The sequence below is a fragment of the Psittacula echo genome (genome assembly GCF_963264785.1).
Source record: "Psittacula echo genome assembly, chromosome: 3".
NCBI lineage: Eukaryota > Metazoa > Chordata > Aves > Psittaciformes > Psittacidae > Psittacula > Psittacula echo.
Genome location: NC_137736.1, coordinates 125488848 through 125776081, shown reverse-complemented (window position 1 = coordinate 125776081; position 287234 = coordinate 125488848). Strand labels below are relative to the sequence as shown.

The 287234-nt window shown below is 47.9% G+C and overlaps 4 protein-coding genes across 7 annotated transcripts; 3 read left to right on the top strand and 1 right to left on the bottom strand.

Annotated features, from left to right (window-relative positions):
• Nucleotides 1-30494: 30494 nt before the first annotated feature.
• Nucleotides 30495-59404, bottom strand: MAP6 (microtubule associated protein 6; the record flags this gene model as incomplete). Its single annotated transcript, XM_080613928.1, has 3 exons — nucleotides 30495-30695; nucleotides 32813-33026; nucleotides 58689-59404. 3 exons carry the CDS (start codon nucleotides 59402-59404, stop codon nucleotides 30495-30497), a joined length of 1131 nt encoding a protein of 376 aa, XP_080470054.1.
• An 8477-nt stretch (nucleotides 59405-67881) lies between these two features.
• MOGAT2 (monoacylglycerol O-acyltransferase 2) lies at nucleotides 67882-89524 on the top strand (the record flags this gene model as incomplete). The annotated part of the gene is made up of 6 exons (XM_080612658.1): nucleotides 67882-67975; nucleotides 76386-76564; nucleotides 84011-84215; nucleotides 87191-87365; nucleotides 87672-87871; nucleotides 89370-89524. 6 exons carry the CDS (start codon nucleotides 67882-67884, stop codon nucleotides 89522-89524), a joined length of 1008 nt encoding a protein of 335 aa, XP_080468784.1.
• A 17698-nt stretch (nucleotides 89525-107222) lies between these two features.
• On the top strand, nucleotides 107223-131985 carry DGAT2 (diacylglycerol O-acyltransferase 2; the record flags this gene model as incomplete). The annotated part of the gene is made up of 8 exons (XM_080612648.1): nucleotides 107223-107325; nucleotides 115520-115639; nucleotides 116643-116750; nucleotides 117572-117642; nucleotides 126218-126422; nucleotides 129857-130031; nucleotides 130863-131065; nucleotides 131831-131985. The coding sequence occupies exons 1-8, from the start codon at nucleotides 107286-107288 to the stop codon at nucleotides 131983-131985; spliced, it is 1077 nt and encodes a 358-aa protein (XP_080468774.1). The 5' UTR covers nucleotides 107223-107285.
• A 15464-nt stretch (nucleotides 131986-147449) lies between these two features.
• On the top strand, nucleotides 147450-234074 carry UVRAG (UV radiation resistance associated). 4 transcript variants are annotated; one of them, XM_080613881.1, is made up of 16 exons: nucleotides 147454-147657; nucleotides 158565-158676; nucleotides 162275-162392; nucleotides 163785-163819; nucleotides 165985-166146; nucleotides 167579-167653; nucleotides 169855-169940; nucleotides 183228-183333; nucleotides 184903-185029; nucleotides 186462-186546; nucleotides 187015-187102; nucleotides 187650-187710; nucleotides 189803-189968; nucleotides 205511-205589; nucleotides 224290-224381; nucleotides 233250-234074. In XM_080613881.1, the coding sequence occupies exons 2-16, from the start codon at nucleotides 158620-158622 to the stop codon at nucleotides 233947-233949; spliced, it is 2037 nt and encodes a 678-aa protein (XP_080470007.1). In that variant the 5' UTR covers nucleotides 147454-147657; nucleotides 158565-158619; the 3' UTR covers nucleotides 233950-234074. The 4 variants fall into 4 exon arrangements, with proteins under 4 accessions (XP_080470005.1, XP_080470007.1, XP_080470006.1 ...); XM_080613880.1 differs by lacking the exon at nucleotides 147454-147657 and adding an exon at nucleotides 157754-157845; XM_080613882.1 differs by lacking the exon at nucleotides 147454-147657 and adding an exon at nucleotides 160419-160513 and having other exon boundaries at nucleotides 158617-158670.
• Nucleotides 234075-287234: the final 53160 nt, after the last annotated feature.

The following is a 287234-nucleotide window of genomic DNA, read 5'->3' as shown; positions in this document are numbered from 1 at the left end:
AAGCAATTACTATCAGTTGTCCAAGTCAAGTAATGAGCTTGCCATCTGATGCATCCTCAGTACATTATTTCGCAGTGCCCTTGGGAATCAATGTAGGGTTCATGTGTGCGTGCATATAAATTGTAGAACCTAACCATGGAATGGTTTGGGTTGGAAAGGACCTTAAGATCATCCAGTTCCAACCCCCTGCCATGGGCAGGGACACCTCACACTAAACCATGGCACCCAAGGCTTCGTCCAACCTGGCCTTGAAAACTGCCAGGGATGGAGCATTCACAGCTTCCCTGGGCAACCCATTCCAGTGCCTCAGCACCCTCATAGTAAAGAATTTCTTCATTATATCCAATCTAAACTTTCCCTGTTTCAGTCTGAACTCGTTACCCCTTGTCCTATCACTACAGTCCCTCATGAAGAGTCCTTTCCCAGCATCCTTATAGGCCCCTTAAATATATACAGATTTTGCTGTTGCTTTTGACCTATATTTTTATTGGCCAAGACCAAAAAAAGCCTTAAAAAATGTAAAAAATGCTTTTAATGAAAGAGCATTTAGTTTTTGGGGAAATGGAAATATTTTGCTGTATTTTTCATGTAATTATTATATTAGTCAATTAATAATTCAATCCAAACTAATTTGCCTTAAAATTTTGAAAACACTACTTCCAGCTCTAATAGCCAAATGTGAGTCTGATTTCACTGGAAGCTCCCCATCTCCTTCCTCTTCCCCTTCCCCTTCTCCTTCCCTTTCTCCTTCCCATTCCTCTTCTCATTCCCCTTCCTCTTTCCCTTCTCCTTCCCCTTCCTCTTTCCTTTCTCCTTCCCCTTCCTATTCCCCTTCCCCTTTTCCCTTTCCCCTTCCTTCTTCCCTGGCCAGCAAGCCTGAATTTGGATATTTGCAGGGTACACTTGACCTCTCCAGTGACCAATGCTTGGGGGCCACCGCCTTGCTCCACTCACTGCCCATCGGACCAAGGAGTCTATTCCCAGCCTATTTCCTAGGCAGAAGCGCCATCTGCTGCAAGATCAACACTTCTCCAGCCAAAAAGTCCAACGCTTTCTTCAATCTCATCAGGTCTGGAAAACACTGGGAAAGGAGAAGGTGTTTTCCTGTCCCCTGGATGAAATGGGGACTCGGGACCTGGCTATGATGCACCTCTGTAAAATAACCTTTGCTTCTAAGGAACAGCCCGGAGAACAGAAGGCTCCTGAAGGGGAGACCTGAGAGCAGCTCCAGTGCCTAAAGGGGCTGCAGGAAAGCTGGAGAGGGGCTTGGGACAAGGGCCTGTAGGGACAGGCCAAGGGGAATGGCTTGAACCTGCCCGAGGGGAGACTGAGATGAGCTCTTAGGCAGAAGCTCTTCCCTGTGAGGGTGCTGAGGCGCTGGCCCAGGGTGCCCAGAGAAGCTGTGGCTGCCCCATCCCTGGCAGTGTTCAAGGCCAGGTTGGACACAGGGGCTTGGAGCAAGCTGCTCCAGTGGAAGGTGTCCCTGCCCGTGGCAGGGGTTGGAACTGGATGAGCTTTAAGGCCCCTTCAACCCAAACCAGGCTGGGATTCTATGACAATCTTCCCTGGACTCACATATTATTGGATGCTCCTGCTGGAGCTATTGTCCCTGTTAATGTTTTTCAGTGGTTCATCCCTTTTTCCTCCCCTTTTTCCCCATGTGCCATCAGTTAATTGTTCTCTTCTTCATCATAAGCTTTCTGGGGCAAGAAGCCATGTACTATGCCGTCTGTGGGAGGAGTATATATGACCACCTAGCACTACTGGACATCAGCAGGACTCTTGCCTATGCCTAGGTCTGTTAAATGCTCTGCTAGTACACACAACAATCTACGTTTCATAGTCAGAAATGGACATTTATAAAGGTTGGAGGGACACTCAGTCCCAGACCACCCATAAGCTGCAGTTCAACCTGCACTCACTTTTTGGGGTATATCTTTTGGTGCTCTAGTTGAATCCGGTCTCTCTTAAGGACAGTTTGCAAGACTGAAGACCCACCTCAAGGTTCTTCCAACGCAGCGTGGCCAAGACACCTCATCCTTCTTGCAGTGTTGATCCTCACCAGTGGGTGTCATCTCAGAACCACCAGTCCTGGACTTCATAGCTGTGTCCAGGTTGTATTTCAGCCCATTCCTGCTGTGTTATCCGGTAGGATTTTCTCAACCTGGAAAGGGTTTTGTCCTCGTCTCCCTGTCCATACATACGATTACAAGTGCAGGCAGAGCTACTGCAGTCCGGGTTTGCACAGCAGGGAGCATGTGGACGAGTCCTGGCTTAGCTGTCACTGTCTGGGGCTCTGGTTGGATCAGTAGCACTCAACAACAAGACCACATGGCCCATGCACACACCAGTTTTTACTCATCTCTTTGCAGCCCCCTCTTTTATCCCTGCCCTGGGTCCTGCTGGACCTGGGTGCTGCTTCCAGAGGGAAGGAGCTAAGACCATATGGCTTCGCAAATGGGGAACAATGGGGTTTGGGTACATGAAGAAGAGAAGATGTGATTCTTTAGGTCCAGCATATCTAAATGTAGTGAGGAGACAGGTAAAACATGGAGGGGAAAAGGCTCTGGGAAGACCTTATTGCAGCCTTTCAGTACTTAAAAGGGGCTTATAAGAACGATGGGGAGAGACATTTAGTAGGGCTTGTAGTGATGGGATAAGGAGCAATGGTTTTAAACTAAGAGAGAGGAGACTGAGCTGAGCTCTTAGGCAGAAGCTCTTCCCTGGGAGGGTGCTGAGGCGCTGGCCCAGGGTGCCCAGAGAAGCTGTGGCTGCCCCATCCCTGGCAGTGTTCAAGGCCAGGTTGGACACAGGGGCTTGGAGCAAGCTGCTCCAGTGGAAGGGGTCCCTGCCCGTGGCAGGGGTTGGAGCTGGGTGAGCTCTGGGCTCTGTACTGCATTTTAAGACCTTGAGCAGACAGATCTGGAGCTGAATTACATCCCTGCTTTGCAGCACATATGGGTGCAATGACATCATGGATGTGCTACAGAGAAAAGGAGTCTGCTTACAGACCAATATTCCTTTCCCAAACCAGTTCAAGCTCACCTCTGGTCACAACTGTCTAAAGGGAATCAGGGTGGCTTATAGGCTCCTAGGAGAAGCACTGAGACTTAGGATCCAGCTCCACTACAAACCATCCACCCCCCTTTAGCCCAAGCCCTTAGCCTCTCTATTGATGGGTCTCCACCTTCAAAATGGATACTGCCACAACAGCACATAGGCACCTTGTAAAAGAGAAGCCATCTATTGCTTAAAAGAGCTTCTTTCCAGGAAAACCCTAAATTTTGCTTAGGAGAGGGGTTTTTGAGGGATAAATCCCCTAAGGATTGAGACGGGACAGGTTGCACGTTGGGGAGGCATCTCAGGACATGGCATCTGCTTCTCAGTTTGTTTTCAGCAGCATCCCACTGCCTCAGGAAGCAGGAGCTCCAACAGCATCCCACAGTCGCTCGCCATGGAAACAGCAGAGCCAGGCCCAGCAGCAGGTGGGTTAAGCCATGTGAGATGCTCATACACAGCCCTGGTTTGGAAATGGCAGTAAAGATGAGTTTGTTGTGCAGGTTGGGGCTATAGCTGTTGGATTGCTGTCTCCGATAAGGACCGGATGGTTGGAAACCTCTAAACACATATACAATTCCTCCTTTTTTCCTTTTCCTGGGAGAAATAGGCTGGGATGAGGATGCAATATAATACTGTTGTTTCCAGCCACACACTGCTCACAAGGTCAGCCCAACCATGATCACTCTTGAAAGCGGTCTCAGTGCTCTTCTGTTCCTCAAGCAAACAAGCACCATATCTGTGATGACAGCTTTGTTTTGGGCACTTCTTTGATTCTCTGGCTTTGAAGGAGATCCCCAATGGAGCTCTGACCCACAGCAGACCATGGATCATCCAGAACCATTCCTTAAACAGAGAAGATGCTCTGAGCACCTCTTCCTAGAAACAGTGGTAAGAAATAGAGTCCTTCAGGAAGGTGAACTTGTGGAACACCTGCATGTCTCCAAGTATTACTAGCAGAGCACTAGGCCAGCCCCAGGGTGTCTCTGTTTAGGAGCCTTAGATCAGCGAATCTCCTTGACTTGCTGTTTTCCTTCCCCTTCTTTCTTATTCCATAACATTAAATAGTACCCCGACCTGGATTTTGTAATGAGGATTTATGGGGATGTTTCCACCATAGAAAGGCTGAGCCTTCGTCCCTGTGCCTGGTGTGCCTGAGGGCCCATCCATCCCCACAATGGGACACTTTTTGCCTGGTCCTGTTTTCCAGCCATGCCAATGACAGAGCATGCCCTGCGCAAGCACTAAACCATGCAGCTGGGTTGGGTGAAGAGCAGGTCCTTGTTTTGTATAGGGTAAAATGCAGTGGGGATCCCTTCTGGCTGGGGGACAAAGCTGTCCCATGGTCTTTCCCTTGTGTGTTGGCCCAGGCTCCTGCTCAGATCATGTTTAAGCAGCTATGGGTCAACTCCAGCAGATCTATCAGCAGACCCAAAGCTGTAGATCATGGGCACTCATCCACCTCCCCATCCACAGCAAATCTCAGCAGCCACCAAACCCACACGTATGGCAAAGCTGAAGCACAAGTCCCTTCTCCAGTAACTGAGATACCCTGGCAAGATGTGGTGGATCGGGCAAGGAAGCAAAGCACATGTTGGTCCCTTGCAGCCAAGAGGTTATTCCTGGAGCAAACATAGGACCTAAATTGGCACCACAGTGTTAGACCAATGGCTTTTTGTCACAAGGATGCCAAGGAGGTCTCAGCTGTAGCAGTCTGGCTGTCCCCAACACCTCACTAGAGATACAGAGGGGGTTTTGGTGTCCTCAGAAGCTTCACCAAGCCATCAGGAAGGGAGGCAGTTCCTTCATCCATGTATTATTTCACAATGATGAGATGAAGGCACCTGCATTAAGCCTTTCCATCCCTCACCCCTCAATTACACTTCAACTGATTGACTTCTCTCTGCTCTTTCCTTTCTAAAGCATGTCATTAATGGGCAAGAGGCCGATTGCACTTCACATTAATTCAGTTGGCTGGGCCGGAGAGCAGAATGAACATCATCTGAGCTAGATCTACTCCCTTGAGAGACCCTTCTCCCGCTTCCACCTTTCCTTTTGCCATCTGCTCATGACGAGGGCTCTCGGCTCTCCTCCCATCCACCAGCACGCATCCATCCATCTCCATCAGCTCAGCTATCCGTGCTGAGCATGGTGCATAATGAGCTCTCTGCTCTCAAATTAGCTCTGTGCATAGTGGTTGAAAGGGGCTTTGGCCAAGGGCCTGTAGGGACAGGCCAAGGGGAATGGCTTGAACCTGCCAGAGGGGAGACTGAGATGAGCTCTTAGGCAGAAGCTCTTCCCTGTGAGGGTGCTGAGGCGCTGGCCCAGGGTGCCCAGAGAAGCTGTGGCTGCCCCATCCCTGGCAGTGTTCAAGGCCAGGTTGGACACAGGGGCTTGGAGCAAGCTGCTCCAGTGGAAGGTGTCCCTGCCCATGGCAGGGGTTGGAGCTGGAGGAGCTTTAAGGTCCCTTCCAACCCAAACCAGGTTGGGATTCTATGATTATCATCTGCTTCATGGTGCATGTGATTGTTATGCCTTCATTTAATGGTTGCTCTCCCTCTCTCTTCAAGCTCCCTACCTTCTCCTGTGCATATATTTTTGTGGAGTGCTAAATACAGTATAAGGGAGAAGATTATGGTAAGAGGTTGTAGTTAGGGTGTGAGCTACATGTGAAGTACCATACACATAATGAGTATGGCTGAGAACACCAACATGGCCTAGGGAACTAGAGGCATGTTTTGGGAATAGGCTGGGTGAGACAGAGAGATTAAAAGGCTCCTTCCTTGTGGCTACCAAACCACAGGTATGTGAGGAGAGGGAAGAGCCCAAAGGAGAGGCTGGGGTTGGTGGCTTCCAATGTAGAGGCGATAGTGAGGACATCCTCATCCCTTATGGTGTATGAGTGGCTCTGTTCCACCAAGGGTCTGGAGAGCTGAGGCTTTCCAGCTCATCTCCCAGGCCTTTCCTGGGGCAGTGCCTGCAGAAGTCAGGAGCACTGGGCAGAAACCAAGCCACATCTCTGATGGGTTTTATACAGATAACAGGAAAATAGAGCCATCGAGTTGCTGGGATTTGTAGGGGGCCTATAGGGATGCTGGGGATGGACTCTTCATCAGGGACTGGAGTGACAGGACAAGGGGTGATGGGTTCAAACTGAAACAGGGGAAGTTCATATTGGATATAAGGAAGAAATTCTTTACTGTGAGGGTGCTGAGGCACTGGAATGGGTTGCCCAGGGAGGTTGTGAATGCTCCATCCTTGGCAGTGTTCAAGGCCAGGTTGGACAGAGCCTTGGGTGCCATGGTTTAGTGTGAGGTGTCCCTGACCATGGCAGGGGGGTTGGAACTGGATGATCTTAAGGTCCTTTCCAACCCAAGCTATTCTATGATTCTGTGATGTCCAAGGATGAATGGGGGAACACATGGCCTCCTCCTTCCATCATGGGCATGTGTGCAGTTTTGGGGCCATCTCTACACAGAGGCCACCAGATCCCTGCTTTATATGTTTTTAATGTAACTTGGAGCTTACACAAGCTCTTTGAATTCTACCATGTCACAAGCACAGGTATCCCATCTGTGAAAATGAGTTTAGAGAGGAAACAGGGAACAGACTGTGGCCTCCAACACTGATTTAACCAAGTTCATACCACGTTCCAGGTACAGATTGCTCTTAGTTTTACTGAGATGGGGTAGAAAAGTGCCTGTACTGGTGCTTTGGTCTAAGATCCATCCTGGAATCCTGAAGCCACTGAGGGGGATTCCCTTTGAGGAGGAGACATTTGTGAGCAGCTGTTTGGTACTGAGGGAATGTTGAGGAATGACAGATGGAATGACAGACGGGAAAGAGACTAACAGCATGTTTTCATCGTGTCTGCTTTTACTTTGTTTATTATACTTGTTGTTGTCAGTGTATTTATCATGGAGAAGCAAAAGTCCTCTCCTCAGATGGGGGAGCATTCTCTGCAAGCAAACTAGGGTTAAAGCAAAGGAGGGTTTGGTTTCTCATGCTGGGAGCTGGTCTTGCTGTGGTAGAGCTGGAGGTGCTGCTAAGAGCAGACTGAAGAGTGAGTTGCTGAGGAGGTGATGAGGGGGCTCTAAATGCATAGAGGAAGTCTGATGAGGGCTGAATGGGCTTTATTGGGCAGGGACATACTGCAACCACCCGACCTCATGGGATCACTGGAAGAGCTAGAAGGGACATCAGAAGAACAACCAACCACCTCCTCCTGGTACAGTGAATACTGTGGCCAGATGTGTGGTTTTGTGGTATCATTACAGTGCCTGAAGTAGTTTTATGGAAGGAATGACCATAGCTGAAAGGGGCTCCTGGAAAGCTGGAGAGGGGCTTTGGACAAGGGCCTGTAGGGACAGGCCAAGGGGAATGGCTTGAACCTGCCTGAGGGGAGACTGAGATGAGCTCTTAGGCAGAAGCTCTTCCCTGTGAGGGTGCTGAGGTGCTGGCCCAGGGTGCCCAGAGAAGCTGTGGCTGCCCCATCCCTGGCAGTGTTCAAGGCCAGGTTGGACACAGGGGCTTGGAGCAAGCTGCTCCAGTGGAAGGGGTCCCTGCCCGTGGCAGGGGTTGGAGCTGGAGGAGCTTTAAGGTCCCTTCCAACACAAACCAGGCTGGGATTCTGCAATTACCGAAGTCTTTACGGAGAGTTTCCACTACAGCCATGAAGAGGTCACCAAAACTTTCTATCCCTCAGCTCATCCACTCAAGCAGGGCAGGCCTTAGGCTGTTCTGTGTCTAATAATTCTGAAAGGATCACTGTTCTTACCTCACATCCCTGAAAAACCACCTCGTCGGGCTGTGGCATGGCTTGGTAGCTGTTAATTTTTGAGTCATATCCTGCCATCTCGTTGTTCCCTTTCCCCACTGACTTGTGCAGAGGCAAAACAAGGCCACCCTTGTTTGAGCACCTTGACTGCAGTTTCCAGCCTATGGATATATGTTTCTCCATGATTTTTCCTGAAAAGCCTCCTGATTTCTGCATCCATAAATTGTGGCTAATATCTTAAGCCTGGTCCCTTACTAAAATGGTCTGAAATGTGCCTTGTTTCTGCTCCACCAGTCAGTCCGGTGCATGTCCTGTTTTGCCACATCACCTCTCTTCCTGGCTTCTGTGATTGTTTTCCCACAGTAATTGGCTTCCATAGAAACCATTTCCAGTTTCCTCAAGTACAAAATGGGAATTTGAAGAGCTCTCACTCTTGGAATATTACCCAGTGCTTGGGGGTGTTGGTCGATGAGAAAATGAACATGAGCCGGCTGCAGTGTGCGCTCGCAGCCCAGAAAGCAACCGTATCCTGGGCTGCATCAAGAGCAGCGTGAGCAGCAGGTCGAAGGAGGTGATCCTGCCCCTCTGCTCTGCTCTCGGGAGACCTCACTTGGAGCATTGTGTGCAGTTCTGGTGTCCTCAACATCAAAAGGACATGGAGCTGTTGGAACAAGTCCAGAGGAGGCCACGAGGATGAGCAGGGGCTGGAGCAGCTCCTGTATGGAGCCAGGCTGAGAAAGTTGGGGCTGTTGAGCCTGGAGAAGAGAAGCTGCGTGGAGACCTCAGAGCAGCTTCAGTGTCTGAAGGGGGCTACAAGGATGCTGGGGAGGGACTCTTCATCAGGGACTGCAGTGACAGGACAAGGGGTAACGGGTTCAAACTGAAACAGGGGAAGTTTAGATTGGATCTAAGGAAGAAATTCTTTACTGAGAGGGTGGTGAGGCACTGGAATGGGTTGCCCAGGGAGGTTGTGAATGCTCCATCCCTGGCAGTGTTCAAGGCCAGGTTGGACAGAGCCTTGGGTGCCATGGTTTAGTGTGAGGTGTCCCTGCCCATGGCAGGGGGGTTGGAACAGGATGATCTTAAGGTCCTTTCCAACCTAAACCATTCTGTGATTCTATGCTTACGGCCAGCCCTAAGGGATGGAGTGGACATTGCATGATCACACACTTGGCTTCTCTGCGTTTCCCAGCCCATCTATAACAAGTGTTAATCATATTTGATCCATTTGTTAAAATGGACAATTCTGGGAAACCCTACCCCTATAAACCAGAGATTTGGTCCTTGAGCATTCTGATCCAACTGTGCTCCAGGCGGGCTTATTCTCTAGGGCATTAGGATTGTGACTCATTTCCTTTTGATTGCCTTTTTTGATTCACTAATATCTATGGTCCGAGATCTGCCTGCTTTTGTGTCCAGGTTTCCTTTTTGCTTCCCTGCAGCCCTGTTTCCAATCTGACTCCAGCTCAGCAGAAAAAAATCAAATCTGAAAAGCTGGCAAATGGCTTGAACTCAATTAAAGCCGTGATTTATGTGGTGCTTCTGCTACCTCAAGAAAGGCCATATATTTTCCTGGTATTAAGGGGAAATTACTTCGATCTTATGCGGAAGCCAAGTTCAAGTTATTGTTATTGCATATTTCTATTAGCAAGGCTCTCTGCAGTCAGATTTGTCTTCTCCTTTGCTTAAAGGGATGAGAACACTGGGATGTTCAGACCTTGACACGGAGTTTGGTGCTTCCTGACCCCCCAGTGTCTTCATGCACTCACCTACCTTCAGTGCCGCAGGAACTGTGTGTTGCTCCCCTCCAAATCCACTGTTTATGTATTGCCTTTAACCCTTTAGCTGAGATTTCCAGGACCTTTAAGTGTCTTTATTTCTGAGTTTCAGCCTTTTTCACCCATTTCTGAGGAAGAGACAAGAAGAAAGATGCTGTCTTAATGCCTACAGCTCCAACCACCATCTCTTGAGCTGCTTTCCTCTCCCTTGCACACCAGGATATCAATGTGCACCTAAATCTTGGTGCTCAGATCTCGCAACTGAAATCTCTGCTCTTCACAGAATCAGGGACTGATTTGGGTTGAAGGGACCCTAAAGATCATCCAGTTCCAACCCCCTGCCACAGGCAGGGAAAATCCCTGGGAGACGGGCTAAATTTGGGGCAAAACCACAAGATTTGCTTAACATATTTTGCTCAGTGGGAAAATCTGGCTGCTAAAGTCTTCCAAGATGCTGTCTTTGAAGGACACGTCCCACTCACCTCGTGATTCCATGTGTGTGGCTCATTCCCCTCCGGATGTAACAACCAAATCCCTTGGGCACTTCATGGCACTGATTCCATCTCTCCCCTTTTCACCCCTCTTTTAACTCCTGCCCGTGACAATCAGACTGGGTGGAAGAAGATGCTTTCTCCATTTAAAGGTCATGTATAAGTAGGGCATTAGAGATTTCCCAGACACCTAAAGAGCATCCAAGCAATATGAAATACACTGCACTTTGTACCTGCTGTTTGGCAGTCAGTGAAAGAGTGTGTATGAATGTGGGAGGAATAAGCAGAATACTCTCCTTTTGCAGAAATCAGTTTATTTCTCTAGAAAACCACAATTTTACAATAATGACTATAAAGACATAGTTAAAAATTCAATCATAAAGATAAGTGGTACAATTCCACATCAGCTGCCAGACACTGATGGTTGTCAGTGTCTGATGATGTCTCTAGACCTTCAGCAATGGGGTTGTATTAATGCACAATACACTTGGTTCCTGATCTGTGAAACACCTTCTCATGGCTTTATAGCTCACGAGTGGTCCATGAACCACAGGTCAACACTGAATCAGTGCAGCAGAGCCTGTGCTTTACCACATGAGCCACTTCTGGTCAGATCTGCTCATTTCTGGGGGTAATTTCTTTGCTGATGTCTCAGAAAAGAGCCATAAATCACCTCCAAATGCTATTAAACAGAGCTGACATCTTCACAAGGCCTTTCGTGAGCTGAGCGCTTGCAGCTTTAATGACTGAAATAGTCATTGCTTTTACAGCCAGGATTTCCCTTCCCTTTGAAGGAGGTTAAAATTCAGCCTAGGAATTGCTTCTCCTGACACCACAACAGAAGGCAAAAGGGAAGCCTTAACCCAGCAGAGGCTCAGTGAAAACCCAGAATCTAATACCTAAACCTTTCCAGAGGAAACATGTTTATTATATGAGAAAGCACCATGGGATTTGCCCATAGCAGTGGAGCAGGGATACCCTAAAAGGGATACCTCTGGGAAACCTCAGGTTGGTGGGAGCTGGTGGTGACCACTCAGTGCATCCAGCATCTTACAAGCATCAAACTATGGAGTAAATAGAGTAATGGAGTGACCAGCAGGTCGAAGGAGGTGATCCTGCCCCTCTGCTCTGCTCTCGGGAGACCTCACTTGGAGCATTGTGTGCAGTTCTGGTGTCCTCAACATAAAAAGGACATGGAGCTGTTGGAGCAAGTCCAGAGGAGGCCACGAGGATGAGCAGGGGCTGGAGCAGCTCCTGTATGGAGCCAGGCTGAGAAAGTTGGGGCTGTTCAGCCTGGAGAAGAGAAGCTGCGTGGAGACCTCAGAGCAGCTTCCAGTGTCTGAAGGGGGCTACAAGGATGCTGGGGATGGACTCTTCATCAGGGACTGCAGTGATAGGACAGGGGGTGATGGGTTCAGACTGAAACAGGGGAAGTTCAGGTTGAAGATAAGGAACAAGTTCTTTATTGTGAGGGTGCTGAGGTGCTGGCCCAGGGTGCCCAGAGAAGCTGTGGCTGCCCCATCCCTGGCAGTGTTCAAGGCCAGGTTGGACACAGGGGCTTGGAGCAAGCTGCTCCAGTGGAAGGGGTCCCTGCCCGTGGCAGGGGTTGGAGCTGGATGAGCTTTAAGGTCCTTTCCAACCCAAACCATTCTATCTATGATTCTCTGATTCCAAACGAACAAGGGCTGCCAGCACACACCCTGCAAATCCCCAACAGCTACAAACCCAGGGTAAAACCAGATCACGCTGAGCACTTCCCCAAAAAGCCGCTATTTACAAGGTTTTTCTCTTTACAGACACAGCCCCTGCCTATTCCGAGTGGCAACTCACATAACAAACCCTCTGGTTTGATTGTGCACCATATGGCCTTTCCATCCCCAATCCCTGACACAAATCTGTTCAGATTGTCTCAGCTGCTTGAGTATTTGGTCATTTGTGCTGGCACAGCCAACCTAATTGTCCCTCTTTGTCACGGCTCTTCGGGCCGGGATTGGGTCTTGTCAGCAGCATTGAGTGAATTTATACATCACAGCATCTGTCAGAGGCTGGAGGGAGACGAGTGTCAGATGGGGAATGGACAGATGTTTGCTCATCCCTAAACCCATGATTGGCTGTCAAACTAAGTCGCAATTCATTCCCATTACAGCATCCCAGCTCCATCCGAGCCGGGAATATAGGGAGGCAAATAATAGAAAGCTCTGGCCTCTAATAAATCCCGCCATCCCTCATCAGACAATTCACCTCAGTGGCTTTAGCAGTTGAAACTGCAGCTATTTTATATGGGTTTTAACAAAGAATGAGCCTATTTCTGGACTGTGCAATGCTTTCTTTTGATCACCTGCACAGCTCCTCTGGAAGAGCCACTCCTTTCCTACAGTTTTCCACACGGTTAATTTAAATCACAGTATTTCTCTGAAAGCAGCCATGCAGAAACACTGACTGGAGGTACAGCACATGCAGGTGAACCCCCCTCACAGGCTGATACTGGCTGTGCCTGCCCTCTATTTACCCAAATTAAATGGAAGCAAGTTAATATCCCTCATCCCTAGACAGTCATCAGCTTCCAATCAGTAATTCATCTTCACCGTCTGTTCCAGGGAGCACAATAGGGAAGGACCATTAACTCTCATTTCATAAACTCTACTGATGGGATCTTACCAGCTCTGTGAGCACGCATGGGTACGGCTTTCTCTGAGCTTCACACAACTGTCATTTGCATCGTTTAATTAATGCTTCTTCACACAAAAGACTGAGAGGACTTAAGAAATCACTTGGACCTCAACATGAGCACCTCCTGCATGGAGCCAGGCTGAGAATATTGGGGCTGTTGAGGCTGAAGAAGAGAAGGCTGTGTGGAGACCTCAGAGCAGCTTCCAGTGTCTGAAGAGGGGTACAAGGATGCAAAGAGGGACTCTTCATTAGGGACTGTAGTGACAGGACAAGGGGTGATGGGTTCAAACTGAAACAGGGGAGATTTGGGTTAGATACAAGGCACAAGTTCTTCCCTGTGAGGGTGCTGAGGCGCTGGCCCAGGGTGCCCAGAGAAGCTGTGGCTGCCCCATCCCTGGCAGTGTTCAAGGCCAGGTTGGACACAGGGGCTTGGAGCAAGCTGCTCCAGTGGAAGGGGTCCCTGCCTGTGGTAGGGGTTGGAACTGGAGGAGCTTTAAGGTCCCTTCCAGCACAAACCAGTCTGGGTATCAATGATGCTATGGATGGATGGATGTTAGGTTGTGGTAAACCCAGGGCAAATCCCACTGCACACTTCTGCAGCTTATTGAGGTCCTTAATGTCTCTTCCCTCCCAGCCTCCCTAAACCTTCCATCTCCTCTCCAGTCCTGCCCAATGAAAGGCACGGGGAGTTCTGCTGTGATTAAACCAGCCTGGTCCAGTGAACTGGAAGGAGAAAGGCACCAGCGCTGGCAGAAGGCAACAGTGGGGTCTGTGAGTGTGAAGCATCTCCATTAGGGATTTAGCTGTTCTCCAGAGTCACCTGCATGGCTGGGAGGGATGGGTAGTGGGTAGAATGGTTTCACAATGTAGACATCCTCCAGCTACTGCATGGAACATCTACTCATGGACATGGACAGTGGGACTGAGTGCGCCCTCAGCAAGTTTGCCGATGACACCAAGCTGTGTGGTTCGGTTGATACGCCGGAGGGAAGGGATGCCATCCAGAGGGACCTCGACACGCTTGTGAGGTGGGCTGATGCCAACCTGATGAAGTTTAACCATGCCAAGTGCAAGGTCCTACACCTGGGTCAGAGCAATCCCAGGCACAGCTACAGGTTGGGCAGAGAAGAGATTCAGAGCAGCCCTGCAGAGAAGGACTTGGGGGTGTTGGTCAATGAGAAAATGAACATGAGCCGGCTGCAGTGTGCGCTCGCAGCCCAGAAAGCAACCGTATCCTGGGCTGCATCAAGAGGAGCGTGACCAGCAGGTCGAAGGAGGTGATCCTGCCCCTCTGCTCTGCTCTCGTGAGACCTCACTTGGAGCATTGTGTGCAGTTCTGGTGTCCTCAACATCAAAAGGACATGGAGCTGTTGGAACAAGTCCAGAGGAGGCCACGAGGATGAGCAGGGGGCTGGAGCAGCTCCTGTATGGAGCCAGGCTGAGAAAGTTGGGGCTGTTGAGCCTGGAGAAGAGAAGCTGCGTGGAGACCTCAGAGCAGCTTCCAGTGTCTGAAGGGGGCTACAAGGATGCTGGGGATGGACTCTTCATCAGGGACTGCAGTGACAGGAAAGGGGTAACGGGTTCAAACTGATACAGGGGAAGTTTAGATTGGATCTAAGGAAGAAATTCTTTACTGAGAGGGTGCTGAGGCACTGGAATGGGTTGCCCAGGGAGGTTGTGAATGCTCCATCCCTGGCGGTGTTCAAGGCCAGGTTGGACAGAGCCTTGGGTGCCATGGTTTAGTGTGAGGTGTCCCTGCCCTTGGCAGGGGGGTTGGAACTGGATGATCTTAAGGTCCTTTCCAACCTTGACTATTCTATGATTCTATGATACTACTCCAACCCCCCTCCACAGCCCCAGCCTTCAACAATAGCAATGCACAATGAATTGCAAGCGCCCTGTGTGCAAGCATCCATGTTTCGAGCACGGAAGAGGTTTGCAAATGCTTCTGCACCAAAGACTCGTGCAAATTGGTGCCAGAGAGATGAATGTGCTCATTTGAGAAGCCAGGTTCAAGCTTTCTCCTATAGGGTTGAGTGGTAGATACCTCTACCAGAGGTTAATAAATGAATAGACTGCATGGCCTAATAGCTCCTCTTTCATTTGTGAGTTCTGTGGTTTTAGAGGCTGTTTAATGTTTTTGAATAATAAACAACAGCTCTTCAAATGCAAAAGGAATTCTTAAGCAAAATATAGATGAAAGCCATTGACATGTTTCATAGAGGGGAAAAAAGAGAGGACAAAGAGAAAATTAGCTTGTTCTCTGTATTTTTCCTCCCCAGAAATGGCTACTTTCTACTGCATATCCAAAATGGGTTCACATTTATGCTGAAATCAGTAACCTGAGTGAGCCCCTGTGTCCAACCTGGCCTTGAACACTGCCAGGGATGGGGCAGCCACAGCTTCTCTGGGCACCCTGGGCCAGCGCCTCAGCACCCTCACAGGGAAGAGCTTCTGCCTAAGAGCTCATCTCAGTCTCCCCTCTGGCAGGTTCAAGCCATTCCCCTTGGCCTGGCCCTACAGGCCCTTGTCCCAAGCCCCTCTCCAGCTTTCCTGCAGCCCCTTCAGGCACTGGAGCTGCTCTCAGGTCTCCCCTTCAGGAGCCTTCTCTTCTCCAGGCTGACCTGTCATCTTTGTGTCATCACCCAACTGTGCCTGCAGCTCATGGGCATGGTGCATGAGGGACAAAGCAGGGTCTAGGTCGGCAAAGCTGTCCCTTATAAATACATATATATACATACGTATTTATGTATATACATACACATAAATATATAAGGACATGTCCATCGTCCACATCCCAGCCTTTCCCCACAGGAAGAGCCATTGGCTGTCTCTTGCTTCCAGATGGGAATTGAAAGGGAGGAAGGAGTTAAGAGCTGAGCACTTGCGGCAGCAAAGCATCTGCCTGCTGTGAATCAGTGAAACCTTCATCTCCATTCATCACAGCCGGAACAGCCTGTGTCTGTCTGGCTCCAGCAGCAACAGCCAACAGGCTGAGCAGCCCGTTCTGCTCCACAAACAGGCTGGGTGCCTCTTCTGCTTGCTCCATGCTCTCATTTCTATCAATAGTTGCAGGGTCCATCTCTGTCTCGTTCTTGTCTCACCACTGAAGTGTCCTTTAGAGACCTTGTTTCCTAAAGAAGGATGGATGAGAGTGGCCTCCACAAAAGGCTCATGGGACAAGGGACCTCTGAACACCTTCACCCCTGCTTAGAGCAGGATTAGCCCCAACCTGAGGCCAGGGTGCGCAAGTCTTGGTCCTGCCATGTCCCTTGGTGGCAGTGCCAAGAGCAATAAGGTGGCATGGTCATCTTATCACTCCCTACAAGTGCCTGAAAGGAGGATGGAGCTGGGCTCTGCTCCCAAGGAACAAGGGATGGGACAAGAGGAACCGGCCTCAAGCTGCACCAGGGCAGGTTTAGATGGAGCTGAGGACCAATTCCTGCCCCAAAGGGTGCTCAGGCATTGGAACAGGCTGCCCAGGGCAGGGCTGCAGTCACCGTCCCTGCAAGGGTTCACACACCGTGGAGACGAGGCCTCAGTGCCATGGGGCAGTGATGGGTTCTATGGTTTTCATCCATCTCAGACTGATGCACGCAACTACCTACACTTCCTAAGGAGAAATACAGCCTCTTCCAATGGTAAACATGAATCTCCCATGTCTGTGCTTTTACACTGCCCACTTTCCACCAGCAATATTCCTTAAGTTCACCCCTTCTTCCTCTCCCAGCTGAGAAGAAGACAAATTGAGACCATCCATTTGTTTAAGCTGATAGGGACAGTGAATTGGTAGAGTCAAGGGATAGGGACAATATTGCCACCACTTTGTGTGTCGGGACCAAGTCTTAAAGTAAGCTCAAAACTTGTTTTCTACCATAGGAACCTGTATCACTTTGGGAGAGTGCATAGGATGCATACGTGGCTGTTGGACTTGATGATCCTTTTAGGTCCCTTCCCATTGAGATACTCAATGATTCCGTGATCCATGGAGGGGAAAACAGGGCAGATGGAGCTGTTTGTCAACGCCATGATGTGGGCTGGTGCTGCTGCCTGATTGCTGCAGCTGCAGGCAGTGATTTTTTGTCATCACTGTAAATGCAATCTTGTCACAGACTCCAGCAGCCGATGCTGTGCTTTTCTCATGGGTAGCTCAAATAATTATCAGTCTCGGGCACTGATTTATCCTCATAACATCTCACAATAGAGAGGAACAAAGGAATAATGTCTGCTGTATATATATGGCTACGAAGCAAAAAGATGCAATAACACTGCCAAGATAAGGCACAAAATGAATGGCAAAATAAGGAACAGATTTAGGGGGTTTCTGGCTTCCAGGTCAGACTTTGCATCCTATTTATGGCATTGGTGTTTCTTCAGCGTTAGAAAGGAAAAGTACATTAATATGGGAGAAACAGAACTGCAAGAAGAAGTGGGTTTAAGCTGAAACAGGGGAAGCTGGACATGAATGAATAGCTGAGTCCTTCTTCTGCCATGATGCTAATTCCTACCGGACAATCACTGCTAGCATCACTGCCCTGTGCAATGCACTAATCCTTAACACAAAACCAGCTCAATGTTTGCAGCCAGGGAGTTGTGGTTCCATAAATACACATTCATCATTCTTCCTGAGGAAATACAAGCAAGGAATAGTTCATCAGAAATGAGCTACACAGAGGAAAATCAATTATGTTCTCCTGAGCTGCTTTATTTAGTCTATGAAGATTTATATATTCACATGGTAAATGATGAGGAACCAGGCAAAAAGAATCATTCCTTTCATGTTTACCTCTATGCAAAAATACTCCTTTGTGGTTTTCTCCTTGGGGTAAATATCTCTGCTTGCGTTGGTTTCAAAGTGTGATTACAGAGAAAAGCTTAAAGAGGTGGCTGGAGAATAAAGGATGAAAACACAGAAAATAATCCAACATCAGCTTAAATTTAATTGTTTTTAATTGTGAACTCGGGGCACGTGAGATGAGACGTTTAAATATTTCGGGGTTTGGTGCTTTGAATAAGAGAGGGACTCTTCATCAGGGCCTGCAGGGACAGGCCAAGGGGAATGGCTTGAACCTGCCCGAGGGGAGACTGAGATGAGCTCTTAGGCAGAAGCTCTTCCCTGTGAGGGTGCTGAGGCGCTGGCCCAGGGTGCCCAGAGAAGCTGTGGCTGCCCCATCCCTGGCAGTGTTCAAGGCCAGGTTGGACACAGGGGCTTGGAGCAAGCTGCTCCAGTGGAAGGGGTCCCTGCCCGTGGCAGGGGTTGGAGCTGGAGGAGTTTTAAGGTCCTTTCAACCTAAACCATTCCATGATTCCATGGTTCTAAGGCCCTCCTGAGGGGTGGGCTCCAGCTGCCAAGCCTGGATCCAAAGCTACGTTATTCCATTGGTTGGGATCATTGGGGTCTAGCAGTGGGGTTTTGCTGAATGTCAGGAAGGGACAAGCTGTATCTTTCAGATCCTTGGTTTGATACCCCCAGATCTTTTGCTGTGTCAAGCCAATTCCAAACAACAGCATCTTCTCAGTTGTGAGCTTTCTCCTTCCACTGAAACTTAAGTCTGATCTTGTACCAGAACACCATTTGGGGATAGGACCTTCGAGCCCATCTCTCTTCTATTATCTCGACATGGAAAAGCCATTTCAGGCTGGTGATTTTATTATCCATCATTGATGGGGGATAAATTATTAAAGCAGACTCATAAAAAGTGAAAGCCATTTTACACAGAGAAGGAGTCCTGACAATAACCTAGATATGTCACAGAAGCTGAATGCCACCAAATGGGAAACCTGCTCCTTGCCAGAGCACAGGGGGGTAAACTGAAAGATGCATGAGATGATAGAAAGAGAAATGGAGTTACTGAAGTGACAGAGTGGGAAATAAACACATCGAGGCAAAGGAAACAAAGGAGCAAAGACAATGGGGGGAAGGGGAAGTGAATAGAGGTTAAATAATTCAGGTCAGGAAGAGCCTTGAAGGACCAAGGGAGCATAAGTCATCTAGGGATCACTGGCGAGGGAAGCAGCCAAACCCAACGTGTTATTCACAGCATCGAAAAGAGCTGTTGGATGCCATTTGGACAGGCCCTGGCTGGTGTAAATGAGTAAGGAACCAAAACAGTTGGGGTATTTACACCCTTCTGAGAAGCTGTGGCTTCCCCATCCCTGGAAGTGTTCAAGGCCAGGTTGGATGGGGCTTAGAGCAATCTGGTCTGGTGGAAGGTGTCCCTTCCCAAGGTTGGGGCTGGGTGAGCTTTAAGGTCCCTTCCAACACAAACCAGTCTGGGATTCTATGATAAGTAGCCCATAAACCAGAAGGGTAAATCCAACAGATGCAGCAGTTTTGGCCACTTTACACTGTGGATGCTGTTGGCCTCAAATCCTGTTCTGCCCTGGTCCTTGATGGATCAGTCCTGGAGCGCTCCCCCTCCACCAAGCTCCTTCAGTCATTGCTTTATTAACTAGAGATAAGCCATCAGATAGGGAGTTTTGCAGCATTAATCCATGCCCACCATGATCCCACTGGTGGGCAAACATCTCCTGTGAACTCTATACATTATTTCAGCCCTGGGCAGTGCTTTTCCTTGAAAATCAGCTGTGCTTCCCAAAGACCAGGACCTACAAAGGGTGAAATCCAGTCTGAAACACCCTCCTGAACACCCTACTCTTTTCTAGCACTGCTGTTTCTCTTCTCCAAGGGATAGATCCTTCCTGGACCAGATTTATTACCCAGCTCTTGGAAAGAGGGGAGTAGAAAACTTTGCCTCCTGCCTCCAAATCCCTCCATTATATTTAATTCCTGGTCTGGAAATATTCCTTTTCTTTCTTTGCTCTACTTTCTGATCTCTTGTGTTCTCCTATTTCAACCTTATATTTGTTTGCTTGGGGGTATTCCCTTCTCTCCCTCATCCTTACAGCTCTGTACCACTGCTGATACAGAGCACATCCAAGGCCATAAAGATATACCAAGCACGCTACAGGTAGAAGCAGTCATGCAGCATTCAGCTGCACTGATTTAAACTTGCTGGTGGGAGGATAATTCTTGTTAATCACTTCTACTACACTAATACCTCAGGATTAGCACAAGATGAGCAGAACAGAATGAGGGAAACTCCCGGCCACAAATGCTTTGCAATCTAAAAAGAGAAGCACAGTAGGAAATTATATACAGTACAATGGGTGGGCAGTACAACAGTAACTCGATTCACTTTGAGAGTGGGAAGTACAAGAAACCTGCAGAGGGGCTTTGGCCAAGGGCCTGTAGGGCCAGGACAAGGGGAATGGCTTGAACCTGCCCGAGGGGAGACTGAGATGAGCTCTTAGGCAGAAGCTCTTCCCTGTGAGGGTGCTGAGGCGCTGGCCCAGGGTGCCCAGAGAAGCTGTGGCTGCCCCATCCCTGGCAGTGTTCAAGGCCAGGTTGGACACAGGGGCTTGGAGCAAGCTGCTCCAGTGGAAGGTGTCCCTGTCTGTGTCAGGGGTTGGAGCTGGAGGAGCTTTAAGGTCCCTTCCAACCCAAACCAGTTTGGGATCCTTTGATTCTATGAAAATGAAAACGCTGAGGTGAGAAGCAGATGCTGAATGAAATCAGAACACTGCAGTTCTATATGAAATTAAACAGGAATCTTTTTCTTCTTGGTCTGAAATATCATTCCCAGTTTGGTGGAAAAATATGTGGTTATTTATGAGCCGCACAAATGTTCTCTAAAGTTCTTCTATCTCGATTTGGGTCAACATTTGGTGGCTTCAAAACCCATCTCTGTGAAATTTCACCTTCCTGCTTCAGGCACATTCCCTCTCAGTTCCCACTGGTGAAAGGCAAGCTGGTGGCTGCTTGTTCCTGCTCTCGCCTTGTGCTGCTTCAGGGAGCTGAAAAGGCAGAAATGGCTGTATTTTGGTGCATGTTAGGGTTGGCTTTTCTGCCCCTCCCTGAAGATCAGCTACCAATGGGAGAACAAGCCTTTTTCCTCATGTTTTCCACCATGGATATCTGGGTTATTACAAATAATGGCATATAGACAAGGTCCTTGGCTGACTGCACCTATGGTGGCTTTTTCCTATGGGTGCTTCTGATTTAGACACAAGTGATGGGCCCTGAGACATCAGAGAGCAATAAACGCCCTCTGATAGAACATCAGCAGCTCCATGGATCTGGACCAAAACCTCCTGCAGGCCACCAATGTCTGGCACTGAGCTTTAGACTGGGCTCCTCTCTAATAATGGTGCAATCATTGTAATTATACACAAAATCAAAGTTAATTACTTAATTACGTGTAATAAGGACCCTTCAGCTATTGAGTGAGACGCACTTGGTGTAATTACTCAGAGCCATGTAATCTACTTGCCTTTGTACTGAATACTCTATTAGTTACTATTCACATCTCTTCGGAGGTGCTTTGCAATGGTTCAGTGATTGGATTTACTCTAATTTTCCCTTGGCTTGCACAAACTGACAGCAAATATTCCTCTGTATTTGATCCCTTTAACAAGGTTCTTTCCAACCTTCCTCTTGCCAAAGAGAACTCACCACAATGGCAACATAGAATGGTTTGGAAAGGGACCTTAAGATCATCTGGTTCCAACCCCCTGCCATGGGCAGGGACATCTTGCACTAGACCATGTCACCCAAGGCTCTGGAGCTTGAGGCCATCTGAGGTTCCTTCTTTGCCTTCAAGGTCCTTTGGATGGGTCCCTGTGTTTTGGCCCATGTCTGTACAGCATGGGATTTTGACCATCACATGGTGCCTAGCAATGGAGTGATGGGACAAGGCGTAAGGGTTTAAACGGGGGAAGTTCAGGTTAGATAAAAGGAAGAAGTGTATTTTTATATTTAATAGGAATATAAATGAATATATAGAATATATATGCTTCATCCCTGGCAGTGCTCAAGGTCAGGTTGGACACAGGGGCTTGGAGCAACCTGCTTTAGTGGAAGGTGTCCCTGCCCATGACAGGGGTTGAAACTGGATGATCTTCAGATCCTTTCCACTCAAACCATTCTATTATCCTATAATGCTATGGTTCTTCCCCTGAGAGATGCATCTGCTGGGATTTCCACTGACACACTTCAGCCCACTGCTTTCTGTATCGCATTGGGAAACGCAGGTCCTTCACCATCAGCTGCTTCTGTTCTGGCCTACAAGGTTTCTCCTTTATTCTCCTCAATTGCTGCGTTTAATGAGCCAGCCCAGGACATCTCTACATGAAGATGGAGAAAGGCCAACCTCTATATCAGATGCACCAGAACGGCAGAGGACAGAAGATCATGGAGGGCTCCTACATAGACAACAAAGCTTGACTCTGGGGCTGTAATAAAGAACAGTACCAGGGAACAAGAACATGAGCAGAGTCATCCCAAAAGACCATGGACAGAGCTGTGGCAACAAGACCGACTGCTCAAGGCCACCAGGACAGACACGCAGTGCATTTGCAGACACATCTACTTGAAGCCACACTAAGAAAGGACAGAGATAAAGGGCAGCTGGGAGGTGAGTATTATTTATTCAAAGCAGTGATTGTTATCACACAGTACAGGCAAAGAAAGAGTTTTATAGTCCAAGAGAGACAGGACACAAGACAGAGACTTGGGGAGGATGGGGAGAAGGTCCCTGGTAGAGCTGGGGTTTAAGATGATGTCGAGGGGGAGAGGCAGGAGAAAGGAAAGGGTTGGAGAAGGTGGGATGGACATGGGAAAGCTGGCAGGGAAGATGGAGAACGATTCAGAAGGCAATAGAACGTATAGCACCATGGTGGGTGGATGGGATCTGATGGGGCACTGAGGACAGGATGGGAAGGAGCCAACAGGGACAGAGAAGCCTGGTCGGTAATAGAGAGTGAAGGGAGCAGGGTAATGGGGACAAGGACATCCACTGCCCTGTGACTCCAAAGCACTGTTTCATTGAAGGTGTCTTGCTGGTTCGTGTCCCTGATGTTAAATCTCTTGGCTCCAGAGGTGCCCACGGCTGAACTGGTCCTCACTTGGGTACTAATTCCTGAACCAGGCCAAGGAGCAGGTCAGGACAATGCCCAGGGATACTCTAAGGATTTCTCTACCTTGACCATTGGGTACCGGCACCACCAACTGCTCCTGGGTGCTGTTAACTGATGAGGACAGACCCATCTACCACAGCCATGGTGTGGTGAGATCCCCTCCACCATGTACCATGCAGGATGCTCCTCAGCCTATGCTGTGACCCAGCTCTCCAGACCTCTCTTGGAGCCAGGCAGGGAATGCAGGTCTATGGATCCCCAGGAAGACTTGGGAAGACCCATCTTTGCTTGGGAACTTGAGGTTGGTGCATGTCTCAGGCTATGTTAGGGTGGGAGGTGGGCAGATGACAACAAGGGGGGTTCAGAAACATTCCCCCCTTTCCATCTGTCATGCTGATGAACTGCCAATGTCAAGGGTTATCATTCCTCTGTGCTAAGAGCTGTCACTGCTCCTCATCCATAATTTTCTGGTGGCTGGTCCTTGCTGTTGGTGTCCGTGGAGCAGATTCCCTGCAGGGAAAGCTGGTGGTTTAGAAAGCATCAAGATGCCTTCAATCCATTAGCAGGCTTTTCTTTAATTCTTGGGCTCCTATCTCCTCCACATGGTTAGAGACCATGGTTAGGGACCTCCACAATCGTGGGTAGGGAACTGCAAGGCACCCTGCAATAGAAATGAACACTGTTTACAAGCAAACCCATAGTTCATGATAAATCACAGTCCTGAAGTACTCAGAGCTGTTACCTTGCATCACAGATCAAGTGGCATTAGTGGAATTGCTCCCAGCCCTGAAGCTCATGTGAGTAAGGTTAAATTGAAGTGGAATGCCGAATCTCCAACTGGATCAAACTTACCATGACACTGCTGGAAGCAGAGGGAGATGAAGCCCATGATGTTCCATGTTGGAACATCACAGTTATTTCCAACTGTGCAAAAGACACTGTTCTTAATGCCCATGTCATCATGTTCATATGACGCATTTCTTCTTCCTATAAGCTCCTCTTCTGTATTTGCTGTTGCAGTTGGGGATTGTGGTTATTCCTTGGATGCTGGGAGGTACCAGCTATGACAGAGACATCTTAAAAAGCCCCTTTTGCTCCTGCACTGGCACATCCCTAAATAAACCCTAAATGCAAAGGATATCGTGGCACAAGAAGCTGCACTTGTATGAGGGCTGACTGGAATGGGTTGCCCAGGGAAGCTGTGAATGCTCCATCCCTGGCAGTGTTCAAGGCCAGGTTGGATGAGGCCTTGGGTGCCATGGTTTAGTGTGAGGTGTCCCTGCCCATGGCAGGGGGTTGGAACTGGATGATCTTAAGGTCCTTTCCAACCCAAACCATTCTATGATTCTATGATTCTACGTCAGCTGATGGAGCATCAGCACTCACCTGACCTGGCTTTACCATGCAATAATGATAACTGAGGCTTCCAAAGGAAGCTCAGAGGTTTGGAAGTGGCAAAACTGGTAAATCTCAGTCCTGTGGCCAAGCCACTTAAGCTCCCATCTGATGCAGGGAATAAGATGGAGAACATCATAGAATCATAGAATAGCACCATAGAATCAACCAGGTTGGAAAAGCCCTTTAAGCTCATCCAGTCCAACCATTCCCAGCACTGCCAAGGCCACCACTGCCCCATGGCACTGAGGCCTCGTCTCCACGGGCTGTGAACCCTTGCAGGGACGGTGCCTGCAGCCCTGCCCTGGGCAGCCTGTTCCAATGCCTGAGCACCCTCTGGGGCAGGAATTGGTCCTCAGCTCCATCTAAACCTGCCCTGGTGCAGCTTGAGGCCGGTTCCTCTTGTCCCATCCCTTGTTCCTTGGGAGCAGAGCCCAGCCCCTCCTGGCTCCATCCTCCTCTCAGGCACTTGTAGGGAGCCATCAGGTCCCCCCTGAGCCTTCTCTTCTCCATCAGCAGGAACCTCTTCATCCACCCACGCACAAGGCTCCTGGGTGTGTTGCTGCAGCCCTCAGAGCAAGATGTATTTAAAAACAACTGATTAAAATCAGAACCTCCTCATGGGCTGCTCACACTGTGCAGCCAAAGCAACACCTCAAAGGTGCACCGAGATGCTCCATTATCAAGAGTTTGAGATGCAGACTTGACTCTTTACATTCAACACACCAGTATTTTCTCTCTTCTCCTTGTCCCCTCACCCAGACACCAACACTGACAATTAGGAGCCAGCACCTCCACATTAAATGCTCTATGACACAAAGCATTTCATGTTTAGTAACCCACCTCCAGTGCTTTGCATGGACATGATTCTTACAACAGCCCTTGGAATTAGGCAGACAGTGCCAGTTACTAATGACCTATAAAGGAACCAGGAGCAGCAGGTTCAGACAGTGATGGTTAAAGCCCAGGGGATCCAGGTCCCTATGCCTGTCACCAGGTCCCATCCTTCCCCTTTGGCTGTTTAGGCTTTGTGATGCTGAGCAACCTCAAAGAGCAACTGGGAAGCAAAGGCAAGTTCTCCAGCTCTGAGTATGGGCAGCTGGATCACCCATCCATGCTGAAAAGACCTTTGTGTCATGGGAAGAAACATTGTTGGCCAACCTGGATTGTTACAGATAAGCCCCATCAAGGACCCATCTATTAAAAATGAACATTTTCTCCAATATCAGGTTGTGGAGGGGTGAAATGATGAATCCCTGCACCTACAGCTCAGCTGAAACACCTTAAACATCATACAGTGATGTGTGATCGTTGAATGGATGGGAGCTGGTAGGAAAAGGAGAGGGAAGGTAGGGGCATACAGCAGGACACAAGGAAGCAGCACTTGTCATCACCATGTAGTCAGAGGTGGAATAAATCCAGGAAGTGATTTGTAAACCTGGCAGGGATGAGAAATAGAACTCAAGAATGGTGGGGCAGAAAAGGGTTGGGGCTTCATGGAATCAACAGAGCTGTACTGGAGGAGAGGCTTCAAAATACAGATACAATGCAGACAATTCTCCCCGAGGCTGGTGGGGATGTTATTGGAATATCCATTAGAAGAGAAAAAACATGATTGAAAATAAGCATTACAGGTAATTAAAACAGAGATTAAGCTAAGATCAGGGCTCACTATTTAAAAGGAAATTACACCCTCAGGCCTGCTGTCTTCTCCACCATCATTTCTTCACACAGCCTCCATCTTCATTAATACATTCATTAGCCTCCACCTTCATTAATACATTCACTAGACTACACCTTCATTAATATAAAATCAGTGCTTTGCACTTCCACACTCACTGTCAAGCACCTCGGGAGTGCTAAACCCCAAAGCTTACCACCTCCTTTCAATGATTTATAGCCCCTTGATCCCTCTTATTGGGCCTTTCATGTGGTTTGGGACCAAAGCAAGTTGGGAAAGTGATTAAGTAACCTCATCTACATCCCCTCGCTCCAGCTCTTCATAGCATCATAGAATAGTTAGGGTTGGAAAGGACCTTAAGACCATCCAGTTCCAACATGGGGCTTATCTTCTGCTCCCTGACCTAGCACAACATGGACACAAGGTCCTCATGTCCACCATGAGGTGCAGCAGCATCCTGCATGCAGAGCACTCACCCTCTGCTCATGATACTTGTAGACAGAGGATATAAAAGCAAACTCTCTGCTCCATCCGTATGGCTTCATGTCCATCTTCACCTTTGCAAACTCTTGGCTCTCAGGCTAGCCTGGTGGGAGCAGCCATCTAAAGGGAGTGAGGTTTGACAGCTCAGTTGTCCCTATGGCAGGCAGGGAAGCGGTGGCTTTAAGCATCACAAACCTGATCATGGTTGGAAGGGTGCTTCTTATGGAGAAAACAAGCTCGAGGAGGTGGTTATTCGTCTTTAGCATTTATTTATCATTGGAAAAAAAAGACCCTTTGAGCAAGCAAAGATCACAAGCACATCACAATCCATTGGCTATACATTAATCCGTGTGTGTGTGAGTGTGTCCGTGTGTCACTCTCATCAGAACAGCAAGAATGGAAAGAAAAGAGCACCACGGGGGAGGTGTGTGTGCTTAAACACGTTACAAGAGACACGTTGGTGATATGCAACCAAACCCAGGCCACAAAAGATTAATTAGACACTTCTGATCTGCCTCCAAGAGGCAAGAGGTTGTGGAATTGATGGGAGCCATACACAGTGGCTGCGCTGCGAATGAAGAAGCAGGTGATCGGTGTGCAAAGCAGTCAGGAAACAGGAGCATCAGTCAGCAAATAGCACCATTTTGCAGAAAGGAGAGACAGTGAAATACAGTGGAAATGCAAAAGCAAGCAGTAGACAGCATAGGAACGGTCACAGGGTAAAAAGCAAACCATTTCTTCTGTTCTTTTTACAAGGAAAGCAAAACGCATTACAGATCAGCAGTGAAACAGAATCAGCATCGTGGTAGCTGAACACAGAACAGCAGAGCACTCTTTCCCAATGGGATCGACAAGCTCAGAGTCCAAAGTGGACTTGAAACAGCAGGGATTTGGTCTCCTTTCTGATAAACCTGAGTGGATGGGTATAAAGTCTGTGGAAGGTAAGAGCAATGCAGGATTTCACCCTGAGGCTTGGCTCTGCTGCAGTTCCTGGCATTCGATGCAACGCTAAACTGTGCCTGGATGTGTGCTGAGCACTTGGTGCACATGGAGCAAAGGCCAGGATTTATATCCCTACGTTGTTGCTGTCTGAGAGGGCCCTACCAGTCTCCCAGGCTCTTTCTGCAAAGATTGAAAGCTTCCAAGGATCATTCATCCCACCCAAAGAGAGGTGTCCAAAATAGGCAGCTCAATGGCCCTTGGAAGTTCCTTCATTAGAGATGGAATTTATACCACTTCATACCTAGCTTTGTAGTGAGATGCCACCAAAACCTTCATGTATTAAGGACACATAAGGCCATACTCTAAGCACTCACTGTGCATGTTTCATTCCAAGGCTGTGATGGATGCTCTTCATTGAGAAGAAGCAATCCTTAAGCCCTGGATGAGGAGCAGTTGATCCAGGGGCATGGAGATGCTTGGATTATGTGGTCTGTCTGAGCATCTTAATCAGAGAATCATTGTCATAGAATGGTTTGGGTTGGAAGGGATCTTAAAGCTCATCCAATTCCAGCCCCCTGCCATGGGCAGGGACACCTTCCACTAGATAAGGTTGCTCCAAGCCCCGTGCAACCTGGTCTTGAACACTGAATGATGTTCCTTGGGCAAAATTTTGTTATCCTTGAAGTCAAGGGCTAAACTCCCTTTGACTTTAAGGTGAAATAGTGGCAAGTGTGATGTCTCTTTCAATGTGAAATTTAGGGCCAAAAAAACCAATAGGGAGAATTATTTGGCATGGTATTTCCTTATGTGCTGTGAGATCGGTGTGTCGGGCTATTGGTATCTGTCTACATGCCTTCCTGACATGTTCTGCCTGCTGTGACACGTCATCTTCACGCTGTTTCTATATCCTGCGACATGAAAGGATGTTACTGAGGAGTGTGAAGACGCATGAAGCATCTAAATGCCAAGGAATCCCACCAAGTCTTGGAAGCTCAGGCTTCTCTGGCCACTTGCCCCTTGTGCAATGGGGTGGGAAGAGCACCCAGCTCAACCACAAGCCTTTCATTGAGCTGCTCTGGAGGCAGAGCTGAGCTTTGCTGCAGGGGCTTCTGAGCACTCAGAAAAGCAATGGTCAATATGGACAGGTCAGCGTCTCCATGGAGCATGCACATCCAAGAGAAAATGCACTACATTGGCAAAGAGTTCCACAGTTTTACTTCCTGGAGGATTTCCCTGGTTTCCTCCTAAACATCGGAGGTTTTAAATATATATATTTCTAGATATGAATATATATTTTTCCACATACACAACCTGACTAGCTCATAGCACACAGTTCTAACACAGCTAAGCTTGGAAATACACCACGGAATTCAGAACACTACACTTACTTTATACTCAAAGGTTTAGGCCGTTAGCGCAAGGCAAACAGGACACATCACACGACACACTGAACTTGGCATTTATTCATTACTAAGGCCAGCAAATGTCACTATCTGTGTACCACAGAGCTTTCCTCCTCTTCGGAAACTTCCTCACAGCCTTATAGCCCACTACTCCTTTACGTTTCCAAAAGAACCAATTCTAATGGGGTGAGACACCAAAAATGGGACTCCTCACCCTCACGGCCCATCACTTCTGTTAGTTTCACATCTCTACAATACCTTAGCAGAAAGACTTCCCTCATTCAAACTCCTCTACAACAGCACAGTTCTGATACTTTACTCCTTCATCACCATCTTCCTACCTTAATTCCCACCTCTCTCTTCCTTATTCCCAGTTGTCTGTTCTCTGAAAGCTTCAAGCTGGACTGTATGTTAGGTTGGAAATACTGAGCTGCATGAAAGAAGAACCCTTCATCTTCACTTGCAGCTACTCCACTAAAGGGGACTTCAACACCTCAGTTTGGTGGGACCAAGATTGATCCGTAGGTATTTAGGTCCCAATCCAGAAGTCAGGCACATAAATTTGGTTTGGGACCATACCTCTTCCAGCTCCCACTGACTCAACGACCCAGTCTCTGGGGGATGCAACGCCAGCCTGTTGGCCCAGTTCATACTCATTGATAAATGGTCCTGCTGTGTTGACAGCTTCCAAACTGGTCTTGCTGGGCATGGGGATTTCCTAGAGGAAGTGCACAGTAAATAGGAGTGAAACCCTGAGATCTTGCCTGGAGGGACTCTAGGGATCCCAGCAACGGGTTTATGGCCCTCTTAGGATGCTCACAAGCCAACATGAACTCCAGCAGATGGTAGAGTCAACACAACGGGCTCTGACAGGCCTGAGCCAACCTTCTTGACTCATTTCTTCCTACCCTTTGGAAGGTCACCTCTGCAAAGTAAACCTCTTTCTGAAACCTAGCTCTGTCTACTGGCACCCCAGAAGCGAAGAAAGCAGACCAAGATTCAAACCAAACCAGGGATAACTAAACAGATCCATAACCTAGGGGAAGCAATAGGGAAGAACAGCCTGCTGATAACCTAGCCTGACCTGCCACATGCTTGGGAAGTCTTTATTGCTCTCTGTGCCTTTCCTCAACTCCCTTTTTGTTTAAACCAAGGACTTCCAGAGGTGTTGATGGGTGAAGCTGCCTTGATGCAGCTAGACCTACCCCCAGCTACTCTGGAGGGGGGGTTTGGCCCTTTATCTACACTGGATCTCCTTTCCTGTTGCTTCTTGGAGCAAAAGTCCCACCAGCGTCACCAGGGGAAGCTGCCTTTGGCCACACCACTGATTCCAGTGGATCCACAGCACCATGAATGAGCCTCTGATCCTCTCTCTGCCTCCAGAATCTTCCACCTGCCGACACCAGTGGGAGATGGCTGAATAAAGGCCAACCCCAAAAGGACCTCATGGGATGACAGCACAGCCCCTCCGTGGCTCAACGGGCACTTCCACACCATCAAAGCATTGAAGGACCAAGCCAAGGTTGGACTCAATCACGGCTGATCCATCACCTTCATCTCCTATGACCCCACTTGTGCATTCCCACGTCCCTCACTCTGTGCAGAGCCGTGTTGTGCAGGCAAAGCAGAACAACCTGACCTCAGAAACAAGGATTCCCTAATCCTCCTTGGAAATAAAACAGAACAGCTTCTAATACAATCAGAACAAAAAGCAGATTAGAAGCCTCTAATTAATTTTGTGGCCTTTATTTAATCAAAGAAAGGAAAAAAAAGAGGGGGGGGGGGAAGAAAGAAAGGAAAGGAAACTAAAATGAGAAAGAAAGGAAAGTGCAGTGACATTTACTCTTTTGCCTCAGCTAGTTTATTGTTCATCTCTTTGCTTTTCTCCTTGTCCTCTGGCTTTGCTGTGTTGGAGGTCTCGGCGCTCTTTTTCTTGGCAGCCCGGCCAGATGCAATCTGCTTGTCTTTGGCCTTTTTCAGGGGTTTATGGCTTGTTGTGGTCTTTTTTGGTTTGGAAGGCTTTACGCTAGGCTTTTCCACCTGCATGGAGGGCGACACGCAAAACGACAACAGAGAGATGGAGAGACAGAGAAAGAGAGACACAAGGACAGGTAGAAAACAGGATTTAGATCAGAAATAGCATGAAAATCACTTATTTCCTCAACTATGCCTTGCTACAAAGGGAGGGGAGCAGCTGGGGGCACGCTGAGTTGCAAATGGCCAACTCCTTTCCTGGTGTGGATACCCTGAAGGCACAATGCCCCTGAAGCCAGCAAAGCACATTGCATCCAGACCAGGACACAGCAGGAGAGGGAATATCATCATTTTATCCATTCATAGAATCATAGAATAGTTAGGGTTGGAAACGACCTTAAGATCATCCAGTTCCAACCCCCTGCCATGGGCAGGGACACCTCACACTAAACCATGGCACCCAAGGCCTCATCCAACCTGGCCTTGAACACTGCCAGGGATGGAGCATTCACAACCTCCCTGGGCAACCCATTCCAGTGCCTCAGCACCCTCACAGTAAAGAATTTCTTCCTTAGATCCAATCTAAACTTCCCCTGTTTCAGTTTGAACCCATCACCCCTTGTCCTGTCACTACAGTCCCTTTCTCAGACTTCAGGAGGGGCTTTGCAAGCCTACAGGGGATTGTCCCTGTCTGGATTTGAAGCATAGAAATGATGCTCAGGACAAAGAGGCTGCTACAAATCCCCACCTCTCTTTCAGGACTTGACTCCTCATGTTTGTCCCTTAATAAATGCCACAATGGAGTAAAAGTACTTGGGGATAGCTGGGGCGCAGGACACTGATTGGCACTTGAGCAAAGTCCATAGCAGTGTGTAGCATCAACACGTTTCTACAGGCTCCAAAGTAGGGAGGACAGCTTCAAAATGAAGGAGGAACAGAAGCATCCAGCTCCTCCATGCTGACCCTGGCATCCTTCTGACACGCCACAAACATAAACACTTAGGGAAGGACTAACTGTCCTAGGTGTAGACCTGCACAGACTGACTCCTTTTATATGCAGATCCTCCGTTGTTCCTAGGAAATAAGGCTGGAACATACTTCAGCTCCGGCCCTTTGTCCTCGATCTGATCAAAGCTAAAAGCATTTACTGTCAAAATCTGTGGAGTGCTCTGAATTACTTACAGATGGAGATCTGGCTTTTAGCACATTGTTCCTGGGGTAAAGCGTAACGTGGGGTGCCCACAGTCTTGGAGGGAGGGGGAGAAAGGTGCCCAGATAACCACATGGGAAATGACAACACAGAAACCTACCTTCACTTAACAGTTTGACACAGTGCACTGCCATCCGCAATGTGCATCAACCTGTACTAGAGCCTAGAGAATCCCAGACTGGTTTGGGTTGGAAGGGAGCTTAAAGCTCATCCAGTTCCAACCCCTGCCACGGGCAGGGGCACCTTCCACTGGAGCAGCTTGCTCCAAGCCCCTGTGTCCAACCTGGCCTTGAACACTGCCAGGGATGGGGCAGCCACAGCTTCTCTGGGCACCCTGGGCCAGCGCCTCAGCACCCTCACAGGGAACAGCTTCTGCCTAAGAGCTCAGCTCAGTCTCCCCTCTTGTCAGGTTAAAGCCATTCCCCTTGGCCTGTCCCTGCAGGCCCTTGTCCCAAGCCCCTCTCCAGCTTTCCTGCAGCCCCTTTAGGCACTGGAGCTGCTCTCAGGTCTCCCCTTCAGGAGCCTTCTCTTCTCCAGGCTGACCCAGCCCAGCTCTCTCAGCCTGGCTCCAGAGCAGAGCTGCTCCAGCCCTCGCAGCGTCTCCATGGCCTCCTCTGGCCCCGCTCCAACAGCTCCACGTCCCTCTTGTGCTGCTGCCCCAGAGCTGGATCAGGGCTGCAGGGGGGGTCTCCCCAGAGCACAGCAGAGGGGCAGGATCCCCTCCCTGAGCTGCTGCTCACGCTCTGGGGGTGCACCCAGCACACGGGGGGGTTCTGGCTGCCTGTGCATGTTGCTGGCTCAGATTCAGTTTTCCATCCACCACCTTCTCCCAGGTGGATCCCCAGATGCACCCACTGGTTGGAAATGAAGATGCCACACAAGAGGAGTGACAACAGGCAGCGTTCAGCCCAGCTTTACTCTGTTGGCCAGTGATGCACTGATGGCCCTGGGTCCCTTCCACCATGTCTCTCACCTTTGGAGGTTCCTTATAGGGCTCACTGTAGAGAGTGCGTATCCTTCGGCGTTCCAGGTATTTGTTATCAGCTGGAGCAGGCTTACTGGTTTCCCCCTTGAACTGGGCGCTGTAACTGGTTTCATGGGTCATTTTCTCCTCTGGTGGCTTGTACTGGGACTTCGCTTTTATAGCTTTCACAGGCTTGACATCTACCCAGGGTCTGAACTCGTTTCTGAGGATCAAAAGAGAAAGAGGTTTAGGAGTTAAGCCAACAGGAGAGCAGTAGAACATGGGAATGGCATCCCCCATTGCTCAACAAGGACGAGCTTTTGCCTCCATCCACTCAGGTTTAAGAAACTGGCTCCCAACAGCTCATTTTTTACTTCATAGAATCACAGAATGGTTTGGGTTGGAAAGGACCTTAAGATCATCCAGTTCCAACCCCCTGCCATGGGCAGGGACACCTCACACTAAACCATGGCACTCAAGGCCTCATCCAACCTGGCCTTGAACACTGCCAGGGATGGAGCATTCACAACCTCCCTGGGCAACCCATTCCAGTGCCTCACCACCCTCACGGTAAAGAATTTCTTCCTTAGATCCAATCTAAACTTCCCCTGTTTCAGTTTGAACCCGTTACCCCTTGTCCTGTCACTGCAGTCCCTGATGAAGAGTCCCTCCCCAGCATCCTTGTAGCCCCCTTCAGACACTGGAAGCTGCTCTGAGGTCTCCACGCAGCTTCTCTTCTCCAGGCTCAACAGCCCCAATGTTCTCAGCCTGTCTCCATACAGGAGCTGCTCCAGCCCCTGCTCATCCTCGTGGCCTCCTCTGGACTTGTTCCAACAGCTCCATGTCCTTTTTATGTTGAGGACACCAGAACCGCACACAATGCTCCAAGTGAGGTCTCCCGAGAGCAGAGCAGAGGGGCAGGATCACCTCCTTCGACCTGCTGGTCACGCTCCTCTTGATGCAGCCCAGGATACGGTTGCTTTCTGGGCTGCGAGCGCACACTGCAGCCGGCTCATGTTCAGTTTCTCATCGACCAACACCCCCAAGTCCTTCTCTGCAGGGCTGCTCTGAATCTCTTCTCTGCCCAAGCTGTAGCTGTGCCTGGGATTGCTCTGACCCAGGTGTAGGACCTTGCACTTGACATGGTTAAACTTCATCAGGTTGGCATCCCAAACCCGTTGATACATTAGAAATTCAAATCCAAGTGGGTCTATTAAATCAGCCAGTGCTGGGTACCAGACAACCTGCTCGTTGTGTGACAATGGCCAAGTGCCCTCTATAAATCTAGGCTCAGATGTGACTGAGATGCTCTTTTGAAAACATAGATGTTTTTTTTGTCTCTACAGCTTCACCTCTGCACTGAAGTTACCTACAACCAGCTCCTGACTCTTGCAATTAGGTTGGAAGAGAACACTTGGAAGGAATATCAACATTCATCTTCTGCAACTCAACACAGGACACACTTCTCATCAACCTTCCCTGCAGGCAAGAGAGCTGGCTGATTCAGAAGTGTAAGGAGCCAAGATTCCCTTACCCATGCCTTTAAATAGTGAACGCTATCATTTTGCCTATATTATGCACGATAGTTTTGTTAATTGCATGAAGGAACAGCTTAAGACAAAACTCTCTTGGCTGGAAACTCCAGCAGAGCATAAAATTCAGTTTATCAGGTATTTGAGCTCCGACTTCTCTTTATTATTGAGTCCCTGCCCATGGCAGGCAGTTAGAACTGGATGATCTTAAGGTCCTTTCCAGCCCTAACTATTCTATGATTCTATGACATCATCTTTCATCTCTTTGAGACAGAGCTACAACTTTACCCAAAGACATCTCAATGGTTTTTAGCATCTGACACATTCTGGTTCCCATTCACAGATCCCTTCTCTTGCGTTTTGTAGTTCTTCCCCCAAAACCACCAACTCCTTACCAGTTCAGAAGCAAACCATGCCATTTTCTCTCTAAGGATTGCCATTCACTTGAGAATGGGGATAGAGAAACCCCAAGGGTGTTGCTACCTTAAACAGGTTGTGCTCAGACATGGTTCCAGGCAGCGTTTGGATCCTTAAAGACTCCAATGCAAGCCAGTACCTACCCTAACAGAGGTGATCCAAGCCCTCCTCAAAGGGCTGAATTCCCATTGAAAATCAAAGCCTTTCCCTTAATTTTGGGACCTCTGAAGCAACGGGACCTTGAAGTTGGAGACCCCTGTCCCTCTTGCCCCATTCCATCAACCCCTTTGGGTTGTGCTGCTCATCCTCAGCCTGGTTTCTGAGGGAAATGACCTCTGTGTGAGGGTACTGCCAGTCAATCCCTTCCCATAATAGCTTTGAACATCTTAATCAACTTCTATCAAATTGGACAAATGCTCATGGAGATATTCAGCTCTTACTTATAAGAAGATAAGCAGCTGGACTGAGTCCAGGGGCTCAGGAAAGCTTCACATGGACACACACCCTTCATTCGTCATCAGAGCACCCGCTTAGATGGGGAGGCTGCAGAAGTTCATCTGTTGTCCTCAAGGACCAGTAATAACCATGTAATAGCCATGGGCTATCTGCTATCCAGAGCAATGGAAGGAGGAGAGAAACTCAGACCATTTACTACAGCTATGTCTGGTGTAGCAGCTGATCTTAGTGCCTGGTTTTGATAGTCAGTCAACACATAAACTGCAGAAGTGTTATTAGAATAGACACCGCCTGTTCTGTGCTGGTTGTGTCCGTGCCCAGAAACTCAACTTGCCACGGTTAAATAGCACAAAAGTACTAATTCCTAAACCTCTCATCTCCGCCACAGATGAGTGAGGGAAAACAGCCCATTGAGAACTGCCCTTGGAATGTGCCAGCTCCTAAACCCAGCCCAATTGCTTGGAAAAGTACTAGTTACCCTGAGCCACAGTGTATGCAGGAGTGTGCTAGCACCTTCACAGCCTGGATCCCCACATCTGAGCACCAGGCACACTGAGTTTACTAATGCAAAGAGAGAATGAGGAGGCAGGTGCCCTGCTTGAGGTCTGCATCAATATTGATGGTAAGGATGAGGGGGAAGCCTCAGGAAGGTGATCTAAGTCCCCCTTCCAGATCTGGTGAACGTCCATCGAATGTCTACCTCCTGCTTTGGAGAAAGGCCCTGCAGTTCTGAGACCTCCCTCGTCTCACGGCTGAGAGAGTTGTGCTTGTTCAGCCTGGAGAAGAGAAGACTCCAAGGAGACCTTATTGTAGCCTGTCAATACTTAAAAGGGGCCTATAAGTAAGATGGAGAGAGACTTTTTAGCAGGGCCTGTTGCAATAGGATGAGGGGTGATGGGTTTACACTAAAAGAGGGAGGTTAAGGCTGGATGTGAGGAAGGAATCCTTTACAATGAAGGTGGTAAAACACTGGCACAGGGTGCCCTGAGAGGTGGTGGATGCGCCATCCCTGGAGACATTCAAGGCCAGGCTGGATGTGGTTCTGAGCAACCTGATCTAGTTAAAGGTTCCCTTGATCATTGCAGGGGGCTGGAGTAGATGAGCTTTGAAGGTTCCTTCCAACCCAAACCATTCTATGATTCTATGATTACCCTTTAACATCCCAAAGCCAACTTGCAGGGAAGGTGCACAAAAGCTACAAATTCTGTGTGCAATCTGCAATAAGCCCTGAAAATCTTATTTTCCCCCTGTTTTGAGAACAACAGCTCATATAATGTAAAATATAAAATGAGCTTTGAATGGATTTCAGGAGCTTGCCAGACCCCATCCTAAAAGAGCACAGCCTCAAACTCACCTAAAACCTAAGCAAAAGCCTTTACGCACACTGCAAAGACGAGTCACGAGCACGGACCAGAACCAGTATGGATGTACCCAACAGGCAAAGCTTAGGCCCTCTCTTTAATTCTTTATCTAAGGGATTTTCATTGCACTTCATTTTGCTGAGGAAGATGTTAAGAATTGCTATCTTGGCACGAAACACAGGGCTTGAACTGAAATAGCAACAAATCTCCTCATTTTCTGCCCACCTCTGGTCCCAGCCTTACAAAGAATAATTAGAATCCATCATGAACCCAGCACTGACCTGAAATGGAAATCGAAATGAAACTCAGCAAAAAGGAGTCTATGAGGCATGAGATGACCTTTTGTAAGCCCAACAGGGAAAATACACCGTGAAGAAAAAGGGATTTTAGCCATCTATAGACCTCCATAGGGCTGCAGAGGATGGGGCAGACGCCTTGCAAATGAACAGGTAGAAGATCATATTATAATTATCTTATATACCTCTTCATCAGGAACTGCAGTGACAGGACAAGGAGTGATGGGTTCAAACTGAAACAGGGGAAGTTCAGGTTGGATCTAAGGAAGAAATTCTTTACTGTGAGGGTGCTGAGGCACTGGAACGGGTTGCCCAAGGAAGTGGTAAATGCTCCATCCCTGGTGGTGTTCAAGGCCAGGTTGGATGAGGCCTTGGGTGCTATGGTTTAGTGTGAAGTGTCCCTGCCCATGGCAGGCAGTTGGAATTGGATGATCTTAAGGTCCTTTCCATCCCAAACCATTCAATGGTTCTATGACAGTATCCTTGGGAGGTGGTGGCCTGATCTATATTCATTAAAGCCAAGAAATGCTCTCTACATGCATCAGTGGACACCACACACAGCTCTTGCACACGGCTTCATCCACCCTGGTTGTTTAATTGCATCTTCCCCTTGGCTGAAGCTTGCGAAAGGTGGAAGGTGACCTGAACATCCTCCTCCATCCCAGCCAGGGAACATGGGGTTGATGTGAGCTCCAGGCTATGGCATGCAGCCATCTCCGGAGATGCTCAGCAGCACTTCTGTGGGCACCGATTGCCTTCATCTACTGGTGCCACAGCAAAGCCAAGAGGGGGAAGGAACAGGAGACAGGGCCAGGTCTCCTACCTACTTTGAAGGACTTTAAGAGAGGTTATGTTTATTCAGAATCAGCGCAGGATGTTAAATGCATCCTGCTGACAGCAGTGGTACAGGCTCTGAGCCCAAATCCCTCATCCCAATGGGCACATCTGACTGATGCAGAAAAGGGAGACCAGGAACTTCACGAAGGAGTCCTGCACAGAAGGGATATTTCCAGCTTAATCTGGAAAATTATGGCTTAACCTAAAATTAGAACTATTCACATTTTTCACTGGGGGAAAAAAAGAGTTTACAGAATGTTTGGTCTGAAATGTTTCATTCATTCTAAAATTGCTGCTTCTGACAGGCTGACATGTTACTGCAACACAGAATCGTAGATTCACAGACTGGTTTGGGTTGGAAAGGACTTTAAAGCTCATCCAGTTCCAACCCCTGCCACAGGCAGGGACACCTTCCACTAGAGCAGGCTGTTCCAAGCCCCTGTGTCCAACCTGGCCTTGCTATGCCCCCTGCACCCCAAGACACCAGCTTCAACCACTTCATCCCACAGAAGCATAGAATAGTTTGGATTGGAAGTGATCTTCAAAGCTCATCCAGTTCCAACACCCTGCAATGAGCAGGAGCATCTTCAACTAGATCAGGTTGCTCAGAATCACACCTCAACCCAGGCCCTTTGGTTAAAAGGTCAATTCCAACCAACTCCTACTGCAGTCTTCTTCTCAACACATAATATTTGCCACCCGAAGAGCAAGAAGTACCCTCTCATTGTCTGCTGCATCAAGTGCTCTGACTCTAACTCCTGAGTGGATGCTTAATGACAGCTTTATCCTCTAGTGCCCATGCTATTATCTTGTACACAATAATTTACTGTAAGTCTGCACTATGAATGGTATAATGAAGCTCCTGGTGCCCAAGGTTGTTTTGTTCCCCAACATTAAGAATCAACCTCTAAGCCATGCACACACACACAAATACATACATACACAGAACAAGTCAGTTTGGACAAAGCCAACATCTAATTGTGTGCAAAGACTACAACAATGTCATATATTAATGCTTAGATTTGAAACCTGGACAATGCACAAAGGACTAAGTATGAGCAGGATAGGAGGGATCAGTATGTGTGGATATCCCTGGTTACAGCCCATCACATACAGCACTGGCACAGGAGAGGAGGAAAGTGCTGAGCCTTCAGCAAGGCAACTTCAGCACTGCTGCAGCAAGCTATGAGAAAGGTATGATTAATGTACTGAAAAGGATGAAGTCAACTCATTTGGCAGAGCAGAACCATGCTGTGCTCCATTTATAAAAGTTGCTTGAATCAGCAGCCCACAAATCATGGATTTGCATTGCCTGAGGACCATGGAGCACGGCCTTCCAAGGAGGCAGAGTTATTCCACATGCTGTCACACCTCAAATGTCATAAATCATAGAATCATAGAATGGTTTGGGTTGGAAAGGACCTTGAGATCATCCAGTCCCATCCCCCTGCCATGGGCAGGGACACCTCACACTAAACCATGGCACCCAAGGCCTCATCCAACCTGGCCTTGAACACCGCCAGGGATGGAGCATTCACAGCTTCCCTGGGCAACCCATTCCAGTGCCTCAGCACCCTCACAGTAAAGAATTTCTTCCTTAGATCCAATCTAAACTTCCCCTGTTTCAGTTTGAACCCATCACCCCTTGTCCTGTCACTGCAGTCCCTGATGAAGAGTCCATCCCCAGCATCCTTGTAGCCCCCTTCAGATACTGGAAGCTGCTCTGAGGTCTCCACGCAGCTTCTCTTCTCCAGGCTCAACAGCCCCAACTTTCTCAGCCTGGCTCCATACAGGAGCTGCTCCAGCCCCTGATCATCCTCGTGGCCTCCTCTGGACTTGTTCCAACAGCTCCATGTCCTTTTTATGTTGAGACACCAGAACTGCACACAATGCTCCAAGTGAGACTGAAGGTGATGGTGAACACTGCAGAGGGCCAAAGAGCTGAAAAAGCAATGTAGTTGTGGGAGAGCAACCCCAAGAGTAACAGCCCTGCCATTGCTCATGTCTCAGCACAGAGGAACGTGAGAGTTGAGGACCATCCGTGCTCCATCCCTGGCGGTGCTCAAGGCCAGGTTGGACAGAGCCTTGGGTGACATGGCTTAGTGTGAGGTGTCCCTGGCCATGGCAGGGGTTTGGAACTGGATGAGCTTTAAGTTCCCTTCAACCCAAACCAGGCTGGGATTCTATGAATCCATGGGAAGAGGGGAATCTGATGCAGCAAGAAGTGCTGCCTAAGGCTGTGGAAAATTAAGCTTTTTAGGTCAAATGAAGCAATTGCATGTCACAAACTCACAGTGCGATCGGACCAGCAGCAGCAGGGTGGGAAGGGAACATAAAGCATCACCTCTCATCAACAACAGGCCAGATGGTTACAGAACTGAAGAGCTGCTGCCCAAGGGGATGAAGGACAGCACATCTCACTGACCTGCTCTGCTTCACAACAGCTCTGGTCCAAACTCCTCCATTCACGCTGCTGGGGGGGTTCATGAAGACCATTCACCCTTGCAGTGTTGGGCAGGGATCTGACTTTCCTGGCAGCTCTGGTGTGAAGCTGTTGGAACTCATGGCCAGCTCCTGTTCCCTAAATCCTGGCCCTTCTCCAAGCTGGGGATGCTTTAGTGATGCTGCAGTTCAGCTGCATTGGAACTGCAAGGCTTGCCCTTGAGGCAAATGATGGAGATGGGTGGTACTACAGATAAGATTTTGTCTTACTGTGGTCAATGATCACCCAAATGAGGGATGCAGAAGGATGGGTCTCCTGGAAGGAAGGTCAGGCTATAGCTGCTTGACATGAAAGAGCTTTTTTGCTGCAGCAATGTTATTTGACTGGCTGTATTTTTCCTCCCTTCAGGGAATCATCACTTCCCTTCTTTCTGTGGTTCTAATGCAGCTCATAATCAGCGTGGCTCTTTGCTTTCATTTCTAGTCTGTGTGACAGTGTAATTGCTCATCCTGGCACAGGAGTAGGAATAGATGCAGCAGTAAAGGAGGTAAAGGAGGAAGACGGTGACGCTTAAATAGCACCTATTGTTTTGCCACTGTGTTAGTCACTTTGGGCATTATTATTTGCTCCTTGCTGTAGTAGTTACTATATGACTATACCTGAATATCCTCACTATGCTGATTGGGCACCAGGTGTCCTGAAACGTCATTGTACGCATGGAAAATGAAGGACTGAGTTAGTCACAGTGAGTTTCAGTTAACACATGAAAGCAATTCTGCTGTGGGCTTTGAAAGGGGATGTAGCAACCGGATTTCAAAAGGTTTCTGTGTCTGAAATGGCAACAAAGCAAATGCTAGGAAATCACAGATCAGGATCCCCATGACCATTCATGGAGATTGACCATGGAGATCCCCATGATCACTCATGGAGATTCATTGAGGAGCAAATACATTGACCACTAAGCAGAAGAGCACTAAACCCAGCCCCAGGGCAAAGTTAGTGCCCAGATACATGGTATTCAAGTTTCCCCTTGCAGCATGCTCCTGACAACCCAGTGCAAAGAAGCTCCTGAATATCACGTTTGTTTTTATAAGGGCATCACCAGCAGAGATAAAGATGTCCCTGTCCCACTCTGCTTGGTGCTGGTCAGGCCACCCCTGGAATATGGGTTCAGTTTGGGTCCTGCTGCACAAAAGAGATGTGGCTGGGCTGGAGAGGGGACAGAGAAGGGGCCACAAAGATGGTCCAAGGGCTGGGCAGCAGTGAGGAAAGGCTGAGAGAGCTGGGACTGTTCAGCTGGAGAAGAGAAGGCTCAGGGAGACCTGATCCATGTGCCAGGAGTTAAAGGGGGGCTGCAGAGAAGATGGAGACTCCCTTTGGACAAGGAGTCCCATGGGAAAGCCAAGGGGTGATGGGCACAAGTTACTGCTGGGAGATTCCCACTGGACACAAGAGGAATTTTTTCACAAAGGGAACAATAATCCATTGCAATAATCTCCCCAGGGCAGTGGTGACTCCCCAGCGCTGGACACTGTTAAGATTGGGCTGGACAGGGTGCTGGGCATCCAGTCTGGGTCATGCTGTGACTGGAAAGGTTGGAGCAGATGATCCCTGATGTCCCTTCAACCTGGGATCCTGGGATTCTATGATTCTATGGTTTCTTGTGTACATACAGCCCATGCAAGTGAACACAGGATTTAACCCCATGGTCTTCTAGCAGCATCCCCCCTCCACCTTCAATGATCCTGCACAGCTGATGGAGATACTGACGCGAGGTCACAGCCTCAACGGCTGCTCACACCAATGGATACGTCTCCCAGATACCTACAGCATAGAGAAGCCTGCAGCTCACCTTAGAGACCCAGCAATGAGGATGGCCTCATTTTCTGTCAGACCACTGAAACCAGGGTATTGTGACAAGCAGGTATCTCCCAAGTGACCTTGCACCTCAACAGCTCAGCCAAAATACTGCCTGAGAAAGCAACGCACACACATATGCTCAGGCTCCAGAGACACCCGAGTTTATCCTATTTTGGTACACAAAGTAAAACATAGAAAACAGCATAAAACCAAATGTCTTTTATATATATTTATGTATATATGTGCATATGCTTTGGATGCATCTCATTTTCAGAAAAGGAAGGATAATTCAAACCCACAACAGTTCATACATCACAAGGCCTGTCTGAGTGGCATCCCCCCTGCACACAGGTCCGTGCTTTCCCATGGATGGGTGCAGCTATTTCTTACAAGAACCACTCAGAATCCATCAGCTGGGTACCAGCTCCAGCAGGATGAACAGTTCACAGCTGCATTTCTACTGTACCCCAAGAGTAACAACCACACAGCCTCCAATAACGCAATACAGAACACAGATGACCATGGATTAACCCACATTTAGTCCCATCACCTCTGCTGTGCCTTTGTGTGTGTATTTGAGCTCGTGCTATTTCTTTACAAGATTTTATATACATAATGAAGCTAAAGTATTCTTTTAGCATACAAAAGCGACAAGGCAGTTGCTGGCTTTGACAGTGGACTGAATCCTGCTTTCCATTATACACCTTCCCATGCAATGCACCCACTGAACGTTTCTTTAGTCAAAGAAACATTAATTTAGTCAAAATTAAGAGGTTGTAATGCTTTTGTAACTGAAAGAACCACAACAGAGCTGGGTGGGAACTAAGGAGATGAAAGAAGAGAGCATGGATTACAAGAGAAAGGATTACTGAGCAACGAAAGGCGGAGTCGGATTTTCCCCTTTACCCTTAATGCTGTCCTATTTCAAGGGCTGCAGGATCAAGATGTAGAATTGATTAGTGCAGTGGAGGGTAAAGTGTGGAGAATCCTGCTCCAAATCTATGTAGAATGACTGGGGAGGAAATGACACTGAAATTGCCCCGGGTGCTGCAGGAAGGATGCTTTAATAGCACCACGGACTAAACTGGGCTGAGTTGATGGGCACAGCGTAGGGGGAGAACTGGGAGGTAGAAAGGCTTCTTTGGGAAGAGGACAAAGCTTAATATGCCCATGCATCCTTATAGGAAACCATAGAACACACCACAAGTGACACGGCTGTAACAGGAGCAGGATGAGGTCCATTAAAGTGCATCACTAACAGCGTGATACTCAAATCCATGCCACTTCCAGTTAGCCCTTCTTCCTTTAGAAGCTATCCCTGCCTGCAGGAGGCACAAGAATAGATTTAAGCGTTGGGAATGAGAAAAATAGCCTAGGAAACTCTGTCCATTTCCCCATCCCATCTCTGTGAACTCGGGAAACCATCAGCATCACACTTGTGCATCCTTAACAGTGTAATGGGGAACGCTGACTCCGGCTCCCCAACAACTGCATTGATCCCATGATACTGAATCAGTAAATCCTGGGCCCATCAAAGCTGTCTCGAGGGAGTCTGGGAAAGAGACAGCGCAAGGCAGTGGAGCAGATGGCTGCATTGTGAAATCTCCTTCTAATTAGGTAAAATGGGGACTGATGGGAGTGAATGCAGCAATTACTGGTCACTGCTGGTACCACGCTGCCCACACAAAAGCCATCATGAATAAAAGAGGATGAGGAGAATCTGTCGGAAAGCTTCGTATGGGAAATAGTGAGAAAGCAGGTTCTGGAAGGTTATTTTAGGATTAATTGGTTGTTTTTCAAGGGCTTCTCCAGTGCTTTTAAGGAGTAGAAAGCCCTGAAAGCAAAGCACAGACCAAATGGGCTGTGGCTTTACAGCAAAGGTGCTCGTGTTCAGAGGTTTCGCAGTGTGTTTGATGCAAACCATCACCCCAAGCACACTGAAATGAGCAGGGAAACACACCCTGCGCTCAGCCCTGTGCTACCAACGCTGTGCTCTGCTCCGAAGGAGAGGTGTGAAGCTGAAAGAAGCCCCAAAAGTGAAGAATCTGGAACATACAGGCTCGGCACGTGGCAATAAGCAGCTTGCAAAGGGGAGGTTTTACTCCCTTTGGAGGAGAAAGCTGAGCAGAGACGTGCTTTTCCGTTTCCAGATGCAAGCAGCCTGTGTGTAACATGCTCTGGGGAGCTCAAACCAAGACAAGATGAAAGAAAACCCCAGGGTATGCGCATGGCTGCCTGGGCCAGCAAAGGAGACTTAGAAATGCTGTGTGCAGGGAACAAAGCCTGAAGAGCTGAGACCATTCCCATTTTCAGGAGCATCTTGCATTAATGTGGTTTTGGGAGCCAATAGGATGTTGCCATCCAGGGGTCTGGTGTCCTGGGGTCTTTTGGTACCTCTGGAGCATCAGGAGGGGGTTGCAAAAGGACCGCTGGCTTTGACACAGTGCTGCATGGATGCTCATGGGTCCAGAGATGCACCATCTAGAGGAAAACGTGGCCATAAATAGCCCTAAAAATACATCTGACCATGGAAACCCACTTCCCAAGCAGGATATTGCTAATGCACGACCGAATAAGAGCATCCCTCCACTGCACAATCACTGCAAGCATCTGCAGTCACAGCCCTACCTGCAATCACAGGGCTGCAATCACTGCCAAACCTCAACCCCAGCTGCCAGCACACAGAAATGTGCACTGCAATCCCTTTCCTAAAGCCAAACCAAAAGCTCCCAGGCAATAAATCAGGGGCCTGGAAATTAAAAGCACCGGGTTTATAAGTGTCCTGCAAAGCACTGAAAGGAGGCTTTGTTAGGTTTGTTATTACTAAGCACTTTTGTGTGCAGAGCAAATGTTTACAGCCTCCCTGAGCCATTTGTACCTAGTGGGGAAGTAATATGGATTTAGAAAGGAGACAATCTGCAAATACTTCTTCTTCTGGAGCTGTTCCAAGCTTAATGAAGAAAGAAGACATGCTAGGGACAAATGTATTAAGGTATTTAATTGAGAGAGATGAGAGAAGGAGGCAGTGCGCTTGTCTCCCAGGTATAGCATGTTTTAAGCACACTCCTAGATGGGTATTTATTGCAGCTGACGGAGCAGAAAGGCTCAGGAAAAGCATTCCTTCCCCTCCCATCAATAATTCAGCCCTTGTAGCAGTTCATAAAATGCTTATATTAAGTCATAACTAAATATTGCATTACAAAAAGAATAACTCACGTTCCAGCCAAGAGGAAAATCAACCCGAAGGAGGGTGGGGAAAATGACTGCCTTGAAGCTGGCACGTTGGGTTATGTCTGCTGAGAGCAAAGCTAAAGAGTGAAAAGGGGCTGCACTCAGTGCTCTGTTGGATCAAATCCTGATCTTGCCTCAATGACAGGGCTTTTTCCATCAATATCTTCATGGAACCTGCTCTCATGTCCATGCAGGTTCTCATCATGCCATGGTTTTCAGCCATGCAGGGGCAGCAGTCCCATATTAACCTCTGGCATCAAGCAGTGATGCTGCTTTTGATTCCAAATCACCAGCTCTGTTGGACCTGCTGGAATGAGTCCAGGAGGCCATGGAGCTGCTGCGAGGGCTGGAGCAGCTCTGCTCTGGAGCCAGGCTGAGAGAGCTGGGCTGGGGCAGCCTGGAGAAGAGAAGGCTCCTGAAGGGGAGACCTGAGAGCAGCTCCAGTGCCTAAAGGGGCTGCAGGAAAGCTGGAGAGGGGCTTTGGACAAGGGCCTGTAGGGACAGGCCAAGGGGAATGGCTTGAACCTGCCAGAGGGGAGACTGAGATGAGCTCTTAGGCAGAAGCTCTTCCCTGTGAGGGTGCTGAGGCGCTGGCCCAGGGTGCCCAGAGAAGCTGTGGCTGCCCCATCCCTGGCAGTGTTCAAGGCCAGGTTGGACACAGGGGCTTGGAGCAAGCTGCTCCAGTGGAAGGGGTCCCTGCCCGTGGCAGGGGTTGGAGCTGGAGGAGCTTTAAGGTCCCTTCCAACACAAACCAAGCTGTGATTCTACGTTAGGAGCCTCTGAGCACACTAAAAGGTTATTGGGTCTCAGTCACAACACCACACAAGGTCCAACATGGGATAAGACTCCAAGAGGTGGACCCCAACAGGGGATAAAGGACCAGGAGCACAGTGGGGAGGAGAGGGGGTAGCAGGGTCGTGATTGAGGATCAGAAGCCATCAAGATGATATAAATCAAACGTCACCCCAGATACACCCAGGCACCTTTTATTAAAACTATAATTGCTTGATCCCACCTGTGCCCTGGGGAGCATAAAGAAAAGCAGCAGCACCAAGGTCGCTGCAGACAGAAAATCAATGCAGGGAACGAACGGTAATGACTTTTTTTACCCCCCTACGGTGGACGACTCCTGCTGCCATCTCCAGAGATGCACAACATCCCTCGGATCTGCTCCAGCAAAGCACTTTGTACCATTTTAACTTGCACCATCCGACTCTCGCGCCTCTTGACTGTGACTACAGCAGCTCCGAGCATCCCAATGGACCGTTAGATCTCATACATGCAAAGACAATTATCCATTTCCCCGTGTCATTCTGTTCTCTATCCAAAACCATTCAATACCTCCCAGCTTCCTGCAACGACCACATCTCCTGCACTCCTGACCTCTCTAATGGGTGTCCTCAGGACTTTCTGTGCTCCACAGACCAAAGCCAAAACCTGAATAACAGTCTACCTAAGGCTTTACTAACGTGGAAGGATGTCACATCTTACATGTCCAGTTCCTCCCAGCACGTTACTTGCCCGAAAGTACTTTTTTAATGGGTTTGTTGGTTAATTTTTACTTTAAATGAACTAACCTTGCTGACATGTGATTTATGCTTCACTGCAGAATTGCTCCTGCGCCAGCTGCTCCCATCTGCACCGGTGCTGCTCATGATCCCTACCTCTGTGTCATACCCTGTCCTCACCTCTCCTGAACTGCTCCTCCTTCATTTCAGGCTGTTCCTCCAATATCTCAAGCTCTACTTTGGGCTCCAATTCCAGCATCCAGAAGGATTTAGCCAGACACAAGTGGAGGACTGTGCACAACGTTACACGGATGAAATACGGCGCTGTACAGGCACTCAGATGGGGTGGTCCTAATGCCCCTTACAAATCTCTTACCTGCAATAAGGTTTTAGTTACGATCATAGGATAAAGCAGTGCTGTACATTTAAATTGTCTATGGGATATCAAAGGCAGGTTGCAGCCTGTACAGAAGGGATAAAACAGCTTCTTCTCTGTGCTGTGAGCTTGAGCAGACCTGCTCTAGTGGAAGGTGTCCCTGCCCATGGCAGGGGTTTGGAACTGGATGAGCTTTAGGATCCCTTTAACCCAAATCGTTCCATGATTCCATGATTTGCTCCATAGGTAAAAGCCCCTGGCAGCACCATGGCATTGCAGCAGTGTTGGACCAGGTTGCTGCAAGCACCACAACTTTCAATGACAGCATCTCCACGCTCTCCGCACAATGATGCTGCCGAATCCAATCTCAGCTTCCCAGAGGGAACGTGTGGTTTTCCTCATGTCCTCCCTTCGTCAGGCTGCTTGCCAACACATCCCTCTCCAGGCATCCTCCATGCAAGTTGCCATAGCTACTGGCCAACACTGCAACAACCTTATGAGGAGTGGCTGAAGGAACTGGGGTTGTTTAGTCTGGAGAAGAGAAGGCTCAGGGGGGACCTGATGGCTCCCTACAAGTGCCTGAGAGGAGGATGGAGCCAGGAGGGGCTGGGCTCTGCTCCCAAGGAACAAGGGATGGGACAAGAGGAACCGGCCTCAAGCTGCACCAGGGCAGGTTTAGATGGAGCTGAGGAACAATTCCTGCCCCAGAGGGTGCTCAGGCATTGGAACAGGCTGCCCAGGGCAGGGCTGCAGGCACCGTCCCTGCAAGGGTTCACACCCCGTGGAGACGAGGCCTCAGTGCCATGGGGCAGTGGTGGCCTTGGCAGTGCTGGGCAATGGTTGGACTGGATGAGCTTAAAGGGCTTTTCCAACCTGGTTGACTCTGTGGTTCTGAGCTCTGCTGCTCGGCTGAGACTGCTGTGTTCACCCCCTGGATGCACAGGGTACCTGGTGGGAGGCTGTCACCCAGCCATGGCACATCAGCCCCATGCAAACCCAACCCAGGAATTTCCATACCTTCATAGGGTGTTGCATGGGCAACCTCCAATCCCCCCTTTTCTTCCCCATCCCAGACCCTTTGCACATCCATTTTATACGCAGACAATGAGAGTGCAAAGCCTGGTCAAAGCCCTGATCCACAACCCAGCCTGCTGGCCTCCAAAACTCCAGCAAAGTGGGAAAATTAGAGCTTTGAAGCCAATTCCCCCCTTAGTTTTAGGAACTTCACCAACAGAGTTTGTTCTGTTGCACTCATAGTGAAGTGTGACTTAGGCTGCAAGAGTTTGCAAGATATCGAGCATCATTTTAGCCTCCCATTGGGTCTCAGGTTGACGGAGCTCCATAGTCAAATTGGAGAGCAGATAGGAAAGGGACCCCGTTTGCAGTGAAATGGCACCTGCAGCTTCTCCTTGAACGTCTCAGCCAATAAACCAGCCATTGCTGGCCAAATCTGGGAACGGGATCAGTCAGGGTTCACATCCCTGCCTGTTTTTCCAGCCCATTGGAGCGTAATGCGCTGATTTCTTTCTGGCCAAGTTGCCTGCCCGAGAGCTGATGCACAGCCTCCTTCAAGGTGAAAGGCAAAGTGAAAGGCAGGAGGAAGCCTGACGCTCAGAAACAGGGTTGATCCTGAAGAACATCCCTCTCCTGTGTCTGATAACCCCTCCTCTTGCCATTCACCCAGCACCCAGACACAACACTGAGGCTTCTTTACTGCAACCCTCCAGCCTAACCAGCCCCAACCTTCCCAAAGGCAAGTTCTTAGCTGCTCTGCCTGGGTTTCTGGAAACCCAAACTGCCCAGCTGCCCATAAATGTGTGCTTTCAAAGGTGCCTGCTCATCTTTGCTTTGGAAGAAATAGACTGGATTCCCTACTTTGGGAGATGAGCTCTGTGCCCATCTTCCCCTCCATCTGTGTGGCCACAATAGCTTCTGTAGATGGTTTAATGGGAAGGAATGAGGAGAAAAAGGACAGAGTGAAGGAAGATATTAACTAACTCATCTGATAACTCATTTCACAGAATCATAATAATGATCAGCTGGCCCTTACACACAGGAATCCCACAAGGAGAACATTGCCCATATATTGCACAAGGGGAGAAAGACTGGGATGAGCGTGGAGGACATCTGAGATACCTACACCAGGGCACGAGTTTTTAATCCTATGGGAAGGCAGGGATTCCTGCAAGAGGACATGCTGATCCTGAAGGGCTCTGGGGAGCGAAAGGAGATCGGATCTGGGCTTTGGGCTAGGTTAGTGCCAACCCTGTCACTCCTGGGAATCATAGAATCCCAGATTGGTTTGGGATGGAAAAGCTCACCCAATTCCAACCCCCTGCCATCGGCAGGGACACCTTCCACTAGAGCAGCCTGCTCCAAGCCTCATCCAACCTGGCTTTGAACCCTTCCAAGGAATAGTCCTATTGGATAACCTTGTCATTTGCAACTAATACACAGCTCCACTCCAGAAAACCGCTGTTTTCTTTAAACACCATTTTCTATCCCCTTTCTGAGCCAGATAAAGCAGCAAAACACTTGATAGCCCCACACACCTCCACCCCTTTTAAAGAACAAGAAAAGCAGCAGCCAAGCGACATTAACAGAGCACCAGTGACCTTGCAAAGTATTCCAGTGAGGAATCTGGCTGCTTCCCAAGCAGGCACCTGCAAGGCTGGGCAGATAAGCACCGTGCAAGAGCTAATTGAGATGGGGAGGATGTTGCCATGCGGGAGGAAGCTGCCTGCAGTCAGTGGGAGCCCTGTGGATGGATGCAGAGCTGCCAGGAGCCAGCCCACAGCTCCCAACAGCCTGGCTTTCCTTGCCTGTTCGGCGGAGGTGGAACAAGTGATGCTGAAATGGTTCATTTATGGCTCTGTGGTGGTATTTTTAGAGTTAAATCCAGCTCAATGTGAAGCTTGGTGTTAAGCAACCACCCAGCAGCAAACGGCAGGGTTTTACAAATCTGCTGGCAGCAAGGAGATGCTTTCATGATCATAAAACAATAAAGACCCCTGCCGGGGATGTTACTTTGTGCTCCTGAATTGCAGCCTGAAAGAGAGACCCTGGCGAGTCCCTGCAGATGGGGATGCTGGGTCCGTGAGCTGTACCCCAATTCCAGCCCATCCCTGCATCATCACCACGTCTTGCGCTGTCCCCAGCTACGCATCCCGGGATGTGAAGCAGGAATATCTGCTCTCCAGCACAGCAGTGTAAAGTGCTTCATGAAACAAGCTGCTCCCCTAGGACCACCGGGTGAATTCTCCATTTCAAGGTAGGTTTGTGCAGTGGGATGCCCAAGGGCTGTGTCCTCACCTGCAGGTAGATCTACTGGCATCGTAGGGGCTGCAGTGGCACTGAAGCCAGCCCCCTGCTTTCCTGCAATGAGGTTCATTATTTCACATCGCCTACTCTACTAATTTTTGCATTATTATTATGATTACTATTTAATTATATTATCATATATTATTATAATTATTAATTATTACTATAATTAGTATTACTACTACTAAAACAGCTTCCCCACCTTCCCAGCACCAAACCCCCCTGTTCCATACTCAACAGCCCAGCTCACAGCCAGGTCCCCAAAGCAGCAGGACTCCCTCCACACACACACACACTGTTTGCAACGTGCTACAGGGTCCCTTCAGATGAAGGCACCACTGGAACAAAAGGAATTCATTAATAGAAGGCAAAACGCATTTGCTATATAACACCCGTGATGGTCGACTTGGGGAGGAGACATGGTTGGAGGTTAAAGCAGTAACTTGGTGAACAACGCAACTTGTGTGCACATATATATATATATATGTATACGTCTCATAGCAGTCCTTATCAGTCTTCCAGTACCTAAAGGAGCCAACAAGAAAGCTGGAGAGGGGCTTTGGGCAAGGGCCTGTAGGAACAGGCCAAGGGGAACGGCTTTATCCTGCCAGAGGGGAGACTGAGATGAGCTCTTAGGCAGAAGCTCTTCCCTGTGAGGGTGCTGAGGCGCTGGCCCAGGGTGCCCAGAGAAGCTGTGGCTGCCCCATCCCTGGCAGTGTTCAAGGCCAGGTTGGACACAGGGGCTTGGAGCAAGCTGCTCCAGTGGAAGGGGTCCCTGCCTGTGGCAGGGGTTGGAGCTGGAGGAGCTTTGAGGTCCCTTCCAGCACAAACCAGTCTGGGACTCCATGATTCTATCATATATATATATGATAGAATCATATATATGTCCTTTTATATGTATCTGTAAAGGACATCAGAAATAAACCCAGCATGCCAAGCTATAAATAATGAGAAATACAACTTCCATCCTATAAAAGTCCCCCTAAAACTCCCTTTCCCCTCCTGGCTGGTGATGCTCCTGCTAACAGGAAAGCATCCATGCCCTTGCCCCGATGTGACTTAGCTGAAGATACCAGCATTAGTGCTGTGAATACATTCAGCTAAGAGCAAAGAGAAGCAAGATTGATGTACGATGGAGTGCAGAAGCACTTAGAAAGTGAAGGCTTGTTCAGGCAGCGGGAGACAGGAAAAGCAAAGGTCATGCTCTAAATGTGATAGAAGGCAAATTTACAATGGCTGTGGGTGATTTGTTTGGCAAAGGAAGGACAGTGCAAGTCCTGTTGTCTAAATTAGCTGATCCCTCTCCTCTTTATTTATTGTTTGGTACAGCAAGAGCTTGAAGTCACCATATTAAAGTGGAGTCTGACCTACAGCATCTCCTCTGGCATCCAGGAGAAGCTGTGGTTCCAACAGGCATAGCAGTATTCAGAAGGGGAGAAGAAGAGATGTTTGACATGTCCTTTGGTATGATAACAGGCTTAGCAGACAAAAGAAATGTGCAAATCCATCTGCTTTCAGTACAGCATTTAATACAGAGCCACGTGGGACATTATTAATTAAACCAGTGAACATGAACATCAGCAGAACGGGAAGCAGGGCAGGGAGATTACATGGATGAGTGCTGGAAGGCTGAGCTGCAGCCTGGAAGGAGGTTAGCAGTGCTTACCATTTTTAAGGTTGACTTTGGCACTAATAAGTAGGGCAATGTCCTAATGACATGTTGTCGGCAGCACCAATAAGGAGGAGGAGCAGGGATATCACAGAGGAAGAAAGGGATTGACCTTGATGCCACGGGATGACAATTATTAGTATTAAATTCTAGGCTTGGTATTAACCACTAGGATTTGTTTGCTATGGGATGGGAGCTCCAAGGCTGTAACAACCTAAGGAGGACAATGACATGGAGGTCCTGGTTATCAAAGGGTGAGGGATTCATAAAGCATCTGTGATGCCCAGACGTGACAGGAGTGTCTCAGCAGGAATGGGGACCTCATCTCCAAAGGGCAACAGCCTGCATCTGTCTGTAAGAAACAGTGATTTCATCTGGGAAGAGCTGGAGAGAAATGGTTGATCCAGAGAGTAAAAAAGGAGACCAAATCACTTTGCCTTGCTAGCTACAGAGCCAAAGGATGTGGATGCTGGACTTGGAGACACTGAGCAGTGACCTCCAGATAGGAGAAGTGCACTGAGTGCCAACAAAAGACCAAGCCATAACTCATCCACTGACTCAGACTGGATATGAGATGATGGCTGCAAACCATCAGAGACTAAGGGCTTTATACACCCTTCCAGCTGGCATCATGGAACTAAAACTTCCCTATTTCCAAGACAGAGCCTCAGGTGTTACTCATAGAGACTAAATAACAAACTGGACTTACTGGTTCAGACGGTCCCATCCAGTCTCATGTGCCTAAAGGTCCCTGCTGAGGTGACACAGAGGAGCAGGAGCAGAGGAAAAACTGCTCAAGTACATTGACTCCATCACCTGAATGCCACCTCCACCTCTTCCTCCTGCTCAGCCCCATCCTGAGCACATAGAATCATAGAATGGTTTAGGTTGGAAAGGACCTTAAGATCATCCAGTTCCAACCCCCTGCCATGGGCAGGGACACCTCACACTAAACCATGGCACCCAAGGCTCCGTCCAACCTGGCCTTGAACACTGCCAGGGATGGAGCATTCACAACCTCCCTGGGCAACCCATTCCAGTGCCTCAGCACCCTCACAGTAAAGAATTTCTTCCTTAGATCCAATCTAAACTTCCCCTGTTTCAGTTTGAACCCGTTACCCCTTGTCCTGTCACTACAGTCCCTGATGAAGAGTCCATCCCCAGCATCCTTATAGGCCTCCTTCAGATACTGGAAGGCTGCTCTGAGGTCTCCAGCACATACACAGCCCAGCTCCAGCTTGCACACAGTTGAAGCAGCAAATTCAGCGTTGCCTACACTGCTGAGCAGTCAACTCAACCCCCAGTTGACTTTTGGGGCTGGATATTGTCCACCTTAATGTGACTGCAGCGAATATGTAGGCAAATACTGCAACTTGGGAGGTACTACCCAGTAGTTGGAGTACAACTACTCCAACTTGGAGATACTACCAGCCTTTCTCAGCCTGGTGGACTATATCCAGAGAAGATCAAGATGCAGATGAGGGCAGGATAGGTGCCTGTCTCCAAAACCCACCCCATCCTCTTCATGTCTTAGTAAATACAAGGCTTTTCTCCACACATGGTTATTACATACTCATGTAACTGAGCCTTGTGGAATGAGCAGACACCGTGTCTCCTCCTGCTGCTAAAGGTAGGTATCAAGTAACTGCTGAGCCAGAGCTCAGCTAAAGCCACCAAACAGCAATTTGAAGAGCCCTTTCTGGATGGAAGGAAACATCCTGCCCCTTCCCTTCCAGCTGAGAGCAAAACTGGATCCATTTGCCTACGTGGGTTACTTCAATGACACTCTCACCCAAACTGGGAGCTTGGAGCTGAAACACTGGGGAATGTTTACCCAGGAATGTTCTCTGGTACCGAAGTATGGGATACCCTTCACTCACACTATTAAAGTCCTTTCACTCCCAAATCAAGGTGGTTGCACTCAAACTGCTTGCTGGGATAAGTTCTTGGCTCATACCCATTCCCAAACTCAAGTTGGGAAGTGGGCTAGGTACTGTTTGAAGAGTGTAGATGATCACGTTCCCATGCCCAGGAATGCGTCCTGACCTGTTTCATGCACTAATACAGACCCAGCCTATGGATCTGATTGGAAATTTCAGGAGGCATTGGAAAAATCCCCACCAAATCTGACACAACTGCCAGCATAAGCAGTGTTCCAAGTATCTCACCAAGATGGGACACGTCCTCCATTGGAGATCTGCAGGAATAGGTTAGATGAAATCACCCCGGTGTGGTGTAGATATATGATTCCCTTCCCCAGAAACAGGATGTGGATCACAGGAATTCCTTCCTTCCCTATATTTTCACAGTTATAATACGGAGAATGAATCCCTTGTCTTCACGTAGCTTGCTCCAGTCTTTCTTTCAAGACATCCCTCCCTAAATTCTCTCCTCTGTATCTCAGGAAACCACACAGCAAGTCCCCAGCACTGACTCATTCATCTCTATAGCTACTACAAGTTCCCATTTGCTCTGCATCTTTAGTACCTCCAGGGCTTGAGACGAATGACAAGAACATTAACAACAGGCAACTAATGCTAGAGGCAGGCCCAAGTTTGCCATTGAAGCCTTTCTTGGTTTGTTTCCTCTGGTAGGAAAGGAGATTGGTGGGGAAAAATAATTGCTTTGGTTAAAAGAAAGCCCATAAAAGACCTTTTTTTCGGGTGAAGAACATGAAACCTTGGCTTTGCAATATTACTTCTCGGGGGGAAGTTCATCACCTCGCTACTCACTTTGATACTGCAAAGGGGGTGAAGTTCTCCCTTTCCCCTGCATATCTTCTTTCTTCAGGGAATAATATAACAAAAGGAGAAGAGTGCAAGACTATGAAGGAGGAGGGGAAAAAAACCACCCAGAAAACTCCGAATTCTACCATTTTTTCCATCATTTTCAAAGAAAAATGGGAAATAGTCATTCTTTCTTGCATTCTTTGCCACTTCCAGCAGCAAACGCCACTGTCTGTCCATTTTAGCATGGATTCCCTCTTGTCCCAGACCCTCAGAATGGCTTCATTCCCCTCCATCCTTGGGTGCAACAGGGAGAAGAGCTCTGCCCACCCCTTGCAGGAGCTCAGTTCCAATCACTTGGGAACTGGGGTCACCAGGGCCACCTCTGTGCCCAGATAAAACCCTCAAGGACGCCACCAGATCCTCCTATGGGACATCAAAGAACTGAATGAGAAAAGGCTTCATCCAGCAGCAACAGCTTTCCAAGGAGCTGAAAACCCCCTAGGTTGGGTCCTGAGCCTTATCTAGAGGTCAGGTCAGCCACATAGACCTAGCGTGCCCACTCACCTTTGTCATTACTTGGTCCACAGGCCACCGCGAGAAGCAGGACTGCAGAGAAGATAAGGGTGAAGAGGAGATGCAACCTGCCCCATAGCATTGCTGGAGCAGCACGTGCTTTAGGAAAGGAAACTGAGGCAAGAAGCACCTTGGGGCTCGGAGCTGCATCACACCAAAGCACCCCCAGTCACAATGGTGGCTTCCAGAACCTTGACCCCAGAAGAACACCACCAAACTGGAGAAGGATGCCCCAGAGCTTCAGCCTGACCCTAATCCTGATGCACTGTGTGGGCTCAGGTAGGTCAGGAAGCATCCCTGGTGCTGAGGCGCTGGCACAGGGTGCCAAGAGAAGCTGTGGCTGCCCCATCCCTGGCAGTGTTCAAGGCCAGGTTGGACAGAGCCTTGGGCGACACAGAACCATTGTATGATATAAAGAGGTTGGGAAAGGGGATCCCTCTCTTCCGCATGGATTTCCCTGATGACCTTGGGCTAGGGGCTTGCTCTATCCCAATCTCTGTTCCCTTACCTGGAAATAATACTCAGGCGGATAAAGCGAGTTTAGAAACCATTACTGGTGTGCTCTTTGGTTTCACCAAGGAATTGCTTCCCAGCCTTGGAGCATCACATTACACTGATGTGCAGTGGTAACAAAGGGCTGTAAGGAAATCCCCCCTGTCTCTTCTGCTGGGGAGCCTTCATCTATGCAAAACCCAGCAAAGACAATGGAGGACAAGCCCCATGCAATTACAGAGTGCTTTGGTTTGGAGGGACCTTAAAGCTCATCCAGCTCCAACCCCTGCCACAGGCAGGGACACCTTCCAGTAGAGCAGCTTGCTCCAAGCACCTCAGTCTCCCCTCTGGCAGGTTAAAGCCATTCCCCTTGGCCTGTCCCTATGGGCCCTTGTCCAAAGCCCCTCTCCAGGTTTCTTGTGGGATCCTTCAAGTATTGGGGCCATCCTACATCACCAGGAGATTATTTTGGCTGCCTAAAAGGTTGCCTACATAAGCCATGGAGTCTCCCATCCTTGGAGATGTTGGAAACCCACCCAGGAGGGACTCCTGTGAGCAGCGAGGTTCTTGATGGTAATAAGGATTGGGAGAATTTGGCTTTTAAGAAGAACCCAAACAACAAACAGCACTTAAAAGATGCCTCATTTGAACAGAAAATGAGAACAATTAAGCACAACATCACTTATACATTAATGAAGAGGCGCTTATGCTCCAGGGCTGAGCGTCAGAGCAAACACTTGTCCTCCAATAAGCTGCAAGGAAGAATAAGTGGAAGAGCATATGAGCACCCAAAGGGGAAAGAGAAGCCTCAACAGTGTCCTGACAGCCAAGGGGTAACACAAGGAGGGCTGAATCCTTCTTAGGTTTAAGATCTGAGCTGACCCAACCCCTTTGCTTGGGAACAGCAGGCATATGAATAGGCTGGAGCAGGTTGGAGGGATGGGAAGGTGAGAAATCCATGTTTAAATCCACAGGGAAATAAGTGTCATTATCCCTTGCACCAGTATAAGAGAGCAACACAACAGCTCTGCAGCTCTGGGGCAGCCTTCTGCTTCGGTCCTGCCATCACCAGCCCAAGCCCACACCTTGCAAGGTGACAAGAAGCTGAGATCCCAATGAAAGGACTGTGCCACCGCTGGAAAAGCCTTTCCTTACACCTTCTAACCCTGAAAAAACACAGATCCCCAAAATCCCTGGCTGCTTTCTCACATCCCAATCACCACCATCACACCTGGATGGAGCTGACCCGCAGCAGCACTCACATCCCCAGTAAGAGCCAGCATTGATGCCAAAATGCAGCAAGAAAAGGGCAAAATCTCCCTGTTTAAACCATTTCCCACCCAGCAGGAACCACGTCCAGTGGGACAGGAGTCAAATCCCAGCTTCATTTTAAATCCATGTGAATTTACTACCTGTTTGAGGGCAGGATGTCACCCCTACATCTCCCTAGGGAAGAAAATAAACCATTCCAAGGCATAAAACCCCCCTCGGCATTCACATGGAAACAGGGGGTAAAGGCTGCGATTCCACTTTTGTCACCACAAACCCCAGCTCTGCTCTCTGCCACCTCCACGGCAGCGGTGGGATCTGCCAAGGAAAGCTCTGGAAAACACAATCACTGCAAACCCTCCTCACACACGTACGTGCAGAGCAGCCCCCCCCCTCTCTCCCCCCCCCCCCCGGATCCCATCACTTTTGTTTTGCATTCCCGACACATCCAACCCCTTCAGAAACAACAGCATCTCCCAGAGAGGAGTTCCCGGCTCCGAATCCCAAACGGGGTCTTGTTCTGGGGTGAAATAAGGACACCCCCTTCCTAGCCCCGGATGGGGATGATGGGGGGGGGGCAGAGGGATGTGCCACCCCCCACCGCGCTGCGTTAAACATGGCAGCATCCGAAGGCTGCCCCACCCAAGCGGCCTAGGACGCGTGTCAACCGCATCCCGCATCCCGCTGCATCCCTGGGATGCTTTGTCTCGGGAATAACACCAGCCTGGGGGACGCATGGGGCCCTCCCGTGTGTGGGGCACCCCACTCGTGTGTGGGACCCCCATCTGCCTGTGGGACCCCTGGGATGCAGGGATGCTGGTCCCAAGGACCCTCAGGATGCAGAGATGCTGGTCCTTGGGATCCCTCGGATGCAGGTCCTTGGGACCCCCTGGATGCAGGTCCTTGGGACCCTTGAGATGCCAAGGACCCTCAGGATGCAGGCATGCTGACCCTTGGGACTCTCAGGATGCAGGGATGCTGGCCCCCGAGACCCTCAGGATGCAGGGATGCTGACCCTTGGGACCCTCGGGATGCAGGTCCTCAGGACCCTTGGGATGCAGGAATGCTGGCCCTTTCAGATCAGCCTTCCCACAACAGCCAGGGATACACTTAGAAAGGCCCACGGTTGACTTGCACATCCCAGAGAGGTGACCCAAACCTCCCCTGCTGAAAGCCAAGCTGGGGGGTGCATCTGAATTTCGGGATATGAGAGGGATGTGTGATGGGGAACCTGCTGCAAGCCCACCCGACATAAAGAACCCGTGGGTTCACTGCCTGAATAGCAAACAGCACAGCACACACCACCGACACCAAGAGAGGTGGGGAATTTTTAAGGACATCCCCTGGGTGGGAGATGAGCAAATCCCCCAAAACAGTGTTTATAAGCTGCATTCACCCAGCTCCCAGGGTGGGATGTCCCTGCTGGAGATGGGCAAGAGGGACTGCAGAAGGGATGGGGGTAAGGATGGAGACAGGGATCACGATGGGTATAAGGATGAGGACGGGGGGTCTCACCTGTATGACGAGCTGACCCCCGCCGCCACCTCCTCCTTGATCTGCCTGTTGAGGGCATCAGCAGCCGCCCTGCCCCTGCCCACCTCCGTCTCCTCCACCTTCTTCCGAGCCTTGTCCCTGCCATCCCCGGCCCGCACCGCTTTGGGATGCTCATCCTCCGCTTCGCCATCCTCCTCTTTCCTCTCGGCGCCGGGCAGCACCTTCCTCCGCTTCTCCTGAGCCGGCTTCTCTGGGGACCCACGGTCCAGGGCGAGCACGGGGGAAGGTCCCGGTTTAGGGATCCAGGGATGATCTCCCCGCTTGGGAATGGGCCAAGCGCGGAAATCCTTCTGGTACTGCGTCTCCTTCTCGAAGGGCGTATCCGAGGGCTGGTACTCGCTCTTGGGCTTGCAGCTCGGCTCCGGCCGCTGCACCTTCCACGGCTTGTAGTCGTGCCGCATCACCGAGTCAGCCGGGGGGGACCCGTGAGGGGCCGGGCCGGGCCGAGCCGCCCCGGGGACGGCTTCACCACCAGCACCAGCACCAGCAGCACCTCCAGCCGCCGCCTCAGCGCCGGGCTGGGTGTCGATGGGGGCAGCGGGGACCGGGCGCGCCGCGGGGTGCTCGGTGGCCTCGGAGTACTTGGTGAAGACGAGCGGGACGGCGATGTCCGCCTTGTCCAGCTGGCTCCAGAAGCGGGCGATGCAGCAGGCGCGGCTGATGCAGGGCCACGCCATGGCGGCCCCGCGCCGCCGCCTCCCCGCACGGCAGCCGAGAACCGGGATCGGCGGGCGGGATGCGGGATGATGGTGGGGGAGAACGGGCACGGCACGCACAGGGCACGCCCGCGACGTAACGGGGGAGGGGCGGGGCTTAACTGGAGTGGGCGGGGCTTGGGTGGGGCGGAGGTGAACACGTGTGTGCATACATGTGCAAGGCGTGTGTATGTGCAAGGCGTGCTCATGCACACGTGTGTACGGTGACTCGCCTGTGTGCGCATACGCATGTACAAGGCACGCATGCCTGTGAGACACGAGGATGCACATGTGTGCGCCGTCACATGGCTGCACACGCATATTCAAGACATGCCCATGCATGCACACACACATGCGCAAGCACACACATGCATGCACGAACACATGCACAGTCACACGTACATGTAAGACACGCCCTTGTGTGCACACATGCACAAGCACATGCATGCATGCACGAACATATGCGCAGTCACACATACATGTAAGACGCGCCCATGTATGTAAACCCACATATGCATGCACACACAGCTGCATGCATGCGTATAAGGCACATTCATGCACGTGTGCACACACTAATGCGCACACACGCATGTATATGTACACATGTATGCACAATAACACACCTGCACGCATGTGTACAAGGCACATTCATGCACATGTGTGCACACACACGCATGTATATGTACACATGCATGCACAATCACACACCAGCACACACAGGCGAAACATGCTCATGCACGTATGTGCAGTGTCACACACCTGCATATACATGTTCAAGACACACATATACATGCATGCACACGCATGCACAGTTACACCCCTGTACACATGTGAGATGCACCCATGTATGCATGAACACACACACAATCACACATAATGACTCTTACATGTGAAACATGCACATGTATGCACACATGCACATACACACATACATGTACAAGACACACCCATGCACATGCGTGCACAGTAACACACCAAGGCACAAACACGTGCAAGACGCCCATGAATGAATGCTGACACACATGCATACACATGCAAGACATGCCCATGCATGCATGCACACACAGTCACGCACATCCACCCACATGCAATGTGCACACACATGTACAATTGCATACATGTACCTATGTGCACACAGATATGCGCACGGTTACATGCACGTACATGGATGCACACATGCAGACCTACACACATGCATGCAAATGCATGCAGCATACATGAACACATGTGGGTAACACATACACATGCACACACATTTACATGCATGCACATGTACAAATATGCATGTACATGGTCACTCACATACCTGCACACAGATACGCGGTACACATGCAGACATATGTGAGCATACATGCATGCATGTATGTGCACAGCACACATACATGCATGCACACTTGACATCTGCACATATACGTGCATACACATGAATGCAAGCACATACGCAAGACATTTGCGTGCAAACACCTGCACACATATATGTGCATATGAACACACATGTACTCACACAGGACACGCACCACACATGCATGCACACAATTGCACATACACACAAACTCATGTTCACACATGTATGCGCTCATAGAAGTGTGCACACATTCACGCTCACACACTAACAGATATGCGCATATATGGGTGCACACACATCTGTGCACATGCAAACACACGCATGCACATTCACACCTGTACACACATGCACTAATGCATGCACATGGACAATCATAAAACCTCACCCATATGCACACACCAACATGCATGCCCACATGCAAAACATGGCTTCAGCTGAGTGCCCTTAGCTGCACATACACACACATGAACACGCATGTAGAGGGACACACACAGAATCACAGAAACACAGACGTGTTTGGGTTGGCAGCTCATCTGCCGTGCACAGATACACACGCATGTGTACACACACGCACACACGTTCTTCCATGCACCTTGATGCCTACACATACACACATGCACACAGATGCACACATACATGTGCACAGGCACACATACACACACAAAGAGGTACATCTATGCCAACACGGGTACACACAGACCCAGGCACCCCAAAACACACACATATGCACACACGTGTGCACAAACGCACATGGACACCTTTAGTGAGCAGTTGCAGCATCACCGTGCTGAACTCATTTCCTCTCCCCATTGGGTTTCTAGGGATAAAGCCACACACATGCCATTATTTGATTTATTATTAATAGTTTATTATTCTATTTTCTCTGTTTCCCCCCTATTTCACGTTTTAACAGATATTTTTATCCCCCTTTTTGATAAGAAAGGCCATGGAAAAAGCTGCTCCGGGAGGTTTTGCAGCGTCAGGAGCCTCCTCACTGCAGACCTGGATGGGGTTAGAAGCTGCAGAATGGGAGATCAATTGCTGAGTGTTGACACTGGGTGATATATGAATCCTGACGCTTGTTCACTTTCAGGAATTGGCTATGGAATAGTCAAGACAAGCGAAATCCATCAGTTCCCATCAGTGAAATTGGTTCGCTGGCTGCAAACCTCCGAGAGAGGAATGGGCACAAGAGTTTAAATTACCACCATGGTGAAAAGCAGGAATAGATTCCTCCTTCTCCAGCTTCTTCTGGGAAAAGGCCATAGCTGAGCATGATGCTGCACGGTGGAGGGTCTGGAGTCTGGAAATGGCTGAGGGACCTGGGGGGTTCAGTGTGGAGAAGAGAAGGCTCAGGGGGGACCTGATGGCTCCCTGCAAGTGCCTGAGAGGAGGATGGAGCCAGGAGGGGCTGGGCTCTGCTCCCAAGGAACAAGGGATGGGACAAGAGGAACCGGCCTCAAGCTGCACCAGGGCAGGTTTAGATGGAGCTGAGGAACAATTCCTGCCCCAGAGGGTGCTCAGGCATTGGAACAGGCTGCCCAGGGCAGGGCTGCAGGCACCGTCCCTGCAAGGGTTCACACCCCGTGGACACGAGGCCTCAGTGCCATGGGGCAGTGGTGGCCTTGGCAGTGCTGGGGAATGGTTGGACTGGATGAGCTTAAAGGGCTTTTCCAACCTGGTTGATTCTATGGTGCTGTAGTGGGATGTTGGTCTTGGGGATGGCCAAGGACATGGGTGTCACTCACATCAGACTGTACCATCCTGAAGTACAGCCCTGCCCAAAAGGTTCATGATGCCAAGGGCACCATGGTGGGGTGCAAGCCAGAGCCAGCCCCATATTTCACAGCCCCCAAAATCAACACTGACTTTGGGGAGACCCCCAGGCAGTGGTTCCGTGCCGCATCTGTGCTGGGATCTGGAATAGCTCCAAGCATCCCTCATGCAATGGCAACCAGGATGTTTCGGGAGTTGAGCAACAGGGGACCTGGGGAATCTCCTTCTGACATCCTCAGCTCAAGCCACGATGCTTTGCAGTCAAGCTTAAGCTGCTGCAGACCATCCTGAGGCAGGTTTAATGGTCTCTCCTGCATCTCATGACACCATGAAGAGCACGCTCCCCAGCTAAACAATGAGAACTGATGCTGCCACCATAAGAGCTTGCCCAGATTTATGTCTTTCTCTGCTGGATCTCGGACAACAAGAGGGATCAGCTTGTTTTCTCAGCCCACCAACTGACATCTCATCATATGCTGTCGTTGCATCCTCTCCCCCTTGCCCTGTACACGTGTAACTCCCAATTGATGTAGGAAATAATGTTATGGTCTTGTAGGAACCAAGTGGCAAATCTCAGTGCAAGACCCTACAGGAGGGGAAGGTGGCTTGGAGCAACCTGGTCTAGTAGAAGTTGTCCCTACCCATGGCAGGGGGTTGGAACTGGATGAGCTTTAAGGTCCCTTCCAACCCAAACCAGTCTTGGATTCTATGATTCTATGATGCTATGAATGACTGAAAGGATTTAGGGGGAAAAAAGTGGGTTATCTATGGTTAGGAGAGAGGAACAGTGATTTTGAGAGAGTTTGTACCTTTTCTGCTGGGGCATCAAGTCCCATAGGTCTACATGTGGTGGGACTTCAACAAGGAACCATGACCAGCTTCCTCTGGCAGGGAAAGCAGGACACCTATGCTTTGTCCTGGCTTCTTGCACATGCCATTGCATTGCCCCTTACATGTGTCCCTTCAGGTCCTCTGTTAGGGTTTCTTAGCCCCTATCCTGGAGCATGGCCAGGTCTCCATGTGCATCCTGCTCAACTCATGAAGTCTTGTGGGCACATCCCATTGTGCTGCGTTGCAGAAGCCAAGAGCTGGGTGACTCAGGGCTTTATGGGTTTCTGCTTGTACTCAGAGATGGACATTGATCCATTGGTCTGAAGGCCAGTGATAAAAGGATTACAGAGAACGATCTATTGAGGGATTAAAGGAACTTAATGTTCCAGGCTAAATGCAAGCAAAATTGGACAAATGACTATAAATACCTGCAAAGGGAAAAGCCAAGGAGGATGGAGTTGGAGCTACATCAGGGGCCACGTGTATGTGAGTGGATGTTAGGAAATAAGGGGAAATGGTGTGAAAATTACAGATAATGAGGTTTAAAAGCCACAGAGGTGAGAATTAAGCAATGGAGGTAAATTAAACAGCAGCAAAGTTTACCAGGAGGTGCTAACATGGGATTGTAGGGATTACCAGTGATCATGGCTGGTCCCAGGGGGCCCTTCCATCCCTGCAACCACAGCTCAGTGATGATCTACTGGACACTGTTAAGACTGGGATGCACAGGGTGCTGGGCCATATAGTCTTTGCCTTCTTTTGCCATCTATGCTTTGCCTAGAAAGGTTGGAGCAGATGATCCTTGAGGTCCCTTCCAATCTGGGATTCCATGATTCCATGATCTGTCTCTGATGCTGCCATGGGGACCATCCACCCTCTCCTTATCTGCAACCGAAACCCAAGTCAGCAAAGAGAACAAGAGAAGGAGAATGTAAGCAACCAGAGAAACGTGTGGCTATAGGAGAAGTTGGATGGGCCTTTTGGTGGATAGGTCCTACCATGGAGAGGTTCATCTAAGTGAGGTTTTCTCCACTGGTATCATTGCTTTTAAATGGCAAATCATCACCCATGTGCAGACAGGGACTTGCTAAAAATTACACAGAAAGCCTGGGAATAACTCCTTATCTTCTCACTTCCCAGTAGAAACCCTTCTCATCCCATATAATCACTTCCCTCAGAGCAAGGAAGATGGGGATTGGGGTATTACAAGGACAGATGTGATATAAGGTTATACCATCTCATGGCTCCTTTCTAGGACACTGTGAAGTGTGGTGGTCCCCACAGACACAGCAGATGATTCTTCCCCTTTCCATTTCCATCCCAGACCCATATGAAGTCACTGTAAACCTAAACTCCTTCTTCCTATTTTGACCTGATAGGTTTATACTAGTCTATTCCATAAGGTTGGTTTTGGGGTTTGGTTCTATTGCCTTCCAGTCCTCTAAGATGATCCTATGACTACTGAGCTGTGAAGGATGTTCCAACAGTAGCAACACCCGTTAGTAGGGATGGGGTTGATGACAATGAGGACAGGACCTACCTGTAAAGCAGTGCCAGAGCTGATGGTTCCTTTTTTAACCATCACCCACATCTGCAGTTCCCCTGCCACAATTTGCACAGTGACAGCAGGAGAAAGCAAGAGGAAAGGAGCAGAGCAGGGCAATGTGACTGGCAAAGAGCAAGGTGAGGCCTTCAGGGATGGGTTCCTGCAGAGAAATCAGTGTCTTGGCTGTAGTCTGAGGTGCTAAACTGAGCCAGAGCTCCCAAAGCTCAGGTATGACCATTTGCACTAGAATAAACCAGAAGAGCTCCCTGGCAAGGCTTGGGACCAACCAGGACTTCAGGATGGAAAACACCTTGAAGCATCACCTCTAGACCAGGGGTGTCCTTGCAAGGATTTTCCCCTCCTTGGACACACCATGAAACCCTTGACATGGTTTAGTGTGAGGTGTCCCTGCCCATGGTAGGAGGTTGGAACTGAATGATCTTAAGGTCCTTTCCAACCCAAACCATTCTATGATTCTATGATTCCATCCTGGGGGTTGCGCAGATCAGGAAGATGAAGAGCTCTGGACCTGCAGATCTCCCCACAGCATTGCTGGTGGTTCCTCATAGGAAACATCTCATCTCCAAGCAACAGAGCTGAAAGAGTTAAAACCCTCTTTGCTTTCAGAGCAGAGGGGTCCTGATATTTGCAACAGAAGACAAAGGACGGGGAGAGGTTCAAGCAAAACCTAAGCCACTTTCAGCTCAGTTAAAGCAATTGGTGTCTTTAGGAAGGGAGCCTTCGGGGTTACATCAGAGCTCTGTTGTTTGCAGTGACTCTAGAAATGAAGTCTAGCAGATGTAAATTCCTCATATCCTGACAAAAACAAGGGGTTATTTTCCACCTAACACCTCTGTGTTGCTTTTGTCAAGGGTTGTGTTCCGTTTTGTTCTGTAATTCCTGGTGGTGGGGAGGTTTGGGGAACTGAAATGCCCCTTGGCCCAGGGAATGATAGAATCATAGAACAGTTGGGGTTGGAAAGGACCTTAAGATCATTCAGTTCCAACCCCCTGCCATGGGCACGGACACCTCACACTAAACCATGGCACCCAAGGCTCGTCCAACCTGGCCTTGAACACCGCCAGGGATGGAGCATTCACAACTTCCCTGGGCAACCCATTCCAGTGCCTCAGCACCCTCACAGTAAAGAATTTCTTCCTTAGATCCAATCTAAACTTCCCCTGTTTCAGTTTGAACCCGTTACCCCTTGTCCTGTCACTGCAGTCCCTGATGAAGAGTCCATCCCCAGCATCCTTGTAGCCCCCTTCAGACACTGGAAGCTGCTCTGAGGTCTCCACGCAGCTTCTCTTCTCCAGGCTCAACAGCCCCAACTTTCTCAGCCTGGCTCCATACAGGAGCTGCTCCAGCCCCTGCTCATCCTCGTGGCCTCCTCTGCACTTGTTCCAACAGCTCCATGTCCTTTTGATGTTGAGGACACCAGAACTGCACACAATGCTCCAAGTGAGGTCTCCCGAGAGCAGAGCAGAGGGGCAGGATCACCTCCTTCGACCTGCTGGTCACGCTCCTCTTGATGCAGCCCAGGATACGGTTGCTTTCTGGGCTGCGAGCGCACACTGCAGCCGGCTCATGTTCAGTTTCTCATCGATGCCTTTGTATGCGTGACAGAGCTCTAGCAGTGGGCTGGCTCATTGTTCAGTTCAGCCTGTGAGCAGTGTTATGCTGTATCCTGGTTACCACCAGACCCTTGGTTTTCCCAGGCCTCGCACAAGATGGTTTCTGTGTTTACCTGAGCAGTTCCTCTGTTCCATGAGGATTTTTCCCCCCAAACTTATGAATTACAGTTTTTCCATTCGGTAAACCACAGCTCTTTGTATGTGCCTTGGCTGAGGCTCACATTGCAGTTGGAGGTAGTATTCCCTTCCTCATACACCACATAAACATGTGCATGGATACTTGTCTGCCCCATCCATTCATTCATCCATCCACGTCTTGTCAGAGGCGTGATGTTGCTCATGTATCCCTGCCCTCAGTGAAACCCCTTTGTGTTGTTTCCTCACCTCCTTGGCTGAGATTGAAATCCTTCCACCCCATATCACTTGCAGATGCACTTGAACTGCCCATGTTTGTCCCTTCCTGCTGTGCACAGGGTGGTTTGTAGGGGAATGGGGGAAATAAAGCCTGGTTCACACACACAGATCATAGAATCCCAGGAAGGTTTGGGTTGAAGGGGCCTTAAAGCTCCTCCAGCTCCAACCCCTGCCACGGGCAGGGACACCTTCCACTGGAGCAGCTTGCTCCAAGCCCCTGTGTCCAACCTGGCCTTGAGCACTGCCAGGGATGGGGCAGCCACAGCTTCCCTGGGCAACCCATTCCAGTGCCTCAGCACCCTCTCAGTAAAGAATTTCTTCCTTAGATCCAATCTAAACTTCCCCTGTTTCAGTTTGAACCCATCACCCCTTGTCCTGTCACTACAGTCCCTGATGAAGAGTCCCTCTCCAGAATCCTTGTAGCCCCCTTCAGACACTGGAAGCTGCTCTGAGGTCTCCACGCAGCTTCTCTTCTCCAGGCTCAACAGCCCCAACTTTCTCAGCCTGGCTCCATACGGGAGCTGCTCCAGCCCCTGCTCATCCTCGTGGCCTCCTCTGGACTTGCTCCAAATGCTTCATCCTCCCCATGAACATCCAAACATTAAAGAATTTGGACATTTGAAGACAAAATTGGGTCCAGAAAGGAGTTTATTTCCCAAGTCTGGGTGGTAAAGCAGGAGCTCCTCACCATCTAACCACATGCTGAGTCACATTGGCACAAAACAGGTTACACCTCCCGGCAGCCTCCTTCTCCTCCCCATACAGGAGGGTGGCTGCAGGCAGCCACCGCCACCAGCACTGTACATTGCCCAATCCCCTCTCCTGTGAGGCTGGGTAAATATTGACTTTGCACTTTGCATTCACCAATTGTGGAGCTCCCTTCTCCTCCTGAGACGTGGGTGCAGAGCCCAAGATGAAGATTGAGTTTGCTCCCCTCTCCGTGCCGCTGCACAGGAGGCTTCAGACGGCATCGGTGGTTCAATGGGTCTTCAGCTTCCTAGCTCTAGGTAAGAGAAATCTTCTCCTCTGAGGAGCCAGAATAGCTTTACCCCAACTCCTTCCCTTCCCAGCTCCAGGTAGAGCAGGGTACAAAGGTCTGGAATGGAAGGAAAGTGGCATTAAAAGCGTCTTCTAGGAGCCTGCAGTGAATCCCAGGCCATGTTAGGACAAGAGATTAGGAGTAGGCATTGCATTTGCACATCTCCGTTTGTCTCACTGTGTGAAGAGGAGGATGGGAGGCTTGTTCTCGTTGAATTAGCTATCTTTTGCCCCCTTTTCTGCGTTGTTTTGTTGTTTCTGAGCACGGTGACACTGGGGAAGCGCATGGGAGCACCTACATGTCTCACACAGCACCTAAACCCATGCAGTTTCAGCTTCTCCTGCTCTGTAAGTTCAGTTGTCCTGGTCTAAAGTGCTGCCCTGCTCAGGGTCTGTCCTCAGGAATGGCATTCCCATGCTTGAGGGTGGGACAATGGGAGGAGCATGGAGGACTCTGCTTTACAACCCTGGGAATAGACACTTTGCTTTATGCACGTCCCTGCTCATCCCAAAAGGGAATTCTTACAGGGAAACCCAAGCAGGCTCGGGAAGAGACGCATTAGCAAACTGGGACCCAGACAAACCGCTGTGTGGAAGGCATCAGGTGCTGATGGAAAGGAGATACAGGCGGTTTTGGATAGGATGCATTGGGAAATAAGGAGATGGGAGATCCAGAGGTAGGCTATCAGAGTGCAAACAGTCTGAGGCCATTTACAGCCCATCAGGAGCCCAGCCGGAAGGTGACATCCCAGAGTTTTCCATTGTCATGTAAATCCTTACTCTCAGATGGGATCTGTGTGAAGCTTTTGCTTTGTTGTGGCAGGAGAGGTTTTGAATACCCCAGTACTTAGAGGCAGCAGATCTTTGTCTACGTATGGGTTCAAAACAATACCTGCAAAGAGGCATAGGCTCTGCTTCAGAGCCCTGATAAGGTTCTGAGATGGCTCCATCCAAAGTCTGCTACAGACAGCTGAATGGTCAGATCCCCACCGGTATCTGCTGGACTGGAGCACTGGGCCATACTGGTCCTGGTGGCATAGGTGTTCGAATGCTTCATGGGATAGGTTTAGCCCATGCTCAGTAATGCTTTTCCAAACTATATGCGATTCTATGTAGGCACACTTTGGGCAACAGCAGAGGGAAGGGACCATTGCTGGTGCCTGGGATAGATGGGGCTGCTTCTATTGGAAGAGAATTAGCAACATGGACATGACTGGGCAGTGCTGTTCACCCACTGAGTCAGCAAGACACGGAATCCAGGACTGGTTTGTGTTGGAAGGGACCTTAAAGCTCCTCCAGTTCCAACCCCTGCCACGGGCAGGGACCCCTTCCACTGGAGCAGCTTGCTCCAAGCCCCTGTGTCCAACCTGGCCTTGAGCACTGCCAGGGATGGGGCAGCCACAGCTTCTCTGGGCACCCTGGGCCAGCGCCTCAGCACCCTCACAGGGAAGAGCTTCCTATGGCTCTGTGGAGAAGCGTAACCAGTGTGTGCCTTTGGGCTGCTCTGGGACAAGGCAGACAGCATCCCTCTCTAGATAGATGGATAGATTGGGCAGAGAAGAGATTCAGAGCAGCCCTGCAGAGAAGGACTTGGGGGTGTTGGTCGATGAGCAAATGAACATGAGCCGGCTGCAGTGTGCGCTCGCAGCCCAGAAAGCAACCGTATCCTGGGCTGCATCAAGAGGAGCGTGACCAGCAGGTCGAAGGTGCTCCAGCCCCTGCTCATCCTCGTGGCCTCCTCTGGACTTGTTCCAACAGCTCCATGTCCTTTTTATGTTGAGGACACCAGAACTGCACACAATGCTCCAAGTGAGGTCTCCCGAGAGCAGAGCAGAGGGGCAAGATCACCTCCTGTATGGAGCCAGGCTGAGAAAGTTGGGGCTGTTGAGCCTGGAGAAGAGAAGCTGCGTGGAGACCTCAGAGCAGCTTCCAGTGTCTGAAGGGGGCTACAAGGATGCTGGGGAGGGACTCTTCATCAGGGACTGCAGTGACAGGACAAGGGGTAACGGGTTCAAACTGAAACAGGGGAAGTTTAGATTGGATCTAAGGAAGAAATTCTTTACTGTGAGGGTGGTGAGGCACTGGAATGGGTTGCCCAGGGAAGCTGTGAATGCTCCATCCCTGGCGGTGTTCAAGGCCAGGTTGGACAGAGCCTTGGGTGCCATGGTTTAGTGTGAGGTGTCCCTGCCCATGGCAGGGGGGTTGGAACTGGATGATCTTAAGGTCCTTTCCAACCCAAACTGTTCTTTCTATGATTCTACGGAGAGGAAACCCCAGGCTTGCAGCAGTGGCACAGCCAGCCGAGCTGCCCCGAAGGAGTTATGGCATGGCAGAGTACAGGGCAGTTGGTGTCATCCTGGGCTTGCATTATAGACCCTGGGACTCTTCTAGTGCAGGACTGATCCCAGATGTACTCAACCCACCGGAGAACCCCTTTCAGTAGGAGACATGGGCGTTGTTAACAGCGCAGGTGACATTTGGCCAAAGCCATGCAGCCTTGGATCCAGCTGTCCATACTGGGACATTCTGGGGTGCTCTGGAGCTCCCTCTCTGCCCCTGCACCCAGATCTCCTTCCATGGTGCCTGGATGGGATGGGATGCAGTAAAGATGTGGCCGCAGTGTTAACAAGGGATACAGCAAAACATCCCCGTTCCCAGCACAGATGCAGCTGGTCCTCACAGAGCTTTTACAGTGTTTTCCAGCAAAACAACTTGTCCTTCATGTTTTTCCCTTCTTGGTGTTGTGAACAAGCTGTCACTCGAGTTTTCAGTGCTAGAAATCACTTCTGAGCCAGCAGAAATACAGGAAATGATCAGGTGGGAGGAATGAAAAGGTAACACGGAGATGCTCGAAACACAGGCTCTGCCTCCTGCAGGGAAATGCAGCTTGTTCTGAATGAGGATGTGACCCAAAGCCACAGCTCCTCCATGGCTGCACTTCCAGACATTACTATCATCTGTGGAACAGTTTTACTTTGATTTTGGGTGGGTTTTTGTGATACTGAAGCCAAAGCAGTTAAGAAATGCCATAAGAAAGGCATTAGAGATATGATAACCAAACCCTACCGAGCGATTCCAGCTGGTTTGATCCACTTCATTATCTTTAAGCATGGAGCTTTTCACTCAAAAGCTCCCAGTTTATCCATATGGGATATCCTTCATGTCATCCCATGAGCTGCCAAACCCCGTATTATAACCCTCAGGCACAGAGATCAGACCTTCCGTGGTCAGGATTTGGCCTCTGGCTTCTCCTTTATCCTCATACAGGCTTGTGGCATCTGCTGCTAGAAAAGGGCTCCTGAAAGCACACATCAGAGTGAAGGCAGAGCTTTGCACAGCCCTTTGGCCGGGGATCCAGCAGCACTGCTTGCAGGCTGCTGTTGCTATGGTTGTGCTAATGCAGCCCCTGAGAAGCCAAGCGCAGAGCAAGGGGCTCATTCATTAGCCACAGGGTGCTGGATGACTGGAGCAGCTTGACCCCGGTGCTGGCAGGGAGCAGCAGCTCACAACAGGCAGCAGGCATTGTCCCTGCAGCTGGTTTCCTCGAGGATGCTCCTAGTAAAGGGCACGGAGACAAAAGGAGACGTTCGCTTCAGACACAGGCAGCTGATTGGAGGAGTGTGCACGGTGAAAGGATGCGATGCAGGGCATGGAGTGGGGACCACATCGCCTTCCTGCTGCAGGATCCTAGTACTGACAAGTGCCCCCTCCTAATGCAGTGGAGCCAGGCTTCTAACACCTAAAGTATTCCAGTGTGTAAAGGGACCCACAAGAAACCTGGAGAGGGGCTTTGGACAAGGGCCTGTAGGGACAGGCCAAGGGGAATGGCTTTAACCTGCCCGAGGGGAGACTGAGATGAGCTCTTAGGCAGAAGCTCTTCCCTGTGAGGGTGCTGAGGCGCTGGCCCAGGGTGCCCAGAGAAGCTGTGGCTGCCCCATCCCTGGCAGTGTTCAAGGCCAGGTTGGACACAGGGGCTTGGAGCAAGCTGCTCCAGTGGAAGGGGTCCCTGCCCGTGGCAGGGGTTGGAGCTGGAGGAGCTTTGAGGTCCTTTCCAAACCAAACCAGGCTGGGATTCGGTGATTCTATGACTCTACAAGCCACTGAAATCAGCAGGTGATGCCCAAAGCAGCTGCCTCTCTCATTCCCAGTCTCCATGGACTTGGGCAACAGCATCCATCCAGATGCACCATGCAGAAGCATTACTGTGCAGCTGAACCCCTGCAGACAAACCCAGCGCAGAGGCAGGAGACCTGTTCATGTCGCCTCTGCAGATCCAGCATACAGCACCCAGCCTTTGGACCCTTGCAATGAGCAGGGTTGGCTCAAAGGGCACATGGTGCCAGCGCAAGTCAGGCCTCTTGAGTGTAGTCCATAGGCTGGGACAGCCTCTGTGCAGGCTGCCACTGTCAGGGCTGGCGCTGGGGATCTCAGCAATATGCATCTTGGAAACCCTTCTGACAAGTGCAATAAGGACCTGACTCGCTCTGGGGCTGCTGTGATGCCAAAAAAGCTCTCTCAATAGGCTGTTGTTTTCCCTGTTTTGGGCTGAATGAGCAAATGCTGGGTTAGTAGCAATGGGACATGAATCCTGTTTGGATTTGGCCAGGGAAGTCCTCCATGTGCTTTGTAGCTATGGCTCACTTGGAGCTCATGGCATATACATAGAATCACAGAATCCCAGACTGGTTTGGGATGAAGGGACCTTAAAGCTCCTCCAGTTCCAACCCCTGCCATGGGCAGGGACCCCTTCCACTAGAGCAGCTTGCTCCAAGCCCCTGTGTCCAACCTGGCCTTGAACACAAGTTGGAACTTAAGGTCCTTTCCAACCAAAACCATTCCATGATTCTGTGATTATGGGGGCAGAAAAGTGGAAGGTAGACACTATAGTGATGCTATGGCTGAATTCTAAAGGTTATTCTCCCACCTGTCCCCTAAAGAGTACCTCAAAGGCAGTGAGGCAGAGCCATGCTATAACCACATCTCATTGCCTTTGGTGTGCCTGATATTCCCATCCTCACCAAAGAACTTGTTCCCATGACCAAACTGGGGTTGGAACTGGATGATCTTTAAAGTCCCTTCCAACCCGAAGTATTCCGAGATGCTAAGCTGGAGCATTTGTCTGGCTCTGCAGAGCCCTGGCAGCTAATGGGCTTCAAGGATGGGCTTCTAATGACTGACTCGCAGACTTCCCCCATCCCCGTCCTGACACAGGCGGCCATCCCTTCCAGTGTCATTTCCGAGATCCAACAGCCCTTTGCGGGCACACAGGCTGGGCTTTGCCCCCAGAGGGGAGTTGTCTGCTGAGGTTCCCTGGCCAGGAGCCTAATGCCATGCTCAAGATATCCCTTAAAGTGCTTGTCTGGCAGCCAGCCCACAAAATGACGAGTTGCGTGCAGGAAAGCAGATGCTGAGGAAATGTGGCTCTCATCCAAGCAGCTCTGAATGGTCCCCAGCCAAGGAGGGACAGGCAAGAAACCCTCCTTATTCCTCATTTGCCCCTTGGGGTTGTTGCCCCTTGGGGTTGCACTCAAAGGGAAGAAAGCAACGATCGTGGGGAATGTAGAATCCCAGACTGGTTTGGGTTGAAGGGACCCTAAAGCTCATCCAGCTCCAACCCCTGCTCACAGGGAAGAGCTTCTGCCTTATCTCCAACCTGAACTTGCCCTGTTTCAGTTCGCCCTTTGTCCTATCACTGCAGTCCCTTTCCAGCATCCTTGTAGTATTTTATAAGCATAGAAAGCAAAATGAACTGAATATTGAGGGAAGGTCTCTGTGTGCAAATTCTGCCCTGAAATAAGACAAAAGTTGACTTGCGAATGAATAGAGGGAGAAATAAATAACTCTATCATTGCACGATAAAGCCTCACTTGGATAATAAGTGCTTCATGCCGCAGAGCACTCTTTGAGCTTTGCACGGTACAATAAAGAGGCAATACAGTATTGGCCACTTTTGCAGCAGACCTGATGACCCAGCTCCCATGTGCAGTAAAAGTGCAACCTCTGCATTGTTCCTCAAGCAGAGTTCATGTCTCATGTGGACCCTGGAGCTTGGTTTCATGCTCTGGGCTGTTTTCCTCAAGAGTTATAAAGATGGTGTGTGTGGCATTTGAAAGGAGTGGCACCAGGCATGAGCAGTGATTTGTTCTGACCTGGAAGGTGCATTGTGAGTTGAACTTGTTGCTCTGTTGCACTGAGTCCCCATGCTCTGTGCTAGTGCTGACCCAGGCACAGTGTCTCTACCTACATGAGGACATCAGATCCCATTTCAGCTTTAAGGAGATTTAAGGCTCCGAGGAGACCTTAGAGCAGCTCCAGTGCCTAAAGGGGCTGCAGGAAACCTGGAGAGGGGCTTGGGACAAGGGCCTGTAGGGACAGGCCAAGGGGAATGGCTTTAACCTGCCAGAGGGGAGACTGAGATGAGCTCTTAGGCAGAAGCTCTTCCCTGTGAGGGTGCTGAGGCGCTGGCCCAGGGTGCCCAGAGAAGCTGTGGCTGCCCCATCCCTGGCAGTGTTCAAGGCCAGGTTGGACACAGGGGCTTGGAGCAAGCTGCTCCAGTAGAAGGTGTCCCTGCCTGTGGCAGGGGTTGGAGCTGGATGAGCTTTAAGGTCCCTTCCAACACAAACCAGTCTGATTCTATGCTTCCCATGATCATGCCAGGGTTTTAGAAAGGGGCAGAGATTTATTTTTACATGCAAAGCTCTGGGATAAGGGGACTTGTCACCAAAACCAGGACTAAAAAATAGAGCTACTAATTTATCCTAAGTAAACAGCAAATACAAGGTTGTCTTACATGAGAGCATCATAAACCTTTTCCCTCATCGGCCTGAGCTGAGATGAGCTGGATAGAGCAGGAGTCAGGTGGCTCCCAAGGATGACACTCCAGGTCTCAGAGGATGAGGGCATGGATGCACCTGCCTGAACTGGAAGCTGAACAGGGCATTTCCATCCTCACATCCTTCAGCCCTGAGTGCTGGATCTGTGATGAAGACCCTGAGAAGAACATTATATAGAACCCACCACACAGGATGGAATCCATGAGCTGGGGAAGGCAAAGGGCTTCGATCCATGGGGTATTTTAGTCTCCCCCTTCCCCAGACAGCACCAAGTCTTCCAGAGGAGCAGATGAAGAGGACACAGCTCTTCCCAGGCACTTCTTAGGGTATCTGCTTTACTAAGTAGGCATTGGGTGGCCACAGCAGCAATTCCCCATCATTGCAGACTTTGGTGGGATTTGATGCACCAAGCGATTCCTGTCTGCACACACTTTTCTTCTCTTGTTCCCATGCCAAGACAGGGCATGAAGGAGATGGAAGGTGGAGGGAAAATCTGATCACTGACTGGAAGCAGCTCAGAAAAGTCTTTAATGGCTTGGGAAGGTCCCAAATCATTAATGTCTGCAGGAATGAAATGAACCATTCTTCTAAAATCAGTGATGACAGAGAACTGGAAAGGCTGAAATTCCTCTAGAGGCCAGGATTAGAGCTGAAAGTGAACCCAAGGAGTGGAGGAAAAGGTCCAAAATCAGTAAGAAATAACTCAATAAAGAGTAAAATCTTATATATGGGCAGATAAGACATTAAAAATCAAGGACAATTCAAATGGTGACTCATTAGCTCAGGACAAAGCTGTTGGGGACTGTACAGACAGGGCACAGTGCCCTGTTCTGCTGCCACTTCAAGGTGCCGGGTGTCATCAGGGCGTCTTAACAGGAGGTTTGGGGTAAAACAGGGACATTGTCATTGCAGGGATCAGTCTGACTCCAAAGAAAAGCCAGACAGCAAAAGGATAGGGCTCTGATCCACAAGGAAAAGTGAGGTTCTTGTGGGGAAAGGAAGACATGGTGGGCTTTGAGAAATAGGTGATTGCTGCAAGGAGGGGGCTTGGTTTCCTCTCCAGGGTATAGATAGGAAAGAAACCTTCTCTGCATCAAAGATGCCTTCACAATGATAAAGTAACCCAGCTGTAAGCCCCGTGATGGGCTCCGTCCCAGCATCAGAGTCCCTCCAAGTGCATCATTAGAGAGGGACTCTTCATTAGGGACTGTAGGGATAGGACAAGGGGTGATGGGTTCAAACTGAAACAGGGCAAGTTCAGGTTGGATCTAAGGCAGAAGCTCTTCCCTGTGAGGGTGCTGAGGCGCTGGCCCAGGGTGCCCAGAGAAGCTGTGGCTGCCCCATCCCTGGCAGTGTTCAAGGCCAGGTTGGACACAGGGGCTTGGAGCAAGCTGCTCCACTGGAAGGTGTCCTTGTGCATGGCAAGGGTTGGAGCTGGATGAGCTTTAAGGTCCCTTCAACACAAAGCAGGCTGGGGTTCTATGACCATTCCTCTCCCGAAGCCCACCTGATCCAACTGCCACCTCACCACTGGTTTTTCCCTCAGCACAGTGCTGCACAGCCGCCTTCATCGCCCTCTTCTTCACCCGTTTTTGGCTGCTCTGTGTCCTCTATGCCGTGTGGTGGTTCAAAGACAGGGAGAAACCCAGCAAGGGTGGGAGGCGGATCCATGCCGTCCGGAACAGCGTCGTCTGGAGGTACATGAGGGACTATTTCCCCATCACGGTAAGTGCTGCTGATTCCGTAAGCACTGGTTCCATAGGGACCGCCTTTGTCTTTGGTGTTTGGAGGCAGTTTGGGGCAAGGACTTCTGGCACGGGGTTCTGGGAGGTCAGTGTTGAAGGATCATCTGTCCATCATTTTGTATCCAGTATCTGAAGAGGGCTGTATCTAGAAGGATTCTGGAGAGGGACTCTTCATCAGGGACTGCAGTGACAGGACAAGGGGTAACGGGTTCAAACTGAAACAGGGGAAGTTCAGGTTGGATCTAAGGAAGAAATTCTTTACTGAGAGGGTGCTGAGGCACTGGAATGGGTTGCCCAGGGAGGTTGTGAATGCTCCATCCCTGGCGGTGTTCAAGGCCAGGTTGGACAGAGCCTTGGGTGCCATGGTTTAGTGTGAGGTGTCCCTGCCCATGGCAGGGGGTTGGAACTGGATGATCTTAAGGTCCTTTCCAACCCAAACCATTCTGTGATTCTATCATCTTCCCAGGTCTCAGATTGCTGCAGACTCAGTATAGAAGAAGACCACTATTTTTGCAATCACATCCTTTAATCATCTGCCATTGAGTTTCTTTGCTTTTTGCATGGCAGAAAGTGATGCTGAGGACCTGCTGTGGGTTACATATGGCAAATCTCTGAGATTAATTTTAAATATGATTTGAGGAATGGCTGAGGGACCTGGGGGGTTCAGTGTGGAGAAGAGAAGGCTCAGGGGGGACCTGATGGCTCCCTACAAGTGCCTGAGAGGAGGATGGAGCCAGGAGGGGCTGGGCTCTGCTCCCAAGGAACAAGGGATGGGACAAGAGGAACCGGCCTCAAGCTGCACCAGGGCAGGTTTAGATGGAGCTGAGGAACAATTCCTGCCCCAAAGGGTGCTCAGGCATTGGAACAGGCTGCCCAGGGCAGGGCTGCAGGCACCGTCCCTGCAAGGGTTCACACCCCGTGGAGACGAGGCCTCAGTGCCATGGGGCAGTGGTGGCCCTGGCAGTGCTGGGGAATGGTTGGACTGGATGAGCTTAAAGGGCTTTTCCAACCTGGTTGATCCCATGATTCTTCAGGATGAGCTTGAAAACAAGGCCCCCAAAAGGTTTATCATAACCTTATGGGGAGGAATGGGAACACATTTCAGGAAAGCTTGTGGGGAGTTTTGTCATAAGGGACAGGTTATATGTTATGACATTTAATAGGAAACACAAAATGGGTTCCTAATAAATTATTCTCAAGCTTGCCTTAGAAGATGCTAGAATCCATGAGCTATTTGATAGGCTGTAATGATTACATGCAATATAGACTCTGTAAATTATTCCTGGCCATAAGCTGCTGCCTGGGCAGTGTCCAACCAACCTCTCTGCTAAATCTTGGCTGCCCACTCAGCCCAACAACAATTCTTCTCCCACTCCCCTGTAAGGACATGGAAACCCCTTCTGAACCCCACGGTGCAGTGTCTGTCCTTCCTTTCCGGGGTGCAGGACCGTAAGACCGTAAGACCTTTACCACTAAGACCAATAGAGGGAGTGTGGCTACTGGGATTGAAGGCCAGGGAGGTTCCCTGTAGCCTTTCTGATGGCTGATATGGGAGAAGTCAGAGGAGGGTGCACAAAAGGACATCAGAAACCAAACTATGATGACAAGAGTATTATAACCAAGCAATGACATAATGCTATTTCCCAAAGACAGTTTCTCAGTCTTATGCACTTTCTAAGCCAGAATATAAGATTTAGCATCCCTTTCGGAATGCATTTGCCACTATATGATGGAAAAACATTTGGCATCCCCAGCATCCTGCAGCAAGGATTTCCCCAGGTGAACCACACAATGTGAAGACCTCCCTGCTCCCTGCTTGTTTCAATCGAACCTCCATGGTTAGCCCATGCAAATCCTGCCCCACATACCCAGGGCGTTCCTGGTTTTATACTCTGTTATATCCCACATGTGCCAGCTTTTTTCCCAGTTAAAACCCCAGATGTGTTTGCTTGCTTGCATGGAAAGGATTTCATTTCCTATCACTGAGCATGAGCTGATTTGTGCCTAGCGGAGTGGAAGTTAAGCTTTTGAAATATTGCTTTAACCATCCTGTACACTGCTGTCACTGGGAGCTAAGCTGAGCTTTTGGTCTGAACATGCACAGCTGGACCTCCCCTTTAGAATCACTGACTCCTAGAATGGTTTGGGTTGGAAGGGACCTTAAAGCTCCTCCAGTTCCAACCCCTGCCACGGGCAGGGACCCCTTCCACTGGAGCAGCTTGCTCCAAGCCCCTGTGTCCAACCTGGCCTTGAACACTGCCAGGGATGGGGCAGCCACAGCTTCTCTGGGCACCCTGGGCCAGCGCCTCAGCACCCTCACAGGGAACAGCTTCTGCCTAAGAGCTCATCTCAGTCTCCCCTCGGGCAGGTTCAAGCCATTCCCCTTGGCCTGGCCCTACAGGCCCTTGTCCCAAGCCCCTCTCCAGCTTTCCTGCAGCCCCTTTAGGCACTGGAGCTGCTCTAAGGTCTCCCCTTCAGGAGCCTTCTCTTCTCCAGGCTGAACAACCCCACTTCCCAAATCCCCATCCAGCACAGGGGCAAAAGGGGAGTGGGATTTAGGGACATGGACCCAAGTGGGCACCCACCTCCCTGGGCTGTACTTGTGCACAGATTGAGTTTGTTCACCCCTGCAGAATCAGTCATTCAGGGAAGATTCAACGTGTCTCCTAATCCTCCAGATCCCAGCAGCGCACTCATCCTGGCCAAGCACCAGTGGTTGGAGGCAGGAGGAGCTGCCTGTTGTATGGTAGGAAGTGGCTTTAAATGCTGCCTGTAAAGGATTCCTGGGCATGTTTGCAGTCATGGAAGCAGAAAGACGTTGGGATGAGCATCTGTTTTCTGGGGATCTGAGCATCATGAATTCGCACAGTGCTGCAGTGTCTGGCACATGGGATTGGGCAGGCTCTGAGCACAATGTGTGCAAGCAGCACCCTCTGCTGATATCACCCTTGTGCAAGTAGCGCTGCGGCTTGGGTTATTCCTGTTGGAGATGGACGGCTTTTAGTTAGGGGTTTGCTATAGGATCAGGCAGGATCTGAATAATGTGAGTGGTTTTAAAAGGGAAAGGCCAAGAAAGCAGTGAGAATTCCAGGTGAAGTCCAGTGCAATGCCCAGGAAAGTTATCTTTGCTTCATCCCCCTCTATTTTTAATAGAATCATGGAATGGTTTGGGTTGAAGGGACCTTAAAGCTCATCCAGGCCAACCCCCTTATGTTTACTTACGGGTTCCTTCATAGTAATTTATCAGCACATCTTTATTAGGAAGGATGCGCTCAGCATTACAGTCAAAACAAACTTCTTCCTCTCATGGCCATGGGAATGCGCATCTTCGCTGCTGCTTCCTCCCATCCCCATCATCTCCTGATACTGTAAAACCCCTGTCACCAGCCTCCCTCATACAGCCAGGGTGTTTTGGTACCCTCAGCTGAGGAGAGCCATGAATGTGCAGAAGATGAGGACGAGGGTGAAATGGGGAAAGCATAAGCTTGACAAGATCCATCTCTACTGTGGTCCCCAAGCAGAAGTCACCATCCTTCTTGCTGACTATAAGTTGGGGTTGGATGCTTGGTTTAGACAAGACATTTCACCTTTACACCACACAACCTGGATTGCAAGTTAAATCTATCAGCTGGAAGCTATAATTAAGGTCTTAGAGGGACAAATTCTGTCTCTGGGTGCTGTCATTGTTCAGAGCAACCCCAGCAGGCACCATCTTAGCAGCTGTATTCAGTGCAGCCTGAAAAGTGCCTTTTACGTGGCCAAGGTCCCTGTGGCCTTCACTGCGCTGTTTTTCCCCTTCTGAAGAGCCACAAGACATATTTCACCAGCCTTGGGGTTATCTAAGTGTCAGTTGGACCTTAATATCTATAGCAACTGGCAGAGTTCCAACCTGTGTCATTGTGCTTGGGGACAGGCTACATTGGGCTTCTTTGTTAGCATAACTAAAATGAATTATTAGAGAACTAGTTGAACCCTAGGAGCTGTGATTTGGGATGGCTCTGTCCCATAGCTCATTCATTCTCATAACTGCATAAACCATGACGGGGGTTGTTTGAGGGTATATTGTGCTTCTGGGGAGGCACAAGGCATTGCAGAGGGGGAAGAGCTCCACTTCATGTGAACCCAACCCCACCAGGAATGTTTTCCTTCTTTTCATGGAAGAATGGTGTTATTTGTGACTGGGGGTTTTGTGTCACGGCCCATGATGTTAAATAGCACTGCTGGTCTTTGCTTCCTTCTGTTGGCTGAAGGAGAGATGAGGGGTTCTTAGGGCAAAAGCAAGACACGGCCAAATGGCCCAGAGCCACAACTCTGTCCTTCCTGAGGAACTCCTCTGTCCTGCTCTTGACCCTCTCTTCTTTGACCTTAAGGAAGAGAGAGGCCATGGTTGAGGTCAGGTCCACCAGAGGACTGTGTCCCACCATAAGGATAAGGATAAAGGAGATGCTACAAGACTGCCAAAAGCAGCATCACACAAGAGCAGGGGAGGACTTGGGCTTTCTGGAGCTGCCATCCTCATCCAGAACTGGGAATGAGGGTGGCGAAGTCCCATCCAAACTGGACCCCTTCCACTGGAGCAGCTTGCTCCAAGCCCCTGTGTCCAACCTGGCCTTGAACACTGCCAGGGATGGGGCAGCCACAGCTTCTCTGGGCACCCTGGGCCAGCGCCTCAGCACCCTCACAGGGAAGAGCTTCTGCCTAAGAGCTCATCTCAGTCTCCCCTCGGGCAGGTTCAAGCCATTCCCCTTGGCCTGGCCCTACAGGCCCTTGTCCCAAGCCCCTCTCCAGCTTTCCTGCAGCCCCTTTAGGCACTGGAGCTGCTCTCAGGTCTCCCCTTCAGGAGCCTTCTCTTCTCCAGGCTGCCCCAGCCCAGCTCTCTCAGCCTGGCTCCAGAGCAGAGGTACACATTGATGGGGCATCCTGAGATGAGAAACTGGCCTTGTCTCACCAAGGCAACTTTGCCTCAACCACTTGTTTACTCACGGACCAGCCTGGCTGCACCCTTGAGTCCTTTGACAATGATTAAAACTTCAACTCACCCAGAAAGCCTAAAGCAGCAAATGCCATCCAGTGGGTAAGGAGACGCCAACCCAGCCAAGGCAGGAGGGAGGAGATTCCCACTCCTCTGCACCTCAACCCCGGCCCCATTGGGCTCTTCAGTGCAGGAGAGTTGGGCTGTCTGGTGTCAAGCATTAACTTCCCTGGCAGTCTGGGAACAGAGGCTGACCTCTGGCAGGAAGACAGGGAAGAAGTGAACCAACACTGGGAACAATAAGTGGAAGGATTGAGCTTCTGTGTTAAACAGTTTCCAGAGGGAGATTTTCCAGGCTTAGAGTCCAGGGGCTTGACCAAAGTCAAGACCAAAGTCTCTCCTCTGCTGCAGACCATAGAATCATAGAATGGCTTGGGTCAAAGGGACCTTTAAAGTTCATCTAGTCCAACCCCCCTGCAATGAGCAGGGACAGCTTCAAATAGGTCAGATTTCCTTGTACAAGCTCTTTGGTTTCTATTTAAGTCCTGCCCGTGTTATCCTAATGGGAGCAGCCACTATGACAAAATGAGGACCTTCTCTCCCATCCTTTCCTTATGCCTGGAAGGAGCCCAGTTTACAAACCTAACAGAGGCAAATTCAACTTGGTCTCTAAGATGCGATCAGAGCTATTGCAGGGACAACTCTTGCATTATAATGCAGGAAACATTAACGAGAGCACCAGCACATTGGGATGTCTCCTAGGGAGGGCTTTTAAGGTGTCTTATCACAGGTGAACTCCCATTGAAGCAGTCTGCACAGCTCAGTGGGTACCCTGAGTTCAACTCTTCATTATCAAAGGGGATGCTGTGACCTTGGGTTACAACTGAGCCTGCTGTCATCCCCTCTTCTATGCTGCACACATACAGCATGGTTCCAAAACACCCGAGCATCTCACCTCCCTCCTATAAATCACACAGAGATGAAAGGCTGTTTGGAAGCACAAGATGGATGCAGGAAACATTGATGTAAGCTGAAATGACTCAAAGGAGGCAGGGGCCCCAGGCACTCAGTAACTCAGCCATCTGCCCCTCTTCCTGCTTAGGTACCTCTGCACTGGCCAGCAATGGAACTCTTGTTTGTCCATTCCTCTCATTAGGAGCAGGCGCTTGAATGGGCACATGTGTACAGTCAACAGAGCCTTAGGACAGAGGGGAAATTAGCCACAATGGAAGAAAGCAAAATGCACCCTCGTGATTAACCTGTGGTTCTGGCTGCTTCTAGGAAAACAGATGGACCATTAGCTGCTCCAGAGGGAGGATGGGACCAGGGTGCTGGAGGGGTGACGTGGTAAAAGGCGCTGGGCTTTGGTCCTTCTTGAGCACAGGGGCTGTTGAGTTGAGTGGAAATGCATGGTGGCTCTGTTAGGGTTAACCTTGGGCGGGTTCATCCTTCCCTGGTGCTGTGAGCATCCTCGGCACCCACAGGAATCATTCAGTTTTGACCGCTTCTGTTGGGTTATACACGTGCTGGCTGGTGTAGGCATGGCAGGGTCTTCCCAGTGGCATAGCTGGAGGGTGAGTTTGTCACAGCAGGCCCTCTCCTCTGGGGAAGTCCATAGCAAGTGTAACCCACAGAGTCCAAATCCTCGTTGTGCCTTATCTCCCTTTAATCATCCCCTCCTCTGCTGTCCCATGTAGGATCTCCCAGGCTTCAAACCCAGTAGCAGATTGGCTGAGTGTTTCATCTAGCTGCTTAGGTAGCCTTCAAGGGCAGTGCCTGCAATCCATGCTGTCCATCCCTATACACTGGACACAGGCATTTCCCATTCCCTTTTCCCAGTAAAACTGCAGCAACCTTGGGCAGGCATCCAATCATAGAAGTGCAGAATCCCAGGTTGAAGAGACCTCAAGGATCATCCAGTCCAACCTTTCCAGGTAAAGCATGACCCAGACTGGATGCCCAGCACCCTGTGCAGCCCAGTCTTAGCAGTGTCCAACACTGGGGAGTCACCACTTCCCTGGGGAGATTGTTCCAGTAGTGGTTGTTATCACTGGAAAAGTTTTCCTCTTGTGTCCAATGGGAATCTCCCCAACAGTAACTTGTGCCCATCATCCCTCGGCTTTCCCATGGGACTCCTTGTCAAAAGGGAGTCTCCATCTTCTCTTGTAGCCACCCTGGCACATGGATCAGGTCTCCCTGAGCCTTCCCTTCTCCAACTGAACAGTCCCAGCTCTCTCAGCCTTTCCTCACACATTGCCCAGACCTTGGACCATCTTTGTGGCCCTTCTCTGGCCCCTCTCCAACCCATCCACATCTTGTTTGTACAGCAGGAACAAAACTATGCCACAAACCCCCCTCCAAGAATCCTCCATCTGCTCTCCGTAGCCAATGCTCCATCCCCATAAGGCGACAGCACTAACTCATGGCCTCTTTTTGCTTCCATCTGGTGTGCAGCTGGTGAAGACGGTGGAGCTGGACCCTAGGCAGAACTACCTGATGGGATTTCATCCCCATGGGGTCCTGGCAGCTGGAGCCTTTCTCAATTTCTGCACGGAGGCATCGGGCTTTTCCACGCTCTTCCCGGGCATCACCCCACACCTGATGATGCTCTCCATGTGGTTCCGCGTCCCCTTCTTCAGGGACTACCTGATGAGTGGAGGTAAGCAGAGAAACAGCACAAGCCAACCCCTCTGGCAAGTGGTGGGACGGGTGGGGGAACAGGGGATGAAGACACAAAGGGAAGAGGAGTCAAGGGTCTGTTCGTCCTTATCTGTTGGTGATGGATCCCATGTACCTTATGGATTCCATTGCGAAGAATGCGAGAAGACACCAGCTAACTGTGTTTGCTAAAACCCTACTGCAGCATTTATTGATGTACTTGAAAAGGTGAATACACAGTCAGAAAAGTCCTGTATTCTAAGCAACACTAGTTCATGGTAAAATCACAGAATCCCAGATTGGATTGGGTTGGAAGGGACCTTAAAGCTCATCCAGCTCCAACCCCTGCCATGGGCAGGGACACCTTCCACTAGAGCAGCTTGCTCCAAGCCCCATCCAGCCTTCAACAAATATGAATTGTTGGTTTATTTTTAAGCTACTGAATACTCTTTGTGCCATGAATAGGCTAAGAATGGGTTTCTTGTGGATTTCTTGGAGCTTCTCTCTCCTGTAGTTAGATTTCATTCAGCACTGAAAATTGCTCTAATACCTTTTGATTTTTGCTCTGAACAAGAGGCAATAGGCATAAGCCATAGAAAGGTCCACCTGAACATGAGGAAGAACTTCTTTACTGTGGGGGTCACTGAGCATTGGAATAGAATCACAGAATCATAGAATCAGTGAGGTCAGAAAAGCCCTTTAAGCTCATCCAGTCCAACCATTCCCAGCACTGCCAAGGCCACCACTAACCCATGGCACTGAGGCCTCGTCTCCACGGGCTGTGAACCCTTGCAGGGACGGTGCCTGCAGCCCTGCCCTGGGCAGCCTGTTCCAATGCCTGAGCACCCTCTGGGGCAGGAATTGTTCCTCAGCTCCATCTAAACCTGCCCTGGTGCAGCTTGAGGCCGGTTCCTCTTGTCCCATCCCTTGTTCCTTGGGAGCAGAGCCCAGCCCCTCCTGGCTCCATCCTCCTCTCAGGCACTTGTAGGGAGCCATCAGGTCCCCCCTGAGCCTTCTCTTCTCCACACTGAACCCCCCAGGTCCCTCAGCCCTTCCCCATCACACTTGGGCTCCAGGCCCTGCACCAGCTCCAGTGCCCTTCTCCGAACCTACTCCAGCAGCTCACATAGGTTGCTCAGAAAGGTTGTGGAGTCTCGTTCCCTGGAGATATTTAGGAGCGCTATGGAAAAAATCCTGAGCAATGTGCTGTGGATGACCCTGACTGAGGTTAGACCAGATAACATTCAGTGGTCGCTTCCAATCTCGGCCATTCTGTAAGTGTATAAGAGAGGATGCAAAAGCAGCTCACACTGTGGCAAAACTACATGGCAGGAACGGAAGCAGAAATTAAAAGGAATAGGTAAAAATAGATGGAGAGAAGGGGAAAGGAGTGTGGAGAGATTTATGGGCACCAGGAAGAGATGTTGTCCTCAACATCAGAAGGACATGGAGCTGTTGGAACAAGTCCAGAGGAGGCCACGAGGATGAGCAGGGGCTGGAGCAGCTCCTGTATGGAGCCAGGCTGAGAAAGTTGGGGCTGTTGAGCCTGGAGAAGAGAAGCTGCGTAGAGACCTCAGAGCAGCTTCAGTGTCTGAAGGGGGCTACAAGGATGCTGGGGATGGACTCTTCATCAGGGACTGCAGTGACAGGACAAGGGGTAACGGGTTCAAACTGAAACAGGGGAAGTTTAGATTGGATCTAAGGAAGAAGTTCTTTACTGAGAGGGTGCTGAGGCACTGGAATGGGTTGCCCAGGGAGGTTGTGAATGCTCCATCCCTGGCAGTGTTCAAGGCCAGGTTGGACAGAGCCTTGGGTGCCATGGTTTAGTGTGAGGTGTCCCTGCTCCTGGCAAGGGGTTGGAACTGGATGATCTTAAGGTCCTTTCCAACCCAAACTATTCTATGATTCTATGACCTCCGCCTCTCAAGGGTGAGCTTGGGAAACAGCCCCTTCTGCAGCTCAATGGGCTCATCCTGTGTGTGGGATTCAATAGACTAAACACTGGCATCCAGCTCTTCCTGAGATACCCTGGGGCTGTCATCACCCTGTTTTCCACATAAACTCTGGCTCCTGCTGTTGGAAAAATATTTACATGGAGAGCAAGGGATCATAGCAGTGAGATATGGGAGAGATCTGGCCCAGGCGAGGGAAGGTTTAATCGCTGTAATGTGGGAGCTGGGTGCAGAGCTCATTTTCAGGTCCATTGAATCCATTTGACAAAGAGGTTTTAAATTGCTCCCGAAACAAGGGCTTCTTTAAAGAATCAAACCCATGTTGCTCTGTCATTTCCAAATGAAAGATTTGAGATTTTGCAAGGAAGTAACACCCAGGGACCAAATTCTGCATAAAATTCCACTTTAAATTCATATAGTCATAGAATGGTTTGGGTTGGAAAGGACCTTAAAGCTCACCCAGCTCCAACCCCTGCCATGGACAGGGACACCTTCCACCAGAGCAGGTTGCTCGAAGCCCCTTCCAACAGCATCCACTGAAACTTGTGCTTCTTTTGACCTAAAGCCAATGTTTCACTGGCTTTAGACCTGGTCAGGACTGGGTTTGGTTTCATCTGACAACCAATTGAAACAGATTTGCCCTGGGGATTGTGAGCACTTACTTCTCAGTTTAGTTTTTCCCTGATTTTTCCCTGTTTCTCACTCCTGGGCCAGACAGCAAAGGGATAACTGCATGTTCATGCCAGGCTTGGGTGACATGGGCTAGTGTGAGTTGTACCTGCCCATGGCAGGGGGTTGGAACTGGATGATCTTAAGGCCTTTTCCAACTCAAACCATTCTATCATTCCATGAATCCAGCATCTTTGAGGGCAGCTGGGCTGAGATTGCCAAAGTGTAGGAAAACTCTGACAATAAAGTGTCTAGCATCCCTTTAGAGCTGGATAATGGGTGGAAAAGGTACAGAGCAAACCACAGTCGTGTGGGTTTTACAGATATTGATGCTTTCCTCCTCTCTGCCCCTCAGGCCTTGTCTCCTCGGACAAGGAGAGCGCATCCTATGTGCTGAAGAACCCAGAGGGTGGGAATGTGCTGGCCATCATCATCGGTGGAGCACAGGAGGCGCTGGATGCTCGGCCGGGATCCTGCACCTTGCTGCTGAAGAACAGGAAGGGATTTGTCCGCCTGGCCATCGAGCATGGGTGATGCAGAGGATGGGGTCAAGAGGCCCTTAGGGAGGGATGTCCCTGCCCATGGCACGGGGGTTGGAACTGGATGATCTTAAGGTCCTTTCCAACCCTAACTATTCTGTGATTCTATGTGGCTGCTTCATGGGGTGTTCCTGCTGGTTTTAGAATCATAGAACCATGGAATGGGTTGGGTTGGAAAGGAGCTTGAGATCATTTAGTACCAACCCCCTGCAGAAGAACTATTGGAGAGGGGGAAAGGTGTTTTGGGGTGGGCTTTGCCAATCTTCATGCCCTCACACTGCGTTCAACTCCTCACAGCACCCCCCTGGTCCCCGTCTTTTCTTTTGGGGAGAATGACCTCTTTGAGCAAGTGAGAAACCCCCGGGGCTCCTGGCTGCGGAGGGTCCAGCACCGGCTCCAGAAGATCATGGGCATCTCTCTTCCCCTCTTCCATGCAAGGGGCATCTTCCAGTACAGCTTTGGGCTGCTACCCTACCGTCGGCCCGTCTACACTGTGGGTAAGTCTTTCCTTGGCCAGCACAATACAGCTACGCTCAGCCGGGCCAATGGAGGGGCCAGGGACATCACCTGGGTTGTGTTATTGTCCTGGATGGAGATGCCAGGCTGGAGCATCATGCTGTGGTGGGCTAGAAACATGCTGGCAATGAAGCATCCTCAACTGCTCATGTGTCACACTGATTTGGATCTCTGGCTTGGCCTTAAGACAAAGCCCAGGTCACCTCTGCATCAAAGCAAAGCCCCAGAGCATACACATCCATCTCATGATCTGTGTGGGATGCAGCCAAACCCAGCACAACCCAGTAATAAAAACCACTGCAATAACATTGGGTTAAACTTCTTCCAAGCCAATTTTACAAGCACAAATAGGGCAACACCTAAGCAGTTTGCAGGTTTGCTCAGTGTCCTATGCAGACACAGCTGCAACCTGCAGCCTATTTGCATGGCAAGATGTTTCCAGCAGAGATTATGCCCATAGGAGACCAAATTCAAAGCAAGTCTTTGGTTTTGAAGCATTTCTGCCTGGTTTCACCAACTCCATCCTTGCCTCATGGAGCTGTTGAAACCCATCAGCGCGGCTGATGCTGTGTGAAGTAGTCTAATGAAAGAGGCGGTTTGGAAAGGGCAGATCTCACCCCACTGATGAGGTTTGACAGCCAGCAATTACTTCTAATTGCTTTACAACCTGTTTGGATTGTCTCAAGGGGTTTATGAGCTGTGAAGTATCACAAGGGCTCTTCATTAAACTGAGGAGGAGCAGCCTTACACAATGATGAAACCCTCCCGCACTTGACAAACACAGTTTGAGTAAGAGACCAGAGCAAGGGAGGCATCACATGGACTTCATGTCCCTTGCAGGTGCCGGGTCCTGCTGCTGGTGGCTCTGGGAGATGGGAAGGAGCTTGTTCTATTGATAGGAATCAAATTAATTAGATTTACCCTTGAAAAAAGCATGATTTCATAGAGATATACGGGCACTCATAAAAACCAGATGTTTCACAAAAGCTTTAATCTGAGTAAAGTGGAAGCATCCCGGTCATTAGTGTATTTAAGTGGTCTTGGGCTCCCCTGTGCCTCAGTGTCCCCATTTGCCATGGAGATTCCCAAAACCACACGGGAACAGCTTGGAAACCCCAGCATCATTAGGATGATGTTGTCTCTATGTGCAGCACATCTGAGACGTTAGGCTGTAGGGACCGCATTGGGATGCAGTACTTTCTACATAATGCTATACAGAGGGTCTTTCGCATTAAGCAGCTTTGCAGATGGGGAAACTGAGGCAAGGATAGATGAGAACTTTGGGACCAACATCAGAGCCAGTATCTGAACCTCCATCTCCTTCTCTCCTTGGTTGTGCTACCCCCAAACTCCAGGATATGACTGGTTGTATCAATCCATCCAGTGCATCCTTGGAGACTCCAGCTCTGTGCTAAGATGTGCAAACTGTTCAGAGGGACCTGGCACTGTCTCCTCCTAATGCCTGTGTTTGTTTTCCAGTTGGGAAACCAATTCCAGTGCAGAGGAACCACAAACCCTCTGAGGAAGAGGTGGATCGAGTCCATGAGAAATACCTAAACGAACTGAGCAAGCTCTTCGAGGAGCACAAAGCTAAATATAACATCCCAGAAGACAGACACCTGGAATTCATATAGAGCTCCTCAAGCAAGGTGAAACCATGGAGATCAGGCTCCAAGTTTTCCCTTACCTCCGGAACAGCCTCAGCTTAGTCACAGTCAACATATGGTCTGTACAGTGTAGGGAGAAAGACTTGATCTTCCCATCACTAGCATGGGTGTAGGGAAAGAGTTTCCATCTTTTCTCCCTATAGGACACATAAAAGATATAAAGAAGAAGAAAGAATCCCATCTGTGGCCAGCACTACTCAAACACCCCAGCAGAAAACTCCCACTTCCAGTATGGCTTGGATGCCAGTTTCTCAAGAGATTTCCAGGGAAATAGGAATTCCCGAAGGTTTCCTTTGCATTATTTTCAGTTGGAAATGGAATTATGAGCCATAATTTCTGCTGAGTACATCTGTCTTTTTAAATACAATTTGTCTACATCAACAGATGCTCATTGCTTGCTTGTGTTCTTCACGTCTTTAGTTGCTCTGGGCTCTTTTTCCATCACCTAAACCACAGTTATCACAAAGCTCATACTTGTAGCATGGTGCTGGGTACCCACAAGAAGCATCATGATGCTGTACCCCACCGGGGCAAAAGAAATAAAGCATTTATAAAGGACAAAGGCTCATCCAGAGGGTTTTTCCTATCTGGGCTCCACTATTCCCGCTTGTCATTTAACCCCGGACACCTCTTCATGGGAACACCTTGGACTAGTCAACAGCTATGGGAGCGCTGTCTCTCTTATTTCCTAAGGACGGAGCATGGCCAGGAGATGGAAGAAGGGAGAAGTGATTCGGGTCAGGAAATATGGCTCATAAAGCCACATTTGACAGAGGATCAAGGCTTTAAGCAGCTGCTCCTTCTTGATATCCAGAACTTCACTAAACTCCGTGCTCAATGGGATTTCACAACGGGGAAGTTTTAGAGCCTTTATACCATCACCTTTTCCCTCTCCATTCCTTTCTCTTTCTCTTCCCAAATCCCATTCTCCACCTGAAAGTAGCCCCAAAATATCCCGCAGAACACATGCTCTTCCTTGGATTTATTTACCCCAAGAACTGCATTTAACAAGGAAACCACACAGAGCTGTTTCTCCATTGGCAATACCCCATTGTGACAATACTCCCTCACTGTGTTTCATTTCCTTTTCCCTTTCCTCCTGCCCTCATCAAATCACTCCACTGGATTCTTAATCTGAATGACCTGCTGCAAATCCCTGCCATTCCCAGAAAACAAGGGAACAACAGGGAGGAATTTGACGGAGCCCTTATCGACATTTCTAAACGCTGCTGTAATCCCACACTTAATCCAGTCAAACAAAGCAGGTCACCTCCTATGGTTTCTTCTTGCTTTCTATTAATAGCCTTTTCCTTTTGCCCTTAAGGATGGAGGTGCCTAAGCAGGAGGAAGATTTATTCACCAGGAATATAATTCTCTCACACCCATTTTATTTTGGTGTTCATCACGTTCCAAGCTTTATCCTGATGCCAGCTGTTTTTCCTATCCTTTCCTCTGCCTTGCCTGCAATTTGCCACCCACAGATCCCAGGAATGTTGCTGTGACCTTCTATAAACATCCTGATAGGAGTCAGTGCTAGAGGGAAGTGATGGGGATGTCCCCAGGGATGCAGTGAAAGGTGCTCTGGGGATGCTGGTGAGGACAAGGAGCTGAGGTCTTCATGCAATGGGAAACAGAGCAAGGGAGCTGCTGTTGGGGTGGAAATCAGCAGTGCAAGAGGGACACGATTTGGGGGGACATCAGATAGGTGGATGAATGCAGTGATATTGTGGGGAGGTAGAAAATGGGGAGGGAGAAGGATGCAGGGTCCAGTGCAAGGGTAGAAAGCGTTGGTACAGACCAGAGGGGTTGGATCTGTACAAGGGACAACACTGCTCCAGCCTCATGGAGAAGCCAGTGGAAGGTGTCCCTGCCTATGGCAGGGGTTGGAACTGGATGAGGTTTAAGATCCCTTCAACCCAAACCAGTCTGGGATTCCGTGATTGGAAGATGTGCTCCCCAATTGCCCACAGAGGCCAAGGGCATGCAAGAACCGAGGCAAAAGAAGACCGCAGCGCTGGAGAACAGGGGTCAAGGGAGAGTGCTGTCTATATATAACAGGCTTCATTCAAGGTCATTTTTGTCCCTCACGCTGGAACATGTCCCCGATCTCTCAGGGATCTCTATTACCCAGGAAAGCTCAGTGCTCAGAGAGGTTTGTGGTCAATATAACACTGCATATAATAATCCATAGGCATCCTTGCAGCTATTCGGGGGGCTCAGGGCAATGAGAGGACTCATCTTCTCGGGAGGCCAGAGCTGAAACACCATAAGACAAGAAGCTTTTGTGCTATTTCAGCCTCACACCGAGCTGTCCAGAGGATTAAACCTCCTCCAACGCAACACAGGACAGGAGAAACCTTAAGAAAGAAGGAGTGCCCTGATCCAAGTTACTTTTGGATTTGGGCTCTCCAGCTTGGAATTGGTTCAGTTGGAGGCAAAAATGATAGGAGCGGAGGACATCGAAGCTTTCACCTCAAATAAGGACCATTTAAAGCTAAAACAACACGGCGTGTTGTCCTCCAGCATGTCCACTGCGACTGGCTTGGATGCGAGAAACAAGCCCAAGGAGAAAAGGTCAATTCATTGCATCTCTGGCACAAATTCCAAACTTCAGCCTTTTCTGGGACTTGAGTGGAAATTCCAAATGGGAAAATGCAGTAAATCCTGCCTGTCTCTTCCTCCAACTGCTCCCCTCATGATCTCTCCTGCATTTCTGTTGTGAGAGGCTCTAATCTGGATTTGCCTTACTTAGCGGGTGCAGATCATGAGGCTCAGAAGGAAACCTCCGTTGACTGATGAATACAAAGCCCTAATTCCCCAAGAGGAGGAAAGCCAAGCAAAATGCCTCCTTTTTGCCTTTCTGTAGCTCTAGTCCTGCAGGATTGTTTTCCTGCTCTGGGAATGGGGTTAAAAGGTTGTTTGCAACTAGAAAAATGTGTGGTTTTTCTATTCAGGGAAATATTTGCTCCTTCTAATTCAATAAAGGCCCCAAATGTGGTATGTTAAACATCCCTCCCTCGCACCGCAGAGCCTTTGCCCTTTCAAGAAGGGATATGGAATCGCAGATGCATCTGAAACCCATCACTTGGCTTTCAAAAGCATGGAAGGCATTTAAAAAACACAGATTTGCTCAGGAATATGGACACTTCTTTATGGTGATCTTTTAGTTCTGTGTGGCTCGAGCCCAATGAGCTGCTTCCCTGCATCTCCCATCATCTCTTTACACAGTCTTTTGGTGAGGAACCATCTGATAGCGGGTTTTGGTACCAAACCCCACCAACAGAGAAATAACCTGCAGTGCCAAGGTGCTGCATGAGGCAGGAGGGTATATATTGGATTTAAGGAAATATAGGGTACGTTTAGGCACATCAACCATCTAAGTCGCCCACATCGCTGGGGTATGGGGGGCCTCATGTGCTACAGCCAGCACAAGACCTTCAACATGCACCATGATTTACCAGGAGGGGAAATGCCTGTAAAACTGGGTGGTCATGAGGCAGCATTTTAAATGTCGGGCTCAAAATGATACCTGTGAGCTAAATGGCTTCATGGTTTATTAGATTGCAAGAGGCCAACGAAAAGCAGCCCAAATATATGTTCAGTGAGCAACTCAAGATGCCCTGAAAATTGCATACAGAAAGCACTATGGAAATGACCTGAAACCTCTTGGGTTTATTAAATGCTTACAGAAAATGCATGTACAGAAAAAGACAGCATCAGAAACACAGAATCACAGAATCCCAGCCTGGTTTGTGTTGAAGGGTCTTTAAAGCTCATTCAGCTCCAACCCCTGCCACGGGCAGGGACCCCTTCCACTGGAGCAGCTTGCTCCAAGCCCCTGTGTCCAACCTGGCCTTGAACACTGCCAGGGATGGGGCAGCCACAGCTTCTCTGGGCACCCTGGGCCAGCGCCTCAGCACCCTCACAGGGAAGAGCTTCTGCCTAAGAGCTCATCTCAGTCTCCCCTCGGGCAGGTTAAAGCCATTCCCCTTGGCCTGTCCCTACAGGCCCTTGTCCAAAGCCCCTCTCCAGCCCTTTTAGGCACTGGAAGGACATATGGACATATTCGTTCTATACATATGCACAGCAAAAATAATGCACAGAAGGAAAAGCAAGCCTAATTATCATGGAAGACAGTTTATGTGCTACTAATCCCTTCTGATCACCTATAAGTGATGCGGAACGAATGCAAGCAAGCAGTGCTTTTATCTTCACCTCTGTCAGCAAGCCCACAGCTCGGTTCCTTATTGCAGACCCATGATTCATGGCCAAGGGTACATGTGGATGCTGGAGGATTTCACCTCCACATCACAGAGTACTTTGAACAGGGAGAACAAGGCTGCACTGCCAGAACACATAATCACTGCTATAGGATTTGTACACCAAGGGGATGCCATAAGGGGTTTCAGAACTATTTACGGGGTGTTTAGCTTCTGCCTTCTGAAAGGAGATCCTTTAAGCTGTTGCCAGTTGGGATCTCCTGGCAAATGTAAGCACCTCCTTCTATTCATCAGCAACCCCATATCTTGACCTGAGAGCCTCAGCATCACTCTCAGGGTCACAGTGTGTCTCTCAGGTGAGCAAATGAGCTGGGTTATGGGTTTTTCTGTGCTGTGTTTTATATCAGAGCCATGACATCACCTACAAATCCCACATCACGCCTTGCTCCCAAAAGCTGCCAAGCACTTGGTAAGTAAAAACAATCCATAATCCCTGGAGAGATGGAGCAGGAGCTCCTTTAACCCCTCTGTTGATGCTGGGCTGCTGTCAGCCTGAGACCATGAGCATCACAAGGACCAGAGCAAGAATAAGCATGCCCCTGTGTCCCAAATCCCCAATGCATCCAGACCCAACTGATTTGCTGCGGGTCAGAAGTCTGTAACAAAGCTGAGACCTGAATCCCCCATCCCGTGTCCTGGGGTCTTAACCATAGTACTGCCTTTTAGTTAAGCCCTGAAGATAAGACTAGGGGCAGATATCTGACCCAACTCAACCATCTTTTGCAACCAATGCATCCTTTTAAATGTCCTGTGCTTGATGCTGCTCCTGCCCAAGCTTTGCGTTAAGGTCTCATCCCAGCCGGACAGCCTGGATCCCATCATGGATGGGAAGGGTACCCAACTGCAAAGCCCTGGCAAATAAACCAGAGGGGTGGGACAAACACTTTTCCAGATCCTCTGCATCTCTGGATCTAAGGAGCCATGAAAGAGACAGAGAGAGGTTTTCTCTTCCGAGCACTCAAGCAAGTGATGCTGTGCCCTAGCACCAGTCACACCAGCACCACCTCCTCCTCCTCCTCCAGCTATTAATCACCCATGGCCAGTGCCAGTTAACATCCTACGTATCTGTAGATGAGTAACCCCTAATGACAGCGTTAGCTGATGGAATCAGAGGAGCTTCTCCCTCTGTACTTGCCCTTAGGACCAAAGTGCGCAACACACACTTCTGCTCTATCTCCTAACAGTGATTGTGTCAGCAAGAAGGAGCCTCTGCATAACACAGACCAAATATGGAGCATTTAATATGGGAACACAGAAAATGTCTTGTGTCTTCTTAAGCTATTATCCTGTGGCTCTACAGGTCTCACAGTGTGGGTAAAGATGGGATGGACGTTTAGACCTCATGCCTAGAGGCATTTATGCAAGTCCTAGATAAAGGCAAGCTTCTGGGTGTAAAGCCGAGTAGAGCAGGATCAGCAAATCCCCCTTTTCCCATGGGAACAACCCTGTCCTTTGAAGATGTCTTTGCTCTGCACGTGGGGACGGCTATTCTGGCCCAGCTTCATTTAACTTATCCAAGGACATGCCCATAGAGGCAGGGCTGGAGGCAGGGAATATGCAGTCATATTCATTTCATTGCAGTCTGTAGCAAGTGGGGCCTGATGTTCTCCCTGCTTTGGGGCTTGATATCCTCTCCTGGTCCTTTTCCCTGCCTCATTTTATCATTGATGTCAGTTTTCTTCTGCTTTAGATTCCCATTTCTAGTCTCAGCTTGAGCCCTGCTTCAAGTCTTGGCTATAGGGCTCTAACCATTGAGCCAGATGGCTCCTCAGCCCCAAGATAGTAAGAAATCATCTCTCCAGAGCAAGATGAGCTCCTTCCATAGGCACAACAGAGTGTTGTGTTCACCCAGAGCTTATTCAGCCCTGGAAAGCCTGGGTTAACTCATCACCTCTCATCTATAGACCCAGAGGATGCTCCTGATACTGCCTTTGGGACAATCAGCCACTCCACTATAAATCCTCCAAGGACGGAGATCATCCTACTAGAAAACTGAGGGGTGCACATATGTTATTGACTAAATGTGACCATAATCACAGAATCCAAGCCTAGTTTTGGTTGGAAGGGACCTTAAAGCTCATCCAGATCCAACCCCCTGCCACGGGCAGGGACACCTTCCACTAGAGCAGCTTGCTCCAAGCCCCTGTGTCCAACCTGGGCTGTCACTCCAAGGGAGCCAGGATGAGGGGTAGTTTGTGGTAGTCTGATGAACAATGGGTCTCTGCTTGTAGCAGGCTGTCCCTGAGGTGTCAAAGAATCACAGCAGGAGCATCTTGTGCTCCAGTGCTTCTCCACTTCCCCAGCCCTGGAGGAGACACTGGGAGAACAGGATGGAAATCAGAGCAACTTCAGGGCTGCTTTAAGTGAGGATGGGGATGGATTTGGCTCAGAAACACATATGAAGGAAAGAAGCAGAAAGGTACCTTGTGTGTGTGCCCTGATGATCCTTTCCTCATCACTTCCTGCATCTGCCATCTCCATCTTCACGTTGCAGGTCTTTTCAGTGCCACATGAGACATTTCTTGGCCAAAATGGACCAGTGTTTTGGGGATGCCCAAGAACAGACCAACAGCTTTGGGGTATAAATGGGAAGAGGGGAGATATCCCTATTATTGTCCAATTTCCAACAGCTTTTTTATGTTGGAAGCACTTTCGGACTTGTGGAAGCCCTGATAACCCCTTGTTGTCCAAGTCTAGAAGTGGAGATGATCACCAAAATAGACTTACATACACACACATATGTATATACGAACACACAAGCGCATGTGCATTCATACATAATGATAATAAATAATAATATATATTATATATATAATAATATATTGTTATATATTACAATATAGATGGTTGTGGAGGTTTTGCTGCATCCAGCTAAAGAAACTAACATGGAATTGCCTGCAGAATGGATTGAGGAGACATGATACATGAAGACATAAAGACAGATACAGAGAAGGGAATAATCTTGTTTCATGCCCAGCCTCCGGTATTCCAGCATGGGAAAAAAGCAATGGGCTAAACTGCAGCCAGGATACGGGCTAGGAATAGATTAGCTGTAAAGGTTGTGCCATCCTCATCATAGAGAGTCTTGAAGAGCGCGTTCACACTGTGTCTGCCCAGCGACATATGACATGGATGGACTTGATCCTCCCTTGACATAAAGGGCATGGCCTTGCTGACCTCTTAATAGCCCTTCCCAGCCCTGTTTCTCTCTGACTGCAGTGCTGGGAATGGTAATATCATCTGCATTCTCACCTCCACTGCTCTAAGAGGATTTCCCACAGGATGTGCCTTAGCTAATAGGCTTCAGGAGACCTTTTGCAAGGCCAGCTTTAGCATGAGCTGCTAGGAAGTGATCAATACTTCTTCCTTCTTACTGACACCAGTGTCCAATGGTTTTTGTCCTTACTGGGTTTCATTGCTTCTACTGCTCTGCACTGGTCAATAGAAAGGGAAGTGATGTGGTAGGAGGCCTTCTGACCAAAATAAACCTTTCAATGAATATTAAAAGCTTATTTGTGGACTGAGGACCAGAATCCAGGCCTTCAGTGTAGGAGGTAAAGGCAGCTGGCTTTGAGGACTTACTGCTCTCTTCATTTCTCCATAGAATCATAGAACGTTTTGGGTTGGAAAGGACCTTAAGATCATCCAGTTCCAATCCCCCTGCCATGGGCAGGGACACCTCACACTAAACCATGGCACCCAAGGCTCTGTCCAACCTGGCCTTGAACACTGTGCTTGACTCTTGAACTCCATGCTTTTCTCTTAGGGCTTTCAAACTTATGTAATGGCCTTTATCTCTCTGAAGACTACAGGGCATGCGTCTGGAGTCCGACTCTCTTTTCTCCCCACACTGATTAGGTTTAGGTAGGGCACACTGATTCAGACGCTACTTCTCCAGCACAAGCAAAGCATTTCCAGCTTCAACTCTGTCCTCGCGTATCTCCTCCCAGCCACATGTTAAGAAGATAGAACAGTTTTACTGGTTCAGAGCAAAGGTCCGGCTATTTCAGTTGCATTCAGCTGGATAAGGGAAGAATGATTGATGTTATTTACCTGGACTTGTACAAAGCATTTGACACTGCCCTGTGTGATATCCTTGTCTCTAAACTGGAGAGATATGGATTTGATGGACGGACTGCCTGGTGAACAAGGAATGGGCTGAATGGCTGCACTCAAAGAGCTACAATCAAAAGCTCAGTGTCCAACTGGAGACCAGTGATGAGTGCTGTCCCTCAGGGTTGGTGTTGGGACAAGGGGTAATGGCTTTAAACTGCAAGAGGGGAGATTCAGATTAGATGCCACAGATGGAGATGAGCTCTTAGGCAGAAGCTGTTCCCTGTGAGGGTGCTGAGGCGCTGGCCCAGGGTGCCCAGAGAAGCTGTGGCTGCCCCATCCCTGGCAGTGTTCAAGGCCAGGTTGGACACAGGGGCTTGGAGCAAGCTGCTCCAGTGGAAGGGGTCCCTGCCCGTGGCAGGGGTTGGAACTGGAGGAGCTTTAAGGTCCCTTCAACCCAAACCAGGCTGGGGTTCCACGATTCTATGATTCATATAAACCTTTTCTAGACACTCCAGCATCACAGGATGAGATGGAAGAGCCATTTAGAGGCTCTGTAGAGAGTAAAGACAACCTAAGTTGTCCAGATCGGGCTTTGTCCTTCAGTTTGCAGATGCCATCAACAAGTACCACTCTCATACTGCATTTCCTGGCCTGATCCTGCTGTGTGGGGTGCACAGAGAGCACTTGCAGAAGCAGCCAATGTGACTCCCATGGTGAGTAAAGGGTTGCAAGATTGGGTCTAGCTGGTGCCAACTGCTCGCAGGCATCTGTGCAACAACTCCACTGGGAGCCACAGGAGTGGTGAAACACGGCTGATACCTTTTCCCTGCACTGTTTGTTCATTCTGAGTTGTTCTATATTTGGCTACGATGCCAAAAATAACATGATGGCCCCTAAATTTAACACCATGGGGACCTCTAGGCCATTGATCCCGTTGGGAGTTGGACTAAATGAGCTTTAAAGATGCCTTCCAACCCGAACTGTCCTATGATTCTATGACCCATCATACGTGATTTCTACGTAGAGCTCTGTAATTGCAGGACTGTAAAAGATATTGCAGAAATGGTGTGCTTTTCATAGCACATACATTGCAAGCTATTCTAACACTGATACACCTCATATGGCCTCATATGCGAAGGCTCAGGTTATCTCTCAGGTTGGCCAGGCCAGGAGCAATCAAAAGCCAACCTCATCTGGGATGTCCACAAGCCCTTTCTGCTGTGCAACCTGCAGGGTGCTTTTGGGATGGCTTGTTACCCGATATCCAAAGGGAATTTCTATTCTATTCTTTGCTCCATCCCTAGCAGTGTTCAAGGCCAGCTTGGATGGAGTCTTAGGTGATGTGGTCGCTGCCCATGGCAGGGGATTGGAACTGGATGATCTTAAGGTCCTTTCCAACCCAAACCATTCTATGATTCTATGATTCTATGGTTCTATGATTCTATTCCCAGCTCCTTCTTCACTCATCAGGGAGAGGCATTCCCAACCCTGCATGGATTCTGGAGATGGGCTTTGAAACTTAAGAGCCAATACAAAACATCAAAGTCAAGCTCCCAGAGACTCTCAACAGCAGAGCCCTACCAAGCAGGGTCTTCTGCTTTCTTAGTAGCCGATGCCCAAGTAGAAACCCCCGTAGCAGGTAGAGCACGAGGACGAATGTCAGGTAGGTCCCAGGTCTCTGCTCTGGTGGTTTTATGCTTTTCCCTTTGCAGATGCACTTCCAGTTCTGTCATTGAGAACTGAACTCTTTTCCTCGCTGCAGCAACCCTCAATTTAATGGGTGTTACTCCCATAAAGCTGGTGGCTGGTGAGCACACTTGGGAGCTGAAGCAATAACAAGGGCCTGTTGGGATAAGAAAAGGGAGGAATGGCTTGAACCTGCCAGAGGGGAGACTGAGCTGAGCTCTTAGGCAGAAGCTCTTCCCTGTGAGGGTGCTGAGGCGCTGGCCCAGGGTGCCCAGAGAAGCTGTGGCTGCCCCATCCCTGGCAGTGTTCAAGGCCAGGTTGGACACAGGGGCTTGGAGCAAGCTGCTCCAGTGGAAGGTGGTTGGAGGGGTTGGAGCTGGAGGAGCTTTAAGGTCCCTTCCAACACAAACCAGGCTGGGATTCTATGAAATGACCCCTAAATCTTCCCTTCAGCTCTTTCTGTAGCACAGAGAAGCAAAAACTTCAGCCATGGATTCATCCAGTGTGAGAGCTGGGATGGAGGCAGGAGGTGAGGAGGAGCTTTGGTTTCATCCCAAATGCATGGTTTAGGTTTGCATGGTTGCACTTCCAAGCTTAGTGCCTCAGTTCCCCCACTGTGGTTGGAGGCTGGTGCTGTCTCAGGGCTGTCTGGTTGCAAACACAGAGGTTTGAGGAGCTCACATGAGGAAAAGGCACTCTTCATCATGGGGGAGGGCTGAAAATGCTCCTTTTTGAGAAGCATGATGACATTAACATGATGCTTCCTAAAAGAACATGGAAGTCTCACACCTTCCAATAAGGAAAAGCTTTTTTTTCCCTATTATATATATCCAGTTTCCCACGTCTCATTCTCCACACCCTTAATGAAGAAATTGAGGAAACCCCTCCAACCACCTTTATTTCCCCTTTTCCTACCTTTGTTTTGCAAACCCCTTGCTATTGGAATACAAGAGGGGCGGGTTAACTGTCTATTACTGATTCCCCAGTGCTCATTCAGCACAGGGACCAAAGTTCTTCAGCCTTACAGTTCATTTTTAGGCGCTCTAATTTTAGCCTGTAGCTAAGCAGCTATACCCTGCCTTGCTGCCAGCGTCAAAATCTGCCTTGGCTCAGTGCCTTGCTTAAATCTTCCTATCTGTGGGGTGGGTAAAAGTGAGGATGGAGGTTTTTCTTGGTAAAATGCATTTTAAATGTTGTATTTTGGGTTTCATGCCCTCAGCACAAAGCTTGCTCTGAAGCTTCTCTTGCATTCTTGGCCTGGACTTTGCTTCCCCTTGTGAAGAAAGGAGGTGTAAGTGCAGCTCAAAAGGAGGAGAAATGGCTTCATTTCAAGACCTCTGTAATGTGAAATAACTTTTAACTCCAGGAACAAAACAACAAGTGTTGTGGAAATGGCTGAGTCAGGCTTTGGGCTCCAAAGTGGTTGTACTGTTCACCAGCGTGTTGCAGAAGACATATATTCTCTGTCCCAGTGCTACCAAAAGTAGTGGTTGTGTCTACATTGAACATCAGATGGGGCTTTGCAACACAGGCTTTCCTACCCCAGAGTGCACTTGTACTATGGTTAGCCATCAGAAGGGATACAGGACCAGCATCCTACAGGTAGGCGGAAGATGCCCATTGGGGTTTAAACCTGTGCTCTTCCCTTCCCTGCACCTATAGGCTGCTCTTCAATTACCATGGTCAGGATGAATGCAGGCGGAATGCTTGCTTTTCCTTAGCTTCTTTCCTGGGGATATCCAGATGGAAAAGTCCCAGCGATGTGTTGATGCACGCCTGAGGTGCTCATACTACCTGCAGAAATCCCTCTGGACAAAAGGCTTTGTGAGGCTCTGCCTTGCAAACATCCCCTTCCTAAGCAAATTCCTCGAAGGACAAACCCAATAAATACCTGTGAGATAACAGCTTGGTGTGACAAGGTCTGGAGAGGGTGTAAAGCATGATTCGGCTGTAAATCAAGCCATGGGATAAGGGCTTCACAAGTCTTTGGCCATATGAGGTGAACCGAGCTCTAGATGCAAAGGCCAACCAGTGGCTTGACCATGGTGGTGCTGAGACATCTGCAGGTATCTCAATATGGGTTCTGCTTAGCTGTCTTGGGAAGGGAGGCATTGCTCCCTGCTCACTCAGCTCTTTCTAGCTCTGGACGTGGTGCTGGATGTCTTTACACATTAGGAAAACAATGTCACTGGACCGTGTGGACGGCCTTGCCCAGAGTGACTTTGTGCATCGGAAACACATTGTCCTGTTATGCTCCAGTTAGGAAACGCAGGAGCTGTGGTTGTTGTTTATGTAAAGAGGGATGGGCCATGAAGAGAGTCTGTTGATGGGTTCAGAGATATCCTGGTCAACACTCACTCTGCAGGTCTGAAAGGTGGCTGGTTCCTGCCCATAAGGAGAATACTTCTCTGGGTAGGGAGCATTGGAAAGGACCAATGAAATCAAAACACCTCACTCAAAAGCATGGACAGAAAGGAGAGTCTGAGCACTGCTGTGCTGGTGTGACAAAACATTTCCCCCAACTCCATTAAGGAACAGGACCTGCAGGATTCCACCACAGCCACAGCCAGGAAGCAGGAGACACCAAAGGGAGCTTTGAAGCTGATGAGTTAAAGACTAAGGAAAGGGGTGAAGGACCAAGCATGAAATTCCTACAACCACCTAAACCCACAAAGCTGCTTCAGAAGGATACAGCAGCTTAGCTCCCAGCAAGCTTGTACCTCAGTTCTCCTCTCCATACCCTGGGTTTACACAGCTTTTGGGCTTATTTGAAGCTCTATGGAGAAGCGGGTGATGTGTAGGGAGGTGGAAACACACCTCTTCTCCCTTAGCTCGGAATTCAGGTCCATCACTCGTGTGATGCATGAACCAACAGCACATTTCCATAAATATTACCTGGAATGTGAACTGTTCCCATCAAGGCAGGAAAAAAGATGGAAGGACAGATGACTTTCCATTGCCTCAGTACCAAATGCTAAAAATACCCTTGGGGAGGTGATGGATGGGGAGGTGATGGATGGGGAGGTGATGGGTGGGGAGGTGACGGGTGGACCTTCATCAAAGCGGGCACAGATGACCAAGCAAGGTTTTGCCAACATCACTGCTTGTGAGTGCCTCCAAATGGCACTTTGAGACTCAGGTTACCTTTTTGGCCTATGTGAGCAGTTCCTGGGCTTCCATGGCTGAATTCACTGGCAAAGGAAGAGGACACAAGGCCTTGGAGGGAAAGCAGAGAGTACCATAGACGATGTGCAATGCAATGTAAGCACAAAGTCAGGTAGCAAAGTAACCACAGCAGGAGTGGGAAAGGGACTTGTTCCACAAAGCAAACCTTGCTGGTTGGCTGACTCGAGTTCAAACTCCTCGTTCAATCACAGCTCTTATCATCCGATTGGTCACTTACATCACTGATGATAAGGCTTCCACCCCTCCCCGCCCGAGGATGATTGCGGCTCCGAGGGATGACGCAGGAATGAAAGCAGAAGTGATGTGGATGGATGTCCCCATAGTCTGGTGGGAGTTCTCCAGTGGAGCACAGTTTGGCAGCACCAGCTTTGTGTGCTTCCAAAGTCCTCCTGCTCAACACAGGGCTTTTCCTTTCCATAAGGATGCTTCTCATGCACCATAAGTGGTCTGCAGTGAGGGGAGACCTTATTCCCAGCCTGAATTCATCACACTGCAGGCAGCAGAAGAAATACACTGTGGACCTGATGGTGGTACCCAAGCTATGGTCTCTACCATACAGCTGGACCCATCATATTTGCAGTGGTCTCAGGAGGAGAAATAGGGGAGAAAAGGACCTTTTCAGATGCTGTGGCTTGCATAGGTGACTGGATTAATGGGCGACCCTGCTAGCTGTAAAACCTCTGGTTTTAACACTTATATTAGCCCTAGAAACAAAAAGCTACTAAAAATACCACTGCCTGGAATAAAGAGACTTAAAAATCCATAAATAGAGGGTTAACCACAGGCAAGGAAATGACTCTGTGTTTTTAAGTCAAAGAGGGAGAATTACAAAGGCAGATAAGCCCAACTTAAGCACATGCATCCCAACATGCTAAATACAGGCAGTTTCATACATGCATTCAAACACTTACCTCTGGGTGAAGACACTGAACACTGATGCTTTGAAAACAGGGTATTTTCTGCTGCTATATCATAGAATCATGGTTTGGGTTAGAAAGGACCTTAAAGATTATCTGGTTCCAGCAATGAATAACCATAGAGGAACAAAGCGACAGAGAGGTACACCAGCAGCTGCCTCAAAGCACTGCAAACCTGCTCCACACCTTACAAACAGCTCTCAAGTCCCTCAATAGGAGCAGGAAGAGGAAAAGAAATGTGTCTTTAAGAGCTTTATTTAATAGGGATTGCCCTTAAAGTTCATTATATGCATTAAAACCCCCAAATGTAACTGTGTAAGGGCACGTTGCTGCTTTGCTGTAGATTCAGTTGCTGCTAAAGAGCAGAAATAAAGGGTAAAACTATTGTGCATTGCTCTTGGCTGCAGAGAGCTGTACGACTGCCTCCTGCCCATGTTCCTCTGCCCACAATCTATGCTTCAGAGGCTCAGGTGCAGTAATAGTAGGGTATTTGGAAGGATGTTGTTGTTCAGGGGTAATCGTGCCAGAGACAGGGGTTAATAATAGACAGGGTTGTGTATCTCTTGCGTCAACGCAAGCACCGAGGGAAACAAACCCGTTCCAAACCCATCTATCAATGCGTGCGTTTTAGGTGGGCAGAAACGTCCTTGTGGGGAGCAGAGCCAAGTTACTGCTAATCCGTTCTTTGGGGCTGTTTTCTCATTTTCAGGGAGCCGAATGGGAGAAGGAAGCAAGAATGCTGCAGGACAAGTAGTGGTAGAACAAGTGAGCCGGGAGCTGGGCTGCAGCCAGGTCCCTGGCGCTGTGCGATTGGGTGAAGGCAGAGGCTGTCCCAGGGCTCTGTGTGTTGTCACGGACCCAGGCTTGACTTTTCCTTCCTGCCAAGAAAGGCGGTGTCGTGACTGGAACCTGCAGGTCAGGCGCTGAAGCTGCTGCTCAGGCTGGGGCTGTAAGGGTTGTGCTGTTACTCCTGCAAGGTGTGGAATCATAGAGTCACAGACTGGTTTGAGCAAGCCAAATATCATCCTTTGTGCCTATTGCCATTGCGTAGCATCCCTGAACCCACTCTTAGTGTGGGTTCCTTAATGCAAACATCGCTGTCTAATAACCTTAATCACAGAACCCCAGACTGGTTTGTGTTGGAAGGGACCTTAAAGCTCATCCAGTTCCAGTCCCCTGCCACGGGCAGGGACACCTTCCACCAGACCCTTGTCAAAAGGCCTCTCCTTTGATATTGTAATACTCCATTAAGCACTGAGGGGCTTCTATTATCATCATCATAATAATAGTATCAAATACAATAAAAAGAAAATTAAATCTAGTAATCATTATTATTAATAATAAAAAATTATTTTATTACTATATCCTTCAAGGCTGAGCCCTTCTGCAGCATATGGAGCAAGAGGATGATCAGGATTCAGAGACTTCGAACCATAAAATCATAGAATAAAAGAATAGTTTGGGTTGGAAGGAACCTTCAAAGCTCATCTAGCCCAATTGCACCCAAAATACACGAGAAGGTGGGCATGCGTCAATAGAAAGATGATGGATCTGGCCAGACAATGGTCCCAGCACACTAAAATCTTTCTATCTGCTATCTCACGCTGTTACAACCTGTCATATAAATTTATTCAAGTTTTTATTCTGCTTATGTAAGAAAAGCTACTTCTGGCCTTACATTGACTTGCAGATAACTTGACTTCAGCCAACAGGGGACGCAGGCAGGCAGGAGCCCGTTCCCCTTTCACTCAGCAGTGCTGTAGCAGTGATTTATCTCTGTTCTAAGCTCCCTTTTGGAGGGCTCATCCAAGAGCTGTTGGGCAAGACCCTTCCTTCAGACAAGCTCTTGCAATTTTCCACTTCCATACGTATTTCAACAGGCCACTACAACAGTTGGAACACGGCCCTAGGGCCAAATGGGGAGCGACCAAGTCCTGGTGCCAGTCTGACTCAAAAAGATGGCTATGGGAATGCCTCAGGGGAGTGGGCAGGAAAACAAATCCCTCTTTCACCTCTGAATCCCGGATTTAAGCTCTCCCCAGCTGGAAATACAACTTTTTTTTTGCGTAACACACTGGTAGACACATGTCAAAAACATGTGCCAAAAAGTGGATGTAGCAGCAGCCCCAGGAGCAACAGGGGAAAATGCTGGTTCAGCAAGTTCTGATCCTGCTCCCACCTGGAAAAACAGCTGAAAGCTGAAGCAGTTTTGGGGGTGTTTTGGTTTAATTGCTACCCACCTTCCACATGTGGCAAATACACGCTTAGTGCTTTCAATGGGCTTTGCCTTGAGGGATGTCAAAGTGCTTCAGAAAGGCAGATCCTTGTTGCTTTTTCCAAATTCCAGCAGGTTAAACTGAGATTAGGAAAGGGACAGAGCCCTGATCCTTTGCCCAGGGGTGTAGCAAAATCCTCCCTTGAACAGGGCCAGGCATGAGCCTGTTATAAAGAATCTGGTTCAATGGCATGGAAGCTGGGACAGATCCATCTGTAAGAATCTATAGAAATCTCTAAGGTACATTAAAACCTTGATGCAAATCTAAATAACACCTCATTTCTAAGGGATATCTTGAGTAGATCCTTAAACATCTTGTTAGGAGAAGAAAATGAGGCTTGGTCAGTGGTTTGGCCATAACTGCTGGTCAGCTTCATGCAAGTGAAACTTAATGGAGCCATCAAATCTTCTGTTAATAAAGTCATAGAATCATAGATTTGGGCTGGAAGGGACCTTAAAGCTCATCCAGCTCCAACCCCCTCCCACGGGCAGGGACCCCTTCCACTGGAGCAGCTTGCTCTAAGCCCCTGTGTCCAACCTGGCCTTGAACACTGCCAGGGATGGGGCAGCCACAGCTTCTCTGGGCACCCTGGGCCAGCGCCTCAGCACCCTCACAGGGAAGAGCTTCTGCCTAAGAGCTCATCTCAGTCTCCCCTCGGGCAGGTTCAAGCCATTCCCCTTGGCCTGGCCCTACAGGCCCTTGTCCCAAGCCCCTCTCCAGCTTTCCTGCAGCCCCTTTAGGCACTGGAGCTGCTCTAAGGTCTCCCCTTCAGGAGCCTTCTCTTCTCCAGGCTGACCCAGCCCAGCTCTCTCAGCCTAAACTTTTGTCTTTGCTATATTTTGCCTTGATTTCACACTGCCTTTATGTACCCAGATCTCTCAAATCCCATTGGGGATGCTCAAGAGTGGGGTGGGAGACCATTTGAGCAAGAAGGGCACCACAGTGTCTTAAAACTCCCATTGCTAGTGTGAGGACTGGGAGGATTCTTCCCCCCACCCTGCGATGGGAAGAAGGAAAACAGGGAAGGAAACACCTTGCAGATGACGGAGGGATCCCCCTACCTGGTCCTCCCATTCCAGATCCCCATCCCATGCTGCAAGCAGGAACACTGAAGCCAAGATCAAGCCTCCCCCCTAGTCCCTATGGCTGTGGGACCCATGCGCCCTGCCGGGTCCCGCCCCTGCCCGCCCTCCTCCTCCTCCTCCTCCCGGGGCTATATAGGGATGCGCAGCCGGTGCTGCTCTCATTCGCCGCTGCACCGGGGCTGCGGAGCCGCGACCCCTTTTTCATCCCATGGCCCTGGCCGGGACCTGAGCCCCCCTCCGCAATGAAGACCATCATCGCTGCCTACTCCGGGGTCCTGCGAGGTACGGGGCGCGGGGTCCCGGTGGTCCAGATCCAGGGAGGATGCTGCAGAGGGGGAGCCGCATCCTTGCGGTACAAGATACGGGGTGGGAACAGCAGCGAAGCGCTCGGCTTTATTATATGTACATCCCCCTTCTTCCTGCTTGCAGGAATGGGTGTTTAGGAGGGGGAAAAAGCGATGTACAATGGCGGGGAGGCTGCTGCAGCTTGTTTTAAAGGTGAGGATTACGGCTCTTTGAGCGAGCTCGGAGGGTTGGAGCCGCTCTCCTGAAGCTGTTGCAAAACGGGTCTGGCTTATCTTAAGCGAGTTTGCACCTCGGTGTAGTGTGGGTGTGTGGCACTTGCTTTAAAATGAGCCTTTCTTTTATCTCCTTGTGGAGACAGGAAGGAAACAGTAGTAGTCCGCATGTGAAATTCAGTGTTGCAGCCGCCTTTTGTAATGCGGTGTTTCCCCACATCTACATCAACGGAGCGGGGGGGAATCATTGCTGGTTCTTGCTGGTTCACAATGGGGAGTTGGAGATGCGGTCTGAAAGGAAGGTTTTACGTGAAGAGGAACAGTGGGGTTTGTATTGACAGCTCTATGCCCCGGTAAAGCCACTTCCTTCACCAGGAGGAGCAGGTTGGGTGTCTGTGGCTGGCACCCAGCATGGGCAGAGCTGCTCAGGTAACTGAGCCCTTCCTGCTGCAGGCTGAAACTTGTAGGTAAAAGGTCTTGGAGAGACAACATGGGAAAGCCCAAACCGCTCCATTGTGTGCGTGTAAAGGCAGCTCCAGGGATCATGCATAGAGTCATGGAATGGTTTGTGCTGAAGGGACCTTAAAGCTCCTCCAGCTCCAACCCCTGCCACAGGCAGGGACACCTTCCACTGGAGCAGCTTGCTCCAAGCCCCTGTGTCCAACCTGGCCTTGAACACTACCAGGGTTCTTGTGTAAGTTCAAGAAGTCTAAAGCTCCTCTGGGAAGTGTTGGGACTTGCAAATAGCAGGGGCTCTGCAGGACAATGCACTTGAGTCGTTTACCCTGCGATCTGTGGAGGGTTCTGCAGGGATTGCTCCCAGTGTTGCTGAAAGCTTTCTGCCTTGATAAAGGAAGCTGAGAATTCCCTCCGGGATGAAGAGACCTGTGAAATGGCCCTTGATTAAGCAAGTCGTTCGCAGAGCTGAGAGGACCTGAAGTGAATTAACCCCTGAGCTCTTGCTTTCACACTGTGTTCTGCCCAGGTGTGTGGAGCTGTTGGTGCTCATATCTCAGGTATTAGACATGCAGTGATCAACTAGATATTAGCACTAATATTAGAGATGGACCTGTGGGATCAGTTGTGAACCAAGTAGGGGAAAAGATCTACATGTTTTTATCCATGCTCACATCTGGTCCTTAACTTGCTTATGCAGCTAGCAGAAAAGTGATGCTTTGAGCTGAGAGAGGTCATTTGAATTAACAGCATGTGAACTGTTCTGGAGAGTTAACTGGAAGCCAAGCACAGAGAATAAATGATTCAAGAAGCCTATCAAATATATAGGGCTGGCCCTCAGTGGCCACCTTGCTGGCACCGGTGTGTTAGCGATGGATCTAGGCCATGTGCATAATTCAACATGGGCTGTGGTTTAGGGACAGTGATTGGCCTCATCTCTAGATAATCCTGCTTAGGGATGGAAAGCTGCCTTAGCTCTCCCCAGGTCAGTTTTCCTCTGAGGCCCCTCCTGGGCGTCCTGCAGTGATATTTGTGCTTCCCTTACTCATTTCTTATAGAATCATAGAACAGTTTGGGTTGGAAAGGACCTTAAGATCATCCATTTCCAACCCCCCTGCCATGGGCAGGGACACCTCACACTAAACCATGGCACCCAAGGCCTCATCCAACCTGGCCTTGAACACTGCCAGGGATGGAGCATTCACAACCTCCCTGGGCAACCCATTCCAGTGCCTCACCTCATTTCTTCATGTGCTTCTGCCTGGGGGAGAAGGGAGACGTTGCCTTGGTGACTGCAGCATCCTCCAACGCAACCTCTTGCTGGTTCTGCAGCCTGCCATGGGCAACACAGTGCAGGGCCAGCTTCAAACCTGCCTTGTCCAAGCAAAAGGCAGAGGAGCTCACACTCAGGCTGGGCTTTAGGGATCATGATGTGGGAATCCATAGGTCAAAGATGGGCAGAGATGGTGTGGTGCAGTGGTCCACACACGGGACCTCATATGCTGCTTGATTGTGTTAGATAACTTCCCCTGCTACACAGGGTATTTAGAACAAACCCATTAGGTTTTCTTACCTCCCTGAATGTCTTTTCCAAGTATGTTGCCTATGCAAAGGGCTGGCTTTAATGGGGTGAGAGTGTGAATGGCTCATACTGTCCTTTAGTGTCTTCACTCTTGCTTGTCCAGCTCATACTGCCCTTTAGTGTCTTCACTTTGGCTTGCCCAGCTCATACTGTCCTTTAATGTCTTTGGTCTTGCTTTTCTAGCATCTGGATTTGTCCCAGGGCTTGTGAATTTGGCTCTAAGTCTGATCCTAGTTAAAAATAACCCAGGTGGAGGCATCTGCCCCTCTTTATCCCTATGTGTGTGTGTGCAGGGGGAGCTTACTTGGCCACCAACCCAGGACTGCAAATTCAGAGCAGACCTTGGACCAGTGCCTCGGGCTGGATGAAGCTTCGAGATCCTTTGGGCAGGAGGGGTTGTCTCTTCATTCTGACCTGACCCACTTTGGCCATGGGCTGTCCAGGCGCTCTCCTTGTGTTTGGCAGAGGAGAGGGAAGGTGCTTCACTGTCCTGAGGAAGGATACTACATCCTCCTATGGAGCCAGGCTGAGTTGGGGTTGTTCAGCCTGGAGAAGGCTCCAGGGAGACCTCATTGTGGCTTTTCAGTTCTTAAAAGGGGCCTATAAGTAAGATGGGGAGAGACTTTTTGGCAGGGGCTGTTGCAATAGGGTGAGGGGTGATGGATTTACACTGAAAGAGGGAGATTCAGGCTGGATGTGAGGAAGGAATCCTTTACAATGAGGGTGGTAAAACACTGGCACAGGTTGCCCAGAGAGGTGGTGGATGCCCCATCCCTCCAAGGCCAGGCTGGGAGTTGAAACAGATGAGCTTTGGAAGTCCCTTTCAACCCAAACCATGCTATGATTCTAATCTGTGGGTCTACTAGTGTGGCCAGAGCATTGAGGGTTTGTCCTTTGCTGAAGTATCTTTTCTATTCTTACAGTTTGGGTTGAGGAAGATGAAGTTGCTTAACTTTACCTTGTAGCTACTCTTATGCTGCACCTGATGCTTGGCACACCTCACTTCTGCTTTGACGGGGGACTTGGGTGCTCTGGTTTTGGGAGTAGAACATCACTTCTAGCTGTGGTGTCTCCTCTTGACAAAACCATGTAGGAGGTAGAGGTCTGGACTTGCTCATGACGGAGCCCTTCTTTCAGAGCTCCTACCTGCCTCTCTAAGGATGCTATAGGATGCTTCCCTTCCTCATGTCGAGCACTATTCAGCCTTGTTGACTTAATCTAAACTGCTGGCTGGTCTAGGGCAGCCGGGTCTAGACTCATGGTTACATCACTTAAACCTGCTGGTGGCTGAGTCCAAAGGTCAAGTTCAGTGCTGTGAGTAAATGCTGATCCAACATGAGATATGCATCATATTGAATCTGTTTACTCGCTATGTGCAATCCCAGCTTCTCCCTACAGGGGCTGCCACGGATGTTGTTGTCACATATCCCTGTTAACCATGTTGTTGACCTCCAGTTGTAGGCATTCTTCACTGCAGATAAGGTGGGATCACTGAGTAGCCTCCTGGGGCATAAGCAAACTGCTATGTAAGCAAACAGGGCAGGAGAACCATACCCCACACTGGTGATCTGTCATTCTCGCACATGTGAGTCATTATCTGCTACTACTAGCAACGAAACTGGAAGTGAAGAGAGCTTGTGCTGGGGCATCTGAGTAAACCCAAGGCACAGAATAACTGCTGCTGCTCAAGGGGGTTTTATACGTGTCACATTGGATGTAGCAGCTTGTCACACAGACTCCTGCTCTCACATGGGAGGCTGGGCCCTCACAAGGATGCTAGTGTTGGTCTGTATCGAATCCAGCTTTGTTATGCCTCCAGTGTCAGCTTCTCTGCCAAATACAAGGCTCAGAATGTCCATTTCAACCTTATGCTTTGGAGGATCTAATTTGCTTTTCCTCTAAATAAGCTGTGCGATGCAGTATCATTCTGGGCCAGGAATTAATGTACTGATGGTCTTGAAAATGTGGCAGATGAAGCTCGGCTTTAACAAGCTTTCACTGTATTTTAACTGTCTGTAACACTTGTTCTTCCCCCTCAGCTAATTTATTTGGCTGCTGCTTAATTAAATGCTGTCAATTGGGTTTTCTGGCGCCCAAGTGTGAAGTTCTATTTACTTCCACTCTTGAGACCAATGGTTCTCCCTCTGTGCCTTGATAAATCACAGTGGCTGAATACTTCATCTGAAGCAAACTGTGCTGGATGTGCACCACATGCTGTTCCAGCACAGTGTGTGTTGCAGGCATGAGTCTAAAGCCTGGCCAAGCCCTTCAGTATCTCCTTGGTAGCATCTTCTGCATCTGATGATGGCTGGAATTGAATGATAGGAGTATAGTGAGCCCGTCATTGGCTCACTACTGGGAAGAGCTGGGTTATCTCAGTGAGCTTCCTTGAGAGGCTTGCACATGGCTCCTATCACTGGGCAGCAGTGAGGCCTCCTGGAGAAGTCGCTCCTGTGGTTGTGTTGGCAAGTAGCATCCTTGAGAGCCAGGCATGGGTTAGTGCATGGAGCATCACCACTGATGCTCCAGAGCATGCAGTGGGAGTTGAGGGTCTCAGGATCTCATCTGAGACCAGGAAAGTTGGTGCTTAAGAATCCAAGACTGGTTTGGTTTGGAAGGGACCTTAAAGCTCCTCCAGTTCCAACCCCTGCCACAGGCAGGGACCCCTTCCACTGGAGCAGCTTGCTCCAAGCCCCTGTGTCCAACCTGGCCTTGAACACTGACATGAATGGAGTATTTACCGCCTGGATTTACCACAATGGATTGCCAAGGCTGTGACCTCAAACATCTGGGCTGTGCAGTTCTAGAACAGGTTCCCTGTGAGGCCAGCATGGGATAAGCAACTGCCTTGAGCAGTAGAAGATGCAGGCTTGAGTTTCTTCAGGATTTAAGTTATTTCCTTGGGAAAACACTGATACAAATGGGTACCAAAGGCTGGGGTACAGGTTATCCTTCTGCCTCAAAGTTAATCATGAGTATGCCTAATGGGCCTTATTAAACCTGATCATTAGACTAATGTATTTCCTATGCTTAATTCTCCTTTGGGCTTTAAATATGTGAATGATGCTTCGTGTGGGCCCACAGGTGAGCTTGAAGGGTTTTCTCTAGAGAACTGAACCCAAGTGTCAGTGTTGGGTTATTCCGCTGTGGATGAGCCCCAAAACCCCATATTTCTGAGGGGTATCAAAGCTCCTCTGCTCTGTGTCACCAGTAACCGGTCTGGCTCTGCAGAGCATGGAGGGTCTTCCCAAAAATGCCTCCTACCTGCTTCAGCTGAAGGAGAAAGGAGGCAGGGCTTCCATGGAGGGTTCAATCACAAAGTGTTATTAAACACGAAGCTCAGGACTGGCTGGAAATAGCTGTTTCAGCACTAAAATATCTAACTTCCCAGTTTATATGCACTGGATCCATCCGGAGTGCACAGCTTGTTGGTGCAGGGGTACATCATGCACAGGCAGATGCACTTGTAGGTGACCCCTCTTCCCATTCCTATGTCCTTTCCATTGCCCCTTGACTACTTTATGTCCTTAACTGGCAATTAAATGTTAATATCCAGCCCATGGTAACTATTGGCTTTGGTACAGGAGAATCTTGATCTATGAAGGATGTCTTTTGCTTTCAGCACATAACTGACCCATGACACCACTTGTCCAAGGGCAGGTGCTCAGCTGCCTGCTCTGCCTGTCTGCCAAGCCTGGGCCTTCCTTCTGCCTGCAGGAGCTGAATGTCAGCACAAAGAGCTTTAATGTGGTTCAGGAAACAAGCTGCCAGGTTGACTTCTGCTACCCAATGCCAGTCTATTTACAGGGCTAACAATGCCTACAATGTGCTAAAGCATCTAGGAAATGCTGAAGTACAAACGCAGGGAGGGATGAACAGTTGTTCTTTATGGGGGAGGAGGATAGGGAGTTAGGAGATCCAAGGCTGCGATGTTGGATTCATCAGTCAAAAGATGTTTTGGTAGTGTATGTGGGTGCTGGAAGGATAAATTACATGGGAGTGGGCTTTTATTATGGATCACAAACAAGCTCTAAGACTTTTGGCTTATTTGAGGGCGTAGACATAGACACCAACGTTGCTAAAAGCTTCCTTTAAACTAGTATCTGCAAGTCCTCAGACCATATGAGGTCTGTCCCTGTGCAATTCTGTAAGCCAGGTTTTGGGGCAGCAATGGAGGATGCCTCTAGGCTGTGGCCCCTCAGCAGGAATGATGGATTTTTCCTAACCTTGGGAAGGTGATTCTGACTCTGTAAGAAATGGGATGGAGTTCATCACTTGCCCCAGTTTGGGGATTTACTGCCCAAGAGCTGCAGTGTGGGACTTCTGAATCTTCCTGCTCTAGTGTTGCAATCAGTGCACGGTGATGGTTTAACTCAATGCATTCTCCTGTCTTATCTCAAATGGAAGAGATACTTGCTGGATTCACTCTTGATACTACTCTTCAACTCTGCTTCAGACTCTGTCAGTGCTGTAGGTTGCAGTTTCCTGGCAGTTGCAGTGACATGATCTATCCTTGACCAAAACTTGGTCTGCTCTGGGGGGTAGTTAACACCCAGCCCATTGCTAGGACTGTGCATTCAATGTAGATTAAGCATAGTGCAGGATCTGAGCTGTGTGAGTTGGCTCTAGATTAAGGCTGCAGCCTCTGCTGTGGCTTCCTGTTGATGTCCTTTACTAGCAAGAAGGGCATGTAGCTGTCGCTGTAGGAACTTGTGAAGGTTTAACAGTAAATGGCATTTCAAAGGGGCTGCAAAACTATTACAGCAGTTCTGCAGTACATTAATGCTATTGCCTCAACCATCAGCAAGGGCAACGGTTAGCAAAGACTGTGAGGATGCCTCATGTGTCTAAAGGATGCATCAGTGAAAATTGCTTTGTAGAAACTACCAAAACCTCCAGTACTTTCTATATCTACAGCAAAAGCTCTTTACCATCATTTTCACTTGACTCAGAGTGAGCACTTGCTATGTATCACCACTAGCAGTGCCGTGTCCTGCCAGCAACACCAAGGACTGAACCCATTTGATATAATATCTACCTAGCAGCTTCACACCCCTTCTAATAACAGGCTGATCCTCAAACAGACAAGGAAATATGTGAACACACCTCCTAGTTTGATCATAGGGCAGCAGCTTGGTTTGTGTTTTAGCCAGTTATTATGGTGCTCGTAAAATAACGGAGTGAAGGGAAACCCACTTGCAGGTGCTTCTTTCTGGAGGTTGTTGAGCATACAGGCGAATCCTGACTGCAGTGGGTGGTTCCTCATATAGAAATCAAGTCTATCCCTTCATTTTTACTTGGTTTTCTCCTCACTTGAATAACTTAAGCTTCTAAAAGGGTGGTTTTCAGCTCCCACCGTCCTCACGTGCTGGTTTAGAACCACTGGTGTAGTTTTCCTTACCCTTGGAGAGGCGGATCCTTGGGGTCACGGGTTGAGGTGTTGCTCAACCAGCCCTTTAACTGTTCTGGGTAAAGCCCGAGTACAGCGCTCGAGCACGTACATAGGGGTTGTGCAACAGGCCTGGCCAAGGGTGGGTGAGCAACAGCTCGCCTGTGCTTTGGGGCAGCTGATCTTTATCTTAGGGTGAAATCACGGGTTTCCCTCTTTGCTTCCAAGGACTGGCACTTTGAAGTGGAGGCGTGTGTTAGGATGATGTGCTAATGGCTCTGCACTTCTATGGTCAAGTAACTACAGGCTTGCTTAGGTGGGAAGAGGTGCTACCCAGTAATTCCTTCTGGCATCCAGAAAACAGGATGCTTGTGGGTGGCAATCCTTCCCTTTCCAGGATGCCTGAACTCCATGGGAAATATCAGCCTATGACAAGCCTAAAAGCAAATTGTGTGAACACTGATTTCAAATCTCCTATCTGAAAGGCAACTGTTGTTCTCTTTGCTCAGTAACTTCATTTCTTTCCCTTAGGCACAGGATCAAGCATCCTTTCAGCCCTGCAGGACTTGTTCTGGCTATCAAAATCCAAAGTAGAGAAACAACTCCAGATCATCTCTGTGCTGCAATGGGTCCTCACTTTCCTTGTCATGGGTAAGCAACACCTTGTGGCCTTAAAGCAGAACTTTATTTTTGCCTTAATTCTGGAAGAAATCAAGTCAAAGGGTTTGATATAAGCATTAATTCCTGGGGTGTGGGGGGATATTGTAAAGCACACTGATGTTTTGGCACTTAATGACTTAATGTGGCTCTGGACAAACATAGGAGCTATGGAAAGACCTCTTGATGTTTAGCTCAGTCTGTGTCTACCATACAAATAGGACTAAAGCAATTGGAAATCTCTTACCTGACTCACTCATGGGAATGTCCACAGAGGAGAAATTGCTTAGAAGCAACTGATGCAACTGATTGCAACCATGCCTTTCTCATGGCTTGGTCCCCTTCCAAGGAGCATTTGTTAACCCAGTGAAATAGTAAAGACTGTTGGTCTCTGGGTGCTTGTGTTACGTGAAGCTTCAGGCTGCTCTGCTCCATAGTATTGATAATTAAACTGGAGGAAGATGCTGGTTGCAGTCAGTCAGGTCTTGCTGTTCCTTCCCATCTTAGCTTGCGCTAAAAGGCAACACGTGGGATCCCACCCAACTGTGATTGGGATCTCTGGTACGCTGGTGGGATGGCTGGTGTAATGTGTGGAGGATTTGTATAGCTGTGGAAGAAACCCCCTTGGTGCTGGTCACAAAGGAACCCTGATGCTCTTGCCCTTGGAAGCAGCTGCTCTAACCTGGAGGCAGGGACAGGACAAGGCAGGGGGTTGGAACTGGATGAGCTTTAAGGTCCCTTCCAACCCAAACCAGTCTATATTATAGAATACAGACCTGGCAATACCATGAAGGAGAGGCTGGGGTACTTCAGAGCTTTAGAGGAAGCTGCCTCAGTCCTCCACAAGGGGTTTTCAGTGAAATCCGATTTGACTGGGGACTAATGACATCAGGTTGAGACTAAGACTGTGGTATAGAAGGGTCAAAAGGCAAGGGGTATAAATGCAGACCAAAGCCTGATGCAGCCTTGTTTTCTTCTCTTTCTTGGACCTATGCAGGTATTGCTTGCACTTTAATCCTCATGTACATACTGTGCACAGATTGCTGGGCCATTGCTGCTCTATATTTAGCCTGGCTGGTATTTGACTGGAATACACCGAAGAAAGGTAAATATTGCTCACTAGATCCTTGCTGCTTAAGTGTCCCTGTTGTCATGTTTAGATGGACTTCCTTATGATGGGTGACTTCCCTTCTTAGTGGCACTTGGCTGCATCACTGACCAAAACAATTCAGTGGAGCATATAAATGTCAGCCCTTGGCATAAGCAGTGATTGCAGGTTTTACTGATGCTGAGGGTAATACAGGATAACATTCACTAATATCATGCCATAGGTGGATTTTAGCAACATAATTATAAGGTTTAGGTTCTTCCTTTAGGTCAGAAAGGTCTACATAAAGATTCAAGGTCTTGCTGACCTCTCCAGCTCTTGCAAGATTCAGTTTAGGGCATGGCTATTAGGATGTGGCTCTCCTATGGAATCGGTGTTGTTGGAAATGAAGCAGGAAAGCTATACTTGTAGAAACCAGCTCTGCGAACCCACTATAACAATGGCAACAGGTGTTGGCAACTCATTTTACATCCAGTTTAGCCCAGTTCTCCACTGCTCCAAGACACCGAAATCACTCAGGATCTTGCCCTTTCCCAGAGAATGAATCTGAGGTTAACCATGAGCTGTTTCTACCTTGAATTGCCCATTTCATGACTACAACAGATCAAATCAGATCTTACCTTTAATTTGTAGTTCCCTGAAGTCCTGAGCATGGATGTTTCCATCTGATTTTAATAAAGGATGCAGGTTTTCCACATAGAGGAATGGAATTGCTGATGTCTCTAGTGACACAGCAGACAACCTGGCAGTCTTTAGGCTTCTTGGTGGGCACCTGTGTGGAAAGAGCTTGGAAAACACGTTCTTCTCTTTCTCTTCAGGTGGCAGAAGATCCCAATGGGTGAGGAATTGGGCCATATGGAGGTACTTCAGGGATTATTTTCCAATAAGAGTAAGTAACAGTTTAACTCTATGTGTTGGGACTGTTAGAAACGGACTTGTAATAACCCCTGTGGAGACGATGTACCTATATTAGTCTATCCATAACCCTAAACTGTAAGCAGGGCACGGCTTACTTACCATTACTATACTACTTTTTGGAGCTGTGGTTATGAAATGCATCACCACTGATGGCGTCGTTACTTGTAGAAGCTTCTGATGGTCTTATCACCAGGCTTCTGGATGCAATCTGCCCTGGAGCAGTAAGGCTCCATGTTCAGCTCTCCAGCTGCTGTGCTGCAGCAGTCCTCTGTTGCGTTTGGCCCTACCTCTCTTCCCCTCTTGTAAGTGTAGCTCAGTTCTGGTCTGTTTTCCAGTTACAGCCTTGAGCAGCAGTGTATTGGTTAGGAATCTCTGGGAACGCTGTGCACAGAGTCCTACCACTTCATAGGGAGCAGGGAAATCAGCTCTGAAGCCTGGCTGCTTGGGGAAAGGCAGTTTCCAGCAGCAGGAATAGCTCCAGTTCTTCATCTTCTATCATCATAGAATCCCAGACTGCTTTGGGTTGGAAAGGACCTTAAAGCTCACCCAGTCCCAACCCCTGCCACGGACAGGGACCCCTTCCACTGGAGCAGCTTGCTCCAAGCCCCTGTGTCCAACCTGGCCTTGAACACTGCCAGGGATGGGGCAGCCACAGCTTCTCTGGGCACCCTGGGCCAGCGCCTCAGCACCCTCACAGGGAACAGCTTCTGCCTAAGAGCTCATCTCAGTCTCCCCTCGGGCAGGTTCAAGCCATTCCCCTTGGCCTGCCCCTACAGGCCCTTGTCCCAAGCCCCTCTCCAGGTTTCCTGCAGCCCCTTTAGGCACTGGAGCTGCTCTAAGGTCTCTCTTATATTTTCCCTGCACACAAAGCCCAGGGCTGGGGACTGCAGAATGAGCTGAGGGACTTGGAAGGGAGCAGGGTGGTGGAACTCAGGGAGGAGGGAACTCGATCCCCTTTGGAAGGACACCAGTCAAAAGGACTATTATGTAAAGCTGTTGGCAAGCTCTACTCAGCCTGAGCAACAGGGAGGAACTTTGCCATGGGCTTGTAATGAGTGACCCATCCCTAAGATAGTCCTGCCTCAAAGCAGTAGGGAATCCAGTTCCAAAAGGAAGCCAATGTGGCATCGACTGCATTCCTCCTTGGCAAAGTCACTTGAGCCTTCAGGGTGCCTGAACATGCTGCTGGTGAACTTACTGCTATTAACAGGTAATTCCTGGCGTGTGGGCATGGAAAAATGCACCACAGCAGCCCAGGCAGCAAGTGGCTGTGGTCTTGTAGCTAATGGAGAACAGAACACACTCTAGTGTTGATGATGGGTCTCAAATGTGGCGTCTTCTAGTGCGAAGTCCTTAGTGTTGCAACAAGCCCTGCCTTGATGTTTAAGGATAGCTTCTCCTTGGGGCTTGATTCAAGAGGGTCCCAGTAACGGCTGGTCCCCTTGTTTCACTTCTCCTTTGGTGTATTTAGCCCCTGTCTTCATGCTCTCTACCAGCCATGGGGTCAGATCACTGTAGATATTGAAGTTTAACAAATGAGTCATTCAAACAGGCTCAGATTTGAGGTTGGGCAGATAACTCTCTGCTGTTTTTTGGGTAGATACTTGCTACTTCACACAGTCCGTTCATGAGAACCCCTTATGGCTGCAATTCCTTTGTCATTAAGTGGGTAGAGTTGTGCAAGGTTGAGAGCCCATCGGTAAATAGCATGGAGAGGCAGAACACGAGGACTCACAGCTCATGGAGAACTCCTGCCCCTGCTATGAGTGCATGGTTAGAAGCTGCTATAGGGATTGTGGGACTGGGAGGTGCTGGAGGTTGTCTGCAGTCATGGGACTGATCTTACAGGCTGATCCATGAATATTATCTCTGTAAGGAGTGGTACCAGCCACTGGAATGGCTTGGGCTAGAACTTGTTAAGAGCATGCGAACAACTTGTATAAACTATTTACCTGTATCAGGTTAATAGGGAGAGTGGTCTAGAGGGGATCACTTGTTTCATAGAATCATAGAATGGTTTGGGTTGGAAAGGACCTTAAGATCACCCAGTTCCAACCCCCCTGCCATGGGCAGGGACACCTCACACTAAACCATGGCACCCAAGGCTCTGTCCAACCTGGCCTTGAACACTGCCAGGGATGGGGCATTCACAACTTCCCTGGGCAACCCATTCCAGTGCCTCACCACCCTCACAGTAAAGAATTTCTTCCTTATATCCAACCTAAATCACCCCTGTTTCAGTTTGAACCCATCACCCCTTGTCCTGTCACTACAGTCCCTGATGAAGAGTCCATCCCCAGCATCCTTGCAGCCCCCTTCAGACACTGGAAGCTGCTCTGAGGTCTCCACGCAGCTTCTCTTCTGCAGGCTGAACAGCCCCAATGTTCTCAGCCGGGCTCCATACGGGAGCTGCTCCAGCCCCTGCTCATCCTCGTGGCCTCCTCTGGACTTGTTCCAACAGCTCCATGTCCTTTTGATGTTGAGGACACCAGAACTGCACACAATGCTCCAAGTGAGGTCTCCCGAGAGCAGAGCAGAGGGGCAGGATCACCTCCTTCGACCTGCTGGTCACGCTCCTCTTGATGCAGCCCAGGATACGGTTGCTTTCTGGGCTGCGAGCGCACACTGCAGCCGGCTCATGTTCATTTGCTCATTGGTTTAAACCTTCTGTCTGCAAAATTCACCTTCACTGGCTCCTGCACTGTCTCTATAATGGCTTAGGGCTTGGCTTGTCTCCCTGGCTCATGGCTTAAGGTAGTCATGTGCTGCGTCTCATCCTGTGTCCACTGAGCACCATGAGTGCAAATCACTGCAGTGACAATCTCACCAGTGTCACTTGTAATGCTAAACTCTGCTTCTTCAAGCTCTGTGTATAGAGCTGTGCTGCTTGCATCCGTATCAGCACAGGTATCACCTGCATTAGGATGTTAGCTCAGATTTTACTCCTATTCCTGGAGGTAGATAGGAAGCAGTTTTGCAGATGTCTTTCCCAAAGCCCTAATGCCACATCCACAGCAATAGGGACCCAGGTCCCAGTGGGTGACAGTGACAGCACCATCAGCTTGAGAGGGGGGGGCTTCTTGGCTTAATATCCTCAGTGGTTGCAGATCTGAAGATGTACCTGTACTCCTTGTACCTGGCTGGTGTGAGTCAGTCTTGAGGATGAGGGCTGGGTCTGACCAGATTGAAATGCCATCAGTGTTGACCTCAGCCATATGCTAGAGCTTGTGGCTGGGTTTCATAGACTCCTGGATTGGTTTGTGTTGGAAGGGACCTTAAAGCTCACCCAGCTCCAATGCCCTGCCACGGGCAGGGACACCTTCCACTGGAGCAGCTTGCTCCAAGCCCCATCCAACCTGGCCAATCCAGGTGGATTTGGGAGCCAGCCTGAATGTTGCTCAGTTCCTCAGCCTGAGCACAGGGTATCCACATGCGCAGGGCTTCATGCAGCTCCTCTGACAGTAATAAGCTATTTTAGGGCACTGGAAGCTTAAGTTTGTCTGCTGCTTAGGGGCTGGCCTTGCAAATAGTGTTTTAAGCTTAGCAGTGCATGAAGCAGCTGAGGAAGCTTCCGGGGAGCTAAATCCTGGTGCTGCAGTGCCAGATAAAGCCCAAGCTCTTGCATGGGGCTGCCACAGAGGCAGGCCAGGGCACCCCTGAGGGTGTGATGCTGGCAGTGATGTGATGTGATGCACCATCTAAAGGTCTCCTAGGTAAAGAAGCCATCCCCTGAGCATGTGAACACTGCTTATCTCCACAGGCAATAGCACTTCAGATAGCGAAGGCTGCAGACCTTTGGCTCACCTTTGTCAAGCACTTCAGATGTGTGAAGTAAGGCTTCAGTCTCATGCTGAGGTCATAGAATCAGCTGGGTTGGAAAAGACCTTTAAGCTCCTCAAGTCCAGCCTTTACCCCATCACTGAGCCATGCACTAATGGTGCGGGGACGGTTAGAGCAGGGACTGCTCCAAGATGCTGACTTGTGTGCAGTGCTTGTCTTGCACTCTGTGGCTTGGCTGCCTTTGTGGTCAAGCTTCTCTTGAAGTTGTTGTAGATAACTTAGAGAATGGAAATGTAGATGAGTTACAGAATGGAAATGGAGGCTTTTGCTTCCTGTGTCTGATTGATGGAGCCTTGGGCAACAGGTTGGAGTCTTGGGTGATGTGGTTTAGTGTAAGGCATCCCTGCCCATGGAAGGGAGTTGGAACTGGATGATTTTAAGGTCCTTTCCAACGCAAACCATTCTATGACTCTATGGAGCATAGTGGTAACTATGGGGTCTTCAGGTCCTGGCCTGCATTGCTGGGAAGGTGAGATAATTTGTTCCATAGGTGGGTGTGATGCAGCTAATTGCAATTGTTCCGTTGTTTTCCAAGCTGATGTGCTCACCGCTTGCATCCTGCAGGATGAGATCCAACTTTCTGTTTGCAGGGAGGCTGAGCACCCACATAAAGCACTCGCTTCCATCCAGCTCTTTGGCTCCTCATGCTGAGCAGCAGCGTCCTTCCTCCACACTTGAATGGGCTACTTATCCTGTTCCTACAAATCAAGTTGGCAATGCAGTTCTTTGGACACAGTGGCACTCAGTATCGCTGTTTTACCAGCATTGCACTGCTTTATTGCCTCTGTTTGCAGGTTTATATCTGTTAAAAGAAATCTGTTATTACAAGATCAAAGACGGACTTTGCTCCCACTGGAACAGGCTTGGTCGCAGCCAGCAGCTGGGAACAGACGTGTTAGGGCAGTGGGGTGAAGGTCCAGCGTCAGTCCCAGCACTGCAATCATCCAGCTGGGATGCAGCAGGGACGTGCTGCTTCTGAACCCTTGTGGGAGCACTGAGGCTTCGAGGAGCTGGGGCTGGAAGAGACCTTGAAGGCAAAAGGTGAACAGTTGCAAAGGTGTTGTCAAATGACAGCTACAGCAATTCCTTCAGCCAACCCAAGGCTGCTCAGTGCTTGTCAAGGAGAACACTGTGAGGGTGGCCCAGGGTGCCCAGAGAAGCTGTGGCTGCCCCATCCCTGGCAGTGTTCAAGGCCAGGTTGGACACAGGGGCTTGGAGCAAGCTGCTCCAGTGGAAGGGGTCCCTACCCGTGGCAGGGGTTGGAGCTGGAGGAGCTTTAAGGTCCCTTCCAAACCAAACCAGGCTGGGATTCTGTGAGAAGTACTGAAGAGTGATTTCTTCCTATGGAAAGCTTCCATCTTGCTTGAGACCAGCAATAAATGATTACAGCACTTGAAATTCCTCCTCCTACATAAATTTAAGGAGATGTAAAGGCTCTGCCTTTGCTGTTGTCAGGTCTGACTATGAGCTTATGCATTAGCAGATGTAAGAATCATAGAATACCAGGTTGGAAGGGATCTCAAGACCTGTACCTCTTGCAGATAGGTGTACAAACCTGTCTGATGCCTGATAGTCTTCAATTGCTCTGGCTTGACTTGGGTAGCGGAAGACTTCTGTTAACCCATCTACTGTAGGACAGCTTGTGGAGGGTAGTTTCAGCCTACATAGGATAAATAGAGTACGAGTACATGTGTATGAACACTAGGCTGACTCTCAATCCTGTAGACCACTATTTGATGCTCACTGAGTCTCCAGTGCTGCTCAGATACCCCCCATCTGCCCTCCCATGGATGGCGTGCGTAGTGAGTTGGTTCCTTGCTCACTCCTTGCCCTGCTCCCGCACTACTTATGAGCATGGTGAGCATCACCAGCCCTGTGGTTCTGTAACAGGTCTTGGAGAGCAAACACAGTGATAAGGCTGGAGCTTGGCTTGGGCTCATACAGGTTACGCAAGCAATGGGCTCCACTGGGAACTGGGTGTCCTGGCACGTGGTGCAGGGGCTGGAGCAGGGTGCTGGTAGTAGAACAGTGTGTCTTGTGTATGAGGGAGATGTGGCTCTGCCAAGCTCGGCTCACAAACACCTCGTGCGCCAGTGATGAAAGCAAACCCTCTGTTTCAGTTGGATTCCTTTGGAAGCAACTGTACTTGAGGCAAGCAAAGATGAGGTTTGGAGCCTGGAAATCACCACCCTGTCCTGATGGGAGAATCATAGGATCATGAAGCTGGAAAAGCCCTTTAAGCTCATCCAGACCAACCATTGCCAGCACTGCCAAGGCCACCACTGCCCCATGGCACTGAGGCCTCGTCTCCACAGGGTGTGAACCCTTGCAGGGACGGTGCCTGCAGCCCTGCCCTGGGCAGCCTGTTCCAATGCCTGAGCACCCTCTGGGGCAGGAATTGTTCCTCAGCTCCATCTAAACCTGCCCTGGTGCAGCTTGAGGCCGGTTCCTCTTGTCCCATCCCTTGTTCCTTGGGAGCAGAGCCCAGCCCCTCCTGGCTCCATCCTCCTCTCAGGCACTTGTAGGGAGCGATCAGGTCCCCCCTGAGCCTTCTCTTCTCCAGACTGAACCCCCCAGGTCCCTCAGCCCTTCCCCATCACCCTTGGGCTCCAGGCCCTGCACCAGCTCCGCTGCCCTTCTCTGGATCTGAGTAGTCCTAAGGAGCTACAAGGAGGAGTCATTGCCTCTTATCCATCCAATACATGTGTTTGCAGTCACCAAGCCTCGAGTCTCTCCTTGAGCAGAGCTGACAGGTAAAGGGGTTGCTTCCATATTGCTGCTTCTTTCTCTCCAGGGATGACTGGAGCATGGTTTCCAGTCTATCTTCTGTGTGCTGTGTCCTAACTGGCCGAGGAACACTCCTCCCATTGTGGGGAGCGAAAGCAAAGTCATTACTAATCGGGCAAGCAGGGAAAGGGGAGGAACGATGACTTGGTGTGACACAAGCCATGGGGCTCTCGAGAGCCGCTTCAACCACAGGCATCCATTCACACATGCTTCCTGAAGCTCTATGTGACCTCAAGGGAAGGGTGAAGATAGGGCAGTCAACTTGCTTAACCTGCTGCTGTGTCATGTCTGTCCTGCAGCTGCTGGCTGCAATAGCACATCTAAGGACAATGTGGGGAGGAGGGAATCAGGTTTCTGGGCACGCTGCTCCGGCGTGATTCAACAGCAACAGGAGTCAAACAAGTGCTTGCTGCCAAAGCACTCCTTGGCCAGCACAGGGGGTGTGTAATGCTGATGTGATGGCTTGGAAAGCAGTACTTTTTCTTATAGGAGCTCGCACAGGCTGACCTTTGCCTGTGTGGTTTGAGGGATGGGGTGAAGTTGTTTAGCACCTCATCCCAATAGGGCTTGTAGGTGCTGCCTCAGTCTGTTGGGGTGTTGTAGGCAGTGAAACTGGCACCATTGCAGCATGAAACAAGTTAAAGTTGATCCCAACTTCTAATTTGATCCTAATTTCTATAGGGTGATGCAGCAATCCTTGTGTGCTGCTTGGGGAGATGCTCTGATGCATGGGCTGCTGCTACTTGCAGCATCGAGAACCGCCGATAGCAGTGGAACCAGGGCATGGGTTGGGTTGTACATGGCTAAAACAGCCTTGGAAACAGATGAGTAAAGGGTTAGGAATATTGCACAGCCCCAAACCAATATGATCATAGCTCCTGGAGCCCTGCAGCAATCAAAGCACTGCGTGGATGGCTTCAGATGTCTTGTTGGTGCTTTGGCATATAGGTCAGAGCAAAACCTGCTGTGAAAAGAGGGATGGTTTCCAGTGGTCAGCCACCGTTCAGCACACTTTCCCTCTTGGAAGGTGCCCAGCAGGAACATTAAGTGGTTAGGTCTGTTTTCAAGTGTTAAGCAAACTCAATTTTGTTATGGGACACTGATTTTTATGGTGTTTTTCCTTCCACATACTGGGATGAGAGCCATTGAGAGAGGGCCTGCAAGGAGGCGTAGCTGTGGCTACAGCGCCATGAAGAACACGGTTGGTTTGGGGAAGAGGCTTGCGTGGATGAATACCTTTGGGAGGAATAGGGAACCAAAGGGCACAAACTGCTGCAACCCAACCCCTATTCCTGCTTGGCTGGCAGTTGTCTTGTGGCTTGATCAGCCTGTTTATGCTGCTCCCTCTGCTTGGGGAACTGAAGTCAAAGTGACTGCTCTTACCACAGCCTCTGTAACCCAGGATAGCTCCTATCCCAGCTCTTAGGCTGTTCTTCCTGGTGGGAAGAGAAACAAAAACTAAGGAATTTGGCTTTATCTCCATTTTTCTTTATTCATAGAATCACAGAATGGTTTGGGTTGGAAAGGACCTTAAGATCATCCAGTTCCAACCCCCTGCCATGGGCAGGGACACCTCACACTAAACCATGGCACCCAAGGCCTCATCCAACCTGGCCTTGAACACTGCCAGGGATGGAGCATTCACAACTTCCCTGGGCAACCCATTCCAGTGCCTCAGCACCCTCACAGGAAAGAATTTCTTCCTTATCTCCAATCTAAACTTCCCCTGTTTCAGTTTGAACCCATCACCCCTTGTCCTATCACTACAGACCCTAGTGAAGAGTCTCTCCCCAGAATCCTTATAGCCCCCCTTCAGATACTGGAAGGCTGCTCTTGAGGTCTAAAGGTCTTATTACCTATGCTATGAGGTCTTATTACCTGTAAATGTCTGTCTTCATGTGAGCTCTTTCCTTTCCCAGCTGGTTAAAACCCACAACTTGCTGACCACCAGGAATTACATTTTTGGGTACCATCCACATGGCATCATGGGCTTAGGTGCCTTCTGCAACTTCAGCACAGAGGCCACTGGTGTCGGCCAGAAATTCCCTGGGATCCGGCCATACCTTGCTACCCTGGCTGGGAACTTCAGGATGCCCATTCTGAGGGACTACCTCATGTCTGGTGGTAAGTGCTCTGTGTTCTTGCATAGAACCAACCAGGTTGGAAAAGCCCTTTAAGCTCATCCAGTCCAACCATTCCCCAGCACTGCCAAGGCCACCACTGCCCCATGGCACTGAGGCCTCGTCTCCACGGGGTGTGAACCCTTGCAGGGACGGTGACTGCAGCCCTGCCCTGGGCAGCCTGTTCCAATGCCTGAGCACCCTCTGGGGCAGGAATTGTTCCTCAGCTCCATCTAAACCTGCCCTGGTGCAGCTTGAGGCCGGTTCCTCTTGTCCCATCCCTTGTTCCTTGGGAGCAGAGCCCATGCCCTTGTCTCTAAGCTCTCTTCCCCACTTTCAAGTGAAAAGCTGTGTCAGAAACTCATGTAACCACTCTGGTAGCATCACACAAACATTGCTTCCATATAGTCATCCAGTGGAAGCTATGAATAGATATGACTATCTTAAGCAGTGGGGACCATTGCTCCTTTGCATGCATCCTTAACTCAAGGATGGTCCTGGCCAAAGGCAAAGTAAAGCTATCTGGCATCTGTAGTGTGGAAGATGAAGATGTGGAAGCAAGTTGTCCTGGTTACCATTAAGAGGTTCTGCTAGATGAAGTTGCCTTTGAAATGTGAATACTGTGGTTAGCTCTGCTCCTGGGCTCACTACTTACATGAGCTCTCTTGCATCTAGGTCTTATAGTGGTGACAAATACCCTCTTCATCTAACCACATCTTTAGGTGCCTACTAGGAGTAAAGAGTCTGGGGTATTACATAGGTTCTGATGTTCAGAAGAGCCTTTTCCCTGGAGGTACTCCTTTAGATGACAAGGATTAGTCAGTGATATAAGTTTGCTGAATGATATTTATAGTCTGTTCTAAAGGATTCCAGTATTTTAATGATGGAGGGCTTGTATGTTAGGACTGGGCAGAGGAAACAGCGTTGACAACCTCCAGAAACACTGTTTTTGCATGACCTGAGCTTCCTTTTTACAGCGAGGATGCTCATAGGTTACATAGAGATGGGGGAGTAACATTTATAGCTGATGAATTGAATCCTCCAGTGCCCTGTTTGCTGTTCCTGGAACAGATTCACCCATAAATGACTTTAAAACAGGTATCTTACTATAATATTTTGGCTGGATCTTGACTCTGGGCTAGGGAGGGGATAGGAGTGGCAGTACTTGGCTCTGATTTGGTAGGTTTGACTGTTTCCAACATTACTGCCTTAATTTAGAAGGAAACTAACTGAATCTAGAGCAGAAAAGGTGTTTGTCCCTAGGAGGGGCAGTATCTCCATCTGGTTTCCATCTTCCTGCACAGAAGTTGCTGTGTGAAGTCCGTAGTTCCCATAACTTGGGAATTCCACAGGACAGCAGCGTGTGAGAAGTCAGGATCTGCTTCCCAGTCGATTGGCTGTGAACTTCCATGTGTTGCTTCAATTGCCATGCAGCATCAGCCTTTCTATATTTAAATACAAACCCATGTTCAATCCGCTTAAACCAAGTCCTGTGGCCAGCCAGAGCTGCTTCCCTCTTCTTGGAACGAGGGTGGGAGTAGCTGTTAGCAGCAGCATTGCTGGCTGGGCTGGCTTGGCTATTCCTGAGCATTACAGTGGAATCAGTGGGAATTTCTGGTTCCTCTGCACTCAGGATTTAAGCAAGACTATAGGTTCTTGCTTAAACAGTGGTCTTGCTTATAGTGATCTCATGGACACAGTTATGAAAGTCACAATTTGTCTTCGCTTCCCTATACTGGAACTTCAGGATGTCGCTACAAAGGCTTTAACATCAATTGGGAAGTGCTGGTAGTTTCCTCAATCCTCTTTAATGGATGAATCACTGAAATATGTCTATTGGTGCAGTAATATGTGTTAGGATTTCACTTAATTGGCTTAGTACTGTTGCACATGACCATGTTTTATAGCCTGCTAGAGATTAGAGCTGCAGCAGGGACCCGCTAAGCCATTAGATGGCCAGAAAATCCTATAGACTGTGTAAATGTGCTAAAGAGCATCATTTAGCAATTGCTCCTTGTCTACATGTCTCATTGCATTTGCTGGAGGAAGGATTTCAGTGCTGTGAGCAGTAGTAATCTCCTCCTACCAAGTGTGAAATGGCTGAACATAAATCTGTGCTGCCCTGTAAGCCAGTGCTATGTAGGCAGTGTGAGCTTTGGTGTGGAGAATGGGAGAAGTCCAAAGGGTTCTGGCTGTCCTACGGAGCAGCAAGCACATCCTGAGCCTTCCAAAGGAAGCGTGGTCAGAAGTGTAGCTGTGCTGAAAGAAAAAGGCTTTTCATCTTCAAATCCAGCTGATCTGTCTCAAGGGAAGCCTGGAGCTGGGATTAGGCGGTGACCTTGATGCTCGGATACACATGAAGGCTTGCAGGCTTGCCCTGTGTAATTCCACAGAGGCCATTCACCATGTAGCTCGTGGTTCAAGCGATGACTACCAGGAGATGTGCAGAATCAGCTGCTAGAATTAAATTGAGTAGTACTGCCCTTCCTAGTGCAATGACCTTACGTGCTCAACACAGGCATGTTGTGTGGATGGGAATGGGAACGATGGCATCTTGCTTCTCCTGGCTTATCCTGGCTGAAAGTGTGAGGCATGAGCAAGCTCTGACAATAACTGTAGGGTAAAAACATGAGTTTCAGGAGGAGAGAATCAAACTTCTTAGCACTTTCAGAGCAGAAGAAGAGAAATTAAAGGTACCCTTTTTCATGGAGCTGAATGGAGTGGGGACTGGTGCTTTAGGGCAGGGACTGCTTTGTAAAGCTGCAGTGCTGTGACTGGTAGTGCAGCCCTGTCCCAGTCTGGCATAGAGGGAAAGACCTTCTCAATCACTTGTCTCAGAGTATAGATTAACTGAGCACTCTGTCCTATACATCTCTTTCTTCCCAGGACAGCAAAGGATTCTGCTGTTGTCATGCAGGAGCTTGATGTTATCTAAGAAAATGAATCATCTTTGAAATGATCTCATAATAGATCTGTCCATTTACTCTTTGTATCACTAAACCCAAAGAACAACCTATTCCACTACTTGGTTTTGCTGAGGAACTGGTCAAATTCAGACTCTTACCCATCAAAATACAGCTGCTTTGCTTCCCCCTAAGCATAAACCAGCTCTTACTGCAATGTTTACTTGGAGGGAGATTATCTTAAACCTATTGCCTTTGGCATCACTAAGCTCAGAAGATCCTTGCGGAAGTCTTGTGTTAGGGCAACTATTTGAGGGCTGGTTTTGGAGTTTGACTCAGTCTAGTGCTGTCCAGGTCTATTAACTGCTTGCTTAGCTGAGGAGCAGGTTGCATGATCACACACTCAACCCTCGATGGCCATAGAAGAACTGAACAACTCAACTTGCAACCAAGGCACAAAGCTCTTGCTACAAACACGGCTTCAGGATCATCTTAATGTTGTGCCTTGACCCTTCTATCTCTTCTGGCTATGCAGGTATATGTCCTGTGAACCGTGACAGCATAGACTACATCCTGTCCAAGAACGGCAGCGGCAACGCCATCATCATCGTGGTTGGAGGAGCAGCAGAGTCCCTGAACTGCACCCCAGGGAAGAACTCTGTGACGCTGAAAAACAGGAAGGGATTTGTCAAACTGGCCTTACGGCACGGGTAAGAGGCAACCTCAGCGCTACAGCAGTGCTGGTAGCATGTGGAAGGTGTTTTTATCCCCTAAAGCAGCTGGTGTCTTGGATGGATGCTCCTTTCTGCACTTGCTGTGCTGTGTGGATATATGCCCAGAGCACCAGACATGAGTCTGTCCTCTGGCTTCTGAGCAGGGGACAGAGGTAGGATGATGCCTAAGACAGCAGGAGGCTTCCAGAGCAAGGTGACTGTAACCTGCATGGGACATCACTGATGCAACTCCAGAGATCCCATGTGTCTGAAATGGGATGTCCATCAAAAATCGGACATGAGAATATAGGGAAGCATGTTTTCAAACAATGTGGTCTAGTAGAAGGTGTCCCTCACCGTCGCAGGGGGTTGGAACTAGATGAGCTTTAAGGTCCCTTCCAACACAAACCATTCTATAGAATCATAGGATCCGTCAGGTTGGGAGAGATGCTTAAGATCACCAAGTCCAACCATTCCCCAGCACTGCCAAGGCCACCACTAACCCATGTCACCAAGGGCCTCATCTGCATGGTTTTTTGAACACTTCCAGGGATGGTGACTCCACCATTTCCCATGATATTCTATGATATTCAATACCTGACTGGGAAGTGTTTCGTGTGCCCATTGCCAGTTCAGTTCTTCTGTGTGCCTTATATCTACCCTATCATGTCAAGTCCAACTTAGGTCAGTGCCTTGTGCTGCAAACAAAGCTCTGGCCAATAGAACCTGCGAATACGCAGCTTGAAAGAGCACACAGCAGTGAGTGAGGTGCTGTTGTATTGACCACACACCAGGGGTGAGTGGTCCTAACATCTTTCCATCTTCTAGTGCGGACCTGGTTCCTGTCTACTCCTTTGGGGAGAATGAAGTGTACAAGCAAGTGATCTTCGAGGAAGGCTCCTGGGGAAGATGGGTTCAGAAGAAGTTCCAGAAGCACATTGGGTTTGCTCCATGCATCTTCCATGGCCGTGGTCTCTTCTCCTCCAACAGCTGGGGGTTGTTACCTTACTCCAAGCCCATCACCACTGTTGGTAAGCCCTTAAAATAAATGTGCTATGTGTTCTTCTTCAGGTAGCAGCGTACTTTATGCCATCCCCTATGCTAGCTTGAGTCTTGACTGTAAAACTCTATTTTCCCTTGGGTATAAAGCCTTCCAGCATAACTGAGAATGAGCTAGAAGTATGTGCAGAGGCTACAAGCCTTCTATCATGCTCTATTGCCAGACAGCTTTATAAGCAAGCTCTTTGGGGAGGAAAAGATGCTGCAGGTGCCACCTTCTCTGCTCTTTGCTGGCTAAAGCCAGAAGCTGCCTCTTTCTCCCTCCCAGGACTGGCACTGTGACGCTTTGGGTTGGCTTTAAGAGTCAGCTAAAACTTGTCTTGGAGTCTTCCAAGCCCAAGCAGCAAGGCTTTGTGGGAAAGAGAAAAGAGCTGGTTGGTTTATGTGGTGCGTACAGGGGAATGCACAAGAACTGCAGCTTTTGGTCTCGGTTCCTGTTAAGTGAGAGGGATTTATCCCTGTAAACAGAAGCAAGTGGGACTTCCCAACCCTTTACACAGTAGAGGCTCTGCACTGTAGCCAAAATGGATTTGGGCATCGCTGCAGATGTGATGAGGTTGGTGGTGGTGGTACAATTGTGCTTCAGAGCCTAGCAAAACCAGGAACCAGGCAAACATCTCCTATAATGGCAAGCTGTGGATGTGCTGCACTACCATAGCTGTGGCCATAGAGGACAAACCTCCAGGTTGTACAGGAGCATTCAACCTAACACGTGGCTCTTTCCCCCTCTTTGTCAGTTGGAGAGCCCATCACCATCCCCAAAATCTGCAATCCAACCCAGAAGGAAGTGGACTTCTACCACAGCATGTATGTGGACTCCCTGATCAAACTCTTTGACAAGTACAAGAGCAAATTTGGCCTGCCAGAGACTGAGGTCTTGGAAGTCAACTGAAGGGACTGGTTGCGCATCACCTCCTTCTCTCGGAATCAACACATCGTCTCCAGGAATCCCAGCTGTCATCGTGTACTTGAAAGCATGTGTGGGTGTATGTGTCTTTCCAAGAAAGTGTTTAAAGTATTGCTAGACCACTTTAAAAATGAAGAAAGGCTTTACTTTAGATAAATCCCATTACCAACATCTTTCTGTCCAGAGACAAAAGCACAACTCCCCGTTGCTGTGAGGAATTTGGATAGAGGGAAATGATTGCCGTTGCCATCTGCTCTATAATGCTCTTGGATTGCCAGCAATGGGTTTAGAAGCATTCCCACAGCTACTGTCCCCACTAGCGCAGGCTACTTTGGGAGAGTAGAATCCATCTGGTTGACTTGACCAGCAGTATTACAGGTGTGTTGCACAAGAGTGATGATGAGATGTGCTTATGTCGCACAAGGGTATTGCTGCATTTGGATAAACCCTTTCTGACAGCACAAGCAGAGGGTGCCTGCTGTGGCACCTACCATGGATGGTGCAGGGAAACCAAAGGGTATGAGTCTGATGGACCTTCGTTATGTGGTAGATACTTTGGTGGCTGTATCTCCCCACTTGTACTTTGAATGTCAGGTTAGAAGCAGGTCTGTCCCTATGCTGCTTGCACATAGCTGGAAATAGGGGGCTATTTCACAGCCACAAGACTCCAAAGACAAGTTCTATGGGAGCAGTGGGATGGTGCAATGGTGTTGCAGACCCATAGGGGTAAATGGTTTTGTATCCCAAAAGCATTTGGGGAAAGCTAAGAGTAAATTCTGCCCAAAGATGGCTTTTAACTATTCCATCCAGTGAATGTAAAGGAGTAGCCTTGTCATGTTTAGGATCGACAGTGAGTGACCTTTACAAGTGTTTTATCAGATGTTTACTTGGTTGTTAACACTGCTTGTAGTGAGATCTCTTCAGAGTACAACGTGTTTGTGTGTAAACCTGAAACATTGCACTACTTGCATGTCTGACCTGCCTTTTCAATGGTTGGTTGAGCTCCGAAATGTGCCTTTCTTCCAAGCAAGAGGATGGTACTTCACATTCCTGGAGTCTTGCCTCTCTAAAGACAAATGTTCATCTGTCATATTTGATAGATTATTATATTGCAAAGTATTGATTTTTTTTGTACAAATTTATAGAAATAAACTCGGGCAAAACCAAGGGGCTGCTATGGTCAATTTGGGGGTGCAGTGGTGTGGGGCTGGGTTCATGTTAGAGCAATTGTTTGCGTGATTATAGAATCACAGAATGGTTTGGGTTGGAAAGGACCTTAAGATCATCCAGTTCCAACCCCCTGCCATGGGCAGGGACACCTCACACTAAACCATGGCACCCAAGGCTCTGTCCAACCTGGCCTTGAACACTGCCAGGGATGGAGCATTCACAACTTCCCTGGGCAACCCATTCCAGTGCCTCAGCACCCTCTCAGTAAAGAATTTCTTCCTTAGATCCAATCTAAACTTCCCCTGTTTCAGTTTGAACCCATCACCCCTTGTCCTATCACTACAGCCTCTAATGAAGAGTCCCTCCCCAGCATCTTTATAGGCCCCCTTCAGATACTGGGAGGCTGCTATTATAGATGTGCCTTGGGTTTTAGGGGGAGAAAACCAGTCTGTCTCTCCAAAAGTAGGCCCCCACTGATCTGCCCTGTCTCTTAATGGGGCAACCAGGATAGGATAAGCAAATACCTGTGGTTTATGGATGGGGTTTTGGCTGTGGGTATATAAGGGGCTAAGGCATCATACATTAATGGACTTGCTTTACTCAGAACAACTTCATGCCCTATTGCTCCTTTTAGCAAATTGCTTTGGGTTTCATTGTTGCTGAGCACACAGAGCTGGATTCCATCCCTGGCCCTCAATTGAGGGAGTAACAGACTCGTCTGGGGTGATGTGGTGGAGGTGACATATAGTGCAGGACTGCCCGCCTTTTGTGTTTGACCAAGCCAAATATCAGTTTCTGCCTATTGCCATTGCATAGCATCCAAAACCACTCTTATTGTGGATTTCATAATGCTGTCTAATAACCTTCATCACAGAATCCCAGACTGGTTTGTGTTGGAAGGGACCTTCAAGCTCCTCCAGCTCCAACCCCTGCCATAGGCAGGGACACCTTCCACTGGAGCAGCTTGCTCCAAGCCCCTGTGTCCAACCTGGCCTTGAACACTGCCAGGGATGGGGCAGCCACAGCTTCTCTGGGCACCCTGGGCCAGCGCCTCAGCACCCTCACAGGGAAGAGCTTCTGCCTAAGAGCTCATCTCAGTCTCCCCTCTGGCAGGTTAAAGCCATTCCCCTTGGCCCGTCCCTACAGACCCTTGACTAAAGCCCCTCTCCAGCTTCCTTGTTGGCCCCTTTTAGGTTCTGGAAGATGATTATAAATCCTTCCAGCTCTTGTCAGAGCCCCCAGCTTTGTGCTACTGGAGGTGCAAAGTGCTCCAGAAATAGCAACTGAGTTGTAAGTTCTTGTGGGCTCTTTTAGTAACAAGTGAGGGTTTAACCTGTTGTCTGTCAGGCTGGGTGACGAGCAATGGCAGTGGTCCATCAGTGCGCCTGACTTTCACACTGCTCTTCCTCAAGGGGAAAGCCTGTCTTATTCTTTGCCGTTTTCAGGCTTGGCTAATGGAGTTTGAAAAGAAGATAAACCTGATGTGTTGCTTCCCCTTTTAGCCTAGAATTTAGTTGGTCCTCTGTTTTCTGCTAGCAAGTATTAAGGCTGGGTTTGCAGGGATGTGTATGGAAGCGCACAGCAAGAAAAGCCATGAATGCTCTGCTCAAACCACTTCTGACTGTGCCTGGCCTTGAACACCACCAGGGATGGAGCATTCACAACTTCCCTGGGCAACCCATTCCAGTGCCTCAGCACCCTCACAGTAAAGAATTTCTTCCTTAGATCCAATCTAAACTTCCCCTGTTTCAGTTTGAACCCGTTACCCCTTGTCCTGTCACTACAGTCCCTGATGAAAAGTCCATCCCCAGCATCCTTGTAGCCCCCTTCAGACACTGGAAGCTGCTCTGAGGTCTCCACGCAGCTTCTCTTCTCCAGGCTGAACAGCCCCAACTTTCTCAGCCTGTCTCCATACAGGAGCTGCTCCAGCCCCTGCTCATCCTCGTGGCCTCCTCTGCACTTGTTCCAACAGTTCCATGTCCTTCTGATGTTGAGGACACCAGAACCGCACACAATGCTCCAAGTGAGGTCTCCCGAGAGCAGAGTAGAGGGGCAGGATCACCTCCTTCGACCTGCTGGTCACGCTCCTCTTGATGCAGCCCAGGATACGGTTGCTTTCTGGGCTGCGAGCGCACACTGCAGCCGGCTCATGTTCATTTGCTCATCGATCAACACCCCCAAGTCCTTCTCTGCAGGGCTGCTCTGAATCTCTTCTCTGCCCAACCTGTAGCTTGATATGAAGTGCATTTGCTCCAGTGCTTTAAGATCTCCCTATCCTTCTAACATTCCTCATTATACCTGCAAGAGTCCTGATAAATCTGTCCCTTCCTCTGCACTGGGCTGTATCAGCCCTCTGATTCCAGTCTTTTTGCACTTTTATTTGTCCCTTCTTGACAGATGCATTTCTCTTCCCTTCTCACTGGGATTTGACTCACAAACCCCTGTTTCCTGTTAAAAAGGGAAAGAAAGTATCCTGGGGCATTTCAACCTGGTTTTGTAACTGTTGGGGCCACCTTACAGGCTGGAAGAGGGGCACTTTCCACTGTCACCTCTTTTTCCTCATGCATTTACATAGTTTCTGTTCTATTTCCATAGAATCCCAGACTGGTTTGGGTTGAAGGGACCTTAAAGCTCATCCAATTCCAACCCCCTGCCATGGGCAGGGACACCTTCCCCTTTGCCTCAAATCAGAGATCTCCCTCTGGCAAACACAACTGGAACAAAAGGGTCATCACCAAAATGATGGCAAAAGCATGGCATTTGGGTGCAGGCCCCTGCAATGGTTTATTCCTCCTTGACTGCCAGCCATAGGGATTGGATTCCCCATCGCTGGCAGTGTTCAAGGCCAGGTTGGACACAGGGGCTTGGAGCAAGCTGCTCCAGTGGAAGGGGTCCCTGCCCGTGGCAAGGGGTTGGAACTGGGTAAGATTTAAGGTCCCTTCAACCCAAACCACTCTATAGGGATTCTCTGCTACATGGGTTTATTTAGGTTTAGCTGCTTTTTCCCTATGTGCACAGCTGGGCAGCAATATTTCCCCTAGCACCCGCATGTCATGAGGTGGGATGGCACCAGCTTGCTTTGAGATGCTCCTTTACGAAAGTAGTATAAGCAGAACAGTGCTATCAGGGGGGTTGGAACTGGATGATCTTAAGGTCCTTTCCAACCCAAACCATTCTGTGATTCTATGATTCATGATTCGGCCTGGAAGCTGAATGAGAGGTGATAAAAAGCGAGGCCATGCTGCCCTCATGAGGTGCCTGTCAGTAACTCCAGGAGACGAAAAGCATTTTGGGGAGATGGCAAGGGAGAAACCACTAACCCAGACTGCAGCAGCCTTGTACGAGGAGGAAACACGGAGCAGTAACGGATGCGTTACCCTCTGGGTAAATCTTCAGTCAATCTGGCCCAAGAAGCAGCACCACATGGAATAACAAATGGATTTCTACAGTGCAAATCCTTCTAAGCTTCACGCTGGAAAATGATCCTCGGAATCCTCGTGCTATTTGGCAACAGTTCAGTTAAACGAGGCTTTTCCCCCTAAAGGGGAATCCAGAGCACCGTCCAAATGGGCAATTTCTTGCCTACTTCTGCTATGAGACCACCTTTTGCAGCTGAAAGGGCACGAAGAAAATGCTGATGCAGAGATTTCTCTACTCTGTGGTTATCTTCATGTCTTCTGGGATGGCACACTTGGATGTGAGGATGTTTTAACAGGCTATAAAAGGCTTAAAGAGAAACCTGGTGGAATCTGAACTGCATCCATGTTCTGATGGTTTCCAGTTCCATGCTTTCTCGCAGATCTGACCCACCATTGCTGGCTGATTTCCATTCATTAGATTTTCCCAAAATACTTCCTGCCTTTGCCTCTCTGCTTTCCATTGTGATATGATGGAGGTTACACAGGGCAGCATGGCCTTCCTCTCGTCTTTGATCAAAGGAAATATCAGCCTCTGTGCCTATTGCCATTGCATAGCAACCCTAAACCACTCTTATTGTGGATTTCATAATGCAAACGTTGCTGTCTAATAACCTTAATCACAGAATCCCAGACTGGTTTGGGTTGGAAGGGACCTTCAAGCTCACCCAGTTCCAACCCCTGCCACGGGCAGGGACCCCTTCCACTGGAGCAGCTTGCTCCAAGCCCCTGTGTCCAACCTGGCCTTGAACACTGCCAGGGATGGGGCAGCCACAGCTTCTCTGGGCACCCTGGGCCAGTGCCTCAGCACCCTGACAGGGAAGAGCTTCTGCCTAAGAGCTCATCTCAGTCTCCCCTCTGGCAGGTTCAAGCCATTCCCCTTGGCCTGTCCCTACAGGCCCTTGTCCAAAGCCCCTCTCCAGGTTTCCTGCAGCCCCTTTAGGCACTGGAGCTGCTCTCAGGTCTCCCCTTCAGGAGCCTTCTCTTCTCCAGGCTGCCCCAGCCCAGCTCTCTCAGCCTGGCTCCAGAGCAGAGCTGCTCCAGCCCTCGCAGCATCTCCATGGCCTCCTCTGGCCTCGCTCCAACAGCTCCACGTCCCTCTTCTGCTGTTGCCCCAGAGCTGGATCAGGGCTGCAGGGGGGGGGCTTTGGTTTTGTGTCTGAGCTGAAACAACATTGTCCCAGGTACTGCAGCGGCAATTCAGAAGGCAAAGCAGCACCTGCCAAGCCACAATTAAGCAGATTGCAAGCACTCCCTCACTCGAAGCTCATGTGTAGTGAGGTCAAACCTTCCTGTGCTTCACACGGACATGTCCCTGAGTAAGCACACTGGGGCTCATGGCTTTAATCCCAAAGGCCATTTCCAGGAGGTCTTTTAAATCATCCTCATCCCAAACTATCTTGGCCTGGCTTCGCTTATGAACCCTGGGAAGATCGCAGCAGGACTTCGTGTGGCAGCAATTCTCTTTTACCAGACTCAAAGCATAACGTAGCTCATGTTGTTCCCGAACCAAAAAGCTTTTGTGGGCTTCTTTGAACGTTTATGGAACCTGTTAAAGTTTTTCCTGGCAAAAGCTTTTCTTTATGGCCCCAGTGATGAGGTAAGAACAGCCTTCTGAAGGCAGTTTTGACAACCCCCTGCCACTTGACCCCCCTCCAGCTCCTTTGGACAATAAGCTTTTGTTTGCATTGGTCAATAAGTGAATTCAACCAGCCTCTAAAGTCATCGGCAACCTCCTCACAGGAGTAAACATGCTGAAATGGCTCTTGCAAAGGAAAGCAATCAAGTTCACATGTTCAGGTTACGCTATAACCACATTCCTATAGCAAAACTGAGTGCAATATCCCTGAAGTTTGACAGCAACCTGTATCCATCATAGCCTGAAAATAAGGCAAATAACAACAGGTTTTGGAGGTATAAGGAGAAAAGATTGGATTTGCTGTTAAATAAAAACATACTGGGATAGTTGAGGTTGCAACAGATCAACTCCATCACAGGTCCATGGAATCATACAATGGTTTGGGTTGGAAAGGACCTTAAGATCATCCAGTTCCAACCCCCTGCCATGGGCAGGGACACCTCACACTAAACTATGGCACCCAAGGCTCTGTCCAACCTGGCCTTGAACACTGCCAGGGATGGAGCATTCACAACTTCCCTGGGCAACCCATTCCAGTGCCTCAGCACCCTCACAGTAAAGAATTTCTTCCTCATATCCAACCTGAACTTCCCCTGTTTCAGTTTGAACCCATCACCCCTTGTCCTGTCACTGCAGTCCCTGATGAAGAGTCCCTCCCCAGCATCCTTGTAGCCCCCTTCAGACACTGAAGCTGCTCTGAGGTCTCCACGCAGCTTCTCTTCTCCAGGCTCAACAGCCCCAACTTTCTCAGCCTGGCTCCATACAGGAGCTGCTCCAGCCCCTGATCATCCTCGTGGCCTCCTCTGCACTTGTTCCAACAGTTCCATGTCCTTTTTATGTTGAGGACACCAGAACTGCACACAATGCTCCAAGTGAGGTCTCCCGAGAGCAGAGCAGAGGGGCAGGATCACCTCCTTCGACCTGCTGCTCACGCTCCTCAATGCAGTCCAGGATACGGTTGGTTAGAAAAGGTTGAATTGGTTAGAAAAGGGTGAAAACAGAGTGTGTCTGGGCTGATTGAGGTACAACTCCTGCTGCAGTATTCAGCGCTGACCTGAGCTGCATCATGGTGTCCTGAACACTGGGTGAACCTCATCCCACCCCAGCCTGAGTTGATGAGGACCTCACCTTAACTTTGATCAACCCCCCACCAAAGATGCTTAAATGTAATCTGTTGGCTTCAGTGGGTGTGAGATCAAGCTACCTTGGTTGGATGTGAGATCAGGCTACCTTGGTGGGACGACTCAGTCTAACAACACATTTCTCAAGCTACCCAGAAACACCAGCAAAACAAACACCACCCTTTCCCCCAAACCACAATGTTTTAGTGCATTGGAGGCTTCAAAGAAATCATGCCCATGGTTTTAAAGCAATATGGTTTAAGTGTTTTCCCAGAAATTAGGTTTGCTTTATGGGCTGTTGCTTCATGATTTGCAATTGTGCCATGAAGCCTCGACAGGAAGAGCCCAGGTGCCAAATGAGAAGCTCTCCATAGCAAAAAGACCCTCAGTGCCTAAAGAAAGGACCAAAATTACCACTTACTTCTTGTACAACCTAATAGGTGTGGAATAAAACTGGTTGGTAAAGGTTAATGTGGGGATCACCTTGTTCTGAGTTAGCGCTGCTCATTCCCTTCATGGCTCTATCTCATTTAAAATGTATTTTGTTTCCCAATCTCACTTAAAATAGATGTTTAAAATACATATTTCAGTCTAAGAAGGAAGTTCTTCCATGAAAATAATAGCTTTTCAAAGCACCAGGATAATAATAGGTATTCTAAGCATCATCTGCACTCCAAACCACCTGGAATCCCCTTCCATGTCCTCCGTGGACGTTGTCTAATGGTTATAAGCTGACTTGAAGATGTCTTCTACTGAAAAGGGATTTCCTCTGTGCTCATAATGTGACCAGAACAGCTTGATGATGATGTCAAAAGTACAATGAAGTCTATCTTAGGCAGCTGCAAGTGTCTTAAAGCAGATTAAAACCACCTCTGGGGATGAAGCAAATGTATTCAACTGCAACTACAAATACAGACACTCAGAAACACCTTGGATGTGAACGGGTTTAGTGCCGCCAAACCCAATCTCTTACTTAGGCTCTAGCTTGAGTTCGATGTCTCCAAGAGCAAAGCAAACCGAAGTCTTTTAACCCCCCATCTGTGGCTGTAAATTCCATTATTTAACAGGCATTCAGTGGCAAAACTTGAGCTTTTTCCTCCTCTTTAACTAGCTCACAAACTGGAGGTGCTTTGCACTGCACTTGGAACCCTTCCATCCATCAGTGAAGCCTGTTTGCTCATTTGAGTGATTTTGTAATGATCTCATACCTCAATAAGAAGCGTATTTGACCTGATCCGTGGCAGGAGCAGCAATTACTGTTAGCCACAAAGTCATTGCTTCCTTTCCCAAAGTTCTAACACGCCAAAACTTGCAATGAGGTCTCTTCAATAAGCTCCATAACGACCTGCAGGCAGTACCTCACCACCCCAAGTCGTTTGAAAGGACACTTAGCCCATGGGTCTCAAACTGAGTGCCACCAGGCAGAAAGCAATGATACAGTACTGCTTCGAGAGATGGTGTCCGAGTCTTCAAACAGCGTTTTGGATAGTACTCGAGTGGCATTTCATGCAGCTTTCCCCAGATGGTGTTCTCTTTATTCTGTAAGATGGTTTAACCTACATGGTTAAAACTGCATTTGGAGTTCTGTTAATGTTCATTATTTTCTGGCTTTCTTTTCCACAAAGAATGGCCCGAATAAACTGCTTCTGGCTTTCTATCAGGTCAAAGGGAGGAGCTGCTGGTGTGAGTGTAGGGCACATGTGAAAACAAGGCAAGGTCAGTAATCCGGCTGTGGGTTTGAAAGATCTCTTTTTTTTCCCCTGTTTCCTGTTGGATTCACTTCATGAAAACTTGAGATCACAGAATCCCAGCCTGGTTTGGGTTGGAAGGGACCTTAAAGCTTCTCCAGCTCAAACCCCTGCCACAGGCAGGGACTCTTTCCACTGGAGCAGCTTGCTCCAAGCCCCTGTGTCCAACCTGGCCTTGAACACTGCCAGGGATGGGGCAGCCACAGCTTCTCTGGGCACCCTGGGCCAGCGCCTCAGCACCCTCACAGGGAAGAGCTTCTGCCTAAGAGCTCATCTCAGTCTCCCCTCTGGCAGGTTAAAGCCATTCCCCTGGGCCTGTCCCTACAGGCCCTTGTCCCAAGCCCCTCTCCAGCTTTCCTGCAGCCCCTTTAGGCACTGGAGCTGCTCTCAGGTCTCCCCTTCAGGAGCCTTCTCTTCTCCAGGCTGCCCCAGCCCAGCTCTCTCAGCCTGGCTCCAGAGCAGAGCTGCTCCAGCCCTCGCAGCATCTCCATGGCCTCCTCTGGCCTCGCTCCAACAGCTCCACGTCCCTCTTGTGCTGCTGCCCCAGAGCTGGATCAGGGCTGCAGGGGGGGTCTCCCCAGAGCACAGCAGAGGGGCAGGATCCCCTCCCTGAGCTGCTGCTCACGCTCTGGGGGTGCACCCAGCACACGGGGGGGTTCTGGGCTCAAGCGCTCACTGAAGCTGGGTCATGGGGAGCTTCTCCTCACCCAACACCCCAAGTCCTTCTCCTCAAGGCTGCTCCATTCGATCTCCCCCAGCCTGGGTTTGTGCTGGGATTGCCCCAACCCAGGGGCAGGACCTTGCCCTTGGCCTTGTTGAACTCCATGGAGTTCACACAGTCCCACCTCCCCAGCCTGTCCTGGTCCCTCTGGATCCCATCCCTTCCCTCCAGTGTGCTCACCACAGCACACAGCTTGGGCAGTTGGTCTGGTTATGGATGTCGGAGCACTCCCTGCATCCATGCACTTGCTGCAGCCACAGGAATTTCATCTCCTTTGATAATCAGCCTCCGAAACATCCACAGGGACATAATGGAGGTCATGCTGTCATTTTCAAAGTGATGCAGACAGATAACACCAGCCTTTTGATGTGGTTAGAAGATTTAAATGGCAGTTTCCTAAGGCCTCAGTAAATTACAGCGTCCTATGTAATGCCACGTCTATGGCTGAGATCGGCAGCTCTGCCCGAGTGACTGCTCATAAACCAGGATAGAAGAAGCTGCTCCATGTCTGCATCTTGGATATACCCTGCTTAAACTATCCCACCAACCCTTATTCATTAACTAATTATTCTAAACCCCCAAAAGATGATTATTTCACTCAAATTTAGGCACAATCTGGGTTATTAAATGATGCTTATCATGTTGAATGGTCACTGCGATGAGCTGTGCGAGGCATGGATTTGACTTCTCAAAGGCCATGAAAATCAAATGTAAACCCAAAACCTTATCCCTATGAACTTCTCATTTTATAATGCAACCGCAAGCTGTTCCTTGTCACATTAAATGGCAAAACAAGCAAAGATAAGTCTACAATGTAGAATATGAGGCCAAAAACTTACCTAGTGTGAGCAGGAAATCCATAGGGAGCTCTATCAGTTCCACTGCTACAAAATCATGAATGAATCAGGGATTTGGGGTCATATCTGAATTTTCCTCTGGGGGGAATGGGGCTTTTTAGTCCCTGAATTATGGGTTAGAGCTCTTAGCCTTCAGTAAGCAGCAAATTAAGTGTAATCTCCATATACAGGGCCTGCGAGCTGCTATGGTGAGGAACTCGTGACTTTGCCTACAGCAGTATTTTAAGATCATAGAATCATAGATAGTCACCTGCTGCTGTGGAAAGGAAGAAAAATAGGGAATTCCTACTATGGTAATGTCATACGGACCTTAAATTTGCCTAATCACTGTGTTAATATCCTGGTTTTGGATGGGATAGAGTTAGTTTTCTCCCTAGTAGCTGGTACAGTGCTTGGATTTAGGATGAGAATGATGATAACACGCTACGTTTCGAAGGGGAAGGTGAAGGAATAGGGGAAAGTTAGTCAGGGAAAAGTCAGTATTCCCCAAAAATTGACTTTTTCTTAAAAATCCTTTGGTATTTTGGGTGAAAAATCAGTGGCATCTTCATATTGTTCCCATAAACTGATTTTAGTGATTTATCTCAGCGAAAACTGTGTCTTACAACTGTGATTCTCTCAGATTTTATATGCAATTCAGAGCTAGAATTAGTTTTGCTCACTAGATTAAGCTTATCTAAAGAGCTTCACACTTGGAAAGCATTCCCAAATGTCTTAATTGTGAAATCACAGAATCCCAGCCTGGTTTGGGTTGAAGGGACCTTAAAGCTCCTTCAGCTCCAACCCCTGCCACGGGCAGGGACCCCTTCCTCTAGAGCAGCTTGCTCCAAGCCCCTGTGTCCAACCTGGCCTTGAACACTGCCAGGGATGGGGCAGCCACAGCTTCTCTGGGCACCCTGGGCCAGCGCCTCAGCACCCTCAAACATTCAATGGTCAACTCATTTATAATAATAAAAACACTAGAAAAAGGAGGAAAAATAATGAAAACTGGAGGAAAAGTCAAGTTTCCAGGAGTATGATGGCCAGCCTTGCACAAGTCATCCTCTTCCATCCTCTTCCTTCCCCTGCAGCCACCCACCATGGTCTGCCTTTCCCCAAAGCACTTCCTAGGGGTTGAAACAGAGCTACCAAACTTCTCCCATCGGTTTAACACACAGTGACACATCAGCGTGGACTTTCTTCACCAAATTATGTGATTCTATAAGTGGGAGCCAAATAAATTCAACTCTTTGAGCTTAAACTTTGTGCATTTTGGAGTTGCAGTTGAATTTAGCTTTTTTATTGGAAGATCTGGGAACCAGCACATCTTCAGTTTTCCTTCTGATGAAAAGAAGCCCTACTATTGCAGTGTTTTCAATAGCACGGTGTGCTATTACCAAGCATCCAGACCTTGTGGAGATCACGAGGTTCAAACGTAGTCATTTTGGACCTGTTGTAGCAGTTTGATTCATCTCCTGGTTACTGGTTCATTACAATACACGTGCCCCTTCCTTTTGAACTTTCCATCTTCAACTTGGAGGACTGAACCGTGCTTCTTGAGGTGAAATATGGGGGATTTTTTTTCCTACCAAGGTGTGGAAAATGCATGTGGAATGACAAAAATGATCTTAACATCACGATTGTGGCCTACAAGAAAGCTGGAAAGAGGCTTTGGACAAGGGCCTGTAGGGCCAGGCCAAGGGGAATGGCTTGAACCTGCCCGAGGGGAGACTGAGATGAGCTCTTAGGCAGAAGCTCTTCCCTGTGAGGGTGCTGAGGCGCTGGCCCAGGGTGCCCAGAGAAGCTGTGGCTGCCCCATCCCTGGCAGTGTTCAAGGGCAGGTTGGACACAGGGGCTTGGAGCAAGCTGCTCTAGTGGAAGGTGTTGGGAAGGGGGTTGGAAGTGAATGAGCTTGAAGGTCCCTTCCAACCCAAACCTGGCTGTGGATCTACGAATAACCAAGACCAAAATGCATGCTATAGACAACGCCGGTACAACACACACCAACAAAGCATGAACATTGCAAAGCCATGAGCACCGAGGTGAATGAGAGCTTCCAGTTGGGACGACCTCCATGGTGTTGAAGGCACATGGTGCTGAGGATGGGAAGGAAGAAGAAGAGGAGGAGCAGAGGAGCACAGCGCTCTCCAGCACTTCACACCACACTCAGCCCTTCCAGATCCACCCCTCCCGGTGGGAACAGGCATTTCCAGTGCTGCAGCACGCGCCAGGGCAGGCATTCCCAGTGCCGGAGCGGTGGGACGGGCGTTCCCGGTGGTGCAGGACCCGGTGTCTCTGCCCTGCAGTGGGATGGGGAGCAGCGTCTCCAGCGTGGCCACCTACGCTGGGCAAGCGCTGCAGGGCGTCGCGGTGATTGGTGGCACCGGCAGGGCACGGGGACGGGACTGGCGCTCCCAGCGCGGTATGGTACGTGGGGATGGGCCTTCTGCACTGGGTGCACGGTGCCTGGGCAAGGTGGGATGGAGGGATGGCTGTGCTGGACGTCGGTTGGGTGGACCATTGGGTGCTGGTGGGATGTGGGATGGGTTGGGGTGCGGTGGGATGGAGGTGGATGATAGAGGGGTGGCTGTGATGGACCTGGGTGTGTGTTGGCAGGGGGGTTGGCCTGGTGTTGGGGTGTGCTGGTGGGATGTGGGGTGGGTTGGCATGGTGTGGGGTGGGTTGGCATTGTGTGGGGTGGGTTGGCATTGTGGGGGGTGAGTTGGTGTGATGTGGAATGGGTTGGCATCATATGGGGTGGGGTGGTGTGATATGGAATGGGCTGGTGCAATGTGGGATGGGTTGGCATTGTGTAGGGTGGGTTGGCATTATGTGGGGTGGGTTGGCATGGTGTGGGGTGGGTTGGCATTGTGTGGGATGGGTTGGCATTGTGTAGGGTGGGTTGGCATGGTGTGGGGTGGGTTGGCATGGTGTGGGGTGGGTTGGCATTGTGTGGGGTGGGTTGGCATGGTGTGGGGTGGGTTGGCATTGTGTGGGATGGGTTGGCATTGTGTGGGGTGGGTTGGCATTGTGTGGGGTGGGTTGGCATGGTGTGGGGTGGGTTGGCATTGTGTGGGATGGGTTGGCATTGTGTGGGGTGGGTTGGCATTGTGTGGGGTGGGTTGGTGTGATGTGGAATGGGTTGGTGTGATGTGAGATGGGTTGGCATGGTGTGGGATGGGCTGGTGTGACGTGGGATGGGTTGGTGTGATGTGGAATAGGTTGGCATCATATGGGGTGGGTTGGTGTGATATAGAATGGGTTGCTGTGATGTGGGATGCATTAGTGTAATGTTGGGTTGGTTGGCATGCAGAGGCGAAGGTTGGGTTGTTATGGTGCAGGTAGGTCTTGTGTGGGGCTGGCTGCTGTGATATGAGGCAGGTTGGCATGATGCGGGGCCGACTGGTCTGCTGTGGGGCACAATGGTGTGATATGCGGCAGGTTGATATGTTGAGGGGCAGGTTGACTTATCCTGGTGCAAGCTGACACGGTGTAAGGCAGGTAGACATGGGGCAGATTGGTTCATATAGAATCATAGAATCATAGAATCAGCTGGGTTGGAAAAGCCCTTTAAGCTCATCCAGTCCAACCATTCCCCAGCACTGCCAAGGCCACCACTGCCCCATGGCACTGAGGCCTCGTCTCCACGGGGTGTGAACCCTTGCAGGGACGGTGCCTGCAGCCCTGCCCTGGGCAGCCTGTTCCAATGCCTGAGCACCCTCTGGGGCAGGAATTGTTCCTCAGCTCCATCTAAACCTGCCCTGGTGCAGCTTGAGGCCGGTTCCTCTTGTCCCATCCCTTGTTCCTTGGGAGCAGAGCCCAGCCCCTCCTGGCTCCATCCTCCTCTCAGGCACTTGTAGGGAGCCATCAGGTCCCCCCTGAGCCTTCTCTTCTCCAGACTGAACCCCCCAGGTCCCTCAGCCCTTCCCCATCACCCTTGGGCTCCAGGCCCTGCACCAGCTCTGTTGCCCTTCTCTGGCCCCGCTCCAGCCCCTCAATGTCTCTCTTGCAGTGAGGGGCCCAGAGCTGAGCACAGGATTCCAGGTGCGGCCTCCCCAGTGCCCAGCACAGGGGCACAATCCCTGCCCTGGCCCTGCTGCCGCACTGGTGCTGATCCAGGCCAGGATGCTGGGGGCTTCCTGGCTGCCTGGGCACAAGCTGCTCATGTTCAGCTCCATCAATCAGCACCTCCAGCTATATGGATGCAATGTGGGGCAATTCAAGCTGCTGTGGGGCACGCTGGCACGATATGGGGCAGGCTGGCTTGCTGTGGGGCCGGCTATCGCGACCAGAGGGTCCTCCCGTCCCTCATCAGGGCCCAGGCAACGGCGGGCCGCGCCCGCTCCCCGTTGCCGTGACGACAGGCCCCGCCCGCTCCCCGTTGCCATGACGACAGGCCCCGCCCGCTCCCGTTGCCATAGCAACAGCTCCCCCCTCCCCGAGCACCCACCCAGCAAAATATTTTCGTCCCACCACGTGATGCAAACAGCTCTCCCACACGTGACGGAGGCCGAGCTGTGCCAATCAAACCCACTCTCCTCCAATCACCAGCCGCGCCTTCATGGTGTCCTCCAATCACCAGCCGCGCCGCTAGCAGCTGTCCCGCCTTCCGGAAGTCAGCTGTCCAATCGGAGCCTGCTCCAGTCCCAACGGTTTGACAGAGGCCGCAGTGATTGACGTTCCTTTCAGCCAATAGCATCTCGAAGGCGCAGCTGAGCTCCCGCCTCCTTGGGGCGCGGACCAATGAGCGAGCGGGACACCCCCTCCGTCCCGCCCCGCAGCACTGCGGTAATATGGCTCCGTAGCAAGCGGCCCGGGCCGGTGGTGCTGCCGCCATTAACCCCTGCGCGCCCGGCGGCCGGCGGGAAGCAGCGGCCCGCGGGGTCCATGCGCAGACGCCGCCCGGCCGTTGCCGTGCCGTGAGGATGAACTCAGCCGCCGGCCCCTCTGCTTTACCGCCGGGCTCCGCCACCCGGGCCCTGCATGTGGAGCTGCCCTCGCAGCAGGTACGGCGGGGCCTCGGCTCGGGAACGGGCCCTGAGGTGAAGGGGGGTGATCCCTGTGGAGAAGCGGGTCCTGTCTGAGGTGTGAGGTGCTCCCTGGGGTATTGGGTACCCTGAGGTGTATGAGGGGTGCTCCTTCAGGTGTGGGGTGCCCTGAGGTGAAGGGGGTGCTCATTGAGGTGTGTGTGTGTGGGGTCTCTCTGAGGTATGGGGTGCCCTGAGGTGTAGGAGAGGGTGTCTCAGGTATGGAGGGGGATGCTCCCTGAGGTATGGGGTGTAGGGGGTGCTCCCTGAGGTATGGGGTGCCCTGAGGTGAAAGGGAAGTGCTGCCTGAGGTATGGGGTGCCCTGAGGTGTAGGGGGATTGTCTCTTTGAGTACTGGGTGCGCTGAAGTCAAAGGGGGGTGCTCCCTAAGGTACGGGGTGCCTTCAGGTGTGTTTGGGGTGCCCTTTGAGTTGAAGGGGGTTTCTCCCTGGGGTTTGGGGTACCCTGAGGTGTAGGGGAGGTGCTCGCTAAGCTATAGGGTGCCCTGACTTGTGGGGTGCTCCCTTGTTGAAAGGGGAGAGGTATTTGCTGAGGTGTGAGGAGAGTTCCCCTGCACTGATGGAAGGAGGGTCCATGAGGCAGGAGGTTTTGAGCACACATCTCTTGGGCTGGTAGGAAGGTGATGGGGGAGCTCCCGTTTGCATGGGGCAGGGTCTGTGCCCCTCTCCTGCCTGTACTGAGAGTTGAGGGGGGTTCCGCTCTCTCTGAGACGCTGCTCTGTGCCCATGGAGGTGCTGGGTGCAGCTGAAGGTGGGAGCTGCAGCGTAAATAACACCCGGATAAACTGGGTTTAAGCTGATGAGGTGTGAGCAGCCAGACTGCCCTTTCCTCTCCTGCACTGGCTCTTAACCAGGTGGGGGGGATAAGCATGGATGCAGCATCCAGTGCATTGTGGAAAGCGATGAAACGTCCTCTCCCCATCACATCCTTCCTTCAGCTAACTTTGTTTTTCCTGTTTGCTGAGAGTTGGCTTTTGGTTTACTGGGCAGGCGTCCCATGTTTTAATTTTGGAGAGGGTTGGGAGCGAGGTTAAGTGAGGAAGTCGAGGCTCTGCGTGAGGGTTTAGCAATCTCTGTCAGCCTAAATGCCCTTTCCCCTCTTGCATGCAGGGACTTTTATTGCATGGGAGCTTAAGTGGTCATGGTGGAGAGGGGGATAATTCCTTAGGAAAGGCTTCGTTTTCTGTAGAAACAGTGTAAGATGTGACTCTGCTTGAAGCTGTGGTTCATTGCCTCTGTGCAATCGATGTTATTAAGGAGGAGACACCGAGTTACTTGAGCTAAGTGTTACAAGGTGTGAAAATGAAGAATTACTAGAGGAAAAATCAATAGGTACCAACTTGAAATGAAGATACAACTGCTCCAGTGCTAAACATGATTTATCATGCATCCAAAAAGAGGGAATGGAGATGATTCTTGGCCACTGGAGCTGTGCAAGTATTGACCCTAATTTGAGAGTGTATATTCACTCTAAAATGTGGGTCTGTTCTATGCTAATGCTCACAAACATGACTGCTGCTTTGGATGGACTTTACAGGGAGCAGTTCAGGGGATCGAGTATGGCCTTTTCCCTGCTGAATTCTTGCTTTTATTCTTTCCCAGGCTTGTGCAAGAACCAAGTGAACGCTGCAGGGAGAGAAGCCTCATTTATTAGTCATTGGGCTCCATTTGGGAAAGTGAGACCAAAACACAGCCTTTTTATTTCCTTTCCTAGGAGCAGAAACTTTGGTAGGAGCAGAAGCTGAATCAGCAATTATAGGATGCTCCAGCCTAGTAAATATTTAGTTAAAGCTGTGTAGAATGCTTCTGTGTGTGCTGCAGAGATGCTAATTGTAGCAAGTGGAAGGCTGTGACAGTCTGAGGTATTGTTTTGCTGTGTGCTCTGCAAATACAAGGAGCCCACGTGCTGAGGTGTCAGTGTCAGTGCTTGCAATCAAATCAAGAGGCTCCAAAGTTACAGTTGAAGATGCCGATAACAAATCATCCTTTTTTGCTGTTTTATCTGGGCTTAAAAGTCTGTTACTGAGTTGCAAGATACCTCAAAGGGGAAGTCACCCTGGAGGTGTTTCACTGCAGAATGGTGGAAAAGAATGGAAAAGTCATTCCAGTCTGTTGTACCACTTCGATAATGCAATGATCTGGCTGATGAGCTTGGTGCTACATAACACAAGGGAATTGTTTGCTACCTGCCAGCGCAGAAAGCAGCTCAGTGCTTTGTTTCAGTAAGCAGTTTTCTCTAGAACACCCAGTGCTGCATTTCTTGACAATAAGAATGAGAGTAAAGATGATCTGAGTCATGGCTATAAAACTTCTTAAAGACCGAGTTCTCAATGTGGACTTAGGGTGAGGGCTTGTAATGACTAAAAGGAATTGTTAAAGATTGAGGTATTGAGGGTATTATTTGTGTTTAGTCTGGATTTAATAGTGCCAGTGAAATTCACATTGATTAGAAAGCAAAGCTCAGGAGTGAAAAGTCATGTGCAAACCCTTTTGCTTGTGTCTGCCTTACCTCTTCTTTAACTTGTTCCTTGGTGACTAGATAACCTGGCCTAAGAATTCCTTTTGCTGTTGTCTTCTGTATTTAAAGTAGGAGAAATAGAGGATATAGCTGTAAAGAAATGGATCTAGTTAAGCATAGAATTTGAATTTGTATCCCTAATTGTGCCAGGATGTAGTTTTCTTTGCTGAAAGAGTCTAACAGAACTGAAATAATTACACTTAAAAGATGAATTCTTTAGCATTATCTCCTCCTAGTTGCTTGATGCAGGAAGGCCAGGAGTGTCATGATAACTTATGGATTTCTAACTGCTCAAACCTCTCAGGCCTGTCACCATAAGCAGAACAAAGCAATGGGGGTTGAAGAAGCCAAACCTTTCGTGCTCTTCTATTCTAGATGGAAGGAGTTGGACAAAAAATGCAGTCTTAACATCGAGACAGTCATGCTGCAGTCAAATGATCTGTTGAATGTTACTGTGCCAATTACTGACCAAAACAGATGTCATGTGTGGTTGTCTAGAGGCAGGAAAGCACATCTTCATGGACCTTAGAGCACTGCCCCGGCACTTCAAGCTTTTCCTTTATGCTGAAGCTGGTAAGCTTTAAATAGTAATTCCAACCCTGGAGAGACTGGGGCTCTTAATGAACTGAGAGGCAGCGTTTGAAGACCCTCAAGCTTGAACATGTAACTGTTGTACAAACGGCTTCACTGGTGCACAGTTTGTAATGAGTGATTAGGGAGCAGTGAAGAAGAAAAAGAATGATGAGGTCGAGAGGAAGGGGATTCTCCCCTTTGCTGCGCTCTGGGGAGACCCCCCCTGCAGCCCTGATCCAGCTCTGGGGCAGCAGCACAAGAGGGACGTGGAGCTGTTGGAGCGAGGCCAGAGGAGGCCATGGAGATGCTGCGAGGGCTGGAGCAGCTCTGCTCTGGAGCCAGGCTGAGAGAGCTGGGCTGGGGCAGCCTGGAGAAGAGAAGGCTCCTGAAGGGGAGACCTGAGAGCAGCTCCAGTGCCTAAAGGGGCTGCAGGAAACCTGGAGAGGGGCTTTGGACAAGGGCCTGTAGGGCCAGGCCAAGGGGAATGGCTTTAACCTGCCCGAGGGGAGACTGAGATGAGCTCTTAGGAAGTGGTTTCATTTAGTGGTAAATGCTCCATCCCTGGCAGTGTTCAAGGCCAGGTTGGACACAGGGGCTTGGAGCAAGCTGCTGTAGTGGAAGGTGTCCCTGCCCATGGCAGGGGGTTGGAACTGGGTGATCTTAGGGTCCTTTCCAACCTAAACCATTCTATGTTTCTATGACTCTAGAAGTGAAGATTCTGTGCATTCTGTAAAATGTCTTGTACTATAAATCGTTCCATACCTTTAAAGAAATCGTATCTTCTACTAAACATTTAACAATCTTTGAGCTCTTGGGGTTTTTAGTAATACCTTGAGCTTAACATCCCTGCTTCAGAAACTGGCATTGCTGCCCTATTTTATCCCAGGATGCAAAGGAATGCTTGTGAGTCAAGTGAACTTGAAAGCAAAAGATGTTTTTCCCTTTGAAAGTACTTCTGGAAAGAGCTTTCCAAGGAGAATAAGAAGTAGTGCTTCTGAATTGTTGTACTTCTGGATTTCAACAATAAATAAACCCATGTTTTCAGCAGTTGGAAGTGGTAATCCAGTACCTTGGATACTTGGAAGTGATCCAAGTGAGTAGAGGTAAAGCAATGGGAGAAGAATATGGGTGAATTACGACAAGGCTAAAATTTCATAGTTATTTGCTCTAAGAATGCAAACCCCTCACAGCAGAGTGGGTAATGTGGCAGAAATGGGTGATTTTAAGTGCTCTGGCAAATGGGTTTGAGAGGTTTTATATGTAGAAGTGAAGAACTCTACCATGGCTCTAGGCTGCATCTGAACTAGTTTTTCATCTAAATCAGTGTGTAAAGAGTATCTTCTTGTCTGAAATAGTTCTAGATACCTGTTGTTATACATTCCACTGAGTAATATGAAAACAAAGACTGACTCTTAAATATTTTACTTCCTCTTTCCTACTAAATCTGCTGGGGGAAATCAGAGTAGTGGCTGGAAAGTGTTGTAGTTGAATAATGCTTTCACTTCTTGTTGAAATGCACTGTCTTTAACCACTGAGACAGAGGGAAGTGCTGCTCCAGTAAAACACCACAACATGAGTGTTGACCTGGTGATCTTTTACAATTGTATTAATGTCTACAGAGTTTGTTAGAGGCAATTAGGAGGAAACAGTTGTTAAAGTTACTGCAAAATAGTAATTGTAGCCCAAAAGGTTGGGTGATAATCTGGGGCTCGGTTTTTGCTATCTGCTCTACATATAGAATCATAGAATAGTTAGGGTTGGAATGAACCATAGGGTTTAAGATCACCTTGTTCCAACTTCTCTGTATTTTCTTTAAGGAATGCAAGTGTGTTTCACAGACTGAGTAATCTGTGGATAGATACTGTGTACGCAGTTGGAGTACCTGTACAGTTCTGGTGTCTCCAACATAAGAAGGGCATGGAGCTGTTGGAGCAAGTTCAGAGGAGGCCATGAGGATGCTCAGGGGCTGGAGCAGCTCCTGTATGGAAACAGGCTGAGAACATTGGGGCTGTTCAGCCTGGGGAAGAGAAGCTGCGTGGAGAGCTCAGAGCAGCTTCAAGTGTCTGAAAGGGGCTATAAGGATGCTGGGGATGGACTCTTCGTCAGGGAGTGGAGTGATAGGGCAAGGGGTGAAATAGGGAAGATTTAGGTTAGGTATAAGGCAAAAGCTCTTCCCTGTGAGGATAGTGAGAAACTGGCCCAGGGTGCCCAGAGAAGCTGTGGCTGCCCCATCCCTGGCAGTGTTCAAGGCCAGGTTGGACACAGGGGCTTGGAGCAAGCTGCTCTTGTGGAAGTTGTCCCTGCCTGTGGCAGGGGTTGGAACTGGATTAGCTTCAAGGTCTTTTCCAACTCAAACTAGTCTGGGATTCTGTGATTAAGTCAGGCCCTGTTCAGTCAGAAAGCTGTAGTCAATTGGCTTTGATGCTTTTTTCAGGAGATTTGTGGGGGGTTTAGGAAATATCCTTATTTGAAGGAAGGGTTGGTAGCTGGTAACTGAAGACACATTCCTAATGATGAGAGAGTTTCCTGTTTGCCCTTGGTTTGTCATGCAGTAACATGATAAACATGAATATGCTTCAAGATGTTAATCAGCAAACACTGCTTGTGGAAGTTGGTGCATCCTTAAAATCAAGTGGTTCTTTAAGGTCAAAAGTGCCTTTGCTTTGATTTTGTTGATGCTTTATCCCAGAAGACCCTGTTTGCTTTTTGGGTCCTTCCCTTTGAGCGGCATCTTGTTTTCCATTGCTCGATTGATATTCTCAGTTCATTCCCACAGCTAATACAGACTAATGCTCTCTCACCCAAGGTGACGTTAAGAGCCTTCTTAACACATGAAGAGGCTTCTACAGCATGTTATTAATGAGGTGGAACTTGCACCCTGATGTTCTTTTGTCTATCCCATGGTGTAGTTCAAATGTTGTGTCGAAGAAGCAATTGCAGTTCTAGTCTTTCATCTTGCAAGTGAGTAAATATTTATTTAGACCAACTCAAAGGGAAACCTCCTTTAAGGAAAGATGGTATTTCTAAAAGGTCTTGGTTTAGGATGGAAAGGCTGTGTATCTTGTTCCTTGTTATTTCTGTCCTATCTAAACACCCTGCAAGAGGAGCTTTGTCTGTCAAAACAGTTCAGATTTTCTTAACCCCAGCTTAGAGCAAGTTCTTTTAGGGTGTGCTGACAGTTTTTATTCTTCAGGGTTGTGGTGGCTGCCAGCTCTTGGTGTGTCGCTCTTGATGTTGTAGTGACCATAACCAAACACAGCTGTTGAAACAATACACACTTGCTTCATTTGCCTTGGTCCCTGCATGGGCTTATGACTTGGCTTTTAAACCCTTCCTGCTAACATTACATTGCAGTACATTCTGTGTTGGGCGTCTTTCAAAAGCTATCCTGTTTGTATCCTAAGCTGTCTCCTGTACCTGTTCCACCTTATGTTTTAAAATAACAGGCTCTTTCAGTCTTTCTGCAGCATTGACCACACATTTTGGATGTGGAAAGAAGGATGAGGATGCAGAAATTAAGTGAAGAGTGTGGACACGGTGGGCTTGCATTGAAGATCACGTTTGGTCTTGGTTGTCTCATTGGTTCTGAGCTCTAAAAACAGCAGTGTAGATGTTCTATGTGATTATGGTGTACAAAGAGATGGTTTCTTGTCCCTGCTGAACAGTTACCAGCTCTTAACTACTACTTAAGAGCAATGATGTAGAGTTCTGAGTTGCTCCCTGGTGTAAATTCAGTTACTTGGTGAGGAAGGAGCTTCGTGGGCTAGCTAGTAAGAGATGTGAGGAAAGATGGACTAAAGGATGTAGCTACTTTTAGGAGTAATATATATGTATGTCTGTATTTTAATTTTTCATTTATATAATTAGTAATCTTAATTACCTTCTTGGTTTAAGGAGCAGGTTGTGCCACAGACTGACATGTTTTTAGCTGTAACATCAACTTCACACATTGCATTCTTCAGCTCTGGGTTGAGCTCATGAAGGCTGCTTTGCATTCAAGTAGCTGGGGAATAATTATACTTCTGCATGGGCCATGTCAAATGTGGAGGTGTTCCTTACTCTTCCTCTTTCACTTTCTCCCTATATGAATTAGAGAAGACTTGATGCTTTTCAGACAACAGCTTCCATTTGCTGACTGTTCTTGTAGAACAGTGCAGTTAAGTTGTGTAAGTAAGCAGGAGTATGGATGTCTGGAGCCCAAGTGTGATGAGGAATGGCTGAGGGACCTGGGGGGTTCAGTCTGGAGAAGGGAAGGCTCAGGGGGACCTGATGGCTCCCTACAAGTGCCTGAGAGGAGGATGGAGCCAGGAGGGGCTGGGCTCTGCTCCCAAGGAACAAGGGATGGGACAAGAGGAACCGGCCTCAAGCTGCACCAGGGCAGGTTTAGATGGAGCTGAGGAACAATTCCTGCCTCAAAGGGTGCTCAGGCATTGGAACAGGCTGCCCAGGGCAGGGCTGGAGTCACCATCCCTGGTGAAAGCTTCTATGCAGCATCTCTTCTCCAGGCTGAACAGTTATACAATTTTCTCAGCCTGTCTTCGTACGGGAGGTGCTTCGTCCCCCTTATGAAGACATAGTCTCTGGACATCACCTCTGCTTTTCAGAATGCCGCTTCCTGACTGTTTCAACGAAGACTATTTCATAAATACTTTTCAGGTCAGGATCAGCACTGACCTCTTCACAAGCTGGTACATAGTCTGGTTTTACCTGGCTTTCACATGAGTTTTCTAGCTTGCTTCTTTATGACCCACAATAACTCTGGAAGAATTTAAGCAAAATCCTTCCAACTATTTCAGCATTAAAGCAGGGTGCAAAGATTAGTTACCAACAGAGACGTTACTACAACAAACCTGCTTGTTTCAAACTTAACAGAATTGGCCTGCAAGGTCAGCACTTGGGGTCTCTATATATTTGTCATAAGCCACAGAGAAACACAGGGTTCTGCATGTCAGGCTGAGGGGTTGTGGGTTTTTCTCTGTTCTTAAAGATAAGAACTCAAACTCTGGCAAAGTGTGAAATGTATTAGGCCAAAGTGAGCATTTTATTAAAGCAAGTAGGGATAAGGACAAGGAGGGATGGCTTTAACCTGCCAGAGGGGAGACTGAGATGAGCTCTTAAGCACAAGTTCTTCCCTGTGAGGGTTCTGGGGCACTGGCATCCCTGGCAGTGTTCAAGGCCAGGTTGGACACAGGGGCTTGGAGCAAGCTGTTCTAGTGGAAGGTGGCCCTGCCCATGGCAGGGGGTTGGAACTGGATGAGCTTTGAGGTCCCTTCCAACAGAAACCAGTCTGGGATTCTATGTTATTAATAACCTGAGCTTCACAATTCCTGGGATCTGAGCTGCTCGCTAAATGTGGTAGATAGCAATGAAGATGGGCAAAATGGTGCTTGGCTGAGTTCTCATCCAGTTGTATTTTCTTATGTTATGATTTCTTTCCCAGGGTAAGAGAATAACAAAGTGGTTGAGATGGAAGAGGAGTCAGAACTCCCTCTGCTTGATTTTGCTGCCAATTAGATGACCTTGAAGAAATCATTATGAAATTCCATGAATACTTTAGGCTATTGGAGGTAGTCACTGTTCTCTTGTGGTTTCACGAATAGGCCAGACCTTGTGTTAACAGCAGCACACTTCTCTTTCTTGTTTTGACTTATTACCTCTTCTTCCATTTCTTCCTTCCCCCTGTCATCTCTGCAGTGAATTTTATTAATGGTACCACATTGTTAGACAAACAAACCCAGTGAATACATTGTTATCCCAGTTCCTCAGAGCTGGAAGGAAGCAAACAGTGGTGTTTGCATCAGTTGAAGCCACCAAGAAACCGCAGTCTGTCTGCTTTGTGCTGGGCACATCTGCGTAGATACAGTGAGAGAAATTAGAGTAACTTGCACAAGTTTCAAACTAGCTTCTTTTTTTGCCAGCTTTTCCTTGGTGAAATTCTCTGACCCTCACTGTGAGACAGCAGAAATGCACCAGAAAACATTGTGTGGAAACAAGCATCTGATGCTGAAGGTGGTGTTTTGGGCAAAGGTAGTGAAAGATACGCTATCTTCTGTTGAGAGAACTAGAGCATAAAGGGACCAGGCAGCTTCAGTCCTTTACAGGCTACCAGGTCTTCTAAGGTTTGGAGTTCTGGGATCATTGAATGAAAAAGCAAAGTATTAACAAGGTTGTCAACCAAAAGACTTTATTCTGCAGCAGTCTGACTTGTGTATGGCCTGTGGTAAATCTGGAGATGTTCCCAAGAATACACGGAATGGGAACAGTAGGTACATCAAATAAGATCTTCAGAATGATGTGGTGATAGGACAAGGGGTGATGGGTTTAAACTGAAACAGGGGAAGTTCAGGTTGGAGATAAGGCAGAAGCTCTTCCCTGTGAGGGTGCTGAGGCACTGGCACTGGATGCCCAGAGAAGTTGTGAATGCTCCATCCCTGGCAGTGTTCAAGGCCAGGTTGGACAGAGCCTTGGGTGCCATGGTTTAGTGTGAGGTGTCCCTGCCCGTGGCAGGGGGTTGGAACTGAATGATCTTAAGGTCCTTTCCAACCCAAACCATTCTATGATTCTGTGAACTTGTGGTGGAGTTGATCTGTTACAACCTCAACTATCCCAGTAAGTTTTTATTTAACAGCAAATCCAATCTTTTCTCCTGCCTCCAAAACCTGTTATTTGCCTTATTTTCAGGGTATGATGGATACATGAATCTATGTTACCCAGTGCTTTTCTTGAATAAGAGATCCCTGACTTCTGGAAGAAGCTCAGCACGTTTCACATTCCTTGTCCCTACAGGCCCTTGGCAGAAGCCCCTTTCCTGGTTTCCTGTAGCCCCTTTAGGCACTGGAGCTGCTCTAAGGTCTCCCCTTCAGGAGCCTTCTCTTCTCCAGGCTGACCCAGCCCAGCTCTCTCAGCTTGGCTCCAGAGCAGAGCTGCTCCAGCCAGTCCTGTTTGACTTTGGCTGCTGCTCTGTCCCTCTTGCATCAGCACAGCTGCTTCTACAGCCACATTGGGAACCGCATTGAGGAACTGCTCTCGTGAAACCAACCCAGCAGAAGAGCTGTGGTGAGTTTTCATCCATGTCAGTTCCCCAGTGTGATTCATGGAGCAGCTGCACAAGTGCTCCTTTGTGGTGGTACAAATAACTTGCACTTCTTTGCAGTGGTGCAAGTAGGCAATGAGGGTTGTCAGCAGGGAATTTGGCTGATGCTGGTGAGACCTGAATTACAACATCTTGGAGGTTTTGTGTATTTCAACATCTTGAGCAAAAATGATATGAAATACACTTAATAAGGGTTTGAAAATAACTTTAAATAATACTTAGTTTGCTACAGAGCAGCTGTAAGTCCTTGATGAAGTATTTTAGAGCCTATTTGAATTGTCTTTTGGGTATGTCTTTAGCTGATGGTGTCCTGGCTAAAGCTGATTATCTTTGGTCAGGAGAGGTTAATGACAGAGGTTAACTCTGCATGTGGCCTCTGTAGAGTTCTGAGGAGATCTGAATACTGCAGTATAATATCAGGACAGTGAAGGGAGGTTTATTTTCAGGATCCAAATCTCTCTGTTGCCATGACCTCATATTAAAGAATGTGAACAAGAGAATTGTCCATTAACTGGAAACTTGTTCCCGATCAGCTGGGCTAAATGGGCAAGTAGTGGGACAGAAGGGAGGAGGAGAGGGATGACTAAGTTGGAGATTTAGGTAGACATTCGTTACCTGTTGCATGATGAGTCCTGAACTGTGCTGTGGTCTCAGAGCTCTGAATGTACCATTCCTCTTCCAGTTGCTTTGGGAGAACCGAGACTTCTGAATTCAGGATCAATTCCAGACTTTGAAGGATGCAAAGATGTCACAAACCATGGAGACATGGACCCAGATCTTGTCCAGAGGTGCAGGTGTTGGTTATAACACTAAAGCTTTTTCCAAACCTGATTGCATGTAGTAAAAGACAAGAAAATGTTTGGCTTTGCTTAGGGGCTACTTACTGTAACACACTACTTAAACCAGGCACACAATTAGTTTGCAGTCCTAAGAAGACGTGGAGAAGGCTGCTCTCTTTGTTAGATGCTGTGTGGGCTGCTCTTAGGTTGTAAAGGATTTAATGTATATATATATATGAGCATGGTAGAGGATTGATCTGTGTGCTACAGAAGTTAATTAAAGGAGAGAGATGGCACATAAAAACACTTGTATCATTTTTCAGAGAGTGCAATGTATGTTCAAAGCCATTTCTGAAGGAGCGTTTAGGTTCCTTATAAAAATGGCCAGTGAAAATACACAGCTTTAAAGTTAGATTTGAAGTAATGTACCAGATCCATGTAGCTTTTTTAAGTGAAGCTTAATCTTTCTGTTGACAATCTTGATACCAATCTCTAACAAAATTACACCTTGTAGTTGAGCAATGAAGCAACTTAGAAGTTTATGGGTGGTTTTGTGTGGGTTTGTTTTTAAGAATCCAAGACTGGTTTGGTTTGGAAGGGACCCTAAAGCTCCTCCAGTTCAAACCCCTGCCACGGGCAGGGACCCCTTCCACTGGAGCAGCTTGCTCCAAGCCCCTGTGTCCAACCTGGCCTTGAACACTGCCAGGGATGGGGCAGCCACAGCTTCTCTGGGCACCCTGGGCCAGCGCCTCAGCACCCTCACAGGGAAGAGCTTCTGCCTAAGAGCTCATCTCAGTCTCCCCTCTGGCAGGTTCAAGCCATTCCCCTTGGCCTGTCCCTACAGGCCCTTGTCCCAAGCCCCTCTCCAGGTTTCCTGCAGCCCCTTTAGGCACTGGAGCTGCTCTAAGGTCTCCCCTTCAGGAGCCTTCTCTTCTCCAGGCTGCCCCAGCCCAGCTCTCTCAGCCTGGCTCCAGAGCAGAGCTGCTCCAGCCCTCACAGCATCTCCATGGCCTCCTGTGGCCTTGCTCCAACAGCTCCACGTCCCTCTTGTGCTGCTGCCCCAGAGCTGGATCAGGGCTGCAGGGGGGGTCTCCCCAGAGCACAGCAGAGGGGCAGGATCCCCTCCCTGAGCTGCTGCTCACGCTCTGGGGGTGCACCCAGCACACGGGGGGGTTCTGGGCTCAAGCGCTCACTGAAGCTGGGTCATGGGGAGCTTCTCCTCACCCAACACCCCAAGTCCTTCTCCTCAGGCTGCTCCATCCGGTCTCCCCCAGCCTGTGTTTGAGCTGGGATTGCCCTGACCCAGGGGCAGGACCTTGCCCTTGGCCTTGTTGAACTCCATGAGGTTATAGAATCATAGAATGGTTTGGGTTGGAAAGGACCTTAAGATCATCCAGTTCCAATCCCCTGCCATGGGCAGGGACACCTCACACTAAACCATGGCACCCAAGGCTCTGTCCAACCTGGCCTTGAATGATCCCACCTCTCCAGCGTGTCTGGGTCCCTTTGGATCCCATCCCTTCTCTCGGGTGTGTTTTTAATCTTGTCTGTTTATTCTGGAGATATGTGGTCATCCCATCTCAGCTCTCTTTTTAGTGTAACTCAGACTTCGCAGGAATGAAACTGGTGGTTTTGAATCTGTCACATGAACAGAAATGTAATATTCCTCTTAAAGATTTCCAGGAAGGAAAAGTAAGACATCACTGAACTGATGCCAAGTGATATAAAATGTCTCCGTTACTGTTATTCTAACACAGATGATGGCCTTTCAACTCTCGAAAAAGCCTTTTAGGACAAGCTGCAAACAGAAAAGTTGCCTTTTGGTTTCAAAAGCATTTTAAACCCTCTTTTGGTGAGTGTTTTTCTTTGAAGGTGGATCCAGACTTACAAGCTTTCGGGAAGCACCAGTATCCTGTAAAATGAACTTTGTGGTCAAAGGATGCACTCACCCAGTTGTTTGAGGCTTGTAGGTGGTTTGTGGTGATCCAGAAAGGATAAGCAGCCACTTGTCAACATCCTTGTGGTAGATGAGTGAGAGTAGATTGAGAGATTCATTGGGAGAATGTGATACTGGAGGATTTGGGGAGAACTTTATATGTGTGAACGGGAGGGTTGCTGAGTGTTAGGTTCATGACAGTCTGGTTTAAGCCTGCATGAGTTTTCAGAGTTAAAATAAGAAGCATAGCTAAGAAATGAGTTAAGGATGACTGGAGAGTCTCTGTTAACTTGTTAAGCCTAACAATAAATTTGTAATCATAGAATGGTTTGGGTTGGAAAGGACCTTAAGATCATCCAGTTCCAACCCCCCTGCTACAGGGATACCTCACACTAGACCATGTCACCCAAGCCCCTGTGTCCAGCCTGGCCTTGAACATTGCCAGGGATGGGGCAGCCACAGCTTCCCTGGGCACCCTGGGCCAGCGCCTCAGCACCCTCACAGTAAAGAACTTCTTCCTTATCCCCAACCTGAACTTCCCCTCTTTCAGTTTGAACCCATCACCCCTTGTCCTATCGCTCCAGTCCCTGATGAAGAGTCCTTCTTCAGCATCCTTGTAGCCCCCTTTGGACACTGGAATCTGCTGAGGTCTCCACGCAGCTTCTCTTCTCCAGGCTCAACAGCCCCAACTTTCTCAGTCTGTCTCCATACAGGAGCTGCTCCAGCCCCTGAGCATCCTTGTGGCCTCCTCTGGACTTGCTCCAACAGCTCCATGTCCTTTTTATGTTGAGGACACCAGAACTGCACACAATGCTGCAGGTGGGGTCCCACCAGAGCAGAGTAGAGACGCAGGATCACCTCCTTTGACCTGCTCATGTTCAGTATTTGTCAAAGTTAAGGGTGTCGTGTGCTTTGAGCCGTAGCTGTTGGGAACTTGAAGAGAGAAAGGGGGATGGAGCGAGCTTGACTCGATCTGAGGGTTTTCATTCAAGATACAGTATTGTAGCAAACTAGCATAATGCTGAAATCACTTAAGGATTTTAGTGCCATAATCAAGTGTATTCACTCCAAGAGAAAAGGACTTTGTTATCTGAGCAGATGGTAGCTGACACACATCACAACTTCCACTGTGCCCTTCATATTCCCTGAAAATCTGGGTGTGACTTTCTGGTAGGATTCTATGGTATGTTTTATTTAAGGCTGTGGTAGCAGTTTCCAGGATTACTGTGAATTCAGGAAGCTTTATCCAGCTCTGGGTTAGGTGTTGGTTTATATTTGAGCTCTTTGCTAGTGCTTGTTGAACGCAGCTTTGCCTTGGAAGCGCTTCCAATGTGATGATGCAGAATACCTGGGTGGTGCTGCTGCTGTTTGAAGCTCAGTGTCTCACATGTTCACTTGAAACTGCCAGATTAGTTGGGGTGACTTAGACATGAAGAACACAAAGCAGGTACAGGATACAAGTGTGGGTAGTAGATCAGTGTTGCTTAATCTGAGCTCATAGGTGCTGGTTGCTGCTTGTCCAGACAGTTTCAGAGAATCATAGAATGGTTTGTGTTGGATAGGACCTTAAGCTCATCCAGTTCCAACCCCCTGCCATGGCCAGGGATGCTTTCCACTGCTATAAGCCCCTTCCAGCATTCTTGACCTGTTTTGTTTTGTTGTTATCCTCATTTTCAGCGCCGGCTTCGCCACCTTCGGAATATCGCTGCCCGGAACATCATCAACAAGAATGGGTATCGCCTCTTGGATACATACTTCACTCTTCACTTGTGTGATAACACCAAGATATACAAAGGTAAGTCAGATTTTCACTAGTTAATCCTTGGGTTCCTATGATCCAGATTCTCTGCCCTTTTATTACCTTGACAACCCGCTGCCATATTCGCATCACTTACACTAATAGTGGAGAAGAGCTCTTTAGTTTCCTGAGCTTCCTAAAAGCTTTCAGTTGGCAGCCAAGGAAGCAAAACAGATGATGCATTTAGTAGAGTCTTAAATCAGCTTATTGTTCTTTGTTCCTCTCCCCTCACTGATAATTTAGGAAACTTGGGAACTTCCAAGAGCATGGAACAGTTAAAGCCTTTGGAGCCTTAGTTGCTTTGTGGGGGAGAGAGTGTCCTGCTCTCTGCTCAGTTACTTTACAGAGCAGAAACCAGCACTTATATTATCAAAGTTATCCAAAAATAGACTCGTCAGCGAATGACATGAAGCATCCAGGCATCTGTTCTGCTTTTGATAGCTGTGTTTGAGAGTTGGATCTCATTCCCCTATAATGCTTTGCTTTCTACTACAGTTGACTGTGGAAAGATGTTATTAAAACTATATTTTTAACCTCCTTTTTGATATGCTCAACAGTTGGAGGTGAATTGTGGTTTTCTCCTAATCTTTATTTTCAGCTAGTGTAATCGATCCTTGCTTTTCTCCAAGGTTTTAAAAGGATAAGGATATATAACGTGAGGTTGCAGCCTGGACTTCTTTGTAGTTGGCTGAACCTCTAACTGATCACTACTTCTACAGCCTCTCATGTAAGGGACTGTCCTGCACTCCATCAGAACTTTAGTCCATTGGAGTCCAAGGATAAGGGATACTGTACAAAATCTATATTACAGCCTCCAGAGCTCTCTACCTGAAGCCCCTTCAAGTTCATTTTTGGGCTGGAAAAGCCAAGGTCCCTGTGTCAGCAGTTGCTTATTTCCATTTAATACAGGGATCTTGGCACCTCTGTGGGGTAATTTGGCTCTTCGCTCTCTAAGCATCTGGAGCAGGTCATCGAATCATAGGATAGTTAGGGTTGGAAAGGACCTCGAGGTCCCTCATGCTCTTAAGGAAAGCAGTGCAATGAGTGCTGCACTCCTCTAGGAAGATGTGGTGTGACAAAGAAGTCACATTGCCAATGTCATCCAAATATTGTGAAGGACTGGGGCACCCCAGAAACCAAAACCTCAGTAAATCTTGGTAATTATCTTGGGTATAAAAGGTGAAATGATGACATCTAATAATGACGTGTGAATGAATACTTCTAGTTCAAAGCACGCCTGTGCTTCCAAGTCTTCCTCATGAATCTGCTCCTGATAAACCAGACCCACTAGCATTTGTCTTACATGAGTGTTATTTATTTTAGTCTTTTCTGTTCTATATCCATGTTTAAACTAATCTAAAGGTGTTTTTTTACTCATTTTTTCTTCAGAGTTTTATAAGAGTGAGGTGATCAAGAATTCTCTGGTAAGTTACTTTAATATTGAAACCTTTCCTTTGGCAAACTGTGTATTTACTGCAGTAGATTGAATTCTCTGCTGAACACCAGCACTGTTAAATGTGTATTTGCACTCTTCAGTTCTGGTTGGAGTATCCCATTCTCCTTTTCAGGTCGCTGTCACAGGGGTTGGGGTAGTGAGTTACTGACTAGTAGGAATGTGTGTTGGTTTTAAGTCTGTTGGTGCTCCTGCAGATAGAACGCTGCAAGGGCAGGGTGTTTTCACATGAAAACTTCAAATTAAGCTTTAAAATATGCATTCATTTTCCATATTAAGAACACCAAATAGGTAAAGTACCATTAGCTGTGTTTTTACTGGTTTAAGTCATTTCAGTGTCTGAGATTTGTATGTGCCATAACTCAGGTTTGTGTGCAGTTCATCTCTTTATTTGCTGGTTTTGGTGTTAACAGAAATAGCTGCTTTTATATAAATGTCTATTCAAGAAGCACTTGTATGTTACTTTGGGTGTACAGATTCAATAGAAGCTCAGGTTGTGCAATGGTGTAGAAGCTGAGGCCCTGTTTGCAACACTCCAGACAAAGCGACAGCCAGCCAGTGTCGCACTGATTTCTTTGAGCATCTCTCCGTTGTAGAAGTGAATGGTAGGAGCATGTACCTGCACATATACACATGTGCATTCTTTGAATAGCTTTAAGAAAGTGAAGTTGAAAGCATCTTAGAGTTTCTACATTTCCCATTTTGGGTCAGTGAAGGGCCCAGAACTGATCAGGCTCTTACAGCAGATGAGGGGTAGGTGTCTCTCTAGGTGCAGGATGTTGCAGATACTGGGTAAAGGAGTTTGAAAACCTGCATGAACAAGATAGAACAGCACCATTTATAGCCCATGAGCTGTAAATGCTTTGAAAAGCTCCTGAATGGAGAAGCAGCTCTCTACGTCCTCAAGCCTTACTTATCCAAGAGACAAGTTACATGAGACTTCAGGATTTTGAGGTCTGCCTGTTCTAAATCAGGACAAGGAATGACAAAAAGGGAATCTAACCAAAGGCAACATGAGCTGGAATGTCACAAATGTAAATCAAAGATGTCTTGAGCAACTTTCATACATTGTCTGTGGGTATTTATTAAGATGGTATTTTTGCGCTACCAAATATCCCTCCTCCTTAGGAAAACTCCATGAATGTATTCCTTCTGCAGTACCTCATGGGTGGCTTTGCTCCTCCCTTCTTTTCGGAGGCATCTGACTCTAAATTGCCTAACACCAGTTCAGAGATGGTTGGCCTGTTCCAAGCTGCTTAAGCACTAGAAGGAAAAAGCTTGTTGTATCATGGGATGGTGGTGGGTTCCAACATTTGTTTTGGAGGTGTTACCATTTCTGGGTGTAGCGGAGGAGGGAGATGTGCATAAGAAGCTTCTTCCCCATTTTTGCCTTAGGACACCCTGTGATTTATGGCCTGTGGAAGTCCTAAAGTCAGTATCTGTCTCCTGGCTCTTGTAGTGTTGGATTGACTTGGTTGTATCTTGGCCAGTTAGAGCAGTTCCATAAATCTTTAATTCTGTGTTATCAGGGAAGAGTGCAAGTTCTTGAAATGCCTCATGTTTGCAAATCTGAGCTCTAGGGAAATGGATGTTAGCAGTCTAGTATGCTGACTTTAGAAAGCTTGGGATGCACGTCTGGTCTCTTGGGATGAAGAGGCAACATTTGATGATTGCCATTAGCATCAGTCAAGGAGGAGAAGGATGTGAACAAACATGTCAATAATGCAAACTGAATTATTAAGGAGTAGATCAGCCCTTTAAACTTCACTTTCGCAATGTAAACTGTACTCGGAAGCTCAGTTATGACTTGGGAAGTCACTTCCACTTGTGAAGTTCCTGATCTGGTTCAACTGAATAAGTAAATTCTTCAACATTTCCTAATGGAAGGGAGCAGAGCCCTCTCTGAGATTCTGAAGTACTTCACAGCATGAAGCTTTTAACCCAGGGGATTCTCTGTAGTAAACAGACTAAGGAAGCAGCAGAGCCTGTTGGCTTCAGCCATGTGTGAACCTTGAAATAGCTGGTGTTTGTTATTCTTCTATATATCTATATATGTATATATATAATGTTTGACATCGACTTCACTACCTTCTGCGTTGTTTAGTTTGAGTTGGTTTTATCCCTCTTTACCCACAGAATCCGACATGGAGGAGTCTGGACTTTGGGATAATGCCTGATCATCTCGATACCTCTGTCTCCTGCTTTGTTGTGAGGATCTGGGGTGGCAAGAAGGAGCACTTCCAGCTTTTGATTGAATGGAAGGTCAATCTGGATGGGTTGAAGTACTTGGGCCAGCAGGTAATGTGAAAACAGTTTATTCTCAACTCTTTACTGACGAAAACGTGTTATGTGAATGAACCAATAGATGGAAGACTAAGAAAGGGAATGAACACATTTGATGGGCATGTTTTAAAGTCTGATTGCAGAGATTGATGCTAGGTTACCTCTGAGCTTTAAATCTTGTCTGCTTTAAGGTACCACTGTTGACTGAGCCTCTCAAATGGTAGTGGTTTAAATTGCAGTGCCTCGCTTCAAGGAAACAGTGATGTGATTGTATACTTCATAGAGTCCCAGCCTGGCTTGTGTTGGAAGGGACCTTAAAGCTCATCCAGTTCCAACCCCTGCCACGGGCAGGGACCCCTTCCACCAGAGCAGCTTGCTCCAAGCCCCTGTGTCCAACCTGGCCTTGAACACTGCCAGGGATGGGGCAGCCACAGCTTCTCTGGGCACCCTGGGCCAGCGCCTCAGCACCCTCACAGGGAAGAGCTTCTGCCTAAGAGCTCATCTCAGTCTCCCCTCTGGCAGGTTCAAGCCATTCCCCCTTGGTCTGTCCCTGCTTGCTCTTATTAAAGTGTTTGTGTATATGACAGTTTTAATCCATTCACATAGCAATGACAAACCATCAAAGCTCTTCAGTCCAAGGAGTTTACTCTGAGATCTGTTTTATTCTGGGATTTGTATATTACTCATAGCCTTTTGAAAGACGTGAAAAGAGAGGTGTGTTCTGAATTGTGGAGCCTACAGTAAAAGTGGCTCAGAAACAAACCCATGTCTCATAAATAATAAAACCACTAAATAAATATGGTGACTTTTGAATCAAACAGGTTGTTCTGATTCCAGTGGGTGGTGAGAAGTCCTCCTCTGTGAGGGTGCTGAGGCGCTGGCCCAGGGTGCCCAGAGAAGCTGTGGCTGCCCCATCCCTGGCAGTGTTCAAGGGCAGGTTGGACACAGGGGCTTGGAGCAAGCTGCTCCAGTGGAAGGGGTCCCTGCCCGTGGCAGGGGTTGGAACTGGATGATCCTAAGGTCTTTTCCAACCCAAACCATACTGTGATTCCATGATTTTGTATACTGTGACCAGAGAACCCTCATTTTTAGTGTCATTATGTATCGTTATGTGCAAGCTTATTATTCTTAAGACTTATTTCTTCGATTAGTTTCCTGGTCTCCTTATTTTTGTCAGCTGGAAATGCAGCAATAGGAAGGATGCTGTGGCCAGTGTTTCTGATTTCGGGATAGAATCGCTGAACATACTCGGTGACATTAAACTTGTGAAGCAAATGCATATTCTATGGGTAAATTCCATTTTCACTTAGTTTTCCTGTGCTGCTAGAATTGCAGGTGCTGAAAAACTGCTTTTGACTGTCAGAGCATTCCATGCTTGTGTGCTCTATGTGCTGTGTAAAGTCATAGTTAGCTGACTGGAATGATTTTTGTCCTTCTCTGCTTACAGATACATGCAAGAAACCCCAACGAGATTATTTTTGGTCTCAATGATGGTTACTACGGAGCTTCATTTGAGCAGAAGGTAAGGGCATCTTGTGCTTCTGGCTTGTTGGTGCTGCTGACAAGCTGAAATTCAACTTGGAAACTGACATTTTCACACTTAAATACACAAAAATGCTTCATTTTGAGAAGAAACACTTCTTTGACATTATGGATAAGAGCTGTTACTTTCCTTCGTGGTGTGGACATCTGAGCTGTTTGGAAAGGCAGGGACTAGTATTTTAAGTCCAAAAACCCCTTGTTACTGGAAATAAAACTGTATTCTTTGAAGCAGATGTTGCATTTAAGCATAGACCATTCTGAAATGGTGTGGGTTTTAAGACTCATTTTCATGGCAAATAGAAAAGCACATGAAGTTTTAGTTCTCAGTTTCAAAACCGGAGTTTGTAGCTCTGAAGTAGGAATCTGCTCCATGTTACCACTGTTTCACCCCATGGTTTTTGTTCTCCAAAGACTCCACTGGAGTAGTTGTGCTTGTTCAGCCAACATTGTGGCTGCAGCCACATTAATCCTATGGCAGTGCTGATTACTACATCGGTGCTGAAAAAGCTTGAAGTTACCTATAGCAAATAGCCCAGCTGATAGGTGGTTGGGTTTTTCTTAATCCCAAATTGCCAGTGGTAGTGCTGTGGTATAGGTAGGTTGTATAAGGAGTCCCTGGCTGGAAAGGAGATGACTCCTTAATGCACAGCTACAGTTTCTGCGTTAGCCACAACCAGCAAGTCCAGTCTTGTGGGGATTTGAATGGAATTGATGACTTTATAGTCAGGGATGTACAGATCAGGTACTGGGAAGAAATCCTTCACTGTGAGAGTGGTGAGACACTGGAACTGGTTGCACAGAGGGGGTGTTCAGCCTGGAGAAGAGAAGGCTCCAGGGAGACCTTAGAGCAGTTCCCAGCACCTAAAGGGGCTCCAGAAAACCTGGAGAGGGGCTTTGGCCAAGGGCCTGTAGGGAGAGGCCAAGGGGAATGGCTTGAACCTGCCAGAGGGGAGACTGAGATGAGCTCTTAGGCAGAAGCTCTTCCCTGGGAGGGTGCTGAGACGCTGGCCCAGGGTGCCCAGAGAAGCTGTGGCTGCCCCATCCCTGGCAGTGTTCAAGGCCAGGTTGGACACGGGCTTGGAGCAAGCTGCTCTAGTGGAAGATGTCCCTGCCCGTGGCAGAGGGTTGGATCTGGATGAGCTCTAAGGTCCCTTCCAACCCAAACCAGGCTGGGATTCTATGATATGGTGCCTCTGTTGCAATATGATGCATATTGCAGTGTGTAGATCCCATGATTATTTAGGTGGAACTTTATTTTTTTGTGGGAAAGAATGTGCTGCATGGCCTGTGGCTAATGCAATTGTGTCAGGAGATGCTGACATGTAGCTCTGCTTTTCAACATGTTCTATATGAAACTCCCATCCTGTTGAGGCAGGGAGTGTGCAGGGATTGTGGTACTCTGAGTGCGTCTGCATCACTTGGAAAATCAGCTGATAGATGGGATCAGCTGGAGTTAGTGCATACACCAAGATGAATGCCTGTTTTCCTACAATCCACAAACTTCATTATAGTGCTGCTGGTGGTTTGACCCATTTAGAATTCACTTTATCATGTGAAGAACCCATTCTGAGTCTATGGTGCATCTAGGAGTTTGTGTGACTATGATGCAGAAGAACTCAGTATGTGATCTTTGCAGTGTGAAGAATTGCTCTTTGTCACTGTTTCAATGCCTCTTGTGCAGAGTGTAAACTTTGGTTGCTTAAGAATGATAGAAGGGTTTTTTGGTAACTTCCAGAGACTTACATCATTCACAACTGAGATTGCTTTGATCCTTTAAACGTGTTTCAGCATGGGTCAGGAGTAGAGCTTTATCTCACGTCACTGGATAGGCTCTCAGATCTGAACCTGAAGAATGGCAGCACTCTAAACTGCATCCTTCAGTATTTCTGTGCATGGAATCTGTGCAGTAATGGATTATAAAGGTCAGGAAACCACACTCTCTGTCTAGAACACAGTGGAAGAGATAGGTCACTAACACCTTTATAGGTAAGTGCTGTTATGAGCCAGACTTGAACTTGGTTTCATTACCACCATACACTATTTCTACCTACTGCACATAAAACCATGTGAAAAGAGATGTAAAAGACATTAAATGCAACATTATTTGTTGTCCTACCAAAAGTGCATGTCAAGATGGAGAAGGTTTTGGTTCTTAAATTAACATTCTTTCTTTGCCTTAAGGATCACTCAGGTACCCTGAAGAGCAGTCTTCTCCAGGTGGATCAGAACTGTGTCCGTAACTCATACGATGTCTTCTCTTTGCTTAGGTAAGGTGTTGGAGAATATTCTATGTAGCTCTTGGTAACTTCTTTAGCATGTGTGTAGAAGGAGCCTTTCCAAGTATAAAACCAACTCTTCTGGACTGGAATATGCAAAGGAGATGTCCAGGTAGTGCTGATGTACCTCTGGGAGCAAGGAGGGGTGGACCTTGAGTGTGTATGTTCCTTGGCTTCTGCCGGGTGAATGGATGCTTTAGTGCTCTGACCTGGAACTGGCTGTGGAAGTAGGCCGTGGGCTTGCCTTGAGAATGTCAAGATCATGGAGTTTCTTTGTTGGAGGGCTTTTGTGGAAAAGCCCTTGTCCTGGTCTCAACTGAGGTAGAGTTAGTTTTTGTCCTAGTAGCTGGTGCAGTGCTGTGGTTTTGATTTCGGATGAGGACAATGCTGATAACACACCAATGATTTCGTTGTTGCTCAGTAGCACTTACCCTGACCCAGGACTCTTCATTCTCTCATGCTCTGCCAGTGAGGAGGAGCAGAAGAAGCTGGGAGGGAGCAGAGACAGGGCACCAGACCCAAACTAGCCAAAGGGGTATTCCATACCACAGCACATCGTGCCCAGGATAGAAACTGGGGGAGTTGGCTGGAGGTGGCCGATCACTGGGTATCTGTTAGCAGATGCTGAGCAATTGTATTGTGTATCACTTGTGTTTATTGTTTATTTCTTCCTTTTGTTTTTTCCCTTTTCTTTATTACTATTTATTATTACTACTACTACTACTATTATTATTATACTTTATTTTAATTATTAAACTGTTCTTATCTCAACCCATGGGTTTTACATTTCCTCTAAGTCTCCTCCCCATCTCACTGTGGGGTTGTGTGTGTGTGAGTGGCTGCCTGGTACTTAGTTACCAGCTGGGGTTAAACCACAACAGCCCCCCTCTGTTCTCCTCAACAACATTGAAACTTAACTAAATTAGAACTAGGGGCGGGGGGAAGCAACTTGCCCAAACTTAACTTGGTAGAATGATGCTGTAGTTGGAACAAAACAGCTACACACCTGAATGTGTGTGTTGTGTGTCTTTTTGAATGTTGAATTTGAATTGAATTTGCCTTTTTTCTGCTTTATGATCCAGAAAATAGGCACTGCACAAAGTCAGGACCCAGTTACTCCAACACTTGTATGGTATAAGATGGGTATGGTGACTGCAGTTTTGGGTAGTTATTTAGGTGTCAGGTGGTGAAACCCACAAAATACTAGCATAAAGGTAAATAAAAAGGCCTTTTTCAGATCTGCTTTAATGATAATAGCTCAAGAACATTATGTGTGGGGAAAATAGAGATTTTAAACGCTTGTTGGTGGGTTTTGAGGAGTTCAAAAGGCATTTAACAAGCCCTGCAGAGAAGGACTTGGGGGTGTTGGTCGATGAGAAACTGAACATGAGCCGGCTGCAGTGTGCGCTCGCAGCCCAGAAAGCAACCGTATCCTGGGCTGCATCAAGAGGAGCGTGACCAGCAGGTCGAAGGAGGTGATCCTGCCCCTCTGCTCTGCTCTCGGGAGACCTCACTTGGAGCATTGTGTGCAGTTCTGGTGTCCTCAACATAAAAAGGACATGGAAGTGTTGGAACAAGTGCAGAGGAGGCCACGAGGATGAGCAGGGGCTGGAGCAGCTCCTGTATGGAGCCAGGCTGAGAAAGTTGGGGCTGTTGAGCCTGGAGAAGAGAAGCTGCGTGGAGAGCTCAGAGCAGCTTCCAGTGTCTGAAGGGGCCTACAAGGACGCTGGGGATGGACTCTTCATCAGGGACTGCAGTGACAGGACAAGGGGTAACGGGTTCAAACTGAAACAGGGGAAGTTCAGGTTGGATATGAGGAAGAAATTCTTTACTGTGAGGGTGGTGAGGCACTGGAATGGGTTGCCCAGGGAAGTTGTGAATGCTCCATCCCTGGCAGTGTTCAAGGCCAGGTTGGACGAGCCTTGGGTGCCATGGTTTAGTGTGAGGTGTCCCTGCCCATGGCAGGGGGATGGGACTGGACGATCTTAAGGTCCTTTCCAACCCTAACTGTTCTATGGTTCTAAGGCAGGTTGGTAACTTCAGTTCTACAGTAATAGTAATAGACGTGCTGCAAAGGAAACCCTCGAGAAGGAAGTGTTTAATATGCTTGCAAAAGTATATTGGAGAAATACATTGGTGTTTTTACCAGTTGTAATAAAAGCTGAATGCCTTTGGTAGTGTTAACAGTAGGTGTCACTGTTGCTTGCGAAGTGAAGATTTTAACTCTAGAAGATGTTAACTCTGTGTTGCTTATTCAGAAGTCCTTGTTTTATGAGCTCTCTTAAAAGTTAAATGTGCTGTTTCTTGGTTGTGTAAAGCAGGTTTGAACCAAAAGCTGCATTCTAAATGTCTGTCTCCTGTACATTTAGTGTAAAACAACCTGAGGGTGTGTTATAAACTTCTGGTTGTGTTCTGGCACAGTCAGAAGAGAACTCGGCTACTACCTAACATTGTCTTTGTTAAATAGAATAGAATGTGTGCTGCTCATCCCGATGGCTTTATTCATGTGTTTTGGTGGGTTTCCCACATTTCCTTTGCATTTCTTTGTAGTATGAAGTACACTCACACTCATGATTACACCAGCTGGTCGTGACTTGACCAACTTGAGCCTGTCTGAGCCTGTCTAACCCTGTCTAATCTGAGCTGTGGTCCTTCTGAAAGTGTCTATCATGAAGCAAACAAGAAGTGAAGATGTCAGCTGTGTTAAAGCTCCCCTTGCTGGATGCTGTTTCGAAACCTCAGTACTAAAGCTGAGCACTTTGTTGGGTCTTGGGAAGGTTCTTGAGAGCCCAGACATCATCTCTTTCCAGTTTCTAGGTGTGCTGTTGGGTGTAGCTCTTGTTCAGCCCTGCCTCTGAGCTGAGACATTCTCTTTTTGCTTTGTCCTAAAAGGAGCAGGTTTTTATCCAGGCCTCACCACCAGGCCCACTGCTGATTATGTCTCAGTGGATTCTACATATCCTATAGGAGTACGTCCTGCATTGTCTAGTTCCATCAGAAGTTAGCAGTTATCAGTTGTGCCTGTTTTTAGATGCTCTTTTTGCCTGTTTCCTTCTTAGCTAAGAAGGCGCTTCAGAAGCTGAGGCAAAGTCTAGAATCCTTTCGATGGATTTCTGTGGGTCCAAACTTAAACAGGGGAAGTTCAGGTTGGAGATAAGGCAGAAGCTCTTCCCTGTGAGGGTGCTGAGGCGCTGGCCCAGGGTGCCCAGAGAAGCTGTGGCTGCCCCATCCCTGGCAGTGTTCAAGGGCAGGTTGGACACAGGGGCTTGGAGCAAGCTGCTCCAGTGGAAGGGGTCCCTGCCCGTGGCAGGGGTTGGAGCTGGATGATCTTAAGGTCCCTTCCAACCCAAACTATTCTATGATTCTATTCCCTCCCACATTAGCACTGCTATTTTACAGGTACACTTTCTCTACTGCTGCTTACCTTTGACATCAACCTTAAAACACTGGTGATAGTGTTCATTTCTTTTAAAGCAACCTCTAGTCTCTTCTTGTCAGGTGTCCCTTTGCTCCTACCAAGCATGTTGGTTCTCACCTCCTCCAGCTCAAGTCCAGGCTTGAATAACGAGCCCATGAACTCTTTCCAGTGCTGGTTTTCATGTGACCATGTTCCATTTGCAACCTGAAGAGAGAGATGGGTATAATTTGAGTAGTGATTCATTTGACAGGACGTGTACTTGGGCAGGAAATGAATCTCTGTCTGCCTGCTTCTGTCCATTGGCTATAAAGAGAATAGGGAGGTGTCTGTGCTGTAAAGGTTTGCATCTGGTCACATAAATCCCACGTTTTGAAGACTTTCTCATGATAGGATGCTTGTCTGTAGTAAAAATTCACAAGCTGCACATGTGATTTCCTAATGCTTCCATGGGACACGTGGATATGAAGAACAGCTTTGTCCTGGTTTTGCTTAAACTCCCAAAAACCAGGAAGCAAATCCTAGCGATGGTAGTGTCTGTATCCCAGTTATTCCAATGGTATCATTCTGCCAGGTGGGCTCAGCTGAACAGTGTGGAAATCGTAGAAGGGTTTGGTTTGAAGGGACCTTAAAGCCCATCCAGCTCCAACCCCTGCCACGGGCAGGGACCCCTTCCACTGGAGCAGCTTGCTCCAAGCCCCTGTGTCCAACCTGGCCTTGAACACTGCCAGGGACTGGGCATCATCATCGTGTGAGATGAGCGACTGAGAGAGAAGGTTTTACCTCAACCCTCACCTCCTGAAAAGCTGCAAAATGCGAACTTCTGTGGTCCATCTCTCCATCAGACCTGTTTCTTGGGGAAGAAATGATTGAATTGTTGTTTTTACTTCTCAGAAGAAGTGAATAGCTCAAACTTATGAAGCTTGTGAATAGGCCTTAATGAAAAGCACGTGCTTGGCTCAATTCCTGTTGATTTAAAGAAATTAGTTAGGAATGCCAGAGCGTGTGAACAGTAGAAAATGGTTTGAGTGTTGGATGACAGTTGTGCCTGTGTGCTCAGATGCTTAATGACTCAGATTTACAAGTTCATTAAGCAGGAGGAAAAGTTTAAGTACCCAGAGAGCTGAGCTTTACACAAGGAAAGTTCTCAGCACCTCTGCAGCTCATGAACCTTGTTTTGGGGCAGGAACAAGATCCTCAGGCAGATGAAGACAGGCTGGGAACATTTGGGGCTGTTCAGCCTGGAGAAGAGAAGCTGCGTGGAGACCTCAGAGCAGCTTCCAGTGTCTGAAGGGGCCTACAAGGATGCTGGGGATGGACTCTTCATCAGGGACTGCAGTGACAGGACAAGGGGTAACGGGTTCAAACTGAAACAGGGGAAGTTTAGATTGGATCTAAGGAAGAAATTCTTTACTGTGAGGGTGCTGAGGCGCTGGCCCAGGGTGCCCAGAGAAGCTGTGGCTGCCCCATCCCTGGCAGTGTTCAAGGGCAGGTTGGACACGGGCTTGGAGCAGGCTGCTCTAGTGGAAGGTGTCCCTGCCCGTGGCAGGGGTTGGAGCTGGATGATCTTAAGGTCCTTTCCAACCCAAACCATTCTATGATTGCATGGAATGTAGTGCTGCTAAGCAGTTGTTCATGCCATATAGAAATGAGAAATGTTCTCCCAGCCTTTTGATTTAAAAAGGGCTAACTAACAGAAATGAACCACCCGATTGGAAAGCTGAAAGGTTGAGGCTTTGTCCCTTGGCCATCTTGTCAGATTTGCTGAGGAGAGGTCACTTAAAGGCATTCTAAATATTATGTTGCTGGTGGTAATAGGTTAGAGAGTAACATGTTTCACCTTTCACATCACACTCAGGATGGGCCAGATTCATCTGAGATCATGTTCTGGACATGTCTCCATAATCACGCTCTCAGCACATTTGCAGCACTAATGGGAATAGGTTTATATTTAGGATTCTCTGAGTTTTCTCTCCTTTCTTTAAATAGTGAAAAACAGACCTTTCAGCATGAAATGGTGTTGGGAATATGGGGTGTGCTGGCAATTGCTAAAGGATGGGCTTAAAATCCTATATGTTAGAATTCTACTTGAGTTCCTAGGTATAAACTAATAGTCTCGTATTCTGCAACAGCTTCTCATGGTATTGTGACAGTGCAATTGGCCTGCTATTAGCTTTTATGCTTCTATGTATGCGAGTGCCTCAAATCCTCCCAAATTCTGCCTGCAGACAGAAAGAGCTCTAAGAATTAGTGAAACATGCCCCTTTGAGGGTTTGTTTCCTATGTTTTTCTCGCTCCAGTCCAAAGCTGCATTGTCTGTGGTTTAACCGTTTCTTCAGCAGCATGGATGGCATGCTTGTGCTCTTTAGCCAGCCAGTAAGTGCAGGTTGAAAGCATCCTTGGCGGTGTTCAAGGCCAGGTTGGATGGGGCCTTGGGTGGCATGGTTTAGTGTGGGGTGTCCCTGCCCATGGCAGCAGGTTGGAACTGGATGATCTTAAGGTCCTTTCCAACCCAAACCATTCTGTGATTCTATGATTCTGTGATTTTGGTTGTATCCTGGGCTGCATCAAAAGGAGCGTGACCAGCAGATTGAAGGAGGTGATCCTGCCCCTCTACTCTGCTCTTGTGAGACCTCACTTGGAGCACTGTGTGCAGTACTGGTGCAGGAAGAGAAGATGCTCTCAGCTGTTTCCTGACTGTGCAGGTTGTACAGCATCTGCCCCATCCCTGGCAGTGTTCAAGGCCAGGTTGGACACAGGGGCTTAGAGCAAGCTGCTCCAGTGGAAGGTGTCCCTGCCTGTGGCAGGGGGCTGGATCTGGATGAGCTTTAAGGTCCCTTCAACCCAAACCAGTCTGGGATTCTATGATGATAAACCCATAGGTGAGTCATGCCAAGCTGTTCTGACTTGAGCTTCCCTGAAGTTTCTCTATTTTCATCCTCATCTCCATGAAAGAAGTGAGGCTGTGCAGTGGGTGGGATTCAGCCTCCAGCCTCTGCAGTTCTGACTGCATGGAAATAGAGCGTGGCTCTTCTCTACCCTATTCCTTTCAGCCTGCTGCTGCTTGCATAGAGATAAAAGGAGGTAGGAAAGCTTAGTTTAATTTTTATGTTAAAATATGCACTGCCAACTCTTTTATTTGTAGCTTTTTCCTTTGCTGCCCTTTCCTCACAAAGGTTCCCAGTTTATAAATGCCACCAACACTTTTCTAAACACTGTAGTTATGGATGTTCATGCAGTAGGAATAGTGCCACATGCTGAGAAGATGGCACTTGTGTGTGGCAGGAGAAGGCTATCACCTTTGATGCTCTTGCAGTGCCGCCTTCTAGGTTTTCCTGTGAGTCAAATTGCTGCTCTCAAATTGCAGACCCTCAGACTTTAATGCTGTTGCTGCCACCACCATCTGCCAGCAGATATGGAAATACACCATCTCAAGCCTGGAATGGCCAGTAGGATTCCTCTTAGCCTGACTTGTGCTCTTAAATCAGTAAGTTCCTCTGCTAAAACTCCCCTTTGCTAGTGATAACTGTGATTGTTTTCCTGCAATGGCCAGCCTGGATGTTTCTGAGCTAGGAAGCATTTCCACCTGGAAGACTTGGCTCTTGGTACAGTGTAAGCAGCCAAGACAAGGCAGGCATCCCCTTGGCTTGGGACATGAAACCCCAGGTGGCCTGAGGCCAACACAAATAAACACAAACTGTAATGGGACCTCTTGAGTGCCTCTGTATGCTTCAATAAGCAGCACTCACATGGATGAACACTACAACAAGTGTCATCTCTCTTGGCCTAAAAACCATGAGGGTTGGAATCATGGGGTGGTGTCTTCCTGGGATGGAAACTGGGGTCTGAATTTTCTGAAGAGGTTCCTTAGGGATATTTATCTGTGGAACCAGACTTTATGGACAAAGCTGTTCCCAGGCATTTCACTTGTGTGGTGCAAAGCTGTTTGGAAACTGAGGCTAATCAGTCATCACTAGAGTCAGTTTACAAGCCTAACTTTTGCCCAGGTCTGTAGAAGGGAATGACATGGGTCACAGCAAGTTGAAACAGTCCATGAAGCATGGGAGAGAGGTGGGGGTTTTGTATGGTAACTGCAGGGTTAGCAGGCTGCTGCTGCTGCATTTATCTTCAGCTTTCTTAGTACGCCATATGGAATGAAACACCCTTATGGTGGCAGATCTTTAGCCTAAACTTGATAGGCACATTGCTAGCTCTTGATCAGATTTGGGTTTGGAGCTCTGTTTAAAAGAGCTGTGCAGAACTTCATAAATAGCTTTATTCTGCTGCTTTATTTGTGCTGGTTTGTGAAAGACCGTACCAATGAAGTGATGTGCAATGAGATTAGAAGTCATAGAATCAGCTGGGTTGGAAAAGACCTTTAAGCTCATTAAGTCCAACCATTCCAAAGCACTGCCACCACTGCCCCATGGCACTGAGGCCTCGTCTCCATGGTGTGTGAACCCTTGCAGGGACGGTGACTGCAGCCCTGCCCTGGGCAGCCTGTTCCAATGCCTGAGCACCCTTTGGGGCAGGAATTGTTCCTCAGCTCCATCTAAACCTGCCCTGGTGCAGCTTGAGGCCGGTTCCTCTTGTCCTAAATCCTCACATGTTTATGCCCTTTGGGAATTGGATTTGCATGTAACTTATGTTTGTACTATATAGACTGTCTTGAATGTGATTCTGTCTGTTGCCCTGACTTATCACAAACTGATAAGCACCAGTATAAAGAACAAAAAGCAGCTTCCTTTTGTTATTTGCCACAAACACATCTGTTCTTTGGGTGAAAAAGTCGAGCCATAAACTCACCCCAGCGCTGGAGTCCAGTCTGTGACTTGGAATAAGAGAGTTAGAGAGAGCTCGGGTTTTGTGACTTCATTTCTGCAAAGCATGGTTTGTGCTCCACATGAAGACTCCTCTTCCATTCCTGCCCCGTGTGTATTGAAGGTGATCTATCTACTAGGTAGCTCCTCACGTTGGAGGCCAGGACCTCCCTTGCTGTCAGCCTGCCAGATGTGTTTGGTCCTTTCCTTCTCCATTTACACATAGCTCAAAGCATCCACTGCTGAGGTGTCCACATGGATTGATTATCCAGAAGCTTCATTGGAGGCCTACACACGTAAGACTCAAACCTGTGTGGAAGGATGATGTGCTTGTGCTCCGGCAGCACTGCCTTGTTTGAGTTTCTTATACCACTGGCCTCTCATAGAGCTTTAATGCCATAAATGAACAAGTCAGACTTGCATTTTCTTCTCCTCTTACTCCCTACTGTCTTCTCTCACCTCTTGACAAATTGGAGCTATGAGTTGCTGAGGAAATTGGGAAAGGGAGTTGAAGATCAGGAGCTTTAACTTGTTCTTGTGGGAAAGCAGATGTAGCAGCTGATGGTTTAAAGGGCTGTGTTAGAAGTATGTTATAGCTGGCTGGCACTCGCTGTAATCTCATTTCTGGGCTGATACAAAGTAATGTATGTTCCATTTTTTATATTTAATAGGAAAGTCTTGGATTACTTCTTTAATAATAGGTTTGGGTATTTTCCTTCTAGGATCCTACATCTTCCTTATTGCCAAAAGTGTTCTGTTCTCTCTTCTAAATCCCTGGTAGTAATTCTCAGTTTAAATTTAGGCTCATTGTAAACTAAGATTGTTCTGGCAACTACAAGCATAGGAGTTTATTTCTCTTGTGAGAAGTAGCTGCAGTATGGGACTGCTGTAATTAATGGATGTATTTATGGCTTAATGTTGTGTCCATGAGCGATCCAGATGTGTCTGATAGAAGCGAAGAGCTATTTGGAGTGTGTGATAGAACTACAAAATCCTGTATCAAATGTCCAATAAAGCTGAGAGTCTTTCATTAATGTAAATCTAAGCATATGTTAGCTTAATAGGCACAACTGTCACTACATCCAGCTTTCAGGTTTATAAAGGCTGCAGCCAGGAATGAACTTGCTGTATAAACTAGTAAATCACTGGACTAATTCATGGCCAAGAGGGATATCTCAGTTGCAGGATACAGCATGTTTCCTAAAGGAAAGTGCTTCAGCTGAACCTTCGAACACTGCAAAGCTGAAAGAGAGCAAATGTGTTGTTACAGCCCATTCCCCAGTTGTAAAGTCAAGTTGTGTTGGACCACTGCATTGTGGAAGCTTGGGAAGTCAGGAAGCCAGCCTGCTCCTTCTTGCAAACAAGACACGGCTGGTATTGCAAAGAAATCCTATATTAATGGTGAGGAGGCCCAAAACATGGCAAGTTCTTTTTCCCTTCCAAGTCAGTACCCAGGTTGAATTGATTGGCACAGCATCATATGCTAGAATTGCTTCAAATCTTACAGCCAAGGTAGGAAGTAGGGGTTTTTTAGTGGGGGAAGGAAATAGTTCTGTCAAACTTAAAAAGCCTTGAAGAATTACCCCAAATAGCCCAAAATTCAGCTGCTTGGGATCTAGCATGTGGAGAGATGCTGAACTTTACCTACTGGTCCTTCCTACATCAAGTAGGGATGCAACCTTTGTTCGTCTTGGCTTACAGTGCCTGGCTAATGGTACTGAACTTCCAAAGGAAGGGAGAGTATCTTGTTTGCTCTTAATCTCCCCACCTCAGAAAAGAAGGTAATAGGAGAATGAAAGTAGAACAGCAGCTTCATGCATCTCCACCTCCAGAATCTCTGAGAGTTATAAGGAATGCTCATGCCTGCTTTGCTTTCCAGTCCTTTCCCAGGCAGCAGCAAACTCACCTGAGGTTGGACCATAGCACAGCAGCTCTCGGGGGCCCCCAGCAGCAGTAAATCTGTCCCACTTAATGTGCATGTTACTCTGGTGCTGGCTGACAATGGCTGTGAGCTGCTGCAGAGCCACCAGAGCAGCCTGCTGACCCAGGGTGACGACACTGTTGGCTAAGCTATCCCTTGAAGAAGGCTTGAGGCTCTGCTGTGACTGGTTTGGCTTTCCGGACCGCTGAAGGAAGTCTGGTAGCAAGCCAGTGGCCTCTTAAAGCCCTGAATTAGCTCTTGAAGTGCTATGGAAGTACTAATTTTAATAAGAAATAATAAAAATAGCCCTCTTGAACAGTGTAGGAAGAATCCTGCCTTGGCTGATAGCACATAGGTTATGCCATCAGTTGCCTAATTGTTGTCAAGTACTAAACCAATCCTCAGAATAGTTAGAGTTGGAAAGGACTTTAAGATCATCCAGTTCCAACCCCCTGCCATGGGCAGGGACACCTCACACTAAACCATGGCACCCAAGGCTCTGTCCAGCCTGGCCTTGAACACCGCCAGGGATGGAGCATTCACAACTTCCCTGGGCAATCCAGATTGTATTCAAAGCACACATTGTGCCAACTTTACGCTGTAGTGCTGGACTTGTATTCAGACTAGAATTGGGAAAAATCTGTGGTCAATTGGCAATGAAATTTCTCTCCATTCACTACGTATATATTTTAATGTAGATTTATGGCCTCAACTTGATCGCCATTCATGGGTACAGTCATAACTGCATCCACCAAACTGTGTCTTCTGCGTGCAGATACGATGGCAGGGACCCCTTCCACTGGAGCAGGTTGCTCCAAGCCCCTGTGTCCAACCTGGCCTTGAACACTGCCAGGGATGGGGCAGCCACAGCTTCTCTGGGCACCCTGGGCCAGCGCCTCAGCACCCTCACAGGGAAGAGCTTCTGCCTAAGAGCTCATCTCAGTCTCCCCTCGGGCAGGTTAAAGCCATTCTGCCTTTGCTGATGTTCCTGTCACTTAGTTTGCATTCCTGTTGTTGGATGACCAAAGATTTCCATGTGGGGACCTTTTTGGCTGGAAAAGGGAGATTTCTGTTGAAGCTGCTGCTTTTGTGAAATGAATCCATAAAAGTTTTAATCTTGGGAAGGGTTAACTTTGGATATGGTCATAATCTTACTGTTACCATTTTAAAGTTCTTGGAAGAGCAGCAAATGTACTGGGATTGAGTCAACAAGTATCCATAGGTTTTTTGTCTTGTGTGAATGGTGTTATTTGGCATCAAGGCAGCCAAGTTTAACTGGATGGTTTTGTTCTTTATATTGCACAACTGACTGGATGATGTTTGGCTTAAAAAGAAAACAGTTTCTTATTAAAACCAGGCTTGATTGCTGAATTACTTTGTGTAGCAGCCTGTATAGGTTAGGAATAGACCTTTAGATACAGATTAACTGAATTGAAGTCTTCTAAACTGTGTACTGGTTTGAGGAGTCAGTCGGAGTTGATGTTTGTCCCTTATACTTGGGCATGGATAGAAGAAATTAGTGACAGGCCAAGGGGGAATGGCTTGAACCTGCCCGAGGGGAGACTGAGATGAGCTCTTAGGCAGAAACTCTTCCCTGTGAGGGTGCTGAGGCGCTGGCCCAGGGTGCCCAGAGAAGCTGTGGCTGCCCCATCCCTGGCAGTGTTCAAGGCCAGGTTGGACACAGGGGCTTGGAGCAAGCTGCTCCAGTGGAAGGTGTCCCTGCCCGTGGCAGGGGTTGGAGCTGGAGGAGCTTTAAGGTCCCTTCCAACCCAAATCAATCCATGACTCTATGAATGTTACTAGTACTGTTTGTTCCCTGTTGTCCATGTATCATCTCTTTGCTGTGTATTAGCTTGCTGAGCCACTGTCCTCACATTGAATGAACTGAGATGTAATGTGTGCCATTAAGTTGGGATGCTGAGGGGAGATGCTGTGAGAAGTAGTAATGCTTTGTGGTTACTCGTTTGAAGCATGTAGCCTGGTCTGGCTGCATACATACCATTAAAAACCATTAGCCAAAACCTCTGAATAATAAAGCTTATAAATCTAGAAGAGGTTAAAGAGTGTAGAAGGAAGGAGCTACACAGCCTCTTCTGTGTGCTCTCGTGCTTTGGTCCTTGGCTCACAGCAAATGTGTGGCCTTACTTTAGTAGAATTAAGCATTCCTTTGAAGAGACAGGGTTTAATTTTGGGTGAATGATGATGGTCATTGAAACAAGCTTGGCCTTTTCATTGCATCAGCCTGGCAAAGCACTGATACCATATGGTAGGATACCTGTTCATGGTTTTGCTGTTCTCATTAGACCTTAGTTATGTTCTTATCCCAGCAGCAAGGCTGTCTGAAGAGTATCCTTCCGAAAGGAGAAGCCATTAATAGTGAAAACTGTGACTGGGAGGAGTAAGCCTGGATGTGCATGCCTTAAAAGACATTGTCTGCAGACCAACTCTCATTTTTTTTAGTGAATACATTAATTTCTACTCCATATTAACTTTAATGCCTCTCTTAGACCATTTTTTGCCACTACTTTCCTCTGCCTGGTTTCTTTTTCCTCCTAAATAAGACAAATAATCAGTTCCCTTTTCACCCTGCAGTCAGGGTTAGATCAGAAACGATCCTCATCTTTTACACTTCAAGCATGGTTCAACTCAGAAACCCACGTTTCTGTTGCAGAAGGGTCCATAGGATATAGGGAGATACTAAAGGGTGTTTCGTGCTCTTGGCCTGGGCAGCTGTGTGTTACCTAAAGGATATTTGCACTTTTTAAAGCTGGGCTATAACAGTGCCCATGGCAACTGGTGTGTATGTCTTGATACTAACAGTGTTAGAGCTTGGTTGCAGAGATTTCATGTCGTTATTATCTGTTCTGTCACCTACAGCTTTGCTTATCAGCTTCTATTGTATTTAACAAAGGAAAAGGAGATTTAGTGGTTGATCAGATTTAGGCCCTGGCTGGGTCTGCTTTGGATACTCCTTCATGTGATGATTCCTCCTCTAATGCTTCATTTCTAACTGGAAGCTGACATCTGCATTCACGTTACTGCTGCTGGGTTTAAGGCAGCTGATGCATTCATCATGTGTTGGGGAACCTGTACTTCAGCCCTATCTTCTCTTTTCCTCACAGGCTTCACAGAGCCCAGTGTGCAATTAAACAGACTCAGGTAACTGTTCAGAAAATAGGAAGGGAGATTGAAGAGAAGCTGAGATGTACATCTACAAGCAACGAACTGGTGAGTTTGGGCATTTAAAACCTTATTCTACAGGCTTGCTCAAGCATCTGGCTGGTGTTTCTTGTTTTTCTTCGCACTTGAAAGCCTACCTTTAAACCTGTCGTTTCAAATGGGAACTCTTCGGAGAAGCAGAACGGAATGGATTTGGGATTTGTGTCTGTTAATAGATTGTTTATCCTATTTCTACCTTTATTTTCTATAACCGCTTTCAAACTCTAAAAGCCTAAATACAGCGCAGTGCACAGGGGAGGTTTATCAGGAGAACCAAACTTGGAATGATTTAGATAAATCTTGACAGGAACCTGTGGTGGATTTAGAGGGAGGTGAGTCTATTGCCGGTATCTTCTTGCACCCTGCTCCCTTTGGGTGAACACAACTCCTGCAGAAGCTGTCACTCAAGTGACACATTCATTTTAAGCAGGAATTGTATTAGATCTCACAATAGCTTTTGACAGTTTGTTTTGCCTGTCCTCTTCCCCTCTTCAAAAGCATGTACTGGCATGAGTTCCTGCTTTCTGCCCACACAGGCTGAGCTCAGGTCAAAGCAGTGAGGAGACAGAACAAAAGGGACTCAAAGTGACTGTGTGTGGTTCTGGTGTCCTCAACATGAAAAGGACATGGAGCTGTTGGAACAAGTCCAGAGGAGGCCACAAGGATGAGCAGGGGCTGGAGCAGCTCCTGTATGGAGCCAGGCTGAGAACATTGGGGCTGTTGAGCCTGGAGAAGAGAAGCTGCGTGGAGACCTCAGAGCAGCTTCCAGTGTCTGAAGGGGGCTACAAGGATGCTGGGGAGGGACTCTTCATCAGGGACTGCAGTGACAGGACAAGGGGTGATGGGTTCAAACTGAAACAGGGGAAGTTTAGATTGGAGATAAGGCAAAAGCTCTTCCCTGTGAGGGTGCTGAGGCGCTGGCCCAGGGTGCCCAGAGAAACTGTGGCTGCCCCATCCCTGGCAGTGTTCAAGGCCAGGTTGGACACAGGGGCTTGGAGCAAGCTGCTCCAGTGGAAGGTGTCCCTGCCCGTGGCAGGGGTTGGAACTGGATGATGCTAAGGTTCTTTCCAGCCCAAACCATTCTATGATTCCATGACTTCATTCTATTTGTCCTCACTGACGTGAGGCTGGTGCCCTGTCCAGGAGTGGGATGTGAAGTTACTTCATTGCTGTGAGGTAGATTCCGGGCTGGAGCTAGATGATCTTTAAGGTCCCTTCTGTGGCCCTGCTGCCACACTGGTGCTGATACAGGCCAGGATGCTTTTGGCTTCTTGGCTGACTGGGCACATGCTGCTCATATTCAGGTCCATTAATCAGGACTCCCAGGTCCTTTTCCATGAGCAGCTTCCCAGTCACTCTTCCACACTCAGAGCAGAGGAGATGCATCCCAGAGGAGGACACAGCTGAGTTTCTCTCCTTCCAAAGCAGCAAAATGCTTAGGGCCTGTGGTAATCTGTGAACTCTGGCAGACACTGGTCTTGTCCTATTTTTTCCCTTCTCTCCTATCACCCCTTTTGTGGAACAGTTTGTGTGCAGAAAAACTGCTTTATTGTTTAAAACGTGCTTTTCTTCCAACAGAAAAAGGAGAGTGAATGTTTACAGCTGAAGATCCTGGTGCTACGCAATGAACTGGAGAGGCAGAAGAAGGCCCTTGGTCAAGAAGTAGCCTTATTGCATAAGGAAAAAAGTACTTTGCATGACAGAGGTAAGTGTAAAACTGCTGCTATTGCAGATATTCATAATCCACTGGTCAGAAGAGTAGTAGCCTTGCTGATGGTCATGGTGACCAACATGAAGGTGCTGGTTTAGGTTGGTTTTTTACCTGGCTCTAACTTCTGTTTTTCTTTATCTGAAGTTTGCAGCCAGATCCACTCTTGTCACCATCTGTGTTATACTGAATCCTGGGCAGGAGGTTCTGTTCTGTTTCTAAAGAGCTTCCTACCATGACACATCTCTAAAGCAATATTATATCAGTGCTTAATTAAACTGTAATGGGAAAATCAGAAGAGCTGCACTGTAACACAGTAAACAGCACCTTGATGGAGGCACATTATCATGTCATAAGGGATGTTATCATACCTGTGATTAGGGTCCCTTTTTAAGTGTTAGAAGACAAATATCCCTCTTAGTAGCTTATAATGTAAGTGCAAGGTGGCATGCTCAGTTGTCTTGGTGTTTCCTTTTACTGGGGAAGTATCCTATAGTGGTAAAATCTATGTCAGCATCTCTTTGGAGCTCACTAGAGACCAAGCTACAGGGATGTTTGATCTTCTTCCAGGGCTTTTAAAACTTAGTTGACTCTGTAATAATTAATCACTACTAAAAATGAGGGGTTTTGTCATTTACTTCTGCCTCTAAAGAAAGCTGGAGAGGGGATTTTTACAAGGGCCTCTAGGCCTGTTGGAGCGAGTCCAGAGGAGGCCATGGAGATGCTGTGAGGGCTGGAGCAGCTCTGCTCTGGAGCCAGGCTGAGAGAGCTGGGCTGGGGCAGCCTGGAGAAGAGAAGGCTCCTGAAGGGGAGACCTTAGAGCAGCTCCAGTCCCTAAAGGGGCTGCAGGAAAGCTGGAGAGGGGCTTGGGACAAGGGCCTGTAGGGCCAGGCCAAGGGGAATGGCTTTAACCTGCCCGAGGGGAGACTGAGATGAGCTCTTAGGCAGAAGCTGTTCCCTGGGAGGGTGCTGAGGCGCTGGCCCAGGGTGCCCAGAGAAGCTGTGGCTGCCCCATCCCTGGCAGTGTTCAAGGCCAGGTTGGACACAGGGGCTTGGAGCAAGCTGCTCCAGTGGAAGGGGTCCCTGCCTGTGGCAGGGGTTGGAGCTGGATGAGCTTTAAGCTCCCTTTAGCCCAAACCAGTCTGGGAGTCTATGAATTATTCCACTACTGTGGACATGAGGGGAGCAGGTGTCAAAGAATAATGAAGTTATATTGAGTGTATTTGGCTGGTGAATGGTGTGTGATGCATGGAAAGGTGTTCCTCCTCGACTGTCATTCCCTTGTTGGCAGCATCACATGGAAAACAGGCATCTAAAAAGTAAGTGGAGGGTTATTGCCAACATTTGTGTCAGTATCTACATTTATAAAACTTCAGATAGCCAAGAAAATATTTGATACTATTTTTTTCCCCTGATTCCTCATGTTTAGGAAATGCATTTGAGAGTGAATACCAGAAACTTCAAGAGCATAATGAATCCCTGCATGAATTAAGAAAGGAATGCACTGCCAAGAGGTAACAGGACCGATGCCTTTTCTGCTCTTGGAAAGGAAATACAAGCCTGAGAGCAGGCCATTTGGCTCCTGGCACCAAATTCTTCCTCATGTCACTCCAAAACCTCTGTTCAGACCTATCTGCTATGATTTGTAGGTATCTAAAGTGATAATTGAGAGTGGCAAGTCTAGAAGAGAAGAAAACAGACGCTTGGTTGCATGGGTAGACTATGATAAAGAGTTTTAGGTGTGTTTTAGTGTAACAGAGCTTTAGTAATTAATTGTCATAGGCAAAATATGCTTATATGAGGTACAACTGAAAATGCAAAGTTACCTTTGTGTTCTCTATTTTTACTGGGGTGGAATTACCTTGCTTTTTTGGGAGAGGGGAGGTGACACTTGGGAAGATGCAGAAGGAATATGATGGTTTGATACCTGTACTTAAAGCTTGTTGTAGAAACTAATGGGTTTGGGATCTCTTTCCTCAAAGAGAACTGTTTCTGAAGACACACGCCCAGCAGACTATTCGATGCAAGCAGCTGCTGTCAGAGCTCTCCTACATCTACCCTATTGATCTGGTATGGTTTTGACATTCTGCTTGATGGGAAATGAGCCTCCTATTTATCACACTGCGAGCAAATACCATGCTTTATTCATGAGGAAACTTGCTCTTCACTCATGCTGATTTTTCCCAGCTTTTTCTTGGATTTGGTCCCTGGATTGGGACTTATGGGGGGAGGACTTATGCCAACATCTCTCAAATAGTCTCCACTACAAGAGCAGAATAGCTGTATTTTAATGGATGCTTTTCATTCTGTTTACCATGATATAAAGTAACCCTGACAGTAAGCTAGCTGAACTGTAATGGAGTGCACATAAACAGATGTCAAAGTAGGGCTCCAAAACCTTTATATAATGAATTAAGATGAAACTCACCCTTTTTCTATGTAGCATTTATTTCTATATTATATAAAACATGGACTAAAATACAAGCTCCCTCTGACTTTAGTTGAATATGTAGTTTCTTCTCTCAAAAAATGCTTTGTTGTGATGAGGTTTTTTGTGCAGGTTTCTGTGTTCTGGGTGTTCCTGTTCCATTCTCATTGTTGGTTTTTAACCTTGCAGAATGATCAGAAGGATTACTTTGTTTGTGGAGTCAAGCTTCCTAATTCTGAAGACTTTCAAGGTAGCTGCATGCTCTTAATTCAGTTGTTACAGTTGACGCTGCTGCTGAGCTTCATGGAATTAAGTAAACTGATAGGAATGACTTAGGATCCAAATGCCTGACTGAAAAGGGACTAGGAGTAAACTTATGCGTTATTTATTCCTAATTCCTGGTACAAAGGGGGTTACTGTTGACACTTAAAGTACCTCAATATTCCAAGACTCAATACTGGGACACTGGAGCAGGTTACCCAGAGAAGGCTCCAAGTCTCCATCCTTGGGGATGCTCAGAACCCAATGGGGCGCAGTCCTGCATAGCCTGCTGTAGCTGATCCAACACTGAGCAGGTTGGTAGGACTGTGCAGTTTCCAGAGGTGCCTTCCAAATGGAGGAATGCTGGATAATACTTGTCTGACCTAAAATTCCATTGTGGCTACTGGCAGTCCATAAACCTGGATGGGACATCATGCATGAATCCCCATTCAGTTTGCTGTAGGTGCTGGTGAACTTACCAAATAGATATCTTCCATAAGGAAGACTTTAAAGCTGGAGTATGTGGAGTATTTTAGAAGTCAGCTCCTAGTTTAACTGTAGTCATCCTGTTGCAGAAGCAAATATGTAATATACCTTCCGGTGTAACAGTTGTACAGGTTGATACCTGTACATGTACCTGCATGCAGTCATGTACAAATGTTTCACATGCCATTTGTTTGTATGAATGTTGAATGGCTTTAACCTGCCAGAGAGGAGACTGAGATGAGGTCTTAGGCAGAAGCTCTTCCCTGTGAGGGTGCTGAGGCGCTGGCCCAGGGTGCCCAGAGAAGCTGTGGCTGCCCCATCCCTGGCAGTGTTCAAGGCCAGGTTGGACACAGGGGCTTGGAGCAAGCTGCTCTAGTGGAAGGGGTCGCTGCCCAACCTATGGCAAGGTGGTGGAACTGGATGATCTTAAGGTCCTTTTCAACCCAAGCCATTCTGTGCCTCCAAGTTATGCTCTCAGAGCTCAATATGATTTCATGGTTGTGGCTGAACATCACTGTAAGCTTCTTGGAGGGTCCTCTGTACAGTTGATTTCACAGGACTCCTCTGTGCCTCAGAAAGGGTGATTCTCACATTGTTTATATTGGTGTGGTCACTTATAAAGAACTAAAATAGAGCAAATGGATAAGAAAAGCCCTCAGAGGCTGAAGGCTGTAATTTGAATTGCCAGACCTGTGTGTATTCCCCCTCAGGTGACACTTTAAGGTTGCAACCTTAAATGTCCAATTGAAAATGATACTTTAAACCAATGGGTTAATCTAAGTTCTTGCAGTTATTGGCAGAGAACAGATCTCATACCCTGGGGTTGGTGTCTCTCCAACTGATCTCACTAATGAATGGAGCTTGGAGGAATGCAGCTTTCCCTGACCCTGGTCATACATGTCAGCTCCATCTCAGACATGCAGAAAGCTTGAGGCTTCAGTTTTGTCTTGGGGATTTTGTTTTGCTTTTCCCATTTCTTCTCCACCCTCCCCTACTCAGCAAGTGTTGAAGAGTCATTTTTAGCTTTGAAAAGTGGAAAATCGGAAGGAGAACAAGTTAGCACCCATTTTCTAATGCTCTTTAATGGAAGAGGCAAATGCAGTGAAGTGCAAGCAACTGTAAACCAGCCTAAATTTCAGTCTTATACCTCTTCTTAAGTTATAACTTCTGACAGCTTCATTACTGTATTGTTCTCTGAGCAATAATAATATCTGAAGGGGGCTACAAGGATGCTGGGGATGGACTCTTCATCAGGGACTGGAGTGACAGGACAAGGGGTAACGGGTTCAAACTGAAACAGGGGAAGTTCAGATTGGATATAAGGAAGAAATTCTTTACTGTGAGGGTGGTGAGGCACTGGAATGGGTTGCCCAGGGAAGTTGTGAATGCTCCATCCCTGGCGGTGTTCAAGGCCAGGTTGGACGAGCCTTGGGTGCCATGGTTTAGTGTGAGGTGTCCCTGCCCATGGCAGGGGGTTGGAACTGGATGATCTTAAGGTCCTTTCCAACCCAAACCATTCTATGATGAACTTGCACTCAGCCTACACTTAGATTCAGTTGATTATTTAAACAATGGAATCTTTTTGTTCTTGACAGCAAAAGATGATGGAAGCATTGCCGTTGCCCTGGGCTACACTGCACACTTGGTGTCAATGATATCCTACTTCCTACAAGTGCCACTCAGGTATCCAATAATCCACAAGGGCTCCCGGTCTACAATAAAGGACAACATCAATGACAAACTGACGGAGAAAGAGCGAGAGTAAGTATGTTGTAAATATGCTTATGTCCTTTATCAAAACAGCAAAACCCCCTTGGAACAATTCTGGGTAGTCTGAAGGGACACAGAGTTTGAAGTTATTACTGCTTGACAGGCTGAGAAAGTTGGGGCTGTTCAGCCTGGGAAAGAGAAGCTGCGTGGAGACCTCAGAGCAGCTTCCAGTGTCTGAAGGGGGCTACAAGGATGCTGGGGATGGACTCTTCATCAGGGACTGCAGTGACAGGACAAGGGGTAACGGGTTCAAACTGAAACTGGGAAAGTTTAGATTGGATCTAAGGAAGAAATTCTTCCCTGTGAGGGTGCTGAGGCACTGGCACAGGAGAAGCTGTGGCTGCCCCATCCCTGGCAGTGTTCAAGGCCAGGTTGGACACAGGGGCTTGGAGCAAGCTGCTCTAGTGGAAGGTGTCCCTGCCCATGGCAGAGGTTGGAACTGGACGATCTTAAGGTCCCTTCGAACCCAAACCAGTCTGGGACTCTATGATTCTCTAAAACCCAGTGAAATTAATATTTTGTTTTAACACAGAGGATTTTAATCAACTGAAAATGAGCAGTGTAAGCTGTTCCCTACTATAAATCAACTTTATTCTCAACGAGGAGTGTTTAACTTGCTCTGTAGTCATTGTCTTTCAACACGTAGCTATGCTATTGTTATTGTTGTGCTACTAGGAAACAGGGTCCTGCTGTCCTTAATTTCACTCTCTGCATCCTTTCTCCTGTGTTTTTTGGCACTTTGCCTCTTTCCAACTGTCTTTGCACCTGTGTGCTCTAATGTTAAAGAAGCTGCAATTGTTGTTTAAGCTTTACTTTAAAGCCTGAAACCACAGAATTCAAAGGAACTCAGTGCTGACCATGTGTCAAGGCCAGCTCTGATTCTGTCTGTGTGTGGATGGTGCCTGGTTCAGGAGCTTTGTTATTCCGTAGGAAAGGTTTGAAAAAGTAGGAAAGGAAATGGCTGAGGGGAAATGCATTTGTGGAAAGGAGCTGTGTGTGACACAGAACCCCTCTTCTCTTTGGAAATACACAATCAAAGTATTACATTAATTCCTAATGGTCCAAATCAAGTTGGAAGGGTCTTACTGTGCACAGTTGACAGGATTGGGATGCTTGGAAGTGTCTGATTTCTCTTTGAAGCTCAGTGACCGTTGGCAAGCAGACTCTTGAGTTGAACTCACTGAGGTCTTCCTGTTCTGACACAATAGGACTATAGAATGATGTCTTACAAATGAATTCTGATACTATTTTAAGAACTTGTCCAAACACTTCCTGTGCAACTTCCCATGAATCTGGTTTGTTTCAGTGTAGTTCTCTTTGCATATGACCAGACTCTTTCCTGTCCATCACTTTCAGAAGGGTAGAACTTAGAACATTTCTATCTCTGCTCTTGGGAGACCTCACTTGGAGCATTGTGTGCAGTTCTGGTGTCCTCAACATAAAAAGGACATAGAGCTGTTGGAACAAGTCCAGAGGAGGCCACGAGGATGATCAGGGGCTGGAGCAGCTCCTGTATGGAGCCAGGCTGAGAAAGTTGGGGCTGTTGAGCCTGGAGAAGAGAAGCTGCGTGGAGAGCTCAGAGCAGCTTCCAGTGTCTGAAGGGGGCTACAAGGATGCTGGAGAGGGACTCTTCATCAGGGACTGCAGTGACAGGACAAGGGGTAACGGGTTCAAACTGAAACAGGGGAAGTTTAGATTGGATCTAAGGAAGAAATTCTTTACTGTGAGAGTGCTGAGGCACTGGAATGGGTTGCCCAGAGAAGCTGTGGCTGCCCCATCCCTGGCGGTGTTCAAGGCCAGGTTGGACAGAGCCTTGGGTGCCATGGTTTAGTGTGAGGTGTCCCTGCCCATGGCAGGGGGTTGGAACTGGATGATCTTAAGGTCCTTTCCAACCCAAACTATTCTATGGTTCTATGGTTCTATCTGGAAAACAGATTTCAGAGGAGTGGAGCTGCCTCTGTGTGGGTGTAGGAAAGATTAAACCAATTTCCTGTTGTCTGAGACAGATTGGAAGGTTTAGTCCTTCAGGCGGTAGCCTCCCAACCCCTCCTGACTTCATGTTTCATTTCACAGTAGGTTTCTGAAGAGGAGAAAGTTTTTAGCTAAGTCTCAGAATCCCTTTGGGGCCATTTCCTTGTGTTCTGCAACACTTTAGCCAGGATTAGCTCCTGCTGAGATCTTCTGTTCCCAGCTTTTGGAGAGTCAGTCCCGGCCATCTCTCAAAGGACTTGGCTAGCTATAGAAAACCTCCAAAGGCTTAACTTGCACTTTTCATTCCAAACTAATAGCTCATGTTTCTCACCTGCTCCTGAACTGAATTGAACACACCAATTAACAGCCATTAGCAAATGTCTTCCTTTCAGTCACCTGCCATTTAGCAGCTTTTCAAACTCCAGCCTCAACTGTTGAGTAACTGCAGTGAGGTTTTCTCTCTACTGCATCATGTTATGTGTTATAATAAAGCTGATTATTGACTGGGTTAAACGTTTCTCTTGGCCTTATACTTCTTTTGGACTCCAGGGTTGCCCTGAGATCCATATTGAGAGCTTCTAAGCTCTTTGGAGACTTCATAGCATTCTTCCAGTATCTGAAGGGGGCCTATAAGGATGCTGGGGAGGGACTCTTCATTAGGGACTGTAGTGACAGGACAAGGGGTAACGGGTTCAAACTGAAACAGGGGAAGTTTAGATTGGATCTAAGGAAGAAATTCTTTACTGAGAGGGTGCTGAGGCACTGGAATGGGTTGCCCAGGGAAGCTGTGAATGCTCCATCCTTGGCAGTGTTCAAGGCCAGGTTGGACAGAGCCTTGGGTGCCATGGTTTAGTGTGAGGTGTCCCTGCCCATGGCAGGGGGGTTGGAACTGGATGATCTTAAGGTCCTTTCCAACCCAAACTATTCTGTGATTCTATGATATTTCAGCTACTTTAGACAACAGCGTGTGCCTCCCTCCACTGACAAACAAAGATGTTTGCTGGATAAACCACCTACATTCTTTGGCATCATTCCTGCAGAGCTGAAGTCTCACACTTCATCACAGCCTCATAAACACAGGAAGAATGCTGGGATTAAACTATCTATGATATGTTTTGACACTGTCTGTCAAGCCCTGCATTTAATGCTTCTGGTAGTCTGCTCCCACCTTTTAAATAGCGAATAGCTTAGAATTTGGAGCAGAATAAGGATTGTTGTGTCTGGAGGGAGGCAGACTCTGTTGTTGCTGTTATTGTTGTAGTATTCCTCATATACTCTTCATTCAGTGCTGATACAAGCTAAACATCTCACAGGATCAATGCCTGCATGTTTCTGGCTGGAAGCTACTGAATCTCTTTAAATCATATCAGTTGTAATGTGAGTGCCGTGGAGCACACTCATGCCATCTGTTTGGGAGCCTTTGGGCATCTCTGACTTCAAAGCTATGCTCAGTTCCTACTTCTTGTAATTGAGATTTCATATAACATTTCTACAACCCACTGGTTGAATATTAAAGAGGAGAATGCTCATTTAATCATGGGATAGCTTTCTAAATCATGCTGCTGCTTGTCCTGTCTGAAAACCTTCTGGTGTCAGTAAATATAGGAATTATAGTATTGGAGAGGGGCTTTGGACAAGGGCCTGTAGGGACAGGCCAAGGGGAATGGCTTTAACCTGCCAGAGGGGAGACTGAGATGAGCTCTAAGGCAGAAGCTCTTCCCTGTGAGGGTGCTGAGGCGCTGGCCCAGGGTGCCCAGAGAAGCTGTGGCTGCCCCATCCCTGGCAGTGTTCAAGGCCAGGTTGGACACAGGGGCTTGGAGCAAGCTGCTCCAGTGGAAGGGGTCCCTGCCCGTGGCAGGGGTTGGAACTGGGTGAGCTTTGAGGTCCCTTCCAGCACAAACCAGTTTGGGATTCTATGAGTAAAGCAAAGATACCAAGACTTCTTCCAAATTACCTTTCTCCATGTGTTGTCTTTCCATTCAATGTGCCAAGCTGGATTCGCAGGTAAGTGGTGATGAGTGGTGCTGAACAGGCATATGGATAGTTTTGGAGTGTTTGAAATCACTTGTGGCATGAGTGTAGTTGAAAAGTGGTCCTTGCTACCATGGCCTTGCTCCTGCTCCAGTGAGTGTGAAAAACAGAGTTTCAGCTATAGTAGACTTAGTACCACAGTGCTAAGGTGGTTATTGCTTTGTGGCTGGTAACGGATAAGCCACTTGCCATGAAGCCATCTGACACAAGCAAGTGAAGAGTAACTTTTCCCTGCCATCAACATCTTCCAACTCACTCGAAGTCTTTAATCACATTTGGTACTTGAGCTGAGCTGATACAATGGCAGCTTGGGGAAGGAATCTTGGCAAACTCCGATCAGATGGAAGGAGATGGTTTGTTGAGAAATCTAATAGCTGTCAAAGCAGAGTTGAGTCTTTGTGGTAGATTGAGTGTGTGTAAAGTGTTGCTCGAAGAATGCTTGTTGCCATGAACTTATCTTGAACTGCATTATTACATCCCACATTCTTGAGGCTACTCCTCTAGAATCCTGGCTCGTTTTATTCTTGATCATCAAAACAATGCTTTTGCCTTCCTTGGGTCAGCAAATGTTACTGTGTGCAGATTAAGGATTACATCAGGTGTTCTTGAATGGATTTAGATGCTGTTAACACTGGTTCTGGGAACTAGGAGCTTTTACGTGCTCCTGGCCCAGGCTGAGAAAGCTGATTTTGGTTATTGCAGTAGATGAGACCACTGACCCCAGACATCTACAGCTAAGAAATGTTTCTGTGAAGACATATGAGTCTTAATTCACTCCCATTGGAGCACTAGACTCCTGCTGAGGTGATTTCTCTAAGCATGACTTCATTGCTCAAGAAGCAAGGACTTGACCTGTTTAAAGTGAATGCTCCATCCCTGACGGTGTTCAAGGCCAGGTTGGATGAAGCCTTGGGTGCCATGCAAGGTGTCCCTGCCCATGGCAGGGGGTTGGAACTGGATGATCTTAAGGTCCTTTCCAGCCCAAACCATTCTATGATTCTATGATAAGTGTCCTGTAGTTAAAAATGAAGCCTTCAGTGGCAGGGAGATGTGAAGCTGTGATAGGGAGGCTGGCTGCTCTGTCCTCACAGATAGTCCTTCCTTGTGATGGTTTGTATGTGGCAGGCCTTGAATTCAAGCTGGGATGTGTCATGGAAATGTATGATTGACCAAAGGTCATCAGGGTTACTCACTCCATGGATTGCTAGCTGTGTTCTGGAGGTGTTTGAAAACATTAATTGCTGAAGCAGTTCTGGTGTCTTCAACATAAGAAGGACATGGAGGTGTTGGAGCAAGTCCAGAGGAGGCCACGAGGATGAGCAGAGGCTGGAGCAGCTCCTGTATGGAGACAGACTGAGAACATTGGGGCTGTTCAGCCTGGAGAAGAGAGGAATCTCTTCCAGTGTCTGAAGGGGGCCTACAAGGATGCTGGAGAAGGACTCTTCATCAGGGACTGAAGTGATAGGACAAGGGGTGATGGGTTCAAACTGAAACAGGGGAGATTTAGGTTGGAAATAAGGCAGAAGCTCTTCCCTGTGAGGGTGCTGAGGCGCTGGCCCAGGGTGCCCAGAGAAGCTGTGGCTGCCCCATCCCTGGCAGTGTTCAAGGCCAGGTTGGACACAGGGACTTGGAGCAAGCTGCTCCAGTGGAAGGTGTCCCTGCCCGTGGCGGGGGTTGGAGCTGGATGATCTTAAGGTCTTTTCCAGCCCAAACCATTCTGAATTGCTGGCTGTATTATCCAGAACTGCCTCTTTGCTGTCTTTTCCCTCCATCCAGCCTGTACATATCGAAGCTATTGTAGGTTCTCCAAGAGCAAGGTCACAGCCGTTACACTTCTTAATAAGAAGATGGCAGCACTTCTGCTTTGCATTATCATCATCTTGAGCTATTCAGATAGGCATTTCGAAAACACGTTCCATGAAGTTAAACTGCCAATACGTATTCCTTTCCCAATAAACTAATTCTCTTTGTGTTGTGTAAAGCTTGAATGAGGATATGGGGGTTTTTTTCCCCTTGGCAGTCGGTATTTTTGTCATCAAGTTTGTTTTACAAGATTCTCTCCAGTTACTAAAACCCATGTAGTAACCAAATCTGAATTCATTTGTGATGCATCGCCGTGTTTTAATGTCAGCACTAACGAAGCAAAGTGCACGCTTGTAATCCTGCTTTTCCATTTGATCTCAGTGTTGTTCATCAGGTGGGGATCTTAGCTTCTTAGTTTAACACCCTTCCGATCATGCTGATGGCTGGCAGACTGGTTGGCTCTTCCTGGTAGGCAACTGGGCACCTAAAGGTCAGTGTGTGTCCTCCACCATCATTTGGTAGCTTGATCTCAAAGGTTATGAGGAATATTGCGTTGCGGCTCTGTAGCTGAGAAGTGTGGTGGTGATGGCAGTTTTCTACCATTGCATTTTAGTTGTGGTCTTTCCAATAGGCACTCGAGCTGCTTGTCTGCTATGTAACATCAGTGCCAGTCTCTGCTCTGAAGCTTGTACAGCTGTGGGGCAGCTTATCTTGAGAAGAAGATGGGCTTTGAAGCTGGGCTTTGCTGCTGCAAACCTCATGAAGGTTAACAAGGCTGACAAGAAACCTAGAAAGGGGCTTTGGACAAGGGCCTGTAGGGACAGGCCAAGGGGAATGGCTTTAACCTGCCCGAGGGGAGACTGAGATGAGCTCTTAGGCAGAAGCTCTTCCCTGTGAGGGTGCTGAGGCGCTGGCACAGGGTGCCCAGAGAAGCTGTGGCTGCCCCATCCCTGGCAGTGTTCAAGGCCAGGTTGGACACAGGGGCTTGGAGCAAGCTGCTCCAGTGGAAGGGGTCCCTGCCCGTGGCAGGGGTTGGGACTGGATGAGCTTTAAGGTCCCTTCCAACCCAAACCAGTCTGGGATTCCATGATTCTGTGTGCCTTGCTCATCTATTGGCGTGTTGGGTGTTGTGGTGCTTGTTGTTCTTCATCAGACTACTTTTCCTAATACCCACTTGGAAGCATCCTTGGGAGCAGTGATTTCAAGGGACCTGGCTTGGACAATGGGAGCCCTTCTCACTTAAAAGCCTTTTAAGGTTTGCATTCTTCTGGTGCAGAAAAGTCCCAACACTGTTAAATAACAAAGGCTTTCTGTGGCTACAACATTCCTTTACAGTGAGCAAACAGGATGTGGTTTGTGTTGGAGGGAAGACACCAGCTCCTTCCACCCCTGCCTGCCCCCCTTGCGGACCCCCATAAGAGCTGAAGTTGAAACAACTCAAACTTCAGTAAATGTTTAGACCATGTTCTTGTCCGCTCCTCATACTTCAGCCTTTATCAAGCAAGAACTTGTGACTTTTTCAGGTCATTATCTTATCTAGTTAGTTCTGTCCTCATATAGGGTGTCCTATCCATGGGCTTAAGCTTGAAATCCATCATTCTCTAAACTGCCCTGGTTTTTGGTAGTGTTGTGTGAGGCACAGTTGTTCCCTGCATCTGATGGATGACTCTGCTATCACACCAGTGACTGCTACAGGCACAGAAATGCATCAGCTCTTTATCTATACAAGAGTGAATAATTGGGTTTCAGCTGCGTTCTGCCAAGTCCTGCTCTGCAGTCATCTCCCTGCAGCCATTCTGCTTATTGGCCTTGGAAATAAGGAGTGAAGGAGAAAACCACAGCGTGTTTGTTCTATCACAAATCCAGTGCATGAAGTTGGGCAGGAAGTAGCAAAGGTGCTTCAGATATGGTGGTACTGGCTTCATTTAGTCAGTGGACTGAGTTTGAGATCTTCAGTGAACTAATAGGTGATGTCTTGATGTCCAAGTGGAGACCAGTGATGAGTTCTGTTCCTCAGGGATCAATATTAGGACTGGAGATATTGAGTGTCTTTGTTGGAGACCTGGGCAGTGGGATCAAGCACCTTCAGCACGTTGGCTGATGACACCGAGCTGTGTGGTGCAGTGACGCTGGAGGGAAGGGATGGGATCCACAGGGACCTGGACAGGCTGGAGAGGTGGGACCGTGTGAACCTCATGGAGTTCAACAAGGCCAAGGGCAAGGTCCTGCCCCTGGCTCGGGGCAACCCCAGCACAAACCCAGGCTGGGGGAGACCGGATGGAGCAGCCTGAGGAGAAGGACTTGGGGTGCTGGGTGAGGAGAAGCTCCCCATGACCCGGCTTCAGTGAGCGCTTGAGCCCAGAACCCCCCCGTGTGCTGGGTGCACCCCCAGAGCGTGAGCAGCAGCTCAGGGAGGGGATCCTGCCCCTCTGCTGTGCTCTGGGGAGACCCCCCCTGCAGCCCTGATCCAGCTCTGGGGCAGCAGCACAAGAGGGACGTGGAGCTGCTGGAGCGAGGCCAGAGGAGGCCATGGAGCTGCTGCGAGGGCTGGAGCAGCTCTGCTCTGGAGCTAGGCTGAGAGAGCTGGGCTGGGTCAGCCTGGAGAAGAGAAGGCTCCTGAAGGGGAGACCTTAGAGCAGCTCCAGTGCCTAAAGGGGCTGCAGGAAAGCTGGAGAGGGGCTTGGGACAAGGGCCTGTAGGGCCAGGCCAAGGGGCATGGCTTTAACCTGCCCGAGGGGAGACTGAGATGAGCTCTTAGGCAGAAGCTGTTCCCTGTGAGGGTGCTGAGGCGCTGGCCCAGGGTGCCCAGAGAAGCTGTGGCTGCCCCATCCCTGGCAGTGTTCAAGGCCAGGTTGGACACAGGGGCTTGGAGCAAGCTGCTCCAGTGGAAGGGGTCCCTGCCCGTGGCAGGGGTTGGAGCTGGAGGAGCTTTAAGGTTCCAATCCAAACCAGTCTGGGGTTCTGGGATAATTAAGTGTTCTTAAAACAGCGATGTCCTTGCTGTTAATTCATCTTGCAAAGCCATGTATATGAGCAGTCTTTCTGAACTTTTCCATCACTTTGCAAATTAAGGTTTTCTAACACAATTCCAACCAGGTTTGGAATTTGACTTACACTTGCCAAAGGGGATGTAATATCCTATTTAACTTGTGCCACGCTTCAGCCTGTGGAAAACAGTTAGCCGTGATGTGCAAAAATCATTATTTTCCTGACTGCTTCCCTAAAGAGCTTTCTGAAGGAGAGATTAAACTTGGAGACTTTTAATATAATTTGGGGTATGGCAGAAGCCTGAACAGAAGAGAAGAAGAGATCTAAACCAGATGGTGGGATACCAAAGTAGAAGCAGGTGAAAGCAGTTAAAAATGAAGCAATTCCTGAAGCTTTAAAAATAGCTTGTATTAAAGACAGGCGGTTATAGACAATAAAAATGGGCCACCAATCTATTGGCCCATCTGGGATTTTTCTGCATCCAGAGGAGTCCATAAATCCCAGCACACAACAATAAATGTATTTGGACTCGAATTCAGAAGAGATACTTGAGGTCTGTAATAAATGGATGGAATATAAGGATTCTTTCAGCTTTCCCTAACAGTTCCCATCTGCCTGCACTGAGAAGAGTGATTTACTGCATGTTCATCAAACACTGAAGTTCTGGTGTAAAACAGCTAAAGATTAGTTGAAGAGATAAAGTTAAATGAGATCTCAATGGCTGATAAGTCCTTGTCTAAGGTCAGCTGAAAAAGGTAAGAAAGAGATGTTCTTAGTGGTAAGAGTACAATACTTAACAACTTTACACATAAATTGTGCTATAAGACAGGTTTTGGTTGGAGATGCCGTAGTAGCAACCATCCTGCCCATGCTGTCCTATCAAAACCAGTGCTTTAGTGTGTACATTCAGGTCACTAAGAGCTGGGTTACAAGCCTTACTTTTATTAAGTAGTAACTAATACTTTTTATAAGGGGGAAATAAAACACCAAACCTGATTGAGTCAAGCTGGAGACACCTCACCTTGAACTGTAAGTATGGAAAAGCCTTGCAAGAGGCTTTTTCTACCATGTACTCCTGAGATTACTCAGACTTTCAGCAGCAGAGGAGCGTAAGCTCCTTTATTACACCTTGAATCATAGAAAAGAAGGCTGAAATCAACACTGGAAAGTAATTTAGACAATCTTCTGCATCAAGGAATAGTGAAGTTTATGTAGAGGGAGGTGTTATGGCTGAGATAAGAGACGTTTAAACTTGCCTTAGCGGTGATATCTTTGCCTTCTTTGTGCCTGTAGCTGTTATGATCATAGGATGACCTGCTTGTACCTGGATGAACAGGTAGTTTCAGCATCACGGAGTGATGGTTGGTGGTCTCATGGGGCACTTTGCAGCCTTTGGATTGGGTTGCTGCAGAGATGCCATGGGATCTACTTCCAGCAGAAGTGTTGTCAGGCTCCCAGACAGGTACAGGTGGCAAAGGCATTCATCAAACCTCCTGTCTGCTCATCCTGCACTGCCCCAGACCGCAAATGTGCTTGAGCAGATTCAGAAATACATCTTGAGCTGAGAACTGAAGTTTGCCTTGATTTAACCCTGATATTTCTGTTGCATCTTAATGAAGGACTCTTCATCAGGGGCTGTAGTGATAGGACAAGGGGTGGTAGGTTCAAACAACAGGGGAAGTTCAAGTTGGAGATAAGGTAGAAGCTCTTCCCTGTGAAGGTGCTGAGGCGCTGGCCCAGGGTGCCCAGAGAAGCTGTGGCTGCCCCATCCCTGGCAGTGTCCAAGGCCAGGTTGGACACAGGGGCTTGGAGCAAGCTGCTCTAGTGGAAGGTGTCCCTGCCCACGGCAGGGCATTGGAACTGGGTGATTTTAAGGTCCTTTCCAACCCAAGCCATTCCATGTTTCTGTGGTTCAGCTGGAATGGAAGTGATGGCAATGAGCCACCGTTTCATCTTGACTGGAAATGCATATATTGTATTTCTTTTATAGGAAGGTTTTTAAACCAAACTTGACAGTTTAGTTACCTTGTCTACAGTCTTTGGAACCTTAAAATGTCATTTATTGTAGTAAGATTATACTTTGCTATTCAGTTTCTGACAGGTTTGTGTTATGTCTAAGATGTGTTCTACTTGACTGAATACCATGTTAGGAGTAAGTGTCATTAAAGACTGATTGCAAAGTAACAATCCTCTTGATGGTGTAGTTGGGTGCTTGTAGCTCGATACCCATCAGAATGTTATTTCTTACGCAAATACTCAGACTGTTTTAGAACAGCATTTGGGAAGTGTTGCAAGATCCTTGAAGAGCTCCACATCCAATCCCATTGCTGATGGCAGGTGCTGGTTCTGTACACTCAACTCGAAACACAGGTAGGCTTTGAGCCCTGTTTTCCATTTCAAAGGCTGACTCAAGGTTACTTTTCCCCTTCAGAGTACCTGTGAACACAGCACGTAACCTTTGCCTCGCTTTTTCCTTTTCACAACTCCCTGGGGATGGTTTAATGAGGTTTAATACCCTAGAAACTTCCACATGGAGTCCACGGTGTAAAATAACACCCATGCTGACACTTCTCTTAGCTGGGATTTCGTTCTACCCCTTTTTGCCTCCATGGTTCACAAGGAAATGGGAGATTCTTCCTCTTAGTCTTGACTAATCTGCACTCTGATGCATGGGGACACGCTTTGATTTGTCACTCTCCTTTGGTTTCTTACAAGTAGGTGTATTTGGATACATAGATCAGCAGTACTCCAAGCCTTGACCTGCTTGTACATGTTTGCTTACACGTTCCCTATCAGACAACCTCCTTATGTGTAAGTAGACTGAAAACCAGTTGACCTCTGTACATCAAAACCCCTTCTTTATTCTTAGTACTACTCATGGTTAGTGGCATCCAGTTGTGTCAACAGCAGGATTTCAGTGCTAAGAATAGGATCTGATTTGACTATTGGGTGATTTAGTGACTTATATCTGATTTAGCATTAGTATTGAGTATGGAAGAGGAGAGATTCTTGACTGGGTGTTTATAGCGTGCTCCCTTCTGACTTCCATGCCAGTTTTTCTTGGATGAGGTTTAAGCTGAAGAGTTCATCTGAGACTGAGATGAGCTCTTAGGCAGAAGCTGTTCCCTGTGAGGGTGCTGAGGCGCTGGCCCAGGGTGCCCAGAGAAGCTGTGGCTGCCCCATCCCTGGCAGTGTTCAAGGGCAGGTTGGACACAGGGGCTTGGAGCAAGCTGCTCCAGTGGAAGGTGTCCCTGCCCATGGCAGGGGTTGGAACTGGATGAGCTTTAAGGTCCCTTTCGATACAAACCAGTCTGAGATCTCTTCTGGTGATCATACAACAGACATCTGAATCATAGAATCATAGAATCATAGAATCATAGAATCATAGAATCATAGAATCATAGAATCATAGAATCATAGAATCATAGAATCATAGAATCATAGAATCATAGAATCATAGAATCATAGAATCATAGAATCATAGAATCATAGAATCATAGAATCATAGAATCATAGAATCATAGAGCTATAGAATGGTTTGGGTTGGAAAGGACCTTAAGATCATCCAGTTCCAACCCCCCTGCCATGGGCAGGGACACCTCACGCTAAACCATGGCACCCAAGGCCTCTTGGTGCTTTTCTACTTTCCACTGAACCCATCACACTTATTCCTTTGAATTTGGATCTCTTGGATGAAGTGTTCTGCTTCAAAAGAGCTGAATGATTGTTACTTCCCCCAAACATGGCAAGAATGGGAACAAGGAAGGTACATGTTGCACAGTGAACAAGCAGATGCCATTTTCCATTTTACTGAGTGCTTTATGATGATAAAAATACTAAAATAGTAGTTTTCAGATGGATTTTTTGGAGCAAGCAGAACTAAAACCCTACAGAGCAGCATGCCTGAGACATTTAGTTTACAGCCATGCTTGCTTAAGGAGCAGGCAAGAGGAGTTTCACATAGGGAGCCAGCAGTTAAAGTTGCATTCAATTATACTCAGTGCAGCACTCTATGAAATGTTGGGGTTTGTATCCCTGGATTTTATTGCTTGTGACCAGGCAAGCAAGATAACACACAAAGAAGGAGATGTGGAAGCTGGTAATGTAGTTCTCGAAGTCAGAAATGCTCATGCACCAGGACATCCACTGATGTTTCTCATGTAAATGGTTATGTTATGAAAGCTGACACGAGGGTGGATGTAGTTGAGAGGCTTTCAAGTGTCATTAGTGGAAGTTAGAGGGCAGGAATGGGAGTATTAGCAAAGAGGGGGGAGCAGTGTGTTAAATACAAAGCTTAGTCTTTACCACTTAAAGGAGACTGTGTGTGAGATGGTGGCAAGAGCTCTAAACCAGGGTTTTATCCTCTTTCCTACACTGCCTAACAACAGAATACACGGTTCCCTTTACCAATGACTCAATGAAATCCTATCTTCTAGTGAACCATGGCTTGTGTTCCTAATGGGGCTTTTATTGTCAAGCTTGAGTTAGTTTTATACTCTTAATTGTAGAGTTATCTTTAAATCTAAGCGCTGCTCTTTCTCCTTAGTGTAACTGTAGATATTGACATGAATTCCTTTTGATTGGGGTTTTACACTTAGGATAATGCCTCGTGGCATTTTTGTAGCGTGTGTTCACTTGGAAAGCCTTTCTTCTCTTGCATGGGGAGCTAGTTGGATTTATAGCTCCATTAAGCAAGGTGAGCTAGGGATAGACTATTCACAGGGATTTTTATATCCCTCAAACTCAAAGTGACCCAGTGAGCTTGAAAATAGCCTTAAACTTGAAGCTGATGTCTTACTATTTGATCTGCTGTGATCATGACCTGTTAACCTTTAGCTTTAATGGCTCTATATAATTCTCCTTAAAAGTACTCTACTGTGGGGCTGATTGATGATAAAATACCCTTTGTGTAAGCAGCCCTCTAGGATGTGTGTTGTTTCTAGCAGATACTGATCTCCTCTATTTGTTATCTTCTGTTTGAGGGAGACTTTGGTTTCTGACGTAATGTGGCTTGTGCACAGATAATACACTCAGGATCTTGATTAGGAGCTACAGAACATACGGTGCTTGTAAAGGCAAAAGCTCATTTCATGGGGTGGGTTTCCATAAAGGTACGTTTTAGATTGTACCAAGATGACTGTATTGCCCACGGTGACCTCGCAGCCTCTGGTGGTAGGGACCAGTCAAAAGCCCATCCTAAGGAATGCAGTGTATGGGTATTAAAGGTGTTTATGAGAACTGCTTCACTTAAAGATTCCTAAAATATACATATAAAATGACATTGTTCAATGCAGACTCTCAGTTTCAGTAGTTTAGGGACTAAAGTTTTGGCTCTCTGGTACATGCAGCACTAATGACAGGATCAAGCTGTGATGCTGCCTTTGCAAGTGCTGTGCTGCATCCAGGTGTTTGAAATTGGGCAAAATGCTTTAGGTATTAAATAGGAGAAGTAAACATTGGATCTGCTGAAGTGAGGCCAGAGGCTATGGAGACGCTGCGAGGGCTGGAGCAGCTCTGCTCTGGAGCCAGGCTGAGAGAGCTGGGCTGGGGCAGCCTGGAGAAGAGAAGGCTCCTGAAGGGGAGACCTGAGAGCAGCTCCAGTGCCTAAAGGGGCTGCAGGAAACCTGGAGAGGGGCTTGGGACAAGGGCCTGTAGGGCCAGGCCAAGGGGAATGGCTTGAACCTGCCCGAGGGGAGACTGAGATGAGCTCTTAGGCAGAAGCTCTTCCCTGGGAGGGTGCTGAGGCGCTGGCCCAGGGTGCCCAGAGAAGCTGTGGCTGCCCCATCCCTGGCAGTGTTCAAGGCCAGGTTGGACACAGGGGCTTGGAGCAAGCTGCTCCAGTGGGAGGTGTCCCTGCCCGCAGCAGGGGTTGGAGCTGGATGAGCTTTAAGGTCCCTTCCAACCCAAACCAGGCTGGGATTCTATGAGGATATTTGTAAGGGCTGTAGTGACCTCTGATGCTGTAACTAACTCAAGCCTTTGGTGCGTGGGTGAAGCTTGTTGAAAGACAAAGCATCCCTTACATTCTTTGAGCCTTGTTCCAGTGTGATGGTAAAGTGAGCCTGCAGATATCTTCTGTGTATGAAGAGATTTGTGCACATTCAATCACAAAATAGAAATCCAAAGACAACTCCTTTCTTCAAAAGATTGTTCCTATTTGGAAATGAGCTAAGCAAATGGGAATAGTTGACTGCAAAGGAATAATGTGGGGTCCTGTGTTATGCTGTGATATAAGGAAGTTCTTTACTGTGAGGGTGCTGAGGCACTGGAATGGGTTGCCCAGGGGAGCTGTGAATGTTCCATCCCTGGCGGTGTTCAAGGCCAGGTAGGACGGAGCCTTGGGTGATGTAGTCTAGTGTGAGGTGTCCCTGCCCATGGCAGGGGTTGGAACCAGATGATCTTATGGTCCTTTCCAACCCAAACCATTCTGTGCTTCACTTCATGAGAGAAATGTTGCACCACGGGGAGAGTCATGAAGCATCTCTTAAAAAGCTAAATAACTTTAGAAAACATAATCCATTAGCTCAGTTTTGACATCAGTCTTTAAAAGGCTGAGTGACTGCAGTTGCAGAGGATTCCCAAGTGTATTCCATGAAGGAGGTTCCCAGGGGAAGTCAGTGAGGCAGGCTTCTTAAATCTTCTCCTTCTGAGAACAGGACTCTGTGGCGTTGACATTTATTTAAGCATCTGAATTATTGCACCTGAAATGCTTTTGTTTTCCTTGTTTTCTTTCCCATCAGGTTTCCTTTATATCCAAAAGGAGGGGAGAAGCTTCAGTTTGAATATGGAGTGTATCTTCTCAACAAAAACATAGCACAGGTGGGTACACTGAGCTTTCCTTCTTCTCTTACCTGCTGTCTGCTTAGCGTCAGTGTGTCGTGAATGTGCATCCACTGTCTTGTGATGCTCTTCTCTTTGGTGAACATCTATGAACTGGTGGAGATGTTCTTCAAACCATTGTCTTCACTTACCTTACACCTCTGTGATTGAGGCTTTCTTCTGTGGTGCTTAGAGAAGGGCCCACCAGCTGATAATGAACCTTTTCCTTTGCAAGCAGTAAATGCTGAGTCCGTAGACACTGGTTTGAAAGTTGTCAGTGTTTTCTGTTACTTGTATTCTGTCATGTTTGAGGATCCCTGCGTGTCATTCTCATTGCTGTGCCTTTCATTTGCTCTATTACTAATATAACTAGTATTCTACCTCTGTACTTAGGATCAGACTTTCCAGCTTGCGTTTCTTAAGCCTTGCAAATGTGTGATTTTATGGTAAAAGAACATTAAAGAAGTCCTCTCATCCTCCTTCCTTCTTTGCTGTTCATGTGCTTTGAAAATCATCCTTTACTTTGGCAAATGCCTGAGAATTTACAAACTTGTATTTGAGAGCTGGGCTGGTCCAGCCTGGAGAAGAGAAGGCTTCATAAGGGGAGACCTTAGAGCAGCTCCAGTGCCTAAAGGGGCTGCAGGAAAGCTGGAGAGGGGCTTTGGACAAGGGCCTGTAGGGACAGGCCAAGGGAATGGCTTGAACCTGCCCGAGGGGAGACTGAGATGAGCTCTTAGGCAGAAGCTCTTCCCTGTGAGGGTGCTGAGGCGCTGGCACAGGGTGCCCAGAGAAGCTGTGCTTTCTGCATCTGAGCCTATCCTCTATCCAGCTCACCTAAAAGTATTGAATGGAACTGGTGTAAAGCCTAAACCCAGCTGGAGCCTAGCTTCTTTAGCACTTCCATTTACAGCAGTGAGCCATTGTTCAGCTACACCCAAAGAGTACTTGCTAGCTCTGGATTCATTCATACTTCATCAATATCCCATTTCCCCAGCTTGCTTGCAAGCATGTTACACCATAAAGTGCCAAGAGATGTATTTATATTCCAACAGAAATACTGACATTTCAGCCTCTAACCTGTTTGTAAGGCTTGAAATAAGGTTGCTCTGACAGTTTTATTCATGAAATGTCGTTTTTGTGCTTAGTTTCTAGTTGGTTTTCCACTTCTCTTTTCCACCAGTCTTTTTTCCCCCCTATTTCCTACCCAGAATTGAAATCAAGCTTCTGGGTCTCTTTGTGGTGTTTGTTTTTGAAGCTTGGATTGCTTTTACCATTTTCCAGACTTCTGGTATCATGCCCGTGCTCAGTGTATTTTGGAAGATAACCTCCAATGGCTCTGAAATGACTTAAAGGCTAAAATACTATAAGATGAAGTTAATCAAGTCCTGCTAATCTTGGAAATTCACTTAACCAGGCTGTTAATATAACTTAGACTGAGCCTCTTTGTTCCTGGTATTAATAATGGCAGACAGCTGTTCACACTTGAAGACTAGTGAGAAACAGGGATTAAATACTCTTTCCTTCAAAGGCTTTGATAGCTTTCTCTCTCCATTACTATCAAATCGATGCTTTCCTCAATCTCTGCTTAAGTAAATACATTAGTTCATTCTGCCACTTGAGTCGTGATGCTGCTCCCTTTGCTTTTCAGCCTTTCATGGTTTGGTTGCTATTCTGGAGCTTGCTGTACCATTGTGTGTTGCAAGTGCTCCGTGCTTCTTCCTTGACTGAGATGATGAACTCTTAGAAGCATAGATTTCGGTTGGAAGGGACCTTAAAGCTCATCCAATTCTAACCCCCTGTCACAGGCAGGGACCCCTTCCACTGGAGCAGCTTGCTCCAAGCCCCTGTGTCCAACCTGGCCTTGAACACTGCCAGGGATGGGGCAGCCACAGCTTCTCTGGGCACCCTGGGCCAGCGCCTCAGCACCCTCACAGGGAAGAGCTTCTTCCTTATCTCCAACCTGAGCTTCCCCTGTTTCAGTTTGTCCCATTCCTATAGGACTCCGAGCAGTTAAACACGTGCTCACTCACCCGTGGTGCTTTCCAAGTCCTTCCAGTTGGTTTCTGACTTCCCTGGCATGCCTTTAAACTCATAAAAGTGAATTAAGACTTTCAGTATGTATTTGTATTAAAAGTTTCCAAATTTACACGGGGTCAGTGGTGCTGGTAGAAGCTGGAGTAGTCCTTGGCCGGGCTTTGAAGTGGTTTGTACAACACCAGTGGTTCACATGTTAATGCTTGAGATTTTATGCTCTTGAATAGAAAAACATCATAAAAGTAAATCGGGATTTTAGGGGGGCTTCTACGATGTTATTTAATCAGGAAAGCATTGCTGAAGTCCACATAAGCTGTTGTAGTCACCTTTGTTCTGATATCTGTGGGTAAATATTGCAGCTTTTTATGGTTCTGCCAAGGGGAAATTCCATTGTGAGAGCAAAACAGGTAAATAACCTAGAGAAATACACCACAGTCTTCCATACTTAGGAGTGACTTGGTCTAAAAACCTGAGACTGAACCCTTTGTGTGTTCCTTTGGAGGCTGGAGCTTGATTCGAGTGGCTTTTAGAAGATCTTGAGGGTGCTTTGAGAGAAGCTTCTAGATCTGCCCCATCCCTGGCAGTGTTCAAGGCCAGGTTGGACACAGGGGCTTGGAGCAAGCTGCTCCAGTGGAAGGTGTCCCTGCCCGTGGCAGGGGTTGGAACTGGATGAGCTTTAAGGTCCCCTCCAACACAAACCATTTGTGGTTCTATATGCTTAGTTCATATGAATGTGTGAAACTGAATTTGGATGGAGAATGAGCAACAGCCTCTTTCTTACCTCTAGACCATTACAACCTGTGAGAGAATACTTTTAAGGCCCAAAGGTGTTGGTCTTAATTCATAGAACCAGTCCTACAACTTCTTTTGTTGAGAATCATGTGGATTAGTTGCTCAGTTCCCTCTGGGTGCTGTGGGAAGGTTGGAGGTGCATAGGAGGAACAGTGCTGGCCCTAGTGGAGCATTGAGAAGAGCTTGGGTCTCCGTCACCTCCTTCAACTCATTCATCAAGTCTTGATGGCTGTGGGTGAGACACAAAGAGCCTAGAAAACCTTAAATACTTGAAAGGATTCATAAAATCTTCCCTGCTTTCCCAGATCTCTGTATTTCTGTTTTCCTTTCCAATCACCTGGAATTCTGGCTGCAAGGATTAAAATGAGTGAGGAAGAAGTGAAGACGGGCTTGATATAAAGTAAAATCACTGCAGTAAAAGCTCTTCTAGGGATACACTGGTGCTGTTTTGTAAACCAACAGGATAACAACAATGTAAACCACATCTTGCACTTGGGAGAATCCAGCTGGAATAAAAAGCAGCTCAGTGCTAGCTTGGTAGAGTATTTCTATGGAGAAACTTGCTTTGCTGTTACATTCCGAAGTCTGAACAATGTGTGTTAATTCCGAGAGTTCATAATCACTTCCATCTGTATGGGAGCACAAATTGCTTCAGTCCCCGTGGTTTCTACTTGTAAAATGGAATCCCTCCCGACGTTCACAGAGCAGCTTTTCCAGTTGGATAACTTTAGGTAAGACCTTAAATTTCCAGTTATGATTTCAGCCCTTTGACTCTTAATGAACATACAAAACGTGTTGGCTTTTATAAGGGGGTATTAGTGACTTCTGTCTCATAACATCAACAACAAAAATCACTGTAACTGCAGAGTGTTGTCAAAGGTGAAGCACAAAACAGTTGCTAAGTGGGAGCGAATGATGCTGCTCTCCAAAGCGTTAGGCACTGGGAGGTGATTCATTAGGTAGCTGGCCCCACAAACCCTGCAGCTGTGAGGATATGGATGTGTGTGGAGTACCTGAGGAAGATGAGGCTTTAGTGGGAGAATGAGATGAACTCTTGGATTGGTTTTCACAGCAGGGGAGTTGAGATTCATGGTGGAAACCTTGTTACAGTGGATGAATATCAGGGGCTCACTGAAGGTTGTGAGGGGTTTTTGTGGGTGAGCAGCAAGCACACAGCATGAGCACGCCGCACCTCTGAAACAGTTCTTATGGCTTTAAACATATGCATGTGGCACGTAGCTCATAGAGCATGGACATAGAATCGTGGGATGGTTTGGGTTAGAAGGGACCTTAAAGCTTCTCCAGCTCCAACCCCTGCCACAGGCAGGGACCCCTTCCACTGGAGCAGCTTGCTCCAAGCCCCTGTGTCCAACCTGGCCTTGAACACTGCCAGGGATGGGGCAGCCACAGCTTCTCTGGGCACCCTGGGCCAGCGCCTCAGCACCCTCACAGGGAAGAGCTTCTGCCTAAGAGCTCATCTCAGTCTCCCCTCTGGCAGGTTAAAGCCATTCCCCTTGGCCTGGCCCTGCAGGCCCTTGTCCCAAGCCCCTCTCCAGGTTTCCTGCAGCCCCTTTAGGCACTGGAGCTGCTCTCAGGTCTCCCCTTCAGGAGCCTTCTCTTCTCCAGGCTGACCCAGCCCAGCTCTCTCAGCCTGGCTCCAGAGCAGAGCTGCTCCAGCCCTCGCAGCATCTCCGTGGCCTCCTCTGGCCTCGCTCCAACAGCTCCACGTCCCTCTTGTGCTGCTGCCCCAGAGCTGGATCAGGACTGCAGGGGGGGTCTCCCCAGAGCACAGCAGAGGGGCAGGATCCTCTCCCTGAGCTGCTGCTCACGCTCTGGGGGGGCACCCAGCACACGGGGGGGTTCTGGCCCACCTTAGAGTGTTGGGGGGATGAGGGTTCATTGGCTTTGAGTTTCAGATCCCAGGCCTGTAGAAAGGAGAAGCTTTATTGCTGCATTATTGGTTTTTTTGCTGTCTCTTACCTTCACTCTCCGAGTCTTGGTTGCTTGGGCCTGACTTAAGCATGTGTTCTTCTTTACATATGAAGAGATTTGGTTTTAGTGGCAATCCTTCTTGAACTGGGTCCTTAGTGAGCACACAGGGTCTCGCTTGCAGAGAATATCTGGCCTGAACTTGTGTATAGATGATATTACACAATTTTTTTTCCCCTGTATTAATCATTATTTGTAACCCATGCATATGTGATGTATAGCCATTGAAGAGAGCATGACCATCTTATTTGTGAGACTTCCAATTCCGTTGGATATTGTAGAAGCTATCTCTGGCATGCTATTTGACAGGTACTATTCCTCATCCAGTTGCAGGATTGCTTGGAGAGGAAATAGTTGTGTTACAGCTGTAGAGCTTGTTACTTCTGGTCCCAATCAGAAGGGGATTTACTGCAGCTATTTTCCTGCATGGGACAATCATCCCCTGGGAATGGTGCTTTGGGGTTCAGTTGCTTGTCTGACAAGGTAAGTGACATTCACAGCAGCGCAGGAGAAAAGCGAAGTGACAGGACAAGGGGTAACGGGTTCAAACTGAAACAGGGGAAGTTTAGATTGGATCTAAGTAAGAAATTCTTTACTGTGAGGGTGCTGAGGCACTGGAATGGGTTGCCCAGGGAGGTTGTGAATGCTCCATCCCTGGCAGTGTTCAAGGCCAGGTTGGATGAGGCCTTGGGTGCCATGGTTTAGTGTGAGGTGTCCCTGCCCATGGCAGGGGGGTTGGAACTGGATGATCTTAAGGTCCTTTCCAACCCAAACCATTCTATGATTCTAAAGTACTTCTGGATGTGTTTGAGTTGCAGTCATACTGATCCCTTCAATAGAATAGAAGCTGAATGCTTATGTACGAGCGCCATGTGTAAGGAACTGAACTGCAGTTCAGCTCCTCAACATGAAATGAGGCAAGATGTTCAGTTTCTGGCTCTGGGAGGGTATCAAACATGCGAGAAAATCAGCTTTATCCTCGGCACGATTAAACTTTTCCATGGGAAGCTGAACAGCAGAAACGTTAGGGCTCCACATTTGTTTTGGCAATAAACACCGCGGAGCAGAAGTGTCTTTAAGCGTTCTGTGGGTATCGGTGGAGAGGCAGTGCTCATGACCCTCTGAGTGTAGGATCCTGTGACTTGCACACTACATCTTTTATGAGGCCCCTAAACTCCCATCGTAAAACGTACAGGTCAGAAAGAATGCACTGTCTGAATCTGTGGCCAATTTAACTGCATGGGGAAAAAAGTGTGCTTGAAAGAGCGCAGGTTGAAGCCAGAGTCGAGTCCCCATCTTGTAAAGTGCCAAGCATTCATTTTAATGGTAAGAGGAAGGGACTGCACCTGAAAAACCACAAAGTACCTTCTCCAGCTGCGTAGAGCCAAAAGCTGTTAGGAGAGGTTTCATTCCTGAAAGTCTCCTAGGGTAGCAATGGGCTGATACTTGGCCAGGTCATTTAGAACTGGGGAATTTACATATGGTTTATTGCAAACTTGTTGGAAGCTTTTCCTTTTTTTTTTTTCCTTTCCTATCGCCCATGCCAAGATAAAATAGGTTGAAATGAGACTGGATTAGCTGGAACAACAGTCACCCTTTCATTCAGATGAAAGCCTGCCTGTCCTTACTCATAGGCAACCTGTGCTGATCACCAAAAGGCCAGGGTGGACTTGCTGTGTGGATGAGGAGGTTCTTGGCTCCTCCAGCCTGTACTATCACCTGCAGCTTGAGCCTGGGCCATGCTTGTAGAGAGAAGCAGAGAATCATAGAATAGTCAGGGTTGGAAAGGACCTTAAGATCATCCAGTTCCAACCCCCCTGCCAGGGGCAGGGACACCTCACACTAAACCATGGCACCCAAGGCTTCATCCAACCTGGCCTTGAACACTGCCAGGGATGGAGCATTCACAACCTCCCTGGGCAACCCATTCCAGTGCCTCACCACCCTCACAGTAAAGAATTTCTTACTTAGATCCAATCTAAACTTCCCCTGTTTCAGTTTGAACCCGTTACCCCTTGTCCTGTCACTACAGTCCCTGATGAAGAGTCCATCCCCAGCATCCTTGTAGCCCCCTTCAGACACTGGAAGCTGCTCTGAGGTCTCCACGCAGCTTCTCTTCTCCAGGCTCAACAGCCCCAACTTTCTCAGCCTGTCTCCATACAGGAGCTGCTCCAGCCCCTGCTCATCCTCGTGGCCTCCTCTAGAGCAGATACAGGAGATCTGGCATCACCAGCCATGCCTAGATCCCCTTCTCCATAAGGATTTTGGGGACCACCCCTTGCAGGCATGCTCTGTGTGTTAGATCACTTGTGTACTGCGTGGCTGTCATCATCTCTCTGCGTTAGCTCTTCAGCCTAAGCTATTTAAAGAACAACTGAGTATGTGTTTAAAATAGACCCAAAATCCAGTAATCAAAAGGAAAAATGGATTCCTGATACAGTAAAGCTGACATAAACACGTGTGATTTGCCAACTTCAACTGCTTTGTAGTATATATAAGCACTGCAATTTGAAATTGGAAGCGATAGGGAAGGAGGGATTCTGTTACCAAGCCATGGCACACAGTGCTAGCATAGGGATAAGATGTAGTGTGTAATTGTTCCTAATGAGTTGAGTGTGTGCTTTGGAGGCAAAGCTTGATTTTTCAGATACAAAGTGTTAACACCTGTGGAATTCCTGGATCTCATTTGGGAGCCTGTCTCTTCCTGCAGGAGCCTTCTCACTTCCTGCCATGTTGCCATCTCTTAAGGGGTGGGAAATTGATGTGCAAATGCATATCTTAGGCTTTAACACATAAAAATGACTTATCTGTCATTAGCAAATGTCAAATTGTGGCTTTTGGGGTTTAATTTTTATGGTTTTTTGCTATGCTTCTGTTGTTTTCACTTCTCCATCCTTTGTTCTTCTGTATTATAGTTTAATATGTGCATTTTGTGCTCCCCGAGGAGCTCTCACCTTGCTATGCATCGGATTTGCCACATCAGGGCACAAATCCTGCTTTGAAGGTTTTGGGTATGACAGCTACTTAATCATCCATAGATGCGTTTCAGGGTTATTATATGCTGTGGTTGAAGTTTAGAGCAAGTTGTTCTCCAGCAAAAGGAATAACAGTATTCCAGTACCTAAAAAAACCTGGAGAGGGGCTTTGGACATGGGCCTGTAAGGACAGGACAAGGGGAATGCATCCTGGGCCGTATCAAAAGGAGCGTGACCAGCAGGTCGAAGGAGGTGATCCTGCCCCTCTGCTCTGCTCTCGGGAGACCTCACTTGGAGCATTGTGTGCAGTTCTGGTGTCCTCAACATAAAAAGGACATGGAGCTGTTGGAACAAGTCCAGAGGAGGCCACGAGGATGAGCAGGGGCTGGAGCAGCTCCTGTATGGAGCCAGGCTGAGAAAGTTGGGGCTGTTGAGCCTGGAGAAGAGAAGCTGCGTGGAGACCTCAGAGCAGCTTCCAGTGTCTGAAGGGGGCCTACAAGGATGCTGGGGATGGACTCTTCATCAGGGACTGTAGTGACAGGACAAGGGGTAACGGGTTCAAACTGAAACAGGGGAAGTTTAGATTGGATCTAAGGAAGAAATTCTTTACTGTGAGGGTGCTGAGGCACTGGAATGGGTTGCCCCAGGGAAGTTGTGAATGCTCTATCCCTGGCAGTGTTCAAGGCCAGGTTGGACAGAGCCTTGGGTGCCATGGTTTAGTGTGAGGTGTCCCTGCCCATGGCAGGGGGGTTGGAACTGGATGATCTTAAGGTCCTTTCCAACCCAAACCATTCTATGATTCTATGAATGGCTTTAACCTGCTAGAAGGGAGATTGAGATGGGATCTGAGGCAGAAGCTCTTCCCTGTGAGGGTGCTGAGGCGCTGGCCCAGGGTGCCCAGAGAAGCTGCAGCTGCCCCATCCCTGGTCTCTCACCAGAGCAGAGGACACAATCCCATCCCTGAACCTTCTTTAGGACTTCTCTCTACCTACCTGTGCACTTCTGATTGTCCTTTTGCTGTATATAGGTGAAAATCCCACGTCAGGTGTTGTAAAATTAGGGTTGGAGTGCTAAATGCTTAAAGAAAACATCATGTTTAAGAAGAAGGTGCAAAAGGTTACTTGATTGGGTGCCATGGTTTAGTGTGAGGTGTCCCTGCCCATGGCAGGGGATTGGAACTGGATGATCTTAAGGTCCTTTCCAACCCAAACTATTCTAGGATTCTATGATTCCTGCCTTTTGCACATCTGACCCTTGGTTCTGTGCCTGATGTAATGATTTTCTTTAATACCAAAGCTCAGGATGGATGAGCTCATTGGAAGTATCTGTGCCCGTGATTATAATCCAACAGACATCACTTTGTGATGCCGAGCTGCTTCAAGAAGTTATGCCCTGAACCTGAGAAGCTTGTGCTGCACGGTTTCATCTCATCAAGCCATAATGCAGCGAGGCTGGAGCTGAACAGCAAACATGGTTTTAGTTATATGAGAGGGGAAGCTTTTCTCAGGCCAGTAACTGCTCTATCTCCTAAATTGCCTTAAATGTCCTTTTCCTATGTGAGAGGCACCTTCATGGGCAAAGGGGCCCATGTAGGTTGTTCTTACAAGCCCACTAACCCCTGTATGGGTAGCCTCTGGTGATGGTTTCCCATATCCTTACTGGGACACCAGCCTCAGTGAAGCTGATATTGGAGACCTCTCCAGGGGGATATTGTATTTACTCTCAGGAAGGGTTTCACACATGCAAGCAAGGGAGTCCTGGAGGAAACACAGCTTTTGGCTCATCTCAGTGTTCAGTTCTGCAGTGTGTTCTGCATGTACTCAACCACGTACTCCTGTTTCCTTTGTTGTCCTGTGGTCTATCTCCAATAAACACTAGTGCTGTGAAACCAGAACCCAGTATTAAACTGGGCCTATTATCACATTTCAGCTTTAATAATTAGAAGAAAACGACTTCATTAACCTTTGGCAGAATATTATGAGTTGCTGAGCATGAGAATCCAGGCTGCTGCTGGGTTTGAGTAGTGCTCAGCCTTTGTGTGTTGGTGGATGTGAAGGGAAAAGGCAGCTTAATAGAATTCAGAGGGAAACGGAAGGAGGTAGAAGGGAATGAGATCTCTTATCAGCTGAGAATGTTGTTCCCTGGTCACTGCTGAAACTTTCCCATGCTTAGATTTCATGCATGAATTCCCCCTGCCTTTCAGGTGGAAGTGAGTTGGAATTCTCCAGGATGAGAGGAGAGGAAAGGGGTGGGAGGAACCAGTGATGAGAAGAAGTTACCAGATGGATTTGATGCAGTGCGAACTGAATCAGAGCTCCATCCTGACCTAACGCATGCAGACACTTAGCCATGATGTAGAGACTGGCATTTCCTAACTGTGCTATTGACTGCCTTGGACCAGTGACTTCACAGCATCTCAGCTGTTTGTTATCGCTGTTAAAAATCAAAGTAAGAGGAAAAACATCTTACTTTTAATAGCCTCTACCTTGTAAATGGGAGGGAAATCAAGCTAGTTTGGAACTAAGCATGATTCAAAACTAACAGAGTGATTCTAAGCAGCCTTTGAATTGACAGCACAGAATGGAGTTATCTCCTGTTGCTGCTTTGATTTCTGTTTGTATGCCTTATTTGTTATTGCTGAATCAAAACTGCGATGGGAGTCCTTTAATGGGCCTATTATCACATTCCAGCTTTATTAATTAGAAGAAAACGACTTCATTAACCCTTGGCAGAATATTACGAGTTGCTGAGCGTGAGAATCCAGGCCTTTAATGAAATTAAATTAATTATTAATAAATTATTATTTTAATTATTTAATTAAATTAATTATTTAATTTAATAAATTAATAAAATTAAATTAATTAAAGCCTTTAATGAAAGCTTTAAGCACGTTGGGTCAGCTTGAGGGACTATAACGTGTGTGCCCTATGGATTAATGAAGGACACGGGTCTTCAAGGGTGTTGATGTCACTTGTTTTTCTTGTTAGTTTAGTACTCTTAGAAGCACTGCAAAGTAAACATCTGCTTTACAGGGTGGACCTCTGAACAGCATGGAAATCCACTTGGGAGAGGGAGGCAGGCGTTGGCATAGTAAGATTCAAGTCAGCATTTCCATATAAATAGCTGTGTATTTGAGCACTTCCTCTTGTTTGGATGAGGGCTGTCCCTACTTGTGGCAGTTCTTTATTTGCTCCTTCTGAAAGCAAGAGTGAGGACTTGAAGACGTGTTTCAGTCACAGTGCAAGAAGTGTAAGACCTCAGTGTCCAGCCCTTGGGCAACAGCACTAGAGGAACGTGGAGCTGTTGGAGTGAGTCCAGAGGAGGTCATGGAGATGCTGTGAGGGCTGGAGCAGCTCTGCTCTGGAGCCAGGCTGAGAGAGCTGGGCTGGGTCAGCCTGGAGAAGAGAAGGCTCCTGAAGGGGAGACCTGAGAGCAGCTCCAGTGCCTAAAGGGGCTGCAGGAAAGCTGGAGAGGGGCTTTGGACAAGGGCCTGTAGGGCCAGGCCAAGGGGAATGGCTTGAACCTGCCCGAGGGGAGACTGAGATGAGCTCTTAGGCAGAAGCTGTTCCCTGTGAGGGTGCTGAGGCGCTGGCCCAGGGTGCCCAGAGAAGCTGTGGCTGCCCCATCCCTGGCAGTGTTCAAGGCCAGGTTGGACACAGGGGCTTGGAGCAAGCTGCTCCAGTGGAAGGGGTCCCTGCCCGTGGCAGGGGTTGGAGCTGGAGAAGCTTTAAGGTCCCTTCCAAACCATTCCATGATTTTGTGAAGAAGCTTAAAACACTGAAACAAATCCCCTTGGTTAAATTTACTTCCATGCTGTGACAGATGCATTCTGGCAGTGTTTTAAATATGAAAAATGCCAATGAATTTGACATGTTTAGCTTTGAGATACACTATCTCAAGCGCTGATTGATACCACAGTGCCTTTTGCACATGTTGCAGCTCGAGGGTTGTTCAGTAAACCCCCCCCCCGCCTAAGTGAGAACAACTCACCAGCCTTAATAAAACAAAGGCGAGCAACATGTGAAGAGTGCAAATAATCTAAAATGGTCTAATTTCCCCCAAAAGGTATAAACACACACAACCGTGTATATAGCAGCAGGCATTATTCCACTGATCCCCCAAGGTTGTTTATATAGCAACAGGCATTATAACAACACTTTCTGTTTTCATTATTGCAGTGCTTAGTCATCTGAAGGCCAGCCAATGCTCCTCCAGCCTCGGAGAAGTCATCCAGGATCTTGTAAAACAATTAACTGTGTCATTTGATTGAATCTTGCCTTTTCTAGTTCTCTCCCAGCGTTTGACATCCTCTGGAAGCCTGATGTAAATGCTTGGCTCCCAACCAACCCTCCGAAGTGGATTGAAAGAACACTCTTGCTTCTATTTTTGTTTGGTAGGCTTTCACATTTGGGGAGCAGATGGCCTTCTGAAATGCCTGGTGCTAGCAAGAGAAACTCCTTGTTTAGCTGAAAAGGATTCAGGATTGCTTTTGCCTGCCTTAACAGTGCGTAGTGTGGTAGTGGGTTGAGCCCACTTGTATAGGTAGAGCTGCAACACCAAGGAGCAGCTGCCTGCTGTAGAGACTAGGGGAAGTGTTAGAACTGTATGGTCTCTTCCAACCCAAACCATTCCATGATTCTATGATAAGGGCAGATTTTGATGTAGGCTCCAATATTAGGCATAATATGTATTGAAGGGGCTGGTATTTTAAGCTTTATTAACATGGGCTGAGCTGTGAGACTGCTTCCGCATGTCTTAGACCAAGATGAATAGGGCTGGGGAAACAATATGCTAAATGATGAACAGATGAAGTCAGAATTAGAGTTATTCTGTGCTCCCCAAAAAAAGGATGTTCCAGTCCAGGTACTCTGTGGTTTCTGGCTGGGAGTAAATGTATGTGCTTGTGTACCATTAGTCATTAAATCCTGCTACAAGAATTAGTGGAGGAAATGGGCTATTCTTCTTTGCACGTAAATGCAGGATATCATTATTCTTCTTAAGAGGCAGCCCCTTAGTGGCAGGAGCCCTAATTTTGGTCTTGGGTGCAATCTGATGCTACCCAGAAATAGAAAGATAACTAAATGGCTCCTTTTTAAGCCAACTTATTGGGAAGCTTAAATAGTTCTATTCCTCCTTATCTTATGGGCTGTATAGGAGAGTAACTGAGCCTTTGCAGGTTTGTATTTTAGTTACCAAATGAGGCTGCTGTGCATGTCATGATTTGATGAATAGATGTTTTACCATGGAACCGTTGCCTTTAGGAAGGTGTTGAGCTTTTATGTCTTCTGATGTGATTCTAATGTGTAACAGTCTAGGTGGCAAAATAAATACTTAGAAGGAGCTTGGATGGCAGCGGTTTAGAGACCCTCAGTGTGGAGCTGGCTGCTGCTGAGGATTGACACCTTCCTTCCAGTAGAAGTTCAAGCCATTGCACTGAAAGGAATGCAGGTAGAAACTGGGTGCTTTTATTGAGGTCCTTTCCAACCCAAACCATTCTATGATACTATGGTATTTCTTTTCCCTCTTCTTCCTAAAGAGTCTAAATCAACTATGCCTGGCTTGTTATGAGTTAACTTAAGGGGTTTGCCATGCCTCACCTACAGGTGATGCTGTGGTTGTGTTAGCTGGAACAGTTTTCATGGTTTCTGATGGAAATTAAGTGTTTAAACACTGTATTAGAAAGTGGATACAAGTTTTTAAGAGTAAATCCACCTTTCACTTTGAGAACCATTGTCTTAAATGCAGTTTGTTTTCTCTCAAGGCCGAGAACTGTGTCTCTTTAGCCTGGAGAAGAGAAGGCTCAGGGACACCTTATCCCCATGTGCCAGGAGTTAAACAATGACTACAGTGAAGCTGGAGACTCTCTTTTGACAAGAAGTCCCATGGAAAAGCCAAGGGGTGATGGGCACAAGTTACTGCTGGGGAGATTCCCACTGGACACAAGAGGGATTTTTTCACAATGGGAACAATAATCCATTGGAATAATCTCCCCAAGGAAGTGGTGACACCCCAGCATTGAACACTGTTAAGGTTGTCCTGGACAGAGTGCTGGGCATCTAGTCTAGGTCATGCTGGAAAGCTTGGAGCAGATGATCCCTGAGGTCCCTTCAACCTGGGATTCTGGGAACATTTATGATTGTCTGTGATGTTGGAATAAATAGCAAGTGTAATGTTAAATACCCCCTAGTATGATAGGCTGGTCTTCTACAAAGGTAGAGTTGCCCTTAATATAAATTTAATATCCTCTTTCTTAGAATCATAGAATCACAGAATGGTTTGGGTTGGAAAGGACCTTAGGATCATCCAGTTCCAACCCCCTGCCATGGGCAGGGACACCTCACACTAAACCATGGCACCCAAGGCTCTGTCCAACCTGGCCTTGAACACTGCCAAGGATGGAGCATTCACAGCTTCCCTGGGCAACCCATTCCAGTGCCTCAGCACCCTCTCAGTAAAGAATTTCTTCCTTAGATCCAACCTGAACTTCCCCTGTTTCAGTTTGAACCCGTTACCCCTTGTCCTGTCACTACAGTCCCTGATGAAGAGTCCATCCCCAGCATCCTTGTAGCCCCCTTCAGACACTGGAAGCTGCTCTGAGGTCTCCACGCAGCTTCTCTTCTCCAGGCTCAACAGCCCCAACTTTCTCAGCCTGGCTCCATACAGGAGCTGCTCCAGTCCTTGATCCTCTTCATATTCTTCCTTACAGGTACTTCCTGAATTTGAGGACAAAACCCCCAGATTTTACAGGAGCAGTCTAGGCAGTTACTGGCAGTTTAAACAGTCTGTCCTCCTATCAATGTCTTTTCCTAATGCTGAAGCTACTCAAATTGTCACACTGGATTTGTAGCGTCAGATGTTTGGGGATACAAGTAAAGAAAGTCATCAAGTTGGATGAATGTAGAGTTTTCCTAAGTCTTGGACAAACATGACTATGTACTTTAAGTTACATTTGAGTAGCTACTTTGTTGCATCTCTGATTAAATAACTTTGAATGCTGTTAGTTAACATAGAAGCCAGAGTGACAAAGCCCAGTAAAATATAACCTTGAATCTTCTTCTCTTTGAGACGAATAAAAGGAGTTAATCAGTGTAATTGAAAGAAATTACATAGTGAGATTATTTTTCTCCTTAAACCAGTGCCCTGAAGTTCTTCTGTTTTGAACTGTTCACAAAATATGATGCCTATCTGAAGGGGGCCACAAGGATGCTGGAGAGGGACTCTTCATCTGGGACTGTAGTGATAGGACAAGGGGTGATGGGTTCAAACTGAAACAGGGGAAGTTCAGGTTAGAGATAAGGCAGAAGCTCTTCCCTATGAGGGTGCTGAGGCGCTGGCCCAGGGTGCCCAGAGAAGCTGTGGCTGCCCCATCCCTGGCAGTGTTCAAGGCCAGGTTGGACACAGGGGCTTGGAGCAAGCTGCTCTAGTGGAAGGTGTCCCTGCCACATTGGGACTGGATGATCTTAAGGTCCTTTCCAACCCAGATCATTCTGCAATCTCCTTTGCTACACCTTGTTTCTGTGGAGTAAGTGTTGCTGATAACTGCTACAAGAGCAGGCTCAGACTGATGTCTTCCTTGTTCTCCAATTAATGTTTACTACGTGTTTTGCTCAATGGAGAAACGTTTCACACAGCACTTGGGAAAGCAAAGCTGCATGTAGGAGCTGAATATTGAAAAGGAAGTGCAAATAGTACTGTATTACTTGAGCATCATTAATGACTTACAGTCCCGTGGTGAATACACGGTTATAAACATGAGCACAAGTCTTGGCCACTTGTTCCCTCAAACTAAAACGTGTTTCCATGGATGTCTGAACCTGTAATACCCTGAAGAAACAATCTCATCTTTAAATAAAGCACTGCTTTAGCAAATGACACTTGGTTCCTTTGAAAGCTCAGCATGGGGTGGATGGAGGTGGGTGATGGTTAATAGCAACAAATGAAATCTGAACTCGGTTTCTTGGGAGAATCCAGACAGCAACAGTCACCTCCTGCTTTTCTTTTCCCACCTTTTCAAGTCTCATGAGCAAAGCATCTGTCTTCCCCCTACATTTGCCTCTTCTTAAAATTGATTTTGATGTTAAAGGGTACTTGTATGAATTCTACTGTCACCGGTCATGAGTGAGGGTTATTGCTGTTGTGTCTTGCTAGTTATTGGATGAGATGGAGTAACTATCTGTGTATGTGTGGTGTTGGCTGTTAAAAGATGTTAAACTGAAGGAAAGGTGTAAGAGAAATGCTTTATGGTTTGGGGAGGAAAAACCTCACAGTTCTTACTGATGATGCAGCCTTCCAGTGGCTGACGGGGCTGCAGGAAAGCTGGAGAGGGGCTTTGGGCAAGGGCCTGTAGGGCCAGGCCAAGGGGAATGGCTTGAACCTGCCCGAGGGGAGACTGAGATGAGCTCTTAGGCAGAAGCTGTTCCCTGGGAGGGTGCTGAGGCGCTGGCCCAGGGTGCCCAGAGAAGCTGTGGCTGCCCCATCCCTGGCAGTGTTCAAGGCCAGGTTGGACACAGGGGCTTGGAGCAAGCTGCTCCAGTGGAAGGGGTCCCTGCCTGTGGCAGGGATTGGAGCTGGAGGAGCTTTAAGCTCCCTTCAACCCAAACCAGGCTGGGATTCTGTGGTGCTTCCATTTGATATTTGCTGCACGTGTCGTGGGTTCTATCACTCAGTAGAGGTGGAGAGGTTTCTCTTTCAAAGTAGGTGGGACCACTGCAAAGTAGGAGTTACCTCCCCATCAATATGACAAGGTTATTTTAGGAACCAGACTAAAACCTGGGAAAGAACTCATGGCTCTGATGTTTCAACTACTTTTTGTCTGCCATTAGAAGGCAGATGAGTTTTTCAGCAGGCTTTACCTGCAGGTTTGTTTTGTAAATGCATCATCACCACCTTCTGTTGATACAGACACATAAGGCAGTATTGCTTTGGCTTTAAGCTGTTTCAAAGCCAATATAGAATGTGGTTTATAAAGTTAAATCACATTATTTTCTTGACATCCCAACTTTGCTTACCGTGCATCTCTAGTGTTTGCAATAAGTAAATGGATTGTAGCAGAAACAGTGGTCTTGTTCATGTTTGGTTACAGGAATCTCACATACATTCCTCTGATCTTGGCTGTTGGCAGTAGAGCGATCCCTTAATCCAGCACTTTTCATGCTATGAAACCTTAGAATTTAAGGGTGCCTATAAAAAGGAGGCGTCTCTGAACATTTGATTGTAGTAGGAGGGACAATGTGATGGTTTTGATTTGTTTTGCTGGTTTTATTTCTTTTGCCCCCAGGCTCGTGCTTTGGTTAACCAAATCCACTGTAATCCCATCAGGAGAACGTGGTGATCGAAGAGTAATTTATATTGGATGGTTGTCTTAATCCAGGTTCTGTCATTGCAGCAGCAAATCTGAATCCAAGCCCACCATACGCTTTTTCTGGGTCCATATGGAACTAATAACCTGTGTAATAAATGGCCTCTTGTTGTACAAAGCAGTGCTGAGGATGATTTTCTTCCAAAGCTATTTTTCTTTCTCAAACTCAGGAAAGCATAGAAATCATTCCCAATTTTGAGTCCTTTTTGGTCAGAAATCTTTCTAACTTGAAGGATTCTTGCTTGCATCTCTCTGCCATCAGTCCTGGAAACAGGTGTGGAGCCGAAAAACCAGATTGAACTTGGAATGGGATTTGTGTGGATGGGGCTTGAAGCAAGCTGCTCTAGTGGAAGGTGTCCCTGCCTGTAGCAGGGAGTTGGAACTGGATGAGCTTTAAGGTCCCTTCCAACCTAAACCATTCCATGATTCTGTGATTGTTCCGCGTTACAGCAACTACTTCAGTATCCATAGAATCACAGAATAGTTAGGGTTGGAAAGGACCTTAAGATCATCCAGTTCCAACCCCCCTGCCATGGGCAGGGACACCTCACACTAAACCATGCTACTGTATGTGTGCAGTGGAGGCCAGCTGTGGTTTCTAGAGGGTGTTATCTGCTGAGAACTGTATATCATGCTGATTCCTCTTTATCCTGCTAGTCTTAAAGATGTTGGAATTTAGGGGTATTTTAGTTGTCATATTTTAACCACACAAGGGATAAATTTCCCTGCAAAGTTTCCCTGAAGTGTTGAGATTCACACTTTGAAAGAGTTTTCCCCTTCCATGTGCTTTCTTTGGGAGGTATTTTTAGTTTGGGAACTTATTTAAGCAGTTTATAACCACCAGCAGTGACAGTTCTGTTGGGTACTTCATTGATAACCTGAAAGTAAGAGTAAGTTTTCATGGTGTCAGGTATGGAATCTTTTCCTTTCTGTTTGCACCCACACGGGAGTTAATGGTTGGCTTAAAGTCAGTCAATGCTTGAAGCCTTTCTCTTAGCTGCATGCATTGTATGTGAATGCTGGGTTTAATTATGGGAATAATAGAAGCAGTTTAAATGTCAATGGAAACTCTATAAGGAACAGATTTAGACCAGTTGTGTGACAATATGTATTTGTACCAGTTGATATCACTGTAATAATTCCAGCATACATTGATACGCTCAGGAATGACGCACACAAATACATGTTTGGAGTCAATGAATATAGAACATTGTGTTGAAATTGGGTCTTTCCACCTAATGGCTGTGTTTTTATTAAGCTGGGAGGCTGCTCTCCTGTTCCAGATAGGAAATGGAAAAGGTGCAATGAGCTTTAACAGGCAGATTGATTATTTTCTCTCTGTTCTTGGGTGGCTTTTAGAATCATAGAATCATAGCTTTTGCTAATAGGAGGTTATGAGCATTAAATGGAACATTTCCTAAAGGGAACTGTTCGATTATCCTACACTTTCTTTGAAAACCCAAAAAATGAACTGACCAGAATGTTCTATTCATTGGAATGTGGGATTTGGAGAGCAGTGCTAATTTTGGCTTTCTTTTTCCTGTTTCTATAGCTTAGGTATCAACATGGGCTGAGTACTCCAGATCTCCGGCAAACTCTTCCTAATCTGAAGAACTTCATGGAGCTCGGGCTAATGGTTAGATGGTAAGTGGGGGTTTTGTGATTAAACCAAAGAGGAGGATGCTGCATCATATTTAGATACAAGCAGTTAAGAGCTTCACAAGAGTTACTCATACTTGAAGATGATGACTTTCCCAAACTACAGACTACGGAAATGCCCATGATATTCTACTCTTTGTATGTTCTGTTACATGTTCTACATGAGGGACCCATAACTCTTCTCAGAGGGGTAGGGAGATGGGGGGGGAGGATGTTTGAAAAGCAGTGCTCTTCACTAGAGGGAGGTGAATTAATCGTCATAGAATCAGCTGGTTTGGATAGGAAAGGACCTTAAATCTCATCCAGTTCCAACCTCCTGCCACAGGCAGGGACACCTTCCACTAGAGCAGCTTGCTCCAAGCCCCTGTGTCCAACCTGGCCTTGAACACTGCCAGGGATGGGGCAGCCACAGCTTCTCTGGGCACCCTGTGCCAGCGCCTCAGCACCCTCACAGGGAAGAGCTTCTGCCTAAGAGCTCATCTCAGTCTCCCCTCGGGCAGGTTAAAGCCATTCCCCTTGGCCTGTCCCTACAGGCCCTTGACTAAAGCCCCTCTCCAGGTTTCTTGTCAGCCTTGTTGAACTTCATGAGGTTTGCACTGACAAAGCACAGTTTCAAAGCCCTGAAACACTGGTCCATGTGAGCTCTAACCTGGTGTCCAAATCACTTGTTTTGAGAGGAGAGTCTTGGCAAAGGGAAAGAAATACAGGAGTAGAAAAAGGAACATCTTTGAGCAATGCTGTAAAAAGTGTTGCCTGATGGAAATTCAACTCAGCCAACAAAACAGTGGAAGTAAACAGGCCCTGAGAAAAGGCAGCTCAGTCCCTTGTGCTGTTTTATTCTGTCAGTAATTTCAAGCGCAGCTGAAAAGATTCTCCCTGCTTTTCTTCTTATCCCCTAGCAAGATGCATAACACAAAGCTTTCTTCATTGGGGATAACATTACTGTGAGGTTTCATGTGGTATCCATCACTGTGATGTAAAAACACCGGGATGGTGTGTGGTCCCCTCAGCAAATCTGGAAATGAAGGGCTGAAATATCAGATCCATGGCTTCTATAGTGCTTGTGTGCACTCATCAGTGGAGAGGATGGTACAGGTTGTGGATGTTCCCTTCTGACTTGGAATAAGCAGTGCTGGGATGTTAAATGGGAATCACTTCCCACATGGAGGTATCTGTAAGGTACTGTGAGGGTGCTGAGGCGCTGGCCCAGGGTGCCCAGAGAAGCTGTGGCTGCCCCATCCCTGGCAGTGTTCAAGGCCAGGTTGGACACAGGGGCTTGGAGCAAGCTGCTCCAGTGGAAGGTGTCCCTGCCCGTGGCAGGGGTTGGAACTGGAGGAGCTTTAAGGTCCCTTCAACCTAAACCAGTCTGGGATTCTCTGTTCTTCCCTTCTGACGTGCACTGCCTTTGAAGAACTGATACTGGAAGCTTTACTTAAGCCTTAGAGGCTTTGCTGTCATATAACCGCTTCTTGTTTTCCTATAGGTGATACACAGTCATTAGCAAGACAAAACACGTTTTTTTGGCTGGGTAATATTTCAAAACAAGTAGAAATATGAAGCATGGTTCTCTGGGAGTATCACGTTCCCTCCTCCCTGTCTGTCTATGCCTCATTTCCTTCTCACCTCCAAAACATGTATGAAGAGTTGTTCATTTTTAACTCTCCTTTTTTTTAAGGCTAATGATTCTAAACAATGCTTCTTAGTACTTCCTACTAATATAAATGGAAATGGGGCTGTACAGGGAGTCTAGCTCAAGGGGAAAACCGGCTAGACTTCCCGAATTGGGCCTTGCAGTTGAGCGCATACGTAGCAGAGTACAGATGCCCACTGTCTTGTGGATAATATCTGATTACAGAGATTTAAACAAGCTTAAAGGCCACCCGCTGTTAAAATGAAGATTTGAAGGGATTTTTTGTTTTCAGGATGCTGGAGGTGAGTTACATTATCCCCAGTCCCACAAACCACAGTCCGTACAGTAAGTCCATGTTCTCCTTCACTTGCAGCATGGGAGCAGGAACATAGAGTCACAGAATGGTCTGGGTTGGAAAGGACTTTAAGATCACCTTGTTCCAACCCCCTGCTGTGTGCAGGGATGCCTCACACTAGATGAGGTGGTGATGGGTTTTTCTTCTCTACAGATACACTCACACTGCCTGGTTGGTTTGGTTTTGTTGGTGCTGGTCTTCAGTTTCCTTTCTTAGCACTGTAGCTGGGTTTTGGTGTACTTAAGTTCTGTCAAAGCATAATCACACTGGTAAAACCCAATACTTACACTGTAATTAGTTTCTCTTTGAACAGGACTGGTTTTAACTCCTGGCGCTTGCATCGTCCTCGTTTTTGCTTTTGAATAGAGGCATTGCTCTGCAGTTGGGAATGGACTTGAATCCCCTACATATGCAGGGTAACAGGAATACACAGTTATTTCAGGCTTAACCTCTTCCTCTGATAAGCATCACAGAATCCCAGACTGGTTTAGGTTGAAGGGATCTTAAAGCTCACCCAGTTCCAACCCCTGCCACGGGCAGGGACACCTTCCACTGGAGCAGCTTGCTTCAAGCCCCTGTGTCCAACCTGGCCTTGAACACTGCCAGGGATGGGGCAGCCACAGCTTCTCTGGGCACCCTGGGCCAGCGCCTCAGCACCCTCACAGGGAAGAGCTTCTGCCTAAGAGCTCATCTCAGTCTCCCCTCGGGCAGGTTCAAGCCATTCCCCTTGGCCTGTCCCTACAGGCCCTTGTCCCAAGCCCCTCTCCAGGTTTCCTGCAGCCCCTTTAGGCACTGGAGCTGCTCTAAGGTCTCCCCTTCAGGAGCCTTCTCTTGTCCAGGCTGACCCAGCCCAGCTCTCTCAGCCTGGCTCCAGAGCAGAGCTGCTCCAGCCCTCGCAGCATCAGTGTCTAGTTTTAAGTACAGAATAGTTTCTTTACCCATTCAGATGAAAAACAACCACTGCCCCCAGCTTTTGTGGAAGATCCCATCTATTTCATGCTTCTATCAGAGCAAATTTATCTTTCCAGTCTTTGCTTCAGCCTTGCCTTTCCCGGCTGCTCTGGGGCAGCTCTGAGCCCTCTGAAGGTTTGTGGAGTCCAGTGTCTTTGCCTCGAGGTGTAGTTGTGTTGCTCCTGGTCCCTCTGCCTGGTGAGATCTGGGTTGTTTTGGTTTCTCAGGCATGACACTGAAATGATTAATACATGCTTTCACATCCCAACACACCTGATTTATTACAGCGAGCTTGCAGGTCTACAAGCTCTGCTTCCCTCTTCATATCTCTCCTGGCACCTATATTCTGCTGTATTTACTTTGCTTCCCCCCTCTACACAATATTACTTGTACTGTATAGAGACAAAATCAAGACAGATCTGTTGGTCCCTGTGCACACTCTGATGGAAGCTACAGAACTGCTTCTTTTTCTGATACCAACTCTGAATGTCTACTCTGAAGGTGAAAGATGATGAGACAAAGTTGTTGTTGATTTAGGCTGTCTGGGTTGTGGTCCCCAAATCTTTTCTGTTTCCTTTGGGATTAATTCTCTCTGTTTCCAGTCTTTTTTTAGTCCTGGAATCTTACTGGCTTCCAGAAAAGCAGCTCATTTTTAAGATTAGCTTTTGCTGATGCGAAAGGCCCTGTGCAGCTTTCCTCTTAAATCCTTTTTACTTTGGAGCACGCAGTTTACTCCAGCTTTTGAGACCAAACTGTGCATTTTGATGCTTGTTTTATTCCCTTTTCCGTGTTCAGATTTATCTTGCACAAGTCAAACTCTTTAGGTCATTGCATTAAATCAAGAGGCTCTTTCATTTTCTCTCCTTCAGCTTAGTTTTATTCACTCTGTGTAAGGAAGGGATAGCATTTGTGATTGTCAATAGCAAGTAAAGAGCACACCACTGACTTGAGCAGTGCAGTGAGAAGGTGGTTTTATTCCTAGTGAATAGGTTAGACAAAAGGCTTATCTAATGCTGGCAAATACGAGATAGTCCTTTAGGTCTTGTCCGTAGTCAGGGAGATGTCCTTTTGAGCCTGCATTTAAAAGCTGGACTCAAAACCACTTGCATGCCAAAGCTTAAATCTATGTTTCGAAGGTAAGTCTTGATTCATGTACTGCTAGCTTCAAGAGGAGCCTAAAACTGAACATTTGAGTCAAGCAAACCCTGGTAGCTTAATTTATGAAGGTTTTCTTTTTGTCTAAAGCGTGTGTCAGAGTTTCTTAGCTGCCAAAAGACCCAGTTTCACCTTCACTTCATGCTGGCAGCCTCCCTTTTGCAGCCCTGTGGCTATTGTGTGCTCTTGAAGCAGGAATCTCCAAGAAGGTGAGAAACTATTATTGCTTTTTAGCACGCTTGACATGATATTGGCTCGGAGCTACGCTTGGAGCTTCAAACCTTTCAGATGGCTATAAACCAACTTAAACACCTTCATTTAGCGTTCTTGCTGCCATGAGGTCATAGTTTGCAACAAGAAAGATCAAATGGTGTTTAACTTATGATTTTTTTCTTTGGGTAAGTATTCTCATACCAGAGAGCTGTAGCTGTGGATACTGGCTTGAGGCCAAACAATCAAGATTTAGTATTTTGACCAGCTGTGATCCAGTAATGTCCCTCCGAGGAAACATTTTGCGGGGAGGAAAAGATACATATTTGAGCCTGTGAATTGTATTCTGTCTCTCATAGTGCTTTACGGTTTCTCTGAGCCCCTTTGCAGCCAGCTTAAATAAGCACAAGTGAATCTCGACCCAAGAAACCTCTTCTTTTTGATTGAAGCTGCAAACAGATTCCAACCAGAACGGCTAAAACAACAGCTTCAGAAGTGGTTGTGTCCTGCTTCCATCACTTTATCTCGCCTGTTTACAGCATGGGGTCTGCATCTTGTGCCTGAGGGCTGCAAGAATGCCCAAGCGGACTATTTATTAAACAAGTGAGAACTAATATTTGGGGGGGAAAAGCAGCTACTTTGTAGTTTTGCTGCCAGCAAAACTTAGAGCTGAAGTTAGATTGCTATGAATTGGCTTTTGAGACGTGAATGCAATTGAAACCTTCAGGTTGGTGGGGATGTAATTCTCTTATCTATAATGTCCAATAAATCTGAGGCTTTTCTTTCCTGATTCAGAACTCCTGCTTCCTGATAGGAGCTATACACGCTCCCATACGGAACGACTTCGAGGCCGATCCAAGTTGATGACTAAAAGTCCTTAAGGCCTGATGACAGTTCATCAAATCAGGTTTTATCCTCCACTAGTGACAAGCCATTCTTCTTGGGCAGGTGTCCACATCAGTTTGCTGTCTCAGTGTCAATGGCCGAGTAATTACCTGTGGCTGGAAGCTGAACCAGCTCAACTCTAGTAATTCAGGTCAAGGTTGTACCTTGGGGTAAAGGACTATGCTCCTGCAAGCCAAGCCCTTGTCACTGGTGACAATACCTTACTCTAAAGTTTCTCGAGATAGGATGATAGTTTTCTAATGTGACTTGCTTTTTTAATGTATTTTGTGTTAACTCCATAAGCTGTGAAGCTGGCAAAGCATCTCTTTCTGTGCGCTTTGCTTTGGTGCAGTGCTGTGAATTCTGGTAACAGTACAGCCTTTTCCTGAAGGAAAATGCAAATGGATAGAGATCCTCCATCACCTGCCTGTTTTCATGAAGAGCAATAACAAACTAGTCTGTCTGAGCTCTGTGCCTCTCTGTAAACATTGCTTTTGACCCCAAAACCCTCAGTCTGACTTCTCATTTGCACCTGGATGGAGGTGATGGAACAGGAAAAGACCCCTTAGCTGCTTAACCCACTGAACCTACAGCCATTTTGGTTTGATTTTACTTGCCTGCAAGATTCTGACCATGGTTCAACTTAGTATACAGAAAGCGCTTCACCTTCCTATGTTTGCTTTATACACACCTGTCATTCGGCCTCACCTACTTGCCTGGATTGTCCTTGTGGTCAAGAAGAGGCATCTTGACAGGGTGGCTTTCCGCTGATTGTGAATGGCTCTCAACAGGGGGTTTGAAAGAAGCTGTGGCTGCCCCATCCCTGGCAGTGTTCAAGGCCAGGTTGGACACAGGGGCTTGGAGCAAGCTGCTCCAGTGGAAGGTGTCCCTGCCCGTGGCAGGGGTTGGAACTGGGTGAGCTTTAAGGTCCTTTCCAACCCAACCATTCTATGATGCTATGATTATTTAGTACCCACCCTTCTCCCACACTTGTTTCTTCTCTAGTGGCTCTGGAAGGAGCCTGGGCAGTGACCTCTTGGGTGGCTGATCTCCAAAGCCCTTTGTGCGTATTGACTTTTATCTCAATGCCTTAGGTAATACTTGATAAGCACTTAAGCCATTCTATTGACTTCATTCCTGCTTTCCCACATTTGGGCCGATATCCCTGTACTTATTCCTGACTGAAGCTAAACCCATCCCATTTGTATTTATTGGCAGCAATAGATGGTTTCAGAAATCTGCCCACATGTGTCTCCAGCAGCTTAAACCCTGGTTCTGCACTCTCAAGTAAGATCCATTTCATTGCATGGAGTTTAAGGATCCTGCCTGCAAGTGCTTTTTGTTCTAATTCATTACTTTGAACACTTCCATGATAAATGAAGATCATTCCTGCTTTACTGCCCTATGGGGCAGCCCTCATGTACTCTATTAACTGGGAAGTTATTTTGTGGATGAGAGAGATTAGCTTTGTATTGCTGATACGTTCAGGCTGTTAGATCACTTAGTATACATCATCCTGCCACTTCAACTTGCTAAGGAAGGGAGGATTTTCTTTGGCTGCTGGTCTAAAGAGGTATTGTTCAGGCATACATAAGGTGTTAGCTTGAATGGCCTTGTCATAACAAGCTCTTTAAAAACTCTCCTGGTCCTGCAGACTAATTAATTTCTCACCCATTTGCCTCTAAGGCCTAGATTTACAAAGGAATTTGGGCATGTTTCTCTTTAGGGGGAACTTAGATTTATATGCCCACCACAACAGTTTGTAAAGCTGCTTCTCCTGAGCTAATTAGAAACCACAGTTCTCATGTTGGTTTACTCAGACACTGAAATCTCTGCTGCATAGAGACGTTGTTGTGGTGCCTACATCGGGCTGATAAGCCCTTGCTGAAAGGCGGTTTGGAGTTCAGCAGTTAGGCAGTTTTATGCATACTTGTCTTTGCCCTTTAAAGCATCTGACCTAAGAGGAATGAACTTGAGCAAGTTTGCAGCACAGTCCAGCACAACAGAGTAGCAGGTTTCACTTGTTCAGATGGTAAAGCAGCTTTGACTTGAGTTTAATAGCTTCAAGAATTCATAGAATCCCAGGCTGATTTGGGTTGGAAGGGACCTTAAAGCTCATCTCATCCAGTTCCAAACCCTGCCACGGGCAGGGACACCTTCCACTAGAGCAGATTGCTCCAAGCCCCTGTGTCCAACCTGGCCTTGAACACTGCCAGGGATGGGGCAGCCACAGCTTCTCTGGGCACCCTGGGCCAGCGCCTCATCTCCATAACCATGCATACAGCATTTGTCAGCATCTGTGGCACATTCTGCGTTCTGGTTTGCCACCTCTGTTAAGGATGCTCCAGACCTTTGCCAACAAAGCTGCAGATGCTGAGCTGGCATTAAAAAGGTCTGAAACAAGAGTTGAAGAGGAAATTTAATGGCTTTGCTGCTATCTCTCTACTGCACTGTCCCCAAGTGTAACTCCAAAAAGAACTGATTCTTAAGGTAATTTGAGGGCTTTATGGACGAGAAGAAAGCTCCATGCATTTATTAAAGGGCAGCCTGGGAGGAGGTGAGATGGGAGAGGAAATCAAAGAGTAGCAGTACTCCATGCTGTCCTCCCATGGGGGTGCTGCTTTTTCTCAAAGAGCCTTTTTGCAATCTACCTTATCCTATTTACAAAGGAGAGCAAGAAAAGAGAAATAACATGGAAAAGGATCCATGCTAGGGACTACTCCTAAGTGCTATCCCAAGATTTTCGCCTGCATTACAGCACCCAAAATGTGTCAGGCCTTGAGTGGAAGGAGTTTCTTTTTAAATGGAGTTTAAACTCATCCTGACAGCAGTTAAATCTTGGAGTTATACATTCAGCACATCAGGAATAGCATTACTCTATTATTTTTAAGTTTGGAAGGAAAATGAAGCAGTTGCTTTAGTTAATGTATAACACACTATTTGCATATAGCCTGGTGATTGTATTTGGATAAGGATTAAGCTGATGAAGGAAAATTCACATAACACACCCCAGATGATGTGATGGGGATGTTCCAAGTTATAGAACCTGAGACACAGTGTAAGTGGCGTATTAAGCTTGATTAGTTTGTGTTCCTCAAGAAACAGAGGTTGATGCTTGTCCAAAAAGCTTTGGAATGATTGGCACAGGAAAGGAGAGCTGGCAAAGAGAATCCTCTGTAAATAGCAATGTTAGTGTGGTTTTACTCCTTTGTGTAGCTGTCAGGAGAGTCCACTCCTGCAAGAAGTCACCCTGAGAGGATTCAGACTCACTTTTGAGGAGTTTATGATGGCCCAGGACAGGCCCTAAATACATAAATGTGCGGTCAACAGTAGTGATTCATAAATCACAGCTTCGTCCCATAAAATGGTGTTAACAGTCCGAATTACCATAATGCGGTGGTTTCTTGGGTGATTGACTTCAAACCATAGAGCTTTGTAAATGTTCCTACAGGATCTTCCTGCTTTTCAGTAAAGCTGTCCTCTGGGGTGTCTTCTGTAGTTCAGACAGCATTAAACACGTTTAAGGGTTTAGCACTTCAGAATACAAGTAGTTGGCCAAACAGAGCTTGGAGTTGTGATAAAGTAATTGCTTCAGCCTTTGGTTAAATGTCTGTAGTGCTCATGAACGTGCCTAACAGCTGTGATTTATCCTTCCCTTCTTTTCCAGTGATCGACACCATACATCCAGCGCGATTCCCGTTCCAAAGAGACAGAGCTCTAGCTTCGGCAGGTTGGATATTGGCTTTTCCAGTGGGCTTCCTTCTCCAGATAAAGGACTCAGAAAACGAGCCAGCACGGGAAACGAGAGACTGCAGCACAAAACTCCTCCTAGCTACAACTCTGCTTTAACACAGCCCGTTGCCATCACAGCCCGTGTAGGAGAGTTAGAGAAAAAACCTGGATCAGTATCTTCTTCCTTGGATACCTCTATGGACTCCGTGAAAGGAAATACCAAGAAAGGTGAGAACTTGTGCAGCAGTTTGAATGGAGAAAGCGGGAGCTTAAACATCACCCAAGACCAGCAGGAGTCTTTCCTAGGACGTACTAGTGCAATAAACGGGGCTTTCCTACCTGGTGAGTGCTCTGGCACCACAAGCAATGAGCAGCCCTGCGAGTTCCGCCCCGCGCTCAACCCCGTCCTTTGCTGCACCGTGGAGCAAGCAGAGGAGATCATGGGGATGGAAGCGACGGGGTTCAGCTCGGGAGATCAGCTCGAAGACTTTAACTCCATCCCAGTGGAACACGCCGTGGCGGTGGAGTGTGATGAACAAGTCCTAGGGGAGTTCGAGGAGTTCTCTCGGAGGATCTATGCACTGAATGAGAACATGTCCAGCTTCCGCAGGCCAAGGAAGAGTTCGGACAAGTGAGCTGGGACCAGGGGGTTGATAGCAGACATGGAGGTGGAATCAGTGATGTGGGAATAGAGATAAAATTGCACTTATTCTTTATATTAATTATATAAAAAAAAGAAAAATAAAACCAGCTAAAGCTATTTCCTATGGTGGTAGACAAATGGACTTGAGCACGATAACACAGGATCATGGTATGTTCACAGCCCAGGTACATTTTGATTCTGCTTCCAGTCCTCTTATATGGTATTTATAATCTATTGGAAGGTTGGTTTTGGGGTGGGGGGAGGGTTTAGGCATTGGAATCCATTTATAAAGGCTTTCCTGAAAACACCTCTTAGTGCTGAGCAGGCGCCTTCTATGAGTAGTTGTTCATAATTATTCTTTAAATTTATTTTAACCCTTTTCAGAAGAAAGAAGTTAATTTAAAAGCACATTTATGGTAAGATCTCTGTACCTTCTCCCATGTACTCCTGTGGTTTCTTGGGCAATGGAGTCAGTGTTCCAGAAATACCATGGATTTTTGTTCTCTTTACCATTGGACAGCTTTCTCTTGGCTGTGCTCTGTAGCCTTTCAAGTTCTAGTTTGCACTGATGGGTCTTCAGTTGGTGATGTGAACTTGCCAGAGAATGAGCACCTCCGTGATGCCTGCAGTTTCCTTGCACCTGATGAATCAGAAATGACATTTAGTCTTCTCCTTTTCCCTCCTCCTTCATGCTGTTCCTACCAGTAGAAGCCTTGAGGACTAAATCACCTCTAAGGTTCCATATAAGTCTCAGCCTGAACGTTCCCCACTTCAATCTCATCAGTAGAAACCTAACAAATGCACTAAGTGGGGTTCAGTGACCACCCTTTGAGGTGTCTAATGGGGTCCATGTGCCATGAGGCACTTCACAAGAGCCTTCATAATAAAACCCAGCCTGAAAATGCAGTCAGCACTTTGGAATTAGGCGAATCCGTGGAATCGGTAGAAAGGAGGCACTCAGCATCATTCATCTCAATGAATACCCTTTTAAACATATGTATTTTAAAGGAAGAAACCTCCAGTGCTTTGCTGGAGATGTGCTTTTGCTCTTAGGTAGGTTACCACTGGCACATGTGTTCAGCTGCACTAATGGGAAAGCGATTTGCAGCCTCTTTAGTGATTCCTGGTATTTGTTTCAGTTGGGATTTCATTGCTCTTTGCTTTCTATATTGTATACCCAAGAATTGGGGCTCGGGGTTGAGCTCTCAAATATAAAGATATATAGCAGAATAAACACCACTTCTTCATGCCTGGCTTTTCCCCCTCCCTCCCTGGTCTATGCTTTCTTTTGAACCAAGGACCTAGTCTTTCTCCTAACTTCACATAAGGCTAGCCTAAATTAACTTCTTCACATGTGGATATGTATAACCTCAGCTATCTGTTGTCAAAGCAAGACGTGTATGTGAGAACAATATACATAATAATAGCACTGTTCTAGAATATGCATCTTTCCAGGTAACACCTTAATGATTGTATTAAAACTATATTCACATTTCTTCTGTTAGCTTTGAAGGGTTGTGTCTGCAGTTGTGTTGCTGGATCAAGCCTTGCCACAGTGATTCATGGTCTTTGGTCTGTCCCAGTAGGATGTGCTAGGTGGAAACAGAAGCAGAGGCCTCGATTCTGTAAGTCACTGAACATGATTTCAGGTGCAGATTTGGACACATTCATGAGTATCTTCTCCCCTGGATAGGCTCCTCTGTTCCAACCTCATGAAGAGCTTCCCTAAAGGAAATGCTACAGCAGCATAGAGCATCGACATGATCTTTGAGGAGAGATAGGTAGGAAGCTCTTGCTGTGCTTTGGTGTAGGTAAGGAAGACATGAACACCTGAAAGCACACCACTTACTCATGAAGTGGGCATAAGATACTCTGTCCTGTGACCGTATCTTACCATCTTCTGATAGCACTATAATGTTAGGTGAAATTGGGCAACATTGAGCCAGTTGCAGGACCTCAGAGCAGCACAGACCTCTTTGTAGGCACCCTCTTTTCCTCTATGACAGAAAGGCATTAGCTTCTGTGTGGTGGTGACTTTTCAAAGCAACCCAAAGAGTAGTTGTGAAGCCGCTCTGTTTCGTAGGCAAACATGAAGCATCTCCGTGCAATTCAGCCACGTGTGAGATTAGGTCCGTAGAGCATCAGTGGGGCTTGGGATTGGTTTTTATCACTAGTTTCAGATTTTCTCAGGTTGCACCCAAGCAAATGAAGTCATTTCCCCCCCACCTTGATGTCCTGTTGTTGTTCCTGTTTGAACCCTGTACTGGTTGATGGGTCAGACACGACGGTTGATTCCTGCATCTGCCGTGTGAGTCTGTGACGGGGCTTCCTATGGATGTATCTTTAGTAGCCCTAAACTTGTCCCTGTGTTTCTCTTCCACTTTCACCACTTTCCATCTGGAAGCTGGTGTGAAGGGGGACGGTGTCGTGGGGCTAGTTAAAGCATTACCAAACCTCTCATTGCTGCGAGGACGGGGTTGAACACCCTCCAACCACCTCATAGCCGCTGCCTTTGTGTTTATTTCTTCCCCCCCCTTTAAATAGCCTTGAAAAGAGCATAGTGGGAGAGAAACAAAGAGTAGGTTTGAAGGTGAGGTGATGGATCACAGCGTGCTCTCAGCTGGCAAGAGCCTTTCAGTTCCTGCACAGCTGTGACACTGTTAAATGTCTGCAAATGTCTTCAAGTGGAGACCACATTTCATTGCAATCCTTTCCCCTCACCAGGAATTCCTGACATTCTGGAGATTATTAGTTTTGGAAGAGCGTATCCCACTCTATTTTTCTAGCAAGCACAACAGCGTTGGCTTCTCCTTGCTTGACCAGGTATTGAAAAGAAGCAAACCCAGAATATCCCCTAGGAAATGCCACATTTCAAACCATGTTGGTAATTGCAGGAAAGCTCATCTGTATTTATACAATAAAACTGATTAGTATCTCTCCACTTGTGTCTTCTCTTCATGGCTCCTCTCTGTTTGTTTTCCTTCCAAGCCAGATTTCAACCGCAGTGTCCTTCCCCAGCCCTAAAAACACTCATTGACTCATCATTCATCGAGCCTGTATTGATCCGAATGGAAATATTTGGGCAAAGAGGATGTGCTGAAGACCTGGCTGCTTTGCTGGCTCCAAATCCTGATTCACACGAGATGGTAACGCAGTTCTGTTTCACTCTCCTTCCAGAATGATGGCATGCAGCTGCAAAAACACCTACAGGCTTCGGTGGGGCTGGAGACAGATGGATTTGCAGAGCTTTATGGATAGTGGAAACACCCTGTTCCCTCATCAGGGAGACATCCCTGCTCCTCCAGCAGCTCTCTGATCTAAGCTAACAACATGGGTCCACCTAAAAAGCTGATGCTGTTTTCAAACAGGAGTCTGCTGCACAGGTCCTTGGAGGAGAATGTCCATGGCATGGAGTTTCTGGTGGGAAGCTGAGTAAATCTAAGATCATAGAATCATAGAATAGTTAAGGTAGGAAAAGACATTAAGATCATCCAGCTCCAACCCCTGCCACGGGCAGGGACACCTTCCACTGGAGCAGCTTGCTCCAAGCCCCTGTGTCCAACCTGGCCTTGAACACTGCCAGGGATGGGGCAGCCACAACTTCTCTGGGCACCCTGGGCCAGTGGCTCAGCACCCTCACAGGGAAGAGCTTCTGCCTAAGATCCAACCTGATGGTTGGACTTCATGATCTTAAAGGTCTTTTCCAACATAGTTGATTCCATGAAGAACTGCAGGGACCCTCCAGGCGTTATTGGGGTAACAGGATTGGTTTTGGTGGTTTACATTTGACGGTTTTCCATTCAATAATATGAAAACTGGTTTTCCACTTGTGAATTGACTGTCAAAAGTCAGCTGTGCTTCTGCTGAAATGTGACAGAAAAGTAGGGCCAGGCCAAGGGGAATGGCTTTAACCTGCCAGAGGGGAGACTGAGATGAGCTCTTAGGCAGAAGCTCTTCCCTGTGAGGGTGCTGAGGCGCTGGCCCAGGGTGCCCAGAGAAGCTGTGGCTGCCCCATCCCTGGCAGTGTTCAAGGCCAGGTTGGACGCAGGGGCTTGGAGCAAGCTGCTCCAGTGGAAGGGGTCCCTGCCCGTGGCAAGGGTTTGTAACTGGGTGAGCTTTAAGATCCCTTCCAACTCAAACCATTCTATGAAGGCAGCAGATAACAGCAGCATGGTGTGGTGGCTGGGTTACCCATCCCTACCCACACTCTAATACCAGCTCTACTTCTTAACAGCTCTTCTGATTGTGAGTCTCCTTGGCCTTCCCCATAGGAGAAGCCAATATCCCTCCTGCTGGCTGCTTCGTTGCTGCCAATGCTGCTGATGCCAAGTACTTCTGTTTTCAGCTGAGACTTACACATGCTACAAGCAATGGAGGCACTTGGGGAAAGAAAATCTGTTCCTTGCAGGGTATATCCTAATGGAGGATGCTCATGGACTTCTTTGCCCTTCCTCAGTGAAACTCTGCAGCAGAAGTCTGTTATCCCTTCTTCTCAGCCCTGGTTTTACTGTTCTGCTTTCAGGATCCTGGCTATGGTTGTTGCTCTGAAGTTAGGCAGAGGGTTTGGGGTTGTCCTCTGTGGTTTCCTCTGACCTGCTCAGAACATGGCTCCTGGCTTTGGGAATCATGTTCTCGTTGTGCTCTTCTCCCTGCAGATTTGCAACAATGGTGAAATTTCACAGCAACCTGATCCATCCTCCTTGGTTTAACTGGAGACATGAGCACACTGGCAGAGAGACAGAGGGACCCTTATGCATGCCTGTTTTCTATGGCTGTGGTTCTATGTGCCCTGTTTGGGACCAAGAGGGAAGGATTCCTGGTGCAGAGATGGGGCATCTGCCAGACACAGTGCAGATGTTGTGATAACATCTTGGATTCGTGGTAATCTCACTGAGGTCCTGCTTTGTTTCACAGTTTAAACCAATGCTGGGAGGAGCAGCAATAAACCCAGTTAGGGCAATGCGTGTGTGAGCCCGGAAACCACCCCTGTGCTGCGCTGTCCTCAGCATAAGAAAGATGTGGAGCTGTTGGAGCAAAGCCAGAGGAGGCCATGGAGCTGCTGCGAGGGCTGGAGCAGCTCTGCTCTGGAGCCAGGCTGAGAGAGCTGGGCTGGGTCAGCCTGGAGAAGAGAAGGCTCCTGAAGGGGAGACCTGAGAGCAGCTCCAGTGCCTAAAGGGGCTGCAGGAAACCTGGAGAGGGGCTTTGGACAAGGGCCTGTAGGGACAGGCCAAGGGGAATGGCTTGAACCTGCCAGAGGGGAGACTGAGATGAGCTCTTAGGCAGAAGCGTTGGAAGGGACCCTAAAGCTCCTCAAGTCCCAACCCCTGCCACAGGCAGGGACACCTTCCACTGGAGCAGCTTGCTCCAAGCCCCTGTGTCCAACCTGGCCTTGAACACTGCCAGGGATGGGGCAGCCACAGCTTCTCTGGGCACCCTGGGCCAGCGCCTCAGCACCCTCACAGGGAAGAGCTTCTGCCTAAGAGCTCATCTCAGTCTCTTTCTTATTGCACCTTTGTCATCTGCCTAATCCAGTTTTGCCATCCAGCCTTTGGGTTTCATACTTGTCACCTGCTGGATGGAGCCCTTCTGTTACACATCACCTTTTCCAGACCTTGAACATTGATACGAAGCAAGTGCAGCTCCACTACCTGCCCCAAAGCCTTTACCTTTGCTCCTGTGTGTATCTCTAGCACCCTTTTCACCTGTGATAACAGGAAATGCTCTCATCTGGAGTAGGTGGAGGCCCCAAGTTGGTTTGGCTCCAGCTTGTTTTAACAGCGATAACTTTGTCAGCAGCGCACGGTGTGACAACACGAGGCCGTTGTTTGGCTGCTCCTTTGTCCATGGAGGAGACTTGCTCAGTTGGGGTAGGATTTGTCCTGGGTGAGAAGTCCAAGATGCTGTCAGCTTTGCTGGGAACTGCAGATGGCCCAAGAGGGAAGCTTTAATCCTCCCTACCCTGACGTTAGCCAGATACGAGGCACTGGAGGATGTGAGCTGATTAGTACAGGGCTGCTCAGTGCAGTGGAGCTTCCAGCATGAATGAAGAGTATTTGTGCCTCGGGTGAGTGTTTGTCAAGTTGGGACCAGAGGAGGAGAGCAGCATTTTCCTGCCCTTTGGCTGAGCATCTCTGAACCTCTGCCACTGCTGTGATTTTCAACATAAGAAGTAAACCAGACGCAATCGACCCTTCACTACCTGCCAAAGCAAAGGAGACCCAAAGCCTTTCAGCATCTGCATTAGAGGCTTGTCAAGCAGTCCAGGCTTGAACAGGCTGTCCAGGTCGGTGGTGGAGCCACCTGGATTAAGAAGACATTTAGATGTGGTGCTGAGACAGGGGTTAGTGGTGGACTTGGCAGTGCTGGGGTAATGGTTGGACTTGATGATCTTAAAGGTCTTTCTATAGAATCCCAGACTGGTTTGGGTTCGAAGAGACCTTAAAGCTCATCCAGTTCGAACCCCGGCCATGGCAGGGACACCTTCCACTAGAGCAGCTTGCTCCAAGCCCCATCCAATTTGGCCTTTACAACTTTACCAGCCAAACAGGCAGCCTGAACATTAGCAAAGCCATTTCTCTAGAGGAGGTGTATAATGGTGTATTTGCATCTGATTCTTGTCTCCTGCTTTGGAATTAAAGACCCAGAACATGACTTGTACCTGGGATTTGAGCTTCCACTTGGCATCCCCTTGGTAGGATTCCTTTTCTCATCCCCTCGTGATGTTATTACCCCTTCTACAGAGCCAAGCCCATGCTGCCCACTCTGTGTGCCCCATGGGTGCTGCTCCATGGTTGCAGTGAGCAATGGGCAGCAGAGGAGGACCAGCTCCCACCCCAGATTGCTTGGGATGGAGCATGAGAAACGAATGGAGATCCTCAACTTTCTGGTTCCAGCCTCCCTGCTTGTGTCTGCACCTGGGCTGCAGAGAAAAGGGGATGGATGGATGGATGGATGGATGGATGGATGGATGGATGGATGGACAGATGGGTGGATGGGCATGAGCTGCCTGCAGCCCCTTTGACCACATGCCTGGAGAGGAAGGTGTAAATTATCCCTTCTTCCCCTATGTACCTCTTGCATTCAATGCTCTGGATGAATTCTAGTGTATCCTTAGCCCAAGACCAGGGAGAAACAGTTTGTTTTCACCTGCACATGCTGAGTGTGTGTGCAGATGGGAATCCTGATTGTGCCTGGGACTATGGGCTCCCAGAACGACACAAGTGGCAGTGATTTAGACATGCACTAATAGAGGGATTCAGCCTCCCACCACATCTGATTTCTTTGGGCAGCCTCTAATGGAGCATCCCCAGCCAAGGAACCCCATGCACAGTGGATGAAGGCACTGGGGAGAACAGGAAGGGGCTCATCTCCAAGATGCAGCAGGTTTATTCGGTTTTAGCTGTTCTATTTGCACAAGGAAAGATATAAATCAAGGCTGTGCTGGTCTCTATCTGGCCAGTTTCAGTCTGGAGTTCCTGACGGGTGACCCCAGGGTACGGTTGCATGCTCTCAGTGCTTATGTTTGACACAGTAATCCAAATTGACGTACAGTGCTTGGATATACAATAAGTTCATTACAACTAAACCCTCCGGCTCAGGGATTTCCTGTTGGTAAGTCTTGGAAAAATCAGGATTCCCAATGGGATCGAGCTGAAAACGTTTGCAGATAAAATTCAACTTAGCAAGTGATGCCAAAAGGGTTTTGGAGCTGCAGTGGAGCTATATTTTTTATCCAGCACAGTGATGCTTTATCCTTCCTTATTGCTTGGGATTGGAGGAGGAGGCCCCTGCACAGCTCCCAACCAGGCTCTCGGTGCTGCTCCCAGGGGGAGCTCATTAGAAAGCAGTGGATGCATCCACAATCCTATGGCTAAGCACATTTCATGTGTTTTTGGAACCTGAACCGTTGCCTCTTGTCCCACTTGCTAAAGAGCAAGAGGAAAATCTGCACAGCATCTTCCGTGAGCAGCCACGATAGCCTCCTTATCTAAAGCAGATAAGGCTTTAGATATCCCCCTTACCCCCATCTCCCAAGCTTCCCATGGCCGTATGAGGGTTGCAACACAGTGGAGTTGCTACTCAAGCCCTTGACCTGCTGGTTAATAAGCTGTTATGATGAGGTGTGAACTTGCCTTGGGACATGTGTCCTGCTTATGGCAGGGGGTTGGAACTGGATCATCTTAAGGTCATTTCCAACCCAAACTATTCTATGATTCCATGTCCATGCCCATTTGGCACATGGACAGCATCAATTCTGTGTCCACCTCCTTCCCTCGATGAAACTGATACCTTATAGAATACAGACTACAATTTACAGATACAGCTCTCTGTGTCCAATGGGTCTCAGATGGGATTTTCAAGCTACCAGTGGAATTTGAAGCTGGATTTCTAAGGGGAAAACTGTTTTCCAAAAGGGAAATGGGAAGTGGTTCTGTGTGCGGTTGAGTGGTGGGAGAGGAGCTGAGAGGATCCCCATCATGCATGGTGCAGGAGCCAGAAGTGATGCTGTTACCAAGAGATGCATCTCTAGCAAAGCATTAGCAAGATGGGATGTAAAGAAGAGCAGAAAAGGGATCGTTTCTATGCTTGTATCTGCTGCCATGTGGTGAGAAGGAATGCATCCACACACAGCAAATGTGCACTTGGTGTGGTTTAGGGTAAAATGCAGAAGTATAGAGGTAGAAAATACGAGAGGAGGTGATCCAAGGAGTCTGTAATCCCTGCTGCTGGAGGCTGTAGAGCAGACAAAGACATATGGAACAACCAGAGCTGGAAGGACCAGCTTTGAAGTTTGAGTACCTTCAAAGATGGAGATGCCCTAGCCTAGGCCATTGTTCCAGTGTTTGACCACCTTCATGGGGAAAGGCTTCTCCTAATGGGAATGTTTTGTGTTCTGACTTGGACTGATGACTCTTCCCATCACCGAGCATCTCCCATGAGAGCCTGTCTTCATCCCCACAGTGTCCCAGTTGGGATTTGCAGACAGTGATAAAATCCCCCTTTGCCTTCTGCTCTCACTGTACCCCAATGCCCCGAGCTCTGGTCCCAACCAGCTCAGTGGCCTCCCTGCCTTCTCTCCCCATCTCCCTGGTACTGGGGAGCCCAAACCGGTCCCAGTGCCCTGTATGACAGGAGCTACATGGACAGGGAGAGTCGCTTCCTTGGTGCTGCTTGTCCCATTCCTGCCACCACCACCCATGGCATGGTTCATCTTCATTGTCCCAGCTTCTATTCCCAAAAGCTGTTCTTCATCCCATCATTCCCCCAGCTTCTTCTACACCATCCCAGAGAGATGCCGCATACCAGTATGCTTCTGTCTCAGCAGCCAAGAGTCTCCTTTCCAGCTCCATCCAAATCACACATAGCCACAATTCCCAAAGAATTCAATAGAAGGCTTGGGAAAAGGTTCCTGCTCTTTTCTTCCCCTCTTAAACCCTATTAATTTGGTAGTCCCTGGAAGCGCAGCATCCCATACGGCTCCTGTGAGAACACGGGATAAAAGGAGGGTTATCACTTGTAGAGCAGCGCAATGGCACAGGAACAAATGTGGTACCGTTTCCTTCTGAAGTGTGGGACCTTCTGTGGAGCATCAGCAGTGAGCTCTGGGAATAAACCCGTTCACCACTGGACTTGAAACCAGCTCCTTGCTGTGTCCTGCTGGCTGCTTCTCTTGATGGCTTCTATGAATGACACACGATTGCTTTTCATTGAATCAGAGTGGTTTGTGTTGAAGGGACCTTAAAGCTCCTCCAGCTCCAACCCCTGCCACGGGCAGGGACACCTTCCACTGGAGCAGCTTGCTCCAAGCCCCTGTGTCCAACCTGGCCTTGAACACTGCTAGGGATGAGGCCGTGGGTAAGTCAGAGCCAAGGACTCTGGCTGGTGCCACACTGCTTGGGTGACAGCCTGAGTGCAGCGGGATGGGTTGGAAGCAGGAATTTGGTTGAGCTCCATCATGTTTCCATTGGGTCCCGGTCTATGAATAGTCCAGGTCATCCACGTGCCTCTTTCTTTGACTCTTTTGAGAGGCTGAGGATGCTTTGGGCCTTATATGTAGAACCTTTCCTCTCCTGGCTGCCCTCGAGCCCCTGCCTGCCAGGAAAGTCCAGGCCTGGATTAACCAGGAGCCTGCTCCAGCCAGGCTGAGCTTTGCCATCAGCTTCATGGTACCAAGGAGCCCATAAAGTGATGCGGGTCCTGGGTGTTCAGCTGCGCTCAGGGCTGGTTCCCAATAGGAGACGATGGAATCTGGGTTCCTTCCCCATCCTCAGCCGTAGGGAAGCAATTGGGAAGTCAGGTAGGAGTGATGGAAGTGGTGCTTGCAAAGGATGGCTAAACATACGGAAATGGTTAGTGCAGCATCACCAAAGCACACAGAACCATCTCCCTTTGCTCAAGTGGTTTTGGTCTCCTGTCCTTGTGGTTTCCCTGCAGCAGACTGGGGCATTTCCACATGGCTGGATGGTGGCTGCATGGCCAGAATCCAGGCCTGGGCAGTGTTATGTGCTCCAAGAGCTCTCTTCCAGCAGTGTTCAGGCTGTTGAGCAATTGATCTACTTTTGGCTATTGGCTGGGTAAAAGGAGCATCAAGCCGCATCTCCTAAAGGTGGGTGAGGACACTGAGGCTGGAGGGAAGGAACTTGTCTGCAGGGATGTTTGTGCTGCAGACCTGGTTACTGTGGGCTCCAGTTAGAGTCAATGAAGAGACATGACCATGAGGTCCCCTAGAACCATGGAATGGTTTGGGTTGGAAGGGGCCTTAAAGCTCCTCCAGTTCCAACCCCTGCCACAGACAGGGACCCCTTCCACTGGAGCAGCTTGCTCCAAGCCCCTGTGTCCAACCTGGCTTTGAAGCCAAGGGGGTGCCCACTTTAGGCTGAGATGAATCTTGCTGTAATAGATTCATTTTTCCCTATCAGCCATAGGAACAGCTTGGGAGGAGCAGCACATATGGACCCATTCCTGCAGGGCTTCCCTACTTAGAACTACAGGTTCCACTTATCCAAGGGGACGTTTTGCCTTCTTTCTCCAGGATTACACTGTCATCACAACTCAGATGCTCCCCAGAACCAGCCTCCAACTCCTGGTGCAGGCAATGCACTGGTAGAACCTGCTAGGTAGGGTGTGATACCTCCTTCCTTTCCTCCACCAGTGATGCCTTTGGTTTCTTGTTCTGAATGGCACGAGTGCTGGGAACACTTGGAAATGCTTCAGCATCTTTGGGTTGTACAGACCTGTGTGTGCAGTGAACCTTCTTGGAAGTGCTGAAATGAGAAACCAAGCTGGACCACACCTGGAAACCCAGGGGCTGGAGCATCCTGTCCACAAACTACAAGAGACGAGGTGATTTGGTTGGGTTGGGCACTCGAATTCTTGTGTTACTTGCTCAATGGTTGGGTGTGATTTCTTACCACCATCCATGCCCTCAGTTTGTTGCTGGTGGTGATGGAGAAGGAGAGAAGCCACAGAGCTTTTCTCAAACCAGGTAGTGCAGCAGGATCAGCTTCAGGTGTTTTTCAAGCCCAACATGTCTACAATCATATGAATGCTGATCACAGCAATCATGGAATGGTTTGGGTTGGTGGGGAATTGCCTTTTTCCACCCAAAAAATAACAGTATGATGCACTTAGCAAGGTTGGAGGCTCTTCACCCAACGTGTTGGTCTTTGCCTCTTATTATTCCTCTTAAATGATGAAGGAAGAAGACAAACCTTGATGGACATTTCTAAGCCCTGCCTTTATGTTCTGCCACAAAGCTCCTCTCTATCAACTCTCCCCATGTTGATGTATGGGAGTTAGAAGCCCTTCTTAAGGCTTTTGTGGCCCAAATCCGTTAGAGTGATGCCAAAGCACGGAAGTATCCCAGGGATGTCGGTGCTGGGTCTTCCTCCAGTCATTCAAGGCATCAGATCCCAGCTTTTCCAACCCAAGCCCCCTTCCAGAGCCCTGTGCCCATGCTGCAGACCCAGGAACAGGCAGGCATGGCTTGGAATGGCCTCAAGACACCAACTGCTTCCCATCAGCTGGACAGGATGTGCTGAGGAGCAAGGTTCTTGCACAGAGGGTACAAAGAAGTATCCTCTCTGGAGTGACTCCATCATGTCCCTGTTCTGTTCTTGCACCTTGAGGTATTTCATTGATGCTGAGCGGTCCAAGGCAGGGGGGGAAGAGAAAATGTAAATGTGAAAAAAGAAAAGGGAAAATGGGAAAAAAACCCCTCTCATTTCCTGTGGGTTTTGGTATTTGTTGCGTTTAGCTCAGCAAAATGCTGGAAAAGTGGTGATTGCACTGCATACAGACACAAAATTTGGGTGAGATGTTGAATGTGGCTTTTAGGAAGAGCCACCTATCCTCTTCAATATTGGATTTGAAAGTTCCTGAGCTCTAATAGAATAAGGATTCCAGGATCCAGTTTGAGCTATGAGGGAATAGAGACATAAATATCCAAAACGTGGATTTTGCAATCCCATAGCACGTTTCATATATGAGCTCATTACTCACCTTGTTGTTAACCTGATTGCTGCTGTTTCGTAGATAACATCCCTATGTCATGAGCACTTTTCTCTTCTGGATCCCCAAGTCCCTTTGAGACAAAGGCAGGGTTATCATCTCTGCTTTAGAATCATGGAATGGTTTGGGTTGGAAAGGACCTTAAAGCTCCTCCAGTTCCAACCCCTGCCACGGGCAGGGACACCTTCCACTGGAGCAGCTTGCTCCAAGCCCCTGTGTCCAACCTGGCCTTGAACACTGCCAGGGATGGGGCAGCCACACAGACATGGGATTGCTCTAACACAGTAGTTTTGTACACCTGAACTAATTGCTTGAGGCTCCTTTTATTGTTGCTGATGCTAAAGAGCCACTTCTATTTATTTCTTCCTAGCATAGGTAATTAAAACAGGTGAGGTGAGAGCCTTCAGCATCTTTATGCAGTGTTTGTGATGGGCACGTAAGGGCAGCCCTGCATCCGTATGGGTATTTCTTCTCTTTAACTACCCACGCAAGATATAAATACCTAAATACCCACAGGCTCTTTCCTGTGCTAGTAAGTGATGATGGATGGATAGATAACCCTCCTCTGTAAAAATATACACAGTTCAGGGTAAATTTTTCACAGTCATCTCCAGCTCGTGTTTAACAATTCCTTTTCCACCTCTTTTTTTTCCCCCTTGGAATATTGTTGTGGGTGGGGAGATGTGACCTGTGTCGAGCATCAGATTCTTGGATGGGGTTTGTGAGTACCGGCACTGTTATTGTACAACCTCCAGCAAGAACAATTTGCAAAGTGTTGCAGACTTTCCAGCACGACCTGACAACAGCTTTCCAACCAAAGTGGTTTTGCAGGGATCTGTTCCAGCATCGCAGGGATTGGGAAGGAGGAGGCAAAAAAGGCAACGGAGATGTGTGCGCGCTGCCCTTTGCTTCGGGTTTGTGATGTTGGTAAAGGGGACTGAGGGGATGATGCTGCAATTGCCACATAGAGGGGTTGTTCCCTTTGGGACAAGAAGCTCAAAGTGCTGAATGCTTTAGGAATAGCCTAAACCTGGAGTTACAGGGTCACCTTTATGATGATTTCTCCTCACCCATGGCCATCTACTACACATGGGTGCAGAGCAGGGGTGTAAGCATGGAGCCAGCAGACTAGTGCTCAGACACTGCAGGGACCCTACAAATAAGAAGATGGTCACATGAATGTAGATGTTGATCATAGAGTCATAGAATCACAGTGTGGTTTGGGTTGGAAGGGACCTTAAAGCTCATCCTTTTCCAGCCCTAGTTCTGTGATTCTAGGCATGTGGACTTCCATGCCATCATACATCACAGCAAAGAGAGAAATTGTATATGCCATCTGAGTTAGATGGGGTAGGACTTATGTTCTATTAAGGTGCTTGGATGGTTATCAAATGATTTAAAGGGGTTTTGCTATGTGGATGGGATGAGGAGACTTCAGGGTCAGAGAAGAGCAGGTTCATGATCTTAAGGCCTTTTCCAACCCGAACTATTCTATGATACTATGGTAAGCTGGTGTGGAGAAACAAACACAGCAGAGGCAGGACAACCGTAATGAAGGGAAAAAAGCTGCCTGTTTAATTGCAGGTGAGGAGCCAAGGGCAGGATGGAGGAGGCCATCTGGGCTGGAAACCTCCCCACATTCCCTGCATCCCATCGTTTTAACTGTGGGAACCCCATGCTAATGTCCACCTCACAGCAACCTCTGCCCATGACATTGCTCCATCCAGGGCGACTGAAAGCAGGGCTGCAAGAGAAACACCAAATTTACCTGTATCCCAAAAGATGTGTGATCAACACCCCCCTTGCTTACACTGAATGAAACTGGGTAGCCTGCATTCCCTTGCGATGGGCCCTTCCTCCTTTGTGCTGACGGGCTCCTATGGAAGCAGTAAAGTTGGCTTGAACCGTTGTTAACATAATAGAGAGACCCCAGAGGATCTTTAACCAGGAGATCTTTAATAACGACTACCTCCGTGACGCTTGCTACTCCGTTTGAACCAGGCTTTCTCATGCTATCCGAGTCCTGGAGCAGAGCTTTATCCCGTTCCCACAGGGCTCTGAGTGCCATGTGACTTAATTGTCCTCAATGTTTTCCTAGTCACGTCAAGGGCTTCCTTAGCAATGTTATATAGCTGAGAAAGAGTTTATTATTTGCTGTCAGGGGGCAAATAACACCGAGGCATTGCTGAAGACGTCTATAACGTATCTGCGTAATGTGAGGGTTGAAATAAATCAGTGAAAGCAGCCGCTCTCCTGAGGGCAATAGACTGTAAAATATTTCATCAGAAGGCCTGGATGTTATTGCACTTGTAATTAATCTTCCTGGTAATAGCACGGCTTGTTTTCTCCTGCCGCGTTATCTCCCCGTTTTCACTGCTAGATGTTGGGAAAATGCTTTCAGCCTCGTTTTTTGAGGACGAAACTCCCAAATTTGGGAGTTTTGGGGGTCCTTCTTTGGTTAATATCCAGGGAAATGCTTGGTGTGGTTGGGAAGCGCCAGCATATGAGCTGCAAAGGTGTCCCCAGCTTTCCCCTTTGGTGTGCAGCCACAGATCCCATTGAAGAGGCTTAGCGCAGGCAAAATAACACCCGCAGCACTGATCATCTTTCACCCACTGCACTCAAACCATCTCTGTTTTATCACTACCCCTCCTGAGTCTCACCTGGGTTTCAAACCCAGCCTTTCCCAAGCGCTCGTAACCCTCCTGTTCTCAGATCATCACATTGCAAGTGTGCCGTGACTTGATTTTTACGACCGGAGGGAGTAGTTTCTGTGTAGAAGATGAGTGATGGGGACAAACCTTGCGCAAGGAATAGGCGCCTGCCAGGAGCCACGGCTCACAATGGACTCTGGGAGACGGTGGTTGGAGAAAGGTGATGGGAGAAGACACTTTGTGGGTGGTTTTCTACATGCAAAGAGGCTGCCTTGGTGCAGATGCTCCCCTCCTATCACACGCATGCATGAACAGGGAAGGGTCAGACTCCTTCACTGAAAGAATTCAGCAGGAAGGTGCCAGAGATCCGCATGTCGTTCGCTGTCTCCAAGAGTCATTGCAACACGTTTTATTTGCTCACAGAGGGAAAGGGGAAACAAATACAACCCGTGAGCCCCACCGAAAGGCAATGCTATTGGGATGGTCTCTTGAGCAAGAGCTTGCTGCTGCAAACAGCTCTGCCACTCAAAGCAACGACCTGCTGGAGAGGGCTATGCTCTTCTGTTGGTTATGTTTGGGAAGAGGATGTAAATGGTTAATGAAGGGGAACAGAGAGGGTTTAGAGATGATAGAAGTGCTCCTGCCTGTTGTACCTCCTGGGAGCCCTCCCTTGCTTTGCCTTTGCTTTTTAGCCCTCGCAGCATCTCCATGGCCTCCTCTGGCCTCGCTCCAGCAGCTCCACGTCCCTCTTGTGCTGCTGCCCCAGAGCTGGATCAGGGCTGCAGGGGGGGTCTCCCCAGAGCACAGCAGAGGGGCAGGATCCCCTCCCTGAGCTGCTGCTCACGCTCTGGGGGTGCACCCAGCACATGGGCAGGAATCCTGGTGCCTCGTACCCCAGCTCAGGCAGTGCTCATCTGTGTCCTTCATCCATCTGGGAAGGCTTCAACGCATTCCAATGCTGTGAAATGCTGTTTCATTTGCCACAAAGGAAACAAAACACTCTTCTCTCTCTTCTGTCTTCTTTTTGACTTCTCTATTGGAATCTCCTCAGCAAGGACAAAATCTCATGTAACCTTCTAGAAGAAAGACTTTATAACTAACGCTACGGAGAAGGGGATGTGATTCATCACCTCCACTCAACCTGCTGAGCTCAACCTCCTTAATCATAACCAGGCCTGGTAAAAAGTGATGCTAAGAGGTAGGATGTATGTGGGTGAATGTATGTCTTTGGCCACCAGTGCTGGTTCTGTAGACAATATGAACATCCTCCTGCTACTGTACTTGCCCTTGTGGTGTAAGTCTGGGTCGTGGAGCTATAAAGACTCCTTTCTTCATGAGACCTCTGTAGCAGAGCATATGGAATTTCACCATCTTGTGCATGGAAGAAGCTTTGGGATAGAAGAAAGCTGAAGACCCCCCTAGTCTAAGTGCCTACACCAAGGACCATGATGCCAGTTCATAAAAACCCACAGCAGAAATGAGTCCAGACTTTCTCAGTGTTTCTCTTCCATTGAATTCCTCAGTTTCCTTTGGAGCCAACCTAAATGTGCTCTGCTGCAAATGATGCCAAAGCAGTCATCAGGTTCCCCCCATAGGCTTCCTTTCTGTAGGCTGAGGAGTCACAACCCCACCAGTCTTTCTCCACAAGTCCTATTTTCTTCAGCCTCTTGTCATCCTTGTTCTTCTATGAGCTTTTCCTCTGTTCGTTCAGCATTTGACTGCTCCTTGTCACAGTGTTGACGGTGTTTAAAAAGGGTTGTGTCTCGTATCTATGGTTGCATCCTTAAGATGAAAAGAGGGAGGGTAAAGATGACTCAAAAAAGGCTTTCTTTTTCCTAGAGCTGATCTAACTCATGTCTGTCGTTCTCTCCCTTTCTGGACTAAAGTTGTGTAGTTTAGTTAAAGAGACATTTATCTCCCCCTTCCCAACCTGAGACATAAGATAGTGATCATGTCTGTTAACTGGCTTACAAGGCACAGTTGATTTCTTGCCCAAGCATGAGGTACCTTCCCTAGAGAATCAAAGACCTGTCTCATTGCTTGGATCTTCAGTCCTTTTCCTGGAAACCAAATGGAAATCACAGCCCAGCGGAGGCTGGGAGGCTGTTGTGACAAAACGAATTGGAGTAAATGATAATCACCTATTGTTATGCTGCAGAACTCCTTGACAGGTTGGGATTCGTCCAAGAGCCAATTGGACATGATGAATAGCGGTAATTTCAGAGCTATGCCTGCTCTCAGAGTCTGCAGGTTTCCACATCGACTGCATGATGGAGAGGAAAGAGGGGGAAATAAGGTTTTTAATCAGCTCCGAGGCAGCAGCCTGGATTCTATCCTGCAGCTTCCAGCTGGAGAGGTGTTTGCAAAGGAATGACTCGTGTCTGCAGCAAACATAACTCACTGTCCCGTTCCCAAGATTCTAATTTATGCAGTGTTTGGTAGGGAAGTTGGGAAGAAGCAGGTGTCTCCTTCATCTGTATTGAAAGACATCGCACTTTTGTGTTAGTATTCCCTACAAAACTGTTTCCTTTAGGAAGGTTTCTTTGCATGTAGCATCCTTTCCCATGGGGGGTTTTCTTTGCTGTTGCTTCTCTCCATATAGAACTGATACCAAAACTCTCAACTACACCCTTATTGTGGTCTCCCCTCTAATGTAATGAGAAACACACTCAACACAACCCTCTCCTTGCAAAATAAATCCCCCCAATGAGTTGGATACTGGATCCCAAACGGAATTTGGGCAGACTCCATGCTAGAGCCAAGGCCGTGAGAATTAATGTAAAAGTGCCCTCTCGTGGCAAATAGAGTAGGTATCATCCATCATCGAATCAAAGAGGTTGGAAAAGACCTTTAAGATTGTCAAGTCCAACCTTCACCCCAGGACTGCCAAGGCCACCATCTTTTCATGGTAACCCATAGGTTGTGATTTGTGCATGGTTTCTAGTCTGGACACATTTTAAGAAGAGGGATAGTGTCACTGTGGGTTCTTTGTGCTGACCTGCTCCAAATTATTCCCTGAGGCACCCAGAGGGTAATGGGATTGGCTTCCCTAAGCCACACACAATGGGGCGCTGGAAGTGTGGGATCAGAGAGGAAAACATCTATTCTGGGGTCCAGAGTTAGCCAGGAAAGGTGTTGGACTTGCAGCAATGGGAGGCCGGCTCTTGGGAACACGCACCCAACAGTGTCAGGGCCTGGAGTTCCCTTTGCTGCAGGTAGATCTGATGGAACCGACGTGTTTGCAGCTACAGAGCAGAAACCAGCCTTGGGCAACCCTCCTGCCTGCATCTGCGAGCTGGCTTAAAACAACCCTGCCTCTAGAAGAGATGATTTAATAACAGAAACGTCATAAAGCAACGTGGGGCTTTTGTTCTGCCTGTTCTGAGGCCGGTGGCTCGGGGCTGCTCGCTGTATGAGCTGTTCCTGCACATTGTCTGAAGCAGTCACCCATTACATACCTAATTAATCACAAAGCTGGGCAGACCTGTGTGTCTGTGATATGAGGCGTAAAAGGGGAGTTTTATGGACCCCTTTCCTTCATTCCCTCTTTGTTTTGAGGAGGGATACGGGGTTTTCTTTGCGCTAATGGTTATTCTGGAGCACCGACGACATCTTCCCTCCTCCTGCTTGCCTTACCATGCTCCATGGAAGACAGATTTATGGCTGGGATTGCCGGTCCTGCTTCTGAGGAATTCATCACTTAGGGAAGGCAAAAGCAGGACAGGAATGGGATGGGATCTCCCAGTCCAGCTCACTCATAAGGAATGAGGCAGGTAGAGGAATGCTACAAGCACATTGGGATATTTGCATCTCTTCTGTCCAGAGGAGGTCATTATGTCCTGGGTAGGTTGGTTGCCTTGCAGCACCTCAGTCTCCGTAATTCATAGAATCATAGAATCCCAGACTGGTTTGGGTTGGAAAGGACCTAAAATCATCCAGTTCCAACCCCTGCCATGGGCAGGAATGCCTCACCCTAGGTCTTCATTTCCAATGATGTGTTGGTGGACACAGCTTGGATCTCGTCTTCTTTTGCGCTCATATGATCAAAGGTGATTGAAAGTTCCCACCTGAACATACTTATTTAGTGAGGGAGGATGAATGAGAGAGGGTGAAGCCATGGTGCTGCATGGGGACCACTGATCAGAGGTGCTGTTGAGGCATGGGGCACAGCTGAGCTTGGTCCTTCAGGACAGGAATGAGGTCACCATGCACTGCCTCTTTGAGGAAGGATTCACTTTTATAGGACCTAGCACAGGGTTCACTTGGCCCAGCAGTGGGCCCTTAGATACATCTGGAATACAAATGGCAGCAGTGCTAACAATAGCTGTAGACATGCATTTTGCTGAACGAAGAGAAGCAGCACTACCACTGCCTGTCATGACCATGGAGGTGAAAACCAGTCCTGATCACTGTTATTGCTGCCACACATTAGTAGCAATAGGGAGGAACCAAAAATGATGTGAAGTGTCCAGCCTTGCTAACACTTGGCTCATGAGATTATACAATAATACAGAGCTTTGATGGTCATGTTTTCAGGTCTTCGCTTCCAGTTTGTTAAGACTATGCCAACTTGTGAGCTGCTGTTTCTTGAATGGAAGCTTGTGGTGGTCCAGCTTTGAGCAGGAGGCTGTGCTAAAGACTTGTGCATGTCCCTACCAGCCAACGCTGCTATGATGGCGTGATGCTCACATAATCCCACAACCCAGAGAGCAGTTGGGTTTGGTCTTACTCCCAGCTGGGAGGCCTTGAACAACTCAATTCACCTCTGTGGAGCCCTCACTCACTTCCACAAAGGGCCTGCAGGTCCTTCAGGACAGCAAAGTTCTCCCTCTGAAGGTACCGATCTGCAGGGGAGCCTCAGGATGCTACCGCAGTAGTCGTGATTGATAACAACACTATGTTGGGGGGCCACTTTGTCAGGAAACACCATGACGGGAATGATAATCACCATTTAAAGGCATTTTTCCCCCCTTCCTCTGGTGGGTTATCAGATTACAGGAAACAAGAGCAGTTTTGCTGCCTTATTATGAGAGATGGATGCTACTGTTCGGAGTGTTTGCCCATCGATCTACTTCCCCGACACCCTCACTCATCAGGGGATGCACTGCTCATTTGATGTGCTAAGGCTTCCCAAAGCTCTCTGACTTTGCCCCCTCCTTGCTGGTGGGATTTATCTCTGCTTTGCAAAGCACCGGTATTTGTTCCGCTGCTTCCCTGAGCTTTCCCTTTCCCAGCGGCAGGCCCGCCTGCGTGGAAAGATGGATCTCTATTTGCTTTAATGCTCAGGCAATTATGTTCATGCTGCAAGTGGTCCCGGAGGGGAGCTCTCAAGTCAGCCCTGCCTTCTGCTGCAGATCCGTTTTCAATATGGCAAATGCCTGTAGCTGACCTCTCCTCAACCTGCACTGTGTAGCTAATGCTCCCTAACCCCCTTGACAGCCATGCTCTGGGGGAGTTCAGCACCAATGTAGGCTTCCAGATGGGTTTCAATGGGATCTGTAGCTCTGGTTGTGTCTTCTCCATCCCTCCCTTGCATGAGTACACCCCAGGTAGACAAAACCTCTTGGGTCTATGTCAAGCACCTGAAAAGGAGCACCAAGAACACCTCAAATGAGACTTGTTATAGCACCCATTTCTGTCTCTTAATGTCTTGATATCTATTAGGCCAAATCTCGTGTTTTGACTAAACGCTCACTCCCCATCTGAGCCTGGGAGGTGAGACTCAACCCCACTGCTCTCAGGGACAGCATGGGGGTCCTGACAGAGACAAGGTGCTTTGGTTTCTCCTCTTCTTTATGGTCCCATCCATACTTTCTGGTCTATAAAGAGCACAGCCCTGCTGTGATTTCAGTGTCCCCGTGCTGCAGGATGGATGTACCTAGGGTGATTCACCCTGAACAGCCAGTACCAGCTTTGCTCATCTGAAGCCAAATCCTGCTCTCAGTGTACAAACACTCAGGCTGAGGCTCTGCAATCCTTTGGCTGATATCACCCCTATTTGTCTGAATTTACCCAAGGGCTGCAGCTACCCTCACAGCCTGTTTCCCCTTGCACCCGCTCAATCCTCACCACCATGATCACCTTCACAAGGGTTTCTTTTCTAAGCACAGCTTGGGTTGAAGTCATCTGGCTCCCTTTCTACTTGGCTCCCTAAGAAAGCACAACTTACACATCGTGTTCTGCACATGCCTGTGTCTGTTTATCTCTTCAAAACCCATTGAGGATGTTGGCCAGCTAAAGAGGAGGAATTTCTAATACGCCTTGTGAATCCAAGCAAGTAAGAGAAAGAAATCCTGCTTGGTGGAAGAAAGGGCTGAGGAGTGAGCATAGCCCTTGCTAGACACCAGAGAAAACAAGTTATGTGGGGGGCCCTTCAGCTGCACCCTCTTGCAGCATTTACCCAACTTGCTGCTCAAACATTACAACATCTCAGAGATGCGACCAATTAGCCCTGAAGTAAACTGAGGCAGGAGACAGGCATCCCAAGGGTAAACAGCACAAACGTCTCGTAGTGTTTCACATCTATGTTTTACATCTAGGAAGGCTGGGTGTGCTTTTGAAGCTATTATTATTATTATTATGAATAGGATGTCTGCCACGGCAGACATAAAAGAGATGTCATGTTCATTGCTCATTCCTGGGGCTGTGCTGCACATGTTCGAGAGGGAGAAATCCTGCCGAAAAGGAATTTCCGAGCCAGTTAGACTGATAAATTGGTGCTTCCCCACAGAGATTCCTGCTACATATTTCAGCTTAGCAAGAGCTGGGTATCATTACAAGGATGCTTTCCACCGCTGGCGTGCAACACAGAGACTGCCCATCCAAGACCCTATGTGGCCTTCCACGCTGCGACATAGTTTTCATGCCAAAGTCTCAGCTCTATGGGGTGAGGGTGTGGGAAGGGATGACCAAAGGGGGATCTATGATCCTCTGTGCTGGAAGCAGACGTTAGGCATGGTGTGTCCTTGTGGTCTCTGGAAAGCACGTGCTCCTCTTGCTCGCCCTGGCGATGAGCATCCCATGTGTTTCCCTCCTGAATCCCTGAGCAATCCCAGCTGGTTCAGCCTGACATGACTTGAATAGGCCACCACAGAATATACTCCCAGTGGCAGCATTTTTGCAGGCTGTGGAGGCTTTTGTGTGTGATCCACGTTGGGGGATAAGCGGTGCCCACACGCTATGAACCTTATTTATGGGTGCAGCCATCCCTCCTGAAACTGATGGCATTTATCACCCCTAGAAGCCTGATTCTGACTGAAGTTCAACCCTGTGCCAGGCCAGGGTCCATGGACTTTCAATTCCTTGTGCTGGTTCATGTGCATTAATTCGGGCTGGGTTTCACCCTTAGCTATTGCAGAAGGAGAGGGAAACACAGCTCTGTTGGAAGGATGGAGATTTGTGGTCTATAGGCAGTTAGAAAGCATTAGGTTAAGAGCATGAACAGCAGCTATAAGGCAATGACAGATGTAGGTAAAGGCTTTGGTTGCAGAAGTGGCCATTTTTCAGCTCAGTGAAAGGAATAATGAACATCTCTCACATCTCAGGGACAGTGAAATGCAGCGTGGTCACCTCAGTGAAACACCCAGCAAGCGAATAAGGTTTCTGCTGCTTTTTTCCCAGTGAACAATAACACTCTATGGACAGGACAGTGCCAATGTGGCTTTCAGAAAACCCTGATATGGAATCACAGAATCCCAGCCTGGTTTGTGTTGAAGGGACCTTAAAGCTCACCCAGTTCCAACCCCTGCCACGGGTAGGGACACCTTCCACTGGAGCAGCTTGCTCCAAGCCCCTGTGTCCAACCTGGCCTTGAACACTGCCAGGGATGGGGCAGCCACAGCTTCTCTGGGCACCCTGGGCCAGCGCCTCAGCACCCTCACAGGGAAGAGCTTCTGCCTAAGAGCTCATCTCAGTCTCCCCTCGGGCAGGTTCAAGCCATTCCCCTTGGCCTGTCCCTACAGGCCCTTGTCCCAAGCCCCTCTCCAGCTTTCCTGCAGCCCCTTTAGGCACTGGAGCTGCTCTCAGGTCTCCCCTTCAGGAGCCTTCTCTTCTCCAGGCTGACCCAGCCCAGCTCTCTCAGCCTGGCTCCAGAGCAGAGCTGCTCCAGCCCTCGCAGCATCTCCATGGCCTCCTCTGGCCTCGCTCCAACAACAATATCCCTCTCCACAAGTAAAACCGTACCATCAGGATGATTCCATTCTGTCTACATGTGCTTGTTTCAGGATTTCTGCTTGTTTTTCTCATGCTGGTCCTATCTCATCTCCACCTTTGTTTTCTCCAGCTAATGGAGATGTGTTAGCAATACAGGCTAAGGGAAGACAGAGAAATAGGGCACATTTTGGGGCACAAACCACCCGTGCATGCAGACCTGGGGATTGATTGAAGAAACTGCTCCTTTTGTTTGATTATTCACATATTCTATATTTGTAGGTATATATAGAAACAGTCAGCATCCTACTGACAAATAACGACTGGCTTGTTCCTCTGTTTATCCCCCTTTGTGAAATGATCTGTTTTAATGTCCCAAATCCTAACAGCTTCTCAACAGCATGATATGGGGACGTTTTCCTTGTGGATCAGCAGTCTGTGTATTTGCAGAGTGGGAGAAAGAGTTAAGAATAATGAAAACTGGGGGAGAGGAGGCCAAAAACATTGGGATAACATGTGGAAACCCATGGGGTTTGAGAATCTGACCTTGCAGACACACACGACACAAATCTTTCCTGTCTCTCCACGAAGCAGGCATGACTTGGACACCACGGTTGGGGCAGGACCAGAAAAGCTTGGAGCGCTCCACGGGGATAAAGAGATCAGGACACATGGATTCGCTCATCTACAAAGGCTTGGCTGGAAATGTAAGAGTTCAAACAAGCTCTCCAGCAGGAGGAACGGGCCAGGCCATCATAACAAACAGCAGGAGATACAAGTGCGAATTCACTCCCGCATTGTCCTGCCAGACTCCAGTGATAAAGATGGGATAGGCCGAGGAGTGGAGGGTGCTCATGGAGAGGGAGGTGCTGGCAGGATGAGATTAAAGTGGTCCTGACTTGTAAAGGGGAAGCGGAAGAGCAAGAAGAGATATGATAAACCTGTAGTGCCAGCTGAGGGGACACTTAGGACTTGCTCAATCCGTTGCAGTCAGTGCTGGGGACTCCTGGTCTCTGCAAGGATTAAAGAGAAATAGAATCATAGAATCATGGAATGGTTTGGGTTGGAAAGGACCTTCAGATCATCCAGTTCCAACCCCCCTGCCATGGGCAGCAATGCACCTTCATTTAAAAGGATTTTGCTTTCTGGTTTGGGGTCTCCAGTGTCTATTAGCTACAAACCTTGCTGAAGCTTTTACAGTGTTCGGGATGTTCACAGCTTCTCCCATGTAGATCTTCTAGGGTCTAATAAGGACAGAAACCATATACCTGCTTTTCCTCAGCAGGGACATTTATATTGTCTCCCTCTTTCTCTTTCCTCCTTCACAAAACATGTTGGAACTCAAGCGCTTTGGAGACTGCTCCTTTTCTGTCAAATTAGCTGGAAATTGGTGAAAGGGCTCAAAAATGGCTAGAGGAAAAGCAGACAGCCTGTTAGACAGATAGATACTCTCTCCCACATGCTTCAACAGTGACTGTACAAACTTTGCCTTCTTAGGGTGCCACAAATCACTCCCACCTTCGTCAAACCCTGGCAGCAAAGAGAAATTGCAGCTCTCAGTTTATCCCAGCAGTGCAGTTGCTGTGCTTATAGTTTTGCTTTTGCAATATCCTATTCCTGCAGAAGAAGGGGTTAGAGCCTGCAATACTGCTTCTCTGTAATTCCTTTTGTGCTTGCTTCAGAAAAGGGTGGTGGTGATTTCTATGGTGTCTTGATATAAATGATTGCAAGTTGTGAATGGTCCGGGTAGGAGATGCTGTAGATGCCTTTAATCTCTGCTGTGACAGCCAGGATTAAATAGAGAGCCTCACGTGGAGGTGTAGTATCTCTGTGTCCTCAAGTACAGCCTGTATCATGATAGACAGACAGGTTTATGAGTGTTTGATTTGATCAGCTTGGACATCAGGGAGGATCAGGATGCTTGGCCTGTGATCTGTCCTTTGAGTGACAGAAGCCACAGGGAGCTGCTCTACCAACAATCTCAGTAGGCATTTGCCAATGCAATGCCAACAAGCTCCTGATGATAAAAACCCAACTGTGTGCTCCAGCTGCTGTGCCCTCAGCTGTCCCCTGGCAGCCCTGGAGCAATTCTTTGCTGTCCTCATTTCTCCTTCTCAGGCCTGGGGCAGCTTCATCCCCCTATCCAGAGGGCAGCAAAACTCCACATTCCCTGTGAAACGCAGAAGCTTTCATTTGTGCCCGTGATTGCTGAGGAAGAGCTGCCTTTGAGCTCCCTTTCATGGTGAAGGGGTATGGTCCACTTTGTCCCATATGGGTCTTCCTTGTCCAGACCAAAGAGGAGATGAGAAGACCAAAGACTCTCTCCCTCCTGATACTCCTTTATATGTGAACGAATCTGACTTTTGAAGAAGACTTCACCTTCTGCTTGGCTAAAGAAGTAGACTTTGGGGAAACCCATTGGGCTTCTAATTTCACCAGTGGTCAGGCAATAGAAGAGGAGTTAGAATCGTGGAATCATAGAATAGTTAGGGTTGGAAAGGACCTTAAGATCATCCAGTTCCAACCCCCCTGCTATGGATAGGGACACCTCACACTAAACCATGGCACCCAAGGCCTCATCCAACCTGGCCTTGAACACCACCAAGGATGGAGCATTCACAACCTCCCTGGGCAACCCATTCCAGTGCCTCAGCACCCTCACAGTAAAGAATTTCTTCCTTAGATCCAATCTAAACTTCCCCTGTTTCAGTTTGAACCCGTTACCCCTTGTCCTGTCACTGCAGTCCCTGATGAAGAGTCCCTCCCCAGCATCCTTGTAGGCCCCCTTCAGAGTTAGCAGACAAATGGGGCAAGACTGAGAAAGAGTCCTATCTGCAGGGTGAATGGGGAAGTTGTGCTCTGCTATTGCCCTCCTGTTGCCCTTTGCTTGTGACATTTGCTTGAACTGTAAACCTTAAAAGACATCAATGTTCTAATGTGCAACCATAGGTTGCTTAGATGCTGAGAGCCTTGAAATCAGCTGTAGCTCCTACACTCCTCTATAGTAAGGCCATAAATAACAGGTACATCAAAGGAGCTTCGTGATGCTGTGTCTTGACATAGCACAGAACTGTAGGATTCTGATTATGGCCTGAGAAAGGGTTGCAGATGGCATCTGTCTGTGAGGAGGGGATTTGACCCATGTCTCATTTGGATCTGGAGTCTTTGCACATAGATTTAAATGCTCCCTTCAGGGATGATTTCATAAATGCATCATTATTTTATTGGCAGGTATTTTTTGGTCCATATAGCAGAGAAAATATCAATTGCAAGGGAAAACATGGAGCTGGGGCTGTTCTGCTGTGCTGGAAGTGGCTGGAGAACCAGATTCCCAGCAAGAATTATGGGTTGGTCTCTCCCTTCCTCATGGAAAAGACACATTAGACTTAGATCTGGAAGGCTCTCAGTGAAGGCAGTGGGTGCTTTGAGAAGGGATGTGCAGTGAATATGTTCCCCACAGTGGTAGAGGGAGGCAGAGAAAGGGACAGGAGATTGAAAGTTGGAAAGGAGCATCACTGAGTTCTTTGTGCTGGAGCCCTTGTCTTCACAGACAACTTTTCAATGGACTCCAGTACAAAGAACATTTATTCTTTACTCTTCATCCTAAGAGGTGAAGAGAGGAATGCCTGAGTCATGGGGAGAGGGATGACAGAGTCATCCATGCATCTTTCATGCATCTTTGCAATGCCAGCAGCCTGGTCCTGCTTGAGGTGCCTGCTGAAAAGCCATCATGGTGCTCCTGGGATCCCAGAAAGGAGTTTGGTGTCTCACTCCAACTGGAAATGAGGAGATACTCCATGATTCTGTGGGTATTCCAGGTGGGCCTCAGCTACTACCTAGCAATGCCATTGTACCCCGAGGTAAGAGGAGAGGGTTCCTCTCTGTGTGGACCATGCAGAGGCAGTGCTGGGTCCTGCTGCATCTTGGGCTGTCCTTGATCCCACACTGGTTTCCAGGAGACAGGAGGTCTGTCTGGACTGGATTTCAGCAATATGGGACCTTCATGGTAACTCCCCAAGCTGGAACTACATGGAGGAGTCCACCGTGGTGTCTGACGGGATGGATGTGATCTATGAGCTGCCAAATCAAAAGCCTGGTCCTAGGGAGCAGAAACGAACTCCAGGGATGGGATTCCTCCCCGGGAGGGGGAAGGAGACAACCAGATGGACTTTGGGAGTTTTACTCCTTCCTTAATTTCTAAAACATAAAAAGAAGTTGGACAACACCACAGATTTATAGCGAGCCTTGGAAGAGCTGACATCCGATGTTTGGGGGAGTTTTGATTGTTTCTCAGTAGGAGCCATTCCTGTAAAGCTCCCCCGGACTTGGACATGGAGAACATTAGAGCAGGTGTCTTGCGTTTTAAGAGGTGCTGGAGCTCTGACGTTTCTTTTGTGTCTGAAATGAGAGTAAAATATCCTCTGTGCTCTTCGACTTGTCTTTATACAGAGCCACCTCCACCAGGTACTGTCTGCCCAAGGACGGGTGAGTGCAGCAGGACCAGAATAGCCCCTAAAGGAATGAGTGGAAGCCCCTTTTGACTCCCAAGTAAATCTCTACCTGTATACAAACCAACCCATGCTCCTTTCTCCTTTGGGCAGAGCATCTTCAGCCAAAGAGACCCACATCAATGTGGTAATTGGTTATTGCATCCCTGGGAGAGGACTGTCTGTTCCTCTTGCACCTCGGTCCCTCTTCCTTCACAGTCCCTTAAGGAGTAGCTTTGAAGAAACAAGACTTGTCTTTTGGGGCTGGGTTCCAGCAGGTCAGTTTGTTGTTCAGACTGTGTATCACCCCACATGGACTGCAACATGACAACCCCATCATAATATTTGTGAGGAATCGCTTCCTCATCACCTAACGTTACACTAAGATCAATGCTTTGGAGTTGCAAAGGGAGACAAGGGTTACGTGTTGCTAGCTATAGGTCAGAAAACATAACAGTCTGAATTCCTCCTTTTTTTACATTGAAATAAAACCAAATCTAGATTTATCAAACTGTTTCATTACAGTCAGGGCTTGGGAAAGGAGGATTATCAGAGCTTTGAACAAAGAGATCATCATTCATGTCTTTGCTCAATCAGATCTCAATCTCCCCTCTGTCTGCTTAAAGCCATTCCCCATTTTCCTGTCCCTTGGATCACATCTCCCAGCTCAAAGTGTTTATGAATGTACCATGCATTGACCTGAGCATGTTTCTATATGTAATTTCTTTACTGTTTCTCCTAATACCTTTCAATTTTCCTTTCATTGTCACTTGACTCAGGAACAAAAGAAACCATCACTGACGTGCCCTTGACTTGAGCGTGGCCTTAGAGCAGACCCAGACCTCCATATCCATTTTTTGACATCATTCCCATGGGGCAAAGGGGAATAGGTGGCAGGACTCTTGGTTCTTACCCTGGCCTCTGTCACAGGCTCCTGGAAATAACATAACCTCAATTCCCTTATCTGCTGCATGGCACGGATAGCGCTGCTTTGTCTGGGGTTAGCGGCAGTTCTAATGAACCTTTGCACAGTGTTTGGAGATGTATGGATGAAAGGCACTACAGAGCTATTATGTAGTCATGTTATTTATTGTGCTTTCCCAAGTGGGTCTCCTTAGCAATGTAGTGTGGAAGTAGTGTTATTCTAGCACACCCGTTGACATCCAACCTACCGCACTCCCCATGTCCCCCTGGAACTGCATATCCTCCATGCAGCTTCACTGCAGGTAGAGCACTCGTGCTTGTCTTGCTTCACAAAACACACTTGCCTGCTTTTTCGCTCTCCTAGGCTGGTTTTCCCCCAGGAAATGCTTTCAGTCCAATGGAATTTGATCAAGACAGGGCTAAAATTAAGTTCTGTTGAGCTGCACTTCTGGAATTGGACAAGGCTCTTCTGTCTGATGCTCCTGAATGACGTGCTGTAACTTCTCAAGGGCAGCAGGGAATAAAGTGAGAAGACTTGGATTCTTTACAATACTCTTATTGGAATGATTTCTTTTTTTTTTTTTTGGTCTCATTTACTTTCATTACTTTTGTGTTTAGTTTAGTAGAAGGGAGAGAAACAGGCGTTTGGTCATGCAATTCATTTAACATACTAAGTCTAGGTTGAAATGAGTTATGTCCTGAATATTGCTCTGGGTGACATCAGCCAGCAATTCGAACCTCCAGTCTAGAGGAAAGTGCCCTCCTTTCCTTTTACTATCAGTAGAGGTGTTGGTTTTGGAGTCACCACCAGTTTTAAGACATCTGGCACTGGTTGCTTTGGCCTCTGTGCAGGGCTGAGTACCCTCTCGGAATGGTTTGCCTCCTGGTTGTGGTGCACGCACTGCATCTAGGGACACAACTGGAAACCATGTGAAAATGTTTGTTCTGCAGGAATTTCCAATGCTTTCTACTCAGACATTTCTAGACAGCATGGAAATAGCAGAGGGAATTACCTTCCTAGCAGGGTTTCAGTGGACTCAAATCCAGACAGAAACTGGAAGAACAAGGAATGGCAGCAAGCAGAGTCTGGTCGTTATGGATTTATGTCTCAAAGTTGATGGCTTGTTAAATTGATTTATTTGAAGATTGTCCATTGCATTCTGTTGCACCTTTAGAATTCCCTTGGGGTTTCTGTACAATTTGTCTACTGCAATGTGCTATGTGCATCACCCTCTCTGTAGAGATCAGCTAATAGGATAAAAATTAAGAAGAAACTGTTTAGATTGAAATCGCTGCTTTCTCTGAATCTTTATTTTCATGTGGAAATATGAACATAATTTCTTCAGAGACCTTCAGCTTTCTGTCAAAGCTGTTTGAGAAGCCAACAGGTGGAGAAATCTGTGGGGGATTGATAGATGACAGGTTGAATGACCACATAAATATCATTTCCAGGGAGAAAAAAGGCTATATGATAAAATGCTAAAGTGAACTCACAAGTGGTTCCCTCACTGTATTTCCTGTACTGAATGGAAGAAAAGGGAACTGTGGAAAACCTTAAAGCAGAGCTGATGTGGGGATTGAGGCTATCTTTATAATAAATTGAATTCCTTTTCAAACAAGGCTTGATTAGGCAAACATTTCATAGATTGGGAAGCTCTTCCTTCAGTGCCAAGTATGTCTAATTTGACCATCATGTGCTCATCACTGGAGGGAATCTGAAAGAGTTGTCCAAGTGGTGAGGGAAAGGAGGATATTACAAAATCCTAATTATTGAGTGTTTAGTGAATATCCTAAAGCAAAGCAGTAATGGCCCCAGTGCAGAGCAGGAGCTATCCTTGAAGAAGATAACTTACACAGCAGGATTTCAGCAAGGAATGAATGGTGGGGCAGCTGCATGAGGCTGGACATTGAACCCAAGAGTAAACATACATCATTGCTGTGTCCCTATGCCTGATAAAATGGGAGAAGACTTGATCTGGGGAATGTCATTTGTTCAGGATGACCGATGAGTGCTATTGCAAGTTTCTTCCTCGCAAGGAGGATGACAACAAGCCAGGAGGCAACATGGGAGAGTGGGATAAGTAATAATGCAATGGAGAGACTTGAGACCTTTGCGTTGGAAGAGTCACCTTTAAAGGAAACTCAATATCAGCCCAATACTGCCCATCCAGAGGTGTTTCAAACTCCTGGGCCCCAAATGCTTTAGAAGTGGAGGCAGACCCCTGCAGGGGTTAGATCTCTCCATCTGTTGCTTTCTTTCCTTGGACCACAGTGTTCATCTCCATCAATATGGAACGTGCTGGGTGCAGAGAGCTTTATTTAGGTGCTCAGTAAAGCAATTTTTAGACAGATAAGATTACCTCGTTGCTCCTAGTACATGGATTTCATACCTTGCATGGCACATTTATCACTCTTCTCCCCTTTCAGAGCAGGGGGAAAGGAACAGTAGGAGGGAAAAGAAAGTGGAAGGCAGGAGAGGGGGACTCAGACAAGGGAGGAGGTTGTGTGGGGCGCGTCTTCCCAGCTTGAGTGATTGATTTTTCTTCTGGGAAACATTGAAACTTCCAAGCCAGAATTAATGGGACAAAAACACTTTCCAGGTGCTCAGAAGTGCAAAAGTCCAATAAATCAAAGGGGGGAGCTCGCAGCTGAGGGAGAGAAAAACAGGCAGAAGAGCAGACTTCTCTGATGTATCAGCCAGTTTCCAAGCTCCTGTGGTGCAGAGAGGAGATGTTTTGGGCTTCACAAGGGGCCTTATTGGGCTGCTCCAGCTTGAAGGTGGAAGAACATGAGGGAGCTCCTTGTCTGGATCTGAAGTGCAATGGTGAAATGTAATGTATTTGGAGAGGGCCAGGAAGGACCAAGAGATAAAACTAGCAAAGACAGATCACAGATTCATGAGTTCTCTCCCCATTTTCACCATGGGACCCCAGAGCTGTAGGCCAGCTTTCTGCTGATACCCCAATATCCCCCAAAATTACATTTATTCAGCTCTTCTTGAGGGGGTACAGAGCCAACCTTAGGGCAGATGGCCCCGACACGAGATCCGGTTTTGACTTCCAAATTCCTCCTGATGGTGAGGAGGATGAGGAGCTGCGTTAAGCTGAGGCTTTCTACCCTTGTGCAGGGAACCACGGCTCCGTCCCATCTCACTGATCAACCCATGGCTTCATCTCACATGGGGATGCAACACCTTTGCAATCAGCATGGATCATGCTTAATTGTAAGGTCATGGACGTTCTTATCCTGTGGCATCCAGAACTGGGCATATGTTTGAATGCGTTGCTGATGTGCTGAAGGGATGGCTTCATTGTCAGTTTGTGACTTGTTTCCTCTACTGCATGCTTTTGGGCAGCATGGTTAGCTCACTTGCAATTATTGATCCCCAAAGGAACTCCTGGTACAGGGCAATGCTGGCCTTTTCCATCTGTAGCATTCACTTCACAAGAGCTCCTTCAGTGCCCATCATCCCAACAATGCTGACCTTGTTCTGACATCTCCATTTTTTTAAACCAGAAAACATGTTTCTTGAGTACAACTGGGTTTCATTAGAAGAACTTGCAATGTTATGTGGAAAATGGGTCATCTGAACACTTGGAAAATGGAAGGAGCTAAACTGTGTTTTTGTGGGACCATTTCCCCATCTTTTCCATACATCATCTCCACCGTTTATTATTATTTATTATAGAATCATAAATGGTTTGGGCTGGAAGGGACCTTAAATCTCACGCAGTTCCAACCTCCTGCCACAGGCAGGGACCCCTTCCACTGGAGCAGCTTGCTCCAAGCCCCTGTGTCCAACCTGGCCTTGAACACTGCCAGGGATGGGGCAGCCACAGCTTCTCTGGGCAACCTGTTCCATTCTTCCAACACCATTATAATTTATTATTAATACTTAATTATTTATTATTATTTCTATTGTATAACTATATAGGAAATCTGGGGCACCTCTGGCCTGGGCTGTAGTAGGTGCTGTGCAAACATACGGGAGAAATCTGGTCCTGACTTTCCTTTCTACTTATCTCAAGTTGTCCTGGGCTTGGCCTCAGCTAGTGTATTATCAATTAGTCAACGTGCTGACAGCTGTAGTGTACAATGAGTCAGTTCCTTACTTGAGATGAGCCATTGGTCAATTAAACTAATAGTGAAAATCTCTGGGCATAAGAAAGGAAACATTTATGAGCTCATGTTAAGTGTGCGAGGGCTAAAGGGAAATAAAAGCCCTCTACGATTATAACAGGGGAAAATGAAAACCCAGGCTCATTAATAAACAAAGAGCAGGATGTAATTAATAAATGCCTCTAAACCCGCCAGAATACGGAATTCCTTTCTAAATATGTCATTAGCAAGAAAAATAAAGAGAAAAATTAAGCTGATAAGGACGGGTTTGGAAACTTTGGAAGTCTACAAATCATAGGATCTGGCTGACATTTATCCTGCTTGTTAAAGGGATTTAACTGAAGTGTTAAGGAGTCGCTACGGAGCGTGAAATGGACACTTTGGAGGTGGAAATGTGGCCACAGGGTATAAAAGTGAATGATTGTAGTTTGGTTTTGTATATGGCAGAAGTTGTCTGCTGTGCTAGTCGTGGTGCTAACACAGCAGAGGGAGATGGTGCCTGGCCAGAGTGGAGCACAACACTGGCTCTGGTCTGTGACATGATTCCAGGGTGAGATTTTTAATGTGCAAGGGAAAAAAGAAAGATTTCTTGATCTTCTGGCCTTTGGGGACAAAAAACCCCCTTATTGGTCATATTTGTAGTGGGGAATAATGTACCCAGAAAGGAAGTACATGATGGTTTAAAGCTACTTCTAACTTTCAGTAGATCAGTCACTTCACAACTTTTTCATGCTGTGGACCTCATGTTCACACTCACTTATGGTGCCCCTTTGCTGCATGGGCCCCAAAGTCTCTTCCTTTGATCTTCTTGAGATGCAACCCAGGAAGAGAATGCATGAAAGGACTCCACAAGACTTGATGGTCAAAGCACTTGAGTAGCGCCATCTCCTGAACCTCATTTGTTCATGTGTTTGTGTGAATCCAGGCTCCGGGATACATCTGAGGAACCTGGAATGGGCAGCAGATGGCAAACCTGGCACTGGGAAAGGCCTGATTCCAACTGAGGGATGACAGGCTTTGAAAGCAGGGAGAAGCAGCTCATGTCGGATGCGCACAGATGAGGGAATCCAAGGAGAGCCGCCTGGGGAGGAAGAGACATGATCAAAGAGATCCTCACTCAGGATGAATATCAGCAGGGATGGGATGGCGTTTGTCGAGATCAGAGGAAAAGAAGTTCCCACACAAGGGTTTGGTGGTGCAGATGGGTTGGGAAGGGCAGGCTGCAGAGGCAGCATGTGTAAGGCAATGAGCCAGAACTGAACATCAATGCAGGGGATGATCTGAGTCTTCACTGCTCAACATATTGAAATCTAACAGCTACTTTCCCCTTCAAAAGGCATCATGAATTATCAATCAGCGGTGTGGAAGCCTGCAGTAAGATTGCATGATAGTAGACATCAACATCTGGCCTGCAAATCTGTGCATTTGCTGAAGGTCAATGCTCTGCTTTAGTCCTCCCTGTATTTTCCCCTCATTTTCTTTTCGCTAAGAGAAGGATCAGCCCCACAACTGTCTAGTCCAGCTTTTTCCCAGTACACAACACAACTGACACTATTTTGGCAACCTATCTGGGATCTTTCTTTTTTAGCAGTCATGTTCTCCTTCTTTTCTGGGCTTTCATATGTGTTTCAAATCTTCGCTGCAAAATGCAAGAAGTAAATAAAGAGACAATTTAGAAGGGTGATACATAGACCTAACAGAAGATGGAGAAGAGGAACAGTAACAAATAAACCTAAATAAAGAGTCAAACTCTTAATAAATTATGTCCAACCACCAGACAACTGTAGCAAAGCAGCCAAATAAGCTGCCATTGCCTGATGTTGATAGTCTAGATAAAGTATTAAAACAAAGCTGGACCAAAGAGAGGCTCTCAGCAACGGTACGACAGTTTGCTTTCTAGCCGAGGCAAAAATAACATGTAATCATTTAATACAATTCCTTCAAATAAACTTCATTTTGAGACAATGGCTTCCAGATGGATGAAGGTTTAGAAACAGCTCTGCCACATGAGAAGTTCTCACTGGGTAACAGAGAGGGTAAGGGAGTGATTTGGTTACTGGGTCTATACCAGTAAATGAAACTTGCCCAGTGCTGATCTCCAGCCCCAAGGCCAAGCATCAAGGAAGGGCTTGTGTCCATGCTGCTGTTCCTTCTTGCCATCCAAACCCAGGTGGCTGCTTCCAAACTGCTTGTTTGGAGTCCCTGGCTTGTGCTACCTCCTGAGCAGTGCCTGGGGCTGTCCATGAAGTAACCTGGTGGTCCAGACCTGAATGGTGCCAAAGCATCCTAAAAATTAAACCATTTGGAGAAGGGAGCTCTCTCATGCCTGGGAATAATCCCAGGTGCTGTGTGATTTACCCATATGGACATAGCCTAATAGAAATCCTTTCTGCATCAACCAATACCTTCCTTGAAACTATTTTGGAAGCTCATCTAAAGCTTCAGGGCTGGATTATCATGGCCAGCTTTGAAAACATGGAAGCCCACATGAAAGATGAAGTCACGAATGATCGTTCTCAAAGCCAAGGCAAGAACCTGTTCAAGATGTCCATACTAATAGCCCAGCACCTTTTTGGATGCAATACTAGCCTCGAGCTCCTTGGAGCCAAAGCTGCTAGGCAGGCTGTCAGTGTTACACATGTATTTGATTGCTTTGTTGGGTTGGGGCCCTGCAGAATCAGGATGAGGAATGCAAAGGGAACAATGGCACTTCGCGCTCGGCGTGGAGGATTTGGAGTGTTATTAATTATTCTTCATTCTGCGGGTTAGCATGAAGAGACAGAGGGCTGAAACGCATCCAGGCAGAAATCAGCCACAGTTATTAGTGTCTCAAACCTTTGTCTTGTGGGCTTCAGCCTGGTTAAAACAACAGAAAGAAAGCAAAGGCAAAAGCTAGACGTGTTTCAGATGAAGGCCCCCAAGGTATGTGGGATTTCAGATAAATGACCTGGGTTGGCTCCAGCACTAATTATTTCCCTTTAAATCCTCAGATATTGTTTTTCCCTTGTTTACAAGGGATTGTTAGTTTGTTTCTCTTGCCTCAGTTTTAGCCATACCTCCCACCATGACAATACCTCCATTGATCGCACAGCAGAAGCCTAAATGGTCCATGGAGACGGTTGGATTTCATCAAGGACCTGATGGAAAGCTGGTGTGTTTCTAGCTCACCCTGCTTGGTTTTTCACCTGGTGGGGTGGGAGGAGAGTCCTCAGCTTCCAGGATGCCAGGATCTTGGGCAAATTCACTGATGTGAAGCTGAGACCAGAGGAGCGCTGGTTCTTAAGCTCCTCTCCTGTCAAGCAGTCCCTGCAATCCATGGGTGGCTACAAGGACTCCATGTTGCTAGGTCCTCTGCAGCTCATTTACCAGCCTGCTCTCAGCAGATGTAAAAGGCAGTTCTTGAAATGAAGGGTTATTGGTGGATTACACTCCTAACTGGTGTGATGACACATTGACGCTCAATGTGACTCCTGATTCTGAGCCATGGATGCTCATCAGAAGATGACACTGCTGCAGAGATTTGCATGTAATGCCCCATCCCTGGCAGTGTTCAAGGCCAGGTTGGACACAGGGGCTTGGAGCAAGCTGCTCCAGTGGAAGGGGTCCCTGCCCGTGGCAGGGGTTGGAACTGGATGAGCTTTAAGGTCCCTTCCAACCCAAACTAGGCTGGGATTTTGTGTCAGTGGAAAACAAGATAAAGGGGAAGAAAGGACAGGCTTTAGGTTAAAGGCGCTGCACAATCTAATAGACTGCAAAGTCGTTGAATGCAGCAGTCTTTGGCCAGGAGTAAGGACCTGACTTCACTCAGTATGAAATGGGGCTAGACCTGAAGTTACACTGTCTCCTTGCTTAGAATTATGAATGCCATGGGCTCCATAGGATGCTGACACATATAGGTGGTGTGCTGTGGGTGCCTATGTCAAAGGATTAGGAACATTGCACCCACTGTGGCACCTACACCCTTTGCACCAACATCCTATGAAACTTCTAGTGCAGCTCTAGACCAGAAGTTCGGTGGGCCTGACAGCAAAGAAAAGGGGGAAAGTGTTTTTTTACAGTCAGTGACATTGCCTATTCCATGGCAATGGGTGTCAGTCCAAAGGCAGCTGGAGGCTCCTGAATATCTGAAGGGAAACTGATGAAGCTTCTCAATAGCTCAGTCTTCTCTCTGCCGGTTTTCAGGAGCAGCTGCACAGGTTGTACGTCTGGAGCACCCAGCAAATATCTGCTGTGCGCTCTTCAACTGGAGAGACAACAGAGGCTGGGACAGCTCACCTGGGTCGAGGTGGGAGCTGTGTTCCCAGTCTGGAGAGCAGAACATCACCAAACATCCCGCTCTGACCCCGTGCTGAAATTCAGGACCATGCACAGATTGTCCTTTAAAAAGCTTTAATATTGACTGCAAGAACAGCCATGGATGAGTCTCTGTTGCTGGTTAGACCTCAATGTGTTTCTCATCAATTCCTATTCCAGTAACATTTAACAACTATCTCATTAAATGTTAAACCCTGTGTGTTTTCATCTCGAATCCTTCGTGAGAGTATCAGCTCCATCGCTGCCAAGCTGGATGCCAGGTCTTAGGCAGGTGGGAGAAGCCACGAGCTCATTGTGCTGCCCTTGAACAATATATCCCAGCCGCAGTGTGGAGGTCTTGCTCAATCAGCTCCACATGCCGAAATCCCCCCAAAGCTTCCTCCTTCACCCTCCATTGACACAGCAGATGCTTTTGGACACCTTCCCAGTTTCATCAGGTCAGCTCTCAGAAGGCTGGAAATCTCTGTTTCCCATATAGTCCCCCCCAGATATAAACAAATATCATCTGTGTTGGAGCTGAGCTGTGGAAGTGTGTATGTCCTGTTATAGACTTGTGTTTACAGATTGTGGGGTTCCGTCTCTTTGTATCTTTTTTAGCTTTCTTGGTTTTGCAACGCTGAGTAAATACTGGGATTTGTTTTGATATGGAGAAGTGGCTTAGAAGGGCCTGAAACCTCCTCTGCTCTCTGGATTTTGCAAGCCAAAGGTTATCTACCTTCCACCCCAACATCTCTTCCATGGCCAACGTTTCTCTTTCATGTCCTTCTCCCCATCTAACATCTGCTATGTGTGTAATTGCATCCTATGATGGCATAAGAAGGATGGGCACTGAAGTTGATCACACCATGCTGCTACAAATGAACTGGATTAATCCTTTCTTATGTCATTAGAGACTTCACAGTCCCCTGAAGTAACAGCAAGCACATGAAAACATTGCTTAATGAACATACAACCAGCCCAATGTACTTTGCTTATCTAGACAGTGTCCCAAGAGCTGGCAGAAGAACTGAATGCTCTTGCTGGGTCAGCATGTGGGCCGTGAATATTACTTTCCATTGAATGCACACTTGCTGCTGCCAAGTCTGGGTCAACTCTACAGCACCGCTGAAACCAGACGAGTATCTGGATTTAGGTTCCAGTTGGAGGAGAGAGTCCTGCAGAGCTTCTTGCTTGCTTTGTTTTCCACCAGTGAAGCCCCAGCAGTGATCTTTTCCAGTCGGGAAAGGACTCAACTGATCCAGTTTGTGCAAGAACCTTTCAACCCAGAAACTGGTGCATCTCCTGCCTGCCGAGTCAAGCTTATTAGAGAGTGAAATGTGTTGTGCTGTTGGAGGGGTGGTGGAAAGGAGAGGGTTAAACTATTCAAGACTGCTGTGACCTTCAGAGAGCATGGGAGCAGGGAACAGGTGACTTTGCCTTGTTTTGTTTTCACTGGAAAGGGTGAGAGTTGATATTGGTCTGGACGCTCACTGTGCTACTGAAAGGGTCAGAAAGTCCCCGGCCAAACATCACTGGAGACCAGGGGGGAAACCAAAGTGGTGTCTTCTGAGACATCAACCAGTGTGTGAGGTTTGTAGCTGAGTGATGGAGCCTAGAGGGAGGGCATGTGTGGTGGAGGCAGCATGGCCAGGTCATGCTCTGGGGCTGACTTTGATAGCTGTCAGCTAACCTCTGTCTTTGGGGAGCTCTAGCTCATGTTACCAGCGGTAGGAGGTGAGAATAACCTGCAATGGAGGTGGACAATGACCCATAAACTGGATCTCCTGACAGCTTGCTGCAGTCATTCCCTTATCCCTTGAAAGGAGGCACCTCGAAGGCAACTCTGTCATGAACCAAGTGCCTCTGTTCCCTTCTTGGAAGAGGGAGGCACACAAAGATGCTGCTTCCATGGTGTTAGGACCATGGTGTTAGACAGACAGGTATCAACGTAATGGGACTCTTGCTGTCAGTTACCTGCAGTGCAGATGTTTGCCATTCCCACTAATCCGGGATAGCTTTTCTTGTTCTCTTTCTAATGGTGTTTCATAATGTATAGGGAAATACTCATTGGAGCAAGATGAATGGAAAATCTCAAGAGCGATCAGATAAATCATCCATGAAAAAACGATCACAAAGAATGTTAACAAAGGGAAATTTCATGTAAGAAGTTTCATTTGTGGGGGAGAAAAGGTCATTTTTTAACTAAAAGCTTTTACTAAAAACTATTCCTGCACCTTTCTTTACCTCTGTTGCTGGTGCTTCTGCATAAGCCCTCCAGCTCTAGTTATCCAGAAGACCTTGTTTCAGTCTTGTGCATCCTATCAGCTGCTATAAGGTCCCCCCTCCAATACCTAAAGGGGACTTACAAGCATGCTGGAGAGGGATAAGGGGGAATGGCTTTAACCTGCCAGAGGGGAGACTGAGATGAGCTCTTAGGCAGAAGCTCTTCCCTGTGAGGGTGCTGAGGCGCTGGCCCAGGGTGCCCAGAGAAGCTGTGGCTGCCCCATCCCTGGCAGTGTTCAAGGCCAGGTTGGACACAGGGGCTTGGAGCAAGCTGCTCCAGTGGAAGGTGTCCCTGCCCGTGGCAGGGGTTGGAGCTGGAGGAGCTTTAAGGTCCCTTCCAACACAAACCATTTTATAATCAACACCCTATGATGGGGCTATGCCATGTCTTGAGCCCAAATTGCTTTTATGTAAGCCATAGATCAGGTAGGGCTTTTAGGTGAGCTTTGGGATGCATCAAGGAACAAGTTTGGTTCATGGTACCATTCTTAACCTTCTCATATGGGAACATGGTGACTGTCTGTGTCAAGCCACCATCATTGACTTGTGCCAAGGAATGAGTTGACCAGAAAAGCCTTGAAATGCCCATGGTTCTTAGACCATGGATGTGTTCCAACACTACACATTTGGTAGAGTTGATGAAGTAGGAAACGTCCTTCATTCTGGGTACACCAGTGTGGCTGTACCTCCTAAGCTGCATGATGATGGTGCTAAAGGAGCATGCTGCAGTTCAGTCCATGCTTCAGCAAGGGCTTGTCAGGATCACAGGATCCAGCCCCTGCTTCTGTCCCAGCTTTGACATCGGTTTTCTGTGTGATCCGGGACTACCCCGCTCAGGTTCTTTATCCGTCAGACTGGGACAATAAGGACTGGATACCTCACAAGTGGAGTTTACGAGTTCACCTCCAGACCCATTGTCCCAGCAGAGTGCTATGGGGTGGCTGGGGTCATTAAAGATCGGATGGAGTTGTTTTTGTGTTCTACCTCTGCAATAGCACGTGGGGCATTACCCCAGGTGTCCTGGCAAACCTTCCCGCTTCCTTTGTGCTGCCGTGATAAAAGGGGACATGTCAGCTCTAGGAAATGTGTTAAGCAAGAAAGAGGAGACTTCTGGGAAAGGACTTCTTCCCTGCAAAATGAGTTTTGCTGAGTTTACAAGGTGTCGAAGGCTATTAATGCTGCATGCTTTGGTACCATGAGATTGTAAACAAAGTTTCAATATGCCTTTCAACAGAGCCATTTATCAGCCTCCATCTTTTGCCCTCTGGCTTTATTCCACTTCTTTTCCCCCCATATTTCCCCCCCCCTTCTCCTCCCTCTCATTCTTTTCCTTTGTCTCCTGGACTTATTCCCACTCTCGAGGTTGTCTTATTAATTTTCCTCTTTCTCAAAGGAAAAAAACAGGCTTGTGGGCTGGAGGCTTTACAACATTCCCTCATAGTCCTGGATTTCAAACGCCTAGCCGGGGGTCTATAATGTACTGACATGGAAAGACTAGACTTATTATTAAACTAATAATCCAGGAATTTTTATGAACTTCAGAGCTCTAACCACATGGCACGGGGTGCTGAGGTATTAGCAGCCATCGGTGGAAAGCTACTGTGGCTGGACACGCCAGCTTTGTCGACACTCAGGAGCAAGGCTGCAAAGATGAATGAGATGAGGAGATGGGTGGTTAGAAATGGGATGCAAATAAGAGCACTCGGTGGGACCTGCCTGCTTCCTCACAGGTTTGTACTTAGTGTTAGGCAGGTCATAGCCCCCGAACTATGAATTGGGGTATCAGAAAGTGTTGAATAAAATGGGATTGCTAGGAGTTGGGGGTGCAATTGTATATTTGCCTTTTTCTCTACCTTGGCCACTGCTGCATACCAAGTTAGATGGATCTTCGATCCAGACCAACATGGCTCTGCTTGATTTCTGAGGACAGACTGAGCTGGCTGAGATGCTGTTACACCTCTCGTTTTCACATCTTTTCTCATGGTAAAGATTAAAAGCCAGGATTTTCGGATGTGGCTGATGATTTGGAGTTTTTGCCTTGAAGGCCTTATAAGGATGGGTGTTTTAAGGACGTTTATGCTGACTTGATTTAAGAATCATAGAATCCCAGGTTGGTTTGGTTTGAAGAGACCTTAAAGGTCACCCAGTTCCAACCCCCTGCCACAGGCAGAGACAACTTCCACTAGAGCAGGTTACTTGAAGTCCCATCCATCCTGGTTAAGAATCCATCGAACTTGGTACCCACAGTACTTTCCAAGATGCAACAAAGCAACAGGCTTTGCTGCTTACAAATATCTCTACCAGCAGTGATCTTTCCAGCTGGAAAAGGACTCAACTGATCCAGCATATTCAATGTAAGGCATTCAAACGTGAAGTGCATTCAGCTGGCATTCAGAACCACTGCATTGCTCACTTTGTTACCTGGTACAATGCAATCCCCTGGCTTGATGCTGCTTATTACATTCTCAGAGCATAATTTCAAATGATGTGTGAAACGCGTTGCTCCAGACACCAGGGCTGCTGCTTGCTTTGGTGTTATCAGCCCCGCATTTCATTTGGGGGGGGAATTACCTCTGTGGTGATCTGTGCATGGTTTTGCAAAGCTTTTTTAATGTCCTTCAGTCGTAGTTTAAGGCAGAGAGTTGACCTTCTGTAATGTGTTTTATATCATTGTGTGAGCTGCCATCACGTGAGAGGGTTTTTTCCACTGCAGGGCATTTGCACCACCCCTTGCAGTTTTTGCTTGCCTGTCAATGTGCTTATCTTTCCATTTATGTAATTAGAAACACTGGTTTTGACCATGCCCCTCCTCAGAGACTGAATGCACCAGGCCAGTCTCCATATAGCTCAGGTAGTAGAAGTACATTGGCTGCCCTGAAATCACCTGAGGGGGGGAAACAAAGAAGAGGAAAAGCTTGCTATCTCCCTATGATGGATTACTAACCCATGCCTGGGATATTCCAGAGAGAACAGACACACAGCCCATGCTGAGGATGAATTACTGGATCTTATTATAACGGGAGGAATTAAAGGAAGGAGAACTTCTCCAGATAATCAGCACCAGCTGCCATGTGCAGGGTACCCCCATCCTCCAGGCAAGCCGCAGCTGTGATTCATGCCACATCCCACGTTACTGCCTGCCCTTAACATCTAAACAATAAGACACGTTCTGCTTTAGGACATGCATATTTCTTCCTTACGTGTGCGTTTCCGGCTGCTCACCAAAGCAGGCAGGCAGGGAATATGTAACTCATCCATGAGGAGGACGATGGACGAGGGCATAGAGAGGGGGAAGATTCCCGTCAGTCTCCGGATGGGAGACATGGATCTGCTTCAGCTCCGGGTCAGGGTAATTGGAAGCAACAAGGCAGAGCTGGAAAACGCCTTTGTGGGAGTCACTTCTCACAATATATGAAGTGCTTATAAGAAGCTGTGACAACCCCAGTGCACAGCTGACAGGCTGAGTCCTTCACCTAAGGCAGGAAAAGAAGTTTCATGCAGTTCCAGGGTTGCTTTAGAGGAGAAGAGGGCGGAGGGGTAAAGGAGTCACAGCAGTTTCTATATGGGGAGGCCAAAATTCATTCATGAAACTTAGCTTTTGCTTGCTAAGATAGCTGCAGATGGACCTTAGAGGTCTTTAGGAAGCCCTGTGTGCCTGAGGCACTCTCCATAGGATGCCACTGTGCTCCTATACTCACAGGCTGCCTCTATTTCCCCTGCAACATCCCACAGATTGATGCTAACCTTACCAGGTATTGGCGTTTTCCTTCCTTTTTGGAAGTATTCCTCCTTGGAAGGAAAGCCCCTTTTCCTTCTTGGCTGATGCATGGTTTTCCTGTGTTTCTGCCACTAGCCATCAGTGCAGACCCTACTGCAGCCTTCTCCGCACACAGAAATCCTATGAAACCCCAGATGTGTAGTCGTCACCTTTCAGGAGAAGATGGACCTATGAAAAGTGGGTATTTTTCTGCTGAGAAACCTCATTTTCAGACTCAGAGCCCTAAAACCAGCCTATGGATTCACCTCTTTACACCCAGTTACTGTACATGGACAGCACAGAGGACCAGTGCCTGGCATCCTCTTGCCTGACAGCCAGGACCACCCGACACGAATGAGATCATAGAATCCCAGACTGGTTCGGGTTGGAAGGGACCTTAAAGCTCCTCCAGCTCCAACCCCTGTTACGGGCAGGGACCCCTTCCACTGGAGCAGCTTGCTCCAAGCCCCTGTGTCCAACCTGGCCTTGAACACTGCCAGGGATGGGGCAGCCACAGCTTCACTGTGCTTGTGTTAATCACTCTCAGTGGAATCTTTCTGCTTTAAACCTTATTTAGAGTTTATCACCTTAGCATTTCACCCGATGTATGTTTGTTCCTGCGTAAGCTGCTGCAGAGGATGAGCCCTAAGTACCTCCACATCTCTGCAGGCTTTTGGGCTGGAAGTTGCATTGTGCCTTCATCCAAAACCATCCCTACTGCACCTCCCATGAGCTCTGGTTGCTGGGCACGGCAGGAGGGGAGTTAAAATGAATCCACTCCAGGGGGATGAAGAAGGGGAATCTCTCACTGTCGCATGCTCTGGCTGGGCTGTAATCCCATCCAGGAAAGCTTATGCTGTTCCCAATCTCACCCTTTGATCACTCCTGGAGAGGCAGTGGATTTGGGGCCTCCGCTGGTGACCTGCCGCCAGGGCCCAGCAGGGTGGATGGACAGTGATGGATTGGTCTGAGGTAAGATGTCCTACTGCAAAACACATGTGTTACACATCTTCCCTCCCTCGCGCGCCTTGAAAGCCCATGCAGGAACTGGGGTTTGTCTCTTTTTGGCTTGGAACCAGTAAAGAAATACTTCTTCAGGGCAGGCTGTGATTGTGCTGGTGTGTGGAGCGGTGCTCAGCAGAATTGGTCCCCATCTGGGTGTGCAGCAGTGAAGTTGCGCTTGGGAATTGCAGCTTCACTCCTTCTGTCCAGGACTAACTCTTGGCCACTGCAATAAGAGGGGATTTCTTTCCGACTGCTGCTAAATGACTTCATTTTTGCAGGGGAAAAGGAGTATTTGCAGCTTTGCTCTTTTAACTCCGTGCTGTGGTACCCAAATACTCTAAGGGGTTCGTCTCATGGTCAGAGGTAGAGATGTGAGAAGTCCATACATCAAGGCTCTGTGTAAAGCTGCTTCTGTCTGACTAGAGTGACATTATTTTACTGCAATGAAGGCTGTAAGGTTAAACAAGATCTGGGTGTCACTGTGTTAAGCATTGGACGTGTAGGCTGAGACCTACCAAACTTGTTATTTAGGTAGATACGACAGACAACAGTGAGGAAAGGAAACATTACCATGGGAAAACGAGGCTCAGAGAAACTGGAATTCTCGAAGCAAAGCTTCAAGATTTAGGCAGTTTGAGTCTCCAGCACCACGATCCCAGCACATCCCTCTGGTACTCATTGTCCTGAAATGGTTTCTTTGTATTGATGGGTTTCCATAATCCCATGTGTTATTGAAGCTCTACGTGCCTGGAGAAGACTCCAGCAAGACCTTACTGAAGCATTTCAGTTCTTAAAAAGAGCCTATAAGAAAGACGGGGAGAGACTTTGAGCAGGGCCTGTTACGATAGGATGAGGGGTGATGGGTTTACACTAAAAGAGGGAGGTTCAGGCTGGATGTGAAGAGGGAATCCTTTACAAGGAGGGTGGTAAAACACTGGCACAGGTTGCCCAGAGAAGTGGTGGATGCCTCATCCCTGGAGACATTCAAGGCCAGGCTGGACGTGGTTCTGGACAACCTGATCTAGTTGAGGATGTCCCTGATCAATGCAGGGTTGTAACTGGGTGAGCTTTGAAGGTCTCTTCCAACCCAAACCACTCTATGATTCTATGATTCAGTTCTCCCACTGGGGTGCATGGAAGCTTCTGAGCCACGAAAATGAGAAAGGGAGACGGGAAACAGAGAGAGGAGATAAAGAAATGCTCCCACCTGTGAAGATGTGGGCTCTGTCTGAGGTTAGGCAGGAGTCTGGAAGCAGTGGGAAAGCGCTACAGCCATGGAGGACAGTGCAGCCCTTGGGTCTACAGAGGAAGGAGTGAGCAGTGGGAGGGCAGCGAGGAGCTGGGCACCCCTTCCAAGGCCCAAGGGCTGTCAGCTCTCATGGAGAAGAAGCAGCCGCAGACCCCACGCAGGTGCCTTTCTGGCAGGCAGATGTTTCTATCGCGTGTTTGGCAACCATCAAGAGCGCAGATTTTGGCACAGGGATGAGTGGAGAGAAGGAGGCTGAGTCAGAGCGGAAGATGCAGCCAAAGCCTCGTGAGGCTCAAGTGTCCATGTGCACCTTTGGGGACGTGAATCCCACCTTGCATTCACACAACTGGCGTGCAGACCCACACACAGACACACACACCAGCTCCCATGGCATCTTCAGAACAGCTGCCCTAAACTGATGGGTAATGCAACTAACAATAGTGTTAGGCAATTATTCTCTTCCATGTATCCTGCACCAGCTTCAAAACCTTTGCAAAACCTCTTCAGGGCAAGGGCTGTCACTGTGTTATGTGCCTAAGCCTTGTCAAGTATCGTGGGAGCTTCAGTCATGACCTGGGACATTTACATCATGGGAGTTGAACAAAAATCCTTTGAAAAGGCAGGGATAAGAAAGAAAATACCAGCCATTGATATGTTTTGTGCTCTCATGGAGGGAAACCCCCAGCCCCAGCTCAAAATGGAGATAAGGTCAGCGTGAGAAGAGCAATGTTTCAGTTTTTGGGAGGTATATTTAATCACCTAGAGGCTACTAGACAGCTGCATGAATACAAATGAGAAGGCAGACACCAGGTTTACTATTATGCTTTCAAAGCAAAGCTAAATAACGTCAACTGGTATGCTGATGTTAAGCTTAATGTAAGAATTAAAAGTAAGAAGCCGAATTGGACAGGGCTTGGAGCAAGCTGCTCTGGTGGAAGGTGTCGCTGCCCATGGCAGGGGGTTGGAACTGGATGAGCTTTCAGGTCCTTTCCAAACCAAGTCATTCTATGATTCTATGAGTTTAAGAAGATCTGCATCGAAGTTTTTTGTGATCCCTTCCTTCTGTAGCTGTTCCTTATGGTTTTGCTTCTTCACACACTAATTCCTTTCTAGCAAAAGACTCAGGGCTGATAAGAAGTTCACAGAGGTCCATACAAGTCAACCACTCTTGTTATGGAAGCATTGGGCTCTTGAGCTCAATGTATTTCTAAGGAAGACTGCATGAAATGGTGCCTGAAACAGCAAGGGCTCAACTCAGTGTTTGTCTGTGCAAATAAATCAAATGTGCCCAAGATTGTCCTGTGACTCTGAGGCCATCTGGCATGGAAGAGCTTGCATCCATGCTTTTAAATCTGAGTAGGTACCTTCATCTGGACTGCTCATTGGGAATGGTTCTTGGCCTCTACTAGATCCCAAGCCACAGGTGAATGTGTTTCCATGCCCATAAATCATAGAATCATAGAATGGTTTGGGTTGGAAAGGACCTTAAGATCATCCAGTTCCAACCCAGACACCTCACTCTAGACCATGACACCAAGTCTCTGTCCAACCTAGCCTTGCAATGTCTCCAACACTCTTCATGAACTGGTATAGAAAACAGTGATGATTCTAGAAGCCCCTTAATGATTCACATCCTCTTTAAGGTCCAGAGCGGTTGAACTCTTGGACAGCACTCACTAACATGGTGACCAGTTTCTTGGCTGGGTAGAGCTCCTGCTGCTTATAGCACAAGGCACCACATGTGCCGTGTCTTGGTGTGTCAACCCCGCACAAAACATCACTGGTAACATTTATTAACCCAGCTCTATGGAGTGGGCACCGTTGGGATTCCATGGGGTTTCAGTCAGAGCAGGGACAAAACCTTCACCCACTACAAACCAGAAGGAAGCATGAGAAAGCTAATGGCAGTGGGAAAGTGGCTGTAATGGAATGGAGCAATGACTTCACTTCCCTTCTCATTACAGTTTGTTTTGATAAAATCAGCTGTGGCACCTCTGTTCTTCCCCACAAGTTAATGCTGGACCTGTTAGATGAATCCCAGTGGCATCAGCTGGGCTATAAAAGCAGGCAATCAGAAAGCACTGCCTCCCTCAGCTCTGAGCTCAAGAAGCACAGATGCCTCACAGACAGCACAGCCTTTGTCCTTGCATGAGAGGCAGAAAGCTTTGGTACCTTCATTGCATGTTATTCGTAGTGATCCTTCTTGAATTGCTGTGAATAAAGCAATGTGATTGCACCTCCATTGGCTGAGCTGCAATCACACTGAATTTTATCAGAGGAGTCTCAGAAGCTAGAACAGGCTGCCCAAAGAACTGGTAAATGCCCCATCAATGGCAGTGTTCAAGGCCAGGTTGGACAGAGCCTTGAGTGACATGGTTTAATGTGAGGTGTCCCTGCCCATGGCAGAGGGTTGGAACTGGATGATCTTAAGGTCCTTTCCAATCCAAACCATTCTATGATGCTACAGTTATCTGAGGGGTGCCTTTTTGTCCCAGGTTTGCATTTTGGTCTCATACCAGAACCTTTTGAATTCCCCATTCCCAGCGCTTTGCAGGAACACTAGCTTTTGTTCTCTCTTGTTCCAAGCACAGTGATGAGTTGCAGTACAGACTATAAGGGTAAATGGCACAGGCTTTTAACTCCTACTACAGAAGCAAGCTAAAGCCTACATCACCTAGGAGATGATGCTGACCTTTTGTGGCTACAACAAGCTCTTATTTTCTCTTCTGGAGCCACTTTATATGCCCAAGTGCAAGATGAGGTCTTGGAGGGGGCTGCCAGTACCTCTGACAGGGAAAACAGAGTGTGGCAACCTGGCTGCAAGGCAAATAGATGGCAGGAATGTGGCCTCTGCTGTGCTTCCTACTCCCTGCTGGCCTTTGAAGGGAAGAAGCAGTCTGGGAGCAGGAGGGAAGCCTCCTGCCTGGCAGTGTGAGCTGATACCAAAAGGCTACCAACCTCTTGAGAGGACAGGAGCAGGGGAGGAAAGGGATTATATTCACTGTGAGGCAATACTCTGTGGCTGCTCTGAAAGAAGAGAGCCACAAGAAGTCAATTATAGTATGTCAGAAATGTCTCCTTCTGAGTGCCATCGCAGAGAGGAGGAACAGGAGCAGCTGTTGGCCTCAATCCATCTCATGTATTATTGTCCGTCTGTGCGACCTGATAGCAAGGCTTGGTTGCTTTTTCCAGCATGAAATGTAATGGGATTCCTCAAGGTTTTGCTAAGTCAGCCTTTCATCATAGAAGGACATGTGGCTACGGGCACATGAGCTGCAGTTTTGTCTAGGGAATATGTAAGTGCTCATAGAGGCAGACCACGAGGATGCTCAGGGGCTGGAGCACCTCCTGTATGGAGACAGGCTGAGAAGAGAAGCTGCGTGGAGACCTCATAGCAGCCTTCCAGTGTCTGAAGGGGGCTACAAGGATGCTGGGACTTGTAGGTCTCTGGGGAGGATATAGGTGATTTTAGTACTCTCAGGACATGCAGGGCTAAGAGCAAACATCATCACCCCAATGGACCCACTGCATGTACACTTGCCAAGCCTTTCACAGTGCCCCATTGTCACAAGCCCTCAGGCAGCAAAGCTTCCCTGCCACCCTCATGCTGCTGAGCAGAGACCCAACAGCTTTTGTGGCACTAACTGAATTTAGCCATCCCATAAGGGAGCATAAACCCCACAGGAATGCATGGGAGCTCCTCTGAGGTTGGTCAACAGCATGTACACCAAATACGCAGTAGGAGGGGGTTATTCAGGGTTCCCCTCAGCAATATCTGACTATATAAAAAGGGCTGTAACGAGGGAGGGAATAAGGTCTTCTCTGTATCTTCAGAGAACAAGACATGAAGTCATGGTCTTAAATGGAGCCCTGGGAGAGTTCTGTTAAACTTGAGAGGCAAGTTGCTAACAGTAAAGCCGGTTAAGCACCAGCATAGATTGCCTGGGGAGGCTGTGATTCTTGAAGCAATTGAGGTCTTTAAAAACAGATTAGACAAACATCTGTCAGGAATGGCTTAGGAACAAACTGATCCTGCCCTGAAGCAAAGAAAAGGCCTTGATGACCTCTCCTCATCCTTCCAGCCCTCTTTGTTTTATGATTCTGTGACTCGGCTTTCCTGCTGATCCCCACAATATTTCATGCTCAAGAAATACAACCCTCTCTTAGGACTGAAGGGATGAGTGTCTTAAAGCACAGATGGGCAGCAGAGGCATCCAGCAAAAGCCTTCTACAGAAGCTTCTTCATCACTAACAGGCTCTTGGCAGCATAGTCCACAAGAAGCATCTTCATACATTGGCATTGCTGGCATGATGTTTTGATAAAGCCAGTTGTGTAGTGCCGTGCTATCAGCATCCCTTTATGAAGGCAAGATTATGGCCCAAATTGTTCCTCTTCTTTCCAGCTCCATGGGACCACATCTCCTTAGTAGGAACAGTTAAAGATCATCCCAAATGCTCCTCACTGAACAGTAGCTTGAGGTTAGAGACACCACACTCACTTTTCAGTCACTGTTGGGTCAAACCACCTTTGTGATTTGAACCTGGATGAAGGCAGGCCAAGGTGTTGATATGAATGGTAAGGCATGGCTTCCACCATCATTGGTTTTGGAGAGAAATGGACTTGGAGGAGAAGCTGGTAACCTGAATGAGGGTTAAAGGCTGTGGTATACAAGGAACTATATCCTGAATAAAAACAGGATCTCTAACACTGACAGGGCAAGCATGGAAGGGGAGAAAGAAAGCGTTATCAGCCTTATTTTACAAATGGGGTTCTTATGCACAACAGGTTTTCTTGTTACCTGTCTTTCTTTTGGAATCTCACTGGATCTCAGGAAGAGCTTGGGCGAGGGCTATGTAAGGGTAATATTACTGACATCCACGTTTCAATGTGTAGAGGATGTGTTTGCAGTCTGAACTACTCATGGTAAACTCCCTTCATTGTCCATGTTGACAAAGAGACAATTCCAGAGTTCAAGTTGTCTAACTTGTTTCATACACTTATATTAGCAAACTGATGGTGGACCATTTTAACCATCTACTTGAAGATGATATAATATTCAAGCACCTTTTTGTGACCGTGGACATCCACAGGTCAGCTACATATGTAGAGAGATTATATATACTATTAATGCATAGGTTATTTCCCCCCTAGTTTCTATTTCCCCAGACTGAGTTACCCTTTATATTACTTATGTAGGGATGCCTGGTGTGTAAAATCTGAAGGGAATAGAAGAGAGAAGATGATGTGCTGAAAAATGGTTGCTATCAGTCATTTTACTGGTGGTGGGTCCCACAAATGGGGGATTCATGGTTCTCCTGTAGACAGTCAAGCAGAGGTTGTTCCCAGCTATTCAAAGCCCACTGAGGAAGCAAAAACCTGTCCTTTCTTTTCCTTCTTTTCCTTCCTGGTGAAACTTTCCAGGTTAGGAATTAGAAGAAAGCCCCGGTGTTTTCAGGAACAGAATGGTACCAAAGGACACTGTGAGCAGAAGGTCTCTAGTTCCAGACCACCCCACAACAGAGCTGTACTCCAGCAAGTTTGTTGTGACTCTGCCCATGATCAGTACCAGATGCAATGAAAATAGCTACAAGAAGCTAGGATATGATGAAAAGAGGAGACATCTGAAGGAAGTTACTCAACCACCCTGCTATGGATGTATTAAAAGAAAAGGAAACTGAAACAAGATGTAACAGAGACAGAATCTATGGGATCTTCAAGTGCCTAACCTGAGACGTAGCAAAGCAATGGAGTTTATAATGTGGAAGTTAAACCATCTTCAAGTTAGTCAGGATGGGCACCTCAAAACTCTGAAGTACCCAATATTCCTTTGCCCTCTTACCAGCTGTGGCCAGTGCTTTTTAATCCTCAATGTCTCGTTTTCTTTCTGCTTCTTTTACACATGCTTATAGTTCAACAGAGGGAGGAAGAGCTAGGCAGGAACATCAGAGCAAAAGCAGATCTCCAGCCGGGGAAAACAACCTAATTTTTGGTGTATTCAGTTCTGTCTGCTATGTAATTTTTTCCCCATTTTTCTCTCTTCTTTTCTTTTAATTGGGTTGGTCCGATATGAAAGAAAATGTTACTAAACACCCTCACTGATCTATGTCTCTGTGAGTTCGAAATGGCAGCTCCCATTTCCTATGTTTACTGTTGCTTTTGATGTTACCTAATGAATGTAGATCCTCTAAAAGATTCTCTTTAGGGGCTTTAAATCTGGAAACCATTTGACAACAAAGCCAGAAGACACAATGGGGTGTGTTTTATGGGCCCCATTAATACGTGCCTTGGAGCGGGGGGTGTTGTGGTGTGGCCTCTGCCTTCACCCACCTATGCTGTGTATTAGTGGTCTGATAAAACTCACTCCAGAATGCTTTATTGCTATGATATTGTTAAAGTAATTAAATAAATGGGAAGGGGAAATTGTTCTAAGGGAAAATCTGGCCAAGATTAGAAGACAAAACCAGATTACAACAAATAAGCTTCCCTCTGATCACTTCCCTGACACACATTGGGAATATCAAGCCTGCCACTTTTGGATGGCCACCGTGTTTGACAGCATGAGCTGTCTGCAAGGTGGCAGCAAGGATGTGTAAGTTAGAGATAAGGAAGAAGTTCTTTACTGTGAGGGTGCTGAGGAGCTGGAAGGGGTTGCCCAAAGAAGTGGTAAATGCTCCGTCCCTGGCAATGTTCAAGGCCAGGTTGGACAGAGCCTTGCATGACATGATCTAGTGTGAGGTGTCCCTGCCCATGGCAGAGGATTGGAACTGGATGATCTTAAGGTCCTTCCAACCCAAACCGTTCTATGGTTCTATGATTCTATGTCTCTGCTTGCACTGCAGGTAAAACATGGTCAAAATTCATCAGCATCAAGGGTATGCTCAATGTCCCTGAGTGTTTGCATTGTGTTTTCTCTGGGTGCCGCTTCAATCTGACATGGACCACGGCAGAAAAGTGTTTTCTAGGGCTTCAAATTGGTGGGTTCAGACTAATCTGCTGCAAGGTGTTGAGTAGTCTCAGTTTCTGCTTCAGGCAGGTGCTGAGGACATGAGCACCAAATAGACCTGAGATCTGTTGCCATGGACCATGGCCATGCCATGCCACTTGATGCTATGGGCCAAAGGACACATCTACCATCAGCAGCCCACATGGAAAACCTGTGAAGGTCACACAGTGTTTCTAAGAGCTGTCCTAATGATGAGGACAAGGTGAGTGATGTGAGCAGGTCCAGCACTTGTTGCTATACTATCCTCTTCTTTAGGGAGCCTAGCTCTCCAGGTCAAATCAATGTACTGGTCCTGCATTGTGGACTCAGCTTGTGATGTAGGCAGTGAAGTGGTAGCAAAAATAACAAGATCAGGCTGAAACTGCTAAATTTGGAGATGTGGGGACTTGGCTCTCCAGGGCCCTTCTGCTGGCATCGCTTTCAACCCGTGTTCCTCCGGAATATCATTCCCATGAAGAAAAAACATGGTGGAAATGGGTACATGAGCTTTTCCAATCTCGTCCACTCTGCTTTATGGCTCCTAAGGTACATGGCTGCAGACTGTTACTCATCTTAGAGCTGAGGACATGAATGAGCTTTCTGTTTGGAAAGCTTTCAGAGACGTGCTGAAGCTGGTTCTTATATATATAGCCAGCAAAGGGAACCATCAGGGCAAAACATGCCTGAAAGGAGAAATTGAAAACAGCCTTGGAAGCAAATGTGTGTACATGTGGCATGACATTTATTTATTATCCCATGCTGCAGAGCTCTTGCCCAAGCAGAGTTGAAAGCTTAGTGAAAACGGTGGATTTTTCTAAGCTCTACCAGGATTTAGACCCTCCAGCAAATGTATAAACAAGGAACA

What these genes read in the sequence shown, in the direction of transcription:
- UVRAG (XM_080613879.1), top strand. Translation starts at nt 147,577, where the DNA reads ATGAACTCAGCCGCCGGCCCCTCTGCTTTACCGCCGGGCTCCGCCACC. An exon ending in GAGCTTCATTTGAGCAGAAG is followed by an intron (nt 167,654 to 169,854) that starts GTAAGGGCATCT and finishes CTTTGCCTTAAG; the next exon opens with GATCACTCAGGTACCCTGAA. An exon ending in CATCTACAAGCAACGAACTG is followed by an intron (nt 183,334 to 184,902) that starts GTGAGTTTGGGC and finishes TTCTTCCAACAG; the next exon opens with AAAAAGGAGAGTGAATGTTT.